The 288,358-nt window shown below is 36.3% G+C and overlaps 1 protein-coding gene, 1 non-coding gene and 2 pseudogenes across 2 annotated transcripts in view; 2 read left to right on the forward strand and 2 right to left on the reverse strand.

Moving 5' to 3' along the window:
- LOC117720479 (cadherin-related family member 4-like) overlaps nt 1-29,686 on the forward strand; it is a 118,581-nt gene extending 88,895 nt beyond the window's left edge. The window contains exons 18-23 of the mRNA XM_076913180.1: nt 4,274-4,415; nt 4,597-4,850; nt 17,847-17,977; nt 19,296-19,394; nt 20,059-20,128; nt 29,428-29,686. Coding sequence (XP_076769295.1) covers nt 4,274-4,415; nt 4,597-4,850; nt 17,847-17,977; nt 19,296-19,394; nt 20,059-20,128; nt 29,428-29,502 — 771 coding nt within the window. The 3' untranslated portion in view covers nt 29,503-29,686. The remainder of the gene's footprint in view (nt 1-4,273; nt 4,416-4,596; nt 4,851-17,846; nt 17,978-19,295; nt 19,395-20,058; nt 20,129-29,427) is intronic.
- Nucleotides 29,687-60,486: 30,800 nt separating this feature from the next.
- On the forward strand, nt 60,487-169,697 carry LOC117720480 (dystrophia myotonica WD repeat-containing protein pseudogene; annotated as a pseudogene).
- On the reverse strand, nt 87,927-88,029 carry LOC117721146 (U6 spliceosomal RNA). The gene has a single exon (XR_004608408.1). It is a non-coding gene; the product is annotated as a U6 spliceosomal RNA (small nuclear RNA).
- A 65,991-nt stretch (nt 169,698-235,688) lies between the features above and the next one.
- Nucleotides 235,689-236,732, reverse strand: LOC117720841 (glyceraldehyde-3-phosphate dehydrogenase pseudogene; annotated as a pseudogene).
- Between the last annotated feature and the right edge of the window lie 51,626 nt (nt 236,733-288,358).

The raw sequence follows: 288,358 nt of genomic DNA on the forward strand, positions 1-288,358 counted from the left end.
CGTTGGTGGGACATCTGGCTTATCCAGACATAGTCCACCTAGACTGCTCAGAACGAAGGTAGTACCTGGGGCCACATGCTAAAGTGCGCATGACCAGGGAGTGAGGAGAAGGTCTGATGGAAGGTTACTGGAATCTATGCAACCCCCCCCAAAAATGTTAAAAGGTAGAATAAGCTAAGATATCCCCCCTGCATCTGCCCCACGCGTGCGCGCGTACACACACAAACCCCTTATAATAGTAAATACAGGACTAAGGAAAACTTAGGAAAGGAAGTTCTTGCTCTGGGATTCTTGTTGAGAAGTGTAACTCTAAGACTTTTCTGTGTTAAAGCCTACAGGAATTTCAGTTAGCAAAGAGAAATCAGTAAAATAGGGATCGAGCTCTCACTTCATAAACCATGAGAGACATTCATGGGTAATGATAGCAAAGATTAATAAATATAATCATTAGTGTCTCTATGAAGAACTTTTCCTAATCAACTTAAGTTTATGAAACTTGAGTTCATTTTATTTATCGCTTGGATATGCATGTTCTCAGTACGTACATTAACATTTGGCATTTTAATCACACAATGTAGTTAATTTTTTTTACTATTAAAGCTTTAAATAAAAATGGACATTGAGTTTTCAGTTTCACATACTTTCTTTGCTCTTTAAAAAAAATTTTTTTTAATGTGGTTAAAATTTATTTGATGTATGTGTGAATACCTGAAAAGTTGTGAGGACAACTTGTGGGAGATGGGTCTCTCAGCCTCCATGTGTCTGTCCCAGGAAGAGAAGTCAGATTGTTACGCTCTACAACCTTTACCCACGGTCTCATCTTGTCAGCCCTGGTTTACTTTATGTAAATATAATGTTTTAAGAAAGTGTCTTAGTCACTTTTATTTTATGCTGTGATAAGATACTCTGACAAAACTAACTGAAGAGAAAAAGGCTTCCTTTGGGCTCCAGATCCATGTAGAGTCTATGATGACAGGGAAGTAAAAAAGCAAGAGCTTCCACACTGTATCCAATGTCAAGAAGCAAAGCACTAAGACACTGGCAAGTTGAGAGTTAACAATCACCATCAAGGCAAGCAGACTAAACATGATCTCAGTGGCAGGTTGTTTCTTATTTCTGGAGTTAATATGTGATAGTTTCTTCTCTCTTGGAATAGATATATTTTATTTTTTATATTAATAGATTATATATAATCTAATTTTATTTAAGTATAATGTTATTATATATCATATATAATAATAGTTAAATGATATATGTATGTATGTGTTTATTTAAAGCTCAGGAGGGACAATAGTGAACCTTCTTTGTTAGAGAACTTTTCTGGTTTTAGTTGTTGAGTGTCATATTTGTAAAAAGAGAATAAAGTCCCCAAAGCTTCCAGGGACTAAATCACCAAAGAGTACACATAAAGTGACCCATGGCACCAGCTGCACACGTAGCAGAGGATGGCCTTATCAACGAGAGGGGAGCCCCTTGGTCCTGTGGAAGCTCGATGACCCTGTGTAGGGAAATGCTAGGGCACTGAGGTGGGAGCGAGTAAGAGAGCACCCTCATAGAAGCTGAGAACTAGGGGAATGGACAGGGGTTTATGGAGAGAAAACTGGGGAGGGGGATAGGATTTGAAATGTAAATAAATAAAATAACCAATAAAAAGAATATAATTGCTTTTTATACCAAATCTGTTCTGACTTGACCATTTTATCTCATATCCTGACCTTTTTCATCATTTTAAAACTGTTTTATATTTAACTTTTTTCATATAATGTATTGTTATCACCTTTTCCCATCCCAGCTCCTCCCAGATTCTTACCTCCTTATCCACCCTAGTTTGGGTGTGTCCTTCATCTCTCTCTCTCTCTCTCTCTCTCTCTCTCTCTCTCTCTCTCTCTCTCCCAAAACAACCTCAAAAACCACTAAAACTAGTATCCAAAAAAGACCAATAAGAGAAAAACAAAACAAAAAATATACACACCCACATGCACACACACACACACACACACACACACACGTACGGAGGCACCCACGCACGCATACACAGCAAAACCATCAAGTGTATTTTGTGTTGACAATAATCCTTGGCTAAGGATTTCCTCCACTTGAGAAAACTGATTTGCCTTTTCCCAGCAAGTATCAGTTGCAAATAGCTTCTCGGGTAGGGATGAGATCCTATGTCCAATCCCCCATTCAGTGCTAGGCTGACAAAATAGACTCCCAACCAATACTAATAAGAAAAGGTAGGGAAAGATATTGCATCTTCATTCAGGAAAGTAAATTCCACAACGAAGATATTACAATTCTAAACATCAATGCACCAACCACAAGGGTACCCAGTTTTATAAATGATCCACTTAGGATTTTTGTCTTACTCTGAAGTTTAGAGTCTAAATCACATTAAGCAAATCATCCACAGCTTCCCAACTTCTCAAATTTTTCCATATTTATATTTTAAAAATTTATAAAAGTATTTATTTATGTGTTCTAGTTTGTTTATTCATTTTTACCTGTATGTACACACGCTACATGCATTCCTGATGTTCCAGAAGGTCACACCAATGTGTTTGATTTCCTGGAACTTAATTTATGGATTGTTGTGATTTGCCATATAGGTGCTGGGAACTGAACCTGGGTCCTCTTTTAAAAACAATGAATGCTCTTAATTGCTGAACCATGGCTCCAACTCCTGCATTTAAGAAACATGATAGACTTCTGTATGTAAAGATAATCTACATACTATTCTAAATGAAATAAAAAGATACATATTGCTAACTTATATTTTATGTATTGAGAGTACATTTTATTTATTAGGAATTAAGAAAATTTAAATAGTGTGTTTTATTTAATAACCACCTTAGGTAATTGCATAACAACACAGGAATTGGAAATGCCTTTCCAGATTGCTTAAAGATAATTGCAACTCAATTTATTCCTCTTTAATTGGGAACAGGTTTTAAAGAAATTACCAAATACATTGGCTAAGTTTGTTTTTATTTATTGAAATTTAGTTAATAAATATGTGAATAGCATTTCAGAATATGTTTGTTCCAGAATTATAGCGATTCTAATTTTTAAGGTGTATGAACAACTAAGACTATAGTTTTTGTTTTCTTGCATACCCTGTATTGGTTAAATTTCCATAAAAATAATAATTTAGTAATGCAAATATGCTATGTCCTAACGTAATTGGAGATCCAGTTATTTAAGAAAATGATGGTCTTTTGCCAAAATTAATTCTGGCAAGTGAGATTGGAATGATATATTAAATTCCGAATCATAGAAACAGCACCTCAAAATAAGAAACTGATGATTCAAGGTTGGCAGTATCCCCTTGGTTTAATTTAAGAACAAGCTTAAAAGCTGGCTATAATAATGTTGGTGAGCTAAGAATTTCTCCTTCCAAAATGTTCCCAGAGCTTCGAGATGGAATAGGAAGATCAAAACGCTTGTGGAGAATTATAGTCTTGGGACTTTATTTAAAGAGGTTTGCTTGAAGTCCACAAATGAATGTGAGCCACATATAATAACAAGAACAATTATGAAAGTGCTTAGATAATTTCTTTCTGAAAAATATTTGCTTGACTCTTCCTTTACTTTTTAAAATGTTTACTTCTGTGTATGTATTAATCTGAATTAAGAACACTGATTAATTGAATCCTTCCAAATTTGTGAGAAGTTTAAACCAATTAATTGATTCCTGTCTCTATCACTTCACGTTTTCCCTTACAACTTGGACAGTTGTGACTTTTAGTTCAGAACTTGAAATTTTAAACCTCCTTTAAAAAAAAAAAAAAGACATAACTGCTCTTCAGCATGATTCTAGGGCTTCTTAGTATGGGGCGTTTAAAACTTAAATAATAATGTTTCCTATGTGCTGTTCCTGGAGGAACTGCTATAGGTTCAAACCAGTACTGTCAGTGGTCTAACATATCTGTTTGATTTCACAAGTTAGAATCTCAAGGAAAAGACAGAGATGAGTTAATGAGTGGAAGAATACGTGGAGAAATAAACTGTCTGTGAAGAGGTGCATTGGGGAAAATTACAGAGGTGTGGAATATCTCTCTCTCTCTCTCTCTCTCTCTCTCTCTCTCTCTCTCTCTCTCTCCCCCTCTCTCTCTCTCTCCCTCTATGTGTGTGTGTGTGTGATGTATTTCTATCATTTACTTGAAAGTATCAAGGCCAACAACTATACAATAAAAAGTTGAAAAGCAACTACTTGTCTATGGTGAGATTTTTTTTGAAAAATGATATAACCTATGAAAATATCCTTCTGTTGTAGAATGTGAATGATGAGCCTCCAGTCTGCACACCCTCACATTTAGAGACTCAGATTTATGCCACCTTTAAGGGTCCTATCATTCACCTCAGGTGTTCAGACAAAGATTCTCCACAGGATCACCTAAGCTATTCAATCACAGAAGGTAGGTAAAGTGTGTGAGTTGAACTTTGTTACTTCCATGCTCTTCTATAAGATTCTCATGTCAGATATAACTGTTGGAAACATATCATAAAATATATCTTCCTTAGAAACTTAAGAAAGGAAATGGAAATAACCATTCACAATATGGTTTCCATTATTTTATTACCTCACATTATTCTTAGGAAACACAAACAATCAGTTCACACTTTGGAGAGAAGGTGCTGAGTCTCCAGTTCTGGCCAGCAGGCAGGATTTCCAGTATGATCTATTAGAAGGAGCCCAAGATGTAGTGACTTTCCAGTTACTTATTGAAGTCACTGATGAATTGGACGGGAATGCAGCTAGTCAACTGACAACCACTATGACGGTCATAATTCATGTGCTTCCCTGGACTACAACACAGCCAACTTCTTCCAAAAAAACAGCTACAACTACTGTAAGTACAAGTAGTGACCTGGGATTACGAAGTAATTTGAACTAGTCTCATAGGATGTTCTTGCAAACTCTCATAAGAGTTTCCCTATTGTTTTGGGGTGGGAAACATTACAGGAAACAATTGCTTTCAATAGAGTCGAAGTCTCAGCTTCACAATAAGGAGAAACTATTGGAGCTGTTAGCTGTCAGGGTTGAAGTGAGATAAATTCATCAAACCTTATCAATTTTGTGGGCTTTGCTGTTTAGAATTCCCAGTAATTATGTTGATTCCCATCACAGTGTGTTTTTTTCTGTTAAAATTAATATCCAAGAATAACTTAGTATGGTAAAAGCATTTTTATGCTTAAAAGATACCCAGTAGCTTTCTCTTTTTAGAAACATTTAGACTTATGGGACAGTAAGATATGTGTATTGTCTTGGTTCAAGCAACAGTTTCATAAAAGGAGTGACTGACACAACAGACACTTAAACTTGACAGGTTGGAGTTGCAGTGTACAAGGTTGGTGGTAAAGCAGAATCAAATGTCACTCTTATTTCCAAAAAAAAATTCTATTTAGGCAAGCCTTGGTGACACATGCCTCTCTGCGAGTTGGAGCCCTGACTGAGCTACATAGGAAGTTTGAGGTCAGCCAGGGCTTCATGGTGAAGCTCTATTATAAAGCAGAACACAATAAAAAAAAAAAAAAAAAAAAAAAAAAAAAAGAAGATTTTCTTCTTAACACCATCTCCTCACACAGTAGAAAGAGGGTAAAAGAGTTTTTCTAGCTCTTTAGTGAGGGCACTAATCCCAGACCTACACACCACAAAGAAAGGCTCTACCTCCAAGATCTAATCACACCACAAAGAAGACCCCTGCCTCCTAGCACGCTTAAATTGATGCTTAGGATCAATTTAAGAAACGTATGCATGCTGAAGCAATACAGGCAACACATTTGGTCTTTAACACACTTAATTTAATAAATTTAGTCTAATTTACAAATGCTACACAGTGTCAAATTATGGTTCACTTGTTTCAATATTTGAGGTTGAAAATAAGGTAAGTTTTCATGGGAACTCTTTTTTTTTCCATTGTAGCGGAAAATAAACTGTGATTTTTCTAAAAAGATATTAATGTTAATATTTTCATGCAAAGAGATGAAAACTTTTCAAGGAATAGGCATCAATTATCCCAGGAAGTATATAATGAATCCCAAGGAAGTGATGCAATAAACTATTTTCCATATTAGGACAAAGAGGTTTAAGCATGTAGCTTACTGATGAAGAAGCATGCAATTGGTAGATATGTAATCTATTGGAACAGGGGATGTCTGGAAGCTGAGTGATTGTGTGTTAGGAAAGACCTAAAATTATAATAATTTCACAGCAGAGAAGATAAATCCATAGTTTTCTGTAGAGCTTAATGATACTCAAATAAATAGGAAATGTGGTAGAATTGATTTGTGCGTGACTTCAGAAAAGTCAGGTTTAAACATCCAAGTGCCTATGCAAATCCATGACCTCACTAACATATGTTTGATGTTCCCTATGTAACAGTGCTAATCCAAATAGACACATGAAACAATATTAGTCTGGTATTAAAAAAGTTTCAGAAAAGACCCATTTATTGACTTTAATACTTAAGTTTAGTTTTGGATATAGAAAAACATAATATAAAATTTAATATTCCAAATATGAAAATAATAAAATAAATTATAATGATACATTACTGACCACTCTCCCAAATGTTTAATGAAGCCATTTGTCTTATTAAAAGATTCATATTTAATGGCTTGAATTGTTTTTACAACACAGCCTTCATAAATAAAATAGTTTTGCCCATTGACTGGAGCTTTGTCTTCTGTGACAGGGATTCTAGTCATACATTTTGTTCGGTCAATCTTCATCATTTATTATTTGAACTAGGAATATTCTTTTTGTCATCAGTAATTAGTTTTTATCTTCTCTACTCACCCCAAGGTGTATAATCATCAAATTTTCACATTCTGTGGACATTTATTGAGTCATTTTAAAAGTCAGGTAAACATTTGTAAAAGGCCTATCTTGTTGGTAATGTGGTGAGACATTAGAGTAGTATTCCAAAGAGTTAGAATATATTGTTTCTCCTTTCTGGGTCAATGTGAACCTCACTCCTTGTTCTAAATCATTCTACTCTGCTGGTTCCTGCTCGTCTGTGGGAGACTATCTTAGCCTACACTGTTATTGTGAGGGGGTAGATACATCCCTCACAACTTATGTTTACACCCAAATTTCTGCCATTCAAAGGCTAATTAAGAAGGCAAAGCTGAGCAAAGCAGAAGTCATCATACCAAAATTTAATAGGCAAAATAAACAAGTTCTGTAGCAAAACATAAAAAAAAATTATAGTAGGGCTAAGTGGTATATACTTCTCTTGGTAACACACATTAGCCTTTCTGAAAGCAGGGCAGTTAAAACTATCTGGAAATGATTACCAACTCGTGACTTTTGAAATTATTTCCATGGAATAAATTATTTTCCCTTAAAAATTCTATCAGTGTTAATGTTTGTATCTGTACTTGAATAATACATAGATCTTCACAGAGAGCTGTGTACTTCTCTTTATGGAAAAATGCTACCAAACCAGAAATAACCTTACAAGTTCTGTAGTTCAACTTTATAAAAAAATATGCTACTGAAACTGTTCTAATGTCAATGTACTTGCTTGAGTGTATATATATACATATACATATGCATATATATACATATATGTGTGTGTGTGTACTATATATAAAAAGCAACTACAAAATAGCTCTTAAATATAGAATATTTCTAAAGCATTGCAAAGAGAACAATTGACCAACTACTATTTAATTTAAGGATATTATAAAATTATCAGATAAAATTCACCTGTGTCTTTATTTGCCTATTAACTTCATGAGCCAACTTTGAGGACGCTGTTGACATCCAGCATTGAATACATTAAAAAAAAATAGTTAATAAAAATTTTGACTAGAAATGGTTTCAGTAACAGAAAGTTGTTTTCAGACTTGTAGCAGACTCATATAGCAACATTTTGAGAGGTCAATGTGCCAAGTTAAGGATACATTTGATCTTATTTTCCTTTATGAAAGTTTTACAGCCAGGTGATTTGATATTTGTGCCAGACAGTGTTTCCATGTTTGATAGTGGTGTTAAAGACACTGAATATTGGCAGAATGTGGAAGAAACGCCACAATTGCTATTAGTTTTTTATAGTTATGATAGGAACAAAGGAGACCTGGAAATAAAACCTTTGTTACATCATATTTATATATATATATATATATATATATATATATATATATATATATATATCATATGTATATACATACACATAATAAAACTTTTCATGAATTTAGCTCAAAGCATGTCAAATACATGAACATAATACATCAAAAGAAAAAATTAAGACCTAGCCATATCTTTTATTAATATTGTAAGCCAATCTTTCATATTAGAATGTTAAATTAGACATGAAAAGTTAAAAACATTTTAAATGGTCAAAATACAGTGCCAGAATTTTGACTGCTTTTAAAATGCAGTCACAAATCCATTATAAAAATAAAACATTCTTAAAAACCATATTGCTAACAATCTTTGCCTGTGAGTTTTAGAAGAATGAAGTTATAGTGATAAAAGCTTAAAGCAATTAAATTTTATTCAGTTGAATTAAACATAGTATAGAACACATCTTCATCCTAAAATTCATATTAAATGCAAAGAGAGATTAACAAAAGTTTTTTTTTAGCTTTTAAGAATATACACAAGGTGACTCAAAAATTATAATCTATTGAAGACTTCTGCATATTTTACAATGCTAAGTATGGCACAAGTACATTCAGAGGACAAACTCCATATGTTATAAGAAGGACATGTGGCACTTTCTAATTGGGAAAGATGTGGACTCATGAACTTGCAGAATCTGGTGTAGTCTATGTTCCTTCTATGAAGAACAATACATACACATGTAAAATTTTTATTTCATCTCAAAGACTTATAAAATAACAATAACAAAACAAAACAAAACAAAAAACCCACCACAGAACCCAGATTACAAAACCCTAACTAAAAACAGCAGGATATAACTGCCTCTGAATTTGTAAAAAATGTATCCAAGAACATACATGTTCCCCTTTGTAGAATGTAAACATATAAGACAGGCTACAGAGCCACTGAGAACACTCTAAAGTGCTCCTTAAATGTGGTAACACTTGGCAAGATAGACATTAGAATAAGGAACTGAAGGGGCTTGTGGGCCCCATGGGGAGAGCAACAATACTAACCAACCAGAGCTCCCAGGGTCTAAACTACTAGCCTGGGAGCACATAAGGAGGGACCCATGGCTTCAGCTGTATATGTAGTGGAGGATGGCCTTCTCAGGCATTGGTGGGAGATGAGGTCCTTGGTCCCATGAAGGCAGATGCCCCAATGTGTGGGGAAATTTGAGGGTGGGGAGGGGGGAATGTGTGGATAGATAAGGACACACCCTCATAAAAGCAGCAGAAGGGGGGAGTTAAGGGATTCCTGGGGGGGGGGGTGGGATGGGGAGAACATCTGAAATGTAAAAAAAAAAAAAAAAAAAAAAAAAAAAACCCACAATACCCACAATTTCTCAAGGAACAGAAGCAAGATGGACTCACTTTCAAAACAGAACAAGTTAGTTAAAAGGCTAATAAAAAGTGATCTTAACCATGGACTGATGAAAACAAGCAGAAGCAAATGTGTCTCTGACCACCTCATGCCTCCTCATCCAGAGCTTCTTCCTCAGGTAGAGAAGAGAGACACTAAGTCATCTTTCATGAACTGAATTAAATTCTTTGTCTAAAGAGACAGTGAGGTAACTGGCTAGACACTGTTTCCTGCGAATACAATTCTCCAGAGGAATCATGAATCAAAATTCCAGAGACTGTGTGCAGCAAATTGAGCTCATAATAAAAATTCCAGGACTAATATCTATTTTGACAGAAGGAAGATGGTAGAAACTTTAAATCATCCTAATTTGTAACTATATTTTTTATTTCTATTTCAACATAAAGCAAAGAAGGGAGAAAGTCTGTAAATAACTCTATCCAACCTTTTCATCAGTTCATCCATATTTCATGATGATGCATATCAATACAACAAAAAGGCTTTTATCTTATCAGTGAAGAATTGAAAAAAGACATTAGTATGTGGTGTGGCAAAATCCATACCTCTGTATTTCTTTCACTGAATCTGAACTTTAAAAATGAATTCTAAAGGTATCCGGGTTGGTTCTAGCTCTGTGTGCTTGTTCAAACTACTGTACTCACTGAAACACTACTTTTCCAAAGCTAGTTTGCTCACACCAAAAGAGCAATACTTATTACTATGTAGCTCATAAAATAATTTGCAGTTAATTCACTTTAGGTAATTAAAGCCCAGTATAAATTTTTAGAAATGTCTTTACTCTAAAGAGTCTCAGGCAGACTAAAGTTCATCGCAGTGGTGATGCTTATACCACAGAAGTGATCCAGTGAAGCGTCCCCGGAATCTGCTTTGTTTTGTTCTTTCAGAGTTGGTCTATCAGCCTGCTCTCGGAGACCAGCCATCTTATGCCTTAGGGAACTTAAAGCGTAGAAAATATTTCAGAGCAAGTGAAATTCGTGCTTATATGTAATAAAAACTACTATTAAACCACCAAAATGAATGATGAGCAGGTATTTTGTTATAATCTTACTCCTTTTAAATAGTACTGCATCACAAAGGCCATTTTTGAAGGAGAGTGTACCTATGGAAGCAACGGATGCCTCAAATAATTTCCCTTTTATGGTTTTGGTTTAGTCTAGTTTGATTTTTAATACAGGTTCTTCTATAACTCATGTGACTTTGACCTCCATATGTAGCTGAAGCCTGTGTGACACTGCGTATCCTCCTGCTTCTACATTATAAATTCATTAGAGACATGTGCCATTGCATGTGGCCTTTCCCCTTTATTTTGAAGCAGGGTCTAACTAGATGGCACAGGATAGACATACATTGATGATGTCCATGCTTGAGAAGATGAAGTACAGGGATTATGAGTGTGTCCTCCAGGATAAATCCACTCTTTACTTATATTAAGCAGAAGCGGAGATGAGAGAAATGTATGGCTCCCTGTGAGCTGTGTCTTAAATGCACTCTGAATTGGCTTAGAAAGTAGAGTTCTCTCTGTGGCATTCATTTCATAACTGCCTATTTCTACTTCTTGAACTAAACTTCCCTTGTTATTTTGATTTTCCTAATATAAATGCAGAACTGTGAACATAAGAATCAGAGTACTAAATGATCCTACATTAATTAAATGCTCAAAGAATGTTTACAAACTCATGTAAAGTACTCATTCATATTCTTCATTAGAATTCTACTAAGACTGTATCATTGTAAACAATAAAGGAAAATATATTAAATTATAATTTATTTTTGTGGCATGGGAAAATAAACCTTGGGTCTCATGTGTGCCAGGCAAACACCTTGTCAATAAACAAACCCCTTATATTTCTTTTTTAGAAGGTGTTTTGCAGCAGAGTATTCCTAATGTGTTATATCTGGCCTTAAACTTGTGGTCTTCTTGCCTAGCCTTCTGAGTAACTGGGTATCCTGCACAAAGACACATTGGAAAGTATACCTTCTTAGAAAAGTAAAAAAACAAATGCAATCAATATATCAATATATCTATGATATCAAATTACATATAAAACAGACAACTCAATGTGGAAACAGTAAATTGATAACAATTAATATAGAGCCTCATTATAAGGTAGAAATTAAGGGCAAGAGAATTATGTCTGTTTTACCAGCTATGCATAATGGGAGTGATGGTAGTATCTTCTCTGCATGAACTAATAATAACTGTTCCCTTGAACATATGGAGGATAAATATATTATGTAGCTAGAACTTTCCAGTGTTCAAGGTCTATTTGTGAGACTAGACATGTAGACATGGGGACTGTGATTAAGTCACCTTTCTCAACTATACCTTGAAAATAAAGACTATTGCTGTGTTGGGAAGTTACAAGTTAGACACGTGTTTGAGGATTTATTTCTATGTGTATTACGCCACAGTAACAATTCCTTAACAATTAAGCTGCACAGGGAACTAGTGCATTTCAATCAACCTTTTATGGGCTTCAGTTCTCATTCGAGTCTCTTAGGAAATGACAGAACAACTGAAAGATGTGTGAAAGATACTATTTGGAAAGCTATCGGCAATAGTGAAGAAAAACAACCAGGGGTGTGTCTGTGTGTGTGTGTGTGTGTGTGTGTGTATGTCTATGTGACACACATATATACACACACACACAAATATATATGTATATAAATGTTCATTGTTTCATGCGTGAATTACATCCTAGACGAAATATATACAAATATATAATTTTTTTTATCGTTGTTCTTGATTACTTTTGTGCCTAAAAGTACACATTAAGACTCAATGGAGGCTTCAATGACCATGGGATTGGGATACATGGGAAGGGTTGTAGGGGAGAAAGAGAAATGAGACAATCATATATTACAATCTCAAAAATAAAAAAATAATAAAAAACAAAATGTTTATTGAAGAAAATAAAGGAAACAAGAGTCTCCTCATCCTGTAAGATTGTATCTGGTTACTTCCACTGAAGTTACTAGTCATTAATATTGTACAAATTACATGGGGCAAAGTCCAGTGGTTTTTGGTGCTGGTACTGTGAGCAGTTATGGTGGTTTGAATAAGAAGGCCCATGTATTTTAATGATTACTCACCTAGATGTAGCAATTTTTTTCTATTTGAGGAGGATTAAGAGGTTTGGTTTTATTGGGGGACGTGTGCCCGTGCCAGGCCCAGCCCCTCCCTCTCTCTGCAAGCATCAGGATATAGCACTCTCCTTCTCCAGCAGGATGCCTGCCATGCCCTCCACCCCACCATGATAATAATGGACTCAGCCTCTGAATCTGTAAGCCCACCTTAATTAAATGTTTTATTTTATACGGTTTTCCTTGTCCATGTCTTTTCACAGAAATAGACTAAGACAGTAACCAAAGTGAGATAAATCAATGATCAGGAAAATATAATAAATTAATTCATTTTACATCATTTTAATTTTGATATTCTATTTTAAGCAGTATCTTGTATATATGGTTTTGTCCTTTCATTTTATAGAAAGAAGATGGGTGATTGTTATAGACTTTTGTTCTGTGTTTTATTTTAGACAGTCTTCTAAGTAGTCTTCTAAGTCTGGCTTCAAACTTCTTTTTTTTTACATTTTTTTGTTTGTGAATGGGTGTGTTGATTGAATGTATCTATGTGTACTAGATGCTTGTCTGGTACCCATGGAAGTCAGAAAAGGATACTGCATACTACGTAACTGGACTTAGGATAATTGTGAGATATGTAAACGTTGGGAAATGAACCCAAGTCTTGCTAGACTTGTTCTAAATGACATATAAATCTAAATGACTATAACTCTTGATGTGAGGTGGGCTTCCCCACGTCCATCTTTACCTCATAAATGCTAGGTTCCTAGCTGTGCACTAACACATGCAGAAGAATTTTCTGTTTTTATGTTTTAGAGTTCTCTGTTTCTTTCTTTTGTGCCATTTTTTAGTTTAATGGAATAAATTAGGTGAATTAGGACCTAAAATATAAGGGTTGATAAGAAGCTTAAAAACCATTGTCATCATTAAAAAAATCCAACTGGCAGTTCTTTTTAATTAAAAGAATTCTTGGCAAACATCTTTAACTTTAAACTTAAAATTGTTCATATTATTCATTCATAATATTATCAGGCCCCCATGCTGAATGAAAGTAAAGGTTTGAAATGAAAGAATTTGTAGTGATGTCAAATCATGAAGAGTACGCTAAAACAGTTTTTATACTGATAATAAACAATCTTACACCCAAATGCAGTGGCAGACTGTAGCCTTAGTAATGTGCAGGTCCTGGCTTGACTTTCAGCTCTTCCTCTCCATCACTAGGTAAACCTTTGCTGAGTCACTTACTACATTGAACCTCAGTTTCAGTCTGTCAGTAAGGATTACTAACAGAGGTTGTATCAACACTTCCTGGTGCACTGGGCAGAACAGTAATTAATACATAGTAGCATGCTTCACCAATGTTTTTAATTGGCTGAAAACATTCAGATATATATTTCTTATTTCAAAGCATTGAGCACAAATCACTTAGTTCTCCATGACAACTTCCACTAGGAAAAAATGTTTCTATATTTTCTTTATAATATTAAAATTTTCTAATATTAATTTTGTAACTTTTACTATCTACAGTAACCAGGGTTTTTTTTTGTTTTTTTTTAAACCAGTTTTATTTTTGAAAGTTATTTGACATTTTCATTAGACATCTCTTCTGCATTTAATAAAGGACTTGAGAATAAATATTAAATATAAAACTTCATATTGACAATGTTTTATTAAAAGTCTCCTAAAGTGAGAGGTAAATGGAAGAGCGTGAAAAGCAGCAGAAACAATCTACGTTGAGCCCTACTATGTTATAGACTTAGGCATTTGTTGTGACTGTGATTCCAAACACTGATAAAAGATTCCATGACAGAGAAGATTATTCTTATTGTCTTTCCTGTAAAATATAACGAGTTAAGTAATTAAAGTTATGAATCAAAGCAAATTAACTGCATGAAGCAGGAAGAGGTTTAGTGCATGACCGTATGACAGATGGGACATCTTCTCTTTTCACCAGTACTTTACCTAACAGTGAGATAAGTTTCTGATGACAGCCAGAGTCTACCATTCAGAGCAGTGTGTTTCCTCACTCTTCATATCCTTATCCATCACTATAGGGAGTACCAGGCCTGTGTCAGAGTCCACGGTTGCCTTTGGGTTGTCTACTTAGACCAACATGGAAGCATTTGAAAAATGTATCACCCCACATTTCAAAGCAAATATAAAATGCAGACACTTGGTACAACAATGAAGGCATGACTTAAAATGAGTTCTATGAAGTCCAGGATTTAATAACTGAAGTCAATTTCGCTGAGAACATTGGGCAACTAATGTGTGAATAAGATTTCTTACCTAGTAGTGGAATTTATGATCTAAATGCAGCTATATTTGAGTTTTCCTATTAAAAATATGATTCGATTTAATCAAATTAAAGATTTGACTATCACTGAAAACTCCAAATTCTTTTATAGAGATTAAATTATTTTCTCAAGTTCACAGATTTACAAAATGACATAACCAGGAAGGTCATGAAAAAAAATAGCAAGGCATTAAGTTTGAGGGATCGTGTGACTAGTGTAGTAAATAAGGTATAAAATAGAAGGAAGGGACCATAGCACTCAGTCTGAGAGATTCCAGTAAGTATAGAGGTTGGTTTCCAGTAAATTAAGTTACACATCAGTTTGACAAGTGCTCTGAAGGATAAACAAATGTAGGGCAGATGTCGTATCAAATTCTGGCTTGAAGGATCTGAAAAAGTCCCAGAAGAGATAGTGGAATTTTAGGTAGGTTTTTGACGGACAGAAAGAGAAGCAGAGACATTAAGCAACAGCCACAGTTGAGGAAATGTAGATTCATTCGTGAGCACATGGTTTATTCATAAAAGGAGAATGATCAAGTGTGTCCTGAGACAGAAAGTGAGGTTGGCCTGAGGCAGGGAGTTAAGAAATTAGGTAGATTGACAAAGCTTGTAGAGCAGGAAAAAAAGAAAGAAAGAAAGAAAGAAAGAAGGAAGGAAGGAAGGAAGGAAGGAAGGAAGGAAAGAAAGAAAGAAAGAAAGAAAGAAAGAAAGAAAGAAAGAAAGAAAGAAAGAAAGAAAGAAAGAAAGAAAAAAGACCACAGGCAAGTAACTTAGACAGGCAAGTGCCACAGCAAAAGGTCAGGCAAATGCTGACCTCTGTTGAGACTATTGTGCACCGGGTCACAACCGGATTTGCAAATAGTTAAAACATAAAGCAATACCTTAATAAGCCTTGTGAGCAATGAGAATATACAATCTCACATCCAGCACCTTTCTTTCAAGTTCTTTTGAATCATCTGTGGAAAGCATGTAGCATGGCGTCCAAGCTACACAAAATACACATTTAAATATTTACTCATTGTATGGGGATTACTAGATGGATTAGAATAGTTCAGTGTGCTCTACAAAAGTTTGTATTAGGATCAAATGAAACAAGAGACACCAAAGGTCTTGTAATAAACATGCTATGTAAATAGAAGCCATTTATATTGTATTAATACCCACAGAATGATTTTGCTCTTTTTACATCACTTCTAAACGTATTACCCTGAGTTATCTTAGAAGACTGACATATTTCTCAATTATGTGTGGCTTTTTAAAAATAAAAAGCATTAGATAAATTTTAGGTAAACACAGGAGAAAATAAAAGGAAAAAAGGCCTCAAAAATCTTTGCTTATTTTCAGGTAGGAGAGGCAAAAATAGCAGGTAAGTCTCAAGCACTGTGAGTCAGGCTCCTACAGCTGGATTCCAGTATGTAGAACTGCAATGGCTGTTTGGAGATTGTGTCTTGGTGCCTTGCACACTGGACTTTTTAAACTTAGACTTATTGTCACAATACTCTCAGAGTTCATAGCACACAGGATTCTGAAAGGAATGTGCTCTTTGTAGACACACAGGTATGTCTGTGAACTCCATTTCTGCCATTTTGGACTTGACACAATGACTCTACTCCTCTCAGGTCCTCCCTTGCAGAATAATCATGGTGAGCCCTTCTCTTCTGAGATTTGAATTAGAAGCCATAGCTTCTAAATTACTTTGATCAATTATAGTCCATAGTCATTAGCAAATAAATTCTGTGCCTGAAATTCTAGATATTATATGACTTTTCTATGTTGATTCCCAGGGTACAACAAATATTCAATAGATACTTGTTAGAAGGGAGAAAAAAAAAAGAGATGGAAGTAAGGAGAAAGATAAGCAAGTGCAGCTTAGAATCTGTCTCCTTATGGTGGCAAATGTTCTTGACATATATTTTATCATTATTATTATTAGTAGTAGTTTAGTTTTTGAGAGGGAGTCTTACTATGATGCCAAGTCTGCCCTCTGGCTCCTTAGCTTCAGTAATCCTCCAGCCTCAGCCTCCAGAGTAGTTTGAACTCCAAGGGTGTGCCACAACACCCAGCTATTTCCTAATGATCTGAATATAAAGCTATGTGTCTAAGTGACGCATTGTCAACCTTTTGATCTGTTTATTATTTAGAAATACATCACAACAGTATTTATTTATGAAAAGTAGATCATAGTATTTAAAGGGGCATTACTTAAGCTTAATCTGATTTCCCCATCTGTCTTTGCTTGGACATGCCTGCACTTGTTTTTAAACTATGCTAGTCACACAATGCTTAATCTTAACAACTACCCAAATTGAACACAGCTAGGATTCCTTTCACTGAATTGCACAAGCAATGAGATTTTGTCCACCACCGCTGCTGATGGATCCTTTTTGCAAACGTCTCCTTTTTAAAAATTTTATTTTGCCATTTTCAGTCTATCCTACTCCCACGCCATCTCTATGAAAGTACCTTATATACCTTAAATGTCTCGATGCACTCACAAACTTACTCGATCTTACGCTGCCATCTGCTGGACTCCACTGGTCCTTAGTTTCCTAAGGCATTAGTCACAATCCACTGAAAACCTTGTGCTACTTAGTCGGTTCTTAATGGTCAGACTTGAAACAGTAACGGAAATTTATATGGGGGGGGAAGGAAGGGAACCTTACGATTCTTGGTAGAAAACAGGAAAATCCAATAATAGTGTGGCTTATTTTGAAGTAATACTGTGTCCTGTAAAGAACTTGCTGACTCATCCTTTATGCCATTTAGTCAATGTTCATTAATTGGTCCCCAGAGAGACTTTCACGGAATCCACAAAGGTATGTAAAAAGTAATCCTTGTTCAATAATAGTTTATCTCCCTGCAGGAATAATCATAAAGAAAATAAGTATGAACTCCTCTCAGTATACACTGTATCTCATATTTTTGTCAGTTGCACATTGTTAATGCTTAGTATTTATTGAATTTCCTCAGATTACTACCTCTGTCATAAGGAAGATCTCATACTACTGGCGGCCGGACAGCTGGTTTCCAGCAGTGCTCACTCTAGCCGCAGTGCTCTTTCTGATGTGTCTTTACGCAGTCTCATGGTGCCTCTTCAAAGAGTAAGATTTCAGCTGCTGCTTCCTTTTGAAATTGTTTGTAATAAAGTCAATCAGGGATCCCCTCAAAACCAGGGAGAAAATGGAAACAAAGACTTTTGGGAAATTTCTGTTTTTTTTTTTTTTAAATTCTTTGTCGTGATTACTGTTTTACATGTAAACTTTGAATATTAAGGAAATCCTTCTATCCTGAAAGTCAAGACTCGCTACCAAAATGGTTGATTGAATGATTCAAGTTTATAAGCTTTGGGGTTGTTTAAAATGACCAAAAACGATATGTTAAATTGTTTATATGCATAATCAAGGTTGGGATTTCTGATTATATTATCTTATCAAAGGATAGACAGAAATCACAAAGTAAGATACCAAAGAGCCTCAGTGGGGTTGTGTCGGGGTGGGGGTGGGGGACTGAAATAATCCTGCAATTATCTTGTGATTCTCATGGTTGGACTATTGTGACAGGTGATGGGATAGAAACAGATCGAGTGCTCTGACAGATCAGACAGGAACACATCTTTTACTAGCAAAAGAATTAGATCATAGAGCAGAGGGATAAGGGGTGACTGAAATGTAAATATCTTTCTATGGCATATAGAACTCTTGTCCAGAGAGCTTGGCATGAGAAAGTTTTACTGAGTAAATGCCACTGGGGTGTGCTTTCCAAGAACAAATGGAAGCAAAAATTAACAGAAAGATACTGAAAATACTTTATTCATATCAAGTGTGATTCATTCTCCTTTTTATAAGCAAAACAATGGAAGTGGGTTCATATAAATCTATAATCCTTCTAACCTTGACTCTTATTCTTAAAGATGGATTGCAGATTTTAAAAGGTAAAATGACATGATCCAAAGATAAAGGAAGAGTTTGCAAGAAGGGTTAAAAAAGAAAGATGGTTGAAAGGATTTTAAGAGCCATTTGCTGGGCATGGCATGACATTGTACACATGAGCTCACAGCATCTGACGGGCATGTACATAATTTGCTCAAGATCAAGCCAGGCCAAAATTCTAGTGGAGACTCGGGATTAGGAGACTCATGATTTCTTACTTCTAGCTGAGGAGCTATTGGCAATTAACTGCTGCTGAGTGTGGGGCAGGGAATCTATGTCCTCAGGGATGGAGCCTTTAACAGGCAACCCATGTTCCAGTAGACTTTTTTGTCACTCTTATTCATTCAAGTAACACTAGGTAGACTGAATGGGTTTAAGAAAAACTGGCTCTTGGAGTTAGGAAGGAAAGCAGTAGGGGATAGGAAAGAAGTGTGAGTTCTGATTTCTTTTTGCACACTCACATACATATCTTCTGTTTGATTCCTTCCAGTGTCCCTGCCTGCTCAAGACTATTTCCTCACTGTCACAGACAGAAGAGTCAACAAAGTCTGACTGTACAGGATGAAAACGGTGCTGTCCAGGTACCAAGGTAAAGCAGATCTGATGCTTTAAAGAGAGAAGTTTTAAGTTCTACAAGTTACAAGTTGAGTCCTAAGTGATTCAGTGAACTTGAAATTTTAAATATATATATATATTCAGTTAGTGCTTTGAAAGGTTAAACCTTAGCTTTAAATTCTGTATCCATTTTAAAAGTAACCTTATTCATCAATGTTTATTGACTACACAATACACTTCTAGGCTTGGGATCATAGCAGAGAGCACAGTCAGACTTGAAATAAGAATTATAATCTAGTGCTACTGATAACATTATCATACTTTTAAACTCAGATTGTTTATTTAATGATGAGAGGCAAACAGGGCAAAAGAACAAGAACAAATGCAATACTATGCAGAAATTTTACTTAGCACAGCATGAAAACACATTATTTATTTCTAGAAGATTTAGTATGAGGTATTAATAATAGGCCCTATTAATATGAACTTTAAAACATACCCAGTTATGTGTCATAATATGTCAGAGGCTATTCAAGCTTCTTCTAACACGGCCTAACTCTAGCATTCTGTCTCCTAGCTATGCACATTGGTTTATAAAAGTGAACTGCTCTGTCATTTATTATTTGCACATATTACTACCAAAATGCATATTTTGTGTTAAATATTAGTATAACTATTTCTAATGTGTTCTGTAATAGGTATGATAATTCACTGAATGTTGATATGATGCAAACTACAAGACCAAACCTGCTGCCTGGAAATGACAAGGTAAGGACAAAGAGCAGAATCGTGCTGCAGAGCCCAGAGTGCCTGGTGGCTCTGTTGGTTTGGTTTTGTTTATTTGGTTTTTGCATTTTTATAGAATCTAGACAACAGAAAGCATTTATGAATAACTGGTTAGTAGTAACTCATGAATAGAAATGAGAGAATTCATTCAATTCAGTTCAGAGTGGAAGCAAAAGTTGAAGAAGGTAGAGTCCCCACCACTTTTCAATGACTTAATGCTGATAATGAATTCATTCAATTCAGTTCAGAGTGGAAGCAAAAGTTGAAGAAGGTAGAGTCCCCACCACTTTTCAATGACTTAATGCTGATAATGTCAGTGAGGAGGCAAGGACAGTGCTGATCTATCTGTAGAGGTCAAACTGAAGGTGGGTATTGCTGAGATAGCTTTCAAGTCTCCTTTGTTCATTCTTTGGTTGAAATTAAATTACATAGATAATATAGTGGTGTCGCTGCTAAGGGTAACTTTAATGTCTGTTCATCTTTATCAATACAATATTCAGTGAATACTTGCCACATACCAACCTGTTTCATGGGAGAGTTTCTGTTGGTGTATTCATTGAGGATATGCTCTTTTAAATGCATTTGTCATTGTTTAAGTAATAAGGTTATATAAACATACAATGCAGTTTTATCAACTCCATCCCTCCCATTCCCTCTGCTCAGATTCTCCTTTAGTTCCTTCCCTTTTGAACATGAGTATCTCCTCTCAACCTATGATGATATATCTACTGAATTCACCAAGTGATGCCAGCGTGTGTATGGGTGTACAGCCTTCTACTGGAGCCCGATTAGCTGCCACAGAAGCTGCATCCTTCAAGAAAACTGAATTTTTTTTCTTATTTTACTTGTTTGTTTTAGTGCCAAAACTCAGTGAACTTTCATACCTATTGCAGAACATATTTGAAATATCTATTTTAATCCATAGCATATACTATGTGTTTCAGTGATAACATGAACATTTTTAAAAGAACAGACTTTGATTTTTTAAAAGAACAGCCAGAAACCATTGACTGCCAATGGCTTCTCTGCTAGGATGGAATTGTATGACTGCCTTGCTCTTCATGCTGGAGCTTCATCTTTTGCAGGACTCATATGTACTTTCCTAGCTGCTGTGATTTTACATGTGAAGCTCTCCTCCCACAAACACTGTCTTGTTCTAGTCACCCACTGGCTCTTGCAAACTTTCTACCCGTTTCCTGCAATGATCTCTAAGCCTTGGGAGAAAGAACAATGATATGGACTGTGATTAAAACAATGACTTAAAAACCTAGATGCTTTTCAACTACAGCAATAGATTTCATCTGAAACGTGATGCGACTCAGTGTCTTTGACAAGTAAAATATTTTCAAGTCAACTTATATAACATTAATCAGTGACATCATTACAATGGTCATTTATCCAATATCTAACTATAAGGGACATTTTGTAGAGCATTTGAAAGTATTTCAGGAGGTATTACATGTATTTCACTATTCATAGACTATATTTCAGCTTGGAGAAATACAAGTTAAATATTGGAAGGATTAATGATAATAATTGATAAAATTCTCAAAATACGTAGTGCATGTAGTAAACACCGTAGGATTTCAGAGACCTACAATGTTCCTGTGCAGTAGAACATGCAGGGGAACTGCAGTCTGGGAGTTCACAAGAAGTTGCCTTGTTTTATAGATGGAAAATGGATTGTTTATTTTGGCACTATATATGGCTTAAAAACTCCCTGAACTTTCACAACTTTTTCTTGCAGTTGGACCAGTATTTCTCTTTTCTGTCTTTCTCATACTCTAGGACTCTGCATGCAAATTCCCAGTTCTATGGTGCCATCTTCTCTAACTCTCCTTACTAATCTAAGTTAATTTTATTGACAGAGCCTGCACACACCGTATCTTTGCTCTGTCATGTAGTAAAAATGGACATGTATGCATAATCTAAAACATGATTTCTTTCATCTTCCTTGTTGAAGCAATTTTAATGTGTTTCACATGAAGAAAATTATCACTGAAGTTATGTTTGCATACAAATCCTGATAGATATCTCAAACATTATGGAGGCAATAAGTAGCTTACTTTTTAACCCCCTTTCCTCTTCCTGTCTATATTTCCTCTTTCAAATGATTACATTTTGACACAGGTACCATCATATGTTTTACAAACACTATTATGTTAAGCTTTCCACTGAACTAATTGAACATCTTACTCCCTGGCTCCAATGAGTCTTTCCTAGTGTGATTTCTGGCATCTTTCATGGAATGCTGAACTCTCCCAAACATGGTCAACATATATCATAACTAGTCACTCTTTTAACGCCTTTGTCTCTGCTCTTCCATTCTACTCATTCTAGACATGTTTTTCCATAATAGCCCTCAAGACTTTGTCATGAATGCTTCTAACACTTTCAAAGCTCTAGATTAAAGATATATTCCTTTCTGGTTATTTCTCAAATTGATTAAAAATATTCAGATATTATCAACTTACCCCAACTTCTTTATATTGATTGTCATGCTTCTTTTTTTGTTTTTTCTTTGTTGTGTTCAATATATCTCTCTCTCCCTCCCCCCGTCTCTCTGTTTGTGTTTCTGTGTGCACTTGTGTATGCATGCATATTTGTATATATGTGAATATACACATGTAGGCATATGAAAGAGAAAGATCAATATTAGATATCTTTCTAAATCAATTTTCATGTTAATTTTATAGACCAACTCTCACTCATTAGCTCAGACTGTTAGCTACTAAGCTCTGGGATTCTATTGATCTATATGCTCCCTTCCTCACGGTTAATGTTATAGACATACTTGACCATGTGCAATGCTTGATTGTGTGCTAGAGATGCAAGCTTGGGTCCTCATGCTTGCCCAACAGGCCCTTACCCATGGAACCATCTCCAGAACCCTGTGCATCTTCTTTCTCCATTGTCACATAATGTTGCACTTAGTTTTTATTTGTCTGGCGTCATAGTTCCACTTACAAGCATTTCACATCTTTCTCACAATATCTCTTTTAAACTCATTTAGGGGAATTCTCCAATCCCAATTAAATCCACATGTCTATTGTATGACAGCATGGATCTGCAGTGTGTTTCCTAGGAAAATGCCATAGTTCTGTCTTCTTAACTCACTACAATTTAGGACATTGCTTTCAAAGGGCAGCTCAGCATAACCAGACTAACTATAAATTCATAATCAATCAGCTTTCCCACTTTGAATGAGGATCCTTGACAGTTCTTCTATTTTCCCTAATTTCTAACACATTCCTGTCTTCTCACTTTGAACTGTGATATCTTCTGAATATTTCACAAACAAAAAGACAAGATTAGATTCAAAACTCACTCCGATGTGCTTGGAGAGATGCCACAGTAGTTCACAGCATATGCTGCTCTTACAGAGGAACTAAGTTTGGTTCCCAATACCTACAACTGGTGGCTTACAACTGTGTGTAACTGTACCTCTAGTGAATCGGGTGTCTTGATATTTATGGATGCCCACATACACATGCATACACCTACATGTGCACATGCATGTACGCACACACACACACAATTTTAAATAAATGAAATCTTTTTAAAGTCTCTTGGGCTCTTAAAAGGCCACAGTCTATCTTTCAGGTACCATGGTGTCTTTGTTCCTATCTCAGTGTTCAACTCTTCTTATGTATTAAGTACCCTTCTCTGATAATTTCATCAAAAATATTTTTCTGCATTTTTTTTCTGCTGTTTAATTTGTATGGCCTGAGATGGCAAGTCACTATTTTGCTTTTCTCATGTTCTCACAATTCTACTTTAAGGTGCTTCTAGTTATACAATTCACCCTTATAGGAACCCATCTCAACTCTTTGTAGTGAGAAGCACTGAGTAGCTGTATACAATTGCTAACCTCCATATTCATTCAACTCAAAAGGGGTCCTCATATAATCAATATTTTATTTATATGCCCCTTACCCATATAATTTAGAAGAGAATTGGCCTAATTGTGTTTTCTCTAAACCTGTTGTTGTAAATACAGTAGGAAAATAACACTAAATGCTCCTTTATTGGTCATAGTGTCAAACAAGACAATTACTCTCTTCTCAGATTTCTTGTGTATAAAGGACTCTAGGACAATAGGACATAATTGTAAAGCATTATTTTTATTAGTATTTATGAGGTAATTAATAATTTGATCATCTGCATATAGTGATAAAAACTTGGAATAAAGTAATAATTATAAATTGTTTTTCTAGCCATAAGTAGTTTATGATGGACATGCGGTAGATCCTGGTAAAAAGCATTTCATGTCAATCAATACTCCTGATTCTAAAACATGGAAACCTTATATAACACTGAAGAGAAGCATTAGTGTGTTATTTATATCACACTATCAAGTTTTCACTATGTTAAAGACATTAATCAAGAAAGCTAAGAATATTCATTTATGCTTAAAGATCCATGTATGCTATAAATCATTGTACTCTTAAAATAGCTATTGTTTCTTTTTGTGATCACAATAATTTATAAACTTTGGAGATACTTTTTTTAAAATGTATATTACAAAAACCTAGTTCTTTAAGTAACTAGTTTCAAATGCTTCTTCTATTATCTCCCATTTACCTTCATTGTTACCTAAACAGCCTTAATTAATCATTTTTTTTCACTCAAGGAAATGTCCCTCTATTTTGCCTTATTTTTGTTTCCTATATTTCTTAGCAATTCAAATAATATATCCATTGCTATTGTATAAAGCACAAATCATTTGTGGATAATATTATGGGAACATACTAGAAATAAAAGTTTGGGGCTATGATAATATTGCCAAAATTTCAAATTATTAGCTGATAAAGATTAGTGCGTTCTCAATGTCTATAAATACACAAAACCCCAAATATATTACACTACTTCTGATGTGATAGTGCCCTTTGTAGTTTGTAATACTGTCCCAATGCACACACCTTTGATTTCTTGTAAAGGAAATCTTTATATATAGGCAACTTATATAGTTTTTAAATTTTAGGTCATTTCTGACCTACTTGACTCTTTCTCAACTAGCCAACCCATATTTGAAAAGGGAATAGAGTTCATATCCTCTTGATAAACTCTGTTAAATGGCATATCTCTATTGTGCTTAGAAAATAATTGCCCAGTATATATAATAACACTGGTCTCTGTTATCCTTCAAATATACTTATTTAAAGACAATATGAAATGCCAACTAAATTATTATGCCTTGTGCTAAGTAAATACTATGTATTCAAATTATGTTTGATTAAAGGGGGTTTTCTATTTGAGCTATTGCTGGTCACCTTTAAGAATGTAAATAACAAGGTTCAAAGATTAATAACAAAATTATGTGTGCAATCAGGTAAAATCTATTTTTTCCAAAGATTTTTTTAAAAGTAGAATTTAGGAAAGAGGATAGTAGGACAACATAGAGGACGTCATGTGATACCTTATCTTTGTCCACAGATAGTATAAAGCTCTGTGTCTGGACATTATATTTGTCAGTCTCTATTTCTCTCTCTCTCTCTCTTATGTGTGTAATGATAAGATATGGAGACATTTTCCTGAAAGGGTAAGTGAGGTGAACAATATGTATTGTTTACTTCAGATGTGGAAAGTATAAAGAGACAAATTGGAGTTTGGAATATTTTGGAGTCATATTATTATTGTTTAGTTTTTAAACACACCTAGTCTGTTCTTTCTTCTGTAATTCTGTAGTTGACATTATTGTTAGGAGTTGCTGACACCTGTATCCAAACAAAGGTTTTGGTTGACTAAGGATGGATACAGGAACAACAAGTTTATGCCTCAAGTGATTCCAATGTGCACTGCAAATCTTATTCTCTGTTTTCAGAGGCAACCAGAATGTTCTCCTACAACCTAATAAATTATCATATAAAATATTACTATAATAATATAAATATGTGGTGAGCAAAGGAAATTTATGGATATGAAACAGATGAAGTCCTGAGTGAATGTGTATTATCAATAAGGACCTGATCTGTCACACCACAGGGACATTGTAAAGCCTTTATGACATCAAGTTCCAGGACGTTTCTGGTCAAAATACAAGGGTTTACCAATAATTGACTAATGTGTACAGAATCTAGAAGCACAGCTTCTTCCTTCCTGGTGACTGAAATATGGCCCTGTGCCCCTATGGAGACTGGCGAACTCCCCGTCTCTGTGTTACACAGAAGACATGTGCTGGAGTATCAGGTTATTGCATTGGTGTTGTTCCATTTGGCTCACAAGTCCACCTGATCCCAGTTTTTCAGTATGCATGCCTGTATGCCTGTCATTTCTTCATTCCCACGTCACCCTAGTCAGGTTTCCAAGATCAAGCCATGCAGTGTGTGGCATGAATACACTTTGCTAAAGGACTGAATGAGACCCAAGCATTGCAGGGGAAAGCTGCATGTCCCTAAGCGCGAGGGCGTGAGTTCTCTGTTGTGTTGTGGGTCCCCGCGTCTGTCACGGCTCAGAGTGGCAGGAGCCTGAGTGATCTTGACTGAGTTTGTTCCATGAATTTCCACCCTCAAACCTCACACAAATCATATTCAATAAGGTTATTTTGGTTTAAAGAGTAGCTGTGGGCTAGACTATTTGAAATTATTTGTAGTACCATTTGGTTCGCATTTGTGTGTACCCACCATGTGTAAAGTGCAGCATCTTATCTTGAGGGTGTCTTCTCTGCATGGGTTATAGCCCGTTCGTGTTTGACTCCAAGTCCCCAAGAAATAAAAGCACTTTTCCTTGAAGCCATTTCAGCAAAGTGTGTCCATATTTGAGTTCCCTACTTCATGCTCCCTGTGTCTGTCTGCTTCTGGAGTCTGAATCTCCGGCTGCCTGAAGGCTGTCTTGTGAGTCCATTTGTCCCTGTCTTCTGTATGTGTGTCTATCCCAACGTCTGTGGGTTGTAAGACCTCTCTCTCTCTCTCTCTCTCTCTCTCTCTCTCTCTCTCTCTCTCTCTCTCTCTCTCTGTGTATGTGTGTGTGTGTGTCTTTCTCCTTCTCTCATTCTCTTTCTCCAATTTTCTCTCTGTCATCTATTACTATCTGTCCCTAACAAAGGGTTTTATTCTCTATTTATTGAATCACATAAAAAACATCATATGGAGTAAGGAATGATATAATTTACAAAAATTTTTAACAGATTTTTACAAGGGATTAAGTCACTCACTCCAACTGATCTCAACTAACCCATGTAAGAAATATCATTGTTTATTAACCAACAGCAGTAAGTTGCCTTCAAATTTTTTGGTTGATTTTGGGAAGTTGCTTTAAATTACTGCATTTGTTGCTTTCAGCATTATCCATCCATTTCAGCAGTCATCCATTATGCTTGTTTAGGGCCTTGGAAGAGTATATAAGTAAGATTTCAGCTATACATAAGTGTAGGTTGTAAAAGTTGATGACATGTATGCCTGAAACAAATAAGATTGGTTGCTATAATGTTCTCTTAAAGACAGGCCAGGCAATGAGTTTGAGTACACAGTAGACTGTCTTAAGTGACTTCAAGATATATTATTGACTCTCATTGTGAGCTCCAACAAAAGTTCTGGTCTCTTAGAATATAAGATAAATTTTTAGGAATAGTGCGTTGTACAATTCTCATTGTTAATATCTCAATAAGACTGCTCTTTAGAACCTAGAAAAATGGAGTCAGCAGATGTTAGTGACAACGTACAGGAGAGTCCCTCAAGAGCACAAGTAGATCCATGAAGCTTCCTAAGAGAGAGTGAAGGCATTTCATTGACAGAATGCAGTAATAAGAAGAAACCAGTATATGCTTATTATGAATTTGTAAGGAAATTAAACTTAATCTAAATCTCACATTTATTCTTCTCTTACATGTTATATATAAATCAATGAACATATACTTGAGATCATTTGGGTAATTATTAGAGAACCTGGTATCATGGGGTGTATTATTGTTTTCAGTAAGATCAATACGTTTAGAAACATATGTGGCAATAGACGCAATAATTAATCTTAATTATTATATTATATATATATACAATTATTTCCATTGTATAATATTTCCATTGTACAATTATTTCCAATGTATAATATTTCCATTGGTATTGTCTTTACTAATAAAATTATATTTTAATACATAACTTAATATTCAAGCTTTTACTAAAATTTAAATCCCATATTTTCTTTCATCAGTGACAGAAATACAATATCCATTTAATAGACAAGACACAGGATGCCAAGAAGTTGTCAATGATGTCAAGATACTTAACTTGATATTCAAATTTTTACTAAAATTTTAATTCAGTATTTCTTTCTTCAGTGACAGAAATGCAGTATCTACAGAACAGCCAGACAAGGGGATGAAAAGAAAATTATTTCAGCCGTAGACATTTTGACTTTAACCAGAAGAAAGGTTACTATATCTCAATGTCAGTTGTTTTATTTGAAAAGGTCTTTGAAAACATAGCTTTTTAACAATAAAAGACCATCAAGTTTTCCAACATAGCCTAGCGCTTCTGTGTAACCTGTCTCATGCTTTGATGTGCCTCGTTTCTACTGCTGCACTTGTAAAAGTTGATATGCCATAAAGATATGCTTGTGAACAGTTAAGAATCTATTGTGATGTATTTATCACCCATTGAAAATACACTGATCTAAATTATGCTCAAATTGTATTGCTATCTCAATAACTAGTTTTAATGTATTTAGGATTAATGGTCATCATATGGATTAACTTGGAATATAAAACAAACACTAGAAGACTAAGTTCTTCATTAAGTTACCAAGAGATTTGTTTTTAGTTTTAAAAGATAAGGTTGAGTATGTATAATAAATTCATATTTTGTAAATGACATTTTCTGATTGTTTTTATTTATGTGTATGGGTGTGTCTACATGTCTGTATGTGCACCATATGTGTTCAAGTACCTTCAAAAGACAAAAGAGAATGTTATATCCTATAACTGAAGTTATAGGCTGTTGTAAGCCACCTCATTTGGGTGCTGGAAAGAAAATCCAGGTTTTCTGCAATATCACTAAACTTCTTAACTATATAACCATCTTTCCCATGCCTATTTTAGGACTCTTCCATGAGTCCTATATAATCTTATGTACCAACAAACCTTAAACTCTTTGGTGTTCTGATAATGAGTGGTATATCAATTGCAATGAAAAGAAAGACAGTTAATTTCATTTACCTGGGTTTTGTGAAAATAGGTACATCTTAAGTCAGATTTTCTGAAAATAAATTTTTAAAATGTTTTTCAATTTAAAAATAAAAATGAAATGTTATATTCTGACTATGGTTTCCCCACACCCAACTCTTTTCAGATTCCACCTCCATCAAAGAAGAAAGAGATTCAAAGCCATGCATTTGACCTTTTGTTTTTCACGATAAAACACTAATTCTGTACGAACTGTGCCCAACTCATGTTATATTTGATTATGTGTCTGAGAACTAAAAATGGTCAGCAAATGGAACAAGAACTGAGAAACTTGTCATCACATTGGACTTTGACTAACTGAAGTTGGCCTGAAGTCCTTTATTTTACCAGAATCTTGGTGAAATAAAGAATCTTGGAGATTCTTATGTCCAGGAGCTTGTTTTTTGCAGGGGGCAGATGAAAGGGCTTATTTAGTTTACATTTGGAGAATAACAGAACAGGTGCTTAAGGAAGGAAGCTGGGGGTAGAAATCAAATAGGAATACTGCTTACTGTCTTGTTCTTTGTGACTTCCTCAGCGTATTTTCCTATGCATAAGAAAACCCCAGTATGGCCTGTTCAGGGACAGCACTGCCTACAGTGAGCTTACTCATCCCTTATCATGTTTTTTTTTTTTTCCTTTTTAAAAGATGGCTCAGAGGTTAAGAGCACTGTGCTCTTCCAGAGGTCCTGTGTTCAATCCCAGCACCCATGTAGTGGCTCACAGCCATCTATAATGGTGTTTGAGGCCCTCTTTTGGCATACAGACATACATGCAGATAGAGCATTCATATACATAACATACATCTTTAAAAAAACCCTATAGGATCTGATTTTTGAGGTCAGGGTGATGCCACAGACTCTAGGAACCAATTTCAATATGATTCTTATGCACTTCTAGTTAATAATTTCTGCAAGTTAACTCAGTTCTGGGTCCTAGGCATAAGAGCTCAACCTTGAATTGGAGCATCTGCCTTAAACTTCAGGTTGAGCTTAAACTTCAGGTTGAGAGATTTAGTTGTAGAAATACTCCTGCTGATTAGGTAGCATATGTCTTTGTGAGATAATGCATCTCAGCAAAAATGCCCATACACATAAAATTTTAAAAAGAATACACTTAAAATCTGTAAAATAATTTTAGAATGGACTCAGAAACTCAAAGTCAATTACATTCATGTTCAAAAGAAAAACCTTAAGGCAGATAAACTTTAATGATTAGCAGCTACCTCGAAGAGAGTAGAGAAGAGAAAGGAAAAACAATATGCTATTTAAGTCAGGTTACAATCAGTTACATGGCAGATGAACAACCGTTTGATAGTGCGTGGAGCTTTAAAGAAACAGCAAAAAAGCTCAAAGACCAGAGAAGGTATAGTCAGTCTCAGGCTACAATCTGAAAGAAGAAGACGGGAGTGAACACAATGAATAGATAGACCTCTGTGAGTCAAAACTCAAGAAACACAGTTAAAGACAGTTGAACTTCAGGGTGGCTCCCAGAAGCACTGAGAAGGGAAGGGCAAAAATTCTAGGAGGAAAAAATACATTATCTCAAACATGAACTTGCCTTCCTACCCTCTTGTAGAATAGTTCCTTAGTGAAGTGCTGGGTCAGTCTGACTGGCTTACCACAGGGTCTAAGATAAGAACATGACTCCATATAGAAGTAGAGTCCATTCTTTACTGTTTCAGCGCTAGAATTCTATACTGAGAAATAAAAAAGATATGAGTAGTCGGATCAAAAGAAGAGATGTTATATGAAGAACTAAATTCATTCTTCCTGTTGCTATTATTAGTGCCAATGTGTCTTTAGGTTTTTATTTGATAGTTGTCTGTATATAGAAATTCAATTTTGTGTGTGTATGTGTGGGCAAATTTTCTATCCCACAATTTTATTAAATTGATTTACTTTTAACAAGAGTTTTGTTTAAGAACTTGTTATAAATGATCATATCACTTAAAATTAGTACACAAAACTAAAATTATTTTTCTGAAGGATAAACAAAATTGAAAAATCTTTAGTCCGATAAAGAAAATTGGAAAGAAAGTTCATGTAAACTCAAAAATGACCAGGAAGACATTATTACTGATGAAAAATATCATAAGAAACTATGAGCAATTACCACAAATTATGCAATTTAGAAGGAATGGGTAAGTTCCGAGAAACATAAAAAGATTTGAAAATTTAAAGAGAAAACAGATGCTGTACGGTAACAAATGGAATATTTTATCAGAAGAAAAAATCTTATTAAAGAACCGCCAAGGATAAAATGGCTTACTGCTGCGTTCTTCCAAACTTTTAGTGAGTTAATACCAACACATTTCAAATTTTTCCTAAAGATTGATAAGGAAACAATACTTCTCGGAGTTCTGAAGACAACATGCACTGACACAATGAAGTTGCCCAGACACACTGTGAGATGGGAAAACCACAGACTAATCCATGAAAAGTTATGCAAAAATTCTCAAAAGGGTCCAGAATGACATTTCAATTAAGATGATTGAATGTGTAATCTCAAAGACTGAAGTTAGATTCCAGCACCCATATAACAAGCCTGGTATCCCTGTATATATGCTTCCCCAATTTTAAGGGAGACGGGCATAGGAATAAATCTTGTGCTTATTGATTTCCTGCTTAGCCTAATAAATTTAAGCCCCAAGATGAAGGAGAGACCTTACCTAAATGAAATAGAGGAAAACTGAAAAAGAAGACACCAAATGCCCTCTTTGGCCTCCTAAACCTACACACACAGACACACACACACACACACACATACACACAGACACACACACAGATATCTGCTACATATAAAAAACGCTTTACATTAAAAACAAATGGAATTTACCATAATGCAAATAATGTTTAATATGCAAATAAATTAGCAGGGTGAACTACGCTAATAAAACAAGGGATGGAAAATGGAGGCTCATCTGAAGAGATGCAGAAAAATATGGTAATCTACTTTGGGGGAAAAATATTCTTTGCAAGCTAGATGTTGAAGGAATTGACCTCAACATAGTAAATTATGTAGGTGCCCTAGCGTGGTCCTTTGTGCTGAGACAGTCTCTTAGCTGGTCTGCTTGGGTGAAGATACCATATCCTGACCCATCCTAGAGGAACCACTGCACTCAGAGCAACGAGTAAGAATACTCCGCTACAACCGTATACCCCTGAGCTGCAGCCAGGAGACTGGGGCATTCAGGACTCATCAACCACCCAAACTCTACACTTTGGGATACCACTCCCCTTCTGGCCCTCACTTGGTCCTTTCTGCTGGGGCAGACTCCTAGCTGGTTTGCCCCCATGAAGACACTATATCCTGACCCAACCTAGAGGAACCACTTCACTTAGAACATCAGAGGAACCACTCAGAGCAGCAGTGGAACCACTGCACTCAGAGCAGGAGAGAACTGGCTGCACTTAGACCGGTTGAGGAAGCTGGATTATCAGGAGTTCTAAGATGCCCAGGATCATAGGATTTCGGGGTCCCAGTGGCAGCCTGAGTACCAGGAGCTCTTCCACAGAGGATCTCAGGATCACAGGGTCACAGAGACAGCTGGACTGTGAGGAGTTCTGATACAAGCAAGATAACAGAAGAGACAGGATTCATTCAGAGACAGTGAGTGCAGGTAGCACTAGAGACAACCAGATGGCGAAAGAACATAAGCAACAGAAACAAAGGTTACCCAGCATCATCAGAACCCAGTTCTCCTACCATAACAAGTCCTGGATATCCCATCACACTTGAAAAGCAGGATTCAGATTTAAAATCATTTCTCATTGTGATGTTAGAGGACTTTAGGAAGGACATAAATAACTCCCTTAAAAAAAATACAGGATAATACAGGTAAACAGGTAGAAGCCCTTAAAGAGGATACTCAAAAATCCCTTAAAGAGTTGCAAGAAAACACAATCAAACAGGTGAAGAAATTAAACAAAACCATCCAGGATCTAAAAATGGAAGCAGAAATAATAAACAAATCCCAAAGGGAGACTACCCTGGAGATAGAAAACCTAGGAGAGATCAGGAGTCATAGATGCAAGCATCACTAACAGAATAGAAGAGATAAAAGAGAGAATCTCATGTGCAGAAGACACCGTGGAAGACAATGTCCCAACTGTCAAAGAAAATGCAAAATGAAAATAGTTCTTAACCCAAAACATACAGGAAATCCAGGAAACAAAGAGAAGACCAAACCTAAGGATAATAGGTATAGATGAGAGTGAAGATTCCCAATTTAAAAAGCCAGTAAATATCAACAAAATTATAGAAGAAAACTTTCCTAACCTAAAGAAATAGATGCCCATGAACATACAAGAAGCTTACAGAATGCCAAATAGACTAGACCAGAAAAGAAATTTCTCCCTTAACATAATAATCAAAATATCAAATGCACAAAACAAAGAAAAAATATTAAAAGCACTAAGAGAAAAAGGTAAAGTAACATATAAACACAGACCTATAAGAATTACACCAGATGTCTCACCAGAGACTATAAAAGCCAGAAGATCCTGGACTGATATCATACAGACCCTAAGAGAACACAAATGCCAGCCCAGACTACTATACCCAGTAAAACTATCAATCACTATAGATAAAGAAACTAAAATATTCCATGATAAAACCAAGTTTACACAATATCTTTCCACAAATCTAGTTCTATAAAGGATAATAGATGAAAAACTCCAACACAAGGAGGGAAACTACAACCTAGAAAAAGCAAGAAAGTAATATTTCAACAAACCCAAAGGAAGATAGGTACACAAACATAATTACACCTCTAATAACAAAAATAACAGGAAGCAACTATCATTTTTCCTAAATATCTCTTAACATCAATGGACTCAATTCCCCAATAAAAAGAGATAGACTAACAGACTGGATACCTAAACAGGACCCAGAATTTTGCTGCAGACAGGAAACACACCTCAGTGACAAAGAGAGTCACTACTTCAGAGTAAAATGCTGGAAAACAATTTTCCAAGCTAATGGTCCCAAAAAACAAGCTGGAGTATCCATTCTAATATCGAATAAAATTGACTTTCAACCAAAAGTAATAAAAAAAAATAATGAAGGACACTTCATAATTGTCAAAGGAAAAATCTACCAAGATGAACTCTCAATTCTGAACATCTATGCTCCAAATGCAAGGGCATCCACATTCATAAAAGAAACTTTACTAAAGCTCAAAGCACACATTGCACCTCACACAATAATAGTTGGGGACTTCAACATCCCACTCTCAGCAATGGACAAATCATGGAAACAGAAACTAAACAGAGACACAGTGAAACTAACAGATGTTATGAACCAAATGGATTTAACAGATATCTATAGAACATTTCATCCAAAAACAAAAGAATATACCTTTTTCTCAGCACCTCATGGCACCTTCTCCAAAATAGACCACATAATTGATCAAAAGTAGGCCTTAACAAATATAAAATGATTGAAATAATCCCTTGCATCCTAACAAATCACCACTGACGAAGGCTGGTCTTCAATAACAAAAACAATGGAAAGCCCACATACATGTGGAAACTGAACAATGCTCTAATCAATGATAACTAGGTCAAGAAAGAAATAAAGAAAGAAATTAAAGGCTTTTTAGAATTTAATGAAAATGAAGGCTCTTCATGCCTAAACTTATGGGATCCAATGAAAGAAGTGCTAAAAGGAAAACTCATAGCTCTGAGAGCCTACAAAAATAAGCTGGAGAGCACATACACTAGCAACGTGACAGCACACCTGAAAGCTCTAGAACAAAAAGAAGCAAATACACAATAGGAGTAGATGGCAAGAAATAAACTCAGGGCTGAAATCAACCAAGTAGAAACAAAAAGAACTATACAATGTATCAACAAAACCAAGAGCTGGTTCTTTGAGAAAATCAACAAGATATACAAACGCTTTAGCCAGACTAACCAGAGGGCACAGAGGCCGCATCCAAATTCATAAAATTAGAACTGAAAATGGAGATATAACAATAGACACTGAGGAAATTCAAAAAATCATCAGATCCTACTACAAAAACTTGACCTCAACAAAACTGGAAAATCTGGATGAAATAGACAATTTTCTAGACAGATACCAGGTACCAAAGTTAAATCAGGAGTAAACTATCTAAAAAGTCCCATAACCCCTAAAGAAATAGCAGCAGTCCTTAAAATCTCCCACCAAAATAAGACCAGGACCAGATGGTTTTAGTGAAGAATTCTATCAGACCTTCAAGAAAAACCTAATACCAATTCTCTTCAAACTATTCCACAAAATAGAAACGTAAGGAACACTACCAAATTCATTCTATGAAGTTACAATTACACTCATACCTAAACCACACAAAGATACAACAAAGAAAACTTCAGGCCAATCTCCCCTATGAATATTGATGCAAAAATACTCAATAAAATTCCTGAAAACCGAATCCAACAACACATCAAAACAATCATCTATCATAATCAAGTAGGCTTTATCCTGGGAATGCAGTGATGGTTGGTTCAATATATAGAAATCCATCAATGTAATCCACCATATAAGCAAACTCAAAGAAAAAAATCCCATGATCATCTCATTAGATGTTGAGAAAGCATTTGACAAAATTCAATATCTCTTTATGGTAAAGGTTCTGGAAAGATCAGGAATTCAAGGCCAATACCTAAACATAGTATAAGCAATATACAGCAAACCAGTACCCAACATCAAACTAAATGGAGAGATACTTTAAGCAATCCACTAAAATCAGGGACTAGACAAGGCTTCACACTTTCTCCCTACCTATTCAAATTAGTACTGGAAGTCCTAGCCAGAGCAATTAGACAAAAAAGGAAGTCAAAGGGGTACAAAGGAGGAAGTCAAAATATCACTATTTGCAGATGATATAATAGTATACTTAAGTGACCCCAAAGCATCCACAGTGAGCTCCTAACCCTAATAAACAACTTTAGCAAAGTGGTTTCATATAAAATTAAATTGAACAAATCAGTAGCCTTCCTCTACTTGAAGGATGAACAGGTTGAGAAAGAAATGACACACTTCACAATAGTCACAAATAATATAAAATACCTTGGTGTGAATCTAACCAAGGAAGTGAAAGATCTGTACGACAAGAACTTCAAGTCTCTGAAGAAAGAAATTGAAGAAGATCTCAGAAGATGGAAAGATCTCCCATGCTCATGAATTGGCAGAATTAATACAGTAAAAATGGCCATTTTTTAATCTGTAGAAAGCATTCTACAGATTTAATGCAATCCCCATCAAAATTCCAAAATCCCTGATCTAAAGCTGTACTACAGAGCAATAGTGATAGAAACTGCATGGTATGGGTACAGAGACAGGCAGAAGATCAATGGAATAGAATTGAGGACCCAGAAATGACCCACACACCTATGGTCACTTGGTCATTGACAAAGGAGCTATAACTGTCCAGTGGAAAAAGGACAACATTTTCAACATATGGTGCAGCTTCAACTGGAGGTCAGCATGTAGAAGATTGCAAATCAATCTATTTTTATCTCCTTGTACAAAGCTCAAGTCTAAGTGGATAAAGGACCTTCACATAAAACCAGATACAATAAAACTAATAAAAAAAGGAGGTGGGGGAAGCCACAAATACTTAGGCACAGGGGAAAAGTTCCTGAACAGAATACCAATGTCTTATGCTCTAAGATCAAGAATTGACAAATGGGACCTCATAAAATTGCAAAGCTTCTGTAAAGCAAAGGACACTGTCAATAGGACAAAACAGCAACCAACAGATTGGGAAAAGATCTTTACCAATCCTACATCCGATAGAGGGCTAATATCCAATATATACAAAGAACTCAAGAAATTAGACTCCAGACAACCAAATAACCCCATTAAAAATGGGGTGCAGAGCTAAACAAAGAATTCTCAACTGAAACTCGAATGGCTGAGAAGCACCTAAAAAAATGTTCAACATCCTTAGTCATTAGGAAAATGCAAAAAAAAAAAAAAAAAAAAAAAACCAACTCAGATTCAACCTCTCACCAGTCAGAATGGCTAAGAAACTGAACGAGGAGCCTTCTGTAGACTGTTCCACCTAGATATCCATCCCAGGTGCAGTCACCAAATACAGAAGCTGATGTGGATATCAGAAAGTGCATGCTGACAGGAGCCTGATGCAGCTGTCTCCTTAGAGGTCTGCCAAAGCCTGACATATACAGAGGCAGATGCTCACAGCTAACCATTGAACTGATCATGGGGTTCCCAATGAAGTAGTTAGAAAGAAGACTGAAGGAGCTGAAGGGGTTTGTGACCCCATGAGGAGAGCAACAATACCAACCAACCAGAGCTCTCAGTGTCTAAACCAACAGCCTGGGAGCACATAGGGAGGGACCCATGGCTCCAGCTATATATGTAGGGGAGGATGGCGTTGTCCAGCATAGGTGGGAGAGAAAGTCCTTGGTCCTATGAAGGGAAATTTGAGGGCGGGGAGGTTGGAGTGGGTTGGTGGGTGTGCGCACACCCTCAAAGAAGCAGGAGGAGGGGGGATGAAATAGGGGGTTTCTGGGTGGGGGAGAAATGGGAAAAGGGAATAACATCTAAAATTTAAGTAAAATATCCAATAAAAAATTTAAAAAAATAATGTAGGTAGCCTAGCATTTGAAGGTTAAAATTCAAAAGCATTTCAGCTAAGTCTTGGAGCAAAACCAAGATTTTCCTTAAAACTTCTACTGAGAGTACAGCTAGGAATACAATATAGAGAAATCAGATAAGAGAAATCATATAAAATGCATGCAAATTAGAATAGAGGGTAAAAATTATCTTTTTTATAAATAAAAGGAACCATCCTTATTTAAATAAATATAAAATTAATCTACATTATTATTATATAATTTTATTAACTTTAAAAATAATTGTAACCTAATATGCCATCTTGGCGATACTATTTAAATTCTGTTAATATTTAAAACAATGACACAGGTATGAAGAAATGTAAGCTAGAGAGAAAATTATTTGATCTGTATGAGAAACATTACATCTTTTACTCCCTTATTTATAATGCTGTATGTTTATTGAGTACTGTGCTGGGAAGCCACTGAATATATACAAAAGACTGTTAGAGACAGCATCAGGTCACCATACTAATTATTTATTTTTCAATTTAAAATATTTATTTTCAATTTATAGATATGTATATTATTAATAGTAATTCAAGCTATTTTGGGATTTTTGAGACAGAATGATTTTAATCAAGAACATTGCTCATTATGAGATTATCAGCTCATGTTTGCCACCTAGTGGCAATGAATGATATTACATGTATAAACTGTGTGTGTGTGTGTGTATATATATATATATATATATATATATAGTCTCAACAATATAAAACTCTCAAGAATAAACTAGTAAGAAGCATGCTACAGTCAGAACTTTATGCATTTGCATGTCTATTATATATAATAATATATATTATTTTTGAGATTATATTATTACATGATTTTTCTTTTCCCTTCCTTCATATAACCCAAAACCTCTCATATAAACCCTTCTCTCTTTTTGATATTAATTTCTTCTTTTATCATCAATTGTTGTAATATATACAACAGAGATAGGATAGTTTTACTGCTCTTAGCCTTCCTCAGAGTATGTAGCTATGTGGCTTTAGGGCTTCCTGGTTCATCCCACACTGGCCTTATAATGTGTGATCCTTTACTACAGTCTAAATATTTGTCATTACATCCCCAGATAAGTATAGACCTCACCCCAAATAAAGGAAACTTCTTTTTTCAACAGAGACCATTATAGAAAATCACAACTAATCAAAATGCATAGTTATGCCAGTCCTAATGGAAACATCTATGATCCGCCTAAGGCTGTGCCATCATTGAAGAAGAGTAACTGAAGGATGGATGATAAGAGCCAGAGGATCAGGGAGTTGCTGTGAGACTGTCATTTAGGGATGTCAGTAGCTACACCCATAACGTCTCACCAACCTGACTACAGAAACATGAACTGAAAAGGACAAGACCAATGGACATGCAGATGCACAAACTTCCGACTCTAACATGTTACTTACCGGTTTACTTTTGAGAGTTTATATTGCCCATTCCTGGAGTGTACGATATCCCATCTAAATGAAGCCCTATGATTTGTTTTCTTTAGACATTTTGGAACCACTTTTTTTTGTTTAATTTGTTTTGATTTTTTTTACTTTGTGTTTTGTAAGAAACGTAAGAAGATTAAATAGTTGTTGCCATCAGATCATAATGTAATCTACTTCACTCCAACATTAGTGCCCAATGCCAGAGCAGCAATGATGCTTCTCATTACTCTGCTGTGAGTGAATGTAGGATATAAAAAGTATCTATGCAAAGATATGACTAAAATTAAAACAATAGCTGTACTTAGTAAAACTATCATTTCTAGTTAGATCTTAATTTTCCTAGCCAGTAGTAAAAACTTACTAAAAATTATGAAATACTATTGAATAAGTATTAACAAATATATTATTCTTTTTTGGAAAAGCATAATTTTTAATATTCACTTTAACCAGTTGCAGCTATGACTCTCTTTATAGTTCCTGTCTCAGGAACTGGTCATGGACTAGCTCTGTGTGTGTAAGAAGCAAACACTTATGCAATGCTTGCTTACGGTAGCAGACTGAACCCACAGCACCAGAGATCTCTACATCTGGAGCAAATTAGAATCTGTTCCCTGTGATCATGAATAGTGTCTGCATACAATAGCATCAGTGAAACACCCTAGGAAATAACAACAGGGCCCTTAGCACAACTGATTCGATGATGGAAGCACCATTTAACCTGTAAAACTCAGCTCCTAGACAGTACTACCTGCCAAAACTAAAACAAAAGTCTTATCTATCAAAGACCTTTATTGCTTTGAGAAAGTCTAAAAATGTACTAACCTTGCCTTTCAGCTTCTGTATTTCCACTATGTCTAACTGTTCTTCTTAATTGAAGTATGTCAACCCAGAACATGGTTTTTGTACTTAAAAGTTCACCTTGAAAGACTCAGGGCAACACTGATCAGCATCCTGATGAACACATCAGTGTAGTCACCGGCCGGCTGATAAAGACTTTTCTACCAGCTTAAACACATGTCCAAACAGTCTTCTCTGCTGAGCATCCTACTACAGAAACATGTTTTCATGTCTATGACACAAATTATTTTATCAATACCACTATAAAGTAAAAGAACACAAGAAACAGATGTCCCATTTTGCCATTTTGATGTGTAAATGTATAATCCAAACTGTAAATGTTATCTAATTTCAGTAAACATAAGAATATTTTACTTCATTTATATTATAAATTATGTCAATGCAACTATTTTAACCAAAATTATAATCAATATTTTATGTTTTAATAAAATCATATTTCTGACAATTTATTTGATAAAGAATCTGGGTGAAAATTCGGTAGAGTTCAGCAGCACTTGCAAAGTAAATTATGAAAGTATCACTGATAAATAATGCCAACAGTATTAGGAGCAACCTAACCATGGAGCACAATACCTGTCTGGAGAAGGCTTCCATACCATCTAAAGGCAGTGAGAATCGCCAACATTTTATGGAACATAAATCGTTTATGGGATTATATCACATACAACACAGTTTAATATCTGTAAAATAAAAAGGTCCAGGGAAATTTCAAATATATGTTTAAATGTGTTTAGGTCATAATTAAAATAAGATAATTAAAATGTCTTCGTTTTCTCAATTTGTGAGTAGATATATATTATTTTTTGATTCCTCTAAAGTTGATCATTTTGTAGGTGAAAGTTTGTTATTGTAAGAAACTTGAAAGGGTTCAAACTGACGTTTTGTATTGTTTCTGTTTTTTTATTCCCAAAGCAATCACTCTATAGGATTCTTTCTTTTGATATGCAAGGATAGAATCAAATTTTAAAAATGAAAAAAAAAAAAAGAAACAAACATTGATAAAGAATCTTTCATCTGAAGCAGTGGAACTGTTTAAAAGCCAAAGGGTATATTATAAATTTCCCTTTACAGGGACTCCACTTTTATTCCCAAACTCACCACTGGCATTTGGAGCTCCCAGGTTTCCCTTTTCATGTGAACAAACCTTTAACCATGAATTTGATTTATCTTGACTTCTATCCCACTCATGGGATATTCACTATTATCTTCTTCCAACAATAGAATTTAATTACTGTAAGTTCTTTGAATGAAGCTAATTATCACCTTAGCATAAAAATAATTGAAAGTATAGACATAAAGCATCTGTATCAAGCTCAAGACTAGGCTATAGCCATGTCAGTCTGTTTTCATGAGATTTTTCTAAAGGTTGATAAATTCTAATAATATCATTTTGCCAGATGTGAAGATATCTGTAAAATAATATCTGAATCATACAGTAAATATTATTATGTTAAACATTGAATCAACTTAACAAGTTGCTAAAATAAATTCAAATTTGGATAATATAACTCTGATGTTGCATACTATTTCAGTTTATAAGCACTTGCTTATTTAGGTTTTTATCAGTTAATATTTATTGAATATTATTTAGAGGTCATTTTATATAAAAAGTCTTGCTCAATAAGAACAAGTGGGTGAAGATATTTTCTTTCAATGTTGTTTCACCACATGGAGTGAGTGAAGTTGAGAAATCTTAAAAACATTGCAGATGAAAATGCCTGAAATATATACCAGATGCAACTGCAAACTGACTCTGCCTGTTCTCATGGAAGTCAGATCACCTCGTAAGATTTTGTTATGTCTGGTTATCCTTTTACTGGCATACTGTCAATTATTGTCAGATAAACATTAGGAAGATGATTTCAATTCTCTTGAAAACACTTGTGGCTTTATGATGGTGAAGGTTCATTGGGGTGTGCTTACCACAAAACTCAAGGGCGGGATTGTATGTCTTTAATACAGAGTTTTGTATATTAGTCATACCTTAATTTTTCAAAACCTTAAGTCTGAATACCACCCTAACTCAGCATTTCACTCATTATGGAAGTACTCATAGAGATGAAACAAATGTCTATCAGTAATTAAAAGAATTAAATAACAATTGTACTTGGTACATACAATGGGATATTATTCAACTATAGAAGTGAAGGAATTTTTGCTATATAGTCCATCATAAATTGGGTGTATCTTGATGGAACTATTTATAGTGACACAGAGAGTTTAATACTGTGTATCTCTGTGATATGTAGAATCTAAATTAGTCAACATAAAGAAAATGGTGGTTGACAGGCACTAGAGCAAGAGGAAATAAATGGAAATAATGTTTACAGAAGAGAAATATAGGAGGTAAAGCTCACCCCCCCAAAAAAGAAATAGAAGTACAGGAGACTACAACCATAAACTCTGCAGGGATATTGTCTGATTATTGACTTCCTAGTATCTGAAATTCACTGCTATGGGGACAGAGGCAAATACAGGGGATGAGAGTAAAACATAATAAGAAAGACATAGTAGTGACATAGCTATTTATAATAACAATGAATAAACATATGTTCTTCAGGATGTTTTTGTAGTTTTTAGTAGACATTTCTTGGTTTGGAATTGTGTCAAAACAACAATTTATCAAAAAAAATGAAAGAATGCACTTTCAAAGTGCTTGCTTTCTATAAATGATTCAAATTATCACTTTGGATCAACATTGTTACCATGTTCATTTATTTAAAAATAACCATATAAATAGCTTTAATGCAAACATTAAAAAAATAATCTTGCTGCAAACAGAGAACTAGATATGTTTTGGTACCCACAAAGTACATGGCAAGATGTGCTGCCTGTGCCTGACCCTACTTGCTCTTGGGAGTTGGAGGTGAGGTGGTTCAGAATCAAAGACAGACTCTGGAAGCAGGTAAGAAGTGCCACAGATGTATATGCTGGTGTAGAGAAAAGGGAAGTTATAAAATTGTAGAAAATTGGATGGAATTTAACCTATTATGTAAACTAAGGGGATGATACCTCAGGAAGAACAAAAATGGTATGTTCTCTCAAGTGTAGATCCTCACTTTCAATGGTCTTACGCCTATAAACAAGGGATGAAGATTTGAAACTAGAGAGGAGACCATGAGGAGAACAGGAAGCATGGAGAGAGGAGGTTGAAGGAATAGGCACATGGGGCATGAGCTATGGAAAAGAGGCTCCTGGGGTGGAAAGTGGAGGAGGACAGAGGAGGAATGAAGAAGCAGGGCTGAAAAACAAAAAAGCCCAATTTTGTTTGAAAAGTTTCATAACAAAAGAATTTTATAAGCTAATTATTTTACTAATTCTTACATAATAGGTAAATTTAATAATCTTTGAAATATAAAACTAATCCATTCATTGGAGTTCTTTAACTCACATCCCCAAATAGAGAGCATAGTGTACACTGTTGAAAGACTCTATATATTCACCAGAATATCCTTCTACCTTAGAGTTGGTGGAGAAGACAGGAATATTTAAAACAGAGTATGTATACACTAGAAAATCATACTCATGCAATTTCCCAACGTTAACCTCATTTTTCTCTACACCAAAATGCATGCCACTTAAAATATTATATCAAATGAGTGAGTGTTGCAAGCCCACTCAGAAGCCTAGATCTTCTTTTTTTCTTTAATCTTTTTTTTACAGTCCAGCCATTATCCTCCTCCTGTTCTGCCTTCATCCCATTCCTCCTCCAAGACAATGTTTCCATTCCTAAACCCCTACGCAACCCACCAGATCTCCCCACTGCCTGGGTCCTCAAGTCTCTTGAGGGTTAGATGCTTCTTCTCTCACTGAGACCAGACCAGGCAGTCCTCTGCTGTATATGAGTCAGGAGCCTCATATCAGCTAGTGTATACTGCCTGGTTGGTGGCTCAGTGTCTGAGACATCTCAGGGGTTCAGGTTAGTTGAGACTGCTGGTCATCCTATGGGGTCACCCTCCTCCTCAACTTCTAGCCTTTCCCTATTTCAACCACAGGAGTCCTTGACTTCAGTCCATTGGTTGGGTGTAAGTATCTGCATCTGTCCCAGTCAGCTGCTTGTTGGGCCTCTAGGAGGGCAGCCTTGCTAGGCTCCTGTCAGTAAGCATGAATCCCATAAAACAAAGCAGCCAACAATAGCCAAGATTATCGAGTATTCCCACTCATATGGCCTTCTGTGAATCCTGGAAAGGAATTTCTAAATTGTACTATTATTCTTTTTTAAATAAAGTTGCTGTACCCTTTTGTAAATATATGGAAACCATTATTTCAATCCTTTGAATAAGAAGGCCAGAAACATCAAGCCAGATTGTAACATGTAGCATCTGTGATACACTGTGTAACTGGTTTCATTGTTCCACAGAGATATATCCTCAGCAAACTTGGGCCATTGTCGCAGCATGAAGTGGCAGCAGTGACATCAGCTCCCTAACAGACCAAGTTTTTGATTAGCTTCTCTTCTAGCCTTTGTCCACAAAGGGATTGCAGACATTCTCTCAGCAATATAGTTATCTTTGGCATATTCAACCCAGCTTCCTTTTGATACTCCTCTAAATGAGAAGCAGCCTATAATTCAAGACTTTCCGCTTTCTATCTCAAGCACTTTCTCATTAATCTGGATTTTTTTTTGGATGGGAAAGGCTTGTATATTATATCATATCATATTTATCCAATTTTAATGTTTCATGTAATTTTAATTATTTATTTTATATTACATGTGTGAGTGCTTTCCTTCATGCATTATATGTGCAGCACATATGTGCCTGGTGCCTAAGGAGGTCAGAAGGCCCTTTATCTTCTGGAGCTGAAATTAAGGATGGATGTTAGCTGTCTGTGAGTGATATATACTTTTGTCCTATGCAAGAGTAGAAAGTGCTCTTAACTGTGGGGCTATACCTCTCTATATACTATTTTATTAAAAAACAGTTTTTCAAAAAAAAAAGTCAGGCTTCTGGTCTGGGCCCAAACACTGAGCAGATCCCGGGCAGCAGCACTGCACCCAATCTCACAGAACCCAGAGGAAGCAGGACTCCTAGGGGCTCTAACCCTGGCAGTATCTTAGATAAGAAGACAGCAACATACACCCTAAACAGGGAGTAACTGTAATCTACTGGGACCCAGAAATTTACTTCTGGCCCAGAGCACTGGACCCTTCCAGTCTGGGTCTGAGCACTGAGCAGATCTTGAGCCTCAGCTCTAACCCCAGTAGTAACACCCACCCCACACAGTTCTAATACAACCAAGATAATAGGAAAGACAGGCTTCAGTCAGAGACATGGTAGATAGCACTAAGGAGATCTAGATGGTAAAAGGAAAGCACAAGAACATAAGCATCAGCAACCCAGGGTACTTGGCATCATTAGAACCTAGTTCTCACACACTAGAAAGTCTTGAATTCCCTATATCACCAGGAAAGTGAGATTCAGATTTAAAATCACTTCTAATGATGATGATTGAGGACTTTAAAAAGGACATAAATAGCACTCTCAAAGAATTTGAGGAGAACACAAATAAACAGGTAGAAATCCCTTAAAGAGGAAACACAAAAAACACTTAAAGAATTACAAGAGAACACAATCAAACAGGCGAAGGAATTGAACAAAACCATCCAGGACATAAAAATGGAAGTAGAAACAATAAAGAAATCACAAAGGGAGACTATCCTGGAGATAAAAAATCTAGGAAAGAAATCAGGAGTCATAGATGCAAGCATCACCAACAGAATACAAGAGATAGAAGAGAGAATCTCAGGTTCAGAAGATACCAGAGAAAATATTGACACAACTGTCAAAGAAAAAGCAAAATGTGAAAAGTTTTTAACACAGAACATCCAGGAAATCTAGGACACAATGAGAAGACCAAACCTAAGGATAATAGGTATAGAAGAGAGTGAAGATTCACAACTTAAAAGGCCAATAAATATATTCAACAAAATTATAGAAGAAAACTTCCCTCACCTAAAGAAATAGATGCTCATAAACATACAAGAAGCCTACAGAGTTCCAAATAGATTAGACCAGAAAAGAAATAACTCCCACCACATAATAATCAAGACACCAAATGCACAAAACAAAGAAAGAATATTAAATGCAGTAGGGAAAAAGGCCAAGCAACATATAAAGGCAGACCTATCAGAATTACACCAGACTTCTCACCAGATACTATAAAAGTGAGAAGATGCTGGACATATGTCATACAGACCCTAAGATAACACATATGCCAGTCCAGGCTACTATACCCAGACAAAACCAAATTTACACAATATCTTTCCACAAACCCAGCACTACAAAGGATAATAGTGGGAAAGCTCCAATGCAAGGAGGGAAATTATACCCTAGAAAGAACAAGAAAGAAATTCTCTTCCAACCAATCCAAAAGAAGACAGCCACACAAACAATGCCACTGCTAATAACAAAAATAACAAGAAGCAACAATCTCCTCTCCTTAATATGTCTTAACATCAATGGACTCAATTCCCCCAATAAAAAGACATTGGCTAATGGACTAGATATGTAAACAGGACCAAGCATTTTGCTGCATACAGGAAACCCACCTCAGTGACAAAGACAGACACTACCCTAGAATAAAAGACTGGAAAACAATTTTTCAAGCAAATGGTCCTAAGAAACAAGCTGGAGTAGCCATTCTAAAACCTCTACCCTTTAGGAGGGACTCATGGCTCCATCTGTATAGGTAATTGATGGTGGCCTTGTCTGGAATCAGTGGAAGTGGAGGGCCTTTGTGCCTGAAAGTTTGGATTCACTAGTGTTAAGGAATTCAAGAGCAGAGAAGCAGGAATGGGAGGATGGTGGGAGCACACCATCATAGAAATAGGAGGAGGGTGGATGTGATAAAGAGTTTGGAGGGAGGGAAGGAATGAGAGAGGAGATAACATTGAAAGGTAAATAAATAAAATATCCAATTTAAAGAAAAACAGATAATGGGTCTGGTAATTGTAGTTTAGCAGTTGAGAGTTTTTGTCAACAATTCATTATGGGGATTTTATATAATCCTCAAGGACAAGGTATTGTGGAAGAGGCTCATGAACTTTAAAAAAGATTGGTGAGACATACTGTTGCTGAGAATGGTGCTGACCTGTGAGTTTGCTGAGATCCCTGACAAGGGTGACTGGGGAGCTATATTGGACATATGTTCCTGAGCCACCTTTGTTTGAATATATCCCAGATGGGACAAGCTGCCTTGCCTCAAGTTTTTAGACCTTGTGGGATAGAGAATTGAAAAGAGAAATTATGTCTCTTATATTCTTCTTAAAGGTGCCCAGCTTTTAGGACTCAATCATGAACTGGTCTAGAATCAATCCAATATGGAAAATAATTGTATACTTTTGGAAGACTGGATCTGGACTTTGTCAGAGACATATTTGGAAGCTAGCTGTAGCTGGCTATGATGTTAGAATAACAAGAGATAATGTTGGGACAGGATCTGGATTTCAAACAAGGGTTAGTGCATGTTTTAAAGCTCTTTTAATTGTCAAGCTAAAATTAGTTTTGTCTCTTCTACAGCATGTATTGTAAGTTGCATTGACTGTATAATTTCCAATTATGTTAGTGTGTTGAAACCTGGTATGTCTGTTATGGGGGTCTATCAACCAGCTTTCATCTCACTGCCCTGAATATTAGAAATCCTTGGTTCTCTGAAAAAAGATTGAAAGTGCTGGAAGAAGTAAGTTACACTTTAAGCAGAAGCAAGAGGGTAGCAGGCTTGATTATTGCTGGTATAACAGCCTTAATTCCATTAATTGCTAGCACCACTGCTTCTGCAATAGCATTGACACAAGGAGTTAAGACAACTATTTTTGTTAACCATCTAGCAAAAAATGTTACTAATGTAGTGGGTGTACAAAAAGATTTATATAGGTATCTGGAACAACAAATGATGCTCTGTAACCCATTCAAATTACCTGAAGGAGGTTCAGGGTTCAAGAGTTAGGAGCCATCCCAAGTGTCATGACAAATATCATTGGAGTAGTATTACTTTTGAAATTCACAATGATTGTCATTATAATTAGAAAAACACGTTTAAAGACACCTGTAGGATATTTGGCATAATCCTAACGCCTCTCTGGGTGTGTTAACTTTGCATAGTGAGATTATGAATTTAAAGAATACTGCTCTGTTGATCTTTGATGCTGCAGATAATGCCAATAAAATTATCCATGGCCTGAGCTCAGTGTTTCCATTTTAGATAAACCTCAAGAATGGTATATATAGTTTGATCAGGCTAGCCCTTCTTGTCCTGGGAATATTTTTATTCCTGCTCATCTTGTTAAAGCTTATTTTTAACAACATCAACATGTTGGCAGCCAAAGTACATGGCTTAAACCTGAAAATGTATCCCCAGACAGAGTTATTAAATTAACAGGCTGGCAAGCCAAGGATGGGTAAGATTCTGCACAGAGCCTTACCAACCTAAGTCAGAAGTGCATTGCCTTTGATGATCAAAATTCATTGATGGGGAAGGAAGGCATTCTTGTCAGAACAACCTAAGACAGACTCAGTGTTGTTAACCAAATAAAAGAGGAGGAGAAGTGGAGAGCCTTTGGGGTTGCTTGGTAAGAAGCTGACATGGGCCAAGGACAAGGAAAGGGACTGCTTGGCAGGAATATGACATTGGCCAAAGACAAGGAAATAGGCTTCAAGCAGGAATCTGACATTAGACTAGAACAAAGAAGTAATTTCAGGTAGGAGTCTAAATCATAGACTACAACAAAGAAGTAATCTCAGGCACGAATCTAAATATTAAACCAGAACAAAGAAGTAATTTCAGACAGGAATCTAGATCTTAGGTTAGAACAAGGAAGTAGGCTTCAGACATGAAAATGACCTTGGAGTAGGATAGAGAAGTAGGCTCAGATACTTTGGTCATCCTGATAAGCCTTTACAAACAGTGTTCATGTAACTGGGTTTAATGTCTTGCTTCTTCTTTGACTATTTATGTTTATTGTATTCCTTGTTCCTCTACTATTTGCATCTATTCTATTGCTAGACCCTCAACCTAGAACTGATCTTAATACATGCGTATAATCAAAATGGTATAAAAGCATAAAGGAAGAGAGGGTATAGGATAGGGGATTCTAGGGAGAAGAAATGGAGGAAAGGATGACATCTGTATTGTAAATAAATAAAATATCCCATTTAAAAAAAGAGATGGGAACTTATGTTCACTTCCCCATCTCAGCATCAGCAGCCCATCTGGCTTGAATCTTTGTAGGTCTTGTGCATCTGTCACAGTCTCTATGTGCATCAGTACTGTTGGGTCTTGAAGACTTTGTTTCCTGGGAGTCATTCTTTCTGTCTGGTTCTTATAATCTCTTTTCTCCTTCTCCTTTCAGCCCTTAAGAGTGGGGTTTGATGAAGGTATCCCATTCAGGACTGACTGTTTCAAAGTCTCTCATTCTTTATATCTCACTCTACCATTCCTACAGGAAGGAGAACAGCTCAACTATTGTTACTTCCATTGTTCCCTACTAATCACAAATATAAGAGTCCTAAGAGAGGGGATCAAGGCTTTGGTTCCTCTGATGCATACTGGGTACAGCCTATAGTTAAACAAAAACCTATGATGACACTATAGCTGGATGCAAAGGCATTCCAAGGCTTGGTTGACACAGGAGCTGATGTGACTATCCTAAAACAAAGTGACTGGCCTGCTACCAGGCCTCTGACCCCAACCTTAAACAATGTATTGGCCAAACAAGGTATTGGCCAAAGTCAAAATCCACAACAAAGCTCTAAGGTGCTGATGTGGAAAGATAAAGAAGGTAATACAGGGAATATACAACCCTATGTCATCCCAGGCCTCCCCAGTTATCTCTGGGGCAGAGATCTGTTATCCTAGTTGGGATTGATTATGTGCAGCCCTAATGAAGTAATCATGGCTCAAATGGTAAACTCTGAATTTTCTCCAGGGAAAGGATTAGGTAAAAGTGAAGAAGGGATTACTCATCCTGTTGAAGTCCTTGGTAATGGATGTTACTCATTATAATGAATTTGGCAATCAAAAATATTATACATGTATGTGTAGATACATACAGTGGTTTCATTTATGTGACATTACAATCTGGAGAAACAAGCAAGCATGTGATCACTCATATACTTGCTGCAATTGCTGTATTGGGTGTGCCTAAAAAGATAAAGACTGACAATGACCCAGGTTATACAAGATCCAGTCAGTTCCCCCTGGCCTGGGGACCCTCAACCCAAGAGTTTTGGCCTCCTTAGGAGCCCAGACTGTATCCCCTTACCCCTGGAGCTGAGTCCTGAAGCTTCTCACAGCCCCATGTCCACCTGGCATGACATGGAGTGAACACAGTCAAATTTCTGCACCTCTGCCTCCCTGAGCCTTGGCCCTAGCCCCTTGGGGATACATACACAGGACCCACAATTCAACCCAAAAGGACCCACGCTCATGTGCACACCACAGCCCAACATATGTGTGTGTGTTCATATTTATATCTATCAATTATCATCCATCTATCTATCTATCTATCTATCTATCTATCTATAGCTACAGAGTGACAGGGGTGACAGGATTAAATAGAGAGGTAAAGAAGCAATAAGGGAAGAAATATGAGGAGGGACCCATACCACTAAAGGCCATTTGATTTGAAGAATTATATGGAAACCTACTACTGTAGATTCTTCATATATATATATATGCATATATATACATATATGTGTGTATATGTATATATACATATATGAGATATATGCATATGTGTATATATGTATACACACACACACACACACATATATATATATTATATATATATATATATATATGTATTTATCATTGTATAGAGTATAGGTATATATAAAAGGAATCTAAGCCGGGCAGTGATAGTACACGCCTTTAATCCCAGCATTGGGAGGCAAAGGCAGGCAGATTTTTGAGTTTGAGGCCAGTCTGGTCTACAGAGTGAGTTCCAGGACAGTGTTTATTGTCTTGCTTTTTCCTTGACTATTTGCATCTATTGCATTACTAGACCCTCAACCTAGAACTGACCTTAATACATGCATGTAATCTAAATGGTATAAAAGCATAAAGGGAGAGGGGGTATAGAAAAGGGGGTTCTAGGGAGGGGAAATGGGGAAATGGGATGACATCTGTATTGTAAATAAATAAAATATCCAATAAAAAAATCAGAGGCAGATACTTGCAGCTAACCATTGGATTTAGCATGGGGTCCCTAGTGAAGGAGTTAGAGAAAGGACTGAAAGAACTGAAGAGGTTTGCAATCCCATAGGAAGAACAACAATATCAACCAACCAGATCCCCTCCCCACCCCCCAGCTCCCAGGGACTAAACCACCAATCAAAGAGTACATATGGAGTGACCCATAGCTCCAGCCGCATATGTAGCAGAGGATGGCCTTGTCTAGCATCAATGGGAGGAGAGGCCCTTGGTCCTGTGAAGGCTCTATGCCTCAGTGTAGGGGAATGTCAGGGCAGGTAGGCAGGAGAGATGGGAGGTTGGGGGAATACCCTCATAGAAGCAAGAGGAAGGGGGATGGGAGAGGGTTTTTCTGAAGGGAAAACTGGGAAAGGAAATAACATTTGAAATGTAAATACAGAAAATATCCAATAAAAACAAAAAACGAAAAAAATAGTTTTAATATTAACATATTCAAATAACAAAACTATCCATCATATTTGAAGGTGAAAGTCACCAAGTTTGCCATAGCATCATTTTAAGTATATATCAACAATGATTTTTCTCTGGATTGCTAAGTGGCAGATAATTAAATTTTAGGTCGACTCATGGCACCACTGTGCTATGTAATTGTATGAGCACTGTTTAGATTCCCACAGACCTTCACACAAAGAAATCATTGGTTGGTACCATTTATGGATTATCAAGTCTTGTGGTTCGGTTGCCTAGTAGTGATGTCAGACCCAGAGGAACAGAACACCTTCTGGACCCAGGCTGCCCAGAGTCCTGGGTTTATTTCTCATGAAGCTCTTGACTTAAGCTAGTCAAAATCTGCCATTATTTTTATCATGCAACAAAATGTTAAATTTTCATCAGGTCAGCTTCTACATAAAACAAATCTTTTATAAATAATTCAGGAGCAGAATGTTAAATTAAATTATAGTCCAAGGTCATTTACAATGGAATATGATAAAATTAATATCAATTTTTAATGGTGGGTTTGTGTGCCAAATTGAAGTTTACATAGGAAGCCCCCCATATATACATAGTTGTTTTGTTTAAAGAGGGGAACGCGGCTCAACCCTATTTGATTTGTTTTTATCGAATCTTCCAATGCACTGGAATTCCCTGTTGCAAAACCTACTACCTCTTCTATATTGTATATATTCATTTAGATAGAGCTATTTGCTTGGCTACCTTAACATGTTCTCCTTTGTTTACTATTTCTGTATTCATCATTGGATTTAAAGCACTATGCTCTTGTTAGCACAATTCTTGAAATTATAAGAGAATTGGAGACCCTTTTGATGGCTCAGTCAAGAGGAGAGTTTCAGGATAAGTTTACCATTATGTTTTACCAACCGTTAGTTGGTAAAAGACACTAATTATTCATCTGTACTAGACTACTTTCTTGTTTTATAACATGTCCTCTTCCAAATGCCCTGTCCTGTTCCCTGCAATAGTGGGCTGTAATGCATTTAATACAGATTTTTATATTAAAAGTATGCAATGATGTTTTATATGTACATATTAATGATTATAAATTAAATTATACTATGAACCTTACCCCATTGCTTTTTTTTTACTTTCTAAAGTATTCTCATATCAATACTTCCAATATTACAGCTATTGAATATCTTCTATTGCTGTGGGAATATACAGCTTGGTTGTCCATAACTGATATGTACACCACAGAAGCAAATATCTACTTTAATATATATATTTGTAACAAGTTCTTTAGAAAAGTCATTTCTAAGAAGTGTTATTAGAGTAGCTGGGAGTATAGAATTTGCTTCTACTTATGATGATACTCCCTAGAGACTTCCAAATTTTATAGCTTCAAAACACATATTTGTAAACATTTCCTAATATACTATTCTTTTTTATATTATGCACTTTAAACTGTTTCTCACTATTTTAGTTTCATTCTTTTTTCACTATTGAAGTTAAGTATCTTTAACATATACTCTTCTCTCACTTATCTATGGCTTTGCTTTCTGTGGTTTCAGTTGTGTGGCCAATGTCTCAGAATACTAAGTGGATAATTCCAAAAACAATCTATAAGTCAAATTATGTTCTATTCAGAGTAGTGTGGGCTTGTAGCTTCATTTCTCATGTGAATCATCCCTTTCTCAAACATGTCCATGTAGTTTGATGCTACCTACTTGTGAGTTATAATTTCTTCATCATCAGTAACAGACTGTGATAATATCACTGTGCTTTTGTTTAACAAAGTCTATTGAACTTAATGGGGAAAGACATGAAAGTGTGATTCTGGCAGTTTGAATATGACAAAATGTTTCTTTTAGTTGAAAAGTTGAAGATCATTGACTCAGGGAAAAGAAGTTTGTGTGGTGAGTTTACTAAGATCAAGACTAAAAAATATTAAAGATTTTTTCACCAATTCTATCAGTTCAGATTTAGCAAGGAGAGGCTGCTCAACAGTGAAATGAGAATTCCTGACTAAGACTATCCTAGGGTTTCAAGGAAGACACAAGCAATCTATAGATAAGAGCTGGAAAGTGGGCCGCGTTCACATTTGATGCTCTAGGATATCTCTATGATATATGGAAAAATGTCATCTGACTGCCTTTTCTCTTGTTTTGATGGGGTTCTATCTGTGTGTGTGTGTGTACGTGCGCATGTGTTTTGTGTGTGTAGTACATATGAATTATAGTACATGTTACACCCAAGATATATATTATGTCTCTATATCAGTCTATAATAGTTCAGTAGAATTTATGTTACAGAGTTAATTTTTTTTATGTATGCTATTTGGAACAAAACTTCCAATTTTTTCTATATGAAAATAATAGCAGTTGATTGCTTGATTGCCTGTGTGATACATTTTGATGTTTTGAGAAAGAATGATATACATATTTCCTAAGGATTTTTATAGTACACTTTGGTTTGCTCAAAATAAACTAAGATTAAAGTGACTTTCCCCCCCCCCAACTTTTCCCCTTGTGTAATACTAGTGAAGAATAAAGAAATGACTAATTGTCAGAATTCTGTAAAATATTTAAATCTTGTGCCTTTCTCTTAAAAATTAAATATCAAAACTTGCTATCCTGCAAGTCTCCAAGTCTGTCTCAGCTGGCTATTTATCTATAGTAAATAAAAATATAGGGAGAAAAATAGAAAAAAAATGTTTGCATAGATTGAAAATAGTATAGCACACAAGTAATTGTGAAATATATCTAAGAAAAAAAAAATCACAGCTCTTTTTATCCCAGTCTCTAAATAAATGTTTCTCCAGCTCACAGATCTTCACTATATTGAGGGCATAGGGACCTTTAGCCTCTAGCCTCTGAAATCTGCATGTAGAGCACCCACATGCCTAGACCACAGTCCAATTGGCTGCTTCTGACCAATAACCCAAGGAGGCAGGTATTTTGAGTGATTCAGAGGACCCATTACAGAGACACAGTAGATTCCTTGGGTTAAGGACATGCCTCGTAGACATTCACAATTTTCCATCAACTGATTTGTGATCAATTGATGCACAATTTTCCATCAACTGTATGATAATATAATTTGTAATCTAGCAAACTATTATTGTTTTCTTCCATGCACTTAATTAATTCTGAGAGGGACATCACAGTTTATGCTAGGCTGGCATAGATGTCTTAGTCTCTTTACAGATGGGGTTTACAAATATGTGCCACCAAACTCAGTCTTTGATTCATGGTTGTAATCAGTTAGTACTTATACATATTTTGAATATATCTAGTTTGGAAGCTGGCATCATATATTATGTAATTCTTTCTCTTTTTGCTTGCTTTTTACAATCTTTGAGTACATAACCCCTGTGTATTTCCTAAATTGGAAGATGCATAGGCTCATTTTAGTGCTTTCATGGCTGCAAGATATTATGAAATTATTTCTCTAAAGATTACTAGTGATTCAAAGATTACTTTGAACAGTCAAGAAAATCTCCCTTAATTTATTTACCTATTCATGTCTCTTCACAGCAATAAAACTCAAAATAAGACACATCCCGATTAAATGCAGCCCTCTACCAGCAGAGCTCAGCGTGGTCTTGGTGGGCTCAGGTTAGTTGACTATGTAGACCTTCATGTGATGTTCTTGATCCCATAGGATTCCTCAGTTTGTAAGGGTTCATGATTTACCAAAGAACCATACCCTGGACTCAAATAGTATGCAAAAGCAAAGAGCATTTAATTCTGTAGAAGTCCAGCATGCTGAAGTCTACCATTTACCAAGGTGTAGATATCCAGGTGAACTCAAAAGCACAATTTAAAGCACATTAGGGGAATTCCAGGGAGTGGTAGGTGACCTTTTTCTTAATTGGTTGACTCTATCTCTAGGAACATTCCAGAACCATTGTTAGGGTGGTGGAGTGCTAGAAACTGTTTCTGGGAAAGCCTGGAAACTGTTTCTGAGGAAGCTTGGAAACTTTTGCTGACTCATGGTCCTTGCCTCAGGCCATGTGGCTGGGCAACTTCTGTTGGCTGGGCAGTTTCTGATTAGCTGCCCAAATCCCAAGATTTTTCCAGTAACTGAATTGCCTGAACTTGTCCAGCTCTGGGAAACAGAGATCTAGGCCTAGCCTCCTGAACTGACAGTTTGTCATGGAATCAGCCTGTCTCAGTCCTCCCAGGTTATTAATCATAATCTTCTACAAGATTCCCTGGGCTCTGGCTGTTGGGCTGTTGTTCATCTTTGCATCTGTTTCCATCAGCTGCTAGAGGAAACCTCTCAGAGGAGAGTTATGCCAAGCTCTTGTCTACAAGCATAGTACAGTGTCTTTAGCAGTGTCATGGGTTGGCTCTCGATGGGATGGCTCTCAAGTTGGGCCAGTCATTGGTTGGCTCAATCTCTGTTAGACCTTTATCCCTGCACATCTTGTGGGCAGGACAGTTTTGGGGTCAAAGGTTTTGGGAGTCAATTGGAGTCTTTCTCCCTCCGCTGGAAGTACTACCTGACTACATCAGGTGGCCACATTAGTCTTTATATCCCTGGTTGCTAGGAGTTTCAGTGAGGGTGAGCACTGTAGAGTCTCAGGAGCCTCCCCCATGCCATGTCTCCAGGTCATCCCAGTGATGCTCCACAAGAGATTTTTTTTTTTTGTCTCACAGCTTTTCAACTCCCCCTCCTCATACTGCATCCTTACCTTAGCTCCCCCTCCAACCCCTTCTCCTGTCAACTTTTGTCCACAAGAGAGTAGTAAGGACTGCTGTGTCTCATTGCTGCCTTGAAATTTAAACTAAAACAATGAGATAAAATATGATACAGTTACGGCCTGACACTTTGGATCACAAGCAGCAGAGAGCAGTGATGCCTGGGAAAATGGAGCCGGCTGTGTTCAGCTCTGACATTGATTGCCTCAGTCCATTATTTAGTGTTCTAGTATACTATTGCCCTGATTAGTAAGATCGATGGAAGTCTACCATTGTCTGGAAAGCCTTCTGGGGTCAGCACAAAATGGCAGACTCCCTTTACCAACAGGGCTTCTCCTTCTTTGACTTCGTCTGGGGAGTTCAACGCCCCCCGCCCAACACACACAGACACACACACACACACACACACCCCTCTACTGTGTATGTCATGTAGCCTTGGTTAGATTACAGGTTTAGCTTACTTTCTTCAAACAAGAATCCATTCAGCTAGTACCTGAGATAGCAGGAATGTCTCCTCATGCTAATGAGGCATCTTAGTATCTTAGCTTTCAGCCAATGGCCTTTGCCCACTCTGGATATTCCTACCCCCCTTTCACAAAACTATATAGCCCTTGATTCACCCAGAATAAAGTTGATCTTCCCAAAGCTGGTATGTTGTTATTTGTATTCACGAGCCTTGTGAAATTGTGTTTGTCATCTACTCTGCTCTTTTCTTTTTGGGCGAGAGACCAACAAATACGGAAGACTCATAGCTAGTGCCTGAACTGTGATCAGGTAACTTGGGAGTTTTGTAATTTCCCAAACCAAAGGTTGGTATCGACATCTTGCCTGATCAACCTGACCCGAGGATCAGCTCATCTCCTCCTTTCCTTTCTTCCCTATGGAAAAAAATCATAATGTGCAAATTGGTCCCCAAGTCTTCTTTACGATTCTGATTTTCTTTTTTTTTTCTTTTCTTCCCCCTCATACCTCCTCCCACCCACCGAGAATCGGATAGTAATAGGATGGCAGCCACCACAGGAAGACACTGTTTTTTTTTTTTTTTTTTTTTTTTTTTTTTTTTTTTTTTTGGGATGTTAGACATGTGGCTGTGACCTGTAAAAGGAGAAAGAAGAAGGGATGTTTGAGCTCCCAGTGAGCAAATATGGGTATGCTGTATTAGCAAGACATTGTTTCAGAATGAACAGCTTTCTCTTTCATAGGTTGTCTGGTCCAATCATTTAATACAGTTTTCTTTTCCAGATATAAAGACATTGAAAAGCCGTGTCTCACGACTTCAGACATCTACAACAGAAAAGGAATTCATGTAGAAGCCAATCACAGACCTCTTCAAATGTGTGAAATCTTTTAAAAATAAGAATATTAGTCATACTTAGTTTTTTTAGATTTATTGGGTTGAAAACTTCTTTTAATTACTAGAAATGATACACTCAAAAAATCTCAAAAGAAGTCAGGCACTGAATCAGAAATTCTATGCTTAAGATTTTTTTTCCTAATCAATTTTGATTTATTGACGTTTTATTCATTTTTTTGTCTAGAACAATTTTTCTCAGGGAGGAATATTAAAAATTAAATACCAGGCTTTTCATTCTTTGATCTGTTATGTGGAAAATGACTTACCTTTGCTTGAGATTAAAAAGTGTTTTTAAAAATAGAGAATCTTTATATGATTCTGACAATGTTACTTTGACTGCAATGCTTAATAGCATTACATGCCGAATAAGTATTAGTGTTTAATAACATTCATACTTAGCATGAGCATCAGAATTTTAATAAATTCAGTATTTACTAAAAGCATTATGCAATAATACAATCAAGCAGCAGGTGGCGCTGCTCTTCACTAGTTGATTTCTACTGCTTTATCCAAAGTGATGGTATTCCAGTCGCTTATGGTAGTCTCTGTTTATATAACTGTCTTAGGCACTCATTATGGGATTCTAGAATTTCCAAAATGAGTAGATACATATCCAGTATTTCAAATATTGTGTATGGGAGTGCGGATTGTTAGTAGTTATATTTTATTGGAAAATATTAAACCACAATTATTAAAACTGAGAAAGTACAGTTTTACTCAGAACTACTCTAATAGATATGAAATGTATAACACTAGGATTTGAGATGGGGGTAGAGATTGGGCACAAGTATAAATATAGCATGTCCAGGGGGAATTCGCAGCCAAGGGAAATGGATGGGCGGATGGAAATTGCTAAGAGGAGACATCAAGAGAAAGATCAGTGTTATTGAACAAACTTCACCAGGTCTTTTAAAAAAAATTTTTATTGGTTATTTTGTTTATTTACGTTTTAAATGTTATTCCCTTTCCTGGTTTCCCCTTTGGAAAAATCCTCTTCCATTCCCCCTCCCCTTGCTTCTATGAGAGTATTCTCCCAACCCACTAACCCACTCCTGCCTCCTCCCCTTGGCATTCCCCTACACTGGGGCACTGAGCCCTCACAGGACAAAGGGCCTCTCCTCCCATTGATTCCAGACAAGGCTACATATGTAGCTGGAACCATGGTTCCATGTGTATTTTTTTTGGTGGTGGTGGTTTAGCCCCTGGGAGTTCTGGGCGGAGGGTGGGGGGGGTTGGTTGGTTGATATTATTGCTCTTCCTACAGGATTGCAAACCCCTTCAGCTCCTTCAGTCCTTTCTATAACTCCTCCATTAGGGTCCCTGCTCAGTCCAATAGTTGGCTGCAAGCATCCACATCTGTATCTGTAAGGCTCTGGCCGAGACTCTCAGGAGACATCCATATCAGGCTCCTGTCAGCAAGCACTTCTTGGCATCCTCAATAGTGTCTGGGTTTGGTGACTGCATATGGAATGGATCCCCAGGTGGGGCAGTCTCTGGATGGCCTTTCCTTCAGCCTCTGCTCCACTGGTTGTCCCTGTATTTCCCTTAGTGAGGAGCAATTTGATGCGCCATGATTTGAGTGGATAGGTACAGCCTGAAGGATGAAGGACTGATCTGATACCAAAGTTAGGGCAACTGAATATCAAAGGAAAAGGTATCAACTACGTAATATAGGGAGTTCCTGTAAGGTGGCTTTACAAGACAGCACACAGAAACTTAGAGGGAAGACAAGACTCACCAGCCTGGTTGTTTGTTGAAAGACTATTAAGGTCAACATGTTACATTGTTTATATCTGTAATGAAACACAATGAAAACATATCCCATTTGACTCCAATTTTACAGCTTCATTTGTAAGCCACACTTAATATTTACTTGACTAGTTATCACCCTGAACTGGTCACTGTTATGAATGTAGTGAGTTGGTACACTAGTTTATGGTCAACAACTCTTACATCACTGTGTATCCTCCCATTCGATCTCCTGTCTTCAAGCAGTCATTTAGGTTTCCTAACTGACATATCCCCCAAAGTAACACCAGCTACGATGCCTTTAAGAAGTGATGCACAGACCCTGGTACATATACTGTTATAGGTCTATGCAATAGGAAGGAGAGGGTCTATGTGACTTGGAGTCTAGAAAAGAGCAACGAAGAAAAAAAATTGTAGAAAACGCACAGACTGTCCAGGAGAGAAATGGCTAGGGAGGAACAGAGGAAAAGTTGCTGGCTCACTGGGACCGGGAGTGACTTGGTTACACTGGATCATATGAATAGAGTGAAGCTAAACCACTTTAGAGGTCACTACAATAGTTTAAAGAAATACATTCAATATCAAGAGTCAGACCATCAACGTAAGTAGGCGAAGCTGTGCTAAAGGAGTAGAGCATGCTGAGGTCATAGCCAGGGTAGAGGGAATGCCATCTATGCACTTCCTAGAGCTAATGCCCTGCAGAAATATTGACTCTGTATTCCAAACCAATTAATTCTGCGAGGAAAGCCAAACCAGTAAACCATACAGTGATAAATTGGTGATTAGTTTCAAACACCAATCCCTGTTTATAGTTTAAACAAATTATGTGTGTGCATTAGAAGCACCGTAAACATGACTTTGCTTCTCCTTGACCCAACAGGAGCAATTATGGCTACGATGGAGAGGCTGCAGCAGGCACCACGAGCAACGGGGTAAGGGGTTGTGTAGGAACTAGTAGTCATGCTCATCCATACATATGAACTAATATGTACACTTATAGTAGCTTTGGCTACACAATATTTGTGTACCTTGGACATTTTTTTTGTCTTTTCATTTCACCTTTCTTCTGATTTGTTTTAAACCATATATTTAAAAAATCACACTAAAAGTTTTACTTTGTTAGTTTATTTCCATGTATCATTTGCTTAATTAATATGCTTTTAAATCACATGTACACATTCCTCTTGAACATACAAAGGCTCATTGCACAGTAGTTCCCCTTGGACATGACCAAAATTAATAAGCTGTTTTGATGTCCCTGAGGTGCTAAGTTGCTTAGCTTGCTCTGGAATTTTTAGACTCAGTTAAACCTCCTTCCTCAGCTTAACAAGTAGTTTGGATTGCAGAAAGGTGCCAGGAAGCTGGGCTAACAACTTGATTTAACTACCTAATTATTAACCTTAATGACAAACAGGCAAATAAACAGAAAACAAGACAATTTTAAAATGTGGCTGACTATCCATATAAAAACAGACTTTTAACATGGCATTGAAGTTTCACCTAAGAATAATACAAGTAATGTGTTCTTGTAAATTGAAAATCTAAGTAGAGCCAGTTGACCCCAGTATTTTGGAGCTAGCCTCCTCTCTCAGACCCGACCAAACATCAGGTGGAATGTATTCTCATTAGAACTTAAAACATGTAAGGGCCACTAGGGGGCACATTAAGCTTTCTTATCCCAGAGCCTGCGTTCCTTTTGCTCTTTAAGCTGCCTTTGTTGAAAGGTTAGGAATCTCCTTAAGTAACTCTCAGTAGGGATTATAAAGGTACTACCTGTTTCATGTTTTGTATACAGACTCTGTCACTGACATCAAGCAAAGATAGACACTATTACCAAGTGGCTGTCTTGTGTTCTGGCTGTTCACCCTCAAATGAGTGGCTCTCACTGCGTCTCTCTCTCGTCCAATGCATTGACAGATAAAAGAAGGTAGAGTCATCAGGCTAGTGTCCCTAATCCCCTAATGGTTGTTAGGGTTACCTCTGAGAGGGGAAATGCGCCCCTAGGAGTTAGATTCTCTCAGATAGGTAGGAAGAGGGGCCCCATCTGAGAAGGCAATGGAGATGGAGAACTTCTGAGATGGCTGGCTTCTTTTTCAGCCTCCTGACCCAAGACGTAAGTTTGACAGCTTAAACCAAGAGCATCTGGAGACTTTTCTCCCTCTAAGACGGAGGTACACTAAATTATGAGAGGACAACCCTTCAGAGACTCTAAAACAGATGTCAAGGAGAGGCCTGGCAAGATCTTCCTAGGACTTCTCCTTCATCTCTGCTTTGCCGAAAGATGGTCATTCTCTGTGGGTGTTTGTTATATCTCTTTTCTTCACCCAATAAAGGCATTTCTTTACTAGAAATATAATTAGTAAAAATTACAATCATAACTAAGATTTAATAAAAAAAATGATAAGAAAGAAAAACAAACCTCACTGGTACAATTAGGAATAAGTATGCTCTAACTGTATTTTGAGAGAAAAGTTTTACTTTAACAGGAAGAGTGATATGTAGGAGGAGCTAAGTGGGAAGGAGCACTGAGAGGAAGAGATGGAGTAAGGAGAGAAGATGAAGGAGAGGAGAAGCTAGGTGATGAGAGAGAGAAAGAGAGAGGGCCATGGAGGCAGATGTTCACGTGTCTCCACCAGTCAAAGATAGTCTTTATATCTAGGTTGGGTATTGGGTTACACTTCTGATTGAGCATTACCAAACTTATAAATCCTTTGATTAACATTTAAAAAAATTGTACAAAAGCAAAAAGGAAAGGGGGGGCATGGGACAGGGGTTTTCTAGGGAGGGGAAATGGGGAAAGGGATGTCATCTTAAATGTAAATAAAATAAAATGAAAAAAGAAAAAAGAAAAACAAAATCCAGGTCAGTATTTATGTTAATATTTGTCTTATGTAAAAGTGCTTATACAACATAGTTTTAAATGTATATTCATATGTTTAATTGTATATAAAATAATTTCCATAGCACTGGGCATCTGAATAAACTGAATAGAGTTGTTTCTTAGAGCCCACTTAATAGATATTAGATGTCTAATTCCTCCATTGCTATTGGACATTCAAGGTAGCTGTAGTATATAAGCCATACTTTGAAAATGACTTTAGTAATGTTATATGTGCAGAAAACCTAGATATGTGTTTCTGTTGAGCCAGTTACGATTTGAGTCATAACTCAAATCTGTACTCTTTAGAAAATTATCTTCTTAAACTGTTAGTTAATAGTTACTGAATGGGCATTAATCTGAAGACTAAGAAATCTCAGAGTGATAGAGAATGACACGTGTTAGTTGTAAGGTCTCCACTGTTTTGTCAGCCTGAGAACGTCTGTAAGGGCCTGAATTTCAAATAATTTCTGTAAAGTAAATTTCTGAGGCTCCTTCACTCACTAAAAAGTCATTTTCCTCAAGGTGCTTTCCACAGTAGTTGATCCAACTGGGAAACATGAAAGTCATTTTAAGTGCTGTATTTCTTCACTGCAATGAGAACAGATGATAACTCTACTGTGGAGAATTATTGCCTATCATGTGATCATTAGATGTATATCACCTAGCATTAGGGAATCTGATACACACCGCTTTTGTTATTTAGCCAGATAATCTGAGCTTTATGTGTATATAGATATATCCTATATTCTTGAACAGAGACTACAATGCTCTTTGGAAATTTCAGGAAATTTGTGTCTCAAGAAAAGCAATGAACTCTAAGCATAAACACAGGCTTCCTAAATCTCAAGACTTAAATCTAAAGGCTTAAAGAATTACAAATCTATCTTGTTTTTTTTTTTTTTTTCTAAGATAGGATATGTTAGACAGAGCAAGGCCATAATGTTTTCAGCAATATACTTTGGTTGTTTTTCAGGTTTCCTGAGGATCCCGCAAGTGATCCAGGAAGAATCTGAGGAGAAGAGTCCTTGGGCTCACAGGACAGCTGGTTTAATTTTCTGATCTGCTGCATGTTTGCTCACTCTATTTTCCCTTCCACAAAGACAAGAAGGTAAAAACTGTATACAATGAAGGCTGGCTTCTAATTACAGTAATGGTCACTGCTTTCAGTTCTACCCACACGTCCTTAAAGAAGTCAGACAGGATGGCAATGCCAGTAAAGAATTTTTAGTCTTCCTTAAAATTTGTAAAACTAAGTAGAAACCTGAATTGCAATGCCTGCCTCTTCAGACTGATTAGTCTGAATTGACAGTTTGAGAGTTTAAGTATGGGACAATAATAAGCCATTTTAAATTTACTACATAAATGTATAAGAAACATTCTGAATTAGTTACGAGTTTTAGGAATTCACAAGTATTTTCAATGACTGTGAAACAGAATTGTATTTACAGTTTATTTTATCAGTCATGGTTGTATGTAAAGGTCTAATTCTACCTCTTTAAAAAATAAGGCTATGGAGTTGTAAATGACTGAGACACTTATTTTTTTGTACAAAAGCCAGATCTACTGCACTTTTTATTGGAACAATCTTGAGTTTTATTTGATATTGCCATCAATAATGTAACAAATTCTCCATGAAGTCCTCACAATGCACGTTCACACATTCTAAAAAGAATTAATCTTGGTAAAAAAAAAAAAAAAAAGTTCTGTTCTTTGGAAACCTAGTCACTGAGTTGTAAGAGTATCTAATTAATTTTACTCAAATGGATGCCATCTCTTGCTGCCCACCCCAATATTCTGGGTTCCCAAATGAAATACACATACACACAACCCTTATCTTTTTATATGCCTTAAACTACCCAATGATTAGTCTACCTCTTAACCTCCACATGGGTAATCTACCTCCCTCCGATATGCTCAAGTCATTACTTAGTAAAATCTATATTCATCTTTGCTGCCCTCGACCCAGTCAGGCAGCCCTCTTGAGACTGCCTGGGATTCCTACATGCTGCTAAGCTCTCTGACCTGTACCTTTTCATGTGTGGTATCTCTTCTCCTCCACAACTCTCTCTCTCTCTCTCTCTCTCTCTCTCTCTCTCTCTCTCTCTCTCTCTCTCTCTCTCTTCCTCTCCTTCCTTGTTTCCTTGTTTCCTTGCTCAGGAATCCTAAAAGTCCCACCTCTGTCACTCTGCTCAGCCATTGGCCATCATCAACTTTATTTACCAATCAAACCCAACTGAGGTCAAGTTTTCCTCAGTGTCTTAAGTGTGGTGTGTGGATTTTTGTGCAGTTTGGGGGGCTCAGACTAACATAATACAAGTAGCATTAGACCAAACCCACAATACTGTGTGGGATGAGAAAAAAATGTCATTGTTCCACAAACCTCTCCATTCTGTGCTTCCTCTCAAGTTAGACTGTTGTTTAAAATATCACTAAATCAAGAGTTGGGTAAAGGCTTCTAAAGCAATTTTATGTCACTTTAATTAGAGGAAAATTTAAAGGTTTTTGTTTTGTTTTTTTAAAATTTCATCCACTATTGACATCACTCCTGGCCTTTTCTCCTGACACCTCCAATACCTACCCCTTGCAAATTCATGATCTCCTCTTTAATTATAATTGTTGTGTGTGCGGGACAATGTATCAGTATTCCTCCACATTGCTTATATGTGTACAGGACTGATATGACAGCTAGTAGAGGAGTTCAGCTCCAGAGAAAACTCATTCTCCTGCTTCCAGCAAATATTTATAAACTTTAACTCCTTATCTATGGATAGGACCTTGTGGAATTTTTTCTGTCTGTATTGGCATGTCAACTTATGTCATTTTGTAGGTCTTGTTCAGGCAGCCATATTGTTGAGATTTCGTGGGCGCAACTTCCCAGTCACATCTGGAGGCCATTAACTAGCAGCAGGAAGACTGATCTGGCTTTGACTTCTTTCTGCTTTCTATTATGCAATTTTCCCTTAGTCTGAGTGAAGACATTGTGTGGTAGTTCTAACAATTGAGTCAGGCGACCCATAGTCAGTCTCAGCATTGACATTAGCTGTGGATCTCTGCAAGAGTCTCCATTTGCTTCAAAATAAGTATCTGTGATAAGGGATTACATTAACCCTTACATGTGGGTAGAAGGACAGTATTTTTATCTGTATTTTCCTATAACAAATTTGAGAAGGCACATAACCAACTTAGTCCACTATCACCACTTCCACCCAAGTGATATCTTTGATTCAACTGATGAGGCTACTTTGACAATTCATTATCATACAGATTCCATACTAGTCCTTCCCTCTCATGCATTTTGTGAGTTTAAAAAATGTAAAATTTCATATATTGTTAGAATATAATACAGAGCAATTTCATGTACTAAAATCTCTCTCTTTTCCTTATCAACCAAACTTTCTTTATGAACACCACTTATGGTAGAACTATAGATCTTCTATTCAACACACACACACACACACACATTTTATGTGTTTTCACCTTCCCACAAATTTGTTGCTAATAATTGTTGACATCAAATGACATTTTTCTGTCTGGATTTATTATATTTTATTCAACCATTAACTTTCTGAAGAATATCTTGCTTACTTTCAACGTTTGAGAACTAACGTAAAGGTACTCCAAGCATCCATGGTAAGATTCTGTTCCTTGGCATTTTCTTTGTTTGTAATATTTTTGTATTTTTGAAAGATAAGTTGATTCATAATTAGTGTGTTCAGAAGAGCTAAGGAGGAACACTTCATATACATTTTTTTTTTTTACACAGGATCATTTAATTAAAAAAAAAACCAACAACAAATCCACTAATAGATATAAAGACATAGATCAACTAAGACAGGGAGGTTGTGTGACCTCAATGTATACTCTCACAAGTAAACAGCTCATTTAGGAAAAAAATAAACTAATTATAAAACTCTGCAATTAAATGCTATTATAAACCTAATGCCCTTAACAGACTTCTACAGACATTTTATCTAAACACTAAAGAATACAAATTTTTCTGAGACACCCATCAGCTTTTATTTAAAATAGACCACGTATTAGGAAATAAACTGTCAACAAAGAAGAAAATTGAAATCATGTCCTGAATTTTATCTGACCACTGTGGATTCCATCTGAATAGCAAAAACAAGAGAATTTGCAGAAAGTATACAAGCTCATGCATGGTAAACAACTCATTACTTCACCAAACTTGAGCAAAGGAAGAAATCAAGAAGGGAACTTAAAAATTCCTAGAATTGAATGAAATAAAAATGCAGTGGTTTAACTTATAGTGATACATATTTAGACATATAAGTATATTTCTGAGATATATTGTCTTGATATAGTTTGCTTGTCTATACTCAATTTCAAAGTCATGTCTTGGAAAAATGCCAACTTTATGAAAATTTTAGCACTAGAAGCTATTATATCTATATTGTTATTAGCAAAAATTTAATAGTGTCATCTTTGTTATTTGACAAAATTATTTATTTGAAACATATTGATGCAAGTATATTGTTTTTCTTATTAAAATTCCCACTCATTTTATTCTTTTGAAATAACTATTTTATAACCCAAAATACTATTCCTAAAAAATAAATGAACACCAAGAAAATATTTTAAACATTTGATTATCTTGTATAATTTAATAACATTGAAGGCTAAAGGGCATTTGTGAACTTATTTCTAAATGTTTAATTTGAGTTATACTTTAAAGAAGCAAAATTCCGTCTGTTTCTGATATTCAAAGATGGAATAGATTTCACAATTTCTCTTTTCTCTCGAAAGCTATTTATTTTACTTTAACTTAAACATTCTTTCCCTGATTTATCAGTTCATGGGTCTCAGCTTCAACAGTTTTCCATGTCCAATGAGAAGTCTTAGTGCTTTTTCTCCAGTCGGCCCCATCATTTGTTACCCATATTTCAACAAGCTACTGTGTTTACCTTTCATCTCTTGCTTCACAATTTTCTGTGGTTTTCCTTCCTTCCTTGTAGAGCCTTTACAAATAAATATTCAGGGTATATGAGAATAATGTCTTCTTTGGAATACTCAGAAAAAATAGTTACATGGAGCAGAGGATTGACTTTCTCACTACATTTGACTAAAAAATATCAAATAAGGAGAACATTTAGCCTCAGGAAAGTAAATCTAGCTTAGGAAAAACAAAGTTGAAAGAGTCCATTTTATTTCAGCAATGAACAAAAACATATGTCAAAAATAAAGATTGTCACTAGAAATCACTGATTATGTCTTGGCTTCATCATGACTACAAATATACTTTAAAAATGTGAAGTCATTCAAATAAAGTATTTTGCATTGTTTTGTTTTCCTTCATGCAAAGCAAAAACCCCCAAACAAATAATTTGAAAGAAAGTTGTAGAAATCTGCTTGACTCCCATCCATATTCCTCAGTCTAACCACAGGAGTTCTCTTCCTGTACTCAACAAGGCCAAGCTGTCCTCAGGTTCTCTGTGTACTTTTCTTCCTCCCCTCCCCCCCAGCACTTTCTAAGTACTGGAGATAGCTCCCCCTTCTTAGAATTCATCAAGTTTCAGTCTTTGAACATAGCATCTAGCTAGCTGTATGAGTACTGGTGTGTTTTCATTCCCTTAAACCTTCACTCTCTTGATAGAGAGGTTTGATTCCTCTCTCGGCCATGATTATGGTCTTTTATTTGCCTATTGCCTGCCTTGTCTCTGAATTCAACTTCATATAAATAGCATTCCCGTGTCTCTATATTTTTTCCATAACTTAATTCAGCAAATCTGAATATCTCACAATAGCTAGGGAAGATATTTTTAATGATTTTATTTTATTGATGGTCTATGATCTTCAGTATATTGAGTCTCGTGATTGAGCATCAGAATCACAACATTTTATAAATGGGAAAATTTTAGAGTATGTAGCCCATTTATACATTTAATATTATATTCACAACATTGTGTCCAATGTAAACAAGCAGTATAGATGAACTTTATATACGAGAAATACAATATTAACCAAAGATACACTTTTCAATATTATTACAAAGTTATTCCACAGTGCAAATATCAATTACTTTATTAACTTAACAAATGTCTATTAATCTTGGACCTCTTACTTGAGAATGTTTTGTGGGGAATATTAAAGAACAGAACAAAGAAAACATAGAAACCTTGTTATCATGGGCCTGACATTCTAAGGGAATATGCAAACAAGCACAGTAAGTTTATGGTTGTCACAGCACATTGGAATGTGACATGGAGAATAAGAAAGTGTTTGGTGTAAACTTCAAATGATGAGGGAATTAGGTGGGATAAATATGGAGCCATCCAGTTAGGGATAATTCTCATTATAAATGGCCCAGTAGTCACACTTAGAGAAAACTGAACAACTGGGGAGAAAAGTAGAAGGCAGGAGGTGTGTGTGTGTGTGTGTGTGTGTGTGTGTGTGTGTTTATGATGTTCAAAAACAGTGCTTAGTAGCAGTAGGAAAATATGGTTCTAAACACAGCATTGGTGAATGCAGTGACCTTAGATTTTCCTGTGAATGGAAAGAGAGAACTTCTGCAATGTGCTAAGTGAGGATATTACTACATTTAAGATTTAAAGATTCCATTGGGTATTATTTAGAAAGGAGTCTCTAAAGCTTGGTTAATGTAGATAAATAGTATAAGAGTGTATCCTAGCAATCTTAGAGGGAGAGGATAACAGCCAAGGTCATGGTAATTATGGCTCAGTTGTTGAGAGATAACTTAATTCCAAACATATTTTGGCCTTGGACTTTGGCATGGATTGTGAACAGAAAGGTCAAAATCATACTGACTGGAAGTATAGGGTGGCTGGAGCACCTGTTCCTCTGAAGAAGGACAGTGGCTTGGACTAAAGTTGTTGCAGCAAAAACAAACTGGGTCTGATCTTAGCTTTATTCTTCATACAGAACAATAAGAAAATAACTAGGGAATGTACACAGTAACAAAAAATATTGCAAGCAATTTCATCGTGACAAAATGTGTCAGAATAATCATATATTTGTTTAATACTGTAATTAACTTAGGTCAAGTATTGCCTTAGGCAGCTTGTTGATAAGAAAAAAATGCCAAGAAATGATAATTAATTAGTTCTTTGTGGGGATGGTGGTATTATCTGATCAACAGATTGCCATGAACAATTTTTGTTATGTAATAAAAGATCTCTCCCATTTTCTCAACAATACACTCATGTTATGCATTCCTACAAGATACATATGCATGGAGGATAGTTCTGGTCCTATTTCCCTGTGCAGGAAACACTTAAGAATCATCACTGGGAGGCAGCTGCTTGGTCCTGTGGAGACTTGATGACCCAGAATATGGGAATGCTAGGCTGCTGAGACAGGAGTGGGTGGGCAGGAGAGGGAGCACTTTCATAGATGAAGAAGAAGGGAGAAGAGGATGGGGCTTTTGAGGGGAAACTGGGAGGTAGGATAACATTTGAAATGTAAATAAATACAATAAGCAATAAAAAAAAAAGAATCATTATCACCGGAGGATGATCAATCTTTTTAAATGACAACACCCAACTTCAGATTTAAACAAACGTTCTACATTTTCTACGTGGGTCCACTGATAGCTTATGATTTAAGAAAAGTCTCTTTGATTCCACAAATTTATTCTCATTTTACTGTATTTTCTCCAACTTGAAAGTTGTTTAATCCTCCTACCTAGATTATTTTTATTGTTTACCTCTTTTGTGGCCTAGTTCACTCTCTGCTAGAACTTCTCACATCACCTTTGGGACTTTAAACAGTCATTTCATTTTATGTGATAATATCTCACAATTCTTTATTATACATTATATTATATCTATCTACTTTCAGTTAGCAAACCATGGTATAATGCTACAAGTTGTTTATTTTGCTTATGTTAGGTAGGGAAGATGGAAGCCTAATTTAAAATTTTTGTGTATACAGCAAAGAGACAAAAGAGAACAGGATATGATGTTACAAATATATAATGATGTCATAATGAAGCTTATTCTTTGTATGCTAAATTTAAAATCAAGATAAATGAAGCCCATGCCTTTATATATTCAGATTATATTATGCACAATTCATATCTCTGGGAATATCTCCCGACCAGGATGAGTATCTATACCATAGCCATGCGATGCTTGTATAAGAGCTTAACAAATTGCTCCAGCCTCATATGTGAGTCACTGAAGATCAATGCTGGTCAGTAAACCTCCATACTCTATACAAGGTCATGGTGGTCTTAAAAAAATGGGGATCCACAAACCTGTGGTATAATCATGAAAAAGTAGCTTCCCCCTTTATTCTCATCGAGTATCCCCATGCCCATTCATTCTTGTTGGAAAATAATGTGGCACCAGAAATGAGGTAGATACAGAGCGTGATAGCTACTGACATTGATTTTGCTCCTCTATAAACTGTGCAATGCACTGTGAGGAAACCTGTGGCGACAGATATGGAGTTTAGACTTCTGGAGTTATCTTCAGCAGCAAAGTATTATATTATGCAATAATATTAACATTTTATTCACTGTGTTTTTAAAAATAAAATGAATAAATGTTTAGATTTGTAGAATAAAGTTTCAGTTATGGTTTCCAGTTACCATATAGATGAAATATGTTTTTGTAACATAATCCTTTACTTTTGTTCATAGTTCCTTATAAAATAGTACATTGAGTACGTGGAACATAGGAAATAAATGGTTGACTTTAGAGTCTAAGGGGAACAGAAGACAGCAACAATAGGCCTGACGGAGAGGACTAGACTGTCTCATATCCAAGAGCTATATAGGGAATCCAACTTGCCAATTACTTGAATGATTGTGTAGGACAGGTTACAAGGAAATCAGGAGTTGAAGGAAGAATGTTAAATATTATTGACATTCTGTTTTCATATTTGCATAATTTGGAAGGGAGCTGGAAAAATCATAAAAAAGGTTTATGAATAAAGATACAATTTTACTTTTAGAAATATTGTAAGCGAATGTATATATCTTATGAATGTTATTATATATGTATTTGTTGTGTAAACAAGAAACTTTTTTCAGTCCTAAATATTATTCTTTTTTCTAATAGCTATCCAATAAAAATACTCCTGAATTTATTTAATAAATATTATAATTTTCACAATATATGATGATATAAGCATTTTCCAAACAGTTGTTTCTCACTTTTTGTTGGTTGTCTGTCCTCACTTTTTGAAAGAAGTTTCTGTATATTGAGTGCAAAATTTCTGAGTTATTATTACAATAATATACAAAACTCTTAACATTTAATATCAACAGAAATTCTAAAATCTCATTGTAAATGGATCTTAAAGAGAAGCCCCAGTCATTGGCCATGGCCAACACAGAAGGAGAGTGGAAATAAAGAGGAAAACCTGTGGCCACATCCACAGAAATAAATAGTTTCTTCTAGCTTAGTGGCATCTAAACTGTGGCTGTTGGATATTAGCAGGGTATCTTCTGTTAGGAGCTGTTGAACCAAAACTGCTGTTACTGCTACTGTGTGCTGAGTTCCCTGGTTCTGATATAAAACAGGCTAAGAGGAGTCAGCTGTTTCTGTTAGGTTGAAGTTGCACTGAGTAGTGTCACAATATCTCTCACAAGTGTTTGTTGTTCTGTCTTGTGTGCTAACTTTTGAGTGGAGGTCAGTCTATGTTGAGGTTTTGTCTTTTATTGTCTATTGTAATGCTAAGTGCAGGCCCAAAATACCTGTAGTATTCAAGTAGCCCCTGGACCCTGACCCTAAATTAATTCTGATTGGTGAATAAAGATGCCAACAGCCAATAGCTGGGCATTGAGTGAGACAGAGACAGAGGTGGGGTTGAGGTTTCATGGCCTTGGAGAGAGAATGAAAAGGAGGGCAGAAGCAGGAAGAAGCTCATGGAATAGAAGAATATGAAGGAGAGAGGAAAGAAGAGGCACCATGGGTTAGCTGAGCCATATTAAACATGGCCATGTAGGTTGGCTAATTGGAGCTAAGAACAGCCCAGATAAATAATAGTAAATAAATAAGTTATCAATAGGAAGGTAGACTCTAACAGCATGGAAGGTAGGCAGTTGCCCTGTATTGTGCTGCCTACGGCAAGTCAAAAATATAAAGGCAGTGTGTATCTTTCATCTGGGAACATAAATGGTCTAAGGTGGGAAAGAAATCCCAGGCCAAGATTTTTAATAGTTTTTATTCCAAGTCTACATACAGAATCAGATCCTACTGGTACAAATTGTCAGTTGGCTGCTCTTGCAAATAATAAGTAGAATCTACAAAAGACAAATTTGTGAATAGCTAAGGGCTTTGGTGAGTCTGGTTTGGTAGTTATATACAGGTAGCTTCATGATACCTGTATGCCTTGGCAACTACTTTAAAACCACTGATTATGGCTTTAACTAGGTTGAAAATTACCAGATTTCATTTCACAATGAAGTTTATGAGTTAAATAATAACATTAATGGTAAAAAAAATAGCAAGCAATTCTAACACATGATATACATGTTCCATATTCATTTCTACAATCACATTATAGATGGTGCAATCATACAAGAAGGGGTTAGAATTTACCAAAGTTACCAATTTAAAATACAACTAAGTGGAGCTTTATATTTGAAAAAGCAAATGGCTGCAGGGTCTCTTTTAAACCAAAGCACACAACACAGAGGATACAGTAAAAGGAGTTTTAGTATTTGCCAAATCAAAAGCAATTAGCAAAAATTATAGTTGAGTCAGTGGAAGAAGATAGAAGACAATGCAATAGACTCTGATTATGTTATTTAAGGGTCATCTTCTTATATAATTTACCAGACCTGGATATAGCAAAATAACAAAAGACAAATGCACAAGTAACTCAGAAAGAAAGGATAGAATTTTTTTGTTGTTGTTGACACCTCCAATCTGGTTGGCATTAGTTGGACATAAATTGTTTCAAGTAGCTTGAGAGCAATAATAAAAAGCTTTGTATTCACATAAGAGACAGGATTTATCCTGTCAGCACACTCAAAATGATAAAAGGTTTAGCAAGTGGTATGACAAGCTGAGGCAGTATTGGGAAAGCTGCCAACAATGAAAGGCATGATGGGAAAGGGTAAATGTTTTCTATGACCAAATGGAAAGGTTTTCCAACTGAACCGGAGTTTTATTGGTTACAGACATAATGCTAGTATGGCATAGGGGAAAGAAACAATACATAAGAACAATCAGTGAGACTGGGAACTTCTTGGGTGGATGGGGCATGCATGATAAATAAGCTCAACATGAGAAAGAAATGAAAATCTTAAAAGAAAGAAAGAAAAGAGAAAGAAAATTAGGGAGGGAGGGAGGAAAAAAGAAACAATGATAGACATAAATTACTACTAACAAAACAGGCAGATGGGATAGAGTTAAGTGGGTACTGCTTGAAGTAAAAGATGAATTTCAATTGAAAATAAATTATAGATGATGAAAAGTGTGCACTTGATGGAGTTCACTGAACCCAACCATGCCTTCCTTTTCTTTGCTCCCATCCACACATAAACTTGTAGACCCTAGGACTTCCCTCCATTCTTTCATGTCAAGTGTGTTCTTCTATCTCCACTTTCTATATTGTTTCACTTGAATACAAATCATAGTTTTTCATGTAGTTTCTTAAATACACACTTCCTTTTTGATTGGCCCTTTCTGATTAGAAGTGAGGCCTATTCCAGCACAGAAAATTTAGGCTTGATACTATAAATCTCAAAAATTCATATCCAGGGGAGACATTGATGCTAGGAATAGAAGCTACTTGATTATTTTATTAAATGTTTGTATTTCCAACTCCATTCTAACAGTTATACTTATTATATACATAGACTGAAAATGCCCTCAGCATTGGTCAGAGAAGCTTCTTCTGAGGATGGGCAGTGTTTAATGAAAAGACTAATAATTAATCAAAGTGCTGGGAGTAAGTGACTGCAAGTGTTTACCCACAGCTAGAACATAATGTATCAATCTCTCACCGCAAGGATCAGGAAACATCATAGAATGGGAGTCGAACATAATTAAGAGTTGGGAGATAAGGGTCGTGGTTTGAAATTCTGTCTGCTGGGAATGACAAAGCTGTTGCACACAAGAACTTACAACATTTGTGTTTACCTCCATAAGACCTGCACAAAGTCAATAGAGTAAAACATTCCAGCCCAGATGCAAAAGGGAACCAGAAAGTCTCATATCTAGTTGAGTAGTTATTAGGAGCTGACAGCTGCTGGGGGAGAGTAAGAGATCATTCTTTGGGAATGTAGATTGTCCTTGTTCCAGTAGATATCCAAATACCCATGTGGGTATGAGCAGCACCCATCACATATAGTGGATTATACAAAATAATAGAACAAAATGTTGGAAGAAAAATCTTGTGGAGTTTTCAGAGGGAATTGGATAGAATATATTCAGTACTTACATAATAAAGATACATGATATACATGAATGACATTTTCTTTGTATTAAAAAGCATTTAATTATTTCATAAAACAAATACAGATAAAAATTTAAAACAATCTACATTTCCATGTAGCTCAGAACCCAACTGAAGTATTCTGAATTTCCCAGATGTAATTTAAAATTTATTTTATGCAGGGTCTAGAAATGGATGTAACAATCAAAATTTTGGAGTTTGACTTGGGAAAACCCTAGACAAAGTTTTTACTACATGAATGGAAAGCAACTTTTCATTCTTTATCCATTGAGAAAACTGTGAAGTCACCATTAATCTTAAATTAAATTAGTGACTACAACTTAAGCCACATTGAATCAGTAAATTAGTTGCCAACATAACACAATTAATCCCTTAAAGACTAAACAAAACAATTATTGCTTTAGAACGCAATTATTTTTTCTCCTTGTTACTTTGAAATGTTTATTTTGACGATTTTATTCCATAGAAATATTATTTATAAAAGATATGGAAGAGATGTATTTCTCGGTACATGTGTGTATGTGTGTGTGTTCATGCATGTATTCACACACACACCTGACTGCTAGATTATTATGTGAGTGCCTGTGGGCACATGTATTGCTTTTAGGTGAATAAAGGTGACTGTAAGTGGAGATGTAATAGTAGCAAGTTAAAGGTATACGCTTGTTCTTGAGAGATGCATCTCCCCTTCATCTCTTCTCCTCAAGTCTCATTTCACAAGGAGTCAAGATGAAACTCCGTCAGAGGGCCCTCACCCTTTTATCTCTACTGCCCTAGCAAGTTTTGTCTGCTTAAACAAAGTACAGCATACCCAGTGACATAAGCAACACACATTAGTTTCTTCCATTCTTGAGATTTGGCAATAAAAGTCAGGCATCCTCACAGTTAAGGTCATCATAGGACCATCACCGTGACCCCACTGTGTCAGTCATGCCAGATTTGAAAGACTGTTCATTGTTTTTTTTTTTTATCCATTTAAATATTTGTATTGTTTAACAGATGTTAGTAAATTAATAGATAGATTAATCAGTTGTAGTCATTATAGTATTTATTTCAATGGTTGAAGCAATTCTTTTCTGTAAAACAAAGTATAGATTTTAATCTAAAAATTTTAAGGAATTTCATGACTGTGTATTTTCCATCATTCCACTCCTTTCTCTCCCACTCCATCTACTACACATCCTATTCTCCTCACACTCTTTCAAATTCCTGACCTCTTCTTAATTATTGTGATTACATTTATGTAAAAGTAACTTTTATTTTCCTGATGTAATTGCCATCTCCAAGGCTTGCTTCTGAATAAGCTCACACTTTATAGCTCTTTCTAAATTCTGGCTGGCTGATTCAACTCAGTTCTTCTGGCTCAAACTCCCCTCCAAACAGACTGATTCAAACTGACTTGTCTCAGCCTCTGACTATATTGCTCTGCTTGGCCTCAAACTAAATCTAGCAATCTATTCTCATCTTTTGGCTCATTCTCAATCCCTGACTCATTCTTTCTTCACTGGTTCTCTCTACAACCTGTCTATAAAACTGTCCTTGTAAAAAACTTCCCTGAACTACACAAACTGAGCTCCCACAAGGTCAACTCAATTGCACTATATCTGAACTCACTCACTCAGCTGAAGTGATTAGAACTCAGAGACCTAAATGCCTCTGTTTCCTGAGATTAATGGCATATCTGTGTTCTAGCCAGATCACATAGACCTAGATGATCTCTGAATGTGATCTCTTGCCAAAGCAGCCATGTTGTTGTATTAAAATTCCTCTACACATGTAAACACACACACACACATACACACACACATTAATGAAGCTACATCACTTGGGGTAATAATGCTCACACAAGAACTACAGACAACTGAATAAAAACCAAATAGCTGGCATGGGAAGCCAGCCCATGGGACCATCAGATTATTGGTCAAATGATTCCTAGAGGCTCCTACAACAATAAAGGCTACTACGGTTGCCCATTTTAGAACTTGAAGGTAAGACATGATACACTTCAGAAAAAGTATTTAGAAGAATTTAGCTAGAACTTAATTGGAAGCCTCGCTACAAAAACTACCACTCATGGTTTCTGAAAGAGGAATGCAAGCTGCCTAGGGAGAAAAGCAACCAATAATATTACCCCATTGTAAATCCTGTGAACCACAGAAAAAAATCAACATACTAAGCTATTGCCAAGAGTACAATGGAACTTATATCTTGGGGGCAACCAACAGTTGTCTTATTGGACTAAGGATGGCTGAAAGGATTAAATTTCTACTGGATACCGTAAGCTTAGCCATCTTCAAGCGACTGGTGAGGTCATGAAACCTATAGGAGGACATAGTACTGCCACTTTTCTAAACTAGTTATAATTTCTAGCTGGATTCTAAATAACTGTCCTTATACCCACAGAAAAATGGAGCTCTCCTCACTTACAAAGAAAGTAACAAGTATTACTTTTGCAATAGATAGGGAATATTACAGACATCTACAACTGTTCAAAAAATGCAAAGAAAAACGATAGAGGTTGCCAACCCCCAACTGATAAATCTAGAATGTAACCTCTATACCTAAGGTTTAGGGAACAGCAGAGAAGAATAGACAAAGAAATAGTATGAACAAGAGTATAAAGACATCTTCTATGAGATAGTATCTTCTATATATAATAGAAAAGCTAAACTCATGAGTTCTAAAACTATGATAAGCTAACTATGACATGCATAATGACACCACTGGGCATGCTAAGTCCAGTGGGTGAAATATCACCTACAGAGGAAGTATTTTTAAATGTGTAGTATTTTTAAATGTAGAAGAATAAAATTTGACTTTTAGGCATCACTATGCACAAATATTAACTACAAATATACTGAAGAAGTAAAATGAAGTTGTAAGTCTTGAAACACTGAAATTGCTCGATGGAAACAATGTCCGTGAGATACATAATAAAGGTGCTGTAAAGGACTTTCTGATGAGGATCCATTTTCTCAGAAATACCCACAATTAACATGGCATAAACTTGAAAAGTGTTTCTGCAAGTAAAAAAACAATCAGCTATTCATTTTTTTCCCTACTATCCTAACCCCATCACAGAGCCCATGCTTCTGACCTAATGTTATCTTCACAATGTGCCCAATGTCCTGTCTCTCCAAAGTATCAATACCCTGGGGCTTAAAGGCTTAGCACATAGATTTGGAAGCGGTGTTCAAAAAGTCTCCAGCACTTACCATATAAATTATTGTGCTGTAGACGACACTAAAAAACTTTCTTGATTAGAATAAACCCTGTAGGTGCCTTATCTTGGGTGATATAAATTTCCCTTGCTTTGATTTGAAAATGCAATCAGTGCACTTTCCAGTGACAGAAAGGAAATCTTTAGATTGAACCAATGTAGATTCTGTCTCCATGTGGTTAGAGCTACAGAGAAAGTCATTTCTAGTCTTGGTGGCTCCAAGTTTTCCTTTACAAACTGAGGATTGCTACATGAAGGATTCCTAAGAAACTATACATGTTTAAGGCTTTGATTATATAAATAAAACATGTAGAGTATAACTCCAATGGCTGGCCAAATTATCTGTGAAACCGCTTTATGTGAAAGAGCTGCGGAATAGTCTTTCAGTAAGTGCTCTGAAAGCAACACCCTTTCTAAAGCAGCATTTTAATGGAAATTTTAAGGGGAAATTACCTTAAAATGTAGATGTGTGATGAAGGATTCCCATTTCTACTCATTGCTCTGTAAAATATTGGAAATTTCCTCTTGCTAAAGAGCCAGGACTACTGCAGGCTGCTCCATTAGCCAGTCTGTGCTGTGAAAACCCAAGTCAGCACAGTTCCAGTAGGAGGCTAGGGAGCCTCTTTGTGATGTAGCTCGGAAATCTTAGAGGATTCTAACACTGAGAAATAATTGCTGTTTAAAGCCAGTGCAGTCTTTGCCAGGAATGCCAAGTAGAGAAACTAGCACAGGCAGTTTGATGAAGATGAATATCATCTCAGACAGGGACATACGATCCATTGAGATTTTCTTTTCCACAAATGACTTCCAGCCAAAGAATGAAAATGCTCTAAATATTAATACAACTCTGTAAATGAGTAATTCAGACACACATAATAGGCAAGTGAAACCAGTCATTTAAAAGTACTCACACCAAATCAATATGTGCATCAAAATGACATATATATGTGTGTGTGTGTGTGTATATATATATAATGTATAACATATATATTTAATATACATATATAATTTAATATATTTAAAATGTAATATGTTGCACTACAGTAATATAACATAGTAAACATATAATATGTAATTATGATTTCAATTTATATACATATATGTATACAAATTATATATATACATATATATACACATACATACATACATACATACATACATACATACATATAAAGCAGGGAGGGAACCCTTTGTATAGAATGTATGAACTTATCATTTACCAACAAACAAACCTATACACCTTCTGCTCACAGGCTTTATTTTTCTTTACTAAGATACTCTAGTCATGCTTTCAAAAGCACACTATATAGACTTTTCACGTCAAAACTGATGAAGATATTAAGATGCCTTAGTGGGTTCATTAAAAGGTTTCACAAGACTCAGTGAACTCCAAAATCAACATGATATTGTCAAGATTAACCAAAACCAACTACATCAGGAAGTATCTATTGTGGCTTGGTAGGACATAGTGCTCTCTTAACAAAAAGAAAAACAAAATTCTTGGGTCCATAATCAAAATGAAAATATATGCAGATTTTTAGCTTTTTATTAGCAAATCCTTTAAAGATTTGTTATATTGAATATATTTGCTACATTGAATATAAATCCTAAGATCTGAGACCGAGGACCTAGTTACTCAGTTTGAATCCAAAATTGGAAGGAGTGCAAAGAAACTCCTAGATTATATTTTAAAAATCAAAGTTATTGGCATGATAAAATCTGAGAAAATCAAATAAAGATTAGATCAATATTCTTGATTATTTTTCTCTTAGCCTCAGGCTACATTCTGCCTTGACTTGGCATTGAAAGTATATTTTAACCTTTTAAATCTTACTGTATCTAAGAATAACCTAATGTCAATTTAGCATTTTAATTGAATTTGATTTTGTCAACAAATGGATTTTGTAGGTATAGACTACAATCCTTAGTATTTATATCCTAAAAAAAAAGATTACCGTGTTTCTTAAAACATGCTAAGACCTTAAAGGGAGCTAGCATATTTCACATAGCACCACAGAATTATACATATGATTGCTTGATCCTACTTATTAATTGAGTGAAGGATGGTAGTATGCAGTCTCCTTACAGATTTGTAAAGCTTCCTTTTGTAATCATCAGAAAAATAAAAAATATATTGAGAGATGGGGAATATTTATTTTTTTATAGAGTGAACTTTTTATTTTTAGGTAAGCATTGGTAGGCATCTGTATGATTATATGTAATGTCTGTGTTTGTGTGTGTGTTTGTGTGTGTTTGTGTGTGTGTGTGTGTGTGACAGAGGACATAAGAGGGAATCAGATGCCATGGAATTGAACATGTGACTGTGAGCATTACAGTGGTAAATTAAACTTTAGTCCTGCAGAAGAGCAGCAAGACTTCTTAATCACCGAGACTTCTCTCTATTCTAAGAACTATTTTGATATATTCTTTAAATACATTAAAATTAATACTTTTTATCTTTCTTTAAAAGACACTCATATTGATTGTCAAATTATGTGTAGTGTGTTCTCAGAAATAAGAAAATATATTTTGCTTCCAATTTATCATGCAACCATGCTATTATATATCTAATATTATATGATTTTATTGTATATTATACACACAGACAGGCAGACAGACAAATAGTGTATTTTGAAATGTGGTAGGAAAACAAAAAGAGAGAGAAAGAGGAAATTAAATGATATAGTATTTCATATAGCCAAATACTTTAAGTTGTAATTTTTAATTAGTAGCCAATAGAAATATGATTAAAATGTGCATATAAGTAGATATATTGATCAAATATGTATCAATGTGAAACTCTGAGTACCTTTCCAAACACCATAGATATTTATCATGTTACTCAGCCGGTCTGCTTCCATGTCGTTCATCTACATCGATGTCCTTCATTTTTTTATGGCTATTTCTCATGGTCAGCTTATACACAGCAGTAACCACTACTGAGTGGGGACGACTTTAAAAGAGTCTGCAACATTTCTGATATTTTTTCATTATTTTGGAAGAGATTAATGCTTTCAGTTCTGTACTGTTGGACATATATTTGAGTTTTTATATTTTACATTTCCTTGTTAAATATGTATAGTATTTTACGATAATCATACATTGTACTCATTTTTAGTTCCTTGACAGTTGCAAATGATAGCCTTCCAGCATATTTATCTCCTCCCCAACTCCTTCCAGATCTGCCACTGTAGCCTCAGCCTACAAGGCGTTCTCTTATTTCATTTCACTCATCAAGTTCAGTTTCTGCTAATCCCTATATCGACTGATCTATATTCTTCTACTGGGTTGTTGTCAACCCAGTAGTAGCAACATGTTCAAAGAAAACTGACACACTTTCCCAGCAGCTGAATGAATACAAGAAAACAGTCTCCGCTGGATACAATAGGCCTGCTGCACAAAATAACTAGCAGCAGTTATGACAGCAGGCACAAAAAACCATGCAAACTCAAGTCAGATGCAATCGCCACATGGAGCAGGGAGGGGAGGGAGACATGAAGTCTTACCCCTAACAAAGAGAGCATTGACAATATGTTACAGTCTTGAGTTCATTGTTATGTATTATAGAGAGTTTGGCTCTCAAACTCATATAATTTGATTTTTAGCATGCTATGTTGTTCTGATTTTATTTATTTTTTATTTTTATTTATTTATTAATTTATCATGTATTTATTAATGTATTTGTCATTTGGGAAAAAGAAACCTCAATTTAAAAAAAATGCCCCTACCTACCAGGTTGGCTTACATGACATTTCCTTGACTAAGTATTGATGCAAAAAAAAAAAAAATTTACTGTGGGGTGGAAGAATCCTTGGGCAGGTGTCCAGCATGGCATAAAAAAGCAGGCTAAGTAAGATGTAAGTTATTGTTCACTCTCTGCTTTAATTCATTCCTCCACGTTCCTGTCTTGTCTTCTATCCTTGAATTTCTTCTGTGATGAACTAGAATGTAGAAGTGGAAGTGAAATAAGCCCTTTCATCCCTAGGCTGATTTTGGCCCTAGTGCTTTATCACAGCAATAAAAACACTAAGATAACTGTGAGGGTGATAAGAAGATGTAATCATGGTCTAACTGTGGTGTTAACAAATTTGCCTTCTGGCAAGTTATAGATTAGATTTCATTAGGTCATTAAGACCTAGCACACATTGTTAAATTCTCTTGTCTTAATAAGGAAAGGAAAACGATGGGCAAATATAGACATACTTCTGTTATCATATTATGTACTACAAGGACACTGAAAAAGTTTGTTAAATTTCATTGAGTTTGTGTCTCCATAACTATGAACCAAAACAAGCTTTTTATTTTAAAAAGCAGTCTGTCTCAGACATTTATGATCCTAAACAGAAAGCTGAACAATGTATAGGAGGTTAGTCTAACTCGCCAATTTTTATTTTATTGCATGGAGACTTGTGTGTTGAAAAAGGTCTCTCCAGATCATTGGGAGTTGAGTGTACCCTTAAAACTTATGTCTTAATTTTCTCTCTAGCATATAACCTTATTTGGAGATAAGATTGTATTAGTAGTGATTCAATTAAAATGAAGAATTTGGGTAGGCTCTCAAACTGTATAACAGCACTGTTTCTAAATTTAGAGACAGATTCACACAGGGAGAATCAAGAGAAGATGAAGTTGGAGATTAGGACAGTGCCTTTCTAAGCCAAGATGCACTCCAGATGTCCAGGAAACCAACAGAAGCTAGGGAAGGCAGGAAACAGGCTCTGTCTCATAGCTCCTCAACAAACTCTTGATATTGGATGCTGGCCCTTAGAACTGTAAAACAATAACTACACACTGTAAAAATACCCAGTTGAAGTACTTTTTCTGAAAATGATAGCAAACTAAGATAAATTTTAATTTGATCTCAAAATACATGCTAATATAAGAAATCTCATAATCCTGAAATAAAATGAATATTTGGGCAGTTGGCAACAGTGACACTGACAATTATTGCAGTGACATTCTACAGAAGCAAGGAGCATAACTTGGTCAGAGGACTCTATAAATATGTGGGTGGTAGGGTTTAACCTGTCTTTAAGGCCGGGAAACTGATGGTTCACAGGCAGTGCTATAAACTACCTTGTCTATAGAATCATCAACAGCTTTATATTAGAGGAATTATGCATCCAAATTTTGCTTTAAAATAAACTTAAAGAGTTTAAAGATGTCTCACTGACAAAGAGTCCCCTCCCCCCACCCCTCGGCAGGAGAACCCATTTGAATTTTCAGAACCCACATGGCCCCACACAATGTTATTTAACTTCAGTTTCAGGGAATCATTTATATGCAAATGATGCTCATATGAACACTCAAGCACATTGTCATGACACAGACATGAATTGTCATTTCAAGGTGGAAATCTGAGGCAAAGAAACCAGCCTGGAGCTTGACTGGACATTCAAGGCAAGACTCAGAAACTTAATGAGACCTTGGAACAAAACAAAATCAGACTAGCACAGAGAAGAGTTAAAGAAGAGGAACTGGTGTTGTTATTAATATCTTCATGTTTGTCAGTTTGGGTTGAACTGGGCCCTTTGACAGCAGTGTTCTTAAGGACTCCAGAGAGGACTGCTGTTGTCTCTCTGGAGCTGCTGTGTGGTGCTGGAAAGCTTAACCTGGCTCCCTTGCCAAATCCTGCCAAGGTTTATGAAACAAACCTGTAGAAAAAATGTGCTGAGGGAAAAGAATGTAAATAAAATAAAGAACTACTGATTTCTGGAGGTTAAGTAGAAGAAAGTGGAAACGATGTTTGGACATTTAGAAGTTGATCTTTGACTACTAGCAAAGTTCTCACAAAAATGGAAATAGAGTTGAAAAAGTAGTTTTGGTGAGAGCCTGGAAGGAAAAGAAACAAACATATTCTAACTAAGTCATTTTATTCCTCAGATATCAAAACTGGCCATATAAGTGCATGCACAGAATATTGCAGTAGATTCTGAATGGAAAAAAGAGATGTTTTTTTTGTGAGCTAGTTTCTTAATATCAGAGACACCTGTTCGTGATAAAAAATGTTTCCATCATTCTCTCTAGCCTCTTTCCCAAATCATAAGATGTTTTACTGTTTAGAACAATGAAAAATAGAGTCTTACAACCTCCATTTTTTTTTATCTTGGGATGTTGCTTAAACCTAAATTAAAGCATTTCACAGTGAAGAACGACACTTGTGGAGTCATATGTTAATGATGGTAATTGATCTTCAGACTTTTCCTTGCTATTAAAACTATTTTCAGTGAACATATATCAGGTGCCAGTTTTTTAACATGATGAAATGGTGAGTAGCAGCACTTGGACTATGGTAGCACCATATTTCCACATAAATGCAAATTTCATAACCAAAGATTTGTATAAAATATCTTGCATGTGTTGAATAGTGAAACTAGATTCTCTGGGCATATTTTCTTAAAGGCAGCATTCAAAGCACTCAGATTAAGGCAGGACTTTTCCTGCATGAATTATTTAAAGCATTATGCAAAGGGGTTAGTGTACACATAAAAAAGCAGGCAGGGATTAAAGAAGGCTTAGCACAAAGGAGAAACAGAAAGTTACCCTGTCTACAACAACGATGAAAGATACCTATCTGGACTGTCCCATCTACGAAAACCAGTTTAGAAGGTGTGTTTTCTGAGTAAGCCTGGTAGTTGGGTGGCACAGAGTACTGCACATGGACCAGTACTCTAAACACACTTCCAGATGAAAAAAATGCCCCTGAGTCTCAGGAAACTCTCCAACTTTGTGGTAATCTTTTTCAAGCTTAACATGAAACATTTCCCTCAGTCTTATTTTTACTGGATCTTATTTGAAGGAGCTTACTTTACTGTCTTATTCAGTTGGTTTGACTTCTGTTGATGTGGCAACAGAAACAAAATTTTGTTCCCTTGTAGAGGAAACCAGAAGAGAAGCAGTCTCTAATTGCAAAAACAGGCTAGATGCTGTTACTTTTGCTTCCATCATATATTTTTTATTATTATGAAAAGAAACACCTTTTTTTAATGTTAGAATTGAGTCCAAATTGTCATTATTTACATGGAAAATACATGCATAAATGTCATCTGGACCCTCTATTATGGTATATTTTTAGTTTATAGATTCTGAAAAACTCATTTAGACTCTTATTAAGTTTTTATTTTGAAATGGCAGTTGACACCAAATCTTATGGTTTGGATTTTAAATGTGTCCCCAAATACATATTTTCAAGGCTTGGACCTCAACAAAGTGCACAAAAGTGGGGATTTTAGGAAGTGTTTGAATCATGAGGGCTCTGATGCCACGCATGGGCTAATCCATTTGTGGATTTATTACTTAGTGGAAACCTTTAAAAGAAAGAGAGTCTAGTTAGAAGTTGCTGGAGATGTGCTCTTACAGAGTGTGTTTCCTTCCTGGCTTCTTTCTCTCACTTTGTTTGCTTCCCAGCCAACACAAGCTAAGTAGCTCTGCTTACCTATCTATTCTACACCATTATGTTCTTTCTGACCATAGAAGCAAAAACACTGAGGTCAAGTGGCCATTGACCAGAACCTCACAAACTTGAGTCAAAATGCATACATCTTCCTTGTAAATTTTATCTAAGGTATTCTTTTTTTTACAAATACTGATTTTATTTTAATGATGATTCAATTCAAATATAACATTTTTTCTCATTAATTTCCAAAACTGTTTAAAATAATTTCATCATGGATTGGCACATTTTCACATCAGTTTGATCAATTCTGGCTTGAGAGTTTAAAATACTGACAAATTATTTTTACATAGACCTGCATTAGTGAAGGGCAATGTTGTACATATGTGAAACCAGTAACTTTGGTTTTGCATCTTTACTTGTTCTGACTTCATATTAAAACTACAAGATGGAGCCAGCTGAGTTATGTACACACTACCTGGCCTGCCCTCCTGACTGCCATGTATAGGTGGAGACCAACTACACATTTTCTTTCATGGGTGATGAGTTTTGGACTCATGATAAATGAAATGAAAGAGATGCACCTCATGCCACCCTTAATGTCTTATCACAGCTTGTTAACACTGATATGAAGTGATATAAAACTCATAATATAATAAAACATTTCTTTTTCACAGACTCAGCAATCAGAAATAACTAGTATATTTCAAGTGTTAAAGGATAGTATCGGCTCTACTACTCTTTGGCCTAAAGACATATTGCCACTCCAAGAGCATCTGGTTGACAATGTTGCATAGCAGCTGGTGCAAGAAGAAATCTGGCAGAGTATACTAAGAATAACAATAACACAAGACATTGATAGGTGCCACTGTGGGTTTTCTCATCTTGCGTGAAAGTTGTTAGCAGAGCTGTCTAATTAGTAGTAATCTGTAGAACAATATTATGGACATTTATATTTTGATATCAAAGATGAATTGTGTGTGTGTGTGTGTGTGTGTGTGTGTGTGTGTGTATTTGAACTTCATTTACTTACTATTTGGCTATGCTTGTGCACGGTACAGTACTTAGGTCAAATGAATAATGGTTGTCACTTTCTATACTTCTCACTTTTTGGAGGAAGGAACCATCAAGCTCTATCCTTACCTGTTTTCAAACGCACAGCATGCTTCTCTGAACTATACTGAATAGAGCTAGCTCTTGTGTGTGAATGAGAATAGGATCAGCCTCACTCTTCTGCATGTAAATGATATTTCTTCCCAGAAGTACTTAATGATGAGATTCACTTCTTCCCATCCTGTGTTCTTGGAACCTTGGTCAAAGAGTTGTGGAAACAGTATATAAATCCATCTATTTATCTGAATTTCCTTTTGTTTTTCACAGATTTATGTATCTATTTTATGCACAAATCATATTGTTTGAATTTGGGGGGTTAATTTTAAAAACTGGGGAATCTGAGTCTTCACAAGTGCTACACAGACATACGAGCAGGCAAAACACTCATATGTATAAACTAAAATAAATCAGGAAAATCATTTCACTGTAAACACCATATATTTTAAAATAGTTTCTAGCATGTTATATATTAAATAATTGTTATTGAATAACCATTTACTTAAGTATTGTTTGTGTCTGAAAAATTTATTATTTTCTGTGATATTGTATACTGACCAAGTACCAATGACAGAAATTGTTACACTCATGAAATAAAAAAATGTTAAGCATATCTTTGCTTTTATCCCTTATTTGGATAGAACCAACTAATTTAAAATTCCAGTTGTCTGATGTGTTAGAGTCTCTATTAAAACTAACACTAGTACTCTTTATTCTGTATATGACTTCATTAGATTAGTGTTTTTATCTATCCAGCTAGAGACTTTGATTAGCATTTTCTGTACTATTTCTTTCTTACTGCTACCCACTCCTTTCTAACCTTCTCATTCTGGTCATAATTCTCTTATTTAAGTATTTTTATACAATATATTTTGATCATCTTTCCTTCCCTCTACATATTATTGCAACTATTGTCAGTAATCTTTAACTCTTACACCAAACAACATCCTGGCTCTTGTTTTTACTTTACAGAGAAAACTAGAATGAACACAGAGAATCTTAGTGTCTTGGTTCTAAAACACAATTCCCCAAGACTTTATCTCCTGATTATTGCTATTACTCTTATAAAAGGAGGTAGGGCTTTTTTTGTGCCTATTATTAAAACTCCCAGATTATATAGGCAGGAATATTTTGAGTTTCCTTTATTACCACCTTAAGATATATCTTCTTTTGTTCTGTAAAAATCCCCTAAATTCAAGATTTTCCTAACCTCTAATTGCTTTATTACATAAAATGTAAAAAAAATGTGAATACATAGTTTTCATAAATTTAAATTGTATTTTCTTTATTTTTTTTAAATATAAAAACACTTCACAAATTTGTGTGTCATTGTTGCACAGGGGCCATTCTAATCTTCTTTGTATCGTTCCAATTTTAATATATGTGGTGCTGAAGCAAGTGATGGATTGCATTTTCTATGTCAGTAATTTGCTTAATACATATTGGTTTTCAAACATTGTTTATAGAAAATAGATCAGTCCAAGCATACAGAAAGCCTACTCTTTCTAGGTATATATTTAAGTAGGAGGTGAGAAACTGAGAAGTACAAGTAGAATATACTAAGTAGAATAAGCTGTCAAATGAAGAGAGCTAAGCAGGAAAATAACACAGTAAAAGGGTGAGCAGTGGTCCAGAAGTGAGTCCTTGTGGCTTTGAACAGCCACAGCTGACGGTCACTTTAAAAGGGGAAATTCAAAATTGGCAAATGAGAAAGTTAACACAGAAACACATTCCAGAAGCATTAGGCTGCTTATGGTCCTTTAAAACATCAGAATGCATGAAAACCCAACCTTATGAAACAACTACAAGTAAGATTGAGCTGAGCATTGTGGGAGTTGATGGTAATATCAGTACACAAGAAAACTGTGAATTCAAGGCCAGCCTAAGCTGCATAGACAGGGATTATACTGTGGCTAGAGAACCAAGAACCCATTTTATGGAGTTACGGTACAGGCTAGAAAATGTATGAAGAATCCTCAAAGATTAGCATAGTATAAAACTTTTTTGTAATGAACTATAAAGAATAATTCTAGAAGCAAAATGGACAGTTGAAAGGCACATATCATAGGTAAGGGAAGTCAATGGCTAATAACTTGAACTTAATATTGAACATAAATTGATGGCCGTGAAGAAATTTTAGAGAGCTTTCTAAGCTTTACAAAATCGTAGATATTTGAATCCATTTGATGACGAAGAATAGAAAGAGGTAAGATAGATGGCAAAATATTTGACCAGGATATCTAGTAGCTGGATGGTTGTATTTATCTAGCCAGTGCTTAGAGGATGATGTCACCAGGCAGGATATCTTTAAGAGCACGATGGAGTGCTCATGCACCATGTCTAGAAATGGAAAGCGCTATTTAGGCAAAATTTATGAAGAGTTAAACCTTTAAATGATATTTAAAAGCACTATGATAACTTGAAGTGAAAGAGTGAAAGGTTTAAAATAGAAGCCAGTAGAATTTAGATATTGAATGCTGTTCAGAGGAGGCAACACATGAAAAGGAGACAATGGTGGAAAGGCAAGGAATGATGCTGGTGGAGACTCTGGAGAACAGTGCAGGGGACAGCAGGGAGGAGCAGTGTCCAAAAGCACTGAGAAGAAAGACTGCTCACAATGAAGATGCCCTTTGTACTGTGATGCAGGGAGGCATGGGTAATTCTGTTAAGTATATATTCTCATGGGGTGGTTGGCATGCTCTGTTATTCCTATGTAGATGGGGTTCTAAGAAAAAAAAATGAGTAAACTTGACATTTTGCCAAGATGTTTGCATTATGTTTGTGTATTTTTTTAAAGATTTATTTATTTATTTTATGTATGTGAGTACACCATAGCTGTCTTCAGACACAGCAGAAGAGGGCAATGGATCCCATTACAGGTGGTTGTGAGCCACCATATGGTTGCTGGGAATTGAACTCAGAACCTTTGGGAGAGCAGTCAGTGTTCTTAACTGCTGTGTCATTTCTCCAGCCCATATATGTGTCCTTGATAGTATTTAAAAGACACGAGGTGAGAAGAAAACATTGCATATATATTATATATATTGTTTTATATTGTTATTTATATATAATTGTTTTGTATAAACAGTTCACAATTTCTTTTTTATTAATTAATTAATTAATTTGTTTATATCTCAAATGCTGCTCTACCACCTGGTCCCTCCCTCACTGAGTTCTCTTCTCATCTCTGCACCCCTTCTACTCTGAGAGTGTAAGTCTCCTCCTTGGGTATCCCTCCACCTTGGCACATCATCTCTGCCAGATTAGGTGAATCCTTTCCCACTGAAGCCAGACAGGACAGCCATAAAGACTGAGCTGCACATCTGCTACATATGTGCCTAGCATGTCTCATTCCAGCCCATGTATGTTCTTTTGTTGGTGGCTCAGAATGTGAGAGCTTCCAGGGGTCCATGTTTGTTGACCCTTTTTGTCGTCTTATGGAGCTCCCATCTACTTCTAGGCCTTCAATCTTTTCCTCAACTCTTTCATAAGTGTCTCCGACCTCTGTCTAATATGTGATTATGGGTATCTGCTTCTGTTTCTGTCTCCTGCTGGGTATAGCCTCTAAGACAATTATGCTAGGCTCCTGTCAGCAAGCATAACAGAATACCATTAATAATGTCAAGAATTTTTTTCCCATGGGATGGGTTTTGAATTGGGTTGGTTATTGATTGGCCTTTTCTTCAGTCTCTGATCCATCCTGCATTTCTTTTAGATCGACAAATTTGAGGTGAAAAGTTTAGTGTGTGAGACAGTGTCACTATCTTCTTCTAAGGGTCCTGTCTGGCTGTAGGAGGTGGACTTTTCAGTTTCCATTTCTCTATTGTTAGGTATCTCAGCTAAAGTCACCCACATTGAATCCTGGAGGCTTCCCCTATTCAGATCTTTGGGACTTCCTAGAGATCCTCCTGTCCCCCATTCCAGGCAGCACAGTATTCCATTAATTCTCTTGGCTTGCTGGACCTCTTTCCTGTCTTTTCTCCACTTGACCCAGCCTCCTTATTTCTCCTCCTCACAGTTCCCTCCCTTCCTCTGCCTCCTATGACTATTTTTTCCCTTCCAATTGTGATTCAAGCATCCTTGCTTGAGCCTTCATTCTTATTTAATATCTTTGGATCTGTGTGGTGTATCATGGATATTCTGTAGTTTATGGCTAATATCCACTTATCAGTGCATACATACAATGCCTGTCCTTTTGGGTCTGGCTCACCTCATTCAGGATGATATTTTTTAGTTTCATCCATTTACCTGGAAAATTCATGATATCCTTGATTTTAACAGCTCTGTATTATTCTGTAAATTAACCATATATTTTGTATTCATCTTTCGGTTGGAGGACAGCTGGGTTGTTTCTAGCATCTGGTATTATGAATAAAGCTGCTATGAACATAGTCAAGCATGTGTCCCTGGGGTATGGTGGCATCTTTGGGGGATAGAGACATGAGTGATATAGCTGGGTCTTGAGGTGTAACTCTTTTCAACTTTCCAAGGTACTGACAGATTTATTTCTAGAATGGTGGTACACGTTTGTATTGCTACCAGTAATGGAGAGTATTTCTCTTTCTCCACATCCTCACCAGCATTTGCTGTCACCTGAGGTTTTTTTTTTTTTTTTTTTTTTATCTTAGCCATTCTGACTGGTGTAAGGTGGAATCTCAGTTTTGATTTGCATTTTCTTAATGACTAAAAATTTTTACCATTTCTTTAAGCATTTCTCTGCCATTCAAAATTCCTCCATTGAGAATTCTCTATTTAGGTTTGTACCCTATTATTTTTTTCCTTTTTAAAAAATTGGATATTTTCTTTATTTACATTTCAAATATTATCCCGTTTCCTGGTTCCACTGCCCCAGAAACTCCCTATCCCATCGCCCCTCCCCCTGATTCTATGAAGTTGTTTTCTACCCATACACGTACTCCCACCTTCCCCTCCCTGGCATTCTTCTACACTGTGGCATTGAGCCTTCACAGAACCAAGGGCCTCTCTTCCCATTGTACCTTATTTTTCAACTGGGGTCTATCTTGTTGAGTTCTTTATGTATTTTGGATACTAGCCCTCTATTGGATGTACAGTTAGTGAAGATCTTTTCCCAATCTGTAAGTTACTGTTTTGTCCCATTAGACAATGTCCTTTGACTTACAGAACCATTTCAGTTTCATGAGGTCCTATTTATCAATTGTTGTTCTTAGGCCTCAAGCCACTGGTTTTCTGTTCAGAAAATTGTCCCCTGTACCAATGTGTTCAAGACTCTTTCATACTTACTTTTCTATTAGATTTAGTGTATCCAGTGCTTTTGGGGTCCTTGATCCATTTGGATTGAGATTTGTACAGGGTGATAAAGGTGGATTTACTTGCATTCTTCTACATGCAGACACCCATTTAAATCAGTATCATTTGTTGAAAATGCTTTCTTTTTTCCATTATATGGTGTGGCCTCCTTTGGCAGGAATCAAGTGTTCATAGGTGTGTGGGTCTACTTCTGCTTTTTCATTTCTATTGCATTGATCTATCTGTCTGTTTCTGTACCAATGTCATGCATATTTTTGATGTTGTTTTGTTGCATTTTAAAATTGCTTTTGCCATACAGTACAGTTTAAGGTGTGGGATGTTGATTCCTCCAGATATTCTGTAATTCTTCACATTTTGATGGTTTGCTTGTTATTCTGCGTTTTTTGTCTTTCCATTTGAAGTTGAGAATTGTTCTTTCAAGGTCTGTAAAAAAATGTGTTGGAATTTTGATAGGGATTGCACTAAGTCTGTAGTCTGGTTCTGGTAAATGTCCATTTCACTATGTTAATCCTACCAATCCATCAACATGGGAGATCTTTCCATCTTTGGATATCTTCAATTTCTTCAGGATCTTGTTCTTGTCATACAGATCTTTTACTTGCTTGGTTATATGTAATTGTTTTATATGATTTGTGTATATTGTGAAGGGTGCTGTTTTCCTAATTTCTTTCTCTGCCCATTTATCATTTGTATATGGGAAGGCAGTAGCTAATTTTTTTGAGCTAATTTTATACCCAGACACTTTTCTGAGGTATCTGTTGTAGGAGTTCACTGGTAGAATTTTGGGGATTGCTTATGTATACTATCATATCATCCATGAATAATGATACCTTGACTTTTCCTTTCCAGTTTGTATTCCTTTGATCTCTTCTGTTGTCTTATTAGTCTGGCTAGAACTTCAAGAACTACATTGAATAAATGGGGGGGGGGGCAGAGTGGGCAGCCTTGTCTTGTCCTTGATAAAATGGAATTGCTTTAAGTTTCTCTATTTAATTTGATGTTGGCTATTAGTTTGCTTTGTATTGCTTTTCTTATGATTAGGTATGTGTCTTGAATCACTGATCACTGGAAGAGTTTTAACATGAAGGGGTGTTGGATTTTGTCAAAGACTTTTTCAGTATCTAATGAGATGATAATGCAATTTTTTTCTTTTAGGTTTTTTTCATAAGGTGGATTATGTTGATGTATTTTTGTATACTGAACCATCACTGAATCCCTGCAACGAAGCCTATATGATCCGTATGATGTGTTCTTGGAGTCAGTTTGCAAGAAATTTATTGAGTATTTTTGTGTATACATTCATATGTGAATTTGTTCTGAAGTTCTAATTTTTGTTCAGTTTTTGTGTGGTTTAGGTATCAGTGTAACGTGGGCTCATAGACTGAATCAGCAGTGTTATTTTGTGGAATAGTTTGAGAAGTGTTGGTATCAGCTATTCTTTGAAAGTCTGGTAGAATTCTGAACTAACACCATTTGGTCATAGTCTTTTTTTGGTTGTGTGACTTTTAATGCCTCTTCTTCCCTCAGAAGTTATGGAATTTTTTTAGATAATTTACCTGATCTTGATTTAAATTTGGCATTCGATATCTGTCTAGAAATTCTTCCATTTCATTTATATTTTCCAGTTTTGTGGAGTACAGGCTAATAAGTTTAGGTTTCCTCAGTTTCTGTAGTTATGTCTCCTTTTTCAGCTTTGATTTTCTTAATTTTGATACTGTCTCTGTGCCTTTTACTTAGTTTAGTTAAGTGTTTGTCTATCTTGTTGATTTTTCTCAAAGAACTAGCTCTTGGTTTTGTTGATTCTTTGTATTGTTCTCTTTATATTGTTCTCTTTGTTTTTACTTGATTGATTTTAGGCTTTTGAGTATTTCCTCCATTCTACTTCTCTTATGTGCATTTGCTTCTTTTTTGTTTTTGAGCATTCAGGTGTGCTATTAAGTTATGAGCATGACATCACTCCAATTTCTTTATGAATGCATGTAGTGCTATGAAATTTTCTCTTAGAACTGCTTGTGCCACATAAGTTTGGACATGTTTTGCCTTCATTTTTATTGAATCTAGAAGGTCTTCAATATTTGTCTGTCTGTCTTTCTTTCTTTCTTTCTTTCTTTCTTTCTTTCTTTCTTTCTTTCTTTCTTCTTTCTTTCTTGACCAAGTTATCATTGTGTAGAGAGTTGTTCAGTTTCCATGAGTATGTGTCCTTCTGCTATGTCTGTTGGTTTTGAAGTCCAATCTTAATTTGTGGTGATTTGATAAGATGAAAGGGATTGTTTCAAGCTCCTTGTATTTTTGATGCTTGCTTTGTGTCTGATTATATGGTCAATTTTGGAGAAGGTTCCATGAGGTACGGAGAAGAAGGTATATTCTTTTGTTTGAAATGTTCTGAAGATATCTGTTAAATCCATGTGGTTCATAATTTCTGTTAGTTTCATTGTGTCTATGTTTAGTTTCTGATTCAATTAACTGTCCTTTGGTGAGAATGGTATATCTAAATCTACAATTATTGTGTGAGGTTTAATCTGTGTTTTGAACTTTAGTAAAGATTCCGTTATGAATGTGGGTGCCCTTGCATTTAGGGCATAGATGTTCAATATTGAGACTTCATCTTGGTGGAGTTTTCTTTTGATGAGTATGAAGTATCTTTCCCCATCTTTTTTGTTCTCAATCTCCTCCCTCTCCCTCTCCCTCTCCCTCTCCCCCTCCCCCTCCCCCTCTCCTCCCTCTCCTCCCTCTCCTCCCTCTCCTCCCTCTCTTCTCTCTCCTCCCTCTCCTCCCTCTCCCCCTCTCCCCCCTCTCCCCCTCCCCTCCCTCTCCCTCTCCCTCTCCCTCTCCCTCTCCCTCTCCCTCTCCCTCTCCCTCTCCCCCTCCCCCTCCCCTTCCCCCCTCCTTCTCTCTCCTCCCCCTCTCCTCCCCCTCTCCTCCCCTTCTCCTCCCCCTCTCCTCCCCCTCCCCTCTCCCTCTCCCTCTCCTCCCTCTCCCTCTCCCTCTCCCTCTCCCCCTTCCCTCCCCCTCTCCCTCCCCTCTCTCTCCCTTTATCTCTCTTTCTCTCTTTCTTTCTTTGTTTCTTTGATTGTCTCTCTCACCCCATTTCTTTCTTTGTATTTATCTCCCTCTTTCAGTCCCTCTCTCCTTCTCTACTTTCCTCCCTTCTTCTCTGTCTTGATCCATTTGAAACTATACTGGGAAGAGATTATGCTGTATGAATATTCAACTCCCAATTCAAAGGTGCCTACACCCTGATCTTCCTCTTCCAAGTCTCTAGAACTCTGAGAAGTAAAAATTGTTTTATAAGTCATCCTGTCTTAAATAATATGTTAAACACATAAGACAGAGAGAGAGAGAGAGAGAGAGAGAGAGAGAGAGAGAGACAGAGACAGAGAGAGAGAGAGAGACAGAGAGAGACAGAGAGAGGATAAAATACATCATGGAATTTTTGAGCATGTTAAGTGCCTAGCTGAGGTTGGTAATTAAGGGTTACTAAGGGTTTATTTTCATTGTTAACATTTAAAAAGTGAAATTATTTATTTTATAGTATTAATAAATAAAATTTCCTTCATGTTGAGTTAGCAATATGTCCAGTTATTTATAACAGAGATCTTTTTTGTTATTCTGGAGGTTATATTTCTGAAGGTAATTGTTGTTTACCTGTTTAATAGGAAAAATATATTTGTAATGTTAGATTTCTTTCTATTACCTTGAAAAGAAATAAGGGTATGTTTGATGCTATTATCCTCTGAAGAAATTTTAAAAATATTTTCACACAGATAAACTTGTCTGTACTCACAAACTATGTTTAATCTTTAAATCCATATAAAATTAATGTGGAATACATATATTCTAATAGGAATATAATGTATATTATGAAATATGATTTATATCTTATAATATAAAAACACAGTACTTACAACTAGATTATATTTTAGTTTGTAAAATACTATACATACTGGTCATAACCTTAAGGTAAAAAAAGTTCTCAAAGAAACTTTGAAGCATTTTCTCTGTTTGCATAAAAACATCACCACCAACACAGTATTACACTTTTCAATATTATCGATGAATTGTGTATATTTTATAGAAATAGATGTTTGTTAGAAGTCTATAAAATTTCATTGATAGGCATAGCTCCCAGTTGAGGGATGTGCCCACCACTCAAAATATTAAACCCAGAAATTTTATTATCCAAAGGTAAGACAGAGACAAAATATTAAACACAGACTGAAGGGTTGGCCACCCTGAGACTGCCTCATCTAGGGATTCATCCCATCTGCAGACACCAAACTCACACTACTACTAATACCAAAATGTCACTTGCTGACATAAGCCTTACATCATTGTTTTTTGAGACATTATAGTTATACCAGCACCTGATCAATAGAGATACAGATATTCACAGCCAACCATAGGACTGACCCTGGGGACTACAATGGAAGAGCTACAGGAAGGACTGAAGTAGCTGAAGGAGATTGCAATTCTATAAGAAGAACAATATTAACTAACTAGATGACCCAGAGCTGCCAGGGACTAAACTACCAACCAAAGAGTATACACATGGATGGAGCCAGGTCTCCAGATATAGATGTAGTAGAACAATTCAGTCAGAAGGTGAGAGAATCCTGTTTGAATCAATAAGCTTGGAAAGGAACCAAAATAGCTGAGTTGAACAAACCAGCCACAGTTCAGAAAGAGCTAGAAAAGGTGAATTTATTCAGCAAGAATCCTCTGAAAGGCCAATTACATTTGCTAAATTAAAGTTACAGAGTAGAATACATGGTTCCAATACTTTCACTAGGCTGAAGTCATATTTTTAGATAGTTGTAATAGTTTCCTTTAAAAGCCCAAAACACAAAATTTAACATTATTTTAATTATTAGAAAAAAGATCAAGTCAACATCAAGAGAAAAGGAGATAATGAATGTGACCTTCATTATTTTAAAATAAGTTATTATATTGTCCCAATAGTAAAGGTATATGCAAATATTAATAGTTATATACTTATATCATGGTGAAGGTTATCCAATTAATTGGTCACAATTAAAGTAAAATATTAAGACAAAGTATTATATGATAATGAACCAATCTTCATTTCTGTATATTTTTGTTTTAATTAATTATATTTAAGTATAATTACATAATTATATTAATTATATTTAATAATGGAAAACAATGGTTTGAAATTTTTAGCTTTAGAATCATGCTCTTTAGGTTAATCAACTTGAGCTTAATGTTTTTTTTTTTAATGATTAAATTAATGAGTCAAACTTTGGTATAAAGTTTTTCTACAAAGCCTATAACCTGATAGTGCTTCCTGGAATCTATCAGTATACAAATATCTTAAATTGACTTTGGAAAATATCTTATATTTTTCTAAGTCTCGTATAAAGTAAATGTGAGTCTACAGTAATATTTCCCTCTATTATTCTAAAATAATAATATAACATATATTCAGCATATGTTCTAAATCAGAACATTTTTATAAAACTATTTATGTATTTTAAATAATAGTAAATTATTTTTAAGTATGTTAAATAAACTTTCAGTATTTATAACTTTATAATTCTGAAAAGCTTTAATCACCATATTCTAGGGATTTACTGATATTATTTATTTGGTTTTTTAGAATCTTCCAAAGTATTCCAGTTGTGTTTTTTAATGAGTATAAACAGGATGGGAACCAGAATCACTTAGTAGAAGAAATCTAGACATGGCTACTAGGTTAGCCTCTGGAAATGGCTAGATCAGGGAAATGGACCCATCTTAACTCTGAGTGCATCATTCCATGAATTGATATCCTTGAGTAAAATAAGGGGAAAGTAAGATGACTACTCACATTCATCACTCTCTGTTTTTACATGGTGAATGAAATGTGATAAGCTGCCTCAAGCTCTCGGGCTTGTGCTGCCATGACTTCCCAGAACAATGGCCTGTACTCTTGAACTCTGAGCAAATTAAACCTTTTCTTCTGTAGTCACCCTTCCTTCAACATTTTTATCACAACAATGAAACAATAACTGATGAAAATAGTACAAGGAGTAGGATGATTGTCTTGATAAGCCTATGTGATTGTTAAAGTTTTAGAACTGGTTTTCTGGAATGTGTAAGTGTTTGAAACTTTGGACTAGAGAATCTCTTGAATGTTATAACCAGAACTTAATGAGCCCTTCTATTAAGAACTTAGAAGATAAGTAAGCCAAGAAAATAATGCAAACAATGGAGGTAAGGACTGCAATGAGAGTTAGGCTAGATTCAACTTATGGATTATTATTCCATATCTTCCTGCATTTTATTTTTTATGTCCCAAGGACTTTACTGGGGATGAACTTGAAAGCAATGGGGTAACACATTTGGATGTGGGAATTTCATGGCAGGATAGAATTCATTCATGCTGCGGCATGATTGCTGTTCATTATTCTTTCTCAGCCTTATGGTGTTAAAGAGCAATAATGCAGAAGAAAGATACAAAATGTGTGCAGCTTGTTGAGGATAAGAGCTTTATAGCACATTTAACTTTAAAATCAAGACATATGCTAAAAGAGGTTCTACCTATTATAGAGATAACCCCTGCTATGTGCTGAAATCATAGGAAGATGACCTGAGGCCAAGAACACATGCATCAAACTCTACAATTTGTAAAACTTAAATATATTAGGAAGGAGAGAACCTAAACTGACAATGTCACTGAAGCCGTTCCATGCTCCTGGAAACACATCTGCTTATGGAAAAGTTTTTCTTTCTTTCTTTTTTTAAATGATTTTCAAACATTATTTACTTTTATCAAGATGATACATACAATGGCCACTGAAAATAAAAATAGGAATATTTGTTGAATACAATTTCACATGAGTAAGTTTATTAACTGCTAATGAAAATGAAAATGTTTATAGGATTCTCAAGGAAGGTTTCTCTTTTAATCTTAAATGATTATTATCAAGGATATTGTCTTTGGGGTTAAAAAACTCTCTTACAATGTCTTTGCTTTTTTTTATTTGAAAGTTTCTGACGATTTCATTTATAAGTACTGTTTTTACATCATTCTTTCTCCTTCTACCACTTTCAACTCCTCCCATCTCCCTACCACCACTATTCAAATTAATGACCTTTTTTTTAATTGGATATTTTATTTACATTTCAGATGTAATCTCCTCCCCCCCCCAGGAACCCCTATCCCATCCCCCATCCTCCTGCTTCTATGAGTATATGCCCCCACGCACTCTCCCACTCCCACCTCCCCACCCACTATTTCCCCCACACTGGGGCATCCAGCCTTCACTGGACCAAGGACTTCCTCACCCACCTATGCCTGACACTGTCATCCTCCCCTACCTATACAGCTGGGGCCATAGGTCCCTCTCTATGTGCTCCCAGTCTGGTGGTTTAGACTCTGGGAGCTCTGGTTGGTTGGTATTGTTGCTCTCCTCATGGAGTGGCAAACCCTTTGAGCTCCTTCAGTCTTCTCTCTCACTTCTCCATTGGGAACCCCATGATCAGCTCATTGGTTAGCTGTAAGCATCTGCCTCTGTATATTTCAGGCTCTAGCAGACCTCTAAGGAGACAGCTATATCAGGCTTCTGTCAGCATGCACTTCCTGGCATCCACATCAAAGGTTAGCATACAGAGGCAGCCACAACTGTGATCCAAGGGTTCATCCTAATTAGGCAACAGAATCTGGCGGTACCATCTACCTGGCACTGGTTTTCAGGGATGAGAGGTAGAAGATTGAGAGGGTGGTGTGGCCAAAGGACATTTGCAGACCAAAGAAAGCTGGAGTCACGGTATATTTTCTGCACAAGAAAAATATTGTCTGTTTTGGATGACAGAGTTGAAAAGGTGGGGTTCCTCAGCCCTTGAAAGTCTAGAGGATTCTATCATAGGCCTCATGAAACTGCTGGATTTGATATTGGTCATGCTGACTTGAGGTCTTGCTTCAGGTTAATCACTCTTTTTAAGCCTCCAGTCTTTACTTTTGGAATGGAAATGTTTATCTTGTGTCATTGTTGATTGGAAGTTATCTCTCTTGTTTTATGGAAACACACAGTCAAGAGACTGCCTATGTCTCAAAAAGGCCCAGAATTCACACTTTAAAATGGTGTCATAACTACCAACTACTATGAAGTATTTTGAGGTTTGACTGAATGCATTTTTCATTATAAAACGTCCCTAAACATATGGAGACAAGGGAAGTGGGATTATGGTTTTAAACTAGTATGTTCAGATGTCCCATTGATAAGGTTTGTTGTGATTTTGAACAATGACTGTCAGCTTGACAGGACCTAGTATATAAGCCTCTATCAGGCTTCTGAAGAGTTATTTAGACTCAGTAAATTGAATGGGAAGATACCTCTTAAATGCAGGTGTCACCATTCCATAAGGTCCTAGACTGAAGAAAAAGCAGAAAGTGAGCAGAATACTAATAATTCATTTTTTTCTTAGAATCTTATTTTTTTAAACTCACTATGTAGGTCTAATTAACTTGAAACTCACTGGCTTTGAACTCACAGAGTTCATGTTGCTCCCACAGCATGAGGATTATAGGTCTGTCTGTACCACTACAACTGGCTTTTCCTGTAGTTTAATTGCAGAGGCAATGTGACCATAAGTTCCTGAAGCTATGGCTTTTCTGCCATAATGGACTATACTCTTGAACTGTGAACTAAAATAAACTTTACCGTATTGAAGTTGCTTTTGTCATGCAAGCTATTAGAACAATGAGACAATTAACACCTCAGTGTTGTAAATAGTTACCTGTATTTTCCACGAGAAATCTGAGACATTATGTAATTTTAATGGCATGTTTTCAATCATAAATGTTAGACATTACTCAAAGACTCAACCTGTACAATATCCTTTTGGGGTTATAAAATATTGAAAAAACATATTTAAAGAATATACTCTTTATGTCTTGATGATAGAGTGAGAAAAATTAAGTATATAAATCTTTAGTGTCTTCTGTAAACTTATGGTCTCACTATATTCTGCATCATACATTTTCTTTTGTATTGGAAATAGATTTCTCCTATATAATGCATTCCAAATCCAGCTTGCTCTCCATGCACTCCTCCTAGCTTTCAACCACCTCCCTTCTTCCCTGGATCCACATCTTCATTGTTTCTTTTTTAGAAAAGAGCAGGTTTCCAAAAGATGACAGCCAAGCAGAACAAAACAAGATACAATAAGACACGGCAAAAGTCCTCATATTAAATCTGGACAAGACAAGCCAATAAGAAGAAAAGATTCTCAAGAACAGGCCAAGAGTCAGATATATACCTGCTCCCACTGTTAGGAATCCCACCCAAACACTGAGCCAACAGCCACTATATATATCCAGAGGACCTTGTGTAGACCCTTGCAGGCTGTGCTTGCTGCTTCCTAGCCCATGTGAGTCCTGTTTAGTTGATTTGGTGGCCATATTCTCCTGGTGTCCTCTGTCTTCTCTGATTCTTTCAGTCCTTTCTCCCACTTCCCTACAGACTCCCTCAATCTCCAAGGGGGCAAAACACCAGGGAGACCTCCAATTTAGGATCTTTCTTCTCATAATGTCTGGCTATGGGTGTCTGTACCTACTCTTATCTGCTGCTGGAGGAAGCCTCTCTGATGATGACTGGACAAGGCACCATTCTATGAGTATAGCAGAACATCATTAAGAATAATTTTATTGAGTTTGTATTAAAGATTAGTAGTGTTTAATCTTATGCTAGGCCTCTGGGCTATCCCATCTTCAGTTTCTGGGATAACACATGCATCCTACCACCTCTGGCTGTATGTGGGTTCTGGGATTCCAAACTCAGATCCTTGGGTTTGAGAAGCAATCACTTTGCCTGCTACACAACTTTTCTGGCTCCAAAAATTAACTTTTATAACACTAAATATGTTATAAAAATAGGTAAATTAAATTATAAAAGCAGTATAAATTAAAGGTAAAACATGTTATGTACCAATGATAATCTGTGAAATAATTTAGTATCATACTGGTACAGTTACAGGAATAAAGGTTTTCATCATTATTTTTATTTCTAGAAAATAAATTCCAAGTACTAAAGTAAATCCCTGTAGATGACAGTATACAGTGAAGGTGTCATATTACTGTCATTTGGGGAGACATAAACAAATGAATAACTTCCTATCCTCCACCTATTAGGGAATTTTTCATTCTACAGACCTAGCTATCACTACAGAGTCTGTTCATTAGTTGCCATTGATGCCAGACCAGTTATACTCTGCTCCAAATTGGCATCATGCTAATGTAGTAATAAGAACATACTACTACAGAATGCAAATTTTGTTACCTATATCTAATTCATTAACAAATTTGAAAGAATAATAATCATTCCCAGGCATTTTATATATCACTGCATGTAATCCATACATGCTCATTATCTTAGTTGAAGCTTTATAGCTGTGAACAGATACCATGACCAAGACAACTCTTAAAAGGATAGTATTTAATTGGAATTGCTTACAGGTTTAAAGGTTCAGTCTATTATCATCAAGATGGGAACTTGGCAACATCCAGGCAGGTATGACCCAGGAGGAGCTAAGAGTTCTACATCTTGATCTGAAGGCCACTAGGAGAAGACTGGCTTTTCTGCACTGGGCAGAGCTTCAAATCCCACCCCCACAGTGGCACACTTCCTCCAACAAGGCCATACCTCCTAACAGTACCACCCTCTATGGGCCATGCACATTCAAAGCACCCCACTTATTAAACCACTTTGCTGTATCTCCAGATACAGTTAAAGTGTAGCAAGATATATTTACTGTCACATTTTAAATTATGAAACCAATGAGGGAAAAACAGGCAGTCATTTAAAATACTATCTTCAAAAACAAAAACCAGAAATGGAAACAACTCTCATGAAATGCAGGATGCTTGTCATTTGGGAGTAAAACATGATAAAAAATATTGAAGAGATAGGAAAATAATGATGCATGAAATATGGACTAATCTGAGACTTCACTCTCTGTACAATGTGAGATGAGAATTAAGTTCTAGGAAAAGAGAACACTGAACAAAGATCTAGGCCTGCATAGAGAGTGTGAACAGTAATGTAAATCGAAGCAATAATAAACTGAATAAACTGAATAACTGAATAAAGTGATCATGTTACAGCTTAGAAGATGGAAGAGACAGTAGTTTATAGAAAGGAGATAACATAATGTTATTCTTCATAAAAGCTTGGTTAGGAGATGGGGACCTGTAGAGAAACCTCAGATTTTAGGTATATAAAAACTTTAGGCAGAACTAGCTGCCTATATTATATATGAACAGTGTAGTGGGTATACAGGGGGATGGGGTGGAAAGAGACCTTTCAGCCTCAGCTGGCAAAAGAAACATAGAATCAATCTTGTGTATGCATACATGTGTGCATGAGTGAATGTGTACATGAGCATGTGAGCAAGTGATGGAGAAAGGGCTGGAAGCAGATGGGGGAGACAGAATGGGGAGAGCCAGTCTAGTTACTAGGAGACAAAAAGAGGTAGAGGATCTTTGTGAGAATTAAGACAGCCTGTCCTGATATATGGCCCCAAGGTCCCTTCCTTTGCAGATACATGGCTGGTTTGTGGCCTAGATAATTTGGTATGACATTTCCGCTGAAAACCATGAGTTAGAAACCACCTTTGTTCCTGAGGTTGGAAGAGAAGGCTTTCTCTCCCTTCAAGGTCCCATTCTGCTTGTCTAAGGCCATGATGTTCTTCTAGAATTTTGAAATGAAGGATTTTCCCCTCTTCTCAGTGCCCCTGTCATGCTACATATGCGTATGATGGCTGTCCCCCCAAGGACACTCATCTTTGAGTCTGAAAGACTCCTGCTTTGCTATAGGGCTCTTATAGGAAGGCTCATCCGAAGGGTAACTTCTCTCAGTGCTCATGTCCACAAACTTTCTGAGTTCCCCTTTAGATAACAACAGTTGAATTGGGAACTTGTACTTGTTACTTTAGTCTCCCACAGATTAAATCTCCCTCTCTCAAGATGAAAAGATGATTTATACAAGGAATAAGTTTGATTGCAGTTTGTGTTAGTATGTGTGCAACATAGAAGTACAGAAATCATCTAGAACAAACTGGCATGGCTAATATTATGCAGGACTAAATATGAGCTACTAGAGTTCTCTCTCTCTCTCTCTCTCTCTCTCTCTCTCTCTCTCTCTCTCTCTCTCTCTCTCTCTCTCTCGATGGTCTTTTTCCAAAGCTCTGAAGCTTATGATGTGGACCAGGTTGGCTTTGAACTCACAGAGATTGGCCTGGCTATACCTCTCTAATGCTGGGATTAAAAGTGTATGCCATTGCACCCAGCACAAAGAACACTTTACTATGTTTTTCCCAAATGTTGAAGCTCACAGATCAAATCCAGCCTGTCTCCCCAACTCAGGTAGAGAAATTCGACTACAGTAAAAACTGGCTCATCATAATAAAAGACCAGAGTCCTGATAGGGGGCAGCATTGAATACAAATTAGGTCAAAGAACATTTTTATTAAATTGTTTCCTCATTGGCAATGGGGCAATTACATAAATCTAACTGCTGTAAAAGGAGAATGTGATTAGTATGTGATTGGTGTGATGGGAGCAGTGTCAGACTGGGTGAGCTTCAGGAACAAAGCCCAACCTTCCTTTAGCAGTTCTGTGAAAAGCCTAAGGGGCTGAGTGAGGGACTGCGGGCATACAAATGTCTTAAAGCCAACAAAGGACTAAGCTCCACTGGACATGCTCTCTTCAGGCCTGAGCTTGTGCAGCCTAGTTCATATTCCATGTGTTTGCTTTGCTTCATTTAAATCTAACAAGTGTTTCTTTTAAGTCAAACCCCAAGTAAGCCTATTTCCTCAGGGTGACATTCAGACAACAGAAAATTAACACGTTTTTCTTAATTTTATAGTGTTTTGTCTTCTCAATTATCTACCTGTTCTTTGTTTTTAGTTTCAAATGATCAATAAACTATGGAACTAGACTGCATTATATATTCTTCATGTCAGTGGTAAGGATAGAGAGATAGGCAGCTACCTGCTCTCACTCCCAGCAGCCTAAGAAACACCCCTAAACTTTTAGGGACCTAGACTTATGTCAAGATGAAATTCATGGATTTAATCTGGAAAAGCATTTCACATCTAGCCAGTATAATGAAACAGAGTCAGAGGCTTGAACATAAAGGCTAAGAGTAAGAAAAACAAGGCTCAGAAGGAAGCAGACTGTGGATGAGTTATTCTTGAGAGAACAGTAGAAAGTAGAGTGTACCCAAGTGTGAGCAGTCTAATAAGTGGATATTAGCAAAAAAGTCCAGAATACCCAAGATACAATTCACAGAACTTAAGAAGGTTAACAAGCTGGAGGGCCCAAGTGAGGGTGCCTCATTCCCACTTGGGAGGGAGATGAAAGCAATCACAGGCGAGGAGGAATGAGGGAGGGAGGGACCTGGTTAGGAAAGGGGATAGAGAGGTAAAGAAGGGAACATGATCAGGTATTGAGGGGTGGGGGGACAGTACTGAGGCTCTGAAGGACAGTAGAAAGAACAGAAGCAGGCAACTTCTGGAGGTAGGGGGTGGGGGGATTCTCTAGAATGTACCAGAGACCTGAAAGGTGAGTCTCTCAGGACTCAAAGAGAAGGACCTTAGATAAGATGCCCTACCAAGGGGAGAGGGAACTTTTAGAGTCCACCTCCAGTAGACAGGGCATCAAGTGCAGAGGTGGAGTTGCCATCCCACAGCCAATAACTCTGACCTAGAATTGTTCCTGTCTAAAATAAGTGCAGGAACAAAAATGGAGAAGAGATTGAGGAGGAGGTCTAGTGACAGGCCCAAATTGGGATCCAGCTCAGAGGCAGGCCAGACATTATTACTGGTGCTACGGTGTGATTACAAACAGGGACCTATCATGACTGCCCTCCGAAAGACCCAACAAACAGCTGAAAGAGTCAAATGCAGGTATTTACACCCAAACAAAGGACAGAAGCTGCTGACCCCTGTGGTTGAATTAGGGAAAAGCTGGAAGAAGCTAAAGAGGAGGGCGATCTTATAGGAAGACCAGCAGTCTCACCTACCCTGGACCCCGAGATCTTTCAGACACTGGATCAGCATACACCAGCTGATATGAGGCCCCCAACACATACACAACAGAGGGCTTCTGGATCTGGACTCAGTCAGAGAATATGCACCTAACCCTCAAGAGATCTGAGGCCCCAGAGAGTGGGGAGGTCTTCTGGTAGGGTGGGGGTTGGGGGTGGGGACATCCTCTTGGCGATGGGGGTTAGGGTAGGAAGGAGGTATGAGAAGTGGAACAGTCAGAGGGTGAACTAGGAGGGAAATAAAGTCTGAACTGTATAAAAAAGATTAAATAATAAAAAAAAATGTAGATAAGCACCCCTTCCACCTCTCTGTCTCTCAGTATCGAAAAGATAACTGATGTATCCATAGAGTGGAACGAGGAAATTGGGGTATAGCCTTCCTGTAAGTGGGCTTTCTGAGAAGATTTCTAGAACATTTCAGATTTTCAGCTGGTGAAGGAGAAAGGCCTTAAGCATTTGGTAATTTCTCTGAAATTCTTAAGTCTTCTGTCACCAAGAGGTTTCAACCAGATTCCTTAAGTGAGGGGCACCTCATGACCCCTCATTGTTGTCTACTTTTTTCTCCACTCTTTAGGAGTATTATCAGCAGACAACTCAACAGAGGCAAGCATTGCTCCAGTGAACCTCTTGGCTGGTGGCTGCTGCTCCTGAATGCTTCTCCAGGTCACAGGTGTTCAACAGGAAGGAGATTTTCCCACGAAGCACACAACACATGGAAACTGAACACAGGCAAACTAGTTATTCTTTAGGCAAGTATCTTTGTCTCCTCAGATCCATCTAGATTTACAGCTCAATTTACTGGTGTACTTGGTTGGAGTTAATAAGAATACTATAGAATTTTGAATAGGCAAAAATTAACATGAAAGTATATCAGGGAAATTTTCCCTTTTACTTTTCTTTGAGAAATGAAAAATGAGACTAAATATTTGTGTGTGATTTTCAAACATCCAAACTAGAAACTTTTGGTTTTTGAGCTAATCTTACTACAGCCAAAGTAACTCTTGCTGGCCAAAGGCTTTATTTATTTATGTATCGATTGAGTCACTGTCTCCTGTTCATGCTACCTTCCAACTCCACATGTAGTCAAGTCTTGCATTAAACTTCTGATCCTTCTGTTCATCTTCCAAAGATCTAAGATTACCAGAACAAAATTGCAGGCCTGTTTAAGGTCAAATTGATTATAAACTATTTAGACAAAAACTCGGTGTTGGATCAAAAACAATGAGAAAAACTTAATTAAAACTAACAAAGTTCTCAAAGAGTAAACATGACCAGGAGAAGAAATATTAAAATTCTTGCTAGAAACCACTAACTAGGAGTTATTACACAAAAGTAGGCAAATATTATTACAGGCCACCATGGAGTAACCTACAATGTTATTGGGATTTAGGAAGTGGAAAGGGACCCTCAGTATCAACATATTATGTCAGTTATCAACTTTCATATCTCAGATAAGCTTAACAATGGTTACATTTTAAAATATTACATAATTTAAAATTAAGTGTATTTTAAAAGACTGAACCTTTTATAATTCGGCTTCCAGTTCTCCTCTCATTTTGCAAATGGGCTTACTATTTTGATCCCTGTTAAAGTTCTAGTTTCTTACATTTGAGAGTTTAATGAATATAGTTTGATATTATAAGAGTTTTAGCTTTGTGCATTTTAATAAAATAATAACTTCAAAGTTATTTTTTTGTTTTTACTATTTTTTGTTTTTACTACTATGAATTTTACTATCATCCAAAGACACACACACACACACACACACACACACGCATGATAGTTTATGTCTATAAGCCTAGCAATCAGGAGGATAAGGCAGGACTGTGATACCTAGGATACAAAGTGAGACTTTGTCTCAACACACACTACCCTCTCATTCTTAATGCTACTTTAAAATAGTGGAAAAAGCTTATCTCACAAAGCAGTGAGCATTTAGAGAAAGCATCATTTATCTGGGACTTTAAGCATATTACATATATTTTGTAAACAAGTATCAAGTGAATTATGTAAGCCTTTCCAAGGTTAATTTTTAAATAATTGCACGTGTGCTGGTAATCCCTAGAGGTAAGCACACATCTGCTTTGGTTCCGTTTTCATTTTGTTACTTTTATTTTAATAAGTGCATATAAGAGATGAGATAAGGGCATTTTAAACTGGAGGCTATTCAATTGACATTGAGTAGGCTGGTAAAATATATATTCCCAGAGAATCATACACAGAAAGGTTATTCAAACGTCTAAGGCTATGCAAAAGATATTTTCATAGTCTCAATAGGAAAGAAGAGGAAGAGAAAAGGAGAGGGAGAAAGAATTTCCTGTGGACAGTAGTTTGAATTGTTATTTTCATACACAAATGTTTTACAATAATTGAGAGTAATGTGAAACTCCCACATCAGCAGCCCAGTGTTCTGTGTTTCCTGAAGCCATTGGAAGCACAACCATAAACAGCCTTTCACCTCTCTCCTGGCCAGCTTCCACTTGGAGACACAGACAGGTATTCATCAGCCGCTGGAAATGCTAAACAGCAAACCTGCTTGGCAGACACTCACATTCCACTCTTATTGTTTCTTGAAGAGCTGGATCTTGATTTTTAAAGTCATATTTGTGGCTAGAAGAACCTGATCTATACCATGCAGAACTGTTTATTCTTGTCCCTACCGAGTATCATTTTATGGTAAAACTTTATGTTCAAAATGTCAAACATTTCATTTTCATAAGACTTTTATGTTTGTGAGTTTAAAAACGATTCCCTTCTTATTTGGCAAGAACATTTGAAATTGGAGGTTTTGGAAAGAAAACAAATGTTTTCCAAAGAAAAGAGTTAGGATATTCATTCTAACCATACATTAAAAACATATATCTGTTAAAAGTATGATATGTGAAATCAAGAACACAGTGCTATGCAGTGTGCTTGTAGTTTTAAATATATATATATTATTCAGCAATGCCGGAAACAATAAAGTTAATTTTATGCAGGAAAACTTTTAAATTAAATTTAAGATGAATAAAAATATTTTAACAATATTTTTCTTGGCTTTTTGCAATACACTGTAAAACAAGGTAAGTTAAATATTTTGAAACCATGTATCATCTTATACTATTTACTCAGAAAATGTTATTGAGAGAAGACTGAGCAGTTAGTTCCTTTGCAGAAGACCTGGGTTCAGTTTTCAGCACTCACATGTGGCAGCTCTCAGCTGTAATTTCACTTCCAGGAGATCTATACATGGTCACTGCACATCGGTGGTGTATGTACATACACTCAGGCACATTCACATGCACATGTAACATAAACAACGTGTGCACATGTAACACATATATGTTTCTAAAACTATTTAAAAGGAAAATGTAACTGAAGTTAGAGGTTTCTTCAAAGTTTCCTTCCTGGTACTTTAGAGGAAATGATTTATGTCATGTATTCATCTCCACACAACCTTCTTAGATATCTACCTAGGCTTAAGATCTAAGTCTGGTGTCCCTTTCTAGGGTCAACATTTTGAAGACACTGGAACAACTAGTTCTGATTGAATCTTACCCTCTTAGAACATGTTTCTTATGTTTCCTCACTTTCTTGGCTTTGATTCTTCCATTCCTCTCCAAGCTTTTTTATTTTACAAGTGTTAGGAGGCCATTTTATGTGGTAAGGAACCACTAAATTTCAGCAGGCATTTTTTTTTTTTTAAAGCCAAACTCATCTCAGTCATTCTACAGTGCTTGGAAATGTTATTGCCTCAAATCAAATTAGTTCAGAGATGTTTTGACATTGGAGGTCATTTGAAATGTTCCAGGTTTCAAACCCTCACCACAAACAAATAGTTGCTAAAAATTAAGTGAAGCAATAAAAGAATATGAAACAAATGTAAAAATCATCCAATGAACATGTGACATCATCTACTCTTTCTGCTGAATTAACTAGTCAACTGAGGCTTAAGCACTGAGTTTCCCGCTCTTTGGGAATACCAATAAATACTTTATTTAAAATGAAGTAGATTGGCACCATAGTTTGGTCACAGACATCTATGTAGTGCATTTGGAAGAGCTCTTAAGATAGACTTTCCATAGCTGTGCTTCTTAGTTTCTTGTCAACTTGCTAGAATCATCTAGGGAAAGGGAATTCACTTGAGAAAAATGCCTTTATTACATGGGTCTGAGTAGGCTAGTCTGTAGGACATTTTACTGATTAATGATTTATATGGGTAAACCCAGCCTATTGTGGCTATGGGAGCCCTGGGCTAGTGGTCCTGGGATTTATAATAATTCTGGTCAGGGAAGACATTAGTCAGTGATCAAGTTTCTGTCATGGCTTCTGCTTCAATTCCTGCCTTCAGCTTGGGTTTTGTCTTGGTTTCACCAGATCTTGCTTTCTAACCTGTAATCCAAATAAAACCTTTTCTCTCTAAGTGGCTTTTTGTCATGTTGTCTTATTATAACAACAGAAACAAAGCTAGGGCAGTAGACAATATTCAGATAATCGGGATTTAGTGAATTAGGTAGACTATTTTCATATCTGGGATTTGCATTTTCCCTCCACATTTCTTCATGGCCAGTTTCTTTGCTTCTGCTCTTACGTATGTTTGTAGCAAAATTTTGACCCCAAAAGACAAACAAATCGTGTTAAAATGTGAAAGAGTGAATTTGAGCAGACAGTTATTTACATATGCTGCATGGCAAACTGTAAGTGGCTTGGGTTCTGCCATTGGAATGTGAAGTGATAAGGTTCACAAAGGTGAGAAAAAGATATTTGATTGGCTGAAGTGGAAACATTGTCTCACTGCCTGCTTTTAAGAAATTCATGATAAATTTTATTTTTCAGCATATGATGAACATTTACTAAATCTGGGCCTTCCTTCTATTTGTAACTTCAGTGACTGAGTTAGTCTACTCTGACATGGCCTTCAAATTAACTACTTTAACACCTATCTCATAGAATCAACTGGCCTCTCTTGGTCTGTGCCTTTAATGAGACAGCTCATCATTAATGGAATATAGAACACAGCATGCTCCTCAACTCTTAGCCAAGAAGTAAAAGTTAGAAGGATAAAGTCAGCATGCTCATTATCCTTTTAGGAACATGTTCTATGACCTCCCCACTGGATTTTTCCTCTTGAAAGCTTCACTAGATCTCCATAGCACCATTAGCCACAATCCAAGGCAGTGCAGTTGGGCTATTGTGGGACATTCTGAATATAAAGCATGTCCTTTCTCACCCTCCCCTTACACAGGGCATGCTTTGAAAATTACTGTGTAAGGACAAATGCGATTTTGTGGTTTTGGTTGGAAAAAGTAAGTCCCCTAAGAAGTGATTTGTTAAATGGTTAGAAATAAAAATACCCCAAATAAAAGTCCTCTTAAGTTTTTCTAATTTTTGATATTATAAATGCCATGGAAATAAATTTAGCTAAAGTCTATCATTAGAAACAAAGAAATTGTATTGGAGACATACAATAATATTTAGGGGACTTTGCTCAAAATTCATGCATTCAAATTTTTATTGGAATTAGGAATCAAAAATATGAGTTAATTTGGGCTATACTAAAGTTCTTTCCAACAGCATCTAGTTTGGAGTATTTTTCTATAGATCTATCGATATACATGTATACTTATGGGGTATGCATGTAGGTGTAAACTTTCTAAGTTTTACACACACACACACACCCCAATACCAACCTTACCTATCCTTTTTGTGTTTGAAATCCAGGCAGGTGGGAAAGCACTGAAGTAATTACAATTTCAAAGAATGTTGGTAAATTTCTGAGACAGAATTAAGGAGTTCAATGTGTGCAATAAACACAAATGTATACATAAATATATGTGGAAGCCTGCAAACTAAAACATTATTATTGTCATTATCTTATAATATGATCTCCTCTGTATTATAAATTGACTGAATGGGAAACTTGTTTCCAGCAATTAACTCCCATGAGAAAAACTAACTGTTTAAAGGGACTCTGGACAGCATGACCATGGAGAACATGGCTCTGGCAGGCGTTGCTCTTGTCCCCGATTTGCTCTGCCATGCTAAAAACTGTTGAGCTCACTGCTAAAGATAGTCACAAAGGTTTAGTTCTTACTTGGCAACTTCCTCCTTCTGAGGCTGAGTACTAAGGTCCAGCTATCCCAGCCCCTTTAGCTCACCTAATTAACATGCCCAATTCAAATTAAACACATCCTAACTCATGGTTTCAATTATACATTTATAAGCCGCTATTTGCCTATGTACCATGTCTGTCTCCTCTTTATCCAGAGGTTATCCTTTGTCCCACTCTGGGACAAATCCTCTGTATCTCACCCACGTGCGCCCTTTCTCTCCTTTCCTTTGTTCCCTTCCCCTTCTCCCTCTTCTTCTTTCTCTGTCTTTGTCCCTTATCTCTGCTCTCTATCCCCGTTGGACAAATAAACCTCCTTGTGCTGAGAAATTGTTCTGAGAACTTAGGGATACTGAACTGATACTTTGTCTTGCTATGTTTTCATGCAGGAATTTCTCAAAAAGTGCTCTAAAATACTTCAAATCTAGTACAATAAAATTCAGTTCAAGTCAATTCCATATATTTAGGCTTAGTGAATTGTAGGGCCGTGAAAGGGATCTTGGTTTTGGTCGAAGCCAGGTCTGGAAAGCCCAGAGACCCAACAGGCGTCCATTGCCTGTAAGGGACAGGCATCTATTCTGCCATGCTTCCAGAATCCAGGCTCCTAACACATGGCTGTTGTGGAACTCCATTCATTGACCTACACTGTTCAGTCACATTCAGGGCAATGCAGCCCCGCCCAAAGAGCGCAGGTAGAGGGCGGGACTACAGGCCTCAGGCCCTAGAGAGATTTACATACTAAAAAGATGCCTGAAGGCCAGAGAGCAGAGCCAATTAGGCATTCTTACCGGGCCCCTCCCACCTGCCTCTCTCCCTCCCTATTTAACTCAGGTCTGCCCTGAGTTAAACTGGGGGTGCACATCCAGACTCAACCATCATCCCTCATGCCAATAACGCCTGTAAAATTCAAGGACTTTCTCATGTCATTGGGGCCGCACTGTGAGGAACTGTGGAGAAAGCCTTTAATGAGCCGCTGTAGCCACACCAGCTGTGCCTAACTTTCCCCGTGGAGAAACTTTCAGCGTTCCCAGCTACCCTACCCACAGTGAATTATTTTTAATTATTTTAAAATAAGCTTTTTCTTGTCCCTCTACCTTACTTATAAGTTGATTGATTTCCAGGTGCACTGCTAACAAATGTAGCCATACTTACCAGAGGAACAAACTGTATCAAGCATCAGCAGAGAGTCTTCAGATCTTGACATCTTGATTAGTTACATACCTTGTGGCGATGGGTTTTGAGTGTGACCATAAAAAGCTGCATCATCCACTTAGATACACCCTAGAGTGACGTGTTCACTTCTGAGTGACTGTTCACTCATCACCCAATATTACGCCTTGGGATTGGCCAGTGACTTTGGCGGGTTTTCTACCTTTGCAGCTGCGTAGTTAATTGTTTACTAGTGGGAAGACACGAGGCCAGTGCCATCTTGGAATGGCGAACGTATAACCACTGACCACGGCTTCCTACAATCATTAACACTAGTATTCTTGGGATGCACCAATCTTATTGAACGCTATGTCAGATGCATTGTGAGAAACCATTCAAATCTTATAAATCAGCAGGCTCTGAAGGTAGTATGAAGTGTGTATGGGTCATCAGAGAAAAGCCACAGAGGTTACAGACCATGTTTATTATTCTAACAAGAACAGAAAAGGCAAATTCTCCCCAACGATGATCCCTAGATGTCAGTAGCCCTGTACTTCATGAAGCACAATTTTGGAAACTGTGAACAAGAAAGCTGTGTTCAAACCTAAGGCTTAGAGTTCAAGGAACAGTGGGACAGCAATGGTCCTGAGAACAGCAACGATTCTCTGCATGATAATTTGTGATATCTTCCGTTAGTATAAAGTAAAACATGATTGTTTCATCAACATTTGATGAAAAAGAGAAAGGACAAATTTTATACTGAAAGAAAGAACAAAAACCATTAGTTGAATGAACTGAACTGGAGGGTAGAGAGATGGGGTGGAGCTATACACACACACACACACACACACACACACACACACACCTGGTTTTGGATGTAGGTATGTTTTTACAATCACAAGTCAGTCACTCTAAAAATCAGTGCATATTATAAATATATTGTGGCAAAGAAGCTGTCTTGAAGACACTTAGCAAGCGTCATAGATCATACCCAGAGAATAATGTGTTTCACCTCAAATTGCCTAACCTGTAAGTTGATGAATAGTAGAACAAATTCACAGAAAGTCTTACAAATCGTAAAATCTCAGTGTTTTAATACAATATCTACTAAGGGATGTATTGTATTGTAATCAAAATTATGAATAAATACAAAATACTTAAGATTATGACAATGACAATTATATTTTGATAATAATTACAATGTTTGACTGTTCTAAAATTCAGATTTAATATAAATACAATTTTAATAAATAATGATTTATAAAAACTTGAATTTTAGTTGTTTCATGTGCAAATAAATTTGTCTTTTTTATGTACAAGTCATCTATCTTTATTAGATATATTTTTCAGTTTAAAGTGCAATAGTGGGTTTTTGTAGGCATAGAATTTGTTATACCATAAACAATTTTCTAAATATGAACTGTTACATTAGCACTATTTGAACATGTCTTATCCTGGGCTTTTTATAATGCCTATTCTGAACCAAATGTAGCTAGCAGGTTCAGTTCGAGAGCCACAAATGTGAACTAAAAAATAAAATGGGACATTGAAGAATTAAAAACAAATGTGACTGAGCTGCCCTTAGCTTTTCAAGAAAATGGGTCATCAATTTGAGTCTTTGGTGAAAGAAGAGAAAGAGATTTATTTGTAGGCTCCCTTTTCTCTTTGCTTTCTTGGTCAAATATCTCCTTAGAGGACAGTAACATCTGTAAAGTGTTGAAGTTTGCCCAGCGAGCCCTCCATCTTAGTTTGGAGAGTCCTCAGACCTCCTCACAGCTGCTGTCTAGGTAAATCTGTGCATTCGCTTACACTGATTTCAAACACATTGGAATGATTGGGCCAGTTCTTTAGCTTTCATGGTCATTTCCAGGGAAAAGGGGACAATCAGTACCATTAAAAGACAAGGAAATGCTCGACAATAAGGGACAAAGTAAAGCAGGAGAAGGGAAATATGGTCCAGTCACAGCAAGAATCATTTTTGCCAATGAGAAAATGGTGGCATCATTAGTTGAGTCCCTGACCAAGATAGCAAAGGTGCAGTCAGAACATGAATCAAGTGTTTCTGGTACCAAAGTCAGTGCTACAACTGTACCGCTAGTCAAGGGAGTCTACCAAGTGAACTACATCCTCATTCTTCCAGTTTCAGTTGTGTCAGGAATTTGGTCTCTATCACATGCTTTGATGGTATGCTTATTGAACATAGCGTATGTCAGGAACTTCATTATAGTGTTTTGTTTTTGCAAATTCTATAACAATATATAAGTTCAATAATGAGAGTTTCTTGAAGTCTGTATCTTGCCTTTCTCTGAGTCTCTTTTTTCTAATAATATATTGTCCTTTGAAGTAGCACCATGTACATGTTTACATACACATATGTGCACACGCATGCATAAAAAATATATATGCAGATACATATATCATCATTAAACTTTTAAAATTCAAATATAACACACTTATACTACAGATATTGTTATCTAAAAGAGAGATTGATATTGTCTTCAAATCTTTTTTGTTAGTTCTCCTTGTAGCATCATCAAAGGGATGTCTATATTGATCTCTCCTTTCTGAGAACTTTTCCATAGTCATAGCTTTGTAGAAGATAACTTTGTTCAGATAAAACGCTTCTATTTTGTGTTTCCTCTTCATTCTTTTTTTGTCCTTCTCCCACTTTTTATTCTCTATTTACATAGGCAAGTTACTATGAAAGATAACAGCATTTTTAAAATTGTATGATACAAGCTGTTAGCAATTTGTGAAAGTAATTTACTGCCCATTTCAACCCTTACAATACTACCTTTAAGACACGTATTGGGTCAGAAAGGTGGCTCATCAGGTCAAGGCAACTGCTGTATTCACCTGGAAAGTTTCTCAAACCAATATAAATCAACTCAAATAAAGGGTTTCACAAAGGTCTCTTATAATCTCCATATGTGCATGAAGCCAATTGTCTCTACTTTATATCATGCATATACACAGACACACAGTCATAAACACACACACACACATAGACACACACACACACACACACACACACACACCCCAGTATTGCAAGCTATCAATAAAAATGAAACTGAATAGAAAGCATTAAAGAGTGATAACTACAAATTATATTATGAGAATTTTATACCATTTAAATTTTATTTATGTATACATTTAAACATGTATCTGGTTGTATTTAAGAAAAAATAAAATTCAGGAGTGCATGCTTGATATCTCTATGCAAGGAAATGAGTTCTGTGTCTTTATCATTCTATGAAATTAACTTCCCGTAATGTAGGGTAGTAAAGATAATTTAAAAATATCTCTGGTAAAATGTATTTTTATGCAAATTGAAATCAGATGGTTTAGCTTATTGAGCATCTATTGCTTAGAATTTGTAGAGCAAAGACACATTAGCTGTATTGTGACAGCAGTAGGCTTATCCACTGTGGTTGTCATCTCTGGATCCACAGTGGAGTCTCATATTAATTACATAATATAAAAAGTAGCTTTGATGCCTAGGACAAAAATACTCCCAGCATGTCTTAAAGGAATTATTAACTTTAGTTCTGATGAACCAATAAAATAGCAAGAGGATGAAAAACAAAACTATGTTTAAACTGCTACATTAATATCCTTTGAAATTTTTTCTTTTTCTATCCTCAGTGCCAATCCCCACAGTCAAAAAAAAATTTGCTTGGGGGAGAAATTCACATCTAAAGAATGCAAAATTTCCAACATTTAATTAACTCACTAATTAATTTTGATAAAATTGAAACAAAGGTCCTAGCACATGTACACTTAGTGACTTTGAAATGATCTCAACCTATTTGACTTTATCTGATTCTATTTCTCATAAACAGAAAAGGCAGAGCAATCTGGCCTGATCCACAGCAACATAATCACACTTGTGTACAATCAAATTGGTTCTTAAACATACAGTAAAGACAAAATATTTTTTTAAAAAAATAAGTGTTCTTAAATTATTTGTAGCTAAAGCCATTTAAAACTTTAGCAGTCTGATGAAATATTTTTGAAAATCTGAACATATTCTACATAGAGAAATTGGCATTGCGCCTGTGGTATAAAGTGAGACTGACGCAAATTTTACCGGCAAGGCAGTATTTAGAAAAGAAAAGACTTGTTTCTATATTTCAGGAGCTAAACATTCTTGGAATAGAAGAAGAGCCATCCGTAGGGATCACAATTCAGATGAAGTATGTCTAGAACAGCATGAGGAGTTTGGAAAAGGAAGTTACTGGTAATACTGTAACAGAAAACACAAGACCTCCTGCCAGCTGCACTGGTTTCAAACCTTGGCTTAGTGAGTGATGAAAAGTAGCTCCCCAGTTGCATTGTGAAAAAATAATAAGGAAGTGACATGAAGGCAGACATGCAAATTAGAGCCAACCCCTTCTCCCAGAATGTGAAAACACTCAGGCCAAAGGTAATAGAAATACCATTCATTCATCTCCTCACTTTCTTCTAGTCTTGGCTCAATGTCATTCTTTTACAGGGAGTCCTTCTATTTTCCTTGCTTTCAGTGCATATGCCTTTGCCAAACCTTATCTGCTTTCATGATTACTATTGGTCTCCTTTGATAGAATAAAAAATGCCTCAAAAGAGCTTGGTCTCTGACTAGTTTATTGCACCAGCATGAACATCTGATACTTTACCTTCTACTTTTTGCTGTCTTTTCATCTTTTGGATGTTTACCTGAAAGCAGGTGTGATTTTACTGGTACCTTGGGCTTCCTTATCCTTTCTCTAAAGTACCATCTTTTCACGATATGGCTGCTTACTGCCATGTAGCTGACTTCCATGACACAGTAACACAGACTGCCATTCTCATGTAAGTTAAGATGCCTGCCCCCACATGTATTTGAAATCATCTAAGATATCTTGTCCATTTTATTCAAGTTAATAATTCTTGTATCTTTCAAAACAAACTCAAAGGATCTAGTCAATAAATTTGCATCGATATTTATAGTTTTGAATAAGAATTCAGCTTTTAATCTGTGACTGATTAATTTTCCACCTTGTTTCATTTTTTTTCATTAAATCATTGCTCTCTTATAACCTAGCAGTAAAAAAATTTAGCTATGAACATGGGATCCAAACTTAACATTTCTTTGTGCTATATGTGATTTAAGATATTTCATTGTACAGAATTATTTATGCTTTTGTTGAAATTTTTAAAAATCACATAAGATTATATGTGTTTCCCAAATAAAACATGATATTTCAAGTGTACTACATCTTACATATATGACTTCATATAGTTATTACTTTGTATTTGACACATTTTATACCTATTCTGAAACATTTATTTGGTAATAAAAAGGTACATTTTGATATGCTATATGGGTACAGAAATAACAATACTAAGTAAAGGATGCATTTGAGATGTCAAGATGTCAGATGTGCATGAAATATGATTATAAAAATCTTAATAAATGACATAAAATAGAAGATAGAATGGGTACAAGCTGAACTTTCATTAGTATCTATGTATCTATGTATCTGTCTATCTATCTATCTATCTATCTATCTATCTATCTATCTACCTATCTACCATTTGTCACCTATCATCTATTATCTATAATCTCTCATCTATATATCATTTATCTATCAATCATTTATTATATATCATTTACATAGCATCTACCTATCATCTATTATCTAGCTAGCTATTTATCTATCATCTATCTATCATCTATCTACCTCTCATCTATCATCAGTCTCTATCATATATTGATCTTTCATATACTTACATGCAGTTGTCATATAGCTGCCATCAGCTTAGCTGTACCTGTATGTATTTATGTGTCTGAAAAATTGCTATAAAACTAAAAAGACTATTTTATGTGTATGTATGTGTATCTATGTGTGGGGTATACTCCACACCAAAAGCCACTACTATCATGCACAGTTTGATATCAGGACTCTAAGGTTCACCTGGGACCAACCTGATAGGTGGAGAGAACTCTGACAATGTCCTGAGGCATCTTCATGCATGCCAAATGTGCACCTATGCATATCCTTCACTCATGCCCATATCTTAGTAGACACACAGAAACACAGAAAAAGAGTCACTCACAGAAATGTTCATCAGCATACTTGTTTAATGAATTACTTTTAGAGTACCCATTAATATAACATTATTTCTGAGAATTGCACCTCTGGGGAACGTTTCACCCCCTATGATAATGGTGCAACTAAAATGAAAGTCTCATTTGATTTTTTTTGTTGTTGTTGTTGTTGAAAAAACTCATCCCAATGGGCAAATATTCAGCACATTTGTTGGCATTTAGATAGACCAAGTATACATTTTTTTCCCTCTTCAGCTGTGTCTTCTACTGCTTCCCTAATTGGATGGCCTAACCAATCCACCATTCCAAAACAGCCCCCTCTGCTTCCTCAACTAACTGTGCTGTTTCATGTTTTCAGGCTGCACAGGAACACTGAAGCTTCTGCAGAATGTGTATCAGCTTATAGGAGAAAATTAAATCTGTATTTCTTTTCTTTTAGGGCTCTGTTTTCAGCTCTCTATCTGCTACTGACCACATTATTTCAAAACCCTTGCAAAACAGCTCTCACTAACAGCTGCAAAACATAAATCAGACATGAATGAGAAGGAGTTGGTGGAGAATGCTCAACGATATTCAGCTTCAGGTCTATATAGACAGAAAGAATTTCCATTCCTAGGATACAGGATAGCAAGAATAGCAATGGTAGGCTTTGGTAAGATGCAGTTTAGGAAAATAATGTGTTTTAAACGTGTTAGAGGATTTTTTTCTTTACTTATTCACTTTACATCCAGCTCACTGAGTCCCTCCCAGTAACCTTCTCCCACACTGCCATTACAACCCCTTCCCTCTCAGCTCATCCTCTCCCACCGAGGCCAGACAAGGCAGCCCAGTTAGAAGAATGTATCCCACAGACAGGCAATAGCTTTTGGGATAGCCCGTGCTCCAATTGTTGAGGACCCAGATGAAAACTGTATCTGCTATATATGTACAGAAGGGCTGAGGTCTACCCTGTGTATGTTCTTTGATTAGTGGTTCAGTCTCTAAGAAGCCCAAGGGTCCAAGTTAGTTGACTCTGTTGTTCTTCCTGTGGAGTTCCTGTCCCTTCAGGGCCCTTAATCCTTTCCAGAACTTGTCCATAAGAGTTCACAAGCGCTATTCACTGTTTGGCTGTGATCTTTGCATCTGTCTGAATTATTTGCTGGGTGGAGCCTCTCAGCAGACAGTTATGCTAGGCTCATATCTGCAAGCATCATAGATGATCATAAATAGTACCAGGGATTGCTGCTTGCCCATGGGATGGTTCTGTAGTTGGGATACTTGTTGCTTGGCTATTTCCTTGGTTTCTGCTCCATCCCCAGTCCCTACATTTCTTGTAGACAGGATAAATTTTGGGTAGAAGATTTTGTGCGTAGGTTGGTGTTCCTATTGCTTCACTGAGGTTCCTGCCTAACTACAAAAGGTGGTCTCTTCAGGTTCAATATCCCCAATACTGTAAGTCACAGCTAAGGTCACCCCCACTGATTCTGGGGTGCCTCCCTTATCCCAGGTCTCCATTTCTTCCTGGAGATGCCCCCTACCTACTCACCCTGTCAGTTACAGATTTCCATTCAACCTCATTCCAAGAGGCTATCTTGCTTGTCCCTCTCCACACCTGATCCTGAATCCCCACCCCCATTCTTCTCCCCATCTCCTTTCCTGTTGTTTCCTCCCTCCATCTGCCACGACTCTTTTATTCTTCTCTTCTAAGTGAGATTCAAGTATCCTAACATACTCCTTCCTCCTTGTTTAGCTTTTTTGGGTCTATGGAGTATACCATGGATATTCTGTATAGTATGGCTAATATCCACTTATAAGTGAGTACAAGCTATGCATATCCTTTTGAGAATGGGTTACCTTATTCAGGATATTTTCAAGTTCCATCCATTTGCCTGAAAAATACAGGTTGTCTTTGATTTTAATAGCTGAATAATATTTACATCTACCAGACTGCCACCCTCTGTTAAACCCAAGATGGCTCCATCTCCCAATTCCCAGTCCTTTACTATCCTATTCAGTGCTTTTAAATGGATTGCTTTCTCACTCTTCTACATCTATTCCAAATTTTAGAAAACATAGTCCTTTTGGTTGTTTAACATTAAGTATTTATATTTTAGGTATAAAACCATCTTCTACCTCAAGACCGAGCAATATCACTCCTGGGAATATACCCAAAAAATACTCCATCATCCCACAAAGACACTTGCACAGCTGTGTTCATAGCAGCTTTATTCATAATAGCCAGAAACACTGGAAACAACCTAGATGTCTCTCAACAGAAGAATGGATAAAAAAAAATGTTGAGAGACATGAAGCAGAGGAGAAACTGGAAGCTCTTAACAGTGGACATGACCGTTAGTTTTCATTAATGCTTATAGAGATTGAAATTCAAAACCATTGCATACTTGTGATAGTTCCTGAATGTAATTGTCTTTAATGTGCTAGCAGCATCTATTCTTACCTGCTTATGCTTCATGGTAATTCTATCCCCATCCTCTACTGGGAATTTCACCCTATCCTTTACTTAGACTGTTGGATTTCTTCTACAATTTACGAAGTAGAATTTCATTTTCTATAAAGTTATAATTGTTCACCAGTTGCACAGACACTTCTGAAATGTGCCACAATTGTGTTATGACAGCCCCTAAGTGGCACTCAGGAAAGTCCTGTTGTAATCTTGTCCCTCAGAAAAAACGTTGTTTCCCGTTAGCACAAACTCACGGCATGAATTGATGGAAGGAGTAACAGAATAGAATGTCAAGGGCAAATAAATTCTCAGCGTGAGTTCTGGGACTGAATCCCAGTACATGGGGCCCTTGGTTTAATCCCCAATACTGGCAAAACAGAAAACAAATTAAAAGTACTAAGCTTCTAATTCACAAACTGTTTTAGTCTTTATCTTGGTGTCCTAAATCCTATCATTATGAAAATAATGATGAGCAATGGAGATCTGGTCAGTTCCTATTCAAGCCAATCTGAATTCCTGACTAAATTTATTTCATTAGCTTTCAGTTTTTATGTGCTATATTCTTAAAACTTTCAAACATATTAAAATAATGGCTTATCATGCTTTGATATACATATGTGCATACATAGACATATGTTACCGTGTCTAATTCATTTTAAACACTTAGTAACAATTAGCAATAACATACTATAAATATTCTTTGGAAGTTGTACTGACTCCACACACTCTAGATAATATACCCATAAATAACTTTTATAGTTTTTTTTTCAAATTTTACTATATTCAAAACAGATCAGTAGATATTTACACAAAACATTAATGGTTTTAAGAATCATGTGGGGGTTCAGTATCAGCCTACTAACATATAATGAGTCTATTTAAATGGTTTGACAGTGCATTGTCACCAACATCAACCTACCTTTTTGTCTTATTTACCACAAATTGACAAGTTTAACTATCATCAGAAGGCATGAAACTCATTTTTCTAATAATAAAATGTGCCACTTTAGTGATTCGTTAAAACACTGGTAAAGTGTGTGTAGTATTTTGTCATAGGTTAAAAGTGCAGAAAGAACTTAGCAAGGTGAGAATATAATAATTAAAATGTATGTTTTGAAAAATATTTTACACACACACACACACACACACACACACACACACACACACGAGTGCAGGTACCTCTGAAGGCCTGAGACTCTGAATCTCTAGAAGCTGGAATTTCAGGTATGTATAAGCCACCCATTGATGCTGGGAAAGAATTCTGGGTCTCTGCAGGAGCAATGTATGCAGTCCATCTCTCCAGGCACTTTTCGATTCGGGGAGATATGGTCTTCAACTTCCAACATTTCTGCTTTCTTGTCCTGCAAGCTGATAATAAGATATTCTTTTATTGTGCAGATTTTTGAATCATGAAGTGTGTCCAGATGCATTTGCCTAGAACTCTACATAGAGTGCTTTGATAGTTTGCCAATGACCATATTAATTATCAGTTTGTTTTTGTTGAAGAAATCTGTTGGTCCACAGCAAAGCTGTTTCCTAAATGTTATAGTCAAGCTTTAATCATTAATAATATAAGCTCCTTTATTGAGCCCATCCTGTAAATTAGGCTTAGTCATTTACCAGATCTTTAATCTCTAGCATAAATAAGATGACCTTCTTAAAACAAGTAGAATTCCTTACAGGGAACATTACTTTATAATTTTCAGCAGGAAATGGTTATAAAGCAACAAGATACATTGTAAAAACATAAAGAACAATAGTAACCTTGTTGTCAAAAGAAGGAGACCTTTATAAATGGATAGGTAGGGTCACAGAACAAATGATAGGTAGCTAGGAAGCCCTTTTCTGATATAGTTACATTGGCATGCACATCAGGATGCAAAGGTAAAATACTACAACCAGGATGTAGCAAAGTCTATGGAAAAATAGTGCAATTTTTAAGGTAGACTTTCCACGTTAATGGATTTATCAAATATAAATTTAGTAAATAAAGATATTATCATAAAGTTTTGAAAGACTTTATAATACACAGTAAAGTGCATGATGTCTTCAGTGGAAACACTGAAGGGACTAAAAGCCCACCTCCCTGTTTATTTAGTTTCAGGGCATCTGTCCCATATTGCCTTTGCATTATCACCCAACTCTGTGAACTGAAGACAGCTGAGAGCGTGAAAAATGATATATTCTTGCAAAATTTAAGATGATTCCACCTGCATAGGGTGTTTTATTTCTGCATATTTGTGGGGACAGAAACAACAAAATATACAAATAGCAAGCAGTCAAAATAAAAAAATCTGTTTCTCTAAGGTTGGTGGTTTTAATTATACCTTCAAAAGAATGCACTGTTTCAGAGGTTCCACCCATCAGACCATGTGTTAAACAGCGTGTTTGACTGGTTACCTTATATAAGCATAAAAGGCATTATTGTATTTTTGTTAAAGATAAAAATAATACATCAAAATGTGATAATGAATTAACACTAATTTAAGACACAAGTTATATATTTCACAATTATTTGCATAAAGGTTTGACCTAAAAAACCTCATTTATATCTTATAGCTGTAGAACTTCTGAAAAAAAATTTTCATGCATGAACTGTTAGCAATTAAATAAATTCAATTAACTTATTGCGCTTAAACTATACATATTACATTCATTTGTTCTGGGTGATTCTTTATTTCTCTTTGTGTCTCTCTCTGTGATGGCCCCATTTCTCTTGGTCATTGGAGACATTTTGGGAAAGAGAAAGAGAATACATTCTGAAATGAGGATTTTTTAAGATAGTGGTTCTAATATAAGTATATATTTCCATCACTCAGTATTAACTTTAGATCATGCCATGCTCACACTGCCTGCTACAGTAATCATGAGATGAGGAAGTCTATGTGTGTTTCATTTTTCCCCCAATCTGCTTTTATACCATTTTGATTACATGCAAGTATTCAAGTCAGTTCTAGGTTGAGGAACTAGCAATACAATAGATGCAAATAGTCAAGGAACAAGCAAGACAATAAACACAAATAGTCAAACAACAAGCAAGGCTGATTTTACATCAAGATATGATAACAGGAGCTCAGCAGGAAGACAAAGAAAGCACAGACAGAATTGAAGTCCCACTTCCCTGTTATCTGTATCAAGTTAGAGAGATCTCATAATTATTTGTTGAGTAATTTTATTTTTATTTAAATAGTTCTAATAGTGATGGATAATCAAAGTTTATACCACATTTTAAAGTAACATGCATTTAATAACATTTTTAACACAAATAAAATATTGTCACAAGTTACGTGTGAATATCACAGGGAAATTATAATTGACTGCTTATTATATGGATGCAGTTTTTATTCACTTCGTTTTACAAACCGAGAGATGGCAAAGAAAAAAGTAATTTATATTTAAGCTTGGATCCTCAACATTTGCCTGTTTGCTTTTCACATTCCAATGTCTAGACAAATACCTAAGACAATTTCTTTTGGGGTCAAATTTCTCAATTACTGCATTTGGCAAGAATTTAAACTCCGCTATAGTCAAACTTCAGGAATTACTGTTGGAAAAGACAATTTAGAAACTCAAATATAAAAATCTAATGAAAGATGAGGGTTTTGTGTATGTTTTGTTTGTGTGTGTGTGTTGTTTCCATGACTCTCTGCAGGTAACATACTGTGTTAAGGTTTTGGTGAACAAGTAAAGACAGGCTGGCTTTCCTTTGGTTTTAGATTGCATTTGGTGTGGAGTGGAGGCCTCTCTGGGGCGGTGTTCCTATGCAGTAACATGAAAGATCCTTAAATAGGCCCCCATGGAGGAAAACCCTTAAGAAACAACAAAATAAATATTTTGGCATTTGAGATAAGCCTACTACTAGAAAAGAATCTCAAGTTATCTGAACATTTGAGAAACACATGTCATATTCCCCAACCCCCACAAAACGCCAAACCTCAAAAATCATTAAGTAAGATGTGGAAAGCAGAGAGGAAATCAAGTGCAATTAGCCTAGTGTGAAAGGATTCCATCTGAGGATAAGACACCACATGTTGATCAGGGCCCCACCTCATGGCAGTCCACACTCTGGGTGGTCTGAAACCCAGGAGCCCTTGGGTTATCCAGATGCATGAGCATACTCAGTCAGGAACCCTAGATTTTTGCTGAAATCTAGAAATCATACCTCAAATTTTCAAAGTCCCTGAGGTTCCATGGTTTCTCATTATATCCAAAAATAAAAATAACCTGTACATAGGTATATACAGAACATTTAATCAGAGACCTAGACCACAAGTTAGCAATGGACTAAACTGTGGGAAGGAAGAATGTGTTCAGTTGAGCTAAGCAATAGGCTTGTAGCTGAGAGGCAAGGCAATTCATTTTTGTAGAAGTTGACAAGACTAAAAAATGCATTTTGTGTGAGAAGGTACACATGTGCAGAACAGTTTGCTTAACATTAAATGTGAATAAGAAACACAGATGAACTTTTCTTCAAAGTCTTTTGTCATTTTCCACTAAAAATCTCCTGTAGGTCCTATGAGTCACCTTCTCAAATTCTGCTTCATACAGTAGATAACCTCAGATGTAACCCTATTCTTAAAGCTCTTATGTGGTTTTTAAGTTTTATTTTTCACGTTTTGGTTTCTGTGTAAAGATCTGTTTTATGAGACTGCCCTCAGTAGGGGACCTGGAATATACCAGAGGAACAATTCTACCAAGTCCAATTTCATGAATGAACAAGAGTATTGGGACAAGGGACCTGTTATTGGGACAAAACAAGTTAGAGGCAGCCATGCCATTGAAAAGCCCACCTCTGCCTGGATAGACTCTCAAACAACTAGGGATGCTGCTGGTCTCTGCAGGACTCGCAGGCAGCTTCACAGTCAGAGACTCTCCTCCAGACGGATAGGTGGTCTGTCCTCACAACAACTGCTGCTGCCCCTCCTGTCCTAGGTCTGTGCTTGTGACTATTCTCAGGATGAGCCCTCCAATAGTACTCTGGTTGTTTGGTCCCGAGTTTCATAACCTCTTCCCTTTCCAGGATGGAATGATTCATTTGGTTTCACAACAAGATCATTGAAAAGATGAAGTATTTTACATTTTTAGGGTATTAAAATAGTACGTGTTTCATTTTCAACTATTTATTTTAAACACAAAGTTGGATTTGGGGCTGGAGAGATGGCTCCGTGGTTGAGAGCACTAGGTGTTCTTCTGAAAGACCTAGATTCAGTTCTCACAACCTACACAGAGTCTGTAATTGTAATTCCAAAGGGTCAGATTCTGTCTTCTGGACTTTCTGGCCACCTAGACATACACATGGTGCACAGATATACATGAGGAAAAATCATTAACACAAATAAAATATATAAATGATAGCTATATCATGTTCTTGTCAGCAGGCACTTCCAGCCATCCACATCAGTGTCTAGCTTAGGTGACTGTACATGGGATGAATACCCAGGTGGAATGGTCTGATCTGGTTTTACTATGAAAATTTCAATAACTCACTATCATTTACATTCATTTTATGATTATTATGTTTTTTGTTCTTGTATTGAAAAAATTCTTTCTATTTCTTGCTTGTGAGAGTTTTTATTCTTTAAAAATAAGTTATAAGCAATTTCTTTAAAATTGCTAAAACTATTAAATAATTTTATTTATTGATATTTAATTGCCTTTACTGTATTAAAAGTTCATCTGCACTTTCATTGCCAGATAACTGTTGGTAATGGTATATTTTTATATTTATGAAATCAAGTTTTTAATATTTTAGGGAGTTTTATATCTTAGATCATGGGAAAATATTGTTAGAACTTTAATGTGATTTTTTTTAATGTTGTAAATGAAATGGTCCAGGCCCATGATAAAAATGGGCTTATCCTTTTCAGAGTTTTAAAAATCAATTTGATTAAAGTGGCATTTCTCCCTGGTTGAATTACAGATTTCAGTGAGCCTTTGTTTTTAGATATTTTAAATTACAATTTCAATTTCTTTATCAGGTACAACAAGATTCAGATTTATTTCTTTTTGTTTTAGTTTTAGTAAATTTTATTGCTCATCTATGTCAGGAAAGTACTGTATTAATATGATCAGTTTTTGAAGATTTGTATTTCTGGTGATGCATGAAAATCCATAGAACAGAAAATGAAATTTTCCAGGTAGTGAATTTTATCTGGTTTTCCTTTGCTTAAAGTAATTGGTACAATAGTTTGGGGATTATCTGAGATGTGATTCTTAAGGGTTCAAGTGTTGAAATTGGAGCCAATTATGAACTATTGGCAAGATAGAAATTAAATTTGACTATAGTGTTTAGGGATGACTTTGGTAGGAAATTAGGACTGGGTAAGATTATGAAGACAGAGCTCCTAAGATTAAAATTGCAAGTCAAGTAGAGGTAAGAGAAAAGATCAAACCAACACACACACACACACACACACTATCTTGTCTCTTGCCATGTGATACTATATTTCATTATAGCACATTACTAGAAAAAAGCAAAACTAGACTGCATAAAAACTATCGCCAGTTAGTCATAGAATTTATAGAACAGTGACTTTAAAAAAATTATTATTTTATAAAGTTAACTAGACTGGCTTCAGGTAATATTTTTATGGTGATATCAAAACACACATACGGACTAATACAGATAGTGAGCTTGTGGTTTTTACTCTACAATAGTTATTTGTGCTTTTTATGTACTATATGAAGATAATTTTGGTTCTACTTAATACTTACTAAAACAGATTAAAAGTGAGAAAGTAAAGATGGAATTTTACTAACAATTTTTTTTGTTAATTGATAATCTGTCATTTCAATTGTTTATGTCAGAATATATAAAAAAAAAATGAAACCAAGACACAGAATTTTGTCTTTTTTTTTTTTTTTTTTTTTTTTTTTTTTTTTTTTTAGATATATATTGGGGCTTTGTGGTTCCTTTCTCAGGTAAGAAGAATAAAACTTACTATTAGTCAGTGGCCCATCTCACATTTGTAAGTTAGTTTAATTTGTAAATAGAGGTTGTAACACCTTGTTTGAGACAATTCTGCAGCAAAACAAGAAAACTAAGTTTGACTTTTAAAATAAGAGGATAGATAATTACTAACATTTTTGGAAAAGATCAAGCTTTGTTAAAAATAAAAAAGCCAGCTATGGTGCCACATGCTGTTAATGTCAGCACTTGGAAAGGAGAGGCAGATGGATCTCTGTGAGTTTGAGGTCAGGCTGGTCTACATGTGAGTTTGAGGTCAGGCATAGCTTCATAGTGAGACCTTATCTCAAAAATTTTCCCAACCGCAAGTCCATATATATGGAATAAGATTAGCACAATGGTTATGTTCACAAATGACCCTTTAGTATGACATAATATCATATTACTTAAGTGTCTTTGTTTTATTTTATACTTATCCATAAATGTATTATATTGAGAAAAGGACACATGTGATACATAAACAATATGGAATACTATCCAGTTATAAAGAAAAATGAAATCATGAACTTTTTAGGTTAATGGATGATATCATACAGAGTGAGGTAAGTATTTCTGAGAAAGGCATACACTGCATGTGCTCAGCCATCTGAGGATCGTAGCACAAAATCGTGTGAGTACACATATTCTTGAATAAGCACAGAAACCAGGACAGTAAAATGTTCTATTGCTGGGTTGTGAGGAGCAAGTCAAATATAGAAGGAAATGACAGAGTATAAGTCATCTGGTCAGGGAATAAGAAAAACAGGGACACGCTATTCAGGGAGGGAATAGAAAACTAAATGTGGGCTAGAGGAAGATATAATAGCACTAAGGATGTCTGAGAAGACTCGTAAGGAATCACATGATTAACTATAAAACAATATAGTTACAAACAAAAATACATAAAACTCTGTGTATAAATATGCATATATATTTTACAAGAAATTTCCTCATCTGGGCTGACAATGCTACCTTCAAGCACCAAAAATCACTTAATAAAACCCCAACACCAGACACAAAAAGCCTTCTATTGAGTTGTTTTTTATGCTTGTCAGAAGACTCTCCAAGTACTGCAGTCTATTGCTGTTGCCATTAATTGGCCCCCAGAGGAGGAAGGTCAGTGCGTATTGCTGAATACACCATGTACTTCAAAAACAGGGTCCAGAGGCCTTTGAACTAGAACTGACCCAAAATCCTTACCTTAGCTTTCACAATATCAGAAGGCACCATGACAGCTTCCAAAAGAGGGAGGCAACCAACATTTCTACCCAGATATGATGTCTATAAATCACAACAATAGCAAGCATGTCATGATATCCCTATGTGTATAGTAGTGCCATATTAATCTTGACATACAGCACTCTAATTGGACTTAGCATGTAAAAACAACTCAACAGGAGGTAAATAAAGCCCAGTACTAGAAACACAGACAATTTCCCAGGGCAAGTGAAGACATGGATTCTTGAAGAATCACCTGCAACTGTCATTTTACTAAACCAGCATAATCCATAACTACATTTTAAATATTTGTTCTCATACAGAAAAATACTATATAGCCCCCCAATAAAGAAACCTTTCTTTACAACAGAGACCAATACAGAAAGCCATGACTAATCAAAACACAGGGTAGCCCAGTCCAAATTTATAGAACTACAACTCAACTAATGGACCTAAGGTTCAAAGAATATTGTGGAGGATAGAATGAAAAGATTGTAAGAGTCAGAGGAACAGAGAATTGTCTATGAAATTGTGTCTTCTAGTAATGTCAGAAGCTACACCCATCACAGCTCCCTAACATGACAGACTAAGCATGAGCTGCCCAAGCAAACTAACACATATGCTAATGTGGACATGGGGAAGTCTAGGAAGACTCAACCCTACACAAAGTTCTGGGAGTGGGAAGAATGATCTTCTGTAGGGAACAGTATACCAACTGGTTATCCAAAACTAAGTAGTCAAACCTAAAAAAATACATATACAAGTAATGTTATACACACTGAGCAGGTTGTATTTAATGTGTGTGTATAAGACATATATTTAACACCTTTACTCTACATATAATATATGTATATAATGTATACTATATATATACATATATATACATATATATACATATATATTTGGAATATATGTATATATATATGTATATGTAAACACCCACGCATATATGTATATAATGACAAGTTATATACAAGTTAGAGGTCAGCTTGGCTTACATGGCAAATTCTGAGTTCCAGGGCAGCCAGAGCTACATACTGAGACTCTGTCAAAAACAAAACAAAACAAAACAAAACAAAACAAAACAAAACAAAACAAAAAATTGACAAGCAAACTAACATCCCTCAAAACAAAAATCAAAACCAAAAATAGCAACCATAACCAACAACAAAAATCAAGAAATAAAAAACCATAGACAATCCTGTGTGTGCCTTAAATACATTATTCTGTTTTCTTCAAGAACAGGACAGGAAAAAAAAAAGCTATGATTTTCTTAATTTTGACCAAGATTATTTTCTCTTTGTTGGTGTTTTAGAGTCTTTGAAAATACATGAATTTTTTTCTGGTTCAGAGATGATATGAAAGAACAAGCAAGCAATTGTCTTCTAGCTTTGATTGGCTATCAGCTAAATCTCTGTTAAAAAAAAAAAAAGGTCTGTGCACTTAAGTAAGCTTATGTTCTTGCTGCTGGTGTTTCCTCTGTGCAATCATTCACTGTATGAAATGGCTGGGATGAGTGCCCATCCTGGTGCAGGACGAACATACTAAGGAAACCTCAGTGATGCTGCTAAAGTATCAGAGAAAAAATATTCTAGTTTTCTCCAGATGCAGGATTGTGCACACAGTCAAATGCAAATTCCCCCCATACAAGCAGCTCGTGTGTCTCAGAGGAAGCCCACAGGCTCAGACACTTGGCAATTAAATATCTCTGTTTTACTCTATATCTGATTTTGAGAATCTCATGATCAAGTCCAGGCTAGTCTGGATTTTTGATTTTTTGCTTCTGCTTCCTGAGTACCAGTGCTTGAGGCATGAGTTGTGACTCTTCCTCCTCTTCCTCCTCCTCTTCCTCTTCCTCCTCCTCCTCCTCCTCCTCCTTCTTCTTCTTCTCTTCCTCCTTCCTCCTCCTCCTCTTTTCTCCTCCTCCTCCTCCTTCTCCTTCTTCTCCTCTTTCTCCTTCTCCTTCTTCTTCTCTTCCTCCTTCCTCTTCTTTCTCCTCCTCCTCCCCTCTTCCTCTTCGTTACTTTTATTTTTTTACTACTTTTATTTTTTACTTTACAGTCCTTAATATCCTCCCGATCTGCCTTCCCACAGTTTCTCATCCCATTCTTCCTCCTCCATGTCTTCAAGAGGATGCTCCACCCTAACTCCACCCCCCCAGACCTCCCTACTCCCTGGGTCCTCAAGTCTCTCTAGGGTTAGGCTTGTATTCTCCCACTGAAGCCAGTCCTCTGTTGTATATATGTCGGGCCTTGGATGAGCTAAGTACACTGCCAGGTTGGTGGCTCAGTGTCTGAGAGATGTTAGGGGGCTGGGTTAGTTGAGACTGCTGGTCTTCTTATCTGTGGGGTCATCCTTCTCAGCTTCTTCCAGCCTTTCCTAATTAAACCATAAGGGTCCCTTAATTCAGTCCGATGGTTGGGTGTAAGTATCTTCATCTGTCTCAGTCATCTGCTAATTGGGCCTCTCAGAAGACAGCCATGCTAGGCTCCTGTCTGTAAACATGCTATAGCATCATTAAGTGTCATGCCTTGGAGCCTCCCCTTGAGAAGAATCCCAAGTTGAGTAGGTCACTGGACTGCTTTTTCATCAGTCCTGTTTCTATTTTTGTCCCTGCAGTTCTTTTAGATAGGAACAATTCTGGGACAAGGTTTTTGACTATGGGATGGCAATCCCATCCCTCCACTTGATGCCTTTTCTTCCTACAGGAGGTAGACTCTATTTTATACAATGGAATCCTATTCAGCTGTTATGAAGGAGGATATCATGAGTTTTGTAGGCAAATTGATGGAACTAGAAAATATCATCCTGAGGGAGGTAACTCAGAATCAAATGGAAATACATGGTGTGTACTCACTAATAAGTGGATATTAGCCAAAAAAGTACAGAATACCTAGGATACAATCCACAGAACTCAAGAAGGTTTACAAGCTGAAGGGACCAAGTGAGGGTGCTTCAATCCCCCTTAGCAGGGAGAAAAAGGCAATCATGGGGTGTACTTTTAAGCTGAAAAAATATGGATTCAAATTTTTGTACTTACCAGTAGGTGTCCAATGAACCTTTTATCCTTTCATGTATTTACATCTAAGTTGAAATAATAGCCTTGTGAATAGAGACCATGAGGACATGTGGTATCACTGCCCTTCTGAACTATTTAAGGAAAATCCTTAATTGATCAGATTGGTGTCACTTGAATATGATAAAATTTTAACAAGAGTGCATATTTATATTTCAGGATGTTTGTGTTACTTATGTTAATATTAGCAGCTTCCTGCTTAATAAAAATGCCATTTTCTCAGAATCATGTCCTTTGGTAAATCGTATCCAAATATTTTGTTCAGTAATTATGTCTCCTTTAAATATGTTTAGAATAGTCTATTCAATGGATTTCTTCTATCTTGGGCCCTTCTTAGCCTTCAAAAGCATTTCATCTTTGGCCGGACCCTACATTATACCATGTGTTTTCCCAGGCCTTCTTCAATGCATGTGATTCCTATTAGACATTACCTCAGAAAGTACATGTGAAATTAAAAGCATGTGGTGTTTTATATTGTGTTTGACACCATTGAAATAGAATACTGAGATAAGTTGTACATATCAAGATGAAACTATCATCAGGTCAATGGCATAAAAATTATGATTTAATATCCTGAGCATGAACACATATGATAAAATCTTAATTACAAAAGTTGTTCAACTGACTGTATTCATAGAAGGAACTTACTAATTTTCTTGTGCATTTGCATTCACAAACCTTTATTTTCACTGTATTTCTTAACATTTCATCATTATACTGGGAATTCAGCGTAAGTGCATCTATACCTGTAGATGCACCTCTTTTACCACATTTATATGGCACTATTTAGTAGACATGAATGTATAGAGTCATAGGTAAGTTAATCTTTTCTATTTACTCTTGTTTATGCATTTCCTTTTGGAAGCAATTATTTTCTGTGAAACAAGATTTTTGTTGTCGAAAGCAGCACATAGCCTGTTCTGCATGCCAAAGGGCACTACAGTTCAATGTTGGTGCTCCTATTCTTCTGAGAGCTCGTTAGAGTTTAGTTTGTGTGGATGTCCTTCATGAAGAAAATATTTAGGAGTGAATTTAAAGCAGCACTACACAGCTGTTGACTTGAAAGGTTACTGTTGCCTTTGGTATTGTAAACATTTTCCATGTGGATACTGTTTTATTACATGCTTTTATTAAACTACCTAAAAATGTGAGAAAATTACTCTGTATTTCCATGATTATAGCAAAGCAGACTTGCTATTAAATTAAATGTTTATTATTCAAGAATAATTATATTGTTTTTCTACTTTGTCTAGTAAAGGTATTGTGTATAATTGTGAAAAATTGTGTTACTCTCTCATTCACAATGTTATGAGAAATAAAACATATATTCATCTAATCTATGTTTTCACAATGACCTGCTATTATAATATGCATGTCTAAGAGGACTGAATGAAACTGTGCCAGAATTTGCTAAGTTGGTTAATTGTATCTGTCCTTATTCTCCCAGGTATGTTATCTCCAAAACTACTAGAGGATATGCTTCCTCCATGTTAGGAAGGCACATGGTTAAAAACAAACAAATGAAAAATCATCAGAGTCACCACATAAGATCAAAAGATTAATTTTTCTAAATAATCTTTATTTTTTTGCTAATGCTAGAAAATAAGACAAAATACTAAAAGTGTGACTGTTTCACAAAAAGTAGTTATTAGGTGTTTGAGAGTGTAATGAGTAGTGTGACGGGAATATAGGAGAGGGAAACATGTATGTGTCGTTAACTCATGTCCTTTACATTCCCCGAACACCCTATAATATTTTCATGAAACTTGGGTTTGTTTAAGCTGGCAGGCTTAGAAAATGTGTCTATCTGTCATTAATCAATCATTATTTTAGTTTACATTGATAGGCAAAGGTTAATCATCATTTAGCATGAAATGTCACAGATGTTGGAAAGGGGAAATAGGAAAAATGGGAGGGATTTAGCTAGGAATCAGGGAGGGATGGGGTGTAAATAACACTAAGGATGTTTGAAATGTCATAGAGAAACATTATTTAATTTTAAAAACATGCATAATATATAAGTAATTATATACATATTGATATTGAATGAAATTACACCACTACAGAAGACAATGTTTCACCCAAGACAAATGAATAGAGTAGCTAACAAAAAACCTAGTGACAGGCAAGGGAAAACTCCCTTCATATTGTTTGTCAGGGGAGTTAAAATAATATGGGCTATTGTTATTGCCATTGCCCTTGGTTTCCTCCCAGAACTTGAAGGTAAGATCCAATTACTACAGACACCACATGCTTCAGAAACACGACTTGAAGAAACTAAGCTGGAACCAAACTGAAACTCTCCACCCTCAGAGCTAAATTTTATACTATCCAAAGGTGCTCTGCAAACTGCCAAATGAGAAATGCAGTCAATAACTGTACCTATTTACATAGCTTATGAATCACAACAATAACCAACACGGCAATATGTTGCCAACAGTGCAAGGGTGGAACTTATATCTAGAGGCAACCAATAGCTATCTTATATGACTTCAGTCCTGCTCAATGGGTAATTCATGTTGGCTTCTGTAGCATGAGTCTGAGTGAAGTCACGGACCAGAGAATAGAATTTGCTCTTGCCGACATCCTAAACAATTATAATTTCTAGATGAACTTTATAAATACTTATCTTTATACCCACAGGTAAATGGAGGTTTCACTGGAGGTTTGTTTAGCAAACAGAGAGAGTATTATAGGAATCTACAACTGCAGAGAACATACTAAAATGTGCACAACCAAAATTAATATATCTACAATGTAAGTCATGCATGTGAAGTTCAAGGAGCATCATGAGACAGGAAGTGAAAAGATTGTAAATGCCAGAGGAGCAGGACTTCTGTTTTGAAATAATGTATTTATATATGACAGGAAATCTATAGCCATGAACTATCAACAATATGTTCACTTAAACAAGATCTTTACAATGGTAATTCCAGTTTGTATAGGGAAATTGCATATTTCTTGCAATGATATATATGTGTACATGTATATGTATGTAATCTACATGCATATTATCTATATCTCTATTAATATTATTTTTATGTGTATCATATATATGCATATGATCTAAGGGTATATAATATATATGTATCTGTTTGTAACAATAATTAAAGAAGAAGTCATGAGTTTTAAAGAAAGTGGCAGGTTGCCAGGAGAAAGGGAGGTGAGAATAACATTTCTCTTTATATGTGAAACTCTCCAAAAAATATAACTTAAAAATGTAATATCTTTTCTGTAGCACAAGGTATATGAGATACAGGATTGCAGTTATGTTTGAGATAGTTGTGGTGCCCAAAGAGGAGTTTTGCTATAATTCAGAAATTGCTTTAGGGACTAAGTTTCAAACTAAAGTAATTTTTTCTTTTAGGCATCTACATTTCTATACAGAGATTAAAAATTAGGGTCAGTTCTTTGGTTTGTGGCTGACACTAAATCTAATGAATGGGTAAGTCTCCGAGTTATAGATCCATTTTACTAGACTGGAGAGCAGTCAGTGTCAAATGCTTCCTCATGTCAGGTAGAACACATTGAAAAAAAAAAACATGTTCCTCTGCCTGTTTACATATGAAATTTCACCTATAGTCTCATATGTTTGAATATTTTTTCCAGCTGATAATGCTGTTTAGGGACACTGTGGACCTTTTTGGACATAAGCCCCATTTGGCAGATATATTGCCATAGAATCTTAGACATTTAGGCTTAAGAATTAAAGAACAACATTGCTTCCAGTTGAGATTTTCTTCTTCTTTGTTGGCCTTGGAGATTTGGGTAAGCTGCTTCATGTTTACTGCATGGTAGACAGTAACTGCAATTGCTGCCATGAACAATATCATACCCTGTCCCTCTGCCAGCTCATTAAAACAATGATGCTTTCAAGTTGCTTCTATCACATATTTCAACTCTAAGAATAAAAGTAACCAATACAATGATCATAGTTCACTAAGACTAAAGCCACAGTTAACATAGCTCTTGGTATTCAGGACACCTGAAGAAGGACAATCCTGGGAGACATAATATTGATAAGATGAGTTTCCTGGACACAGTTAAGTCATAAAGGAATGTAATGTAAAATACTTCTCATAGCAATTCCACTACAAATTATTGAGGTAGAACCTTCCCAACTCTTATACATGTAAGTAGGAATGGCTTCCTAGATTTCATTAAGGGTCTTCTTGGTTAGGATTTTGAAATACATATAACGGAATTCACTCAAACCATTTTCAAGCAAAACAAGATTTACTTGCATTTATTTTGTGGTGTACAGAGTCCTTGGAGGACTAGAAGGTGGGTGGTGTGGTTAGATAAAGCCTAGAAGAGACTGCCAAGGGAAACACTTACTATGAGACTTTTTTTGGTAGAAACCCTAAGACACTGGTTCATGCCATTTGGCACCCAACATAACAAGAGCCAGATGTTGGAATCTCCACTAGGGCAGGAAGAGTGGCCCTTCTTTAGTATTTATTTAATGTGCCTGTCTCTTTTGTAGCCTCAAGTTGTGTCCTTTTCCTTGGTTTTCTGCCAGAGTTTCTACTTGAAAATCTGTAGAACTTTGGTTGTAAATGGTCTCTTAAATTTACTTTTAAAAATATGGCCATTTTGGCAATCATGATACATGAAGATTGGGATCCATATATTTTCAAGTGAAATTTATTTCATGTCTGATATCCTGGTTATGAGGATCAGTCATATATCTCAGAATTCACAGTAAGTTACTGTTGTAGTATTTTTCCATTGAGTTAGGATATAATGAAATAAACTTTCAAATCACTATAAACCAAAGAGACTTATTTTTCAATATTTAAGTATTGAGCAAATTACCCAAATGAGAAAGCCAAGCACACATTAGTCTGGTAGTATCATACTCACCCCCTGCATACCTTGAAATTTTATGCAGAAAGAGCTTATAACATCTCAGTGTTCACCACTGTTGAAACATTCTCAGAAACAGAGGTAGCAGAGACTAAATTCCTAAAGTTGAATCTTTCTCTGATTTCTTACCAAGAATGGTCTAGACCACAGAAACACCTTTTAGATGGAAATATCTATGTGTTATTCTGAGTCTGAAAACCCAGACTTGAAACTGTTTCCAGGATCACTTGTTTAGATTGAGGAAGAGATATCTAGGTTCTCAGGCACTTAGCACTCTCCAAAGAGCCAAACAGAGACTCTGAAGACAGATTTGTAACTCATGGATAGCCAGAAAGGATGAAATTATTTATTTATTTTCCTGGAACATTTTGTCATCAATGTGTACTGCAAGACTAAATCCAGTTTGCAAGAGAAGTGGGGACAATGTGACAGAACCCTGGAGATATAAATGAGCTAATCAAATATCTCAGTTCATATCCATGTGCACATACAGTAAGCCCTAATTTTTTGAGGATAAGTCCACAAAGGATGCCTTTATTCTTCTAAAAAATAAAACAAAATCCCTGTCAGCAGAGTCTCTAACTGAAAAAAAATGTAAAGAAACCCTTCAAGACTACTTTTAAAGCAGCTGATAAGTTCAAAGTGGCTCACACCATTCCTAGAAAACTACTCACTGGTAGTACTATGAATCATGAAGATGGAGTAGTTTCCATATTTATTATCCAAAGAGAGATCTATCATAGACTAGAAAGGAGTATGGTTCATGGGGCAATACAAAAAGAGTAAGACTAGGTATCTCTAGGTCATAAGAAGTTTCTCCAAAGGAAAATTATAGAGCTGTCTATATGGAGGTACAACCAAGATTTCTCTCCAGACTATGACTGTGCTCCTCTATTCACATCCCAACCCAATAGAACAAGAAACACTGCAAATATTAGAGAAACCAAGAAAGACTACACATACATATGTGAAGAATGTTCTAAGATCTTCACTAAGTGTCTCATCTTAGCCAATTAGGGAAGACACATAAATGAAACCACTTGTTTATGTTGAGGATCACAGAGGCTTCTTTCAGATTCAAAACCCATGAGTACAACAGGTAACTTGCCCCATTTATGAATTCATCCCATCTGCAGACACCAAACCTGGATGCTATTGCTAATACTAAGAAGTACTTACTGACAGGCGCCTTGTATAGCTGTCCCCTGTGAGGCTCTGCCAGAGCCTGACCAATACAGATGTGGTTGTATGCAGCCAAACATTGGACTGAGTGTGGAGACCCCAATGGTAAGGCAAGGACTGTAGGAGCTGAAGTGGTTTGCAACCTCAAAGAAAGAACAACAATTTCAACCAACCAGACACCCCCCCCCCCCCCACGAAGCTTCCAGGGACTAAACCACCAACCAAAGCATACACATGGGGGGAGCCATGGTTCCAGCTAGATATATATAGATGAGGATTGCCTTAGTGGGCATCAACGGGAGGGGAGTCCCTTGGTCCTGTGGAAGCTAGATGACTCAGCGTAGAAAAATGCTAGGGCACTGAGGCAGGAGTGGGTGGGTAGGTGGGGGAGCACCTGCAGAGGCAGGGGTGATAAGGGTGTTTGTGGAGGGACAACTGGGAAGGAGGATAACATTTGAAATGTAAATAAATAAAATAATCAATTAAAAAGTGTAAAGAAAAAATTGTTTTCCAAAGAAACAGACAGGAAAGTACTTTAGCTACAAAACCAACTGCAGTCTCATAAGTTGGTTCACTATAGGAGAGACCATGATGTGTCTTCCCTTTAGCAGAAAATCTAGCCCCAATTTTCAAGGACCATCATTACTTGAGGATCTCACCAGAAACTCAAAATTATACTAAAAATGTTCCTTCTTCATAAGAGGCCTCAATATAACACACACTCACACACACACACACACACACACACACACACACACACACACACAGATTACCTGAATGTCTAAATATGCTTGCTAAATAGAAAAACAGTGGAAATAAGGGTTACTTTCAATTGCTTTATTTAAAGGTAAAAATCACTAAGGGAATCATTTAAACTTAATGCATTAATCTTTTTTTTAGTTTACTGACAGTGCACTATTTCTCTTTATTTAAAATTTTTAATTATTTTACTTTTTTGCCTTCCATTTGTAAACTTTAAAAGTCTTACTAAGCAAAGCAACCAAAAGATAGTGTTTATAAAATCCAAGTGGGACACTTAGGAAACAACAAAGGAATGCTGAAAACTGCAAGAAATCCAACTCCACCCTGGCAAATAATTTCATACTGTGGAAATAACCCTTGGTGTATGCAAAAAGAATTTTACAGAGATGAGTAATATGCTTTTCCTCACTTGGTGGTGATTATCTCTCCCATTGCTGTATAATTCTAGTATGAACCTATTAAAAATAATTTATTGGGTGCTTATGGTGTACAATACACTGTGCAAGAGACTAAAAAGAATTCATATATAACTATTACAAAATCTTAATCATGAACTAAGTATTGGGTCATAAAAATTTCTAAATTTATTTACATTTGACATACAAAGACTAAAAGGTAACTGGTGTTGGAGACTGGAAGACGAACACACACACACACACACACACCAATTTATTGTAAGATGCCTTGGCTACCACAAACACTGGGCATTCCTACACCTTCCCCTGCTATCCCTGGTCCAATCAGTGAAATTGCCAGTGAATTTTAAATAAAATTTTAAATAAAGAGAAATGGTGCACTGTCAGTAAATTGCCAGTGAAATTGCTTTGATTCAATTAGGAGTCTGTGTGTCTAAACACTAAAGTTCCTTGTCCCCTATTGGTTTTTGATTGATCAACATGCCGGTGACTAATGGCTGGACAAAGGGAGATGGGGCAGGACACTTAGAGTTGTGGGGGCCAGGAAGCAGGGAGAGGAGGGAGAGATCACCATGAAGTTGTGGGAGACAGATGGATACAAGAGCTATAGAAAATAAAACCAACCAACCATGTGAGAATTTGAGTGTGTGACCACTGGCAATTTCACTGATTGGACCAGGGATAGCAGGGGAAGGTGTAGGAATGCCCAGTTTTTGTGGTAGCCAAGGCATCTTACAATAAATTGGTGTGTGTGTGTGTGTGTGTGTTTGTGTGTGTGTGTGTGTTCGTCTTCCAGAGTTCCTGGTCATGTGGCTGTCTGGTAGAACAAAGCAGTAGCCCAAACTCATTACTACAAACTGGAATCTTTAATATCTATGCTAAATCTACTTTTAATATAGCATTTTACCGATGATATTTAATATCTATTTTTAAATCCCCACTGATTATTTAAAAAAAAATTCTCCAATTTTTGATGTCCTTTTCTAAAACAAATCCTGCACACATAAAATCTTAATTTTAATCCATAAAATGAATTTTAAGCACATAAGATCTATGCTCATAAAAGAGTCTTTGATTTTTCACTTGTGATCTGATATGTCTTTTTTACCTATAAAAATCAGGTAGTATATTCGTTTTACATATAAATACAGATGTCTAGGTCAAATATTCTGTGCTATTAAAGCCAGTTTGACAATTTTCTAATAAAATCTTGCTTACTACTATTATCAGTTTTAAAACATACAACATTTTCAACTACACAAATGAATGGTATTCTAGAACTAGACACATGCATTCTACAAACCTCACACGTTTGCTCTGAACTTTGCTTTGATAAGAATTTCCTTTCAATGCTAAACTAATGGCACTAATGGTATGTATGACAGATGCTTATTAGACTTGTCTTGGACTGCTTACGTGGCTAGAAATTCTGATTGAATTTGCTTTATAAAATAGGTAGGACATCAGTATTTTAAAATTAATGATTATGCTGAATCACTGGAGTAGAGACATGGTGGGTAAGCATTACCGTTGCTAGAAATCAGAGGCTAACAAGTAAAAACACAGGGCTAAGAATGGGTTAGTTCTTTTGGAGTTATTAGCTAGTAAATTTTCATAGATGTCCAAATACTACAGATTTTCACCATTTTCTTGGATTCTTTTCAGAACTTAACATAAAACCCTTTGTTGAAAATTTAGTTAGGTAAAAGAGCATGGAGAAATTAAGCTACTGCTGACCCAGAAGTTTAACATCTACTGATTGGCTTTCATAGATATGTACATGTTACCAGAGAGAAAATATGATTATAAAGCACGGCCAGCAGGGATCCTGTGACTTACAATGACTGACCTAGAAAGATCTACTCACTAGTTCAATTGTGATATGAACATGGCAAGATATAAATACTTTATGAGTGAATTTAACTCCTCTTCCTCAGATGAAACCCATACCTAGAATCCTTAACAGAGAGGGGAGTGAGTATAATCAAAACATTTTTTTAAACTTTTAAGAACTAATAAAAATTTTAAATTGCAAAATTAAATTTATCATTTGAGAATTTCATACCTGTTTGATCAAATTAACCTTCTACTTCTTCCTGTACAATTCCTTCCATATCCCTATGTCTCATTTATCATGCCTTTTCTCCCTATACACACATACATATCATTCATAAATATATAAGTATATATATGAATTCATATATATATATATACATATATATATGTATTACTAACTTTTATTCATATATATATATATATATATATATATATATATATATATATATATGTATATATATATATTGTGTTGGAGGTTTACTGCCAATAATCTCACCCTTTATAGGTTGTTTTTAAGTCCGGCTGCCTGGTTGAATTCAGATGTTCTGGCTCAAAACATCACTCTATACTGACTGATTCAAACTGGTTTCTCTTGGCTTCTTATTGTTTGCTTTGTTAGGAAAAACTGCTCTAAATTCCACAAACTGAATTGCACTGACTGTGCTGACTGCACTGAGTACATAAACTGAAATGAACTGAATAGAACTGCATGAACCCAACAGCTCAACTACAATCAGTTGAACTGCACTGAACTTGACTCAATTGAACTGCACTTCCTGTACTGCCCTCCACTCCTGTCTCACTCTGCACTGCTTTTTAATAGCCTCCCTGTATCCCATTCTGAAGCTATGACATTTAAAAGTGCATATGTTGATGTAAACCAGCCACTTTTCTACAATCTAGTGTCTTTCATCTAATCTCACTCACTCGTTCTGTTTATCAAGGTACAGTTAGATTTTTACGAATCCACACATAAACTAGACATGGAGACACTCACATTCCATGTGCAGCCCCACACCAATGAACTAGGCTTCTCACTACTTTAAACACAAAACAATTTAAAGAAGGTGCTTAAATAAGAGAATTTAAGGTTTTCAAACTAATTTATTCACTCTCTGAGTTTGCTTACTACATTTTGTTAATAAATACCTAGTTTTATGTCTTTGTGGCATCATTTTGTTGAAACTCAAAATACATCATCCTTAACTATTTCTGATATTTATTTATTGTTTTTAGCTTTTAAAAGAGAGAGTGCCTCTTGCCTGTAACCTATGGATTAAGGAGACCGAGGCAATATGATTGCTATGAGTTCAAACTGAGACTAGGCTAAAGATTACTATGCCCAAATAAACATGACAAAATTATCAAGTATAATTTTGTTTTATTAAAGTAGTTTGTAATTGAAACTAATTTATTAATATTAAAAATTACTAAAATCAGGCACTAGACAAGGCTGCCCACTCTCCCACTACCTATTCAATATAGTACTGGAAGTTCTAGCCAGAACAATTAGACAACAAAAGGAAGTCAAAGGATACAAATAGGAAAGGATGAAGTTAAAATTTCACTATTTGCAGATGATATGATAGTATAATTAAGTGACCCTAAAACTTCCACCAGAGAACTCCTGAACCTGATAAACAACTTTGGCAATGTGGCTGGATATAAAATCAAGTCAAACAAATCAGTAGCCTTTCTCTACTCAAAAGATAAACAGGCTGAGAAAGAAATTAGGGAAACGACGCCCTTCACAATAGTCACAAATAATATAAAATACCTCGGTGTGAATCTAACCAAGCAAGTGAAAGTTCTGTATGATAAGAACTTCAAGTCTCTGAAGAAAGAAATCAAAGATCTCAGAAGATGGAAAGATCTACCATGCTTGTGGATTGGCAGAATTAATATAGTAAAAATGGCCATTTTGCCAAAAGCAATCTACAGATTCAATACAATCCCCATTAAAATCCCAACTCAATTCTTCTCAGAGATAGAAAGAGCAATTTGCAAATTCATTTGGAATAACAAAAAACCCAGGATAGGAAAAATTATTCTCAACAATAAAAGAACTTCTGGAGGAATCACTATCCCTGACCTCAAGCTGTACTACAGAGCAATACTTATAAAAACTGCATGGTATTGGTACAGAGACAGGCAGAAGATCAATGGAATAGAATTGAAGATCCAGAAATGAACCCACACACCTATGGACACCTGATCTTTGACAAAGGAGCTAAAACTGTTCAGTGGGGGTTAGGGGGGAGAACAGCATTTTCAACAATGGTGCTGGTTCAACTGGAGGTCAGCATGTAGAAGAATGCAAATTGATCCATTCTTATCTCCTTGTACAAAGCTCAAGTCCAAGTGGATATAAAGGACCTTCACATAAAACCAGATACAATGAAACTAATAGAAAGAATGTGAGGAAGATCCTCAAATATGTGGACACAGGGGAAATGTTCCTGAACAGAATACCAATAGCTTATGCTCTAAGATCAAGAATTGACAAATGGGACCACATAAAATTACAAAGCTTCTGTAAGGCAAAAGACACTGTCAATGGGACAAAAGGGCAACCAACAGATTGGGAAAAGATTTTTACCAATCCTACATGCAATAGAGGGCTAATATCTAATATATACAAAGAACTCAAGAAATTAGACTCCAGACAACCAAATAACCCTATTAAAAATGGGGTACAAAGCTAAACAAAGAATTATCAATTGAGGAAACTTGAATGGCTGAGAAGCACCTAAAGAAATATTCAATATTCTTAGTCATCAGAGAAATGCAAATTAAAACAACCCTGAGATTCCACCTAACACCAGTCAGAATGGCTAAGATAAAAAAACTCAGGTGATAGCAGGGGCTGGTGAAGATGTGGAGAAAGAGGAACATTCCTCCATTGTTTTGGGGATTGAAAGCCGGTACAATCACTCTTGAAATCACTCTAGTGGTCCTCAGAAAATTGTACATAGCATTCCCTGGGGATTCAGCTATACCACTCATGGGCATATTCCCAGAAGATGCTCCAACATATAACAAGGGCATATGCTCCACTATGTTCATGGCAGCCTTATTTACAATAGCCAGAAGCTGGAAAGAACCCAGATGTCCTTCAACAGAGGAATGGATACAGAAAATGTTGTATATTTACACAATGGAATATTACTCAGCTATTAAAAACAATGAATTCGAGAAATTCTTAGGTAAATGGATGGAACTAGAAAATATCATCCTGAGTGAGGTAACCCAATCACAAAAGAACACACATGGTATGTACTCACTGATATTTGGATATTAGCCGAAAGTTCGCAGTATCCATGATACAACTCACAGACCATATGAAGCTCATGAACAAGGAAGCCCAAAGTGTGGGTGCTTTGGCACTTCTTAGAAGGAATAAAATAATACTCATGGGAGCAAATATGGAGACAAAGTGAGGGACTGAACTGAAGGAGGGGCTATCCGGAGACTGCTCCACCTTGGTATCCATCTCTTGTGCAGTCACCAAAGGTAGATGCTGATGTGGATGCCAGAAAGTGCATGCTGACAGGAGCCTGATATAGCCTGATATAGCTGTCTCCTTAGTGGTCTGCAAGAGCCTGAAATATACAGAGGCAGATACTCACAGCTAATCATTGAGCTGATCATGAGGTTCCCAATGGAGGAGTGAGACAGAATACTGAAAGAGCTGAAAGGGTTTTCCTGTTCCATGAGACCAACATTAGCAACCAACCAGAGCTCCCAGGGTCTAAACCACCAGCCTGAGACCACAAAGGGAGTGACCCATGGCCCTAGCTGTATATGTAGGGGAGAATGACATTGCCAGGCATAGGTGGGTGAGGAAGTCCTTGGTCCAGTGAAGGCTGGTTGCCCCAGTTTGGGGGAAATAGTGGGTGGGGAGGTGGGAATGGGAGGGTGGGTGAGGACCTTTCCTCATAGAAGCAGGAGGAGGGGGATGGAATAGGGGGTTCACGGGGGGGGGATGGGGAAATGGGATTGATTACATCTGAAATGTAAATAAAATATCCAATAAAATTAAATTAGCAAAAAACAATTGTGTGACACATGTACACAAAAGGATACAATACTACTTATTATTATATTTATTCAAGTCTGGGAAGGTATGAGGATGTTCATTTCATACTTACTTTTGATTACTGGTGAATAAAGCATTCAGCCTTTGGCTCATTTTGTAGCAATAAATTAAGTTTACACTACTGAGTAGTTGTATTTATCAAATACAAAGCATTTTATATTAAAAATATAAAATGGTTTTTTGTATCTATTCAAAACTTTCATTTGATATTTGTTATCTGACCTAGGTAAAGTGTCTAGTTCAGTCATCCTTAAGTATGTTAAAATCAATAAGTTTAAACATTTACAATCGCAAAGTTCAAGAATTTCTGAAAATTCTGTTTTTAGTAAATATCATTAGGTAAAAAATTATTATGACTCAAGTTACTTATTACAAAAAAAAGAAAACTGGGAGAAGGAATATGAAGAAAAAGATTAGAAAGAAGAGAAGAGGCTGAGGAGAAAAGAGAACAAATGAATGCAAGGAGAACATAAGATTGTTGTGTGGTCTGTGTCCTCTAGAGGTTTTGAGAATGGTCTTCCACAGGAGACCTGACTGGATTACAGTATAAAAGTTGCAAATGCTAAAGAATGATACTTGCTATGATGCCCATCAAGAGGTTATTATTATTTACAATAAATACAATTGATCAATAGGCAGTAATCAAATCTTTTGTTCCTAGTTCTAATCCTGCATAGAATAGTTAAAGCTGATTTCTTGGTATGAAGTTTATAACAATTGTTTGTTTTGAAGATGCATCATGTTTGAAGGCAGATGTTTTTATTTCTAGAGATGCCAATGAGTCAAACAGATCACTTACTCTGTTGATAATATAATACCTACATTTTATTATTTGTGTTAATTTTACTGCAAGTAGAAAAAAAAGGTTCAAAAATTTAAGTCTATACAAGCCAGTATTTTTTTAAATAATTATTTTATTTATTTATATTCCAGGTGTTGCCTCCCTCCCACAGTTCCTCTTCCCATTCCTCCTTGCTCTTGCTTCTGAGAGGGTTCCCCCTGCCTCCCCCTTCCCTGGGGCCTCAAGTCTCAGATTAAGTACATTTTCTCCCATTGTGGCCAGACCAGGCAAACCTCTGCTATATATTTGGGCCAAACTCTCATCTGTGTCTTTAGTTACTGTGGACCTTCTGGGAGGCACTCAGGCTGTAGGGTTGGGGCAAGTATCATGGGCTACTGATCTGGTCAGGGTGGGGAAGTAGACCAGAAAAGAAAACAGTACTTTTAAAATAGCAATTATAAAAATGCTTGAAATTTTTAGGAATTTTTAAAAAATTTACTTATAAAAAGACTTTGTAAGAAACATTTCAAGTCATTTTACTAAATATTTTAAGGACAAGTTTAAAAACAATTATTTTAAATAATATTGAATTTTGAGCAGACAATAAATAGTATTTCTAATTATTTTCTTAAAGAAACTTCTTTCTTTCTTTCTTTCTTTCTTTCTTTCTTTCTTTCTTTCTTCCCTTTTCTTTCTTTTTTCCTTCCATTCTTCTTTCCTTCCTTCCTTTCTTTGATTTCTTTGATGTTTGCTTTTGAGATGGGGACTCATGTACTCATGTTTCCTGGGCTAGCCTCAAACTTTCTATTGGCCTGAGAATGATCCTGATGTCCCGATCTCTCTTTCTCTGTCTCCCAAATGCTAGGATTTCAAGCTTGCATAGCCACACCCATTTTATGTGGTGCTATAGATGGAACCATGAATATATGCCAGGTATTCACTCTGATAGCTGTGATAAATCTCTAGCCCCTCAAAGTACATGAAACCTTTAGAGAGCCATCAATATGCGTTTAAGTAAATGTGCCTTCCTGGCAGCCAAGAACCTAAGTTCTATCACCAGAAACATGATGGGAGGAAGAAAACAAACGAAGAAAATTCTCTGACCTTCACACACATACCCTGGAATGCTTGCTCCTGCTAATCATATATGCACCCACACAAAACTCTTAAAATATGTCTGAAAGGTGACACAGTGGTTGATTTTCCTCAGAATAAAACAAGGAGGAAAACTCAGTGTTCTGTTTGGATCTGTCCTTCAGTGGTTGATCATTTGTCTTTTCTGCATACGTCTCTGGGGTATAACTCCATTTATGACTCTTAGTGCACAGACAAAATGAAAACAAAGAACAGTGAATGAGCAAAGTAAGCAATGCTTCGAATGCGTCAGTAAGCAATTGCATTAAGAAGCTGGTGACAACATCACTTTTACAAATTCAGTTCAGGACTTGTTTTTCTTGAATATGGTGAGTAGTTAATAAACAGTGACTGAATTTAAAGAAAAAAAGTTGATTTAAGATGTGGGTCATCTAATCTCAGTGCTGAGCTTAGAGTTTACACAACACATTCATCTTCATATTCATAAATATGCATTCTGGTACTCTGATTGCAAAGGGATACTTACATACTTTATGTCTATATGGAGCTCCTCGATCGTATGAACAAATATAACTTTCTAAAATCAAATATAAACAAAACAAATATAAATTTCTAAAATAATTAAGACAAAGCTCAGTTCCTAATATAGTCCCTAATATATTGGTTATAAACCCAATGAAGAATATCTTAAGAATACTCTTTCATGTTATTCAGACTCCAGCAGGAGAGCACGTCAAAGCTGAGAGTGAATTGCACTTTCTCTGGAATAAATGTTTCTCCCTTTTCTAACTAGCTGTTATGAAACACTTAGCTCTTTCTCCTTAGGTCTCACTGCATTATATCATAGTTAGGTGTGGTTCTAAGTGATCACTTACTTTGTAAGCAGCTTTTGAAAACTTTTATAATAAACTCCCAAGTGCAGCATTATCCTTGAGATGAGAGGAGGAACATATGGTTATAATGTGCGCTGTCAGTGTTTCCTTTAGTTATGCAAAGGAGTGCTGGCAAAATGTAACCTGGTACTGAAAAAAACCTAAAAGCTTGTTACAATAAATGCACTTTGTATAACCTACAGCAAAATGGCAATGTGGCTATTTATATGAGTTAAATCACTAAATTTTACTTTATATAGATGTTTGCTGATGACCCGAAATACAAATTTAGAAGTAATTCTCAGATATAGGATTTTTCTTTAGTGTTTTTTAGCTGATACATAAATAAATTGCAAATGTATGAAAAATATAAATTGAACCTTGTCTATGGATATTGTTGACTGTAGCTTCTATCATGCTGAACACCAACATTCTTAGTTTTTGCCTTTTCTCTATTAATAAATGTAAGTAGAAAATCAGTAGTCAATTTGAAAAATCTCTTGTATTAAACTTTATAGTCATTGACATTTAGTGACATGCTTTATTATTTATGTCCAGATTACCTACTTTATATGAGGGTTCAATAAATGGTTCTTGAGTTGGTCTAAATTTATGTTTTTAATAATAGGAAATTATACTGATAGAAAAAAAATATTGGTTAACTCTTACTTCTTGTTCTTTACTGAGGCATTAATTCATAGCCAGCATGGAGATTGAGTGCCTGGCACCAGGTATTTTTATTAGAATCTTGAAATAAATACACAAAATACACAAAATACACAAAATATTTAAAATAACAGCGTGCTAACAAGTCAGTTCAGTGGGCAGACAGACTATGTAACCGCTGGCTTTCTGAGATTTAGACTTGGTAAGACAAAAGGCAAATAAATATGAATCCTCAATGATAAGTAAATCATGCACAAAAAAAGGGAAAAGTTATGAATTAATAGAGGAAATTATCAGAATAGAAGACAGTCTTGGCCAGAGAAAAATAGTCTTGAGAAAGATATGGGGAAAACATATAAAAAAAAAAAAACCCTCTAGCTCTGTTTTTAATGTTTATTTTAGTTTTTAAGAATTTCACACACACACACACACACACACACACACACACTCACACACACACTCACACACACACATACACATACTACAAATGTAGTGAGTTTTGACCAACTCTACAACCCACTTTTGTATCACCCCCAAAGCTTTCATCTTTTCCACCACTTAACAATAGTGACTGCAGTAAAACACTGTTTTCCAGATATGACAAAAATGGTTTTAAATTGACAGCTACTCCCAATTTCTTCTGGAATTCTATGTGTTTCTATGTTCTCGTATAAATCTCCACATAATAATTCTATGGTTTTCCAACCTCAACTCTAATAGAGTAAAAACTGAAATCTTCGTTTGCCTTCAAATGTTCATTCACCACCCTTATTTCCCATCTGGTAACTACAAGCAGATCTTTGGTCCCAGGAGCACTCCGGGAATTGCCTTAAGTAAACTAACTTTACTCTGATTCCTCAAGAGCGCTAGAGTCTCTCTTTTTCAGTATTTCTTGATTTACCTATAGTTTAGGTGCTTATCTCACTTCACGTGATTAATCAGGATGAGCAGGATAATAATGTAAGGCTCTTAAAGCATTAACACCACATGTATGAGGACATCACTCCAGCATGATAAAAGCAGTTTGCTATAACATCAACTTTTCACTAATCACAATTCTTTCACTGTCTTCCAATGGGGAGGCCTTGCTGAGGTCTGAGCTAAAGGCACACTTTTGCTTTAGAGAATTTTGCTCTTGTCTTGGGGTTTCTATTGCTGTGATAAAACACTATGACAAAAAGGAAATTGGGGAATGAAAGTCTATTTCCTCAGAGATCTGAACCCTACACATCAATTTTTAATTCTGAAAAAGGTTGTTCATACACCAGTCTGATTGGTGCATTTTGCTAATTGAAGTTTGCTCTTCACAAATAACTTTGATTTGTGTTCAGCTGACCTAAACTGGCCAACATGTTTCCATTCTGTGAAGAAAACAAACGTGTATTGTTCTCTTTATACATTCTCCATTACAGTCAGCTAATGCATCCCTTAAATATCTCCTCAGCTGTGAGAACACATTCCTTACCCTGCATATCCTATCTGAAAATGTACGGATGCCTATTATGGTATCTAACATCTGTTTAAATGATCACTTTTGGCCTTTGCACTAGAGTAAATTTGTCTAAAGCTATGAATGAAATGTAGTAATTGAATCCCCCAAATACTACTGTGTGTCCCTCCATAAGGCTACATCAGTGATGTCAACATCTATGTTAATAGATTGCTTTTCCAGTGTATACTTTCACAGTCTTTAATTTATTTTATATTTCAGCTATATGTTAGAATAACCATAATCTGAAATGTTTTAATGTATAGAAATCAGGAAACATTTCTCATAATCATTACCTCTGAGAACAGACACTTAATTAGCTTTAGAACAAATACACTGCTTGAGACTGGTCTTTGTTTATGGCCACAGTTTATTTTCCAACTTGATATATACACATCAGATAGTTTTTTTTGGATATTATTTTCTTTAGATTCCACAAAGCTAGACTCACCAAAATAAATGAAACAAAGTCTTAGGCGCTTAGAAAAGAATCTTAGGGAGGGGAAATGGGAAAAGAAGATAACATCTGTATTGTAAATAAATAAAATATCCAATAAAAATTTTTTTAAAAAAAGAAAATTTCACAACAGAAAAAAAAGAGAAAAGAATCTTAGTTTACTACTTAGACTGAGAAGTATTTAATTATGTCTTCTACTCTCGGAATTTTTTGAGTTTACATGAAATAACTGGTAGCAGTGTGTGAAGTGATGGAGTCAGCAAAGCATTTGCTTTGTAAGTACTGAGACCTGAGATGAGTCCTCAGGATCCATATAAATATGTTTATGATGATAACATGTGCTTGGAATCACTGAGGAAGCACATACAGAAGAATCCCTGTGGCTCACTGGTCAGCCAGCCTAGACTAACTGCTGAGCTTCAGGCCAATGAGAGATTCTGTTTCAAAGGGCTTTAACAACCTTCCTGCCTATTGTATCTGAAACTCCAAATGTACATATACATGTATATAATGTGCTCACACACACATGTGCCTCCATACATATGCATATGCACCCATGCATCCACTAAGATAATTTAACAACACTAGTCTATAAGCTTCTGAGCATTACCTATGTTTATAAATTTTGATTTGTAAAATACCTGCAGAAAAAAATAAATTTGTTACGTTAGGATGAAAAACCACAAGCTTACTGATAAATAATGGTTTAGAGAAGAAATAGAGGCTAAATGGAATAAACCAGAAGTATGGACTGTAGAGATATTGATATTCTTCAATTGTGAGTAAGGCAATCCCTTTGAAACAATTCAAAAGGGTAGAAATGCTCTGAGGAAAGCCTATAATAGGGAAAGTCTCAACTCTTAGCAATTCTTTTATTTTAATGATTACATAGCTGTCTGTAGTTATATGAAAAATACTTTAAGTAATGTTATACGCTTAGATCATAAACTACAGTACATGGGGAGTATCTAAGTAATAGCGTTGCATAATAAAAATAAAATGGACTGGGAATATGATCTTTGTGTGATACCTGTCTACACTTACACTGAATTCAACATCATTTATCACTTCTGAGTCTTTTCAGTATTATATATGTTTTGACATAAAAACATTAAAATAAAATCTCAGGTTATGAAAACTCAATATTGAACAAAGAGTAATAATAAAATTATATAATAATATTTTTATGAAAGGCGTAAATTATGATTGCTGCCTTTACTCTGGTTTCCATATTATTAAGAAAACGTCTTGAAACTTTTAAGCTGACTAACTTAATAGATCAGGCATTTTACACAAAGCCAGAAGTGGCTGAATCATCAGAAAAATCTGTTAACCACAGAAAGGATATTTATTTTATAATGGACTATTTTCTGTGGATGTGAGCCTTGAGGTAGAGTTAAACTGAGGTTCAGCTCCGTTTTGATGCAGCCAGATACCAAGGATTCAGCCAAATGTTTTTGCTTCTAAGTGTTTTTTCTTTTTTCTAAATTTGTTTCACTTAAGGTTTCTTATATTTTACAGTATTCATAAATGTTTGGGCATATACTTTTGAAAATAAAATTTTGTTATAACATAAAACTGTGTATACAAAGATAAATTCCTATTATACACATAATTTTAAATAATTTGGGAGTTTTGTCCATTTTATCTTTACTTACATTCTTTTTGAAGGTATACTTAGCTTTAGTGTACTAAAATGTAATCTCTGACAGCAAATAGTACATTTATGATCAATAAAAACTATTAAGTTAATGATTAAAATAGGTAAGAGTTTTAAAATATTTAATTATTTTGTCACCAAATGAATGTGTGTTGAGGAGATATTGGTGTTTGTGTGTGGACATACCCATTAAATCTGGTAGCCAATGGACCAGTGAAACTCTGAGACAATTACAGAGTTTGCGTTTTGTTCACCACATAGATTCTCATGTAAAATCTTGGAATTGTTTGTACTGTTATTTATATTCAAGGTGACATATAGCCACTTAGTTTTTGATACTCTTGATTTCCTTCCTGTGAGGTAGCAGGATATTTGTAAGAGTACCTATTGTAAGTCAACAACAGTTTATTAAAATTGAGAAGATATCTTCAACTGGCACATATTCAGTTCTCACCCTGAAAAGAAATTGTACCTTATTATTATTATGACTGGTTCTCAAGTTTCTCCCATCTAACATTAACATTGATGGGTAGCTTAAATAACTGTAGCTTAAATAACAGTAACTCTTGCCTGGTCAAACCACTGTGTTATGTACCCTTGCTGTGAGGCTTCACACTTCCAAAATATGAGTTTCTAAGGGTTATGACCAACAGACAAATAAGTTATGTAGCTGAAGGAAAATGCATGGTACAAGTGATGAGGGTTCAAAAAATGTGTTACTGTCTGAAGGTATAAGGGAACTATGTATGGGTTGGAGAAATAACTTAAGGTATATAGAAAGCTGTCTCAGATTCTTTCCTTGTCTTCTATGCTACTGTTCGGGTAATACTCACCCTCCTCTTCACCCATAGTCAGAATACACAACCTTTTCTCCAGACATCTTTGTACTTCTCCAAACTTCTTCCTCAACTTGTTCCTTTCAAGGATTTTTTTCCTCATTCCCTCATGCACTATTCCCTTACCAGGAAAGAATGTCCACTTCAGAACTGACATACATTTTGATCTTTTCTCTGACAACAGCTCCCAGGATACTCCTTCTCTGACCAATCCCACTGCATGGGATACCACCTCTCCTTCGCTTGGTATACATCATAAGCCTCTCTCTATTTCACTCAAATACCCTCCGTCTATATTCCACTCCTACCCTTAACCAGCATCTGCCTGGACCTCAGACCCATCATTTCTATACCCCACCTCTTCATCCTAAATTCTCCCATACAAAAAAAAAAAAAAAACCAAAAAACAAACAAACAAACAAACAAAAAAACTAGTAGAAACTTCAATCCAGTCCCGTACCTTCACTCCATTAATGTTGCTTTGGTCTCTTTGCATGCTGTTAAGTCTCTGACCCTTTGGCAGGCTCTCTATTACCCCTGACAACATCACTCACTTTCCAGTCCAGAGACCTAAAGACACTGTATTCTCAATCCTCCAGGATTTATACTTTTAAGACATTTTCACCTTTATATAGATGGATCCCACCCAATACTCAGCAATCCTTACAACTGACCTCCACTGTCCTTCTTCAAGGAGTCAGACACTATTCCCACCTTTTTAGCCAACCACTCTCACAGACTTGGCCTGCCTTCCCACGTTTTCTTCCTGCCTGTTTCAGAATGAATGTAGATAACCTCCTCCTCTGCAATCCCTTCCACTATGGTAGCCAATTTGCCAATCGCTGTCATCACTGTACCCCAATTTCCAATCTCTACATCAGCTACTGACTCCTTGTCTCCTTACTCATCCAAATCCCCCTTTGGGAATTAAAACAAAGTTCTCTCAACTTTTCCACACTAATCCCAGAAACCTGTTATAGATTTTCCCTCTCACCATTTGCCAAACGCCTCTCCAATCCATCCATATTCCTAAAGTGTCTCAATTTCCAAACCTACCTACAGGAAAGACTATTCTGATATAACAAAGCCACTCAAATTGTATTCTTTCCAACACAACCAGACCCTGCTTTCAGATAGCAATTATTCCCCCAAATGACCTTAGATAGACAATCTAAATTTCCATGGCTCCTCTTACAAACCCTTAATCATACTTTAAATAAGTATTCATAGCAACCAACAGCCAAAGATTTCCTCCTTATTGCCTAGTCTTAACAGTGGGATTCCCTCACTCATTACCCTAGGACCTATCTCCGTTTCCCTGGTTTTGGGATTCCTCAACTACCAGCACCATGAACCCAAAAGTATATCCAGGAAAAAACAGAACAAAACAAAACAAACAAACAAACAAACAAACAAACAAACAAAAACTCTTTAATTTTATCTCTGTCTCTAGTTTATTTGTCTCAATAGATTTTGATTCAACTACATTCTGCTCAAGCAACTCCAGTGCCAGTCCTGGCTTGGAATCTACACTTTGGTCTAACCTCTATACTTCTAAACTATTCTTCCATAGCCCTCAGATGGTCCCACAGAACCTGGATGCTGACTGAACCAGCCTGCTTCCCGAACTTGACCAGCAACCCAATTTCTTTAGTTCCCTAACAACAATGGCCCCAATCTCTGCAGGAAGAAATCAGAGAGAGAAAGCCTCCTTGTTCAACACCCAACAACCCAGTAATAAAACAAAAAGGTGGTAATGAGGGGATTTTCACCATCCTTGTCATGACAAACATGGCTGTGGCAGGCCTTGCCCTTTACCCCACTAATAACTGTTAGATTACATTTCTAAAACTAGCCCTGAGTGTCTTTTCCCTTATTTGGCTAATTCTTCCTCCTGAGGCTGTGTAAGGTTATGGGGTCCCGTCTGCTCTGAGCTTACCTCACTTTGTCGCAGGTGTTGGGCTGTAGGGAAGCCCTGGGACCCTGCTCCACGGGTGGGGAAGTGCAGCGTGAGGTACAGGACAGCTGGAGCTGGTTCTCAGGCTCTTGGATACCCAGGCATCACTGAAAGCCTTGGAAGAGTTGAGAAGGAGTTGGGGCCTGAGGGCTGAATCTAGCACGGAGGGGGGAGGGAGTGGGGAGGGAAGCTCTAGCTGGTCCCTTGGAGAGAGTCCTTGGTTTGGGCTTGGGCTTGGTGGTGACTGTGGCTGGGAGCACAGAGAGGCCTTTTACAGGAGATTAGAGGGCTGGTCTATACGCAAAGGCCTTCTCTATGGCTCCCCACATCTGATCTCGATGAAAAGAGGCTGTCCATGGTTTTAAGACATTTATTGTCATGGTGGAAAGTGCATGAGTAAAATCAAACCCCACTTCTCAGGGTGATAATGTTAAATATCTTTTGCAGGGAAGAATGTCTGGGAAAGAAAGCTTATTGGCTAAGCCCTCCAGGCCTTTAGGTACCTCATTAAAATGGAGATCTGTCTTGAGCTTACATGATCACAGGTCACATCTTCTACATGTGGAGGGGCTTGGGTATTGCCCTATGTCACTGATGGCCACAAATCTATGGGGGTGGGGGGTTGGGGCTAGTGACCGGGATCTGGTGCCCAGGAGTAGGTGAAGTGTCTACTGTTCCTTCAGGGTTTCCAGAATTTCAAACTTTAGCTCAACCAGGAACAAGGCCACCTTTCGTGGTCCCAAAAGGCTGCCGACCAAAGTCTAGCTATCAAAGTATTGAAGTCCAGCTACTCAAAGCCAAAGCGGGCTCACCTAATTAACATGCCCAATTAAAATGAAATATGTCAGTGTAACAGGAGGTTTCTCATTTTACTTTTATAAACCACCATTTGTCTATGTGTGCCATCTGTCTCCTCTCTACCCAGAAGCAGTATTTTGTTTCACTCCAGGACAAATATCCCCTACCCCTCTTCCTTCCTTTCTCCCTCACCTGCTTTCTCTATCTCCTATTTTTGTCCCTTATCCTAGCTTTCTGTCCCTCTAGGGGAAATACATCTCCTTTGTGCTGAGAACTTGAACTTGGCGGTGTCTTGGGCTGATAATTTTCCTTTCATATGGGGTCTTTAGTTTGTAGAAAATCTGTCCAGATCCGTCCAGCTTTTTTAGAGTAGCCCTTGAGAAGACATGTGTTATTCTACTAGTTCTGCCTGTATACGTTGTTTGGTCTTTTTTTTTTTTCTTTGCAGCTATTAATATTCATTCTTTGTTCAATATGTGTATTCTTTGCTTTTATGTGTCAAGGGGAATTTCTTTTCTAATGCAATGTATTTGTAGTTCTACTTGCTTTATACCTTGGTAAGTATCTCTTTAGGTTAGGAAAAATTTTTCCATGATTTTCTGGGACTTTAATCCGGTTTCTTTTCTTTCATCTGTTATTATTATTATTATTATTATTATTATTATTATTATTATTTTATTATTATTATATTTGGTCTTTTCATAGTCTTCACTATATTGGATGTTCTGTATCACAAGATTTTTTTAAACATTTTCTTTGTTCAAAGTATCTATACTTGAGATTTTTTTTCTTCTCTCTGATATTTTATTGGTGAAGCTTGCCTCTAAGATTCCTGTTCTATAGGGTTTATCCCCAAACTTGTTGCCTGTAGGTGCAATATGTTCTTCTAGCTGGGATGCCTCAGTAGGAGAGGAAGTGTTTAGCTTCACAGAGACTTGAAGTGCCAGGGTGGGAGAATATCCAGGGAGTTCCACCTGCTCAGAGGAGAAGGGGAGGCGAAATGGGGGTAGTGTGTCCTGGAGGTGGGTAGTAAGCAGGATGTAAAATGAATAAGTTAATTAATGAATGAATGAATTTTAAAAATAAATTTTGGAAAGCAAAAAATAATAGATTCCTATTCTAGTTACTTTGTTTTTCATTTATGAATTTACCTCAGTTTGGGTTTTTCTTACTGGCTATATTTCCACTTTTGGATTTTGAATTGTTTTATTTATTTTCTTCCACTTTTTGGTTCTGTTTTCATAGATTTTTAAATGAGAATTAAAATTTTTTTCTTTAAAGATCTATATCATATTTATAGGGGTTATCTTTTGCTTCAATTATGCTGCAATTCCTAGGGCCTCCTGTGGTAGTGTTGGTAGGCTGTAGTGCAGACATTTTGTCCTAGCTGTTATTTATTGTGTTTTTATCTTGGTTTCAAGGCATCTGAGTTCGGGAAGATTGTACTTCTCCTTGCTAGTATCTGCTTTTGTCTTCATTTGGTGGGTGTTTGTCCCTTGATATTTGTTTCTCTTTTTCATTATTAGGGGAGTTTGTTGCTAGGTTGGTAATTCTTTTAGGATCCTTGCAGATAATGACCACTGACTGGGACTTAAGGAGTAAAATGTGTTCTTAGTTATTGTGAGCTGACCCTTGGGAATGCAGATGAACAGAGAGGGACTGAGATAGTCTACAGAAAGAAGAAAGCAGGATATTTTACTAGGGGTTGCTTCATCCCCAGGGTATGGGGTCATAGAGTGAGGGGAGGTCACATTTACATGGTGATATATAGTACTGTAAGAAATGAAACTATACAATAATTTTGAATATAGAAATTTTGATATCTCAATCCTAATCAAATACTGCTTATTTTGATTAATTTGATTTTACTGCATTTTCCCTATTCACATATGTGTGTGTGTGTGTCACAATACTTCAAAGTCTGTATCTATTTATAGCTATAAAGTATGAACCAGTATGATTTTTTTCTTTTATAAACAAAGAATTTGTGAGTCACAGAACTATTCAGTACATATATCCACACCCCCTCTTCTCAATAGTAACATGCCTATGGCAACTACAGCAGTAGAGGAAATAAAATTTTATGCAAAACCCGATTCAGTAGGAATATGGCATTGGTTATATGTACGGAAAGGAGAATATCACTCATAAAAAGCAAAAATGAAATGTGTCATAATGTACTTTATCTCATCTAAAACACAAAGAGCCAGTCTTCAATACTGCACTTGGGTAAAGTTTTTCTAAAACTGCATTCCAAAGGGTTTTTAGGTAGATGTTGCCAAAAGTCTATTCTCAATTCACTCTTCATCATTTCTTTCAGTTATTAGAATATATTTTTTCAAAATAAAAAGAAGGAATGGTCTTGAGCAAGAATGAAATCAGAGTAGAGTGCATGTGTCAATGAGTCAGACTGCTTACATTACTAAGATTAATTTTGTTTCCTTGATGCTTCCTAGCCAAGTAAAAAACTTTCTTCTCAAGAGCCTTTGACAGGTCAACACAAATTTTAATCATTAAGAGAGAAAAAAAGTTCAGAAGTATAGTATAATTTTCTCAACATTTTGCCTATTTAATACTTTTCAAATGAATTCATAATTTCTATTGTTAATTTTCTTCCATTATTAAAGTCAAACTCCCAAACTCTATATAGGCATACATACATGTACAAACACACATATACACACAAACACACAACACACACACAAACACATATACACACATGTATACACAGAGGGACAGAGACAGACATAGACACAGAGAAAGATAAACAGACAGAAATATATGTCTCCTCTTTTTCTTTAAATACTGTTTATTTTGATTAAATTGATATTGGACCCCAGTGAATAATTTATATTCAGTTATTTTAATTAACCTCAAGGTATATTTTTATATTGGTAAAATTTTAAGTAAATATCATAAATGGCAAGTGAAGACAATCTAGAGAAACATGGGATAAGCACTATTAAGGTTATAAAGAATCACATTGGAAATGACTCTCAGTTTAGTTATTTGAGTAACCAAATAGTTTATAAAACAAACCATTAGTCAATTATACATTTTTTAGTGTAATATTGGAATACTATTTCAAATTACATATAAAAACCAGCACACTTACAAATCTGAAAACCATTTCAAGAATTCATTTTTGTATTTCTATTCTAGTATTTAAAGTACATGACTATAAATATAAATTTGGCATTTGTGTAAATTATTTTCAAACAAGAGTTTGGGAGAACACTTCACAGCTGTTGCTTATATTATTTGTGTGTGCGGGGGGGGTGTCTTTTATGAGTGCACGTTTATTGCATGTATTTGACTGAGAGAATGTAGTATAATAATCTTCACCAACAACCTAGAAATAATGCAAATGTTTAGAGAAAGCCATGGGCCAGGGTTTGAACACATCTCTCAATCTTGAAGTATCATCAATTTGCATATCAATTGATCTTTCTCTATTCTTCATATTTAAAATATAGACATTGAATTGGAGTCACTTCTCTTTGAGGTTATTTTCATCTAAGATCCCAATGATGGGCAATGACTCTGGCTCTTTTTCTTTTTCCCTGTTTTAAAAATGATTACTGCCCAGTCCTTCTTTAACTTTTTTAACTTATTTGAGATAGTGAGACTGTGAGTTAAGGGCCTATAGCAAATTCATGGCTTTGAGTTTATTGTTAGGGAGTTTTCTGTATTTTCTTTAGAAATAGCTGAGAGGAGTTAACAGACAACAGTCCAGATTGCCTTACATGGATAGTTGGTTTTCAAAACATCAGAAATCCACAGAATTGACATTACAAACATTTCTGTATTAATGTTCATTTTGATTAGATACCTGTCTGCTCCTGACAGCTTCCTGTCTTGGATTCTAAGAAGAAATTGAGCATCCTTGGAGTTACTCCAGTTGTGCAGTGACAGCCACTAGGCAAGAATTGCCTCTTTCTATCTACAGACAAAATACTGTCCAGAAAAGGACACACTTGCAGAATAGTTGACTGATTTTATCTGCCAATACAGAGTAATCAGCCCTTAATAATTCTGCATCACTAGGTCTGTCAGATGATCCTGGGCCAGAAGGCTGAAGATCGGATGCTGCAACATTCTGTAGTATAAGGACTGTCCAGGTGTTCAGTGGTCTCTATAAATTGGGTATATTTTAGAAGCTATGCTTTGTATTTCCTATAATCTCAGTTAACTCAGTCATTCTGGATTTCTGATTGGGTTGAAAACTTATAGTCTCATAGCCAATCCTTGCTATTTACTTTCAGAGAAAAGATTTGAGAGGATGGTTTTCAGCTGACATTCATTCTAAAGCCATGAAAAAAAAAAAAAAAAAAAAAAGCCAGGTTCAGAACTAAGTCTTTTATTTAGGAGAGATGACAGAGGTTCTGCTTAGTCAACAAAATGATGGACTGGGTATTAGGTCTATCTTGCACCTTACTGACATAAATTAGTATAGCTATGCTCTAACTGTATTTTGAGAGAAAAGTTTTATTTTAACAGGAAGGGTGATATGTAGGAGAAGCTAAGGTGGGAGGAGTACAGAGATGAGGAGTAAGGAGAGGAGGAGGAGAAGGAGAGGAGGATCTAGGTGATGAGAGAGAAAGAGAGAGGGGGGCTAGATATGGAGGCGGATGTTCACATGTTTCCCCCAGTCAAAGATAGTTGATATATCTAGATTGGGTATTAGGTTACACTTCTGATTGATATTGAGCATTACCAAACTTATAAAGCCTTTGGTTGACATTAAAAAATTGTATAAAAGCAAAAAGGAATAGGGGTTTTCTAGGGAGGGGAAATAAGGAAAGGGGATGGCATCTGAAATGTAAATAAAATGTCCAATAAAAAATAAATTAAAAAAAAAAAGGAATAACACACAGGTTTCTTTAGCCTAGCTATGGAAACAGAGGAACACTGCCGACAACTTCTTGCTCTTTATCCTTGATGTTCCTGGTCTAATTCTTGACAGTCCTCCCTCCATCAATATATACTCATACCCACCCCAAACCACCCTCCCACTCACAGGTACCTACACACACACAAAAGGCACACACTGGGCTGCCATGTGATTTGGATCTGTACTTATTCTTAGAAATGTAAAATTCTTTGAATAAATACCTACAAGAGCTGGAGAAATGGCTCAGCAGTTACGAGCAGGGGGTGCTCTTCCAGCGGGTTTAGGTTCAATTTCTAGCACCCATACAGTGGTTTATAACTCTTTGTAGCTTAAATACCAGGCAATTTGACACTTGTTTTTGGGCTCTGTGGGCACAGAGATGAATCTAGTACACAGGTATGCATGCAAGCAAAACACTCATATACATAAAAATAAATGATTAAAAGCTACTTCCTAAAATTTTATCTTGTAATATTGTGTTACTCATCTTCATAACTGAAAACTCTTCTTCTTCTTTTTTACTGATTTGTTTATGTTGGGGGGGGCTATAAATCAGAGACTCCTGTATGCTTGGTGGGCTTTCTACCAAGCAGTTTCTCCAGTCTTTTTACTTTATTTGGATACAGGGTTTCATTAACTGACACAGACCAATCTTGAACTCACTTGCGCCTAGGTAGGCCTTGAACTTCAAATCTTCCTGCCTCAGCTTCCCAAGTAGCCAGTATTACAGGCCTGAGCCACCAGACCTAGCTAAATTATTGTCACAGTAAACCATGATTTTAAGACATTTTTATGCTGCTGTGTAACACTCGCATAAGCATTTTTAATCCCTAGTTCCACATTCAAGAAAACATACACACACACACACACACACCGGGGGGGGGGGCATAACAGAATGGATGGAGAGAGACAGAGACAGATACAGAGACAGACAGAGAGACAAAGAGTCCTACTCCATTCTTAAAAGCATACATCTAGTATACTTGAATATACATACAGTGATGGTTGCTCAGCATTACTGAGTGTAATTAATGCTTTTGAACTATCCGTTTAAGTAAGACAGTTTCATAACTTTGTTAAATATTTTACTGCATACAGTTTACCTGAATTTTACTAATGTGTCTGCAACTTATAAGTATTTGATTTTATTATTGTAAAACAAATTTTCTTTGTGCATATTCAAGTGGCATTTCAATAAAATAAATTAAATAAAAAAATGATTACTGAATGGGAATTGTAAAAGTAACTTTTATTTGACAGATATAATTATCATTTTGGAGGCTTACTGCTAAATAAACTCGCTCTAGCTCTTTCAACCTTAGGCTGGCTGGTTGAACTTAGTTGTTCTTGTTCAAACTTCTAAGATGACTGATTCAAATTAACTTCTCTTGGCTTCTGAATGAGTTGCTCTGCTTGGAAAAACTGCCTCTGAACTCCACAAATTGACTAAATTCAAGAATCAAACATCTCTGAATCAAACTGAGCTCAACTTCACTCAACAGCATGGAACTGAGCTGCATTCACTGAACTGACTAACTCTTAAGTAGACTCTTTTGCCTGCCTGTTTGATGAGAATTGTGCGCATCCTGTCTCTGACTCATTCTGTCAAATCTTGAATTTATCACTTTGTTTACCCTTCAAATAGTTGTCATATGCAAACATGGCTGCTTCCTTCTACAAACCAATTTTACCAACATTGTTTGAGATTCAATGTGTGTACTAAGGGTGTGTCTGCAATCCAGGTAGAGGGATTAAAGGTGTGTCACTGCAGCAGGATCACAGAGATTTAGAAATTCTTTTGATGTGATCCCTTGCCAGAGCAGCCATATTGTTGGATTAAAATTTCTCTACAGGGAATTCCCAACTACCAAAAGTAAACATATAAATAAAACAAAAACCAAGAACTTGTAGATAATAAGTAAAAATTAGACAAAGAGAACAAGAGGAAAGAGCCAGCAAATCATACTTCTCCATATCCTCTCTCCCAGATGGTTATAGTGGACTTCAAATATATGTTCCAGTAAAAATGTTATGAACATTAAGAATGCCACTACTATTTTAAAGTAAAACTATTAAAATCCATCTTCTTAACTGTATCAGTTATCTTTCTTGCTTCTGTGATCAAAAACATATAATTGGAAGCAATTTAAAAAAGGAATGTGGCTTAAAGCTTGAGGAGGTGGATGGAGAAGGGATGGAGGTAGGAATGAGGCCACTGGTTATCTATTCAGGAAGTAGAACACTTACTTGTAGTCTGGCAATCCCCCAGAGCTGAGGTACCTCTGTAGAGCTGAGCTCATAAAATTCCAAAACCTTCCAAAACACTGTCACTACTTGGGGACAAAGTGTTGAAACACATGACCATATAAGGAATATTTAACATTCAAGCCAAAATAACTATTTAAGATTAGATCTAACTGAATGTGAATCAATCATAAAGAAATAGGTGCAGGGTTGGCAAGGTGGCTCAGAGAGTAAACGTGCTTGCTTACCCCCTGATAGTTACAGTTTGATTCCTGGATCCTACATAGTGGGAAGAGAGAATTGACTGTTTTCTAATCTCTACTCACATGCTGTAGCCTATATCTTTGTATAAATACACACACACACACACACACACACACACACTGTTAGGCGCCATAAGAACCTCGCCCCAAGATGGCGATGGCCACCCAAGGGCTGAGTGATAAACAAGTCCTTATTAGGTGTGAAGGCTGTGCTTCTAGGTGGCCTGATCTTATGCAAGCGTCACAAGCCTATGGAGAGATGATACGTGGCATGAGTTCATGGGCTCCTGGCAGGGTTTATAAGCTGCGCCCAGGAAGGGATTGCGGGCTCGCCATCTTGACTACCAACTGCTAAGCATCCTGAGTAAACTGCTGTGAGAAGGAACCGGTTGTTCCGTGTCTTAATTCCTGCTGGTCAGGGTTGGCGCGGCGCAACACACAAATAAATGTAAAAACAAATTAAAGTATTTCAAAACAGCAGTTACAGATATTATTACCTTTATTATGAATATTATAAAATTAAATAAACTAAAGTAGAATACAGCTACTTTAAAGGGTGATAGAAATTAAGTACACAGAAAGCAACAAGGTATTTTTAGAGTCATTCTATGTTTCCACGTATGCATGTTTGTGTACGTGTGACTTATGTGGGTGAGTTTTAGTGTGGAACACAGAGGCTGATGTTAGATATTGTCTTCAGTCACTCTTTTCCTTGTTTTGCTTTTGAAAGAGGGTCTATACTGACTAAGTTAGTGTTTCTATTGCTGTGAAGACACACCTTGACCAAGGCAGTTCTTAGAAAGGACAAGATTTAATTAGAAATACAGGTTAAGAGGATCAGTCCATTTTCACAAAGGCAGGAAGCATAGCAGAATCCAGGCAGGCATGGCACAAATACTCTGACAAGGTCATACTTAATAGTGCCACTGCGTGGGCCAAACATATTCAAACCACTGCAATCCACAACTCCCTGGTAAACACAGGCTTGTTCAAGCATATGAGTCTATGGAAAGCATACGTAACCATAGCATAATATGTTAATCCAAATTCAAAAGTCCCAAGGTCTGTAACAGTCTAAGCAAAAGGAGCCCAAAGCTCAAAGTTTCTTCCAAGATTCATCCAAACACTTCACTGTAATCCTCTATAAATTCAAAATTAAAAAGCAGATCACATACCCCTAATATTCAGAGTATATATATGATTCCAAAATGTCACAATGAGGAAATACTAGACCAAAGCAACACCAAAATAAGCTGGGCAAACTCCAAACTTTGCATATCCATGCTTTTTTTTTTTTTATCAGTTATTTTATTTATTTACATTTCAACTGTAATCCCGCTTTCCAGTTTCCCCTCCACAATCGCCCATCCTCTCCCCTGTACCCTGGCTTCTATGAGGGTTATCCTCTACCCACCACCCACTCCTGCCTCAGTGTTCTAGCATTCCCCTATGCTGGGGCATCGAGCTTCCACAGGACCAAGGGGCTCCCCTCCCAGTGATGCCAGATAAGGCCATCTTCTACTACACATGCAGATGTATCCCTCCATGTGTACTCTTTGGTTGGTGGTTTAGTCCCTGGGAGCCTTGAGGGATCTGCTTGGTTGATATTGCCATTCTTCCTATGGGGTTGCAAACCCCTTTAGCTTTTTCAGCCCTTCCCTTAAGTCCTCCTCCATTGGTGTCCCTGTGCTCAGTCCAACGGTTGTTTGTGTGCATTCACATCTCTATTGGTCAGGTTGTCGGAGAGCCTCTCAGGAGACAACTATACTAGGCTGCTGTATAGCACTTCATGGCAACAACAATAGTGTCTGGGTTTGGTGTCTACAGATGGGATGGATCCCTAGATGGGGCAGTCTCTGGATGCCGTTTCCTTCTTCAGTCTCTGCTCCAGTCTTTGTCTGTGGATTTCCTTTGGACAAGAGCAATTCTGGATTAATATTTTTGAGATGGGTGGGTTGCCACATCCCTCAACCAGGGGCCACCTATCTGCTGGATATGGTCTCTAGAGGCTCTATCTCCCCTTTGTTGGGTATTTCAGCTAATGTCATCCCTGTTGGGTCTTGGGAAACCCTTGGGTCCCTGGCATCTAGGACTTTCTAGTGGCTACCCCAATTCTCCATCCCTCACTGCTACATACCTCTTTTCAAATTTCTGAACTAGGAAATATTATCCTGAGTGAGGTAACCCAATCACAAAGGAACACTCACTGATAAGTAGATATTAGCCCAAAAGCTTGCAATACCCTAGATACAACTCACAGACCACATGAAACTCATGAAGAAGAAAGACCAAAGTGTGGGTGTTTTGGTCCTTCTTAGAAGGAATAACAAAATACTCATGGGAGCAAATATGGAGATAAATCATGGGACAGAAACCGAAGGAAGGGTCATCCAGAGACTTCTCCACCTGGGTATCTATCCCATGTGTAGCCACCAAAGGCAGATGCTGATGTGCATGCCAGGAAGTGCATGCTGTCAGGAATCTGATATAGCTGTCTCCTTAGAGGTCTGCCAGAGCCTGACATTCAGAAGTGGATGCTCACAGCCAACCATTGAACTGATCATGGGGTTTCCAATGGAGGAGATAGAGAGAAGACTGAAGGAGCTGAAGGGGTTTGTGACTCCATGGGGAGAGCAACAATACCAACCAGCTCCCTAGATCAAAAGCACTAGCCTGGGAGTACATAGGGAGGGACCTATGGCTCCAGCTGTATTTGTAGGGGAGGATGGCCTTGTCGGGCATAGGTAGGAGAGGAGGTTCTTGGTCTTGTGAAAGCTGGATGCCCCAGTGTGAGAGAATTTGAGAGTTGGGAGGTGAGAGCTGTTGAGGGGTTGGGGGCATATCCTCATAGAAGCAGGAGGAGGGGGTATGGGATAGAGGGTTTCTTGGGGAGATGGGGAAAGGGGATAACATCTGAAATGTCAATAGGGAAAAGGATAACATCTGAAATATAAATAAAATATCTAATAAAAATTAATAAAAAAACAAAAACAAAAAAACAAACAAGCAAACAAGCAAACAAAAACCAACCAACCAACCAACAAACAAAACGAAGTCCTAAGACACATTCCTCCAAACAAAAGCTTGGTCAGTGCTATCACAGCTATACCCCAGTTCTCAGTATCCACTAATGTCTTAGATAGGGCTTTCATTGGTGTGAAGGGATACCATGACCAAGGCAACTCTTATAAAAGAGAACATCGAATTGGGGCTAGTTTCAGAGGTTTGGTCTATTATCATCAAGCTGGAAAGCATTAGTAGTGGGATCTCAGGGATAGGCTGTCAAGCTAACATTTTTATGGATTCTCAGAATCTGAGCAAGGGCCTCAGGCTTGAGTCTGTGCAGAAAGCACTATGCTGAATAAGTTACCTCCAAAGTCTCACTCACAGTCTTCTACTTTATATATCACACACAGAATTTTCCCCTGGATTTTACTATGGTTTTGACAAATGGGTCTATGAAACATTAAAGAGTGAACATAAATCTGTCAATGTAGAAATAATGGCTTGTACCTTCCATTCAGCTTCTGTAAATACAGTTTGCCTATAGTGATTCATTTTTCCCAACCTGAATAATAATCAGAATAGTGTCTAAGAGGTTTGGTTAGTGCCCATTTTGTTATTGTGATGAGAAAAACAAAAAGTTGGGATTACAAGTACTATAAACATACAACGTATGCATCCTTATTTTAACATCAGTGTTAAGCCAGTCACTACTAACTTAGAATACTTAATATTAAAAATAGTATGTTTTGTTCTACAAGTTATAAACCTGTTTCTCACATACTAGAGAGAGAAAAACAACATTTTTAATATTTTGGAGAAATAACATTAGAAACCCTTTTTCATAGTCTGCTTGTTTTGAAGAAATACATTTTAGTAAACAAATAATTGACTTTGGGTTGTCCATTGCAAGAGTTACTAATCATACTTTCACTAAGATTTCCAGTTACACTTAAATTACTATAAACATTCTTGCTTTTTTGAAATACCATATGCATGTTCACTACTAAAAATCAGTTTAATTTAAAGTTCAGTTACAATATTTTGAAATACCAGTTGTAGTATTTGTAAACTGTGGGATCATAATTGGCATAATAAAAGATTCAACATACAAAAATTTGTAAATTCTCAATTTTTCTTAAAAGAAAATAAATATGATGTTCATAAGTTTAATACTTTGTAATAAATATACCTTATCAAAATGATTAAGTACATATGTATTGTGTATTCACAAATGCATTCAATAAACTTTTTAATATTAGAATTACTTTAGATTTACAGAGTTAATGTAAAGATACTACAAAGAATTTTCTCACAGACCACCCTCAAGTATCGTTTTGATTAGTATCTTCTATTTGCTTTATAATGGATTTGGAATGTTCCCTCAAAGCCTTGAATTGAAGGTGTGGTGGTAAATTTGGCAATAGAACAATATTAAGACCTTTAAGAGGTGGGGCCTAGTGGAATTTTAGGTTATTATGGGAATGACCCTGAAAGGAATAATGGGATTCCAGTCTTTTTACTTTGTTTGCTGTACACCATGAAGTAATCAGCTGCTTTGCCTAGAATGGTATATTGTTTTGTTTCAAGTAACAGGGCCAACTGAACATGAATTTGAATACTCAAGAATGTGCTTCTGCGTGGGCTCGTGAAGTGAGTTCCACTTTGGGGGGTCTGTTGTGTGTGTGTGTTGGAGCCCTGATGGCCACTCTGTGGTGACAAGAGGGGAAGATGACTTGGTCATTGTGTGGTCCTTCAAAGAGGGCCATGTGGTGGCTCGAGGCCATGGCCACAAGCCCTGGGTCAACGCTGTAGCCTTTGATCCTTACACCACTCGCACAGAGGATGCAGCATCAGCCAGTGGTGACAAGGAGTAGCCTGAAGTCACCAGCTCAGACACAGGAGCCCCAGTGTCCCCACTGCTCAAGGCTGGCTTTATCACATACCACTTTGGCTCAGCTGGCCAGGGCACACAGTTCTGCCTATGAGACCTCACAGAAGATTTGGTCTCCCCTCATTCATCTCTGGCCAGTGCCTGCACCCTTCCAGGCATACCTAGTGCCACCCCACCAGCTTCTGGTAGTTCTTGGGCCAGAGAGACAAGTGCAGGTTCCCTGCACCTCTCCCGGTCACCTATCACCTCCTACACCCAGCTTGTGGTGGCAAGGGTGGTGGGCCTAGTGTAGTGATGGAGCCTGGTATACCATTCAGCACTGGCTGCTTTGCTACACTGACACTGCAGGAACAGCAGGACCGCAGGGCTGAGAAGGAACAGAAGCACTACCACAGCCTGGGGAACATCAGCCGCTGGAGCAGTGGGGGTGGGTGTGGGGGGAATAGCAGTAAAGCCAAGCTCAGCAACCCTGCCCCTGGCAGCTGCTGGGACCCAGTCTGGGTGCTGAGAACCGCACTGGACTCTCGAATCTGTGAGGTCCCACTGCTGGAGCCTTTCCTGTGCGTGTGCAATAAGATTGCTCAGGAACACTCGACTGAGCTACTGTTCCTGGAAGATTGTATCATCACTGCCTACCAAAAGGACCTCATCTGCACATGGGCCTAGTCAGGCAAGGTGTTCACAGACCAGGAGACTGAGGTCCAGGCTTAGGCAGGAGAAGCAAGTTGGCCCAGGTCACCTAGCAATTCAGTGGTAGAGGGCATCTCCTCTCAACCAAGTAGCTCTCCCGTGGCACTGTGGTATGAAATGTAGATGTCCCATGTCCCCAGCCTCCTAGGTCTCCTAGCCATAACCCTCCCTGCTGACCTCAAGGATCACTGTATTAACAAGACTAATCATGATGGAAGACTGCTCCAAGCCCCCACCCTGCACAAATACTGGGGGTCCCTGAGGTTGGCCCAGCAATGAGCATGTAGTGGCCTGTGTGGTCTTGGCCTTGTCCTCCACCCACTGCCAAGTACAGTGACCTGTTCTCTGAAACATCCTTGTTAACCACATCCCTGTCTCAGCATGGGGCTGTTCAGGCCAGGGAGAGACTTAGCCCACAACAGCTCAGCTCCACAGTACCCCTGGGTTAGAGGGCATGGCAGGGAGCGTTTCCCTCTCCAGCCCAACCCCCACCCCTTGCTATGGTCTGTTCCTTTGAAAGTGTTAAATTATTGAAATCCCCAGGGCCCTCCTTGACCCCCTGGACCTCTTATTTATACTAAAGTCCTTGTTTGGAAAAAAAATTTGCACCAAAATAAATCTTTCTTCTCTTTTTAGTTATTTCAAGTATTTTGTTATATTCAATAAGAGAGTATTAACCAAGAATATAGTTCATTTGACACAATTAAAGAACCAATGCTCTGAGTGTTAAAGTCAATGCTGAGGGCAGTTTTCTTCTTTCTTGTAAAACCTCCTCTATGTTTGGTTCAAGAATCCTCACAATGTCCCATACTCATCAGCCATACCATCTTAGGTTGCTCTGTTCTATAACATGCTTCTTGCCTGTGTTTACCTGGAGCATTTGGAAAACTACATATCAGATATTTTCTGGAGTGACCCTCAATATGTGTCTGTAACATTCTCATTTCTCATAATAATATAGATAGAAACTATTATCATATCTTTAGAATGCGTTTTGTTTATAATATACCAACTATGGTTTTATAATTTTTTGAGAACTTTATATATGAGCACCAAGACTATATCCGACTCCTCTTCCTTTCCTGTAACATTTCCAATGTGCCTCACCGCAAATTCATGCTCCCGTCTTCATTATCATCGTTATATACGCATATGTGTATATATAATCTATAAAGCCAATTTAGCATAGCTCATGTGTATACATGTTCAGGGATTGCCACTTGGAATTTGATATCCATTCCAGGGTTCTTCCCTAGAGAAAACTGTTTCTTCCTCTCTCATTGACCCATTGACACCGGGTAGCTCTTTTCTAGATTTGGAAATATCACATGCACATATGAAATGTGCTTATTTTTTCTTTGTGGCTATTTTATTTTTTGATTGTTGATGTGTTTTATGACCATGTTTCTGTTTCTATCATATTTTTATGCACCAGTACACTTCTTCTATCTTGTTTGTGTGTAGATCCAGTGTTTATCACAAACTCTTAATTCTGATCACAAGTTTGTAACCTGCTACCATAGTTCTGTATAGAACCTTTATTCAGCTCCACCTCCAAGGCACTGAAAAAGGCAAACCAAAAAATTTTGTATTATTTGTGACTATTGTGAAGGGTATCGTTACACTATTTTTTCTCTCAGCTTGTTTATTTTTGAGTAGTGGAAGGCTGATTTGTTCGAGTTGATTTTATATCCAGCCACTTTGCTTAAGTTGTTTATCAGGTTTAGGAGTTCTCTGGTGGATTCTTTGGGCTCACTTAAGTATACTATCATATCATTTGCAAATAGTGATGTTTTGACTTCTTCCTTTTCTATTTGTATCCCTTTGACTTCCTTTTGTCTAATTGCTCTGGCTAGGACTTCCAGTACTATATTGAATAGATAAGAAGAGAGTAGGCAGCCTTGTCTAGTCCCTGATTTTAGTGGGCTTGCTTTAAGTTTCTCTCCATTTAGTTTGATGTTGGCTACTGGTTTGCTGTACATTGCTTTTACTAAGTTTAGGTATGGGCCTTGAATTCCTGATTTTTCTAAGACTTTTACCATGAAGGGATGTTGGATTTTATCAAATGCTTTCTCAGCATCTAATGAGATGATCATGTGTTTTTTTTTTTTTTTCTTTGAGTTTGTTTATGTAGTGGATTACAATGATGGCTTTCCAAATATTGAACCATCCTTGAATTCCTGGAATAAGGCCTACTTGATCATGATGGATGATTGTTTTGATGTTTTCTTGGATTTGGTTTGCCAGAATTTTTTGAGTATTTTTGCATCAATATTCATAAAGGAGATTGGTCTGAAGTTCTATTTTTTTTTTTTTTGTTGTGTCTTTGTGTGGTTTAGGTATGAGCATAATTGTGGCTTCATAGAACAAATTGGGTAGTATTCCTTGTGTTTCTATTTTGTGGAATAGTTTGAAGAGAATTGGTATTAGGTCTTCCTTGAAGGTATGATAGAATTCTGCACTAAAAACAGGTCCTGGGCTTATTTTGGTGGGGAGACGTTTAATGACTGCTGCTAATTAAAATGCCTTGGTGTGAATCTAACCAAGCAAATGAAAGATCTATATGACAAAAACTTCAAGTTTCTGAGAAAGAAATCGAAGATGACAGAAGATGGAAAGATCTCCCATGCTCATGGATTGGTAGGATTAATATAGTAATAATGGCCATCATGCCAAAAGCAATCTATAGATTCAATGCAATCCCCATCACAATTCCAAATCCTTCATACAGATAGAAAGAGCAATTTGCAAATTCATTTGAAATAACAAAAAACCCAGAATAGAAAAAAACTATTCTCAACAATAAAAGAACTTCTGGAGGAATCATCATCCCTGACCTTTAGCTGTACTACAGAGCAATAGTGATAAAAACTGCATGGTATTGGGACAGAGACAGGCAGGAAGATCAATGGACTAGAATTGAAGACAAAGAAATGAACCCTAAAGAAATGTTCAACATCTTTAGTCATCAGGGAAATGCAAATCAAAACAACCCTAAGATTCCACCTCACACCAGTCAGAATGGCCAAGATCAAAAACTCAGGTGATAGCAGATGCTGCCATGGACATGGAGAAAAAGGAACCATTGTTGGTGGGATTGCAAGCTGGTGCAACCAATCTGGAAGTCAGTCTGGTAGTTCCTCAGAAAATTGGACATAGCATTACCTGAGGACCCAGCTATACCACTCCTGGGCAGATACCCAGAAGATGCCCCAACATATAACAAGGACACATGCTCCACTATGTTCATAGCAGCCTTATTTATAATAGCTAGAAGCTAGAAAGAACCGAGACGTCCTTCAAAAGAGGAATGGATACAGAAAATGTGGTACATTTACACAATGGAATATATTACTCAGCTATAAAAACAACAAATTTGAGGAATTTTTAGGTAAATGACTGGAACTAGAAAATATCATCCTGAATGATATAACCCAATAACAAAAGAACACACATGGTATACACTCATTGATAATTGGATCTTAGCCCAGATGCTCGCAATACACAAGATACAACTAACAGACCACATGAAGCTCATGAAGAAGACCAAAGTGTGGGAGCTTCAGTCCTTCTTAGAAGGAATAACGAAATACTCATTAGAGCAAATATAGAGACAAAGTGTGGGACAGAAACAGAAAGAGGGGCCATTCAGAGACTGCTCCAGCTTGTTCATCATCCCTTGTGCAGACACCAAAAGCAGAAGCTGATGTGGATGCTTGGAAGTGCAGGATGACAGGCTGATATAGCTGTCTCCTTAGAAGTCTGCCAGTATCTGGCATATACAGCGGCAGATGCTCACAGCTAACCTTTGAACTGATCAAGGGTTTCCCAATGGAGAAGTTACAAAGAAGACTGAAGGAGCTGAAAGGGTTTGTGGTCCCATGGGGAGAGCAACAATACCAACCAACTAGAGCTCCCTGGGTCTAAACCTGGGAGAATATAGGGAGGAACCTGTGGCTCCATCTGTATTTGTGGGGGAGAATGGCCTTGTTGCGCATAGGTGGGTGAGGAAGACCTTGGACTTGTGAAGGCTGGATGTTCCAGTGTTGGGGGAATTTGAGGGCAGCTCTAGTGTGGAAATGATTTTGTGGGTAGGGGAATAACCTTATAGAAGAATGGGGGATGGGATGGAGGTTTCTGTGTGGTTGGAAAGTGGGTAAGGGGATAACATCTGAAATGTAAATAAAATATTCAATAAAAATTATAAAAAATCTGGCAAACTATTTTTCTTTTCTTTGTACTTGTAATTTTAAAGTAAAATTGTGTTTACTCTATACACCTCAGAAAACAATTGATAAAAACACTTTTTAGATTCTCTTGACATGAATCATGACATCAATGTATCTAGGTGATGTATTAATAGTGGGAAGCATCTTTAATTTCTGTGAAGATCACACAAAACACTTGTTTGCATATATCCTTTTATCAATAGCTTTTTAAGGAGTTGAGGCGGCCACAGTATGAATGGTACTGGCTAACTTCAACTTTTTAAATGATACTCAGAAATAAAATTCAATGTGAATGCTTTTACTAATCCAGTCAAAGAAGAAATTTGTTGCGTAATGTTACCTTTCAGAGTATTTAATCCTTTGCACTTAAAGGTTAAATTAAATTTAAAAACAACTTTCATATCATTAATATATGAACATGTGCATTCTGAATAAAATTGCTCAGAATCATAGAAATTAATGGTCAGAGGCTAATAAACATTGGTATCTATCTATCTATCTATCTATCTATCTATCTATCTATCTATCTATCTATTACAGTAAGACCACAAAGAAACCCAAGATGTTAGGCCACATTTTCATGGTTTTCCTGATGATATAATGTTATTATTCACAAACACGGAAAGTATAACGTCCAATAAAATGTTAATACCTTGGTCTAAAAGTTCAACGCAGTAATAAAGAGCTTGATTAGCATGTGCAATGCTCTGGGTTCAGTCCCTAGCAACAATATTACAACAGCAACAACAACAGACATAACAACAACAGCAAAAAATTTTAAAGTCCTTAAATCTAAAGGAAGGAAGGAAGTTCACTAAGTTGTGAGTAATGGGGAATTCTTCAGCATTTTGATAAATAATGTATAATTAAAATTCTTTGAAAGTTTCACCCTCATTATAACTGTATTGTTCCTGTGAATTCTAATGTCTACCTTGAAACTCAAATGGATATTGAAAGAATAGATAGCTTAAAGAAATTTTTATTACATGCAAAATAACAAAAGCAAATCAGGTAAGTTCAAGGTAGTATAGAAAATATTTGATGTATAACAGTGATATATAACAGTGGAAACAATGAAGTCAAGTCAAATCTTCCTTATTAATTCATTCTTTTAGCTGATCTTACTACCTACACTAATTTTTCTTCTTTAAATAGCAAGTTCAATGGTAACTGTCCACAAACACTTGCAAATGTGACTCCCATATTTGATAATCACGTGTAATTAGATGCTTCCAGAGAATTGAAAAATTAAATCTTGGAAACACGTCTTGTGTGGAAATCACTATTAGTGTTCATTTGAATGGTGTCAACTCTGACCAGTATTATACAGAAGAAAAATGTCATTAATCAAATTTCCTATAGTTTATGTGGTGATATTGTAAATTATACCATTCTAATCCTTGATGTTTATATATTGAGTAAGACCAAAAAACTACAGACCAACCAACTTATGTCCTCATCCTTGGCTCTGCAAAGAAACTGATCAGAGAATGTTCTTACATCAGAAATATAATTCGACATTGTTGAGTTTCAAAATGATATATAAACAGGCACAAATGATTTTTTATGGATATGACTAGATGTTTCCTCCTTCACAAGTAATACAGGAGGATAAAGAAGATATAAGTAACAAAAGCAGGTAAATGAGACACAGAGAACATGTATGAGGAGGGCAGATTACACCATGTGAATCACAGGTGTTAAATTAATTCTGTTTAACACATATCCTATGGAAGTGTGCAAGGAACTTTCCAAAAAGCAGGACAGTAAATAATACTTCATTTGGGATGTGTTGAGTATGTGAAAAAAAATGAAGGGGAAATATCCAATAATGTATCCAATAATACTTTTAAAAGGAAAAATAAAATATTTCCTTTGTTAACTGAGAAAAACTCTGTAACTTCTTTTCTTGAATTTTCCCAAGTCAAATAGTCCTTTGTCAGCACATGAAGACGGAGGAGCTGCTGAGGCAGTGCCATCGCATTTCAGTGTTCCCTATGAACTGGACCAGGCGGTCCTTGGTGAGTGCACAAGAGAGGTATAGAATCGAGTCATATCTGCCAGTGAAGTTACTTGGCTTAAATTAACAGGAGAAAAAAGCAACCTGAACACATACTTAAGTTTTAGAATTTAGAAAATTTCCTTACAATATGAAACATTTTCCAAAGCTATTTGAATTATTTTATATATACTCTTAGCTACACCTACCTATAAAATATATTCTACTATACCTATATAGAGTCCTATATTACATATAAAGTAAATGGAGCTTGTTTTTAAAACATTATCTACTGATAAACCCAATAGATAATAGATTTTTAAAATTTATGGAATACAGAATCCTGTAAAAATGCAGTGCTTTTGTAATACAGACCGAAGGCATATTCTCTTTCAAGTTTTAAAGATCTCTATTTATTACTTTTCAAAAAAGTTCTGGGAATATTAATAGGGATGTTCAGAAAATTTAGTGAAACAAATTAATTGCAGAAAAAAGATATTTCCTCATTCAAGGCTAATATTGTTCATAAATATAAACATTTTATATTTATTAAAATTGTTTTTAATAAGTAACTAACAAATATAACCACTTAGAAATTTGCTTTTCTGAAGTGATGATCAACTTAGTTTACTTCTTTAACACGATTTTGCAACTATTTGTTTCTAAGAGATCATTGTCTTTTCCCAGGCCATGCCTCCTTATTTAGGAAAGTGTTCCATGTGCAAACAGTCTGCAGGAAGATTGCAACAGTGTTGGATTTTTGCATCAATGACCTTCTGTCAGCAACTGCCACCAAGTCCAGATCCAGACTATTGGTTTCTGGTGAACCAAGCAGCTCGGAGGTTTTCTAACATAAGTATTTACATATGGAACAAAATATTTATTTGCTGTAGTTAATTTACTGTAAAGTGAGTCAGAGGCAAGGGTTGCCATGCTCAAATGCCAGTCTAAACTGGTGTGTGAAGAAGAGGATCATAACCAGGGAGCAGGAATGTGAAGCAGTTGGGAGAGAGAATGAATAACACAGAAAAGAGAGGTAGAAAGAATGCAAGCAGCCTTTCCATGAGCAGTTGCTAAACAGTAATTCTAATCCATTACTAATTCTTCACACCCTTAAAGTAAAACGCTTTTTCTAGGGCTTCACTAAATGAGTTCTTTTGGCCCCTGTAATTAAACTATGGCTAAAAATACCAAGAAAGCTTTATTTTAGCAGTAGGCTACTCTGCTGTGGGAGGTTCATGTCCGAACTGATTGTCTGTAGTTTTATACTACATAGAAAATAGAAACTTACCTTACTGTAGACTGTATGATATTGTTTGAAACATATTTTTTCTTTTGATTCAACATATTTAAATTTTTTTCTCTATTTTAAATGAAGAATTTCTAGAAAGAAATTTTGGAGAAATAAAATTAAAGATAAAAATTACATTATGAACCATACATATTATAATATCTATAGCACTATTCCCAAGTCCTATCTTAAGTGACTCATCAGAAATCCTTGGACCCCTAGGTTCACCTTACTTCAACAGGCCTTACTTCTTTTGGGCATGCCATTGGAGCCTGGTACTCTGTAGGAGCCCCTGTCAGCACACAGGAATGTCGTTCTTAGTCTCTTAGTCTTACACATGCCCTGGATGATCTCTAAGTATGAATAAGCAATGCTGGAAACCCTCTTGTAATTCTTTCTGATACCTCCTTGCCAGTGACCTTATCTCAAAACTCCCTTAAGCACATATATAGTCATTAGGTACCTTTGACTAAATCTTGCCATGGCCCTTCCAGAGTTGGGGTTCTTCCATGTTTTTTACTACTTTTACCTTAAGCAAAGCAGACAAATGATCAAGATTCTTTTATTGCAATGTTCTGCCCTATCAGTGCCCCAGTCCAATGCCTTTCCATGCCACCATGCTGACATTCACATCACAGTTCCCTCCCTTCTGTCTAACTCCTCTGACCTACAGCAATCTAGTGAAGAGTCGTAGTTATATCACCCTTGGACACACACACACATGCACACGCACACGCGCACACACACATGCACACGCGCACACACACACACACACACACACACACATGCACACGCACACACACACACACAGCTCCACACAGTTGTTCAAAAATAGCCTATGTCACCTTGTATGTATAAATATTAAATTTAACTGGTTCTTCAGATAACAAAAAAAGATGTTCCAGGGAAATACAGATTAGCAGGTTATAAAAATTATTAATAAACCACATTATACCATCAACACACTTTATGAATCATTCAAAAACACAATATTTTGGTGAAACTATGGATACTCAAACTTTTACAACAATATCATAAAAGCAAGCTGTCAACATGGTATTTACACACATTTACTGGTTATAACAGGAGAGCAACATGGTATATGCCAATACCTCTCTTTTTTCTTTTGCATTGCACTAAAATTGATGTGATTGGCTATTAATGTAATTACAAGTTTTATATAGAGTTAGAGAGGTCTGTGGTGTTGATCTGATGTTGATTGCTATTGTGTAAAAACTGATATTCCTTGTTACAAAACACATTTCGGCATTATGCCTTGTCTTCACAGATAACTTTTTTGACCATTACAATATAAAAGTAGATACAAAACACAGATCAACTTCTTAAATAACAATTATAGTTAATGCTTTGTCTTTCTTACATTTGTTTGTGTTTGTGTACATTGTGTTTCTCTGTGTAGCATTGGCTGGCCTCTGTGCCTCAGTGCCAAATGGCAAGGTGGCCTTGGCCTGGAAAGGAGTTCTGAAGAAGGGATGTCTGCGAGTGGCAAAACAAATGACTCAAAGTCAAATACTTGGTCTAACTTGTGGGTAAAAATATGACTGGGGAACCCAGGGTTCCTCTCGCCGCTGTGGGTAGGCAGCTGGGAATGCTCTGGGTTCCTCCACTGCTCATTAACTAAAGGCCTCTCTACTGTTCCTCACAGTTCCTCACGGCACTGCCCCAACACATGAGGAAGTCCTTGGGTTTCCAAAACCAGTTTATTGACATGGCGGATGGTGGATGGATCTGGATGCATACCCCACAAAACCCAGGGTGGACCTGAGTTAAATAGGGAGGGGAAGAGGAGGGAGGGACCAGGGAGGAATGTTTAATAGGCTCCACCCTCTGGCCTTCAGGTACCTCATTAGTATGTAAATCTCTCTAGGGCCTGTTCACTTGTGTATGTGACTGAAGGGTGAAGGTGGAATGGAGATTAGACCTTGTGTTAGGCCCGACCCAACTGGTGGCCTATATACTGCTAGAGAAAGCTTTCCAGCCTGCTTTCTCTCTGTTCTGCTTTCTTTCTCGTGGATTTGCTTACTCAGGACATCTCTAGACAGGTCTTTCACTATGTTTTGCTCGAGACAGTTCTCCAGGAGGTTCTCCCTTGCTATTCTAAACAATTATTTAGATAGCTTATCTCTCTATATATTCTGCTTGAGACAGTTCTCAAAGTGTAGAGTGAAAAATTATAAAGACCATTTTATGAATTATATACAGGTTCCTCTGAATTATATACAGTTCCTCTGAAATGTTCCACTGTTCTTGGTTACCCCCCACCCCCTTGGTCTTTCCAGTGTTACAGCCTGCTGGTGTTCAAAATTTGTAAAGCAACCAATCATGTGTAACTTCGTGAAAATTCCTCCCTTTCCCTACCCCCACCCCCATGCTATAAAAAACCCCTCAGCTTGCTGGCCTTTGGTCAAAATTCTGTTTCTGCGTGGACGAGCAGTTTTGACCTTGGCTAGCCAACTTTCTCCCTAATAAATCTCTGCTAATTGCATCCAGGTATGGTTTCTTGTGATTTTTGGGTGGTCATAATTTCCTGAGACTTGAGGAACGGTCTCTCAAGTTTGAGGGTCTTCATAAGCAGTTTGCTCTTGCTGTTCTAAATACTTTCTCTGAGTAGCTCTTCCCCTGTAGATCATAAGCCCAGTCTTTTGTTTTACATATCAGTCCAGTCATTTATGTCTGGTTTCCTTTTGATTATCCTGTGAATCACCATCTCATTACTTCAGCCCCTTAGTCCTTAGGAGACAGTATGCACACATTTTCTTTCAACTTCAAAAAGAATTCAGAGATTTGACTGCCTCTGATATGAACAGACAACAAGCTAGCTGGGTGGGACCCCTTCCAAAAATTACCATTTCTACTACACCTGGGCCTGGACTCACTGTGTCCCAGGCTGATCTTGAACTCAAGAGTCTGCCTGCTTTTGTATCTTTCTGACAATTTGGCTCATAGTGTAGCTTTGTTCCTTTAGATTTGTGAAGCCTCTCATAACTCATATTGCATCCTTAATTTTTGTGTAGTTGAGAAATTATATATATTTTGAACCCATGTTTTTAGAGTCTTTTCCATAGCCTTAAGGGCTAGGCTGATGGTCCCAGAATTTACCATTTTGCTAAGACATTAAGCACACCTTAACATCCTAGACTGGTGCTGTCTTATCATGGAGTCATTAATCTTAACAGGGAGGACATTTTTAAAAGGGGGAATGCAAACATGAACATTATTATAAACACAAGCCTTATACCCAGGTCTTCTGGCCCTATCTCAGGGGCAGAAACCCTGACAATCTCTCCCCACCAATGACATGCTGAGCCTGAAAGCCAAGTGCTAGGATCAAATGGGTACACCACCCATTGCATAGCTCTTTGTTTATTATTCTATTTGCATTCTTTTGTAACATGTATATTTAAGAGAAAGTCAGATGTGTTTGCACATTATTCAAATTATGTTTCATTAGGATGGTAATTAATCTTGTTAGGATAAATGAAATTCTGAATATTTGAATTTTAAGTAAAGAATGCAGACAATTATCCTCACTCATGGGAGCTGACTGTCAATCTTAACCTTGATTTTACAATGTTGTTTAGAGAACAGATTCTATGAAAATATGCAATATGATGTCACTTTCCTTGGGGAATAGGTTGTTGATAACTACATTGGAGAACAAAGAAACAAAGAAACAAATCATATCTATAACATGATTTGTATATTTATATAATCATCCTAATACTAGAATTATTTAGTAGAAAAGGTTGTTATAAATAGGATACATTTATTTCCTTATAAAAATTAAACAAAAATTTCCATAGCATTTTGTTGTTTTTAATTGTCCTTGACACAGCCAACAGAGTATGGCATGTTACACACAAGGTGGCAGAAATTTTCTAGGTAAAACTATTACAATTGAAGAAAATTTAACCATTTAACTCCAGGCGAGAACAGCTAAAATATATTGTGTTCATAATGATTTTAAGAAAAACTGTTAATCACTAAATCTCTTTCTGGATGAAAAGAAACCTAGAATGAATATTTATATTTAATGCTTATTCCTTATTTTACAGGGGAAATGATCTAGTGGCCCAGGAACATGGAAAATGTCAAAGCACGAACAGCAAGAATTTACAGGGTAAGATACATTCTGCGCTTTTCCATTTTCACATGTTGTGGTGCCTTCTTTAAATTTCTCCAGTATTTTATTCTTTAAAAATACATATAAGTGATATGATTGAAAGAAATCTATCATTTTATATGACCATATGTACATCAACTAATTTACTAAGATTATTTTGTCACATAAAGGCAATAGGTTTATAGTTTGATCACTATTGTTACAAGATTCTAAGAGGAGGTCTCCTTTATTCTGGGCCCCTTCCGAGTCCCCTTCGCCCGCAAAAGAGACATGTGAGGCAGTGTTCGGGTGGTTACTACAATGAGGCTTTATTCTTGTATCAGCAGAAGCGGAAAGACCCCAAGCCCGGGAAAGGCACTGCTATATGTACCCTAGAGTGGCGTGTTCACTTCTGATTGGCTGTTCACTCATCACCCATATTACGCCCCAGGATGGGCAGTGACTTTAGCACGCTTTTGCCTTTTGCACCTGCGCAGTTAGTTGTTTACTTGTGGGAGCACTGGATGCCCACGCCATCTTGTAATGGCGAATGTTGTCAAACTTACTGTGGCTCCTAACACTCCTTAAAATGCAAAAAGTAGTAAAAGATGAATATTTAGTAACCATTAGTAACCAACTAAGATAAAGAAGATAAGATCTACTAGGTAAGATATTTGCTCTGACTTATGCTAGACATTTAATTCCTTCTAATAATTCAAGCTCAATATGATTTTTCTCTAAGCATTGTTATTTTGAAATGACTGGTGAGTTGACAAGTTTAATTATGCTATGCATTTCAACATAGTTTTAGTATCAGATTCCTCTTCATTTCCATAAAACAATCTTTTTCATTGAGGAATCATACTTAAAATAAATTTTTAATAGTTCTTGTTTAATCTGGTTTTGCACATTCCTAAGATTTTAATATATTTTTTCTAAATTACTCTTTGAAAACTACATTTGACAAGTTAAAGTGTTTTTGAATCTGAGAAGTAATAGTGTTTCCCAGATCATACAAATTATGAGTCATGATTACTAACTAAGCAGTTAAGGTTTTCAACTTGTAATTCATCTTGTCCTTAGAACATTGTTTCTGTTTTAGGCTCACTGCTAGGCGAACAACCACACTTAGTAGGTCTAGCTACATGCAATCTAATTCATCCCAGAGTCCAAAGAATTTAGTCTTACCATGTGTGTTCTTTTGTGATTGGGTTTCCTCACTCAGGATATTTTCTAGTTCGATCTATTTACCTAAGAATTTCCCAAATTCATTGTTTTAATAGCTGAGTAATACTCCATTGTGTAAATGTACCACATTTTTTATATCCATTACTCTGTTGAAGGACATCTGCGTTCTTTCCAGCTTCTGGTTATTATAAATAAGGCTGCTATGAACATAGTGGAGCATATGTCCTTGTTATGTATTGGAACATCTTTTAGGTATATGCCCAGTAGTGGTATCACTGGATCCACAAGTAATACTATGTCCAGTTTTCTGAGGAATCGCCAGACTGATTTCCAGAGTGGATGTACAAGCTTTCAATCCCACCAACAATAGAGGAATGTTCCTCTTTCTCCACATCCTCAACAGCATTTGCTGTCATCTGAGTTTTTAATCTCAGGCATTCTGACTGACTTGAGGTTGAATCTCAGTGTTGTTTTGATTTACATTTCCCCGATGACTAAGGATGTTGAACATTTGTTTAGGTGCTTCTCAGCCATTCAAATTTCCTTACTTGAGAATTCTTTGTTTAGCTCTGTACCCCATTTTTAACAGGGTTATTTGGCTGTCTAGAGTCTAATTTCTTGAGTTCTTTGTATATATTGGATATTAGCCCTCTATTCCATGTAGGATTGGTAAAGATCTTTTCCCAATCAGTTGGTTGCCATTTTGTCCTATTGACAGTGTTCTTTGCCTTACAGAAGCTTTTCAATTTTATTTGGTCCCATTTTTCAATTCTTGATCTTAGAGCATAAGCCATTGGTGTTCTGTTCAGGAACTTTTCCCCTGTGCCCAAGTATTTGAGGGTCTTCCTCACCTTCTCTTCTATTAGTTTCAGTGTATCTGGTTTTATGTGAAGGTCCTTTACCCACTTGGACTTGAGCTTTGTACAAGGAGATAAGAATGGATCAATTTGCATTCTTCTACATGCTGACCTCCAGTTGAACCAGCATCATTTTTTGGAAATGATTTCCTTCATCAACTGGACAGTTATAGCTCCTTTGTCAAAAATCAAGTGTCGATTGGTGTGTGGGTTCATTTCTGGGTCTTCAATTCTACTCCATTGATCTTCCTGCCTGTCTCTGTACCAATTAATGCAGTTTTTATCACTATTGCTCTGTAGTACAGCTTGAGGTCAGGGATGGTGATGCCCTCAGAAATTCTTTTATTGTTGAGAATATTTTTTTCTATCCTGGGTTTTTTGTTATTCCAAATGAATTTGAGAATTTATCTTTGTAACTCTGTGAAGAATTGAGTTGGGATTTTAATGGGGATTGTATTGAATCTGTAGATTGCTTTTGGCAAAATGGCCATTTTTACTATATTAATCCTGCCAATCCACAAGCATGGGAGATCTTTCCATCTTCTGAGATCTTCGATTTCTTTCCTTAGAGACTTGAAGTTCTTGTCATATAGATCTTTCACTTGCTTGGTTAGATTCACAGCAAGGAATTTTATATTATTTGTGACTATTGTGAAGAGTCTAATTTCCCCAATTTCTTTCTCAGCCTGTTTATCCTTCAAGGAGAGGAAGGCTACTGATTTGTTTGAGTTGATTTTATATCCAGCCACTTTGCCTGAAGTTGTTTATCAGGTTTAGGAGTTCTCTGGTGAAGGTTTTGGGGTCACTTAAGTATACTATCATATCATCTTCAAATAGTGATACTTTGACTTCTCCCTTTCCTATTTCTATTACTTTGACTTCTTTTTGTTGTCTAATTGCTCTAGCTAGAACTTCCAGTACTATATTGAATAGGTAGTGGGAGAGTGGGCAGCCTTGTCTAGTCCCTGATTTCAGTTGGAATGCTGCAAGTTTCTCTCCATTTAGTTTGATGTTGGCTACCCGTTTGCTTTTACTATGTTTAAGTCTCGGCCTTGAATTCCTGATCTTTCCAAGACTTTTACCATGAAGAGATGTTGAATTTTGCCAAATGCTCTCTCAGTATCTAATGAGATGATCATGTGGTTTTTTTTTTTTTTTTTTTTTGAGTTTGTTTATATAGTGGATTACGTTGGTGGATTTCCAAATATTGAATAATCCCTGCATTCCTGGGATAAAGCCTACTTTATTATGGTGGATGACTGCTTTGATGTGTTCTTGGATTCGGTTTGCCAGAATTTTATTGAGTATTTTTGCATCAATATTTATAAGGGAATTTGGTCTGAAGTTCTTTTCCTTTGTTGGGTCTTTGTGTGGTTTAGGTATGAGCATAATTGTGGCTTCATAGAATAAATTGGGTAGTTTTCCTTGTGTTTCTATTTTGTGGAATAGTTTGAAGAGAATTGGTCTTAGGTCTTACTTGAAGGTCTGATAGAATTCTTCACTAAAACCATCTGGTCCTGGTCTTATTTTGGTGGGAGATTTTAAGGACTGCTGCTATTTCTTTAGGGGTTATGGGACTTTTTAGATAGTTTATCTACTCCTGATTTAACTTTGGTACCTGGTATCTGTCTAGAAAATTGTCCATTTCATCCAGATTTTCCAGTTTTGTTGAGGTTAAGCTTTTATAGTAGGATCTGATGATTTTTTGAATTTCCTCAGTGTCTGTTGTTATGTCTTTGTTTTCAGTTCTAATTTTATGAATTTGGATACTGTTTCTGTGCCCTCTGGTTAGTCTGGCTAAAGGTTTATATATCTTGTTGATTTTCTCAAGAACCAGCTCTTGGTTTTGTTGATACGATATATAGTTCTTTTTGTTTCTACTTGGTTGATTTCAGCCCTGAGTTTATTTCTTGCCATCTACTCCTCTTGGGTGTATTTGCTTCTTTTTACTTTAGAGTTTTCAGGTGTGCTGTCAAGTTGCTAGTGTATGATCTCTCCAGTTTCTTTTTGTAGACACTTAGAGCTATAAATGTTCCCCTTAGCACTGCTTTCATTGTGTCCCATAAGTTTTGGTATGACTAGCCTTCATTTTCATTAAATTCTAAAAAGTCTTTAATTTGTTTATTTCTTACTTGACCAAGTCATTATTGAATAGAGGGTTGTTCAGTTTGACATGTATGTGGGCTTTCCATTGTTTTTTTGTTATTATTGAAGATCAGCCATAGTTAGTGGTGATTTGATAGGATGCAAGAGATTATTTCAATCATTTTATATTTTTAGAGGCCTATTTTGATTAATTATGTGGTCTGTTTTGGAGAAGGTACCATGAGGTGCTGAGAAAAAAGGTATGTTCTTTTGTTTTAGGATGAAATGTTTTATAGATATCCACTAAATCCATTTGGTTCATAATTTCTGTTAGTTTCACTGTGTCTCTGTTTAGTTTCTGTTTCCATAATCTGTTCATTGCTGAGAGTTGGGTGTTGAAGTCCCCCGCTATTATTGTGTGAGGTGCAATGTGTGCTTTGAACTTTAGTAAAGTTTCTTCTATGAATATGGGTGCCCTTGCATTTGGGGCATAGATGTTCAGAATTGTGAGTTCATCTTGGTACATTTTTTCTTTGACAAGTATGAAATGTCCTCCCTTATCTTTTTTGATAATTTTTGATTGAAAGTCGATTTTATTCGATATTAGAATGGGTACTTCAGCTTGGTTTTGGGGACCATTAGCTTGGAAAATTGTTTTCTAGCATTTTCTCTGAAGTAGTGTCTCTCTTTGTCACTGAGGTGTGTTTTTTGTTTGCAGCAAAATTCTGGGTCCTGTTTATGTATCCAGTCTGTTATTCTATGTCTTTTTTGGGGGGGGGGTTGAGTCCATTGATGTTAAGAAATATTAAGAAAAAATGATAGTTGCTTTCTGTTATTTTTGTTATTAGAGGTGTAATTATGTTTGCGTAGCTATTTTCTTTTGGGTTTGTTGAAATATTACTATGAGTGCAGTGGTTTTACCACTGCTCTGCTGCTCTAGGAAGGTTCTTCATGGGAGCAGACCTGCTAGGTGTTTGCTCCAGTCAAAAGGCAGTTCTCTATTATCTTAAAGCTTATATTTTTCTCTGCATTTTACATTACAAGTCAACTTACATTACAAGTGGCTGAAGAGTATTTCATGGAACCCAACTAAAGCGTAAAAGCAAAGAACAAACAGCTGAATTGACCAACATAGTCACTATTCCACAGAAGTCTGATTCCAGACAAAGAATGACAAGGATAAACAAAATTTATATTGAAAAGAGCTTTAGATATATATTATCAAGAGAAGTAGTATTTGGGCAACTTCAGCATGTATATCATGCTGATTCCCAAGCCTCAACTGTCAGCTTAGATTTAAAAATTTTATCAAAATTATTTTAATGTCAGAAAGGCTGAATCTAATGAATTCAAAATTCTTTTGCCGAAGCTGCAGAGCATGTACCTGTTTCTAGAACTAAGAAAGCCTTCTTTGGACAAATGTGCCTAACCTGCAGGTCTCAGCCTTTATTAAGTAGAAAACATCTTATGTTCAATGCAGTCAGATCTACAGAGGTTGCTGTGTATGTTTATATTGTTTGCAGTCCTGTACAACTTAAGAAGCACAGTTTGAGACTATATTACCAATTTGCATTTAAAGATGTTTTGATAACCAAGCAGAAAACCCAGGTCATATTTAATATTTAATATTAATTATAAACTATTTCAGTAAATTCTAGTCCTTGTCATCTTTGCTTACACTCCAGTGTTTTACATTTGAAACTCTGTCTTCATTTTTAGTCTCATAATACATTGTGTTTTATTTATGTAGAATAACATTCTGATACACAATAACCCTATTTGTCCTTATAACACATACTTTAATAGTATGATTCACTAGAAGAGAGAAAATTCTTAGACGTATGTGTGAGTTTCTCTTTAGTGATAACTAAATATCTCTCCAACACATACTTTAGTAGAATGATCATCTGACAAAGACCAATTCATTAGTATCAGGCATGATTTCCATCAATTGTCAGAGTATTCACCAAGAGGTTTTCACTCAACTAAGTCTTGGTTCCCTTCCTGAAGTCTCCTTGTCGTTGGGCGGTGGTGGTGCACGCCTTTAATCCCAGCACTTGGGAGGCAGAGGCAGGCAGAATTCTGAGTTCGAGGCCAGCCTGGTCTTCAGAGTGGGTTCCAGGACAGCCAAGGCTACACAGAGAAACCCTGTCTCAAACCCCCCCCCAAAAAAAAAGGAAAAGAAAAAAGAAGTCTCTTTGTCTCATCAGGAAGGCTACTAACTCAGAAATTCTATGTTCTCCTGTTTCAAATTTTAGAACAAATAATAAGACTGATAATTCCTTTGGTCCTGAAAATGTCCCCCATTTCCAATTGTTTCTCCAAGTACTCTCTTCCTCCACCATGATCCCAACTAATCCCCGGGGTTCCTATTCCACACTGCCCACCATCCACTGACATTATCTATTCTATTTCTCCTTCTGAGAGAGGTCCATGAGACCTCCATGTTTCTTAGCTTCTCTGAGTTTGGAGACTGTAGCACAGTTATGTAGCTCAACTATGTTCATAGCAGCTCTATATTCATAATATCCTGAAATGAGACTCAACAAAATGTCACTCAGCCAAAGAACTGATAAAGAAAATGTACATAGTTGAACAGAGTTGACCATAGTCTTTGTAATATGATGAAAGGTCTTTTGGGTATGCCTAAGAGTGGTATAGCTGGGTCATGAGGCAGAACAATCCTGATTTTCTTAGAAACAGTCATATTGATTTCCAAAGTGGCTGTACAAGTTCACATTCCCACTATCAGTGGAGGGGTGCTTCCCTTGCCCAACAGCTTCAGCAGAGCAAGCCATCACTTTGACCTTAGCCATTCTGACAAAACCCTGAATTTATTTAAAGCATTTGATTCATCATAAAATGACCATTTTATATAGTAATATCTATACATTTTTTAAAAAGATTGCTTTCAAATATTGCAACTAGGTTTTAAAGGTGGGAAGAGGTAAAGATAAAGATTGCTGAAATGTCAACACATTTTAAATGGTAGGGTCATACAATAATAATGCAAATATTGCAGCAGCTGTCTTATTTTGTAATGTAGCAAGATGAGGTATACCTGATATTTAAGATGTTCCTGAGGAAGATCATGGGGTGGATATTCAAAAGCAAAGGATAGTTGGTAGACATGTAACCACACAGGAAGAAGTCTAATCCTGGAGACCCCAATATACATGGTTTAGGCCCATCAATTCCCCAATAGGAGATTCAGATGTAAAAATAAGCAAACATATTTCTTAACCAGTTGGAAGAAAAACTACAATTTATTCTTGAGTTCCACATCACATTTTAAAAACATTTGATTTCTATTCAGAAGTAGTTATCTAAGCTTAAATATATACTCAATGGATGATAGCATCATCTCCTGGACACTTCTGCCAACACAACAGTGAGTTTCTCTCCTCTTCTGCATAGGTCTCAAGAGACTCCTTGATCAGTTCTTTAACAATGCCTCAGATGTCCTGATTCTCATTCCATAACTATGATAAAAGTGTGAAGTGATGTTCTCTGAAGGAACTGCATTTCTACTAAAATTCTGCAAAATGCCTGACCTTGGTTGCCTAAAACACTATTACTACAGAGGTGGAATGCTGGAATTCAACAACTAAAATTATCTTGAACCCTTTAATAACCATTTACTTTAACTTTGGTATCTGACCTGCTGACTGATAGATAAATCTCGGAATGCATCACTCAGCCTCCCAAACCCTTTCTAACTCAGAACATCTGAAACCTGTAGACTTCTCTGCTTTTCTTGGCCTCATTAGTCAATGCTTCAGCCAATGGAACTGGTATGCAGTTTTTTGACTTTCATCTAGTTGATGAGTCTTTGAGTTTATGTTTCATCTTCTACAGTAGAACATGCCAGCTAAGGCAACTTTTATCCATAGTCTATAGTTGTGACCACATTATTTGGCTCAGAATGAACATTTTTCTATTTTCTTTTATGGTCTATAATGATAAAAACTAAGAATATGTATTGGATAAGTATTTATGTATGTTCAGTCACATCACAGTTATTAAATACATGTAAATGTCTTATCAAATCTTTGTATTTCCACAGAAAAGCAAATGAGTTATGAAATAAGAGAAAGTTTGTGATGCAGGTAACCTTAAAACCCACAGAATAAAATTAATTAATATGCATCAGGTATATATAGTATTGTGAACACCCAGTCTAGAGTTTTGTTTTTAGGACTATAAATATAACTGGCTTTGCTTTTTCATATTTCCTCATTTTTTGAAGAATGGCCATAATTCTTTTGTATATATATGTACAAAACCTGCATGGGGTATGTTTATTTTGCATTTACTTTGTCATCTAAATTATCTATCATCTGCATCTCAATGATTGCCAAAAACTCTGTAACAGTATAATTAGTGCATAAGAAGGATATATATTAAATATGGAAAAAGCACTGGAATGTAAGTGGCCCAGAAGAAGAGGGGCCTCCATTAAACAACAGAACTGGCCAGTGCCTTCACTGAGCCTTTCCTCCTACTGATGGTGAACACATGTATAAAAGAAGATACTGCTTCTTTACATGAGCAAATATGATTTTTAAATTTTATTTTATTTTTCTTACTTTATACAGGTGTCAGTCAAGGTCAGAGAGGCCATTCAAAGAGTTTCTATTGAAAACGGGACTTGCTCAGTACACCAGTTTTAACACCATTAGATCAATACAATAACTACATAGAAATATAGTTCTCACTGTGTTTTTAGTGAAGGTATATTTGATTTTGCAGAGGACAGCCAGTAAGATACTATGTAACTAAAATGTGTACAGCAAAGCACAGTGAATATCGAAAATCTGCTTTTGAATAGGATCCATTTTGGGGGGATTGATTGATTTATTTACATTTCAAACATTGCTCCCCCTTCCCAGTTTCCCCTCCACAATGCCCCCATCTCATCCCTCCTTTCCCTCTATGAGGGTGCTCCTCTACCCACTTTCCCACTCCTACCTCATCCCTCTACCATCCTCCTACACTCGGACATCAAGCTCCACAGGACCAGTGGCCTCCCTTCCCATTGATTCCAGATAAGGCAATCCTCTGCTACATATGTAGTTGGAGTTATAAATCCCTCCATGAGTAATCTTTGATTGGTCGTTTACTCCTTGGAAGTTCTGAGAGGTCTGGTTAGTTGTTATTGTTGTTCTTTCTATGGGGTTGCAATTCCCTTCAGCTCCTTCATTTGTTCCCCTAATTCTTCCATTTTGGTCCCCATGCTCAGTCTGATGGTTGGCTGTAAATATCTGCATCTGTATTAGTATGATGATGGGTCTGGCACTCCATACACATTTTCAATTCTATTACTTCAGAGGTGAAGACAAAAAGAGCAGGAATCCAAAAGACATCTCAGCTACATTGTGAATTTGAGGCCAGTCTAAATTATATGAGTTCCTGTCTCACAAAAACAAAACAAACAAGCATGTAAAAGATGACAAAAAAATAATTAAAAACCCTGTTCTGAATGTAGCAGAGATTATAATAATAAGAAAAGCAATGATCAATTATACCATATAAATCTTTATCAGTTTATGCTAAAATATGGGCCAATGAGTATGTGTCACACTCTGGTAGTATGCTGTTCTCCACTGTTAGTAGACTAGGAGTTTTAGGACAAATGGAATATTTAAAATTAGCTTTGAATGATATATTCTTAACATTTCATGATATTTAAAGTTAAATACCAATATTATTGGTGATATCATATGTTTACTTATTTTGTTTGCAGATATAAAGCATGCTTAAGACTATAATAGCTACATGTAGAAAATAGCAATTAGCCACAGGTTAGAGCTTTCTATTACAGGAAAGTCAGTGTAACAGAAATTGAAGTTGTCACATCCATACTCAAAAGCAAAGGATGGAAGTGCACACACTGCTTGCACCCAGCTCACTTTCTCCACTTGTGTATGCTACAGAATTTCCTGTATGGTTCTAACCACAGTCACAGGTCTTCCAATCAAAATTGCTGTAATCAAAATAATGCTAATATTTTTATTGTATAATTGACAATTTTTCTACGCAATATGTTATACAATTATTGTGAATAATAATAATTACAGTTGATAATGAAAACTAATCATAGTTCACAATTGCTAACCTTTAAAATATATACGCATGTTTTAAATATATGTAGAATATATACTTGATTTATACATGATGTCTTGAAACTTATCACTATTGTACTTGTGTATTTAATGTAACATCTTTTTTGACTTCTATATTTTAATCCTATTCAAGGGACTCACGGACAGCGTCACAACTGAAAATAGCATTAATTATATATAAGAATGAATCATAATCTAAATTCTATGATCTACACAGGAAAATCTGAAATATAAAGTAATGTGACTTGAAAATGAAAATCACAGTTTTACTGCATTTTAATCCTGTCAGAAAACTCTGAGTATCCATCTCTTGCTGATTTTGAATTGAAATGCCAACAAATTTGATAATCTAGAAGAATTAGAATAACATTCCAATAAACACAAAAGCAATCAATCTAATTCAGAAAGAAATGAAGTTCAAAGAGGAATCAATGCTACAATAAAATTAATTAGGTGAATGTATTTAAATAACTTCTGTAAACATAAAGAATAATACCAATTCTTATCAAACTTCCCCCCAAATAAAGAGAGAACACTTCTTCAATTCATGAAGCCAGGATTATCTTATACTAAGCCCAGTGAGTTTTTCAGAATAAAATACTCTAGTGGTTGAGTGTGCCCTTCCCCCAGGCCTAAGCAGGCCTGCAAAGTCACTTACCACAATAGACCAAGCAGCAGTAGGACCTAGGAGATGTATTGCATTACCAGCCTTGGGCCTTGGAGCCTGCTACCTGAGCTAAGAAGAATGGACTGCCTGCTGAGCTAGCCTGCTATCTCCTATCTCCTTGCCCAGCCCCTGGGCTGAACTGAGAAGAGACTCTGGGGGGTGGGGCTTCCCCTTTATATGTGAAAGCAAATTATTAAACTTCGGGCCTTGATCAGAATACTTTGTCTTGACCCCATGTTTTTCTTGCTCTCCATTCCCGTTCATTCCTAGGCTTCCTCTCAGGAGAACCTGATTTCCCATAGTGGCAGGCAGCTACAGTTGAGTAATAATGACCCCCAAATTTGTTGGCTATTTGGTCCCCCATACTTGAATGCTGGGTCCCAAGTTGTGAATTATTGAAAAGAATTTGGAGGTGTGGCCTTGGGAAAAGATATAATGATACATGAGGAAAAAGTAAAGTTCCATACACAAATCAGTCTTTACTCCTTGCCAGTGAGTGAATATATCTTACCATCACTACCATCAAAACTAATTTCTTAAGCCTTCCAACATTAACTAAAGCCTCTAGTACTTTTAAGAATCTTCACAGCCTTAACCTCAGGTTGGTGGTGCTGAAGCATCATTCTAGACTCTTGAATAGCTACTAGATTCTCAGCTGGCAGGATTATTGGATGAATCAGGCCCTATAGTGAAAGCCAAATCAATTTGTAATGTAGAGTGAAAAATTATAAAGGCCATTTTATGAAATATATGTAGATTTCTTTGCCCTTAGACCTGGGCAGAAAAATGCAGGTCCCAGAATGCGGAACTAAAAATAAGATTTCAGGCCTTCACTACCCCAGGACACTTGCTGGATGGATTACATTCAAACCTCAGGCAGTAGGCCCACCTATGGGTGGGAGAGGCCCAAGGCAGGAAGACACATTCCTGACCACAGATAAAAATGCAAGCCACCTAGGTGGGGCTATAGCCAGAAGAAGTGAAGATAGTTAATCTGAAATAGTTGGTAAATGACAGGGTGGGACACAGTGACATGGTAAAACCATATTTTGGAGAAAAAATGATCGTACTGAGTAATTTCCATGGCTATTAACCTTTCAGGGTGGGTTTCTCTGGAATGTTTCACTATTCTTATGTTATGTATCCTTGGCAACCCCTCACCCCCTCCTCACTCCCCTGGTTTGCAGTTATCCTCTTTTAAAGACCCCTTAGTCCGCCACTTGAGGTCAAACTCTGCTCTTGAGAGAGCTCGTGGTTTGACATTGGCCAGCCAACTTCCCTAATAAAGCCTCTGCTGATTGCATTCAGGTATGGTTTCTTGTGATCTTTGGGTGGTCTTGATTTCCTGAGACTTGAGGAAGGGTCTCCCAATTATGGGGGTCTTCAGTAATATGTATACTTTGATTGGATCTATTCCTGTACATTATTCCAGCTAATCCAGAATTTAAGGGATAATAAGCACATAAGCAATTTCATCATCCATTGTGGAAAAAATATCAAAATTACAAGGAGACACTTCTCCACAACCACCTGAATACAAACAACAACAACAACAACAACAACAACAACAATAATAATAATAATAATAATAATAATAATGAATAAAATTATGATAGTAGTAATAAGTTAAAATAAGCTTCAGGAGAAGTGGAGAATTGGATTCCTTGCATATTCTCCATGGGAATGTAAAATGGTGCTGCCACTGCAAAAATCAGTTTTGTCATCTCTCAAAATGTCATTCAAGATGGTATATCTGTACATTGTGCTGATTCATCCTGGTGTATAGGTTACAGTGAGGATCCTGAAAACTCTAGACTGAACAAAAGAAACAAATCATGAAAGGGCATTTTGCTGGAAAAATCCATTTATATAGCATTTTCTGAAGATGCAGGTGTGTATACATGCAGAGAAGAGGTGTATTTGAAGGGAATGGAAATTTCCTAGAAGTAAGTGAGAGTAATAACGACAGAATACAGTTACCTACAAAGGGCCACTGGCTCAAGTAGTTGTATTATGATGGCTTATTTTGTTTTGATAGTTTTTAATTTTAAAATCTTAAAATGATTTAGAATGGATGGACAAAGTGCACAAAAAATCTATACTTATGATAGTGTGTAATGAAATAATAGAATTCCAGGAGAAACCAAGAGAGGAACATCTATGTCACAGGAGTACTCCGGGTCACATGGACTTTATACTGGAGCCACTGTACATAAACAGTAGGATAAGCTAGATCAAGAGCAAGTGATAATGAAATTCATCAGTATTGCTCATTTTTCCATTCTTTAATTTTTTTAAAAAAAATTATGCATGCTCTCTCACTTTCTCTCTCTCTCTCTCTCTCTCTCTCTCTCTCTCTCTCTCTCTCGTGTGTGTGTGTGTGTGTGTGTGTGTGTGTATGTGGTTGTGGATGGGGCATGGGGTATGTGTGCGTTGGGGGAAGGTGTTCTTGAAGAGGCCTAAGTAGGATGTTGGATCACTTAGAACCAGAGCTAGTGGTTCTAAGTTGCCTAGATGGGTGCTGGGAATTGAGCCTGGGCCATCTGCAAGAGCAGTAATTACTTGTAACTGTGAAGATTTCTCTCCAGGGCCTACAATGTTGATGTTCATGTATATTTTTTAAAGTAAGCACAGGTCTCACTACTGTATAGTTAAATAGTAACAAATAATAAAGTTAGCAATGGACATGATCACAACTCTCTCCAAGTTCTCTCCAAATAATAAAAAGAAGCTAGCTAAGAAAAAAATATTATTTCCATAATGAAACAAGATTTCCTATTAAAGGCAAGGTAAACATCACTCAAAGACTGAAAATAACTGAAAATTACCAAATTCCTGTTGGTTATCTTGTAGAGGCCCTTTTAACTCAACAATTGATGAGAATATATATTTGCAGTGTGGGGCTCTGGGACTTTGACAGCATTTGAAGTGAGCTGGATTTTATTCCAGGTTCTCTGTCACCTGGGGACAATAGGCCTATATATTTCAAAAACACTTTACATTAAAAAAGCATATACCTGCATTCTTATGTTCAAGTTGTTTTGGTGTGTGTGTGTGTGTGTGTGTGTGTGTGTGTGTGTGATACATGAATGTGGACAGGTAGGTGCACACATTTGTTCATGCCATGAATAGGTGAAAGCCAAAGAACAAGAAGAAAAAAAAGTAGAGAAGGAAGAGAGGGAGGAGGAAGAGGAAGAAGAAAAGGAGGAGGAGGAGGAAGAAGAGGAAGAAGAAAAGGAGGAGGAGGAAGAAGAGGAAGAAGAGGGAGAGGAGGAGGAAGAAGAGGGAGAGGAGGAGGAAGATGAAGAGGGGGAGGAGGAGGAAGAGGAGGGAAAGGAGGAGGAAGAGGAGGAGAAGTTGTTGCTGTTCCTTTATTGTACTTTGCCCTACCTCTTGAAGGTAGATTTTATTTACTGAATCAGAAATTGGAGGCAGAATGGAAACAAAGACCAGAGAGGGATACTGCTTAGTGACCTGTCCCTCCTGACTTGTTCACATAGCTTTCTTATACAGTCCAAGGGAAAGCACTACCTTCAGTGAGCTCGGCCCTTCTACAACAATTAGCAATGAAGAAATGCCTCAGAGAGATGGGCACAGGCATATGTGACAGAGGTAATTTTCCCATACTGTCTTATAAGTATGTCAGTTGACATCCAAAACCAGGTATGATAGATAACATGTATAATTTGAGAAATTGGAGACCAAGGCAGAAGGACACAAAATTGCAGGGTAGCAGGGGATACATAGCGCCAAAATATCTAAATTAAAACAAACAATAAACATTTTTAAGTTAAAAAGGGAGTGTTTAATGAAATGGTAATATACATAGACTTTTATATGAAAAGCACTTGAATATTTGAATACAAAATGATACCAAGCCAATAATATTTATATGAAATAATTAACAAAAATTCCTTTAAGGAACAGTGTAGAATTATGATTAAATACAGGTAAACAGAATTTAAGTTCATATTTTTTGTATTATTTGGATAGTTTAAAAGTATTTGAAATTACCAGATTTTATGAAACTGGATTAATAAAATGATTTGAAGGAATAAGTGTGCTCATAAATGATGGTGGTTTCTGCTAAAGAAATATTTTCCTGATTAATACATGTAAAGCATTCACAAATTTCAATGAAAATCTCAGTGGGTAATCATCACCCTATTTATCTAAATTTAGGACAAATGGTTGATTCAGGTGCTTTTCAAAACCATGTCAATGTGTGTCACATCATGTAGCCATGGCGACAGACTGACTCTCTCTTTCCTAATAAGTATACTGTTACAGTGTCAATAAAACCTTTTTCCAACTAATGATCCATATAAATCAGAGAATGGCAAGACCTGAATTGTAGATTCACAATGAGACCATTGTTCTGGCCTTATAGGTGGGGACAGTGAGCTGTCCAGAGGTTGAGAAGATGGCACAGTCAGTGAAGTACTTGCCTCATGCCATAAGGACCCATATTAAATCCCACCACTCCCATACTCACCTGGCAGTGCCTTGAAAACCACTAGGTAGGAATGGGGATTTCTGGAATTTTCTGACTAGCCAGACAGACTGAACATTGAGCACCAGATGCAGTGCAAGGCTGTGTTTCAAAATCAAAGTGGAGAGTTGACTGAGGAAGGCACACAAACGTGGACTTCTGGTTGCCACATGTATTCACACATGTGAACATGTTCACATACACGCAAACAGATACACAAATACATGTGTGTGCCACACAAAGACACAAATCAAAAAATGTAAAAACACAGTGGAACAACCACTACATCAAAGGAAGAAACTCGTCCATCCATCCACTAAATTACACCAAGCTTTTTATTTCCTGGTCAGTACCTAAGAACTCAGTTCTTATTTCAAATTTTGATGAAATAACAGTAGAAAGGTGTAGAAAATCTGGGAAGCTTTTTTTTTTTTAATGAGGGAAAATGGTAGCAAGTGAGGTACAGAACACTGCCTAGAATTACAGAACATTCTAAGAGATCTCCTGCATGTTTATCAACATATAGTCATGTACGGTAAAACAGAAGGCTGAAGTTCTGACAGAGTGTGTTGTTATCTTAAGCAAACCAAGGCTACAGTTCACTGATACTCTTTTCACACAGCTAGAAAAGCTTAGTTCTATCCCAGACAGGCCTCAATTCAGTGGTAAGAAGCAATTGTGTGAGGAACCAGACAAGCTTTCAGAAGCTGCACCTTTCAACATTCAAAAGCTCGTGTCCAAACTCAGGATGCACTTTAACATTATGCTGTTACTCACCTGGGGCTCAGAGGAATTTAACCACTTATTTGTGAACTCCTGACAAAGTAAGCATAATTCAAAACACTCAGAAAGTAGTGACACCCAGCACAGTATTAAGCAAACATCTCAAATAACTATTCAAGGTTCTATTGTGTTATAATATGACAGGGACTGAGCAAGAGAGTGACACTTTTTAACACAGCTGTGTAGACAGAAATCCACCCTGGAGTTTATTAGAATGGGAGAATCATCTGCACTTTCTCAGTTAATATCTGTCACTTTCCAGAGCAGGGAGGAGAAGAGCTTGTAGATGTTGAGATGCTGAGAGCTAACAGGTCAGGCATAGGGGGCTTTTTAAAAAATTTTTATTGGATATTTTATTTATTTACAATACAGATGTCATCCCCTTTTCCCATTTCCCCTCCTTAGAACCCCCTTCCCATCCCCCTCCTCCTTTATGCTTTTATACCATTATAATTACATGCATGTATTAAGGTCAGTTCTAGGTTGAGGGTCTAGCAATACAATAGATGCAAACCTAACATGGGACAAGGAAATGGGCTGCTTGGCAGGAATGTGACATTGACCAAAACAAGGAAGTAGGCTTCAGGCAGGGATCTGACATTAGGCTAGAACAAAGAAGTAATTTCAGACAGGATTCTAAATTTTAGGCTAGAGCAAGGAAGTAGACTTCAGACATGAAAATGACTTTGGGCTAGGACAGGGAAGTAGGCTCAGATACTTTGGTCATCCTGATAAGCCCTTAGAAACTGTGGTCACAGGAGTGTTCATGTAATTGGGTTTAATGCCTTGCTTTTTCTTTGACTATTTGTGTTTATTGTCTTGCTTGCTCCTTGACTATTTGCATAAGGCGACTTTTGTTGTAACAAGGAATCACAATAAGAACCTCTGACAGGCATCAGGAAATCATTCTGGAAAACTTTACACACCACCAAAATAACAAGAATATTGCATATGCTAAGGGCACACTCTATGCGCAGAAGTCTCAGCAAATTAAACCAGCCCCTTAGGCTCTCAGTGTGGCACATATTTTAACTTCTTTACTGTAATATTTAACACAGCTATTTAAAAATCTAGGTAAGCTTTACTTGAGCACTTGATTCAGTCCAGCTGTCTTAGTCTGTGGCTACATTGAATGGCCCTTTTGCAGAAATTCCAGGACCAACACTTCAGTGTTTTCCAGACTAATTTGCAACCTGCTTAGCTCCATAGGAAGCTCTCCTTTGAATTTAGCTAAAGAATAGGATTAGATTCCTATATCTTTAAGGTATTTTCCTACTCACAGACCACCCAACTCTCTCTCTTTATTCTGGTTTTCCTGATACTGTTTACTATTAGTTTTTTTAGACCACAGATCTGGTAACATCCACTGGGTTATACCTCCACTTGGTGTTACAAGCTGTAATGGCTTGTATGTCTCCTGTTCAAATTTTACTTGACTTTACTCTTACCAGAAATGAATAGCTAATGTTTGAAGGCTGACATAAGATAAAATATATGAACTATCCTCAGGTTAAAAACATATCAATCGAATTTAAGTGTTACTTAGTTTATATGTGTGGGAAACAATTTAATTTGAAGAAATAAGTTATATGCAACTGAAATATATCTTCAATATCTATGTCTATTGCTGTTTGTTGATTAATTGTGGTAAATTTATTAAGATTCAGTTTTAAGATGAACTTCAATTAGTTTGGGTTCTTAAATCAATGAAAAGATATTAATTCCTTTTCAAGTACTTGTATATGTATTTCCAAGTCACTTCAAATGTAAAATTTAATCAAATAAATATGAAAGGGTAGAAGTTTTTGGCTAAAGGTTTTAATTTCCATAAAATGAAGATATTAAATACTTTTTCAATAGCTATTTTCATGGGCCATGGTTTTTTTTTTATTTCTGTATTGAAAATAAGGTCTGAGTCAAACATGTTTTCTTTTCTTATGGTTCTTTCTTTATTTCCATTTATTTATGTGTGTTTATCTCCCATGTGCAGCTGCCCACAGAAACCGGAAGATGGTAAATAAATTCCGGGAGCTGGAGTTAGAACAATCGTGAGCTGCTGCCCTTTATGAACAACATGAGCATCTGAGTTTGGGTTGTCTGCTTGAACAGTACTTACTTTTTGTTTAAGACAATGTTTTTATTAATTATTTGAGAATTTCATCTGATGGATTTTAATTACTATCTCTCCTCCCCAAACTCTTCCTATAGTCATCATCTTCATTATAGTCTTCCTGCTAATTCATCTTTAAGATTCCCATCCTCACTTCATGGAGTTTATAAGTGTTGACTAGGTACTGGTGAGTTGGAGCCTTGTATGAAATATGATTGTCCCACCAAGGGCCGCATCATTTCAAACAACTGATTCTCCTTCTTCTAGCAGCTATTAAATGTCAATAGCTTCTTAGCCAGAGGTAGAATTTTTTGCCTACCAGCCCCATCCATTCTAGGATTTTTTTCCTGGCTTGAGTTTGGATTTATCTTATGGTTGGGATCATAGTCATTGTGAGTTCATATATGAAACTGGCTGGAAAACAACATTATCCTAAAGTTATCTACTACCCCAGGCTCTTAAAATCTTTCTACCCTCTATTCCAGGAAAATTTCTGAGCCTTGTGGAGAAGGGTATGTATCTGCCCTGTTTAGGGTTGAGTACTGCCTCTTAACTGCTGAACTCTCCAGATTCAGAAAAATATCCCTTATATTTAATGGAAACTATTAGTTGAGACTACATTTTTATAATATTGATTAACCAATAAGGCTATGAAAAGTTCTTTCCTGTTATACTACAACCTCCTTATATCTTATAGTTTTCTGAATCTATAACTTTACAACTCATCAAAGGTTAAAAAATACTGCTTAGCGGTATTGTACAGAGAATAAAAGCACTTTCAGAATGTGTCCTAAAATTTTTTTACATCCTTGAAGATATTAAAATTAATTCACATAATTTAAGTGTAGGAGCTGTGTTGTACTGTAGAATCTGGCAGGAGTGATGGGATAGTCTCTGCTCAGAGCAGACTAGGAAAATATTACAGCCTCCATTTTAATTTTATTCCAAGAACCATCTTTCTGAGTAGAGTCACCCCCTTAAGAAGTAGTTTAAGGCAAGCATGCCAGGAGGAATCTGAAGCCTGAGCTTCTTAGTACCCAAAAGATTAACCCCAGAAGGGAACATGGAAGCACTTGGAGTTAGGTACTTCTGTAAATAACAGCTAAATTGCACCCTCCTATGAGGCCCTAAGCCAGAAGAAAGCACTAAAATTGCTCCCAGATTTTGAATCCAAGGAAGTTCTGAGATAAACTCTTGGTGTGAATGCTGGTGAGACTCTGGGAGGGAGATGAATTAATTTTTTAAGGCTATTGGGTATGCAATCAAACACTGTCATTTATCAAAGTCAATGGATCACTTTGCTGGGGCAATAGACAAAACCATCTCTCTCTCTCTCTCTCTCTCTCTCTCTCTCTCTCTCTCTCTCCCTCTTCCTCTCTCTCCTCTCAGCATTTGTAATAATAATTTGGTTAGCTTTAGCTCTACCAACCCCCTCAACCAAAAGCAAAAGAGATTAATCAATGAATCAATGTATGTGTGTGTTATTTTATTTAGATTGGTTTTAATGCAAAAAAAATCATGAGATAGCACATTAAGAATTTAAAACAAAAACAAAGGATAAATGAGCCTCATAACAAAATTCTGTTTTGAACGAGACCCATAATAACAAATTGCAGAGCTGTCAACTGCAGGCCAAGGATAACAGATTGGCTGAGGCGACAGAAGGTGATTATTTATGTGAAAGATAGACTAAGCATCCAGAATGTATCATGTGTTCAGAAAGTAAACACAGTGGCCACTGTATCACACAGAGCATTTATTCATAATATATTAGATGTTTTACCTTATTTAAAACATGCCTCAAATCTTTGATCTTCACAATGCAAATTGTCCTCATACTTTAAAACAAGAAGAAAATTCTAGGGTTGTGATATTTTGTATAACGAGTGCCCTAGCCTTAATACATTGGCTAATTCTTTTTCCTAGTAGTTTGCTATTGCAAGCTACTTCAGAGCTTCTTGTTGAAAATGTGCCACTCTGGAATATATTTCACAGGCAAATCCCCAGCTGTGATATTACTGTGACCAAATGTGCAAACATAATTTTTACAGTTTGATGAATGGTGTCAAAAAGCCATACAGAAAGATCACATCAATTCACACCTACACACAGTGAGTGGCCATTTCTTCCTATGGTTTTGGTTATTATGAAAAGTTCTGCATGTACCTATGCACTTGACAAATGAACACATTTTTAAATAAATTACGAGTAGATTCTTCTATCTTCATTAGAGTGTATGTATTAGCTATCTGGATTTTTGAAGTGCCACCTTGTTATTTTGCACATTTATTCTTTTAGGTCATTTCCTTTTGTTATTTTCATTTTTTAAAGACATGTTTGTGCAATAGTAACAACTTGTAAGCAAGTTTTATATAAATTTTCATGTTTTCTTAACTGTTATTATTTTAGTTAATTCATTTTATTTGGTTTTACCTTAGTAAAACTGCCAATATTTTTCCAAAAGATTGTCTGAACGTTGATAGTTAATTCTGAAGAAATTCCAAGGCTAAAAATAAATAGATAAAAGAAGGCTTAAATCTAGGAAAGCTTGGAAAGCTGACCTGAATCTGTCTTATGGATGGGTATGACGTCAATATGGAGAAATTCTGTTATCTTCTTCAAAGTAAACTCTAATGTCTGGCCCAACTGAAGTTTTTCCAGCGCCTGCCAAATATTTACTAAGCAGGAAGTGAGCATCTCCCCTCCCCAGTGTCACCGAGTGTGACAGCTATTCCATAGCCCTCAGTAGAGAACCCCCTTCTACCAGCAGGGCCCCAGTGATTTAGCAAAAGGACTAAGAATTTCCACTGGCCAATTTCTTTCCAAGATTTTGAAAATTATAATTGGTACACAGCCATCTTTTAAAATAGTCTAGAAATTCACACTTTCCAGAGTTTCACAGTGAGAACAAGCAGGCATGTCTAGCAAGACAATGAAGGCTTTATGAAGAAAGGAACATGGCCTGCATGTGTATGTCATGCATGAAGCCAGAGCCTGATATTTTGACCATTAAGTCAGCATGTAGTGGAACACACACTTTTCCCCCAAATGTTTTAAAAACATAATTTTATCCTTCTTTTCCTCTATTCACATACTTTTCCCTAAAATATTGCAAAGTCACAAATGTGTTAAAAGAAAATTTTTCATCCTCCTCTTTTCCTCTGCCCCCAGCTTTCCAGATGCATATCATGAGGTAGGGTACCCCAGCAGAAGACTTCAGTTATAGAAGCAGGCACATTGAATTCTGACAGTTTTTATCTTTGTGATTTGTATTAGTCAGATTTCTCTGGAATAACAGAAGTTAGAGAATAAGCCTCTCCATCTGTCTACTATCTACCTATCTATAATACATACACACACACACACACACACACACACACACACACACACACTGGAGAGATTATTTTTTTACAACTTTCTGGCTGTGGTCCAGCTAATCCAATAATGGATGGCTTTGAACAGAAAGTTCAAGCATCCACTTGTTGCTCAGTCTAAGAGGGTAGATGTTGCAACTAGTTTTCGATATACTCTAAAATCCCCCCAAAATAGACTCTAATGCCAGTGAAGGAAAGGACTTGCTAGCAAGGTAAGTAAGTGCAAGCAGACAAATAGAAAAAACTTACTTTCTTTATGTCCTTACACAAATTTCAAGCAAAAAAGTATGACCAAGATTAGATCTGAGTTAAATTCCTGGACTAAAGGTATGTCTTACTATCTCAATGTTGCATACTAGAAGTATATCTTCTTACTTCAAAGTAATCAGAAATCTGTCATATGTGTGCACTGATCAATTCCAGATGTTGTCAAGTTGATAGCCAAGATTAACCATCACAGTGGGTGTAGGAGAAGCTATGGGCAGAGTAAGGAGAGGAAGAGGAGGAGTAAGATGAGGAGGAGGAGAAGGAAGAGGAGGAGCTAGGGAGAGAGGACCAGAGAGAGGGGAACATAGAAGCAGACATGCGCCTGTCTCTAGCTGTCAAAGGTAGTTGATACATCTAGGTTGGGTACTGGGTTATACCTCTGATTGAGTGGGCATCTTCTTACTGAGCATTACGAAGTATATAAAGCCTTTGATTAATCTTTAAGCTTTAGAGTCTCATTTTTACCAGGCCCGCGTGGATGGCAGGATGGTCTGGGTACAGCCTAGCCTTGCAGAGACAGTGTGGAAGATTAGCAAAGCCATCTCCCATGCTGGCATCTCATAGGTGGCAGGGCTGGTGTTTCTGGCTGGCTGTTTTTAGCTACAGTGTGCACATGAACATGGTGGCTGAGCCAGGCAGAGCCGCTGGGCTTGGCTAGCGGCCATTTTAAATAATTACTTCAACAAGTGGATCCATCATATTCTTTAAAAATAAAATGACCCAATATATCTTGGGTTTTATTTCATGTTTTGTTTGTGTTTTTAAGCAAGAATGGCAAAAAAGAGAAGAGACCTAATGGAGGTACAGATGGGAAATCCACTAGAGAAATGGAATGTAGGCTATAAAAGCAGAATCACCTATAGTAGAAAGATGGAAAATAAAACAAAATGATATATACATTGTCTTACTTAGGGTTTCATCACTGTGAAGAGACACAGCCATAGCCATTCTTATACAAGAGAATATTTCATTGAGACCAGCTTACAGTTTCAGACATTTAGTTCATTATTTTCAAGGCAGGAATCATGGCAGCACACAGGCACACTTAGTGTTGGATGAACCAAGACTTCTACAACCTGATCCACAAGGAGCAAAGAGGAGGCTGGCTTACACATGGCAGAGCTTGAGCATATATATAAGATCACAGAGTCAGCCTTCACAGTAACACACTTCCTCCAACAAGGCCAGAACCCTACCCATGCCACTTTCTATGGGCCAAACATTCAAACACATGAATCTATGGAGGTCAAACCTATTTAAACCACACACACACACAAACACACACACACACACACACACACACAGAGAGAGAGAGAGAGGCGTGTGCACACACATACAATAAATACAATTATTTCTATGATAACAAAGAGAAGAAAGATGACTAGCTAACAGCAGATGAACTTAGTAAAAGATGAAATTTAAAAAATTGCCAATTTTGAATTTGGAAAGATCAAGTCAGAAGCATAATTCTTGGAGATGCTCGATGTACTTTTTACTACTGCAAAACACTTGGAAACTTAGAATATGAGAAAATCCAGACATTATATTTCTCATTGAAACAATTTTAATATTAATTCAATATAATTTTAATTTCAAAAATTACTAGCCAGGCAGTGGTGGCGCAGGCCTTTAATCCCAGCACTTGGGAGGCAGAGGCAGGCAGATTTCTGAGTTCGAGGCCAGCCTGGTCCACGGAGTGAGTTCTAGGACAGCCAGGGCTACACAGAAAAACCCTGTCTCGAAAAACAAACAAAAAACATTACTAATATTATCCTCGAACATCTAAACTGATTTGAACCTAAAAAATGTATAATGATAATGGATTCTTAAGCCTCCTCTATACTGTTTTAGTGGTTTGCAATACCACGATATGATTTTATAGTATATTCTATTAATATGTGATATAATCTCAACTCTACTTAATATTTACCATAAATATCTTTTTAAGAAATGAAGTGAAGACTGTTATGTGTTGAGAAAGACTGAGCCATTGACACATTAATGGTTATTAAAAAGTCATGTAACTGTTAAGCTTCGGATATACTATTGTGCCCTCAAAGGAAAGCATTTGTTATGAAATAATTAGACAGATATCTAAATTATACAGTATCTCTTATTTTAAGTCACAATATCTCTTTTACTAGAGAATATTTGTTTTGAGGCTCAGAGTGGCATACTGCAAAGATATTTCAATTAATGTATTTTCTGTCATGGCTTAATTATTTTGAATCATTATTTTCTCTAAATTTTATATTTCAAATGTAAAAATTTGTATTTCTTTTATATTTTAATGTATATTTTTCTATGGTTCTAAGGTATAGGTTATATTTCTGATATATTTTATGTTTTCTCATTGATTTTACCTTCCTGGGTGCATATGCATACTTTTGTGCTAGATGCTGATGGGTTCTTATACCCACACAAATTATATATATATATATATATATATATATATATATATATATATATATTTCTATTATTATAAAAATAATACCAGTTTTCTATTTTTCTGTACTTTATATTACTAAAAATAAATTTGATTTTAATTAATAAAAACTAAAATAACTATGTAAGGACAAAATATAGCATTTAGCCAACTTTGGAAATTCTGCTTAACAATCTAGACAGTTTGGATAATAATAATCTTAAGAAGGTTGTTTTTCTAAAATAACTAATTATTTAGAAATATTAGATGATTGTTTTACAAGATGACATAATGATGTATATGTAATAGTAAAGTATAACTGCAGCATTGCTTTGTAAATCAAGTGCCACCTCTTATTTTGAATGTTGCATATATTTTCTGTTTTTCAAAGTAGCCAGAGAGAATTATTCAAAAGCAAAGAAGTAGTACAGTTCAGAAATAAACTGTCAATTTTGATGAGAGAAATCATGAATGAGAGAATACTTAATGGCTTATGAGGTAACATATTACCTATTATGTTACTTTCATATTTTTCAGCTTCAGCAGGATTTAATTGACATGTCAAAATATATATAGCAATGCTGTACAATAAGATGCATTTGTATATGTATATTATTCTAATTAGCCTGATAGCCTGCCAATTACTTCTTATGGTTGACTTTGTAATTTTATGGTGACATTGCTTAAAATCCACTTTCACATCAAATTTTGATGCAATATAATACAATAGCTATCTAAACATAGGCCCTTAGTATGTATTTGTTTATTATGATGGATACTTATTATGTACTTGTTTATTATGATGGATGTACCTTTGGCCAAAGTATTTTCTTTATCTGCATCCTAACCCCCAGCTACTTGGGAAACATTATTTTATCTCTGTTCCTGTGAACTTGGTCGAATTCTACCTATGAATGAGATAATGCCTTACTTTTCCCATGGTTAGCTCATTTCACTTAGCACAATGTTCTACAGGTGCATTTGTGTTATCAGGTGTCCAATAGATGGACTTCTGGTACAGATATTGAATAGGAGCTTACTTCAATTTTACTTCACTCATTGATCTGGTACTAAACTTTATTTTCTCTTCAAATTTTTATAGTGGGGCTGGAGAAATGGCTCAGTAAGAAAGAAATCTTGCTATCAAACCTGAGGATGTAAATTTGATCTCTGAAACGCCAAAATGTGAAAGGAGAGAAAGAACTTTCAAAAGTTCTCTCACATCCACATGTAAGCTGTGGCCATACCCTAGTGTTCATGTCCACATGTATGTTGTGGCATACACTCTAGTGTCTCCCCACAAAAATCAGAACATATAAAAGAATTATACTGACATCATCTAATTAGAGTCCAGAATTGTAACCGTTACTCCTACTGCTTTATAACTGGTATTGCCATGCGTATACATAGGTATTCAAAATATAAACCTATTGGTATTTTATTTACTTTTCAATTGTTGTGAGGAAACACCATGGCCAGGGCAATTTATAGAAGGCGGAGTTTATGTAGAAGCTACTCTTTCAGTAGCTTCTACATAAATGGATAAGGATCCATTAATATTACAAAAGAGTGGCATATAAACACAGACAGGCATATAAACTAGAGCTGGAAGTTGAGAGCTAAGGGCTCACATCTTGACCTACAAACCGTAAGCAAACAGAAAAAATTGGGAATGAATTGTATCTTTCCTAACCTCAAAGCTTGCCACCAGCATAATTTCTCCAGCAAATCAACACCCGTGCACCTTCCCAGACAACACCAAACTGGAAATCGATTATTCAACTTCCAGAATATATGGAAAGATATCTATAATTCAAATAATCACATTGCTATCTATAGAAACATATATGTGCATACCAATGTAAAATACATTGCAAAAAAGGTGGAACCAACAACTGAAAATGAGATTAAGTATTAAAGTGATTCTTTGGGTTACTTGTTAGTTATATATTAACTACCATAGATAGATACTTACTAAAACAAAAGAAATAATAATCAAATCAAGCCTTAGTGCTATACACATATATTTGAAAGAAGATATACATTCTTTTTATTAAACAGAGGTATTACTGTTCTCTTGACCTTTTATATACTTTCTATTTTAAGTGCCAAATAGAACCATATGTAGGAATACAACATGATCAAAGTTTAAAGAAACAGAACTTTTAAATAATATACACAATAAAAGATAGAACACAGCTGTGTGCTATTGCAAAAACATGAGGATGCAAGAAGAGTTTTCACTTCTACTTTATTATTATTATTATTAACTCACTTAAATCGGATTCACTTTTCCACCTTAGTATTTATTTTCTTGCCAAAAGTGTAACAGATGGAAGAATTTTGAGTAATTGAAAACGTTTACTGGTATGTCTTTCTGCTAAGATGCCTTATCACCAATATAATTGTGTGTTCTTAGAAAATGTTATTCTTTTTCTTTTCATGTCAAGCATGTGAGTCATGTTTTCTGTCTAGCGCTACTATGTCATGCTATATAACCTTTCAAAATAGCCCTTCCATACATTGTGACATAACTTTTCTCAGCCGCAAGCCACCTATGAGTCATATGATGACACCATGAACCCAAAAGATTAAGCTCCAAAGTAGCCACACAACTAATTTGCTGAGCAAGAAATGAAGAAATGGTAAACTGGAAATAGCCTGACATTGTTTTTCTTTTATTAAATAAACACTTACAGAAAAGAGTTTGGAGCAGAAAGAGTTCATAATGTTGATAAGAGGGCTAGAAGAAGACACCAATCTTATGGTGTGTGGGCCTCTGTGCCTGCGCTTGGGAGTGCAGGAAAAAGTTTACATATGGGACTATTTCATATAGCAAAAATGCAGAACCACAAATCACAACTTCTTTAAGCGTCAAATGTGAAAGCAGAACTAAAATACACTCAGTAGTGTTGAAAGAACCTCTAGGTACACCCCATCTTTTAGATAATATTTGGGTACAAGGATAGCAAATGGCAAAGGATTCACATACATATGTATCATTATGGAAAGCTGTAGGGAAAATATATTAAAGCCTCTAGTCTACCTCACTTCCCACCAATATTTTCCAATAGTCAAGAATATATTACATTTAATATTAGCAAATAAAACAAGGTATGTGTACAGCACTAGTGGTGGCCAGGGCTCAGATGGTCAGAGTTCATGCTGAAAAATAATCAATTATATTTAGATTCTGTTTACAATGGCTCTGCATTTACCAGGCTTTCTTTATGGATCAATAAAGAAATTTAACAAGTAAATGCAAAAGTTAAACTCACCCATGTTAAATCTCAACTAGTTATAAGCCCAGGCACATGTATGTATTATTGGCTTCTTTTGAATGTTTGAATATGTGAAAAATATCTGTTTCATATATGAACATATTACATATTTAATGATTAAAAATAAGCAATATAATATTCAAATATTTCACTAATGATAAAATAGCCTACATATTTTCCTTATTGATAATTATAGATTATACTATGTACATGGGTTGCTGTTTTGAATCTCTGTCTAGGCAAAATTGCCTGACATTACTTTTTCCACACTATATGCTGATTTTTTGCTTTAGGCATCATGCAGGCTTAAATTGGTTCCTGGAACAAATGAGTAGCATATACTGCCCTCGATGAGCAGTGAGGAAGGTGTTTTTCTGCATCCTTATTTAGTTCTAACAATTCTACATCAAAACCTCCTTTAGCCATGAAGTATAGTAAAATTTCACTTTACAGATGAGAAGTGTGCAATCAAGTCAGTCATTTAAATCATTCAATGAGATAATTGGTTTTTGTAATTACATTTTGATATTGTTGTGCCAAGAAACATTTGCAAACACCAAACGGCCATCAAGTAGCTGTTTTTGATGTAATCACATTAGGGTCTCTTTATTCTGAATTCAAGTTTTGGGCTTACTCATTATGGGACTACAGGACAGTTTGGTGAAGCAGCCCCAAATTCTCATCGGGAGAAGGTTTTATAGGAAATGGAAGTAAGTGAGGGGGAGTCCAGCCTGGCAAGCATCTAACTAAATGTTTATTGTAAGCTGACAGGTAGGTGCTCCGAAGCGAGATTGTATACAATCATGAACGGTCTGAAAGTATATCTGAAACAATCAGACTAATCTTTGAGTAACTATTGCTAGAAAGTAGCTAGGGAGTAACTCTGGCCAAGGACAAACCTCAGGGTCCTTCCTGGTACTTGGGTGCAGCTTCGGTTCAGCTGTGGACCAAGTTCTCAGACTTCATATTTTTTTCTTTTAAGATGGAGGCTGGTTCCAAGATGGAGTAGATTTGGCTGCCCAATAGCAGTATTAGATCATACTTTTTAAAGTGGTTTGAAAACTTTTGAAATCTAGTCTGTAAATGTATACACAAGTAAGTGAAATAATTATAACAATGTGTGTTATATTTTATTGAAGAAATCACTATATTTTTATAGTCTAACACTAATTCTTAATAAGAAATTAGCTTAAATTCCATAAACCTCCAATTCTAGAATGATCTTACATATATCAAGTAAATAAATCTGCCAAGAATAGGCTATTATCTTAGGACAATTTATGAGATATTATTTAATAACCTACAATTGTAAATTATTATTTACAATGTAGTTAAATTATGTAAAATAAACATCTTGCTGTGCAGCTCAGGCTGGCTTGAAGCCATGATCTTCCTACCTCAGTCTTTCAACTGCTGAAGTTATAGGTATGCAACACTATATTCGGTAAGTGGTCAGTTGAGAAGAACATTTTCTTTTTTTTTTTTTAATTTTTTATTGAATATCTTATTTACTTTTCAGATGTTAATCCCTTACACCATTCCACTCCTTCCACCCAGGAACCCCCTATCCTATCTCCCTCCTCCTGCTTCTATGAGGATGTGCCCCGCATACCCTCTACTCTTACCTCCCACCCTCGAATTCCCCCACACTCAGCGTCCAGCCTTGATGGGACTAAGGATCTCCTCTCCCACCTATGCCCGACAAGGCCATCCTCCCCTACATATACAGGTGGAGCCATGGGTCTCCCCCTGTGTGATCCCAGGCTGGTGGTTTAGACCCTGGGAACTCTGGTTGGTTGGTAGTGTTGCTCTCGTCATGAGGCTGCAAACCCTTTCAGCTCCTTCAGTGAGAAGAACCTTTTCTAAGGCATCTATGACACAACAGCACATAAAGGTACTATGGAAAAAGGTAAGCTGTGGAGTAATGCCTCAGTAGAGAAAGCACTTGCTGGACTTGTCTGAGAACCAGAGTTCAGAATCTACATACAAGCTCAACAGGCATGACCGTTTCTGGCCACCTCAATACCCTGGAGACAAGGGACATGCTCCAAATGCCGATCTGGATTAGGTAGAAATGATGAGCTCTGGATTCAGTGAAATATGTCTCCATAAATAAAACTTGTCAGAATCTACCCACCAACACACATACATACACACATACCTGACGTACACAAGCAGGAAAGGAAAGCAGAAAAAAGAAATGAGGTTTAGTTGAATCAAAACTATAAAACAAAAAGTGGCCTAGAAGTCATAATTCTGGGAAAACTAAGTTTAATTCTGATTTTTGCCTTCAACATAAAGAGGTATTTTTAATAGGTAAATTCAAATAACTGTATACTAACAGAGAGAAACTCTGTATTACTAATGACAAAATAAGATTCAGTAAAGATTCAGTTATTTCCCCTTGAATCTGCAAAGCACCACTCAGCCCCCTTTATAGCCAACATCAAGTAAACAGCCCATGTGCAGGGATCTGCAGTAACAAGGAACAGATGAGACTTGGCCCCATGGGGACTCGCCATGAGCAAAAAACTGCCATGTTGTTCAGAAAATCATGGCTTAGGAATGCTAGAATGACTAAATTTGATCATAAAAAGAAGAAAAAACACGAAACAATCTTATCTCATGATTCTCTATTTAAACTTAATGTCACAACATTGATGCTTTCTACAAAGCTTCTAAAGCAGAGAAGAGGTGACTTCAAAACTTCTTCCTTCCTTCTTCCTTCTTTTTTCTTTCTTTCTTTCTTCTTTCTTTCTTTCTTTCTTTCTTTCTTTTGTGTGTATGTGTAGTATATATGCATACTCACTGTACATAGTAATACATTGACATAGACATTTTTATGCCATGCTGGGTATCAGAGGACAGTTGTGGAATTCAGTTCTCTCCTTTTATTGTGGGACTTCCAGAGTGACGTCTGGGCTTCAAGCTTGGTAGCAAGTTACTTCCTGAAACACATTGCCAACTATGGCTTTTCATAGCCTACATCCAAGTACTACTTAAAGATAGTGTATGAGAAAGGTACGAATTTGGGTTTACCAACAAAGACATTATTTGCAGCAAGAACAGTTAGAGTTTGGGGTGATGGGTGGAGACCTAATCAGATTAGGTTTAAGAGACATTAGCAGGAGAGAAACTGGAGACAGCAGTGTAGATAATCTTGTCAAGAGACTTTGACATCAGCGGGGTGAGGATGACAAACCTGGAGATTCCTTCTCTAAGTCCAGAGAGGGAACCTCAGCCTAACACTAGAAGAACTTAGTAATATTCTCACATATTCCTTTTTGTTCCTCAATTCAAATTCTCATAGCAGTATTAAGGGCACACTTATAACTAGCTATCAGAAAATACCAGAATTTGGGGGCAGAGTTTCAATTAAATACTTGAAATAGGGGTGGGGGTGGGGACATCTTGGAAACAGGAGGAGGAGGAGGTATGAGGTGAAGAATAGTTAGAAGACGGACTGGGAGAGAGATATAAATGGAATGTAAACAGGGATGAAAAAAATAATAATTAAAAAATAAAAAATACTTGAAATACAAGTCATAGTCATTTTCAGAGTAGCACTTAGAAACCAGTTGTTCCACACAAAGCATTTTTAATATGTTTCCATTGAAATATACACATAAAGTGGAGTAATTTCTATATTATGTAACTGTTTTTGAGATGAACACACATCTCTTCTGGTAAAGTGTTTGCCTTACGAACGTGAAGCTCTTGGTTTAAACGCCAACACTGGAATAACTAATCGTAGTGGCACATAGCTGTGATCCTAACACTTGGGAGGTGCAGGCAGAAAGATCACATGGAATCACCTACAGCTGCAGAGTATGAGGCTAATATGTAGAAATATATGCTTACCTACATGAATACACACACACACACACAAACCACCACCACCACCACCACCAACAACAACAATAACAAACTAATGAAGAAGGAGGCCATGGATTTGCATAAGCACAAGGAGGTTGGTATATGGATTATTTGGAGGGGGGAAAAGGAGGCGGGATAATTATATATTTTTATAATTTTATAATTATAATTATATATAATTACACATATTATAATATTATATTATATATTATATAATATATAATATATAATATATAATATTTATATATTATAATATAATATATGTTATATATAATATATTTATATATAATAATTATATGTATATATAATTATATATAATTAAATGTATATAATATAATATATAATTATATATAATATATTATATACATTTTTATAATTTTATAATTATAATTATATTTTGAGGGTATAAGTATAGTATCTCAAAAAATAAATTAATTAGAAAATTATAATCCTCCTTGACCCTGCCCACAGCAGCCAAGAAAGAAAAATAAGATACTTCCCATTTTTTTGAAAACAAAAAGAAGTAAATAATACCTAAGCATTAGCTGTTTGTGATGATTATAAATTATTTAGTGATCATTCCCTTCCTACTTCATTGCTAATGACACGACACTGCATATTTGTTAACATGATTGCTAATAAAGAGAAATGTAATCTGAAGGAATAGGATGACTCATTAAAGATAGTGCAATATGACATAAAGTGTCCTAGGTTAGGCCCATTCTGAGAGGGGTAGGGGTGCATATATTGCAGGTGGACAGATCCTGAAGGAAATGAAATAAGGTTAGAAATAATTTTCTATCTGTTAATTATTTACTTGGATGCATCTTTCTTCTGTGAACTTTAACCATTAACAAGAAAACTTCAACTCAACAAAAAACCATGTACATGCTGGAGAAGAAAATCGGAATAAATTTGTACGTGCAAGTATTCTGGAGACTAGAAATTCCAGAAGCTAATAATCTACCACGTATCTTTAGTCCCAAGAGAAAAACAATAAAAACTATATTGTTTTACAATGCAAACCCAGCTACCTTTCAAAGTCCTCCATGAATAATCTGAATGAACTTATTTTACTGTGATTTCAAAGCTGTGAACAAGGAAAAGTGTTCTCCTCATTAAAATGAGGAGATAAAGATTACTGTCTATGTGCTTTAAGATCATAAAGCTTGAAAACTGTAAAAGTAGGACTGAGGCTGTAAGAAATGATTATAAATCTAGTGTTGTTGTCATAAAACAAAACTGTAAGTCATAACAGAAAAAGCAGGCTGCCAGGAGACAGTGTGATTTATGCACCAATTGGTGAAAGGGATCTAGGACACTATGTCTTAAGTTTAATTTTGTTAAACTCAGAGCAATTCATCTTAACAAACCAAAGCACAGTGTCAGTTAAAGTGACCGAGTTCTATCTTCCTCCCTGGACGGCCAGCTATGTCCACTCACATAGTCAACTGCAGGCGATATATCATAGGCTTCTCAATGTAGGCAAAGTGGGGCATGGGCTTTAAAGAACCCCTCACTACCGTTTTCCACATTTCATCACAGATTAATCACTACATATGCTTGAGCGCATTCATCTTGACTTAATTTTCTAATTTTCATATCAGAGAGAGAGACAGAAAGACAGACAGACACACCGACACATACACACAGAAGGAGCGAGAGAGAGCTATCAGAGAAGGTGAATTGAGTAACAACACATGACATTAATAACTAAAAACCAAATACAATGGTAGACACAGTGAGGCCATTACTTTGGCATACCATTAACGAGTATTTTAACACAATGCCCTTAATTCACTCATATAAATGATGAACCAATCATGTATATTATAAGTAAATGGATAAAATAGTAGAAATGTTAAATCAATAATTTCACTTGTCAAATCAAGAAGAAGTAAACCTTAAGAAGAGGAATAAAATGATAAAATAAACATATATGATGAATTGGTCAGAAATTTGAAAAATTAAGTGAGTCCAAAACTTAGAGAGAGGCAGGGTTCAGTTTAATCAACCTCAGTTCTATTTCAAAATTTATCCAAGCTATTAGTTCTGAACTGGTGGACAGATTTTAATATTTTACTTTAAAACATCGTGTACATTTGAGAACAAGGAATATTGTCTATTTTTTAATTCTGTCCCCAAGACTGAGATAGCACATAATCACACATACACATATACATACTTGCACACACACACACTTGACATATATAAGAAAATATTTTTGCATATATAATATATATGTAAATGCATATGTATATAAACCTGCACCTGTAGATATGTGTGTGTGTGTGTGTGTGTGTGTGTGTGTGTGTGTGTGTGTGTGTGTATGTGTATTTTAGACAGGGTTTTAGGGCCTAAGTATGTCATTTAGACTATCTACACCTCATAACATAGGCAGACTGAGCTAGCATTTCCTCTGCTGAGGTACTGGAACGCAAATTCCAAACATTAGTTCTTTGCCTATCTATTCATTGGTTCTCTTCTTCATTTTCACTGGAAACAAATGGCCTGCCCAGTAGCTGTGTTGGGAAAATATCTTAAGAAGGATCTATACAGAATAACGAGACAGGATTTTATAATATAAAATCTTTTCTTGCAGTATGCATACTACATATACATTTTTATCTTGAGTGATTAGCCTCAGATGGCTGAAGACATCATTTTGCTTGTACATTGCTTGGACTTAGAAATTTTTGTCTTATCACCATTGTATATTATTTCTAGACAAATAAACATTTTTTTACACTACAAAACTATTCGATTACTGTATGTTATCTGTGAGGACATAGAAAAAAGTAAATACTAATAAATCATTGCCTCAACCTGAGAGTATAAATAATATGTCACAGAGGCTGTTTATTTGATACTTTCATGAATGATAGATGAGACATCATACTTATTTGGGCCTCTGAGCTATAAGCCATGCTTAGGAGAAAACATGGTCAAAATTCAAACTGGTCTTGATTGTCTGGAAGAGGATCATAAATTAATGTAATGTTGCTACACTACAAAGCCATTGTAATACATCTTAAGTGTATGGCCGGGTTGGGAAGGGGAAGACAAGCAGAGAAGAAGTGCAGTTCACCAAAAGCAGGAGGCTGCTTAATCTGCGTGGGACTATTTAGTGGCACTCTCCTAGACAGAAGGGGACTCAGATGAGGGGTCTTTGGTGCTGACCCTTATGTACTTCTTTTCTACAGTATAATGGAAGAAACAAATAAGAAAGTAAGTTACAAATACAAGTTAAAATGCCCTTAAACTCTGGATAGAGGAATGTACAATCAGGGGAACATGAACTAAGAATTCCTGACTGATATTGTTATCAGGTGACCTTCTTAGTCTTCCCTTTAAGCAGCCATATTGCTACCATGTTTATCTCCTTATTTCAAACTCCTAAAAGTAGCAAAGTAATTATGTCAGCTAGTCTGAAGGAATGTAGTATTCTGTCCAACTGTATTCCCATTAGCAGTGGTAGGTGTATGGATTCCTATAATCTATGTTTCCCCAGTATCCTTTGTGCATTCAGTTAGGACTTTCTGATACAGAAAAGAAAGGTTAAGTTTTTCTTGATAGGGTGTCCAGTCTATATGAACAGGAGTTTTATCTTATCCTTGCTTGTTTAAAAAAACAGATAATTAAAACTCCACACTAATGACCTGTTTGGATGCTGCCCTGAAGCCATTAAAAGCAGCAGTCAGCAGCTGCCTTTCCTTTCCTTTCCTTTCCTTTCCTTTCCTTTCCTTTCCTTTCCTTTCCTTTCCTTTCCTTTCCTTTCCTTTCCTTTCCTTTCCTTTCCTTTCCTGTCTGCACTCACTCTTTTTGTTTGACCTAGTGGCAAGCTGTGTGCCTCTTAAGATCTCCAGTGAGAGATTCCTTAAATATTTACACTGTACCATTGAAAGCCTGTCTGCCAAAGAAAACTATGATAGGCTACCTTGTAGGAGATCATGCAGAATACCATGCTGTTTTATCAGAATCTCAACCTTGTTTGGCTGCAGGATACATAGGTACAAGCTGACTGAGTGGAGAAACCCCTATGTTTTCTTTTACTTGAATACTTTATTTCTATTACTGAGCTAATCAATCACAGTAAAAATGTGAACAGTATTGTGATGATTCTTGATGCATTGGGAAATCACTGTTTCTACATAATAAGACTTCACCCAAAACAAAAGCCTACGTCCCTTGTAATATCAAATTGGAGACATGTGCATCTAGTGGTGTCAACAGAAAATGAAGAAACTAGAAAATGTTAGCAAAGATCATATCACAGAAATACTAGAGTCTACTGTGAGTGAGCACATGGGGGGAGTACCTAGTTACTATACTTGCAGCACTTTACAATCTTCAGTTAACCCCAGTTGGGACATTTACAAATCTCTGTATCTCAATTTCCCTAGCAGATCTGTAGTTCCTATGAAGGAAAAGTCAATCTATCATCACATATGTGAGAGTACCTACTCATGGTTCTTTATCATTCTGTTTTAATCTTACAGGAGGATGATGCATTTCATGACTGCAAGGGTATTCTAACAAGCGCCTTTCCCTTACTTCACTTATGCTTAGACAGTTAATATGTCACTAGGGAGATCGTGGATGACAAGAACATAATGCTGACAGTAGGCTTGTGTTTATAGAAAGAATGCCTGCTGCCTTAGGGTCAGAGGCTAGAGAGCTGTGGTTAGTGGGAGAAATTAGTCAAGAAAATACAGCATAGCCCAGCAGGGATTTATTTGCATGAGACCCTTCCATTTTTTTGTTTATTTGAAAAGACTTGGATTGTGAAAGTGTTGAAAATTCCTCTGTCTGAAAGGGAGTGAGCTCGCCTCAGCGCATCATGCTGATAATGATTACTTGGAAAACGGGGTCACTGTCCGGGACAAAGAATAAAGCAACCGTTTCAACACATGGGGAATTCAAAATGTATAAACAGGAATGTTACCACACCTTTAATACTCATCATAGTATTTAGAAAGTCAACACACAAACAGGGTAGTTTTCTGAAAGAAAAATAAAAGTGCATAGCTCCCTTAGATGGTTCTGCACTTAAGGTAAATTTAAAAATTTTGAATTTTGTCACTGGGTGAATTTCACTTCATTTCTATACTTTTGTGGATGAAACTATAGCCTTTTGTCTTTGCCTTCAGCCTTTCACAGTTTTAAAGAATTTGAAGCCTGTTATAAAATTTCCACATAGTTCATTGGTGTGTTAAAGGTATTATGAGAGTGTTGATACCATCTCTGTGATGACTATGGAGTTAAACTCTTTACTTAGGATTCATAAGCTTTGCACATGTTACCATCATAACATAGCCCGCTGTATATAGTGCTCACTGCATTATATTTATATATCATTATTTATTTATATAGCCTACCCTTTCTCACTTAATTAAAAGCTGACATTATAATTGCTTATATATCAATTTCATTTACTGAACCCTTTCATTGTTTAAATATTACTTCTCTTTCATATTCCTAGGAATCTTAGCCTTGCTTCAAATGAAGGGAGGAATATAAACATTCTCATAGGTATTCCTGATTTCATCAATTTGTCTTTATAGGATTTCCATGTCTTAAAGTTAAAATAGAGTCCTTGAGAATGATGAGGGAGAAGGGAGCAATTTGTTGGTTAGGTGGGGTGCATTCTGTTAAAACACCAAAAAAATAAATAAATTATTGCTTCTGATTTAGGCTTCATCAGACTTTCAAACTTCTTACACTATACCAGTTGATGCTGTGAAGTAGATTCCAGTACACAATAGAAACTGTAAATGTGATGTGCAATGAAACTATGTCATGTCTTTAAATGCTACTCTAAATATAGGTGTATTATTTAGATGGCAATGAATGCATTCTTCTAGAATCAAGGTGCACTTGAACCATGACAGAATCAAAACTTTGAGTGACAGAAGACAAAGGCAACAAACAGTGAGTCTGTGATCTATGATTTCATCCAGATGAGTTGAGAATCAAGTCAAATTAGTCCAGTGACAGAATTCAGAAATGTGAAAATTGACTTTGAGAAGGAGGTGAGTATAAAGAAAGAACTGTTTTGGAACCATCTTTTATCTCCCAGCTTCTTCTCTTGGTTTGTGAACACTTTTGGTTACATGAGAGCAAATATACCCCACCTTCTGCCCCAACACCCCTCCCCCCACAAACACACACTTCCCCTAAAATCTCTAATTTTAGATGGTTTCCTTTAGTCCATTTTTTAAAAATAATTTTCTACTGCTGTGTGAATTAAAATTGTTGGCTTACTGGTAATGAATATGATTCATAAAATCACTCCCATAATTTGGTTACAGCAGATTGTGACTGCAAGCTTATTAGCACTCTCACCCTCTTGGAGGGTTCCTTTGGTGATGGAGAGACTCACTTGACAAGAAATATACCCCAATTCCATGAAACCAATCAAGATTTCAGCCCTAAAGCAATAGCCCTGTCTGAACCTAGTGCTGTTAATGATAACAAAACATTGCTGAGGCATCATGAATCAAGTTAGCCAAGGCCACTTGCCACCAATTGTCATCACCAGTCAGTCTTACTGTGGCCACTTCAATGACAATAACACTTAAGGGAGAAAAAAAGAAAACAGTGCTATCCCAGGACAATTTTGCTTCATACAGGAAATGGAAACTTCTAATTCAAGACTGGTTTTTCAAAAATGGATTGAGAATTCTATACAGTACATGCATTTCATATAATGTATTTTTGTTTTGTTTTTTTATTTTTCTTTTCTTTTTTTGTAAATATTTTTGGATATTTTATTTATTTACATTTCAAATATCATCCCCTTTCCTTATTTCTCCTCCCTAGAACCCCCTATCTCATTTTCCCTCCTCCTTTTTGGTTTTATACTATTTTAATTACATGCATGTATGCAGGTCAGTTCTAGATTGAGGAACTAGCAATACAATAGATGCAAATAGTCAAGGAACAAGCAAGACAATAAACACAAATAGTCAAAGAACAAGCAAGGCATTAAACATAATTCCTTGAATACTTGTATGAACACTGTTTCTAAGGACTTATCAGGATGACCAAAGTATCTGAGCCTACTTCCCTATCCTAACCCAAAGTCATTTTCAAGTCTGAAGCCTACTTTCTTGTTCTAGCCTAAAATTTAGATTCCTGTCTGAAATTACTTCTTTGTTCCAATCTAAGATTTAGATTCTTAGTAAAGGAAAAGGAGGTCCATGCTACTACTACTTCTCCCTCTCCCTTGCCCTCTCTATCTTCATTTTCCTCTCCTTTTTTCTCGCCCTCTCTTTTTTCTTTCCCTTTCTCATGCACGGGTGTGCGTGCACGCACGCTCACTCACACACACACACACACACACATACACACACACACACACACAGATGTGTTGCTAACTCTACACACACATATCTCTTTACTGCGTGTCACACATATTTCATATTTACTCTTGGTAAGTGTATAATATGAAAGTTGTTTAAGACACTTTATTTAATTTTTCGTTTTGAAAGACCTGTTCCCAACTCTACAAGTCTTTACTACATGCTGCATGAGAAAAGTACAAGCCAAAGCTTGTTTAATAAACTCTATTTAATTATTCACATTGAAAGAAAATGAATGTTGAAATTACAAATGAATGGGTTATAATTAATTGCAATTTTTTCATTATATGTTTTCTCTGTTCATGTAAAAGATAAGGTGTACTGCTCAATGTGTTGAAGCCCAAAGCTAATTCGTAGTCTCCATGCATCAGATCTAACTTTTTTTTTCAAGTGTGACACTAGAAATTCCGGAAAATCAGAAAAACTTGTTAAAATGCAATTATTTTGTGCAGAAGAGAATGAAAACTTAGCCCACAGCTAAGTTTATTGACATTCAGTCAATAGTATGGGTAAATTACTGAGCATTTCGTAGCTTCACGCTAAAAAAGAGCAAAGCTAGAAACCAGGAAAGTACATTTTGTTAAAGCCCACTTGACTTCTTTCCTGGAGAACTGCAGAGAAGCCTCATGGGCCTGAAAACTGGTTTGGATGGTAAATCCCCCCCAAAAGCCTGTATTAAATATCCAACAAGCTGTGTATGGCTGCACACTTAATATTGAAGCTTTGTTCAAAATTTTGGACTGGTTAAGTGTTCTGTCATACTAAAAATCACTGAGGCATATGAAAAGAGTAACGTAGTCTGGGATGCTCCTATAGAAAGGCTGAAATGTAAAGATTTTCTTCAAACAACTGATATTTCAAAGCACCTTCACTTTGTAAGTATATGCACATTTTATGGCTTTTTCCTTTCCTTTTAGTCAAGCAGTATATGTTCTTATCTTTATGGCAATATGATCAATTCTGTCTCAACTAAAGTTTTAGAACACTGGAATGCTTGACATTAATATGAAATCATACTTATGGAAGCAGATTTTTTTTTAAAAAAATGACAGCTGCATTATAGCAGAAAAACATTAAAATAACTGACAATATAATCATCTTAGCAAAAGCTTTTGAATGTATGTGTAGGTGTATTTGGTAGAAAAAGGTACACAGAATCTCTCATTTACTGTACTTTATGAAAACTAGATGGCCATCATCATTGTCATTGTCATCATCATCACCATCATCACTGAGATAGTGGAGGATGAGGTTTGGCAGGGCATTGTTAAATGCTGTGAATTCATTGCAGCTTCAAAGTGCAGCCCATAAAATTTATGTCCTTATAATAAAAGGGAGGATCCTTGACCTTTCAGTTTGTTCAGGGATAATGAATTTGCCCGTTATAAAACTCTGAATTGATTAAAGTGGCACCTAGTAGAAATTTTCAGTTAAGATAATTATTCAGTGATGTCTCATCAAAATAGAAGGTCCTCATCTTAAAGCTTACGCTACTCAATCTCTTAAATGGAAAGACAAAATCTCAAGTTAGACAATATTATAAAAATAATAATGGACATAGAAATGGCACAAAGAAATGTCTTAGTTAGGAATTTCATCACTATGATGAAACACCATGATGAAAAGCAGTTTTGAGAGGAAAGCATTTATTTCACTTACATCTCTATATCATAGTTTATTATTAAAGGCAATCAGGAAATAATTCAACCAGAGCAGGAACCTCGAGGTAATACCTGATGCAGAGGCCATGGAAGAGTGCTGCTTATTGGTTTGTCATATTAACCTTTTCAGTTTATTTTTCTTATATATCTTAAGACCAACTACCCTAGGAGGACACCATCCATAATCATCTGGACCCTTCTGTATCAATCCCTAATTGAGAAAATTTCTCACTGTCTTGCCCATAGGCCAGTGTTGTGTGAGCATTTTCTCAGTTGATTTTCCAGCCAGCATAGGAAATAAGATGAATTAAGCAGATATATCTACCAAACTTTCTTTAAATCTATAGTGTCAAGAAAATACCAGCTGAGACATTTAGCAGTGACTGAACACATAACTCACTAGTGAACCACCAGCCTTTTTGAAAACAGAAAGCCAGTAAAAAGAAGGTGGTGTCCCCAAGTAATTATTTTATTGCATGGATACCTTATCATGTGGCTAAGCATGATGATGAAAAAGAAAGGTTTCCTGGAATAGTCATGAGTATAGAAGCTACTTCTAGGGAGCAAAATTGAATGTGTGCCAAAGATACTCTACAACTCAGTATGGCAAGTCAGTAAGATGTCTGCCTTATGGGATGTTGAAAGGCTCAAGCCTTCGTGGGTTTTTGTTTGTTTCTTTGTTTTATTCCTCTGTCTCTAGGCTACTTGAATTGTGAAAGCAATCCATCTGCCTTTTAATCCATACTTTTCAGATTTAGAAAGGCTCATTTGCACACAGTGAGCATCGTGTCTACTGACAGAAAGTACTGTACTGGATCCTGGACATTTATCCTGATTAAATGACGCTATTAACTTTGAGGGGCAATGAATGTATTTGCCAGAGGGAAGGGAAATAATACATTGATTGGTTGAAAAATGTTAGTTTACTAAGTTATATGAGTTTTGTCATTGCTTCTTTATTAATATTCTATTCTTTAACAGATCCACAAGGAACAATCAGGAAACTGTTTAGTATTGACATGCTTCCAAATTACAAGTATTTATTAGAACAAATTTTCCCCAGATGCAGTGTTTACTCATGAGCTCCGATTCTATAACTGAAAAATATCGATAATAGTTGTTTCACGAGAAGAAAGACTGTGATTATTCATTTTCCAGGAGATATTTGGCGAATGCCCAATTCTTTAAAACCATCATTCTGTGATTTATTCTTTTACTAAGAAACTAAAGCTTCATGAAGGAGTGTCTCCTGGAGCTTACAACTTGGTCAGAAACTTATGTTATGACAAGTAAACCTGAGAAGTCTAATGTGTAGCACAACCAGTTTATGTGTTTCTCAGTTTTGTCATGGAAAAATACTGAAAAGATATAATCAAGGAAGTGAAAATCATTGATATCCTGAAGTAGAACTGAATTATTATTATTATTATTATTATTATTATTATTACTATTATTTTCATTTTGATCACATCCTCTAAAGTTTAAAGTCTAAATTGAATGATTTGATCTTATCACAGGATTCTAAAATATATAGAATGTTAAAAGCAGACAGGAACTTGTCTCTCTTCAAAATTTTGATTATTTGCACATCATTGATGCTCATAAATGACCAAAAGTCCTTAAAGCCATGCCATTACTGATTCTCTAGAGAATCCCTGAGTCTTAGCTGGGATTCCAATTGGTTGGCCCACCACTTGACATTGCTATTTTGAGTGTAGTTATGTTTATGTTGGGAAATTTTTAATTAAAATATTTGGAATAAACTTCTCCCAGATTTTAGCTTAGGTGAACAGTGGTACTATATCAGACATGGGTAATTTTCATGCAGATTTGAACAAATAGAAAGGTCACGTCATAAAATTAAACAGAAAGCCATCTGCTTCTAAATGGGCTGTGGAGGTTCATGGCATTTGTGCAGCTGATTGGGTCAGTGACCTTAGGGACTATGTTTCGGGTCAGCACTAAAAGTGAGTACTGCTGCTTCATGTCATGCTGGGGAAAGCCTTAGTTAAATGGTGTATGAGACAAAGTAAACAAGGGTTTTTCCACCTCCGTTAATGAGATTAGTTATTATCTCCAACAGAACTGCAAAGTCATAGAGTGATTGATCATAGCCACTTTGGGTTTAGAAACAAGAGAAACAGTGATTGCCTCAATTTTCTGAGTTGTGTGTGTGTGTGTGTGTGTGTGTGTGATATGTATGTAATTGTTTGAAAGAGCACTAATGTTGCTTTGTTCCATACTATTATTCTAAGTGTATTTCTATTTCTTATGGCATGAAGGAACTATGGGTTCCTTTAAAATAAAAATAGTTAAAGTTCTTTTATAAAATGCACCCCTGTCTGTAAAGTACCAGCTGGTCTTTACACTGGGAATCAAAACCTGAATAATAATCCCTTACATACTGGCCTGGCCACTGGTGATGTCTTTTATTATTTTATACTAAAACAGTTTTGTATGTCAGCTTTCTGAATGAGTAAAAACCACAGAAAATGACTGGTAATTTGAAGGCCAAAAGAGGCCACTATCTGGTGGAAGAAATATCAATACATAATAAGTTATATTACTTGTATTATGATCTCTTATTTTTATGACAGTATTTATCTCCTTTGGATGAATTCATGTAGATAGATACACATTAAAATGCTATCAGCATTATATGTATATTTGATCAAACTTCATCATTTATATAGTTGCTTTTAGAAAGGTTCATCGGTGAGTCATTTGAAAACAAAAGTTAAAATCTGCCACTGAGATGCCATGTTAACTGTTCTATACAGAAAGTTCCTTTTATATGTGGCCCAGGTCACTGATGTCCATGCTCTTTGCTTGTCATTACAGTCTTTGGAAACTTATCTCTCCTACTGTTTATCTTCCTCACTTCTGTTCAGAATAATAGGTGTGAGTATTTTCATTTCTCATGTTCTATTGCTGAGAACTTCTTGTGATTTTCAAGACTTTTTTTTTTATATTCTTAAATTAGTCTTCTCTTTGCTTAAGGAAGTAAAATTTAAAGTACATTCCAAGTTCGGTGATGGATATTTTATCCACTGTGGAGGGATGAACTCAAAGCAAGTGTTACATTTTTCCCCCTGAGGATATGTGAACATCTGTTTGTCTCAGATGAGCCATGAAGGGCAGACCAATGAAATGACTATAACCAGGTCTAGTCTGGTAACTAGTTAATGTATTGTAGTTACTTCTTGGAACATGGGTGAACAGTGGCAGCTGAGTCACAGAAAAGCATACTCCGATATAAGTGAGGACTCAGGCAACAGTGTCTTTGGAGCTCTCTGCCTAAGTGTCAGGGAGATTCAGGAAAGGGAAGCAACTGTTTACTACCTTATATGACCTTTGCTCTTATGATTTAATTCACTTTCCAAGCTAGGGGTGGGTGGAGGTTAAATTAGCTTGATGAATGCAATTAATTTTTTCTGTTCCCTAGAAAAAGAATGCTTCAATTTGGAGAAAACAGAAAAAAAAAATTAGTAAGGATCCTTACACTGGGAAGCAGTGAATAAAATCTAGAGCAGGGTTTTTTTCTTGAGTTGCTATCAGGCCTATTACAGTGAAACAGCATCTGGCTGTCTGAAGCCCCTACTGAGGACCTTATAGATAGAACCTCCAGGATAGCATGAAATTTGTACAGGGCAGACCTGAATTATTATGTACATTAATTATAACCTAGAAACAGATCTATACAAACCTGCTTTCCTTAAATACAGTAAGAAGCTTTGTGGCTGTGAGAATCATGCTCTCTCAATTTATTATCATTTTTTCATGTCAAATGAACAGTCTTCCAATATTAGATATAAAGCAGAACCAGTGCTCATAGACAGGGTTCTAAAAATGTCCTGGTCTCAGCCACGGACCTGCGTACTATGGAACATGCTCAGGTTTGGGCCCAAGAATTCTGGACCTAAAACACTCTTCATGTTATACAGGCCCTTGAGGCTATGCATTATCAGTCTACATGGAGAAGTACATTTCAGTCTACTGAAAAAAGAGACTTATATATGTAAGTGGACATCTCTAATAAGAAGGCATGTAAAGGATCAAGTACATGAAAAAGTACACAATGTCACTGGTAAGGAAATTCAATTCAAACCTAATCCATAATGAATTATTACTTTATCCCAGTAACAACGGCTATTGTAAAACAACTAAGGGTAATAAACTAAAGTAAGGATATGGAAAATAGAGAGCTCTCAAAACTCTTTGTAGGAATATAAGTTAGTATAGACACTCTGGAGAAAAATATGTAGGAAACTTAAAAATTAAAATAGAACTATGGAAGTATCTTACCGTTTCACTAATGGTGATACATGCAAATGAAAGGAGCATGTTCATTGTTGCCTTGTTCATGATTGTCTGCAAACACAGATATTTGTATGTATCAACTGATGAAGAAATAACAAAGACATTTGGCATGTACATATTGTATGTTGCAATATGACTCAGTCATGAAAATGAAGTTTTGTCATTTTTTTGTCATGAATATAAGTGCAGACCAATATGTTAAATGGCATTAGCAGGGAAGAAAAAGACAGTTTCTCTGTGTTCTATTGTTTCTTGAGCAGCAGACAATCCTTATCTTTCCCTTTTCCTAGGGCAGGACATAGAATGGGAAAGAATCTATATTTATGGGAGAGTCTGTATTCTAGTCTGTTTCCTGTCAGCATGTTCTAACTTGGGAATTTGTAAACAAATAAACAGGAGGCTGAAATAAACTCAAACCAAGTTTGTAAGCAGTCATGCCCAGCAACTGCAAGGACAGGTTCTGACACTGTGTCCCTGATTTCCTTTTAGCTGTAAGCTTTTAGCTTTTCCTCATCTTATAGACTTTTAAAATATCTATTCTTAGAGAAAAAGGATTATTGTGTTAGTCTCAAATGCCAACAGAAATGAAAGTCTTAAGTTGTCCAATGTAATCAGCAAAATAAAACCAGTTAACATTAAATATTTGTATTCATCTCTGAACATTCCTAAAGTTAAAATAGAATCATTTGAAGGACTTTCATTTAACAATTGTAACCCATAAAACCTGTTCAACAAATAATGACTGTTATATAGTATAATGCTTGCAAATTATATTGCTTCTATAAAACAATACATTCCAGACAAGCGATAAGTGTTTTGATGTGTATAATTAAAAAATCTTTCCATTTCCAAAGCCAGTCATTGACTAAAACTATTTAGACAGAAAGATACTGAATGCTAAATTTATTTTGCTATATTTAAAGGGAGAAAATATAAAATAATTATAATATAGCTGAATTTAAATATGATCTTGGTAAGATGAAATCGTGACTATCTGTAGAGCTTATTGAAAGCATTAGCAATGTTTTTCAAACCACCCTGTAAACATGTACTTAGAATTAATGCAGCTGAAGAACTGTTGATAGTTCGAAGAGGGAGAGTAAGTTTTCTTTATGGGTATAGCTTCTGTGGAAGGTCCCACACCAGTTTGTATATAGACCCCTAATTAGATCCCGGTGAGTTTTTCTTTTAAGGCATTAATTTTGGATGGAAATGTGAGTGTGGGATATGGAAGGGATTGAAGGGGGTTGTTTTCAGTAAGAAGGGCATTTTTTGTTATTTGATCGGTTTTGGTTTTGGTTTCTTGAGACAGGGTTTCTCTGGCTAGCCCTGGCTGTCCAGGAACATGCCTGCCTTTGCCTCCCTAGTGGTGGGATTAAAGGTATACATCACCACCACAGAGCCCCAAAGTCATTGTTAAAGGGGATTTTATTTTCTCTTGAGAAAGGTAGAATTATTTTTCTAATTTTTCATATTTGGAGATTTTATATATATGATCATAACTTTTTTGAGGCAAATACCTTTTGTAAATAAAAAAAAAATGTAGACAAATAAATGTTAGGTAGAAGATACAAAGATTTATAGGTAAATTATATATGCACATACTTTTATATTTGTGTACAAACATATGCATTCATATATATGCAAATAGCAGAAATTTTAGGTATTTAAAAATACCTCAGAGGACTCTATAATATGACAGTTAAACTTTAATAGAAAATAAAATAAAAGATTAGGGACTTTCACTTTCAAGGTTGTGGGAGGAATTTCATCTTTCCTATGGAATGACATTTGTCTCTTTTTACCTACTTCCTCTCTGGGACACTGAAGACATTTCACAAATTAAAAATATGTAATTTTACATATTTATAAAATATATATAATTATATTTGCATTTCATTTCCTCATCTCCTTGTGGTTTAACCTGTCTTTAATACTCTGAAGTTGGGTTTCATAACATGGAATGAATCTATTTCCTGAATTATTTACTCTCTATTCTTTAAGTAATACCATATAATTTGTGGTATTCAAGAATTTAATTCAAAAATATAATAAAATTTGAAGAAAGTGTGGGAGCCCCTCTGATCGCACGTTACACTATCAAATCAGTATCTTGGAAAATTATGTCATTCAATGACAGATTTCAAAATATCAATATTTTGGAAATAGCATAGGATTAGTTTCAGTATTCTAAACTTGCAAATCAAATGAAGGTATCCACTGCCGAGGGGCATTTAAATATCTAGCCACATAGCTAAACTTGCAATATTCATCCACATGCTGCATTCCACTGGCCTTGGTCTTCTCTTTTCCCAGGAATGGCTTCCAGATGTCATTACTATTGTTATGGATCTATTTCAAGTGTTAGACTACTCAAGGTACAGGAGAAAATGTTTTGAATAAAAAATCAAATGAACGGGATAAAATTTAAGAGACTGTCATCATTCATTCCTGATTTTATACTAATATGTAAGCTACACTACATTGGATACTGTGTTGAATTGTTATGATGTATAATAAGACTATAATGTGTTTGTAACCATTTTTATTACTTAAAATATTTCGATGGAATAAAAGCAAAATCCTTTTATTTAGACTATATAAATGAAGAATAATAGCAAGTCGTATCATCATAAAGTTGAACATTTGATATAGAGAATACTGCACTGGTGTTTTATTGAAGAGAACATCCAAGACCTGTTATTATTTTATGATATACACTATAATCCATGATTGATTTTATTAGCACTTACTCATAATAAAAACTGTAGACTAATATAATCCTGATACTAGATACAAAAATAAAGAATCTCTTAAGTTCAGGTTAAACATTAGATGTTGTAGTAATACTAAATACATTAATGTTTATTTTTGTTTCAATTCTGTGACTGAATTTTTTCTTATGAATCATTGGCAGATTTATAACTCATATAAAATACTGCAATCATTTAGTAGCAACAATTTGTTTTAAATAAAAGAGATTTTATGTATTTATATAATGATGGTTAATTTTGTACTTAGATTGTTGCATAAGTTTTTCTCATGCATCAGTAAAATGCCTCCTCATACTCTGCATGTCTTGTACAAAATTTTGAATAATAGTAATGGTAATTAATGGAAATTGCTTGTTATGTTATTGACTAGATAATATTTTTCAGATATTGTTGAAACTTATACATGAACTAACTCATAATTATTATAATATACCTACATAGTAAAAACTATTCTTTATCCCACTTAACACATGATAGCTTGCATGTAGTGTTTGCCATGGTTTGTTGTTTGAACAATGAGTTTGCTCTTATATACCATTTACTTTCTGCCATGCTGGCAATAGGCATTGCAGTCCTATGTCAGAGATATGAGGTCATTAATCACTGTGGATATTAGCTGTTTAGAATTGCAACACTAATATTTTTAATCAGGCATAATTTTAAAAAGTGGCCATTGCTTGTGAAAACTATCAGTTTGAAATTGACATGACCTATCGAAGAGCTCTAAAACCAGAAAACATATATTGCCTTCCTGATGGTCGAAGGACATTAAAACAAGTAGAAGACAAAGGGTTGTTGTATGCATTAGTCAGTCAAGGAAAAAATTCACAGAGCATTAAAAAAAGTTTTTTATTCAATATTTTATTTATTTACATTTCAGATGTTATCCCGTTTCCCCATCCCCCCCCCATTAATTTTCTATCTCATCTCTCTTTCTCCTTTTTTGCTTTTATAGCATTTAGATTACATGCAAGTATTAAGGTCAGTTCTAGGTTGGGGAACTAGCAATACAATAGATGCAAATAGTCAAGGAACAAGCAAGACCATAAATCCAGATAGTCAAAGAACATGCAGGATAATAAACAGAGTCTGTGTTCACTCCTGTGATCACTATTTCTAAGGGCATCCCAGGATGACCAAAATATCCTAGCCTACTTCCCTGTCCTAGCCCAAAGTCATTTTCATGCCTGAAGCCTACTTTTTAAAGATTTCTTAAGATTTAGATTCCTACCTGTAATTACTTCTTTGTTTTAGTTTACGATTGATTCCTGCCTGAAATTACTTCTTTGTTCTAGTCTTGGATTCATAGAAAATTTTGGAAATCTGTATAGTAAATAGCAACATAGAGTTTAAAAGTAAACTAGGTGTGGACACTGAAAAGTAGTCAACACCTGAATATCAGATTACATGAGGATATAACGATTTTAGTTTCTTTAGAGCCTTGAGAAATGATAGAGAAGCCTCTAATAATGAAGGAACCCATAAAGAGTCACTTTCTAGGGCATGAATTAATTTACTCATTTATATGTAGAGAAAATCATGACCCAAATACTATGGGTAGAGGTTGGACCAGTGGAAAGTCAATAACAAAAGCCAGTAGTTAGGGACTCTAAAGTCAGGGTCAGACAGTATAATAGATTTCACTTGAGATACCTTGGTATATACATTAACTTAAGACTCACAAATAGTCTAAAATTTTCCGTAAACTAAGACTGAGATGATGGCTGGGGTATGACTTAGAGGAAGTTAAATCATATTTTTCATATGTAGGAACTATAAAACTTACACTAGCATAGAAGTAGTAATTTTCAATGAAATATTTTGCTTTCTAAACATCGAATACAGAACAATGTTATATATTTCTATAACCCTCAGATCTTTTATGTGGAATTTAGAATAATGGAGCCATGGTGAACAGAGAAGTTGAAATACTAGTAAACAGATCAGTCTAACTTTATTAGGAACTGTGTATCAATGAAGAGAATGGTATGGATGAGTTATGGAGATTATCTATGTTACCATTCATTCCTCCCACAGATTGATCATTGCCAGTGTTTCAGTATTGGCAAGAAAAGCCCATTGTAAAGGTAGACAATAAGACAGAGTCCTGATTTTGTCCTTATTGACTACAGAATAATGTGTTTAAGCCACAGAGGCAGTGTTTATGGCAGAGATGGAATGTGTTCATATGACAGCAAAAGCAAAGCAAGGTAACAGAATGGGGCTTCTAAGATTTCTTTTGTTATTGTGTCCCTAGTAACTCATCTGCCACTATGTTACATGCCCTAAAACACACCCAAGTTCATATAGTGGGGTGTGTGTGTGTGTGTGTGTGTGTGTGCGTGTGGTGGGTAAGCAAGCATGTAACTAAAAAGCCTTTGGAATCTGTAGATTGAAAGTATAACATGGGCTTTCATGAATAAATGGTACTAACCATTACAAAGGGCAATAACCTTGATCATTCAAAACAAAATGTTTTCTCTCATGGTATACATCCCAACTATAATTTTTCCTCCCTCCACTCCTCCTAGTCACTTCTTTTATCCTCTCTCCCATAGATCCATTCCTCCTGTTTGTTTTCATAAAAGAGCAGGGATCCCACAGATATCAGCACAACATAACATAAAAAGGTACAAAAAAAAAAAAAAAACAAAAAAAAAACCCTGCACGAGACAACCCAGTAGGAAGAAAAGGACCCAAGAGCAAGTGAATGAGTAAGTGACACCTCACTCCCACTGGTAAGAGTCCCACTAAAACACCAAGATACACTAACCAAAACATTTGCAGAGGACCTACATGCACCCATAAAGAAACTTTACTGTGGTATCTTTCCTCTCTTGATTTCTGAGCCAATTATCTTACTATTTTTAAATTAAAACAGACTCATTTATAGAAAAAAAATCTTTAAATATATCTTACCAGAAACCACATACCCAAGATATACAAGTAATCACAAAAGTCAACCAAATCCAAATATCTGTCAAGTAATGTTTGTTTATGGATTAGTACCCTGTCCTTGATTTGCAACCCATCACTTCCATTAGCTATGTCCATATGTATTCAGCATTTATTATAAAAACAATAAAAATGAAGAGTCATGGCTATACCATGACACACTGAACAGCAGGTATCCAACCTAAAATATTGGCAATGGCAAGACTTGAAGATGTAGAGCAGTAAGATTGTTCACGTACAATCTCTGCTAGCACAACATGGAACAGACACTCTAAGAATTGTTTTGTACTACCTTCTAAATCTGAATTATGTAGTCCATATGGGTGTGTTTCATGTGTTTCAACAAGTTTCCTTCTGTTAACTTGTTGAAGACATAATCCATGACTGACTTGGGATTCTTCTTCCTCATTCGTGCCTATAAACAGAATGTTTAGTCTTCTCATAGTCCACCTTTCATGCCTGTTCCCTTTCCTGTCCATTTGTCTTCTATAATGCTTCTTATTTGATTTAGATCCCTGGCTTTAACCCGGCATCTTGTTATTTCATCTTCTGTCTGACCCACTCTACTTGAAAGACTTTCTTTTCTTTTCTTTTTTTTTTCTAGCTGAGTTATTAGTTTTTCTTTCAATTCCATCTTTGTATCAGCTTGAGTCCTTTTCAACATTTTTCTCTTTGTATTTAATTTCCTTTCTAAGTCCTGGATGTCTTTGTCATTTCCATCAGCATTATGTTTTGGTTTTCTTGGGTATCGCTCAGGCATATGTTCTAAAGTTCTTACTCCTCAATTTCATTGAGCTGCTTCTTCATGTCTTCTTTGAACTCCTTGAATACTTTGATGAAGCTTATGATATTCTCTTAAATTATATCCTCTAGGGTTCATCTAGGTAATTATCACTGGTAAGGAGTTGTAATAATAGCCTGGTCTTTCATATTGCTTGTGTTTCTGTGATGTAATCTGTGCATGTAGATTTCTTTTGTTAGTTCTGTGTCAGAGAAGTTGGGGAAGAAGTAAAGATTTATCTAGTTGGGTTGAGCCAAGAGCTTGGTCAGATGAATACAGGTAAGTGATCTGGTATGCAGGATGTATGGCCTAGTGAAAGCCTGGAGTCTGAGAATAGATTTGACTCGTTGGCAAGGTTGTATGATTTGGTGTGGAAGGAGACTGTGAGTCAGTGTTGGGCCTTGGACGAGGTAACTCCATTTAACCTTCCATCTTCAGTCACGTAGGACACAGGTAGAGGGCGTGATTAACAAGTCTCTACCTCCAGAGATTTAAATATTAATGAATTATTAAAAGGCCAGGGGCGTAGCTAATTAAGTTATTCCCTCCCCTTTTCCCTTCCCTATAAAATTAGGCTCCCCTAGCTTTTGGCTGGGGAAGCGCATACCACCTACATCCATTTACCATGCCATAAACAATAAAAGCTTTGGAAAACCGGACTCCATGTGTCGCCTGATCTGCCTGATCTGCCACCGCCAGGTTCCCAGCCTTTGGAAACTTGAGCCGCCCACCACCAGCCGGCGGAGGCTGTACCAATGTGGGACCCTCCGCTGGCGACGTGGGAAGCCCGCCCGGGACCCTGATGCCAGACCGCCCTGGGACCTGGCCTCCGAACTCCCTCTTTCCCCCGACTGTGAAATTTCTTACCCATAGGTAAGAAGCAGGCAGATGGGTCCTGGAGGAAGCTTAGACAGTGGTAAAGCACGGTAGGCTGATTAGGCAGGGACACTGGCTGTGGATCCCAGAAAACATGCAGCCAATTTGGGAGGTTGTGTGGAGGGGAAAGTCAGGCAGATTCACAGAAATAGACTCTGGACAGGAATCCACATGCTATATAGATCAGAAAATGTATTGCATGACTTCTAAGTATAAGTAACTGAATATACCTACCAATGCACAGTCAAAACTGGATGTTATATTGTTACTTTACTGGTTGATATTACAAAATACTTGACAAAGAAAAACTTAAGGAAAGTGGTCTATTACTTTCCTAAATGAATACTTCTGTAGTTAATTTACTAGAAAAATGTGACTTATAAAATATTTAATTTAAAGATTTACATTTTAAGTAATGCTAAAGGCAAGGAAATATTGGAAAGAATTGGACAAAAGATGAACCACATGACAAGTAACTATATATTTCATCTTTTCCTCTGAAAATTTCTTCAAGGTCTGTTTAGTTAAAGATGATTATAACATAGACTTATCGCAAGAAATTAGATGAAGACTCTCTTAACATTTAATATGTAAAGTTTATATTGAGATAAACTTTATATAGTTTATATAGTTTTACTACTTAAGTGCTTAAGATATTCTATATAACTTTTACATTTGTTTTCTGGTAAATATTTTGTATGGTATTTTTGCATCAGGGAATGTTGTGGAAGAAGGAGTGAAAAGATTGTAAGAGCCAGAATACCAGGACGTCTCTCCTAGAAATGTCTATATAAATAAGAGAGGAATAATGGCAATATCAAAGGACATGTTAACTTGGAAGGGAGAAAATTTCAGGTCGTCGGGTCACGAGACAAGAAATTACTGGCAACAAATAACTGCTGAAAAAAAAAGAATTAGCCTTTCCCATGAATTAGACCCATTAATATTTATACAATGCAGAGTGGTCAGACATGAAACCATTTACACATTAACAACAAAACTAGAATCAAAATACATACACATCTATATACATACATATGTAACAACAATAATCAAAGAAAAAATTAAAATGATACTGACGAGGCACAAGAGAGTGGTTGGGATGGTCTGAGATGTGAAAGTGGGGGGATGTAATTATATTTTAACTTTTTTAAATTAAAATTTTTATTTAGCAATAAAAAGCAAAAGTCATGTTATATTATTATTTGCACATCAAAAAAGCACAATGGCAAAAATGTTTTGTGAAAGGTAGTGAAAGAAGTATTGTACAGTATATCAAATTTCATCATTATAAAGGGAAAGCTCTACTACATAGCTTGATAGCTACTGGTTCAGATACAAATATCTCCTTGAATGGGATGTCAAGGTTTAACCTTTAGTGCTATGAGCATACCACGTGAGCAGATGACAGAGTAAAAATGGAAGTGTGTTCCAGGTCAAATCCTTCTACTGTGCATTATTATGGCGCTTTTAAATCTGACATTTGATTTTAACCACCAGTAGGAAGACATTTTAGTAAATAAGTTTTTGTATCTAAAGTACATGTTATTTCTCTATTCAATCACATTTTTTTTTTTTTGTAAAATCATTTTGTTATCTTGTTTTGGTGTTTTACCTGCATGTATACCTATGAAACACATATGTATCTGATGTCTGCAGGGCCTAGAATAGTGTGTATTATTCCATGGAACTAGAATTGGTTCTGAACCTCCACATGTATGCTGGTCATAGAAACTTGGTCCTCTGAAAAAGCAGCCAGTGCTCTTAACTGCTGATCTACCTCTCTGGCCCCACCCTATTGTTTTCTGATACACCATACTAAGCACCATTTATATACCTTGAATATAGTCTTTGATTTTATTTTATTTTTTTTTGTGGGTGCAGCGAACGTTTATTGATGGTATTTCAGAGAGTAGGGAGGGCTCCCTAGGCCCCTCCTGTTGTTGTGGGGTCTGGGAAGGGAATTGTGAGGAGAAACTCAGTGTTGGGGACAGGGACTCCTCAGCAACCGAGGGCCTCTCTCTTGCCCTCAGTGTCCTTGCTGGGGTGGGTGGCCCAAGGGTTTCTTACTCCTTGGAGGCCATGTAGGCCATGAGGTCCACGACCCTGTTGCTGTAGCCGTATTCATTGTCATACCAGGAAATGAGCTTTACAAAGTTGTCATTGAGAGCAATGCCAGCCCCAGCATCAAAAGTGGAAGAGTGGGAGTTGCTGTTGAAGTCACATGAGACAACCTGGTCCTCAGTGTAGCCCAGGATGCCCTTCAGTGGGCCCTCAAATGCCTGCTTCACCACTTTCTTGATATCATCATACTTGGCAGGTTTCTCCAGGCGGCATGTCAGATCCACAAAGGACACATTGGGGGTAGGAACATGGAAGGCCATGCCAGTGAGCTTCCTGTTCAGCTCTGGGATGACCTTACCCACAGCCTTGGCAGCACCAGTGGATGCAGGGATGATGTTCTGGGCAGCCCTAAGGCCATCACGCCACAGCTTTCCAGAGGGGCCATCCGCAGTCTTCTGAGTGGCAGTGATGGCATGGACTATGGTCATGAGCCCTTCCACGATGACAAAGTTGTCATGGATGACCTTGGCCAGGGGGGCTAAGCAGTTGGTGGTGCAGGATGCATTGCTGTCAATCTTGAGTGACTTGTCCTATTTCTCATGATTCACACCCATCACGAACATGGGGGCATCAGCAGAAGGGGCGGAAATGATGACCCATTTGGCCCCACCCTTCAAGTGGGCCCCGGCCTTCTCCATGGTGGTGAAGATGCCAGTGGACTCTACGATGTACTCAGCACCAGCATCACCCCATTTGATGTTAATGGGATCTCTCTCCTGGAAGATGGTGATGGGCTTCCCGTTGATGACAAGCTTCCCATTCTCAGCCTTGACTGTGCCGTTGAACTTGCCATGGGTGGAGTCACACTGGAACATGTAGACCATGTAGTTGAGGTCAGTGAAGGGGTCGTTGATGGCAACAATCTCCACTTTGCCAGATGCAGAGCAGAAGGCAGCCCTGGTAACCAGGCGTGCAATAGGCCAAATCCGTTCACACCGACCTTCACCATTTTGTCTATGGGAAGAGGCTGGCACTGCACAAGAAGATGCGTCAATCTCCAGAACGGGGAGGAGCAGAGATGATTTTATAATTCAACTAAAACAATGGCACCTACATTAAGATAATACATGGTGTATATGTTCAGTGAAATACTCAAGAGCACCCTGATCCCATATCACTCTCTCTAATACTGTAACTACCTTTATTTCCAAGTATATGGTAACATGAAATAGTCCACATTTTCACAAAAATTGGCACTGAAACAATACAACTATCAGGTAATCTATTCAATTGCATTATTTTTTCTTCATAAATAAATGAATTTACTTTTGTCTTATAATTTGTCTTCAGTTTCATAGCCAAATTGAGGACATGAAAGGTTGCCTTGATTTACTTCTGCAGAGGAGATATGACCCATTTAAGTTTGTTTGCCTTTTGAAGGAGGAGTTCTTGAATATATCAGTAGACTTCTAAAAAACATCTCAGACTCTTTTTACAGAAGCATCAATGTTTTTTGCTGGTAAACTACTCCCAAGTTGAATAAGTTTAACTTAAACTCTAGTAACTATTTTTATGAATATAAGTGAAACCATTAATCAAGTGAATATATATTTCACTGAATTCATGCAAATGCATTAATAGTAATGGTTCAAAAATCCATTAATAGTAACAAGGGTAAAGCCTATCTTTGTAACTAAAATAAGCCAAGTACCTCATATTATCTATATTAAGAATGAAAATAAATTTTGGGCATTATATATCAAAACTATTATTCAACATTTTCTTTCTAAAAGTAGAGCCTAAAATAGCAAGTCCTGGATGCTCTTTTTTATTTTTATTTCACTTTTTCTCTAAGGAACAGTTTAAGTCTGTCAAATATGATCTAGAAAAAAAGGATCAGGGAAGCTATGTATTTCATTTCCTTCCCTTGAATCAAAGAAAGTCCATGGCTGGCATTAACCATACTTCTCTTTTGAATTCTACAAGAAACCAAAGGCAGGTATTTGGGGGGCCCATTTAAATGAGAAATCATGAAGCTAGAAGACAACTCAGGATTGTCTGACTGAAATCAATAATTTTTATAATATACATTTATTTAAACTTTAAAACTCCATAAAAGAAAAAACTCATGTCATCTCCATAATCTCCTCTCTTGTAACATTAGATATATAAATAGATGAGACTAAGAAAAATGATGCCAAAAGCCAGTTCTTTCCCATTGTGCCTCTCCCTTCCTCCAATCATCCCTGTGATTATCAGTTCCTAGCATCATCCTTTGTCTTTTTTTTCTTTCCAGAAGGTATGTGCATCATTTTCAGCATGCTACCCTTCTCTTATGCTGTGATATCTTTCACATAAATTTATGAATCTTGATATTTCTTTCAATATCATTTGTGGATATGGGGTACAGTTCATTCGTAGAGCACATGTATATCATATAGGCAGACCTGCTGGGTTCAATACCCAGACCATAAAATATATAATACAGTATATAGTTTACAGAACACACTTTACAGTACACAAAACTATGCATTGAAAATACCAAGGCTTTTAGGAAAACAGATGCTATGTCTTTTTGTACAAGAATGCTAACAAACCCATAATTATTTCAATAAAAGAGCTAGCAACTCAAAACAGAAATAAAAATCCTTGTATATTATAGTTCACAAAATACAAGATTCAGCTGTAAGATGTTAAGGTAGTTTTTCAGTAATGTAAGAAAGTGTTATATCGGGGGCTGGAGAGATGGCTCAGTGGTTAAGAGCACTGACTGCTCTTCCAGAAGTCCTGAGTTCAATTCTTAGCAACCACATGGTGGCTCACAACCATCTGCAATTAGATCTGACACCCTCTTCTGGCTTGCCTGAAGACTACTACAGTGTACTCATATATGTAAAATAAATAAATAAAAGAAAAGAAAAGAAAGTGTTATATCTATGGAATTAAGAATATATGGCAAATGAGCAAAACTGATATAGAATTTTACCAGAAACTTCCTTAGAAGAAACATGTGGGCCGATGGAACAGAATAAAAGGATGATACATAAAGAGCTGCATTCATCTCTATAATGTATATTACACTTAGGTGTATTTTCTTTATGGTAAAAAAGATTCTGGGAATCTTAACTGAACATAAAATGTGGCCTAGCAGTGATCCATATCTCGCTTCAGCAATAGCTTGTACGCTGACACTCAGGGCAAGCATTGTATTGGAACGAATATCAATTCAGTTTGTGAAATGAAATTTAATTAGTTATTGCATAGGCTACTCAACTAAAAGCAGATCAATGAGAAACAGTGAGTCATCCCTTCTGAAATTCTTACTCTTGTTTACCTCGGCTTGAGATAATGACCCTCCGGCATGCATTTTCCAGCAGTGGAAAAAGTATTATTCACTGTTAAAAAAAATCTCAGAGTTGGATTATCATTGACTCCCAGAAATAACATTCTTAACATTAAGAAAATTAAAAGATCTTTAAAATATTTGGTATATTGTCCCTACAGGTAAACTCTCAAGAAACAGCAGAACATGTTCCATTCCTGCATGACCTGACTTGTACACTGTCACTCCATCCAATTAATACTGAAGTTCTTTGTGCCTTTAAAATATTATTAAAGTGGTTTTAAAGCTCTCTTGCAAAAATTATTTTCACAAGCACAATGATATATTTTCATCATTTCTTCATTATCTGATTTGAAGCCAATTTGACAGTGGGATTCTCTTGTTTATGCCTTTTCCACCGTATTAAGGTTTATATTACTCAGAGAATATGAATCAAATTATAGATTTCCCACCTGGGTTATGGTGTTTATACACAGCACATTAGCTTTGTGACGCTACAGCACATAATAAGTTTCTGCCCCGTAAAGCTTAACATTTCATGCTTTTAAAGTCAGAGATAAGTTTCTGTAAAAAGTAAGTTATGAAAACATAATTAAAATTTGCAAATGTCTAATGAGGCTTAAACCAGATATTTTGAAATACACACAACTGTTCTGCAAGGTACTTTCTCATTATTTTGTTAGTAGAATCAAATAACTGGATATAACACTCTAAGACAGACTGAGCAGTGGTATAAAATATGAATAATAAATATTCACTACTGCTTATTCTCAACCTTTGCATTTTGATTTCTCTCAATCTATTTATATGAAAAATTTATATAGAAATATTATTTGTATATACTTTCTTTCAATATGGAAATGATTTGGGGTATAAATATTTCTAATACTAGAGTCAGCCAGGTATCCTAAAATACCATGGTATATGATACTATCCATGAGAATTATTACATAAAGTTACTTATCTTTTTACTCTTCCCTGTAGGAAATATGACTTTCAGAAATGCTGTTAGTATATTCTCACTAAGGCTATAATTTAGTAAACAATTAAGTAAACTTGAATCGGTGAAGAAACATTTTTAATTGAAAACTACTTTTGTGAGTTGATTGAACATTTATAATAACAAAAAAGGACATATGGTTTAAATAAAATTTAGGTATTAAGATTTACCATATGTTGTTCCTGAAAATATCTTTTACTATTTGTACACAGTTTCAATGTAGAATTCACCATTACAAATCATACTGATATCAGCAAGAACAGTAAGAAATATATGTTAATTATTATTGTGACTGAAATAGAGCCTAGAGTATGTTAACTGCTATTGAGAAATGTTGGCTGATTAAACAAGTAAATGATTCAATGGAAAAAATTATCATCTGTCATAAATGATTGGTATCACAGATTACAGTTTATAAAAAACTTGGCAGAACTTTGGTTTCTTATCTGTAAATATAACTCATCTTCCAAAACTAGGAGAGCTGCATCTATACTTGGTATGACTCAAAGTTTAAAGTAGGGGAGAAAATTGAAATAGGTATAAATAATGTACTAACTAAAGAACGTGTGAGGTTAAAAATCTAAACACACCTGGTACAAGTTAAATAACTTCTTAAACTCTTCAGCTTATTCTGCCTTCTAGATAGGAGAAAGCTTGGGCTCAAAATGAAACACGAGTTTCTCCTGTTATGATACTTCTTTCTTAGACTGCTGTATGCTACTAAAAACTAAGATTTGCAGCTTTTACTGAAGTGATACCTGACATTAATTCAATTTTGTTCAATTACAACTCAGCCAGAGAATAAAGCTGTTCTATGGCAGGATAGATATCTAATGCAGGTTTTATTGATGACAATGTTTTATAGTCTTTAGTATTTTGTATTTTATAATAAGCTAGTAATATCCACTTTCAGCTCATAAATATAAAGAGCTTAGAAGTCATCACACCAATCCTTACAATAACTGAAATCTAAGCAAAATGTAAGTAAATGGACTGGAGATAGAAAAGAATTGACAAATCAGAAGAAACTGGTATCTGGTGATCTGGAACAATAGGCAGTTCCTGTTACAACCAGGAACTACTTCTCTTGGGATAGCTACTGATGCTGTGTGTTATTGAAATATCTAATGTTAATATTGACAAGTTAGCTGAAGAAAACCACCTTAAGAATGAGCTACTCACAGTGATGCTAAAACATTTTCCCTATGATTCCATAAATTATAGCTGTAGTCACCTGACTAGGCCTTGACAAGGAAGAACTTTGTGCCCTGTGCAAAGAAAACTAATTGTTGAGTACGCTTGGCAAGATGGATGGGAAAGTATTCTTCATGAGATAAACAAATGATTTCCCATAACACAAATTTCCTTTTCAAGGAAAAAACTTTACCAGATCAAAACCCCATCTATGATTTGGTGTGTTTCTTCTTTTTCCAAACTTCTAGAGTTTCTATATCAGAAAAAAAAATATCCTTAAGACCATCCATTTTTTTCACCTGTAGACATGGTGTGAGTAAAGAATGAGATTGAACAATATAAAAGTAGATTAACTTCCCACCTCAAATTTTCTCACCTCAGGTCCAGTGTATTCAGTTTCTTACAGTTGTCAATGAGTAAGTCTTTCACTATCTTAGTTTAATGCCAAGATATTATTAAAGTTATTGTGAATGGGATTGTTTCCCTGATGTTATTCTCTGTAAGTTGTCTATGTATAGGAAGGCTATTGATATTTTTGAGTGTGTGTGTGTGTGTGTGTGTGTGTGTTTGTGTGTGTGTGTGTGCTACCTTGCTGTATGTGTCTATCAGTTGCAAAGTTTTCTGGTGAAGTCTTGAAGTTCCTTAGGGTTTACAAATAGAATTATGAATTGTCATCTGAAAATACTACAACTCTGACTTCTCCCTTTCATATTTGCTCCCCTTTTATCTCCTTCACTTATTTTATTCATCTATCTAAGACATTTTTAATACTTAGGGGAGAGAATAAACATCCATATACTGTTTCAGATTTTAATGGAAGTGCCTTTCTCCATTTTTTCTCCATTTTTCTTCATTTAGCAAGATGCTGGCAGTGGTCTTGCTTACATTGCCTTTATTGCATTTACACATAGTCCCTAGATTTCCATCTTCTCTGAGACTTTTGTCATGAAGTGATATTGGATTTTGTTAAAGTCCCATCCTTACAGTAGTAAGATGATCATGTGATTTCTGTCTTTCAGTGTATTTATGAAATGGACTCTGTTTGTTGATATATTCCCTACTTTTCAACACAGCATGCCTTGCTTTACATAATTACAAACAAAAAAAGAGAGGCTGAGCAACAGCAACAAATCCCATTGTCCTAAAGGAGAAAAGAAGTGAAAATTATAGCAGATATGACTTGAGGGATAACATACAAAATAACAACCATTCCATGACTGGTAACAAAATAGTCGAGAGTAAACTTAAATAGTTACTATGGAATTTTAATAAGAACATACCTGTGTTGGTTCACTGTGTGTAATAAATGTACCACTGTGTTATAAAAACTTGATATTTAATGATGCTGTGGGTGGGGGGGTGTGATATTGAGTAAGGTAGATATAAGAAATTTATATATCACCCCTCTCTCATTCTGTGTCTTTCCCTTAGCTCCTCCTCTTCCTCACTTACTTCTCCCACCTTAGCTTTCCTACACTTCAGATGGTAAAAAAAAAAAAAAACTTCAATAATCTCACATCTGATAAAGGAGGGCTAATATCCAAAATATATAAAGAACTTAAGAAGCTAACCTCCAAAAATCCAAACAACACAATCAAAAAATGGGATATAGAACTAAACAGAATTCACAACAGAGAGATCTCGAATGGCCACGAATCATTTAAAGAAATGTTCAGAGTCTTTAATGATCAATAAAATGCAAATAAAAATGACCCTGAGATTCACCTTACACCATTCAGAATGACTAAGAACTAAAACTCAAGTGCCAGTACATGCTAGTGAGGATGTAGAGAAAGAGGAACACACCTACATTGCTGGTAAGACTGCAAACTGGTACAACCCCTCTGGAAATCATACTGGAGGTTCCTCAGAAAAATGGAAATAGATCTACCTGAAGACCCAGCTATACCACTCTTTGACATATACCCAAAAGATGCTCCACCATACTACAGGGGCACATGTTCAACTATGTTCATAGTGACCTTATCTGTGATAGCCCAAAGCTGGAAGCAACCAAGATGTCTCACAACAGAAGAATGAATTTATAAAAAGTGGTTCATTTACACAGTGGAATACTATTCAGCTGTTAAGAACAAGAACATTGTAAGTTTTGTAGGCAAATAGACAGAACTAGAAAATACCATCCTAAGTGAGGTAACTCAGACCCAAAAGGACATGCATGATATGTACTCACTAACAAGTGAATATTAAGCCAAAATAATTTGACAGAATACCTAGTATGCAATCCACAGAACTCAAGAAGGTTAACAAACAGAAGGGCCCAAGTGAGGATGCTTCAATCCCACTTGGTAGGGAGAAGAAAACAAACATGGGAGACAGAGGGAGGGAAGAAACTGGGTGGGAGAGGGAAGAGGGAGGGGAATAGGAAACATGATAGGGTATGTGGATGAGGGTGAGACAGGAGAGAGGAAGTCCTGAGGGCCAGCAGACTGAATGAAAATATGCAACCTCAGGGGATGGTAGTGAGACCCTCTAGAATGTACCAGAGACCTGGGAGGTGAGAGACTCTCAAAATTCTAAGGTAGAGACTTTAGAAGAAATGCCTAATGGTGGGGAAAGTGGACTCTTAGAGTCCACCTCCATTAGAAAGAGCATCAAGTGGAGGGATGGGTTTGCTATCCTACAGTCAAAAACTCTGACACAGAGTTGTTTGTGTCTGAAAAAACTGCAGGGACAAAAATGGAGTAGAGTCTGATGAAAAGGCTAGCCAGTGAACAGCCCAAATTGAGATCCATCTCAAGGGAAGACTCCAAGGTCTGACACTATTACTGATGATATAGTGTGCTTACAGACAGAAGCCTAGCATTTGCTGACCTCTGACTGAGACAGACGCAGATACTTATGCCCAACTATTGGTCTAAAATCAGGGACTCCTGTTGTTGAATTAGCGAAAGACTGAAAGAAGCTGAAGAGGAAGGTGACCTCATAGGAAGACCAGCAGTCCCAACTAACCCAGACCCCTGATCTCTCTCAGACATTGAGCCACCAACCAGGCAGCATGCAGGAGCTGTTCTGAGACCCCCTACACATATACAGCAGAGGACTGCCTGGTCTGGCCTCAGTGAAAGAAGAGGTGCCTAACCCTGAAGAGATTTGAGGACACAGGCAGTGGGAAGGTTTGGCAGGATATTCTCTTGGAGACAGGGGAGGAGGAATGGAATGAGGAACTGTGGGAAGGCAGAATGGGAGGTGGGCAATTACTGGACTGTAAAAGAAATAGAATAAAAGAATAAAAAACCAGAGAAGTAAAGAGAGTTAATGTAATAAATTTGAATTGCAATAATATTGAATAGAATAGATATGGGTCAATATGATCTAACTGTAGGAATAGTCATTTTAGACAATGATAACCACCATGGTTAATACCCTACATTGAGCTACAGATCATTTATAAGAAATAAAAAACTTACTTTAAATGTAAAAGCTTTCTGAGCATTAAAATGTGTGAAAAAAACTACCCCCCTTCAGCACCAATTGAAATTGAGGAAACTGAGCAGCTATCAAAACAGACAGCATCACATGCTTGAGAAAAGAAAATTATGCATAGAAGTAGAAAGTCATGATAATGACACAGAATCAGTTTCCTAGAAGACAGCCAAGCTTTCCATTGTTCAGCCAGAGTATGTGTGAAAAATGTGTGACAAAGAAGACAAAGGCAGATTTACCTGGAGTACTTAAACTGTCTCTCAGTCCTTGATAGATCAAGCAGGCAGAAAATCAGTAACACTGTAGAAGATTAGATCAGACTTCCCAGGTTGTTGGTGCCAGTGCACTTTAGAGCCACAGCTATCTTATACATAGTGATAAAGGGAGCATGAAGGTTACATGGAAAGAGAAAGGATCCTGCGTAGCTAACATCATACTACAGAAAAGAAAAATTAAACGATTTGTAATATCCAGTTCTGAAACTCCACATAAAGCTACTCCAGTTAAGCAGCATAGCATTGATAATAAGGAACTGATACGCCACACAACTGGATCAGAGTTAGGTCATAGCTTATAAAGGAGTAAGCACAGTTCAGTGAATAAAATATTCATTTTTACTTAAATGAATAGTTTTGACATAATTTTGCATCTATGAGCCAAGCAGGCAAAAAAATCTCTAAAATTCTTTGAGAAATGCTACTTGATTTGAAGTTTGAACTACGTTAAAAGAATTTATAGGGGCAGGATAAAAATGATGGTAGCAACAAACAGGATCCATAGAAAGAAACTGATAAACTCACATGTATTGAAATGATAATTTACCAGTGGAAAAGATTTTTTTAAAAGGCAAGGACAAATCACATATTTTGGAAAACATTTGCATATATAACTTTTATACAATATTATATATCCTAAATTTTATGCATTTATATCAAAGGATGTATAAGATCTGAACGAGAAAAAGTATAAAAATAAATGTACTGATTATATTTCTTAAGATATTGCGAGGTGAAACAATGAAGAAATGAGATCTACTGCCCACCTATTAGCATTTATAAACTACAAATTAACAGAATGTCTAAAAGAAAATTGGTGGCATTAATCCAAGCCAATCAAACTTATATTCACTCCTGATATGAACAAAAGATGGTATTTCACCTTAGAAGCCAATTTTGAAGTTTCTTATTCCTATATGATTCAGAAAGTATGCATGTAGACAATTAAACAAGAGATTTGAAAGCTAATGCTGATACATGAAGCTGCACATGCTACCCTAGGTCATCTGCCCTTATAATATGCTTCCACTTTAGTGTTTTTATGGCACTCCTAAGTGTGTAAAGATGTGGTTTCAGATTCTTGTGCTTGTTCTTTTTTGTTTTTAACTTGGATATTTTATTTATTTACAATACAAATGTCATCCCTTTTCCCCATTTCCTCTCCCTAGAACCCCTTAACCCATCCCCCCTCCTCCTTTATGCTTTTATACTATTTTGATAACATGCATGTATTAAGGTAAGTTCAAGGTTGAGGGTCTAGCAATACAAAAGATGGGAATAGTCAAGGAACAAGCAATACAATAAACACAAATAGTTGAAGAAAAAGCAAGGCATTAATCCCAGTTACATGAACAGTCCCATGATCACTGTTTCTCAGGGCTTTTCTGAGTATCTGAACCTACTTCCCTGTCCTAGCCCAAGGTCATTTTCATGTCTGAAGCCTACTTCTAGCCTAAAACTTAGATTCCTGTCTGGGATTACTTTTTTGTTCTAGCCTAAGATTTAGTAATTTTCTACCTGAAATTACTTCTTTGTTCTAGATTAATGTCAGATTCCTGCCTGAAGCCTACTTCCTTGCTCTTGGCACATGTCAGATTCTTGACAAGCAGCCCCAAAGGCTCTCTGCCTCTTCCCTTTTTTTATTTCATTAACAAGATTGGCCCTGTCTTAGGTCATTCTAACAAGAATGCCTTTCTTACCCATCATGAAATATGCACTATCAAAAGCTATGAATTTCTATCTTAGGTTAGTAAGGCTCTGTGAAGAATCTTACCTGTCCTTGGCTTGCCAGCCTGTTAATTTAATAACTCTGTCTGGGGGTCCATTTTCAGGTTCAAGCCATGTACTTGGCTGCCAACACGTTGATGTTGTTAAAGAAAAGCTTTAACACAATGGGCAGGAATAAAAGTATTCCCAGGACAATAAGGGCTAGCATGATCAAGCTTTACATGCCATTTTTGAAGCTTGACCAAAATAGAAATACTGACCTCAGGCCATGGGTAATTTTGTCTCTAGTATCTACTGCATCTACACTCAACAGAGGAGCACTCTTGAAATTCATAAGCTCCCTATGTATCATTAAAACATCCTGAGAGGTGTTAGAATTATGCCAAATACACTGCACACGTCATTAAACTTATTCCTTAGTATAATGACTACCACTGTAAATTGTAGAACTAACATAAATCCAATGGTAGTTGGCATAATACTCAAGATGGCTCCTTACCCTTAAATTCTGAACTTTCTTCCAATAATTTGAATAGGATAAAGAGCATCAATCCATTTTTCCAAATGCCTATCTAAATCCTCTGGTATATTCAACACATTAGTAACATTTTTTGCTAAATGGTTAACAAAAGTAGCTGTCTTAACTTCTTGTGTCACACCAATTGCAGAAGCAGTGGTGCTAGCAATTAATGTAATTAAAGCTGTTATATCATCGATAATCAAGCCCACTACCCTTTTGCTTCTGCTTAAAGCCTGACTCATTTCTTCCAGTACTTGCAAGCTATTTTTGGAATACCAAAGTTCTGTGATACTCAGGGCACTAAAAACAAAAGCTGGCTGATAGATCTCCATAACTGATATGCAGGATTTCAAAACACAAACACAATTAGAAGGTGTACAATCAATGCAACCTACATTAAATACTGTAGAAGAAACAAAAGTATTTTTAACTTGACTATTCAAAGAGCCTTAACACATGTGCTAATACCTGTTTGAAAACCAGATCCTGCCCCAACTTTATCTCTTGCTAACATAACATCATAAAGAACTGCAGCTAATTTCCATATATGTCTCTGAAAATGTCCAGATCCAGACTTCCAATGAAGATTGTTTTTTTTTCAATATTAGATTGATTTCTAGACCAGTCCATGCTTGAGTCTGAATAACTGGTCATATTTAATAACAATGCAAGTATCACTACTTCTCTTTTTGATTCTCTGTTCCACAAGGTCTAAGAACTTGAGGCAAGGCAGCTTGTCCCATCAGGGGTATAGGTAAGCAAGGGTGAGTCAGAAACTTATGTCCAATACAGCTTCCCAGTCACCATTGTCAGGGTCCTCTGGAAGCTCACAGGTCAGCATCATTCTTTGTTCTGGCCTCAGCATGTTGCTCTGGTGGCCACCATACTCCTTCAGCATCCTACAGAAAAAAACACAAACATGCCCTCTTTTCCGTATTTAATACCTAACTGGGATCATGCCTATGCCAGTAAGTGGATCCTTCCCTTTCACCTATATATAAGTATGCCTAGTTGTAGAGTGCCATAGATACTCAGCAGAAAGCTCCTTAGCATTTATTTTGAAAAAAATTAAAATAAAAAATAAAAAGAATATGATTTAAATAAATTTGTGGTGTATAGATGTATATCTCCTCCTTTTTTATTTTATGAAGATATTGTTTTAAAGTTCCATGGGCCCATTCCAGATTCTCTTGTCCTTGACAATTATAAGGAATCCCCATAATATGGGTAATGTTAAATTGCTGCTAAAGAGTCCCAAATGTTCGACTGCCATAGCTGGTTCCATTATTTGTTTGTTTGTTTTTCTTTTTTATTATTGGGTATTTATTTATCTACCTTTCAGATGTTGTAACCTTTACCCATTCCCCACCCTCAGGAACCCTTAACCCATCCTCCCTCCTCCTATTTCTATGAGGGTGTGCCCTCACCCACCCACTTCCCCTTCCTTGAATTTCTCCTCACTGGGGCATCCTGACTTCAAGGGACCAAGGCCTTCCTCTCCCACTGATGCCCAAGAAGTCCATCCTCCACTATAAATACAGCTAGAGACATGGGTCGCTCCATGTGTATTCCCAGGCTAGCTGTTTAGATCCAGGGAGCTCTGGTTGGTTGGCATTGTTGCTCTCCCCATGGGGCCACAAGCTCCTTCAACTCCTTCAGTCTTCTCTTGAACTCCTCCACTGGGAACCCTGTGGTCAGTTTGATGGTTATCTGTGAGCATCCACCTCTGTATATGTCAGGCTCTGGCAGTGCATCTCAGGAGATAGCTATATCAGTCTCCTGTCAGCATGAACTTCCAGATATCCACAATGTTTGCATATGGTGATTGCATCTGAGAGGGATCTCTAGGTGGAGCAGTCTATGGATGATCTCACCTCCAGTTTCTGCCCCACACATTGTCTCATATTTGCTCCTGTGAGTATTTTGTTACTCCTTCTAAGAAAAACCAAAGCACCCACACTTTGGTCGCTTCATGTGGTCTGTGAGTTATGTTTTGGGTATTGTGAAATTTTGGGCTAATATCCACTTATAAATGAGTGTATACAATGGGTGTTCGTTTGTGATTGTGTTACATCACTCAGGATGATATTTTCTAGTTCCATCCATTAGCCTAAGAATTTCATAAATGCATTGTTTTTAATAGCTGAGTAATACTCCATTGTGTAAATGTACCACAATTTCTGTATCCGTTCCTCTGTTGAAGGACATGTGGGTTCTTTCCAGCTTCTGGCTATTATAAATAAGGCTGCTTGGAACATAGTGGAGCATGTGTCCTTGTTATATGCTGGAGCATCTTTTGGGTATATGCCCAGAAATGGTATTGCTGGATTCACAGGTAATATGTCCAATTTTCTGAGGAATTGCCAGACTGATTTCCAGAGTGGTTATACAAGCTGACAATCCCACCAACAATGGAGGGATGATCCTCTTTCTCCACATCCTCACCAGCATCTGCTGTCACCTGAGTTTTTAATCTTAGCCATTCTAACTGGTATAAGGTAGAATCTCAGGGTTGTTTTGATTTGCATTTCCCTGATGACTAAAAATGCTGAACATTTCTTTAGTTGCTTCACAGCTATTTGATATTCCTCAGTTGAAAATTCTTTGTTGAGCTCTGTACACCATTTTTAATGGGGTTGATTGTCTGAAATCTAATTTCTTGAGTCCTTTGTAAATTTTGGATTTTATCCCTCTATCAGATGTAGTATTGATAAAGATCTTTTCTCAATCTGTGGGTGGCTGTTTTGTCCTATTGACAGTGTCCCTTGCCTGACAGAAGCTTGGCAATTTATGAGGTCCCATTTGTCAATTGTTGATCTAAGAGCATAATTCAGAAACTTTTCCCCTATGACCATGTGTTCCAGGCTCTTCCCCACTTCCTCTTCTAGTAGTTTCAGTATGTCTGTTATATATTGAGGTCCTTGATCTACTTGGACTTGAGTTTTGTACAAGGAGATAAGAACGTATCGATTTGCTTTTTCCTACATGTTGCATTTTCCTCCAGTTTAACCAGCACCACCTGTTAAAAATGCTGTCTTTTTTCCATTGCAGGGTTTTAGCTCCTTTGAAAAGATCAAGTGACTGTAGGTACGTGGGTTCATTTCTGTGTCTTCTATTCCATTGATCTTCTTGCCTATCTCTGTACCAATATCATGCAGTTTTTATCACTACTGCTCTGTAGTACAGCCTGAGGTCAGGGATTGTGATTCTTCTGGATGTTCTTATACTGTTGAGAATAGTTTTCACTATCCTAGGTTTTTGTTATTCCAAATGAATTTGAGAATTGCTCTTTCTATTTCTGTGAAAAATTAACTTGGAATTTTGATGGGGATTGCATTAAATTTATAGATTGCTCTTGGCAAGGTGGCCATTTTTACTATATTAATCCTGACAATCCATGAGCATGGGAGATGTTTCCATCTTCTGAGATCTTCTTCAATTTGTTTCTTTAAGGACCTGAAGTTCTTATCATACGGATCTGTGGCTTGCTTGGTTAGATTCACACAGAGGTATTTTATATTATTTGTGACTATTCTGAAGGGTCTCATTTCTCTAATTTCTTTCTTAGTCTGCTTATCCTTTAAGTAGAGGAAGGCTACTGATTTGTTTGAGTTAATTTTATATCCAGCCACGTTGCCGAAGTTGTTTATCAGGGTTTTTAGGAGTTCTCTGATGAAAATTTTGGGGTCACTTAAGTATACTATCATATCATCTGCAAATAGTGATATTTTGACTTCTTCCTTTCCTATTTGTATCCCTTTGACTTCCTTTTGCTGTTTAATTGCTCTGGCTAGGACTTCCAGTACTATATTGAATAGGTAGGGAGAGAGTGGGCACCCTTGTCTAGTACCTGATTTTAGTGGGATTGCCTCAAGTTTCTCTCCATTTACTTTGATGTTGGCTATTGGTTTGCTGTATATTGTTTCGTTATGTTTAGGTATGGGCCTTGGATTCCTGTTTTTTCTAAGATTTTGACCATGAAGGGGTGTTGAATTTTGTCAAATGGTTTCTCAGTATCCAGTGAGATGATCATGTGGTTTTTTTTTTTTTTTTTTTTTTTGAGTTTGTGTATATACTGGATTACATTGATGGCTTTCCATATACTGAACCATCCCTGCATTCCTGGAATAAAGCCTACTTGATCATGGTGGATGATTGTTTTAATGTGTTCTTGGATTTGGTTTGTGAGAAATTTATTTAGTATTTTTGCATCAATATTCATAAGAGAGATTAGTCTAAAATTCTCTTTCACTGTTGGGTCTTTGTGTGGTTTCAGTATGAGCATAATTGTGGCTTCATAAAACGAATTGGGTAGTCTTCTTTCTGTTTCTATTTTTGGAATAGTTTACAGAGAATTGGTATTATGTCTTTCTTGAAGGTCTGATAAAATTCTGCACTAAAACTATCTAGTCCTGGGCTTGTTTTGGTAGGAAGACTTTTATTGACTGTTGTTATTTCTTTAGTGGTTATAGGACTGTATGGATGGTTTAGCTAATTCTGATTTAACTTTGGTGTCTGGAAATTGTCCATTTTATCCAGATTTCCCAGCCTTGTCAAGTATAGGCTTTTGTAGTAGATTCTGAAGATTTTTTTGAATTTCTTCAGTTTCTGTTGTTATGTCTCCCTTTTCAGATCTGAATTTATTAATTTGGATACTGTCTCTGTTAGTTTGGCTAAGGCTTTATCTATCTAGTTGATTTTTCTCAAAGAACCAGCTCTTGGTTTTGTTGATTCTTTTTATAGTTCTTTTTGTTTCTACTTGGTTGATTTCAGCCCTGAGTTTGATTATTTCCTGCCATCTATTCCTCTTGGGTGCATTTGCTTCTTTTTGTTCTAGAGCCTTCAGGTATGCTGCCAAGTTGTTAGTGTGTGTTCTCTCCAGTTTCATTTTGTAGGCACTTAGAGCTATGAGTTTTCCTCTTAGCACTGCTTTCACTGTGTCCCACAAGTTTTGGTATGATGTGTCCTCATTTTCATTAAATTCTAAAAGGTCTTTAATTTCTTTCTTTATTTCTTCCCTGACCAAGTTATCATTGAGTACAGCATTATTCAGTTTCCATGTGTATTTGGGCTTTCCATTGATTTTATCATTATTGAAGACCAGCTTTAGTCCATGGTGATCTGATAGAATGCATGGGATATTTAAATTTTCTTGTATCTGTTGAGGCCTGTTTTGTGACCAATTATATGGTCAATTTTGGAGAAGGTAACATGAGGTGCTGAGAAGACAGTATCTTCTTTTGGTTTGGGATGAAATGTTCTATAAATATCTGCTAAATCCATTTGGTTTAGGTTTATAACTTCTCTTAGTTTTACCGTGTCTCTGTTTAGTATCTGTTTCCATGATCTGTTCATTGATGAAAGTTGGGTGTTGAAGTCTCCTACTATTATTGTGTGAGGTGAAATGTGTGCTTTGAGCTTTAGTAAAGTTTCTTTTATGAATGTGGGTGCCCTTGCATTTGGTGCTTAAATGTTCAGAATTGAGATTTCATCTTGGTTGATTCTTCTTTTGATGAGTATGAAGTGTCCATTCTTACCTTTCTCCATAACTTCTGGTTGATAGTCGATTTTATTTGATATTAGAATGGCTACTCCAGCTTGTTTCTTGGGACCATTTGCTTGGAAAATTGTTTTTCAGACTTTTATTCTGAGGTAGTATCTGTCTTTGTCACTGAGGTGTGTTTTTGTATGCAGAAAAATGTTGGGTCCTGTTTACATGTCCAGTCAGTTAGTCTATGTCTTTTTGCTAGGGATTTGAGGCCATTGATGTTAAGAGATGTTAAGGAGAAGTCATTGTTGCTTCCTGTTGTTTTTGTTATTAGAGGTGGAGTGATGTTTGTGTGGTTGTTTTCATTTGGTTTTTCTGGAAAAAGATTACTTTCTTGCTTTTTCTAGAGTATAATTTCCTTCCTTGTGTTGGTGGTTTCTCTCTATTATCCTTTGTAGGGCTGGATTTGTGGAAAGATATTGTGTAAATATGATTTTATCATGGAATATCATGGTTTTTCCATGTATGGTAATTGAGAGTTTTGCTGGGTATTGTAGCCTGGGCTGACGTTTGTGTTCTCTTAGGATCTATATGACATCTGTCCAGAATCTTCTGGCTTTTATAGTTTCTGGTGAGAAGTCTGGTGTATTTTTGATTGGTCTGCCTTTATGTGTTACTTGACCTTTTTCCTTTACGGCTTTTAATATTCTTTCTTTGTTTTGTGCATTTGGTGTTTTGTTTACTATGTGACGGGATGAATTTCTTTTCTGATCTAGTCTATTTGATCTAGGCTTCTTATATGTTCATAGGCATCTCTTTCTTTAGGTTAGGAAAGTTTTCTTCTATAGTTTTGTTGAAGATTTTTACTGGCCCTTTAAGTTTGGAATCTTTCCTTTCTTCTGTACCTATTATCCTTAGGTTTGGTCTTCTCATTGTGTCCTGGAATTCCTGGATATATTGGGTTAGGAGTTTTTTGCATTTTCTATTTTCCTTGTCAGTTGTGTCAGTGTTTTCTTTGGTATTTTCTCCACCTGAGATTCTCTCTTCTATCTCTTGTATTATGTTGGTGATGCTTGCATCTATGACTCCTGATCTCTTTCCTAGGTTTTCTATCTCTTGGGTAATCTCCCTTTGTGATTTCTTTATTGTTTCTACTTCCGTTTTTATGTTCTGAAATATTTTGTTCAATTTCTCCACCTGTTCGGTTGTGTTCCTTGTAATTCTTTAAGGGATTTTTGTATGTCCTCTTTAAGGGCTTCTACTTGTTTACATGTGTTCTCCTGTATTTCTTTGAGAGAGTTATTTATGTCCTTCTTAAAGTCTTCTATCATCATCATGAGAAGTGATTTTAAATCTGAATCTTGCTTTTCTAGTGTCATCAGGTATTCAGGACTTGCTATGGTGGGAGAACTAGGTTCTGATGATGCCGAGTAACCTTGGTTTCTGTTGCTTATGTTCTTTCACTTGCCTTTCACCATCTGGTTATTTTATTTCTCTACCTTCACTCACTGTCTCTGACTGGAGTCTGTCTGTCCTGTTAGCTATGTCAGAACTCCTCAGAGTCCAGCTGTTTCTGGGATCCTGAACCCTGGTGATAGCTTCTGGGAGTCAGGCTGCTTCTGGGCTTCTAAAATCCTGGTGTGCCCAAGCTCCTGAGATCCTGTGATGCTATTGTCGTATGTTCCTATGTGTTAGAGCAGCTGGGAGTATAATCTCCTCTGTGTTTTGGGGGATTGGGTGCAGAGCAGAAGCCTTAGGGATGCTCCAGATGCAGGCAGACAGGAAGAGTACTGTGCCACTGGCCTTGAGTCTTGTGCTTGTTCTTAATTGTCTTATCCCACTCCAGTGTGATAGTTTTTGTTTTATCTTACTATGTTTTTATATATTTTAAAATAATGACTGAATATATGAATTGATGAATGAATGAATGAATGAAAACTTAGTCACTAGGGTAAAGACTATCAACCAAGTAGTCACTAAGACCTGCCAGGAGAAGGAAAATCAGTTTTCGCCAATAGAGTGATACTGAGTATATCAATCACTCCAGGACAGGCCTCATGCTCAGGAGTAGTTGACCAACAGATAATGGGCTTGACTATTTTTTGCATGTTTTTATTTGGTTACAGTTTAGTGAAGGTTTGTTTGTTTATTTGTCATTGTTTCGTTTTTCTGTTATGGGTATGGTATTATTATGCTTTCTTTGTTTTGGTGGGTTTATTGTTATATTTGTTTTTTGTTTGTTTTTTGAAAAAGAACTTAAAATTGGGTAGGTAAGGGAAAGGCAGAGGATCTGGAACAACTTGAGGGAGAAAAATACGGTCAAATATGTTTAAATTTAAATATTGTTTTAAATAATAAAAATGACAAAAATAAAATAAATAGAAAAAATAATTAAAAAATAAAAACAGAATAAAAGAATCATGGATGAGAACATGTATGAAGACTTTTTTTTCCCAAAATGCTCAAAGATAGTATGGAGAGAGAAAGAGGGAGGCAGAGACAAAGAGACAGAAACAGAAAGACAGAAAGAGAAACATCTATGCAATTGAATATCATCAAGAAATAAGTATAGGTACTATTAATCTATTAAAAATGTAGTAAAATCTTAAATTAATAATTTTACATGAAAAGGCTCACCATTGTGAATGGAAAATCTTGTGATTAATGTTCTTCTAATAAAAATGAAATACTGAGAGGAATACTCAGAGATTTCCAAGATTTCAGAAGCCACAGAAGTGAGTAAATAGAAGAAACAATTTTAAAATCATGTGTATATTTGTAGTGTGTGTGTGTGTGTGTGTGTGTGTGTGTGTGTGTGTGCACGCTTGTGCCTATGTGTGTGTAGGGCATGCACACAGGCTATTAAGTGCATCTGAAGATTGGGGGATAAATTTAAAGAGTCAACAGTCTTCTTTGGTCTTACATTTCTCTCTGTACTCCTTTATGGCAGTTCCCTGGATTGAATTCAGATTGTCAGGCTTTTGTGGCAGAATGAAGATTCTCTGAGCCATCTTCTTGGCCCACGATTATTCTGAAGTCAGAGCTAGTGTAGTTTGACACTGTATGGCTGGCAATTTGTTCTTCTAGCACTAAGCATCCTGGACCACTGCCTTCATAATAGATCCATAATGGGAAGAATAATGGCTGCAGTTGATAGATAAAATGATGCCTGTCTAGCTAAGTTTGAATTTATAAAAGTGCTACTCTAATACTGCATGTGGCATACTTACATTTTAAGTGAATTTGTTATCTGAAATTTAAAACTTCATGGACATTACCTTTTTTTTTTAATGTATTTTAATAGCAAAGTTACAGGAACAGCACAGAAAACAGACAACATTAAAAACATGTACTTGCATGTAGGACAACTCAGAAAAGTGTAATGAATGAATGGAGTCTGGTGTATGATAAAAATGCTACAAACACCATTTAGTTGCCGTCAATAAGAAATTTACTTATTTAAAAAAAATACAAATGCTGGCATTTTTCCAGAAAATAGTAACAGGTTTATTTATAATTGTTGTAACGTTGAATGGTTGAACTGTGTTCACTGAAACATTTTGCTTGCATTAATGCTTTATATCTTGCATTTATATTAAAAATTCACATGTGTAGAACGTGTAGAAACTTCCAATACCTGGTTCTGTCTCCTATGTTTCTACTCTCAATCATATACTTAAGTAGCTTTGATCCCATGGGGGGGAAAAAAATCTAACATTCAGAAGTACTTATAACAGGAGAAAGAACAAAAAAATTTTTTGAGAATGAAGTGTTTCCCCTTATAGTGGACTCTTAAGCACGCTCTTTGGGTATGCGGTGTGCTAACGGTATCTTTTGACATAATTGTTACACGTTTGACATGGATAGCACACAGGTTGGTATCTTTAAAAAAGCCAACCAGATAGGCCTCACTTGCCTCCTGCAAAGAACCAATAGCTACACTTTGGAAGCGCAGATCTGTTTTGAAGTCCTGAGCAATTTCTCGCGCCAGACGCTGAAAGGGAAGCTTGTGAATCAGAAGTTTAGTGGACTGTACCAGGCCTGTAACGATGAGGTTTCTTCTCTCCTCCAGTAGAGGGCGCGCTCTTGCGAGCGGCTTTTGTAGCTAGTTGTTTCCTGGGTGCTTTACCACCAGTGGATTTTTGGGCAGTTGGCTTTGTAAGAGCCATGATGCTGGCACCCCCTCTGGAGCTCTGTAAGCCAGAGGCGGCAATGGCATTAGAGAGCGGCAGAGGCCATGGCCATTTTTTTTTTTTAATTGGATATTTTATTTACATTTCAGATGCCATCGAGAGCGGCAGAGGCCATGGCCATTTTTTTTTTAATTGGATATTTTATTTACATTTCAGATGCCATCCCCTTTCCCCATTTCTCCTCCCTAGAAACCCCCTATCCCATGCCCGCTTCTCCTTTTTGCTTTTATACAATTTTTAAAAAATGTTAATCAAAGGCTTTGTAAGTTTGGTAATGCTCAATCAGAAGTGTAACCCAATAGTACTAGGACTATCTTGTACCTCACTGGTACAAATTGGCATAATTATGCTCTAATTGTATTTCGAGAGAAAAGTTTTATTTTAACAGGAAGGGTGATATGTAGGAGGAGCTAAGGTGGGAGGAGTACCGAGAGGAAGAGAAGGAGTAAGGAGAGGAGGAGAAGAAGGAGAGGAGAAGCGAGGTGATGAGAGAGAGAAAGAGAAGGGGGGGGTACACGGAGGCAGATGTTCATGTGTCTCCACCAGTCAAAGATAGTTGATGGCCATTACTTTTATATGTTGAATGACACAGTGACAGTGAATGACAAGACAAAAATGTTTCTAATAAAAAATATGTTTCTAAGAATTCCAGAAACAATTTCTTAATTTTTTGCAGCAATTAGAGTGATATCTTGTGATTACATATTCTCAAATCCTTCAGTAATGTTTGCTTCTGGGGAAATTAAAGGTCTTTATTACAAGAATACAGGAAGTGCACCAGTACAAACTACTTACAGGAGTCCCATCTTGTTTGTAGGTTCAATTTCCCAAGGTAACGCTTGCATGTCTAAAAAAATAGAACCAGACCTGATATATTGTTATTTCTCCATGCATAAATTCTTATAATAAAGTTTAGTTTATAATTACGCACAATAAGAAATTGACAAAATAGTAAGATAATTACAACAATGTATGATATTAAAATATATGTAGATGTGATGTCTCTCAATATTGTATTCTCTCATGTCCTGTTGATTTTGATAATTCATTGTGTAAAAGATGAGGTGCTATAAATAATTTATCCCTGTGGTAAAGAGTCAAATACTGTTTGAAGATTACTGAAACTTACATACCAACAATCCTCACAGCTGTCCCGAAGGGGTCTATAGTATACATAACATAAATAGTGTGGACAACAGGAAGATTTACAATGCTGGACAGAATATGTAAGAACATGAAATGACAGTATTATGCTATTCAGAATGGGGCACAATGTCAAACACCTTGGTTATTTCTGAAATCTTGCACATACTATTTTCAGACCACACAGAGCTGTGCTATGAATAAGCAACTCATGAAATCAAATCTATAGATTACTGGGGACTACCTTAGTAAAGTTCTAAATTAAAAAAAAATAAACCACTGTAAGAATTAGACTTTGAGATAGAATCACTAAATAATGTCAGACAAAGCTCCAACTAGACATTCCTTGACATCAAATGAAACTTCCATTAACAACAACTACAACAAAAAATGAGTTACATCTAGTTGAGTTGATGAGCAAACGGCCCAGCCTATTGGCAAGGCTATTGCTTTCTCTTTGCATACTGACGGTAAGGTCCTGTAGATGAAGACAACACTACATATCTTATCTAACAGAGAGAAGTTGAACTGGTGACTACCTAGATCCTTCACCCCTCCTAACTAGTGTTCATGGTACTAGAAAGTACTCTGCATGCTATTAGAGGAGGAAGACAAACACCAGCCCTGATACAAAATCTACAATTGCGACCTGCCTGCATGATATTTGGTGCAATAATGGCACAGAGGTTGTGGGAGTAAATCAACATGTGATTGAATTTAAGGCTCCTCCACAGACAGATCCCATGCCTTATATTGCTCAGGTAGCCAAGAATCAGCAGCTAGATAGGCCAAGGTCCTATGGGAAGACAAACTACTAGTGTCTGCTAAAGGAACGTAGCAACATAATGACTCTTAATGAAATTATGCTTCATGGATCAGTGCCCAGATCAGCCATCATCTGAGAAGCTTCCCCATACATGAGACATAAACTCATATAGAGACCCACAACTGGACAATGTTCAGAGAGTGAAAGACCTTGAAACAATTCTGACTGGAACATTATCATTAAATCCCTCCCCCAGGGCTGAGGAGAGGAAGCAGAAAGATTGTAAGCATCAGAAGAGATGGATGATATCAAGGAAACAGTGTCTTCCAGAAACAACAAGGCTGACACACATATTGAACTTTAATAAATTACCATATAAATCAATTATAAGAAACAAAAACTTTTTTTCTGAAACCTTTACCACTAAGCCTACCACTGAAAAAGACTCTTCCATTTCCCAATAAAACTTCAGTGTGACTTTCTACTCATTTTCCATGTCTTGTGTCAACTCATGTTTGTATCTACTCTTCTATACATAACCAGAAACCTATAAAGCTTTGTGTTGTTACATATACCTGTAATGCCAGCACACAAGAGGCTAAGGCAGAAAGACAAGGTTAAGACCAGCATGGGACACAACAATAAATTAAATTAAAATAAAAACTAAAACTAAAAAAACCCCAAACATTCACAGTCATTAATAAAATTGCTTTGGATAACAGTCAGGCAATTATATATAGCAATATAATTATATTTGGCAATACAATACATATCTATGAAATATTATGATTTTAGATATAAACAGATAAAATGTTAATTTGCAAAAAAGCTTATTTTGTGATAAATTAGCTAATCTATCAATATTTTGATAATTTATAGTTAATACTTTATTAATTTTAAAAAATTTCTTAGTGTTTTAAAAGCTACTTAATTTAAGCTTTAACTTCTTTAAAAAATCACCTCTTTTACTACGTGTTCAATTGTTTCCTACCCTGAAAATCCTGCCTACTCAGTTCTGTGTTTACATCTGCCTCGTCATCATGGGCATCAAATTCAGTGTGTCTGCAGCTTGTCTCCCTGTCCAGATCACTTTGGAAGATTAGCTCTAAAGAGGAGCCAAAATCCTGGAAATAATTGGACGACTTTCAAAACTCTCTAAAAGTCTGACAAACTTCCTCTGAACCATTTTCTTCTGCTTTCTGTCTTAATCCCTGCATTTTTTTTTCTATAAAGTTTGCTCTTAATAATTCAGCTAACCATTTCCAGTTTGTCTGAAATCATTGCTTATGGCAAAGATGGAAGCAACTGAACTATTGTCTAAGAAAATAAGGAAAGGACTTAGAAAATGTAAAGTTCTTCTTTAAAACATTTTCCAGACAATTTCTCTTCATTGAGAAAGAAGTCAATGTCTGGATTGCCATGCTGGTTGCTTCTTTTGTCACATGTATTCATGCTTGAGTATTGCTCAGAAATTGCAATGTCCCCAAAGTGTCCTCAGACACTGCCTGAGGCTCTGTGATTAAGAACTAAATGTTTGCTTTTATATGAAACATGCTAACCTTATCATAATTTAAAACTTATTTTTTTTCTCATGTCAATATCTGACATAAGCTTGGGCATTTAACTACAATATCAATAAGTCCATGTTCTTCTACTTAGGAGTTTCTGGGGTCAAGGACACCACAAGAACACAGCCCACAGAATCACCTACCCAGGACTCATAGAAACTCACAGACTGAACTACTAATCAGGGATACTCGATGGGTCTGACCTAGGTCCACGACAAATATATTATGGTTGTGTGGCTTGGTGTTCTTGTGGGATTCCTAACAGTAGGAGTGGGGACTGACTCTTTTGTCTACTTTTGGTACCCCTTTTTTCTTACTGTGTTGCCTCATCCAGCCATGATATGAGGGTATCAGCCTGATTGTAACTTGCTATGTCATGTTCAGTTGATATCTCTGGGAGGCCTGCTCTTTTCTGAAGGAAAAGAAAAAAAGAGAGGTGGGGAAGAGACTTGAAAGAGGGGAAACTGTGGTTGGGATATAACATATGAGAAAAAAATAATAATGATAAATAAAAAGTGATTTTTATGTTGTCTTAATATGGATGTGCTGATCCTAGGTCATTTCTTCTTTTCCACCTTAAGATATGATCATATTAGACTAATATTTTCAGGTGTACTTTCAATTTTTATCTCCTGATTATAAGTGCATAGTTACATATGTGAAAGTAGGCGTTTGTTCATTGATCTGGAGACACCTGGTTGATCCCTAGTCTTTTTTTTATTGATCTCTACTTTGGTTTTTGAGTCAGCGTTTCTCACTGAGCCTGGAATTCATTGATTCTAGCTACTCTAACAAGTTAATTTGCCCCAGCTATCTTCTGTTTAAACCATTATGCCAAGATTTTATAGTGGTTCTGAGGCTCTAAATGCTAAGTCCCAAATGTGTAGAACAAAACTGTATCCATGGAATCATCTCCACCACACTTGTGTGTTGATTTTATAAAATTAATTTACTTCAATGAATATGGTGAGGGCTGTGAGAAGGACTTGGAAGAGAAGGGAAGAGAGAAAATTCTGTAAATAAAGTGGAATCTCAGGACTCATAAGTGCCCTCAAAAATTAATTTATCTTCCTGAAAACAATGTTTAAAAGATTATTATCATTTGTAAGTATGTATGCTCCACACCCGTGTGTGTGTGTCTGTGTGTGTGTGTGTGTGTGCACGCGCGCGCATGCATCTGTGTGTAAAATCAGGAACCTGAAAAGGCTGGAGTCCTCAGATCCAACTGGAGCTGGAGTTGCAGGTCGTTGAGAGCTGTGTGGTGTCTGTGCTGGGAACTGAACTCAGATTCTTTGAAAGTAAAACACAGTCTTAAGCACTGAGCCGTCTCTCCAGAACTTTTCTTAAGTTTTGAACACAAAAGTCTCAAATCTGAAGAATGATATGACTATGTTTAGAATTTCTTCCTTGTAACCATGTGAAATTCTCATAGTATTAATTTTACAAAGTGCATCTAACCTCCCAGTGTAATAGAAAACTGAAAATTGAGTAAATTATATGTGCAAATACACATAAATGTACAATATATAAATGCAGTCAATAAACAGAAATTTAGTGATGACAACACATTCTCTATATTGCATTTTATAAAATATGTTTTGTGGAACATATTATGGATGTTGCCAGGTGAATGTGGGAAGAAGCCTAGAAAAAAAAATGCTAACACTCTAAGAGAACATTGCTTTGATATTTCATTAATAATAAAGAATTCCCATTAGATGATGAATCATAATAGTTTGTACTTATGTAATTTTAATATATTTAATACTTGCCATATTGCTGACAAAGTAGTGAAGATGAAGATTTGTAGGGATGTTGCACTTAAAGGTTACACAGTGATAAAGAGGAAAGAAAAATGAGAAAAGGAGGAAGATGAGGAGGAGGAAGAAGAGGAAAAGGAGGAGGACAAGGATCTGGACAGGGAAGGACAGAAGGACAGAGATTGTACGTCACAATGGAGGTAACTTGAATCTTAAACTCCTTTCATAGATCCAGGTTTTTTTCATTGATGTTTAACTTTATTCTTCTTTGTAGCTAATAATGAAATTACAGGTTGCACACTATTATAGGTTACAGAATAACTTAAGAGGTGATGGCAGAATTTTGTCATCTATTACTTTGGCACATTAAGGAGTTGAGGCCTAGACGAAAGAAAGGATATTAAACACTAAATCAAAATATTACCTGTACTTTGGCAATTTTGAAATAAAATAAACCTAATATTTGACTTCACTTATATACTAAAACACACATCATATAACTATGTGAGTATAAAATAGTAGTACATATTGTAATCAATATAACTACCAAAATAAATTATGTATATAAATGTTTTAATAGATGTGTTGCTTAAACACGTGTTAACAATTAATATATTTTAAAAGTCCAAAAACTAAATTGAAAATTGGATTTGTAAATTCAGCACAAATATAATGGCATACTTAGGTTGCAATATAACCTTTTTTAAAAAAAAATAGTTTGGAGTGCAGCAATCCTTATTGGGGCTAGTGATTTATCACAGAGGCAACTGTGAACACAGATCTACATATTAATCTTCCAGAACTAACTGGGCACTTCATTTTCTTTTGAGCATTGTGGTGATTTACTGTTTTATACTAAAGTTATAAGTAAAAACACAAAGTTCCAGTGTCCCTTAAGCATAGGAATGAGAAAATATGAACTAACAGGAAGCTGGGAAATCCACAACTTTATTCAGAATTTTAACATGCAAGTTAAACTCAATGCAACAAGAATTTGGAACATGTTCAAGATTATCTGGAAACAAGAACTTAAACAGTTTTAGTATAGGTTTTTATCAAATTTTACAAAATCAGACATCTGCATACATGTCAATAAAACTTTCAAAATCTCCTAAATTTATGTAAAGATACATATTTCATATTTAAGGTTTCTTCTTTTAAGATCTTTAGATGCATTAATTTTACTAAAGGTATTTTGCATGTTTCATGAAAAATCAAACCTTTTTATAAGAGGGCTTTTATTGTCTAGAGCTAGATATGACATCAGGAAGGCATGTGTCTTTATAATAGCGAATACATTGTATTTATAAACTTGGCAAGTCATACTCCTAAATCTGGTCCCAAATAAAAACGTGATTATAAACATTAATACAAGAATCAAATGCCATGAGACTCTTCCAGCCCAGATTAGTGGCTCTTCAGTCTTGACTATATGTTAGGTTTGTCTTCATTGCTGAAATCTTTCATTTCCCCCCAAATATTCAGCTATGAACATGCAGTTTTAATAAATGACATCTGTTTTAGTTTTTGATTCCTTAAGTTTCTCAGCTATCCATTCTTATGAAGTAAGTGAATACCTAACTGGAGATCAAAACACAGAACGATGAACTTCTGATATTAGGTTTAATTTCTTCCTGATAGGTTTGTTCTAATTAGTGACAAAATGCATTAGTGCTTCATGAGTACTGTCTCTGAGGAAATAAAAATCATGATTGAATTATATTTCTGCTGTGAGATTCAAAATTATGCAGTAACATTTGTAAATTTGGACAAAATACTATAAATAGTTGCTTCTGGCATCCATATGACACATCATAGTATTTTCAAAAGGTTATGATATGCGAGAAAAATTTAATAAATTATTTGTCAATCAAGTCACTAAGTATCTAGTATTCATGACAAAATGAACATAAACTAATATATTAAAAATATTTGAAAGAGTTAAAATGATTAGGAACTTGAAGGAATCCAGAGTCCAGTGAGATGGCTCATTAAATCAAAGCACTCTTTGACAAACTTTACAACTTGAGTTCAACCCAAAATATTCACTTAGAAAATCCAGATCTGTAATCATAGCATTCTCGCTGTGGTATGGGAAGATGATTTCTAAATATCACCCTTCCAGGACCAGCTCAACGGCCAGCAAGACAGGAATAGCCACAGTGCCAGAAGGAAGAGAGAGATTCTGAATCAACAAGGTGGAAACATCTTGACATCTCAGAGTTGCCCTCTGACCTCTACACATAAGCAAGCTGTGGTATATGTTGCTAGAATCTCACATACAAATCAGACACAACAACAATAACAGTAATATATTTTTTAACAAAAAACTACACAGATAGTCATGAAGCACCTTTCTAAGAAACAGTGTGTGTCCAGAAGCCTTAGTGTCATATAGCACAGTTTGTGTAGGAAGGCAAAATTCACTGATAAGTTTTAGACAGAGTCTTATTCAGAATTACAGCTTTTTTACTTTCTAAATACATTTGAATTAAGTAGGATAACTATATACAAATATATATTACTGTGCATGTATGAAGGAAAAACATACTTATGTTTTTGATATGTTCAAAGACTTTGAAAAAAATCCTAAAATAAGTTAAAGTAAATTACTAAAACATATGAAAAGATTATATCATAGTATAATTTAATTGATAGGAAATATTCTTCCTAGATGAGAAGTAACATTGGTTTGTGTGTCTCAGCAGACACTATGGTAATCTATTCCTTACTCCACCTCCATCTGGAATGGTGTGTGCATGCATGTGTGTGTATGTGTGTGTGTGTGTGTGTGTGTGTGTGTGTGTGTGTGTATGTGTGTGTGTGTTTAACCATCGTATCAATCAAGGCCTAGGTTTAGATTATGAACTAAAACTGATACTATCTTAGATTTAGATATCATAAAATAAAATAAAAATTTTGTTTTTGTACAAAAGTAGAAATATTTTTATATAATAAATTAATGATCTATAAACAGTATTTTTTTCAGTTACTTCAGGTATTTAAAATCTCCATTAACACAAAATGTTTAAAGACAGGTGTAACAATGTATCAATAACACCATTGTAAATGCCAAAAGTATACTTTTGATATGTTTTGTGATAATATGTTTTGTGATAACGTCTGATATGTTTTGTGATAATATATATCCAATTAATGGAATACAACAGTGATATGTATAATTTAAAACATACATGCAGTAATAGAATGCAAGTTGTAAAGTATATTTGCACACATATATAGTTGCTCACAGGTTTTATCATGATAAGAAGATTTCTGAAACTATGAGTCATTTTTAAAAGATGCAGAATTTCCTATAGTTATGTATTTCTATATATGTCTACCTTTCTGTTCTATCTAAAGAAGAAACAAAAGACTTTTCAGATATGTTTACCAGTGATTTTATAGTATGTATATTTCCTGATTGTGACATGTTCAATAACTCATGTTTTGGTCCTGGAATATAATTTTGTAAATGAATATTTGCATCTGTAATTGTTACTTCACACACACACACACACACACACCGTGTTCAACATATCATGTGATAAGGAGCTTCAGATAATGAGCGACAGACATTATAGTCACTTATATTATCCAAGTTGAATCAAATGACATAAAATCAATGAAATGAAATTGCCAAAAGTAATTAAATGTTATTTTTTAAAATGTAAATTATATATCCATTCTTGTATTGTGGGACAATGTGGTTGTTTCCAGCTTCTAGCTATCACAGATAGGGCAGGTATGAATATCATGGAGCCTGTGCCATATAGCATATGTTATATGTCCAAGAGTAGTATAGCAGGGTCTTCATGTAGATCTATTCCAATTTTTCTGAGGAACCTCCAGATTGATTTCTGCAGTATTTTTACCAATATGCAATCTTACCAGCAATGAAGGAGTGTTCCTCTTTCTCTATATCCCAAGCAGCATGTGCTGTCACCTGAGGGTTTTTTGTTTTGTTTATTTTGTTTTGTTTTGTTTTGTTTTGGTTTGGTTTGGTTTTTGAAACAGAGTTTCTCTGTGTAGCCCTGGCTGTCCTGAAACTCACTCTGTAGACCAGGCTGGCCTCAAACTCAGAAATCCACCTGCCCCTGCCTCTGCCTCTGCCTCTGCCTCTGCCTCTGCCTCTGCCTCTGCCTCTGCCTCTGCCTCTGCCTCTGCCTCTGCCTCTGCCTCTGCCTCTGCCTCTGCCTCTGCCTCTGCCTCTGCCTCTGCCTCTGCCTCTGCCTCTGCCTCTGCCTCTGCCTCTGCCTCTGCCTCTGCCTCTGCCTCTGCCTCTGCCTCCTCTGCAGTGCTGGGATTAAAAATGAGGAAATCATGAGTTTTGCAGGCAAATGGATGGAACTAGAAAATATCATCCTAAGTGAGGTAACTCAGATCCAAAAGATCATGCATGGTATATACTCACTGATAAGTGGATATTAGGAAAAAAATACAGAATGCCTAGGATACAATCCACAGAACTCAAGAAGGTTAACAAACAGAAGGGCCCAAGTGAGGATGCTTTAATCCCACTTTGTAGGGAGAAGAAAACAATCATGGGAGGCAGAGGGAGGGAGGGAACTGGGTGGGAGAGAGGATACAGAGGGGGAACGGAACATGATAGGTATGTAGGTTGGGGAAGACAGAAAGAAAGAAGCCCTGAGGGCCAGCAGACTAAATAAGAATATGAAACCTCAGGAGGTGGGAGGTGGGGGGACCCTCTAGAAAGTACTAGAAACCTGAGAGGTGAGAGACTTTCAGGACTCAAAGGGAGGCACCTTAAATAAAATGCCCTACAGTAGGGAGAAGAAACTTGTAGAGTCCACCTCTAGTTGAAAGACAGGGCATCAAGTGGAGGGATGGGGTTGCCATCCCATAGTCAAAAACTCTGACCCAGAATTTTTCCTTTTTAAAAGAATTGCTGGGACAAAATGGAGAAGAGATTGAGAGAAAGGAGGTCCAGTGATCAGCCCAATTTGGGATCTATTTCAAGGGCAGGCTCCAAGGCCTGATTCTATTAGTGATGATAGGTGTGGTGTGCTTACAAACAGGAACCTAGCATAAATGTCCTCTGAGAGGCCCAAGAAGCAGAAGACTGAGACAAATGCAGATACTTATACTTAAACATTGGACTGAAGTCAGGGACCCCTGTGGTTGAATTAGGGAAAGTCTGGGAGAAGCTGAGGTGGAGGGAGATCCCATAGATAGAAAGACCGGGAGTCTCAACTAACCTGAATGCCTGATATATCTCAGATATTGAACCACCAACCAGGTAGCATACAGTAAACTGGTCTGAGGCCACCTACACATATACAGCAAGGACTGCCTGGTCTGGCCTCAGTGGGAGAAGACATGCCTAACCCTTGAGAGACATGAGGTCCCTGGGAGTAGGAATGCCTGGTTGTCGTAGAGTAGGGTGGGGACATACTCTTGGAGACAGGGGACATGAAGAATGGGATGAAAAATTGTGGGAGGTTGGACCAGGAGGGTGGTAATGACTGGACTGTAAAAACATAAAAGTAATAAGAAAAAATGTAAATTGAATGCCCAATGGTGGAAGGCATCCAACCGCTTTAAGAAATTAAGGTAGCTGTTTTAAGCTTGTGACATTTTAGCAGAGATTACAAACTTATGTGGATAGCAGTCGTAAGAAAGGGGATATTTTGTGTTTAAAGGATCTGACCAGTTCAAAGACACCATACTCACAATGCTTTGCTAATTCGCCAAGCCAAACGTTGTGACACATTTTTTTTTTTTTCGAGACAGGGTTTCTCTGTGTAGTCCTGGCTATCCTGGAACTCACTCTGTAGACCAGGCTGGCCTCGAACTCAGAAATCCACCTGCCTCTGCCTCCCAAGTGCTGGGATTAAAGGCGTGTGCGCCACCACTGCCCAGCAGTTTGTGACACGTTGATTGAGAAGACCTAAACTGAAAATTGGAGACAGGAAAGGGAGCTGAGGACCTGTGCTGAAGCCCTCCTTGTAGAACATGGCAGAGAAAGGCAATCCAGTAGAAAAAAAAGAGCAAAGTAGACTATTGATGAAGGGGGATAAACTAGAGAGAAGTGAAGGGCACAAAGAAATGGAGGCTGCAGATATCCAATAAAGGAATGTTGGTTGACAGTAGCTATACGCTTAAGTGGAAATCTATGGGGATTTTAACACCAAAGAGTTTAAAGGCAGTCAACAAAGGAAGTAAATTACAGAGAAATTTGAAGAAGAAAAACAAATAGACTCTCAAGTGTGTGTTTCTTCATTTCTTAACATTGCACTGATAGACTTTTCCAGAGAAAAACCTGAGTCCTTTAAAAAATATGAAACAGCACCTTGCTGTTCTAAAAAACACTCATTGGTTGGCAAAAAAAAGTATCCCAAATTTTGTAGTAAGAGTTACTACAGAGGCCATACTTGTCAGAAACCAGGTAGGCTGCCTGCACATCATCTCCTCACCCTCTGTTCCCCTGATCCAGTCTAACTAAGCTCACCCCTGACTCTGAAGCAGAGAACCTGCAGAGATCTCCCTTTCTTCTCTGACACCACCCCCAAAGGTGCACAAAAATATTCTCCCCAGATCTTTCTTCCCCAATTCCTGCCATTATCCCAGCCCCCAACAACATCGGAGATACCCATGAACACACCAGCTGAGCTGGCCCTAGAAACAGGTCTGCAGAAAATTCTCTACTATGAAGCCATTACACACTCCCCAAAAGACCATGGAAGAAGCAGAAACCACTAAGCAAAACTGTCACTGGACAGAGGCAAAACCAGGTATCATCACAGAAAACAATAATAATCCCAATCCCAGATGCCTGGAAGTCAGTGTTAAGACATAATCAGTAACAGACAGGACAATATGTCTCCATTGAAGCTTTCAACACTAGCACAGCAGGCAATGATTATCCAAATAAAGGTGAAGCCCAAAACATGAAGAAAAGGGAGTGGGGAAATCTGCATAAAGATGATAGGAATTCCTAAAGAGGAAATGAAAAAAATCTCTTAAAGAAATCTAGGAAAACACAAAGGGTGCAAGGAAATGAATAAAACTGTTCATGTCCTGAAGATGGAAGTACAACTAATGGTGAAAACTTAAAGGTAATGCTGAAAATATAAATTTTAGGGAATTCTGAGAGGAAGTACAGAGGCAATCTTCACCACTAGATTAGCAGGACAGGCTACTCATATCAGGTTATTTCTCCCACCTATGTGTCTCCAGTTCTGCCTCTCTTCATGATAAAACCTTTCTGCTTCTTTTACTCTCTCATCTTTCCAACACATACTTCCACATTGTGGTGGCTACAGCTGCAGCCTGATCATGGGGCCGGCTGGCCTCTGAGTGTCTACCACCCACCTGTACCACACGGATGGGCAGCAGGATGACTTCTGCGTATCCTCTGTCCATCTACACTGAGAGACATGGTGATGAGTGGGCTTTGGTTTTATTTTCTAATAATAATGGTAACATGTCAAATATTTGATACTATGAAAATCCTATGAAAAGAAATATCCCCTTAGTCGAGGGTGTTAGAAGATGATGTTTTCAAACACTGGTAGCATTAGAATTTGAAATGGGTTTTCTGGAAGGAATGCTTGCCTTATTAAAGCTTTCATGTTTATGCAGCAATTAAACTAAATAAAGTACATATAACACACCAAAATATGCACATCTATGTAGAAAAAAAACATAAGGGAAAAGCTGCAAGACTGCTGACTTAAAATTACAAATATTATAATCGTACCTATTCCAAATGATGTTGCAGGTAGGCAATGATTAAACGACACCTTGTAGATCACCCTCACTCAGTACCCTTTTCTAGAAATAAAATTTTACTGCTAGTAAACCCAGACTATGCATTTAAGGGTTGACAATGTCAGATTTTGTGCTACAATGACATAATTTAGGAGCTGGGATAGACTCCACTGCATCTGAAATAGAAAATATGTTCACCTGCTTTTTGGAAGAAAATATTGCCAGAACTTTATTTTTATGAACATAAAAATAAAATGCATTTAACCTTTATATGACAATGTGGCATTTTCTGCTGTGGGTTAGGTACCTACACAAAGCAGACATATTCATAAAAATGTAGCTGATATTGCTTGTGTAATTTGTAAAAATATATGCTTAGAAATATCTGTGTATTGTTTACTTAATTCTTTTAAAGATCTTATAAAACATTATTCTACCTTAAGAACAAAACCTGACTTTGGAGTACATAGAATACACTAGGTGACATATGGGACTTAAAGATTCTGATACACATATTCTCTATGTATGGGCCAGTTATTGGTTGGCTATTCCTTCAGGCTCAGCTCCATCCTCGGTGTTGTGCCTGCATTTCTTGTAGACAGGACAGATTTTGGTTAGAAAGTCTTGTGGTTGGGTTGGGGTCGCTATCACTCCACTGGGGTTCCTGTCTGGCTATAGGAGATGGCCTCTTCAGGTTCCATAGCCCTAATGTAGTGAGTCACAGAGAAGGTCACTCTCATTGATTCTTGGTTGCCTCCCTTTTCCCAGGTCTCTGTCTCTTCCTAGAGATTCTCACCACCTCTTTACTCCTGTCAGGTGAAGATTTACACTCATTTTCATGGTCATATAGACATTTTTCCCCTGTTCTTCCCCAAACCTGATCCTGTACCTCACGTTCACATTCTATCCCTTTACCCTGAGGTAGTATCTATCTGAAATGTCTTTCTTGAATGAAGTAAAATGATTGATCCTGTTTTTACATCCACTCTATTAGCCTGTGTCTTTATATTGGTGGATTGAGAACATTGCTATTGAGAGATACTAATGCCAGTAATTGTCATTTGTGTGTTGGTGGTGTTAGTGTGTGTGTTCGTGTGTGTATGTGTGTGCACATGCGTGCGTGTGTGCATGCATGTATATGCTTTTCTTGTTTTTGCAGGTATGGAATTACTCATTTTCTGTGTTTTTTGTTTGTTTGTTTGTAGTTATCCTTCTTGAGTTAAAGTTTTCCTTCTAGGATTTTCTATAGGGTTGGATTTATGGATAGATATTGTTTGAATTTGGATTTGTCTTGAAATATCTTTTTTTTTCCAACTATGGTAATTGAGAGTTTTTCAGGAGTCTTGGAGGTATTTTAGACTTTGAAAGATATTTGACCAGGCTCTTCTAGGTTTTAGAGTCTTTGTTGAGAACACAGGTGTAATTCTAATAGCTCTGCCTTTGTATGTTACCTGAGTTTTCCCCTTGCTGCTTTTAATATTCTTTCTTTGTTCTTCAGATTTTGTGTTTTGATTTTTATATGGTGGAAGGATTTTCCTCTCTGGTCCAGTCTAATTGGTGTACTGTAAGATTCTTGTATGTTTATAGGAATCTTTTTCTTTAAGTTGGAAAGGTTTTCTTATATGATTTTTCTGATTTAATAAAATGGTGGTTCTTTGGTCTTCCTTCTTCTTGAGCTTCATATGGTCTGTGAGTTGTATTATGGGTATTCCAAGCTTTTTTCTTAGTATCCACTTATCAGTGAGTACATACCATGTGTGTTCTTTTGTGACTGGGTTACCTCACTTAGGTTGATATTTTCTAGTTCCATCCATTTGCCTGTGAATTTCATGAAGCCATTGTTTTTAATAGCTGAGTAGTACTCCATTATTCTTAGATTAGGTCTTCTCATCTTATCCCAGATTTCCTGGATGTTTTGTGCCAAGAATTTTTTAGATTTAATGTGTTTTTGACTATTGTATTAATTGTATCTTCTATGTCAGAGCTTCTGTCTTCCAGCTCTTGAATTCTGTTGGTGATGCAAGTATCTGTTGTTGCTGTTTTCTTCCCTGGGTTTTCCATATCCAGGATTTCCTCAGATTGTGTTTTCTCTATTGCTTCTATTTCCACTTTCATGTCTTAAACTTTTTATTAATGAAAATATTCAGATTTTGTTGGAAAATTGCTCACATTACACCACCATTTTATGTTGATAATTGTAGAGAGAGTATCTTTGAAGTTGTATAGATGGATCACCTCTCAATTAAAAAAAAAAACAAGAGCCTATAGGAAATGGTAGAATAGAAGGTGGGACATCTGGGAGGCAGAAAGAATTTTAGGATAGAGCAAGATGGGAGATTTGCCTGAAAAATGTAAGAAGATAGACACATGAGACCTGAGCAAGGGTAACCAGTCATGTGGCAGAATGTAGATTAAAATGAATGGGTTATCTTTAAGTTTTGATTAGTTAGAAAAGAGCATAGGTATATGACCAAGGTATTTGTAAGTATATTTTGAGTCTGAGTCTTATTTCTGGTAGCATGGGGCTGCGAGGAAAAACATGACCTTAACTTCTACATATAGTCTCTTTTACAAAAAGAGAAAAAAAAAAAGAAAAAAAATGGCATATATGTAGTGCTGGGGAAATCATATAGTAGTAAATATTTTTTATAAATAAGAGACATTTTATTCTAAATTTTATAGCATTCTATGTTTTAAAATCAGTATCATCTTTGATATAATTTTAGAATATACAGAAAGCAAAACCTTTTTAACCATTGGATGAGTAGGTTGAGATGGTAGCAGAGGGCATATTCCCAAAATACCACCAGAAATGTTGATGTTACACATGTAAAAAGATTAAGAAATATTCATGTGGGTTTTTGATAAATGAAACTGCCAAGAATGTCTAAGAACTATTGATTATTTAGATCGACTGTCTTGTATAAGTAAAATATAACTTTTCCCAAGTGAAGAGATAAGGGTGTTACTTTTAATTCTGGCTATAAATAGTTAGTTTCTATGGAACCAAATTTTTCACCAAATAAAAAAATTTTAAAAGATGGTGGTAGTATACCTTTTAATCCCAGCAATAGAGAGGTGTTGGGGGCCGACTTTTAGCAGAAAGCGGCTATCAGCTTTGCAGCCATCTTGAGCCATATACCCTGACATGAGACTTAGATTACAATAGCCTACAACAGCTGAGCACACTCTGATAATCTTGGTTTAGATACCTTGGGTGTGTGAGATTAAAGGTGTGTGATTTAAGAGTGACCTAGAGATCAGATTTAGAGACAAGACCTAAGGGCATGATTAAAGGTGTGACCAAAAGGTATGGCTTAGAAGTGAGACATATAAAAGGCAGAGACAAAACAGAACAGTACCAGACACAGCAGAGAGAAGACAGGTAGCAGGCACTTGGAAGAGAACTTGGAAGAAGTAACTTGGAACTTGGAGGGACTAGGAGCTAGGGACTAGGCACTAGGAACTCAAGACTTAGGACTTAGACTGAAGAATAAACGGGATTGAATTACACTCTGTCTGGTCTGCATTCTTCGAGTCCGTCCTCACTCTCGCTCTTGCTGAACCCTGACCCTCGGACCGGAGCGGCAGCTTGGGTCGGGATACAGTGGCCGCCCAAACGTGGGTCGGCTGGGCCTCAACATTTTGCTTGGGCTGCCGCGACATTTTTTAGCCGCCCCAACTTGGGGCTAGTGTGGACCCCAACAGGGAGGCAGAGGCAGGCAGATCTCTGCATGCAGTGTCAGTCTGGCATAAGAGCAAGTACCAGGACTTCCAGAGCTACACAGAGAAACTCTTCACTAAAAATCCAAAACCAATCCAAGTAAGAAAGAAAAAGGAAGGAAGGAAGGAAGGAAGGAAGGAAGGAAGGAAGGAAGGAAGGAAGGAAGGAAGGAAGGAAGGAAGGAAGGAGAGGGGGAGAGAGAGAGAAAGAAAGAAAGAAAGAAAGAAAGAGAAAGAAAGAAAGAAAGAAAGAAAGAAAGAAAGAAAGAAAGAAAGAAAGAAAGAAAGATTGTCAGTATATTTAAACTGTCAAGTTTGTGGACAGGAAAAATATCAAATCACTCAAACTTACAGATAAGATCTCAAACTAAGACACAGAGGGATGATGTGAAAATTGATACAACTTTTTGTCCTTGTAGTATATTTTAGCAGTTTCAAAGAGCAACATAGAAACAAAATATTTCTAGGGTTTACCAAGGAGGTGAGAGCCTTTCTTTTTAAATTTTTGTTTTTAAATCTAAACACAAATTTCCTCTCTCTACTCCTTCCAGTTTCTTCCACCTCCTCTCCCCCTTCCAGATCTATTCCTTTTCTGTTTCTCATTAGAAAACAACAAGCTTCTAAAGGATAATAACAAACATAACAAAATAAAAATATAGTAAGATATAAATGGAAAACAATATATCAAAGTTGGACAAGAAAAGCCAACCAGAAATTTAAAAAGCCACAAGAGAAGACAATAGAACCAGAGACCCACTCATTGACCGTTCAGGAGTCCAATAAAAGTACTAAACTGAAAGTTGATTTTGTATACACACACACACACACACACACACACACACACACTCACAAGGGACCTATAGCAAACCCATTCAGGCCCTCTGTTTATTGCTCCAGTCTTTGTGAGTTCATATGAGCTTTGCTCATTTAATTTAGGGGGTCTTGCTCTCCAGGTGTTCTCCATCCTCACTCTCTCCCCTACTCCTTCTGCTTTCCTGTCCATGAGGCTTCCTAAACACTGAGGGGTTGTAATTGATGGAGACTTCTCATTTACAGCTCTGTGTTCCAAGGTATCTCTCTCACGGTGTAATGTTTGGCTGTGGGAGTCCGTATTTATTGCCGTCTGCTGCAGAAGGAAGCTTCTCTGATGATAACTGAATAAAGTACAATATGATTTATTCATTTTATAGTTACCATTTTTTTTTTGATCTCTGAGATACCTCTCTGGTCTTTTGTGGTTTCTCTTTTGTTAGTCTTCAGAATACTAAAAAAAAATTCATAGCACTCCATGCCTTCATAAAAAACTTGCGGAGATCTCATATCAGCAACTTAATATCACACTAAAGCTCTAGAACAAAAAGAAGCAAAGACACCCAAGAGGAATAGACTGTAGGAAATAATCAAACCAAGGGCTGAAATCAATAAAATAGAAACAAAAGAACAATACAAAGAGTCAATGAAACAAAGAGTTGGTTCTCTGAGAATATCAACAAGCTTGACAGACCCTCATACAAACTCATCAAAAGACAGAAGAGAATATCAGAATGAACAAAATCAGAAACAAACAGGGGCTGTAAAAACAGACACTGAGGAAGCCCAAAGAATCATTAAGTCATACAATCAAAATATCTCCTTGTATTATTGCTTAAAATCAGTTGATTTTGGTTTTATATTTTTTAGTACTTATGCTGAAATGAGTTTACTACATGTGAGTGAAGAATGATGTTTTTCAGTTACACATTTGCATTCATATTATCAGTATTCATTTGAATGTATTTGAATAAATGCTACACTAGCAACATTTTTTAGTGTTCTTTATGAAACCAACAGTAACTACACACTTCCTAGCATTTCCTTTCAATGTATCTCACTTGTTCAAGAGTAAAAGTAAAATCTATAATCTCCTGTATGGATTTCTTTTTATATATAACTTTCATACTCTACTTTCAGTTTAACAACAATCATCAAACATCACTAATTTGGTATGTATCTGCTGTAATTACTTGTTGACATTTATATCAATAGCTTTTATCATTGAGTTTGGTGGATATCATAATCTTTTTGTATTTTTCATCCATAAAGATTATTTGGGATTCAGCCATGATGCTAAATACAAATCTTACTCATTTAATTGTACATTTACTATACAAATAAACTATGTATTATACATGCATTTCCTTATTGATGACATATGAATGTTTCTTTTTCTTCACCATTAGGCATAGCGAGCTTGTGATAAATCATCATACCCAGTAATGCTAGAATTCCTGTTGGATATAAGTCAAGATAGAGATGTCTGGATCATAAAATACATCCATTTTAACATCCTTACATATTGCCAAAATACTGCTTACGGAATTGCTCACTCAGTTCCTGAAAATCTCATGAATGTAAAGCAGTATGTTGGACATCATTCACGATAATTTTCTTTCATATTTTGATTGTTTTCTTTTCTGTTAACAATCTAATAGTAACTAGTAATCTTCAGTTTCTTAGTTATTTTGTAAATTCATTTATACATTTACAATATTATAATTTTAAGGCAGGGAAATATAAATTCATGGAGTTATTCTCATCTCACCATATACAAGGATTTTCAATATGAAAAGTCAAAACTACAAAAATTATACTATTAAATTAATATAAACCACAGAAGAAAATAATTTTATTGTTGAGAAGCTCTTGCTACATAGTAATTAAAACAGTTTTTGAATTTTCTGTTTTCCTCTGAAAGAGTCAATGTTGTTATTGGCAACTGGATAAGTATACCTTTTCACTTCTGAATTTTGCCTAAATGTCTTCTTAGTGCTTGTCAGTCATATTATAAAGAAAATATTGTGTTCAATGATAAAACATGGTAGTTAAAGTGGCCTTTTTTTCGTACTTTCCTCTTCATTTTTTTTCTCAAAGTAAGAACTACATTTCACTATGGAGAAGAATGTGTCTTTCATCTATACTTCTAATTCAGTTATGCAGACAAAAACTCCAGGGAAATATTCAGTGAAGTTAATATCATGGACTATTTCATGAAATATTTTTAACTGAAACTATTCCTTTTCACTATGAATGTTTGACAATGGCAAAGATGAGCTTGCAGTCTAGGAAAGGATATACTTTATGGCCAAAATCAAGGTCAATGAAGACAAATTCATCTGTGGCACTGCCATTAACCAGACTGAATATATCTCAGAAAGTCACGGAGTAAAGGGTAACTCTTGTATTAGCATAGTTATAAAAATAATTTTATCTTAAGGTACCTTGTGTTTGAACCAAAACTTGCTATCAGCTTTCCATCACAGTAAGCCCAACTTATGTAATTGGCTTACAAGGAGAAAAGCTTTATTTTGATTTACTCTTTGGAAACTCACAATGGATCCTCAGAAAGGCACCTTTGATGTGTGCTTGTGTGAGGCTGGCAGTGTGATGAAGAACAAGAGGCTGTGAAAAGATGTTCAGTACAGGGTGCGGAAGATAGGAGGGTTGTATTCATGGCAATATCCAGGAAACTAAAAGTCCATCAGGGAATACATCTGACTTTTCAAAGTTTCTCTCATCTCCTGAGAGTGACACACACTATGGATTACATATTTAGCAATGTAAATAATGAGAGTAAGGCTTTGTGGAGTGTTGTTCTAGTCAAAGAGTAGGACTCCAGGATCCTCAGAGGAGTATGACTCCTACATTATTAGAATGCTGGGTGATTGACTGCTTCTTTTATAAGTAATTGTATTCATATTTTATAGCACTAGTTTTCAAGGTTTTGACATAATTATGGTAAACAATATTTCATAGAAAATGCCAGTCATAAATTATCTAATTTGCCATGAACTTTGTTCTTAAAAAATAATACTTATAAATTATGTTTTCTTCTAAGTAATATTTGCTTAAAGGTGTTCTGTATTTCTGTCCTAAGAGTAAAAGAATCTTAGCAGCATAAATTAACACCCTTCTTGAAGACCTTAAAGTCATCTGCCAATGCATCATGTTGGCACAAGCTTCCATTTTATATTTCTGGAAAGTTACACCACTTTGTTCTTCAAATTTTCAAAGGACAACCAGAAGATCTTATAAATCCCTTGGATTTATAAAGGCTTATTTGCAAAGATCTTATAAAACCAAAGAATAACAAGCATCTCCAACTCCTTTTCAGTCGGATGTCTTTCAACAAAAGCTTCAGTGAAGCACTCAAACTTTTGACACCCTTTTTAACTGTGCAAGCTTCCGTATTAAACCCAGAGGCTTCACTCAGTGGGCCCATAGCAATATACTCAGGCTGATCAAGTTTTATATTCCTCCTACCATGTAAGGAGCAGGTCCTTAACAGAACCAACTCCATATTGTAATAGGAAAGAAAACAAGTTTGAAGTGAAGTTGTTTTGAAGTGCTGTGATAACCAGAAGTTGTTTTGAAACCTTATGAATCAAAATATTTGTGCACAAAAACAAATTGTTTTGAATAAGTGTGATAACCAGCTGTAATGAAGTCATAGCCCCACAGATAACCAGATGCATCTGGTTATCTGCCATGTATGTCAGAAGTAACCCTAATTCAAGCATAAAAAGGAGCCCTTGGCCAGAGCACTTTATCACACTGGTAGCCATGACTGGCTAGCGTGATCCTCCATCCAGGCCTCCTCTGTAGCTGAGAGACTGACACTCTGCGCCGGATCATCAAGCTGAGAAGCGAGCATTCTACTGCACCTGATCATCAAAGCAGCAGCTGGGAGACCAACACTCCTATCTTCATGGTCAAGCACTCTCCGGCCCTGAGATGCTGGAAACTACAGTCATAAGGACTCAGGTGTATAACTCATGAATAATAATGCACTTACTGCTATGTTTACTTCTTTGTTGATTACCAACTTATTTGTGTACTGACAAATAGAGTCAATGCATAGGAAATGTGGCAATACCTTGTTGTTACAACAGCTTTAGCATTGGTGATAATATATTGTTTGCTGTGCATTATTAAAGAGCAATTAAATATCAAACCTCTGTCTCTGGCGTACTCACTCCCCTCTCAGGGAACCAACCATCTCACAGTCAATCCTGTATACAATTCCTGAGTGGAGAGGACCTCTACCCACGGGGACCCTAAAACCTTATCACAACCTGCTCACATCAGATAACATACTGGGCTCGAGGCACACCATTATCCTCCACTCTTGAAATACATTCTTACACATTACCCACAGACTTCTGCTTGAATGGATTAGCAAACTTATTAAGCCCATTAGTGTGGTAGGTCACCTCCTTGTTGGCTATACATCTACCTCCTGTAAAGGAGATTTCTTAGCCTTAGTTCTAGTGATAGGTCTAGAGGCAACTATTGGTGGGCCATGAGGGACATCAGTATTGTCTTCCTTTCCATCTCCTTACAAAAAGTCATTGCTGCTTTAGCAGACAATGAAGGATTAATTTCCTCAGACAAATGGGAGGAAGTTAATATTTCAAAGTGTTGAGCTAAAGAGAGTTACCCCTTCAGGTGGAATAAACCCTAGAGAATGTGAGGATTCAATATTCTCGGTTTCAGTAAGATCCTCCCATACATTGCCATCAAAAGTTACAGGATTCCATTCTTTACCAGTTAATACGTTTAATTAAACTGCTGATCCTCCAAGGCTGAGACTTGAATTTTCACTGTAATTAATTCAACCTTATAAGGAACTTTTTTTTTGTGGATTTGGTTTAATGCTTGCTTTAGTTTCCTTTAGTTCAAATTTGCATGATAATCTCTTATGTGAGACACTGAGGGTACTTGCCCCCTGCTGTCTCTGATACATAAAGTTTGGGAGTGGCCCAGTCATTGAGCAGATTAAGGCACATTAAATATAAGGCTGTGTGTGTGTGTGTGTGTGTGTGTGTGTGTGTTTAATTTGAGAATCCAGACCATTGGGGCAGGTAACAAGGAGTGGGTGCACTGCGGCTGGGGAGTTTAGAGCTGGTAACTCAACTACAGCAACAGATGGAGTTGAACCTGTAGGCTCAAACTCACTATTAAAAATTAATTGGAGATTCTTGAATGGAAAACATGCACCATGAGGAGGTGGGGATAATTGGTTTCTTAGTAGAGATGGGCATTTTGCCTGAGGCATGTGGGTCCACCCCAAGCTCCGGGAAAAGAAGGGGGGGGCTGTAACTAGGACAAAAGGCATGCTGAACTGGTGCACATAATTCTGGGGTTCTTGGCATAAGGATGAGACAACCAAGGCCTCCCAGGGGAGGTGGGCAAGCTGCAAATGCTAATGGCCTCTGCTGAGAGAAGGCAGGCAGCAAACACTAAGAACTAGTCTAAATAAGATATAGAAATGAAAGAATTCAGTTAAAAGAAAATTAAAACCTTTATACTCTGTAAGCAACAGGGTCTTTAAACATGGGCTCCACTGCAATTCTGAGATTACTTAGCCTATCATATGACATTGGTGGCCAGGGAATAGACAAATACAGTAAAAAGAAGGGAATTAGTTGAAATCGAATGGAAAAAGATAGGAAGTTTTAAAAAGGATATTAATTTCACAGAAGGAAGAATTTAAATAATAAGTAAGTTTGGTGGTTATGATATTAAAAAATCTTCTAAGCAAGATTTCAACATAGGGCAGACCACAAGAGAAAAGAGGCTGCTGACCTGAATCAGTCTATACCTTTGATGATTTTGGACTATTGGACCAAGGACATGCTATTATGGAGAGAGGCTCTATATTTGTGGTATTAGGAAAGAAAAACAGGTTTTGGACCCCTTCCAAAATAATATGGATCAGATATGACAGCAGAAGACCCCTGAAGATCTTGGCTACAGAAAAGAAAAATTCATAAAAATCAAACAGGACAGGTAACTTGATTTGCCGATTCCTCCACATAGGAACAGCCCAGTAACTGGCTTAGACATAAAAATGTCTCTAGCTAACACTTCAGCTAAAATTAGACAAAGAATCGTGTTGGTTACAAAATCCTTAAGATTCATCGTGCCATCCTTCACATGGTAAATGTACTCATAAAAGATAGCTGTATTTTACCTGCTCAAACAAGGAGCAAAAATTCATTTTAACTGATCGGTGCATCTTGCAAAATTTATACGAATATCTTTTTTTATTGAATATTTTCTTTATTTACATTTCAAATGGTATCCCCCTTTCCGGTTCCCATCCCCCACGGAAACCTCCTATCCCATCCTCCCTCTCCCTACATCTATGAGGGTGCTCCCACACCCACTCACCCACTCCTGCCTCCCAGCTCTCGTATTCCCCTATACTGGGGCATTGAGCCTTCACAGGACCTAAGGCCTCTCCTCCCATTAATGCCTGACAAGACAATCCTCTGGTACTAATGCAGTGGGAGCCATGAGTTCCCTCCATCTGTACTCTTTGGTTGGTAGTTTAGTCCCAGGGAGCTCTGGGGGGAGAGGGTCTGATTGGTTAATATTGTTGTTCTTCCTATGGGGTTGCAAACCCCTTCAGCTCCTTCAGTCCTTTCTCTAAATCCTCCATTGGGGACCCTGTGCTCAGTCCAAAGGTTGGCTGCAAGTATCTGCTTCTGTATTTGTCAGGCTCTGGCTGGCAGAGCTTCTCAGGAGGCAGCTCTATCAAGAAGTGCTGTCAGCATGCACTTCTTGGCATCCACAGTAGTGCCTGTGTTTGGTGACTGTATATGGAATGGATCCCCAGGTGGGGCAGTCTCTGTATGGCTTTTCTTTCAGTCTCTGCTCCACACTTTGTCTCTGTATTTGCTCCCGTGAGTATTCTGTACCCCCTTATAAGTAGAACCAAATAGTACTAAAGTTTTGTTTGTAAGACTCATATGTTGGGGAATGTGCCACTCTGACAAGATTGATTCACAGGGAAGCTGAAATGACATGTTATTGCAGGCCCCTGCCTCCTGATACTGTTTCCAGAGACTTGCTTCCAGAACAGTTTCAGGAATAGCTGCTGATTCCCAGTGGACTGGGTTCATCCAGCCTTTCAGATAGAACAAGTCAGAACTTCAATCAAGCCCAGAGCCTTCTAAGCATACATGTACTGGATAACAGGTGCTAAAGCCAGCTTTCTTAAGTCTAAGCAATTTTTCTAATTTTCCTACCTCTCCTCACCCCTTTAAAAATCTTGTCACCCTAATTCAGCAGGAAGAAGCCATGGGGACTCATCATTCTGATACCTTGAGTTTGGGTGTCTGGTTGAGGTTTTTTTTTTTTTTTTTTTTTTTTTTTTTTTTTTTTTTTTTTTAATAAATTATATATAGGTTGTTGTTTTAAGGGATAATTTGGAAATGGTCATAATTTTGAACAGGGAGGAAATATATGGAAAGGATTACTAAATTTAGTCTTAAACAAAGCACTGTATAGCCATAATTGGTAGAAATCTTTTTAATTGATGCAAAATTGAAGTTATAATTTCTTACATTGGTACAGAATTTATATATTGATAAAGATTTAGGGTTCCCATTTGTTTAAGTTGTTTATATTGAGACAAATTTGAAATTAATATTGTTACTCTTAAATAGACGTTGTGCCTATACAACTCATTTAAGAACACAAGGCTTTGACCCAGTCCTCATCGCTGGTAATACAAACTGTTTAACATGATTAATTATAGCAAGTTAAGGGCCAGCGAGTAAACTCATGGTTATATTAGGTTCTGAATTCAACATAATAAAGTGTTTTCAGTATTATTCAAATAGCAAGAGCTTCGAGTAGTGAAGGTTTAACCGCTCAGATAGACTTTTATATAAATAGTCTTCAAAAGCATCAGAAGTCTACAGAATATGATAGTTAAAGTCTTTTCCTTATTAATAGAAATTTTGTCTAGGAGACATATCTGCTTCTGACAGTATCCCTGTCATAGTTCAGAGAAGATATTGCGTATTAAAACCTCCCTATAGAGTTGCTGCAGTTGTAGCCAGATAGTAACTGGACAATAATTGCCCTAATTCATCTACAGACAAAAATTCTGTCCAGGAAAGTACACAGGATGCAGGATAGTCCACAGCTTAGCTCTGCCAAGGTAGAGTAAGATATTCCATCACAGTTTCTCCTTCACTTAAGGTTTGTCAGATGGTTTTGGGCCAAAAGGCTGAAGACAGATGCTCTAATATTTTGAGGAATAGGGAACTGTCCAGATAGTCAGCTAACTCTGCAAAGTGGTTACATTTTGGAAGCTATGATTTTTGTGCTTCCTATATATTTAAGTAATATTTAAATTCTTTCTCAGATCTCTAATGGGCTTGAAAACTAGTTGTAGTCTCGTAATCAAACTTAAGTCGTATAACATTGAAAAAGATAATGTAGATTTAAAAGGATGTTTTTCAGATGGTAATGTAAATTAAAATCAAAACATAATTCAGATGTAGAATTTTAAACTGCTTAGGTTAGGATAGATGTTAGTGTAATTTACTTAAACTAACAAAATTGACTTGCAGGACATATATCATACCTTATGGTCCACATGACAATAATAACTATGTTCATTGTATATCTGAAAAAAAGGCTTTCTTAATGGGCAAAAGCGGGGAAATGTAGATTTGGTTTAATGCCTATATTATGTTATTTGGGTTTCCAAAATGACGCAAGAATCTCATATGTGAGAGCTGCAGAAGGGAAAGGAAAGCATACAATCACTTAAGAGCCAGGGAAGAGTGGCCATAGGGCCCCCTCCCTCAATTGGGTCTAGGATACCAAACATGGAATACAGATTTTGGAAGTAAAACTTCAGGAGTAATGGAGGGGAGATTTTAGCAACATGGATGTTTAGGAGTAGCCAAGTCATTGAGCATATTAAAGCATATTAAAAATAGTGTGTGTGTGTGTGTGTGTGTGTATGTGTGTGTATGTGTGTGTATGTGTGTGTATGTGTGTGTGTATGTGTGTGTGTGTATGTGTGTGTGTCTGTGTGTGTGTCTGTGTGTGTGTCTGTGTGTGTGTCTGTGTGTGTGTCTGTGTGTGTGTATGTGTGTGTGTATGTGTGTGTGTATGTGTGTGTGTATGTGTGTGTGTGTGTATGTGTGTGTGTGTCTGTGTGTGTGTGTGTGTGTGTGTGTGTGTCTGTGTGTGTGTGTGTGTGTGTGTGTGTGTCTTTCTTTTGAGAATCCATAGCATTGGGGCGGGTAGCAAAGAGCAAGTGCACTGCTGCCCTGGAGTTTAGAGCTGTTACCCAACTACCACAACAGGGCGTTAAATTGACTTTTCCACAACTTGAACTTTGTGACTAATGGAGAGAAGATTCTCTTTCATGGCACACTTTGAAAACTTGTTTAGGTGCATTTGTAAATGGTCAATTTTATCTGTAAATTCATTGTTGTTCATCATTATATTATGAGATACTATAAGTTAAATTGTATTATCAAGCTTATGCCTATTCTTTGTCAATTTATCCAGAATTGCTGCATGAAACCAAATTCATCATCTTCCTTAATTTTTTTTCAGCTGTAAGCAGTTTCATCAACAGTGTCAAATCCATTACTGTTCACAGTTGGTAAATCAAATACATTTACATTTTTAAGTTTGTCATATAGTTCACAGCATGTGTTTTCTGAGCTCTCCAAGCTGAAGAGGATTCAATAACACTAGATGTAGGCAAGCTGAAGACGCTACCCCAGATATTTAAAATATTAAGTCCTGTTGGTCTACAAGTACGTCTAGCGCCATAATCTTTATAATTCAGGGATTTCTAGAGTTACTGACCCTATGAAATGAATCTGTCTATATACACAGGAGATTTATGAGAATGACTCACAGGCTATGGTCAGATAATCCTTCAGTGGCTGTCTGTGAATGGAACATGTAATGACCCAGAAGGTTGCTCAGTCCACAAGGCTTATGTCTCAGCTGGTCTTCAGTATATATTGGTATCCTGAACAAATAGACTCTAAGGCCAGTGAAGTAAAAAATTTGTTAGCAAAGTGTGGGCATGGAATGAATGTAAAATTCTTTCTTCCGTGTTCTAGACTTTGAGCAGAAAACGTGGCCTAAATTAAAGGTGATTCTTCCTGCCTCAAAATCCAGATTAAAGGGATGTCTTTTTCCAGGCTCAAAAGATCTGGCTTAAGCAAGTATCTTCCTACTTCAAAGACCCAGATTATAAGTGGATCTTCTTACTTCAAAGTAAGCAAAAATCCTGCACAGATGTGCCCTCCATTTTCAGATTCCAGTTATTTCTAGATGTACTCAAATTGACATCCAAGAATTGTCATCACAAACTCTTGGCCGCATCAGGAGAAATATAATTTTCTAGTGTTTATGAGGAGAGTTTATCTTGCTCTAGCAAGATCTTGTTTTTAAAAAATTGACTTTAAAACACAAAGAAAAAATTTCTCCTGATTCCATTTGCTGAAGCAAGGACTCAGAAAAAGAAGTGGCAGTCCTTTACTTATTTTCCAGTGATATGGACATAATATGCATTTTTTGGTCACCTTTTCAATACACTGTAATTTGGACCATAATATAAATAGCTGAATTTCAAACAGATTGTAAATTGTAATTTAAAGGGACTAAATAAGGGGGGGGGGTGGTGTCTTAAACTGATCTTCAATCCTGAAATTTCATGTCATTGTATTTAAACAAAGCATGACATCATCTCCTTACAATTGGACATTCTAAAACAATAGAATTTATCAGACGGAAGGAGCAAAAGAGAGATGTTAAGAAATGGATTTAAGAGCAATAGTTTAGAATACCTGAATTAAACTAGTGAATGTATATGCCTTTTCACAGTTTAGTGGTATTATGTTTAGTAAATATCTCATAGTCTGAGAAAGACAAGCTTAATGTATTATACAAGTTTTCTAATGTTTATTTTTATTTTTATTTTTAAGGTTGATTCTTGTATTTGAATTTCTGTGAAAATTATAGACAGTAATACTTGGTTCAGTTGTATCTAGGTAAAGAGGTCATCCACAATTTGAGGATTTATCTAAAATGCATAAGCCAACTTCCTATCATTTTCATATGGATAAAACTTAAGTAATCCAATGGCAAATTTCTTCTGGCATGAATTGTGTAGAAGATCACATGGATTATTCCCTAACTTACATTGCTACAATAAGCTCTTTTAATAGCAAAAAGGTAGTTCCATTAGTGTTCTAGCTGGCTTCTAAGCTGGAGCCACTACCACCTTTATCTTAGAAGGTGATTTCCAAGATAAGGGTACCAGGATAAACATTAATGTGTATGCAGCTAAGTGTGTGTGTGTGTGTGTGTGTGTGTGTGTGTGTGTGTTAATATCAGAATGCCAGTCTGTTGTAGTTTGTTTCTATAAGATAGACCTTAGTCTAGGAAGAGATATTCTGTATGTTGAAAAGCATGTTCTCTAATTACAAAGGGAGATAGGTTATAAACTATGAATAAAATTAAGCTAATGAACCCTCATTATGCTTTATATATAAAATAGAAGAGCATGACAGCACACTTGCCGAGTATATGTGAGGTTCTGAGAAAATTAAATTAGTAAATTTTAAAGGAGATGAGAAAAAGAAGTGTAATCATGTGATAACACATGGCTCTGTAAATGAGATATTTTGTAAAGGTTATTCAGATTATGTTGTGTGTGCACATATGAATGACTGCAGACCTGAGTATGAGGGCTTTGATATAAAATAACTATAGAATGATGTGTATCTTTTGAATTTATTTTAAAATACTGCTTCCAATTGACCATTTAATGATATTTTATATATGCACAAATACTATAAATCATTCATTATCTAAGAATTAAGGTAAGAACATCTTTATTTTGTTTTTAACAAAAAATTGTATCATTTCATTATTTTTGAAGTAGTACCTTCATATACCAAAGAGCACATGTTGGAGGACAACTCATGGTAATCAGTCATTTTGTTTAAAAATCTATGTCCCAGGTATCAAACTCTGGTCATTAGGCTCCAGAGCTGGTGCCACTGCATACAAAAACATCTCATTATCCTAGAATTTCTTCATCTCTGTGTCTGACTCACATGCAGATTCAGATCAAGGACTCATTATGTGACATCATTCCTCTGAACTAGAGATTAAAGAGTAAAATACACTCCACAAATTTGAACTAAATTTAAGCCAAATGTCAAGACCAAATGAAAAAGCAAAATGATAAATAAATAAATAAATAAATAAATAAATAAAATCCATTAAAGAAATAATATAAATTGAGGATTTATAGAAAGATTTCAAAAAGTAAAAAAAAAAAAATAAAATAAATAAAGACTTAAGAGCTGTGAGTTAATCTTGTCTTGGCTTAGTATAGCAGATGATTAATTGAAATACCACTTTAGTCTCTCCACTCCTTTTGTAGTCATTCACTGAACAAATGGTTCCTGACCTCATAATTCCTGCCCTGCCAGATATGCATTTTGCAATTCACATTAATGAATAATGCAGATATAATTACTGTTTATTTGAGCATGTTTATTATCCTATAGAAGTTATAGACATTGAATAACTGAAAGAGCAAATAGTTACAGATGTCATGAAGACAAACAAATTAAGAAACAGGATGAAGAATGGACTTTATATTGGTCATCATGCCAGATTTTCCTGTGGAAATATTTAAGCCAAAATATTCAAAACAGGTAACCTTAATCATAAAACAGTCTTTTTCAAGGAAGGTATAATTCAAGGTAGAGGAATGTAAATTGGCAGAGGTTCTGAGAAAACAATACAATAATATTGTTTTTATTTAATCTTGGGGTAAAATAGTTAAAATAAAACAAATGTGACTTTATGTGAAATTCAGTGTGAGTAAAGAGTGGGAAATATTCTTGGCTCTGGTCTAGCCATGACCTAAAGCAAGTATTTAGTAAGTCCTTACTTAACACAAGGCTCTTGTCTATGTACATTGTTGTAAAGGTGAACCAAAGATCAAGGCCCAAAGCTCTTGAGATTTAAGATAGAAACAAAAATTGAAAATGAAAAATGATGCTTAGACATTAGTAGTTGAACATAACATAATAAACCATGTTCAATACCAGAAGAAGGTGGGGCTTTTTCTTTTTTCTTTTTCTTTTTACAAACCTGTATATGAAGTAATCCACTTAGAAGGCAAAAACATTTGAAATGAAGTGCAACTAAAGCCAGTATCAATAAAAATATTCTGAAAAGAAATTCTAGAACAGAGAGCACTCATCGAAGGCAAAGAAAGTACAACTTCATTTAAGTAGCAACAAGGCTGATGTGATGAAAAATCAAGAAATGGACAGGACCAGATCAAGCATTACCTCCCAACCCCTAACAAAGTGTTTTGCTTTGTTGATTTCAGATGTACCTAGTGTGTTTGAAGGAGAAGAACAAACAGGTCAACTCATGTTTTTAAATAATAGGCCATTTTTTATGGTGAAAGTGAAATGAAGTAAATACAAGTTTTATAAGAGATGATGGCAACATAGACCCATGGGGTAATTGTAGATTAACAGAAACAGATATATCAGATTTATATTTTAGAGATAGTAGAAATAGTATATGAAAAACAGGCCCTTTCCCATTTTTATTAATTTTACTTAATGATTTCATGTATATAATGTAATATGATTACTCTCTCACCCACATCCTCTTTAATCTCCCACCCATGTCCATCAATGCCCCAACTCTGTGAATGGGGTAGGGCCCCCAACCTTCTCTTCAGTCCGTGCTTCACTATTTATGATCTCATTCCTTTTTATTTTTTCTCTCTTCAGTTCTGGGACTAGAACCCAAAGATTTGTATATAGTATTCAAGTGTTCTACTACTGAGCTACATCCTCTGAATCATTGTTTGTTTTTATGTAGACCTAGTTCAGGCATTCACAGCTTCTGTGGATTCCAGATGCAATGGTTGTTA

This window comes from Arvicanthis niloticus, chromosome 15, assembly GCF_011762505.2.
Source record: "Arvicanthis niloticus isolate mArvNil1 chromosome 15, mArvNil1.pat.X, whole genome shotgun sequence".
Taxonomy (NCBI): Eukaryota; Metazoa; Chordata; class Mammalia; order Rodentia; family Muridae; genus Arvicanthis; species Arvicanthis niloticus.